This window comes from Oenanthe melanoleuca, chromosome 4, assembly GCF_029582105.1.
Source record: "Oenanthe melanoleuca isolate GR-GAL-2019-014 chromosome 4, OMel1.0, whole genome shotgun sequence".
NCBI lineage: Eukaryota > Metazoa > Chordata > Aves > Passeriformes > Muscicapidae > Oenanthe > Oenanthe melanoleuca.
In genome coordinates, this window is record NC_079337.1 from 26,107,672 (window position 1) to 26,396,029 (window position 288,358).

General features: G+C 41.5%; 1 protein-coding gene across 7 annotated transcripts; it reads left to right on the plus strand.

Annotated features, from left to right (window-relative positions):
• The first annotated feature begins 38,053 nt into the window (after nt 1–38,053).
• EPHA5 (EPH receptor A5) lies at nt 38,054–230,679 on the plus strand. Of its 7 annotated transcripts, XM_056490112.1 has the most exons (18): nt 38,054–38,298; nt 53,190–53,254; nt 81,490–82,153; nt 146,073–146,228; nt 151,950–152,285; nt 182,434–182,558; nt 185,340–185,499; nt 189,463–189,568; nt 198,818–198,883; nt 204,849–204,916; nt 206,296–206,421; nt 207,401–207,586; nt 211,114–211,175; nt 211,967–212,176; nt 213,960–214,109; nt 218,564–218,757; nt 221,694–221,849; nt 230,027–230,679. In XM_056490112.1, the coding sequence occupies exons 1-18, from the start codon at nt 38,172–38,174 to the stop codon at nt 230,130–230,132; spliced, it is 3,063 nt and encodes a 1,020-aa protein (XP_056346087.1). In that variant the 5' UTR covers nt 38,054–38,171; the 3' UTR covers nt 230,133–230,679. The 7 variants fall into 7 exon arrangements, with proteins under 7 accessions (XP_056346087.1, XP_056346088.1, XP_056346089.1 ...); XM_056490113.1 differs by lacking the exon at nt 198,818–198,883; XM_056490114.1 differs by lacking the exon at nt 198,818–198,883 and having other exon boundaries at nt 189,466–189,568.
• Nucleotides 230,680–288,358: the final 57,679 nt, after the last annotated feature.

The following is a 288,358-nucleotide window of genomic DNA, read 5'->3' on the forward strand; positions in this document are numbered from 1 at the left end:
TATTTTGTATTTGTTGACCGGAATGTCTTTTAACTATTTATTGTTTATTTAAAAAACAATAATCCTCCATTTTAGAGATTCACAGAGCAAATAAGATGACTTGTTTTTCTGAAAAGAAAATTGCCCTGCAGATGTAGTTGGTCATGCAACCAGTCTGGGGTGACAGCAGGTATTTAAATGGAAAATTAATTCTTCTCAGTCTGTCAAAGCAGGGACCTCATCTTCCAAAGGATGTGCGAGATTGCTTACCATGAAGTCCCTGACAGAAAAAAGAAATGAGGAGGTGAAACTAGAAATTATTTTTCCCTATGAAAGCTGCAGCTCCCTTGCAAGCCATGCTCCCACATGCTCTGGGGTGGGGGGGTGCATGCTCTGCAGGCTACCAGAGAAGTATCATTCATGTAATAGTGGTGACAGTCCAACAAATCCTAGGCAGACAGTGTCTAACTGACAGTGAAGGCTCACACTTGCCTCCTGTTCACATTCACCCTGGACTGTGCTTTCATAGCTGCTTTTAACCCCTGGGACATATCAGCAAAGATGAGAGAATGAGGCTGGTCAGAGTCATGATTGCTCCCCACTGTGTGAATGCCAGTAATTTATTTCACTCCAGAGCACTGCTAATCCCCTGCTACATCCCCCAGCTTGCTGTCAGGGGAGCTGCTCAGTCACTGCCTTCTCCTGCTGGGTGTCTAGGGAAACCAAAACTATTGTGTGCACTCTTCTGTGCATCCCGTGTTCAGTGCCACTACTTTTCCCTGCCTGCTCCTGGCCAGCAAGGACTACCTCATCTACAGCCACAGCACAGCATGGCAGGACACCCCAGAGTTAAATTTATGAGAGTATTTGGGGAAGTTATTCATGCTGTATGTACCAAAGAAAGATGATCTAGATGGAATTTTTTTACATTCTCAGACTATATGTATTTGTGATTCTATGCTCAGGTTCTCTACTTGAGGAGTGTTTTGACAGCCAAGGCAGTTTCTTTTGTTTCAGAAAGAATTCAAAGCAGAATTATTTTAAAAGATAATAAAGACAAGTGCTGGGACAGCCTTCAGCCAAAAGACACCAGTGTGTTCCATGTATTTCCAGGCAGATTCTCACATGTATTTTAAGAGTTTTTCAAATAGGTATAACATGAAGCTTTACATTTCTGTAGGCCAGATAAATCCCCACTACTGTAGTACCTGATGTTGCCCCCATCCTTCTACAGCTCCACAGTATCAGAAAGCACTACCAACAAAACTAGAGATGAACATAAGGTCCAGAGGAAATCAGGGCAACCTTGTGGCTGGACTGCAGCCAGGGTGAGGGAAGTCACACAGGAAGCACCTCACAGAGCTGGGAAGCAAGCATTAGGCAGGCACACATGTGCTGATACATTATGCTAACACTATATTGCACCACTCCTCCCCTACAGTGAAATATTCAATTTACTTTGTCTTCAGGCTCTATGCTTTGCCATAAGGGTATTTCCCTCAGGAAAGGAGCCTCCGAGCATACATACACGCACACAGGAGCCATGCAGGTGAACACAGATGATTTGAAAAGCACACTAGACAGCACATAGCTTTAACTTGTCAGAATCCACCACAGACCATGCTTCATGCTCCTGCCAAAACGATGATCTGGATGCAGATCAGGGGCTCTGACTGTAGATGTTAGGAGTACACCATTCCTAACAGATGCATAATCTGATTAAAAAGGAAATGCAATGATATAGTCAAAACCCATTAATCACTCTTTCAAGACACATTAACGTAGGCCTAACTGACAGCTGTGATGATTTTAGTGTCTCTACAGGTACTGCTGCTCATCTAAGTTACCCACTGGGTCTCAAAAGAGGAAAAGGTATTCAGTATGCAGAATATTCTTTAGTGCACAGTACTGATATTGCTTTCATGAAAAGTGTTGGTATTACTTATGTTCCTGCATCTTTCTCTAGATTATTATCTGATTTCTATGTACTCCTCCTTATCTGCACCTTCTGCAAAAATAGTGATAACTTGTTAAAAGTATATGGAAGCTAGAAAAAAACAGCAAGCATGGTAGGTCCATAAGAGAGGAGCACAGCAAGATTGATAGGGCTGCTGTGTCAACTGAGATTGCCTTTCCTTTACTAGAGGCACCCAAATATCTACCTTTTCGGCCTGGGAATGAAGTATGCATGCACTCTTTTATTTTATCTCAATGGTCCAAATGGTCCAAAAGAGACAGGCCATGAATCCATCTCGATACATACAAACTTCCTTTGTTCTGGCCTTCCATGCCCGTGATGCATCCACCACTATAAACCATTCATTGCCAAAGTTATCTGCACGTTTATGCACAACTAGAATTTATATCTACATCTGCTTTCAGCCTTTTTTAAGCTTCATTTGTTTGTTTCAAGCCTTGTTATAGGACTTTCTGGATCTCTGAAGCAGTTATATTGAATTCAGTGTGGGAGAAACAGCACCTCCCTGGACCAGTAGACATTAGGAATGTCAACAGGAAATAACATGTGAAAATAGTTGAGGGATCAGGTCCAACTGATTGGCACAGTAGGGACATGTCCATTTGTTTTAAGAGTTTGGCCATGACAAGCTGCCCAAGAGCAATAACTCATTTATAGAAATGACCAACTGTGTGTTGAAGAAAGGGCAATAAAGGCCAGTGTTTGTTCCCAAAGCAAAAAATTTTTGGCAAATTTAACAGCAATAAAGTCTAGTGGCTACCATTACATCAGCATACCAGACTTCCCCAAGAAGATGATGACAAATAATAAAGCACAGAACAATAATACTAAGATGTGCCATCTCACAGCAAGGTCTAATGTTCCCTGACAGACAGTGGCTAGGCATGGATATCTGCAAACATAAGGGGTTAAAACTGGAGAGCAAAGTTGTTACTTCCTGGCCAACTGGAAATTTGTTTCCCAATCCTGTGCCAGAGGAAACATCTCTGTTTAATCTCCTGCAATGTCTTTTTATTGCACTAATTTGTCCAGAGGCACTTTGAGCCCATAGAAGCTTTCTGCATGTCCAGTATCCCGTGGCAAGTACATCAGCAGCTTAACTACCAGTTGCATGACAGATTATTATCTCCTTTAACTCTCCCTTGACTTTTACCTACTAGCCACCTACTAGGTAACCATGATACTTTGATGCTCTAATGCTAGAAGAGCAACACCCCACTCTTATTTTCATTCACCATATAGTCCATTACTATGTACCTGTCACATCACCAGTCATTTTACAAGTGCTTAGCCATTGCTCAGTTACAAAAACTACTCCATCATTTTTGTTTCTCTTATTTCCATCATACTTCTCTATTTCCTCTCACCTCAGCCATCTTGTCAATCTTGGCCCTCATTCTGTTATTTATAGGATCAAATAGAGGATAAATTAGAGGCCTGAGAGTTTCAGAGGGGAACAAGATTGGCTCAGTGGTCCATTGTGTATTGTTGATCAAAGAAATACAGTTTATACTGAAACTCTTCAAAGCAGGGATTTTTACTATGTATTTACATAGTACTTGTCTCAGCAGGACCTTGCCTTATGCAGAACTCAGGAGTGTTGTTCAAATAAGTAATTAATAAATAGCTCAAATAGGTAAAAAAGTGCTAGATAGGCATTTAAGGAGAACAAATATTTGTGGTTGTGGGCTTTTGAGTATATGAAAACAAACATTAAGGTAGTTAAGTGAAGGGAAGGACACAAGCATATTTTGTAAAGTGGCATGGAAATGCCTTTTGTCATTGAGATGTTTCATGTCAGCTGCACATAAATGCATATACACATATAACTGGCATACATACAGACAGCAGTATTTTTGGGTTGGACAAAATCCTTATTAAAAATCAACTTTCTGCACTGTCTCTTAATTCATGAAGGCTTGAAAGAGGCAGAACTATACGGTAGTGTCATAAACAGGCAGGAGAGGCTTTTCTTAGCTTGACACTGATGTATTGACACGTTAATGAGGACCAAGAACATTCACATTAACTTCATGGATTTATGAGAGGATCACTGAAGTAAAAACTAACAAACTGCCATACAAAAGCTTAGCAATATTCTTTTTTGTACTTAACTCATTGTAATCTAAGATTCTTTTTGCCTACATCATCAGAAAAAACATTCTGGACTGTGGTTCAATACCACTATAGAAACTGTTACGTGACACCACAGCCTGAAGAATTCCTAACCCTGCCTCCTCAGTAAACACCTCTAATGGATGCTCCACAAAAGCAGAAGTCCATGTGACACAGCAGCTAGAAGCACAATAAAGTCACTGAATATGGAAAAAAAACTATAATAGAAACACAGCATTCTAGAAAAATTGGGAATTTATTTTTTTTCTCGGAAAGGATCCATCGGGAAATACTGACAGAAATCTTCCTTCTAGTCTACAGTCTCAGCCATGGCCTTGCTTCATTGGAACTGTTCTTGCACACTTGTTTTCCAAGTTAGAATGTGCAAGTTGCTCTCCTGAACAAGTGCTTGCAGAAACTCACAGTAATATCTGTTATTTCTAAGCAGAGGTTGACATCCTGAAATGCACTGTGCATGAAGTTTTAATAAGAAATGCTGGCCTACAGGTGGAATTGAGAATGAGTTGTCTATGCATAGACAGTTGCTTAAATAATACATTAAATAATACTTTAGTACCCATAAGTCTTCTCCAGACCCTTCAGCATCCTCACAGCCCTCCTTTGGATGGTCTCAAACAGCTCAATATCTTTTTTATATTGTGGCTCCCAGAACTGCCCCCAGCACTCGAGATGAGGCTGCCCCAGTCCCAGAGCAGAGCAGGACAATCCCCTCCCTTGCCCAGATGGCAGTGCTGTGCCTGATGCCCCCCAGGACATGCTTGGCCCTCCTGGCTGCCAGGGCACAATGACTCACATTCAGCTTGCCATGGACCACCGTGTCCCTGTCAGTGAGACTGCATCCAAGTTATTAATGAAGGTGTTGAAGAGAACTGGGATGAGGATGGAGCCCTGCAGAACCTGACTAGTCACCAGCCTGATGTTACTCCATTCAATCTAACCCTTTGTGCCCAACTATTACAAGCCATCTATTACAATCAGTAAAGTTAGTACAAGAATTTGGAGATTTCTGATCTTCATCTTAAAACAAAAATCACTGTAATGGTGAAAGACTATCACTCTTTCAGACTCTGGATCACGCACTAACAATGCCATTTGTTTGCATTTTTATTCAAAGCAGCTTTCAATGATAGTTCAGTATCAAGGAACACTCAGATGTATTCTTCCTCTCTATCTTCATGATTCTTAAGAGAACAAAACCCTTCCACTGCAGAAAGTAGAGACACAAACACAGGATATTGGAATATTCAGTCCTTCATCAGGCCACTGTAGTCTTGTAAAGGGCTAGAAGAAAAGCCTTGCCTTGCTGCCACCTCTGTGCAGAGATGACCAGAAATAATATTTTATAGCAAAGTAAGGCATAACCCTAGCACAGCTTGGGATAACAGCACTGTGAATAGCCCAGCTTGAGAATGAGCCAAAGCATACTCAGAGACTGTCAATCTTTTCTCAAGCATCCTTAACAGACCAAATTCTGAACGAGAAGATCATGGTAAAGAAAATATATTGGAAAGCCAGCAATAACGCTATTTCCCACTGTTCCCTGTCATGGAAGAGTCATTCCATTATGCAGCTCCTGAGTCATTCTCCAAGAGCAGAACCTGTGGAAGGTTTTTCTTCTTTTTCCATATATTTACACACACAGCTGCAAGAACTGACATGTAACCATACTTCTTTCACATGGAGAAATATCCAGGCTCCCAGTGTCCTTCGCAAAAAAACAGCTACTAAGAGGTTCAGCCTGTGGACTGTAGCACTGGTATTCTGGCAGGGACTGTCTCCTCATGGTACAGTAGTCAGTACCCAGTTGAAGGATGACTCAAACACTCACTCTTTTTGGGTGACTCACCTGGTTGGGAGGTGAGTCATTCCATGAGGGCAGTGATTTAACTCCCTCATGGACCTCAAAATCTAAAGCAAGCCTTTAGCCTCTGAACACAACTCACAAGCTGAAAAAAATTTAGCAGCATGGGTACTTTGATTTTCATTCACCCTCCTGGAACTCACTAGTCACTACTCAAATACCAAGGATCAAGGAATCTAAGGCGTACACTATTTAGCTTGTTTTCTTTTAGAGAGTTCCCAGATAAAAACCAGAAGTGAAAAGTTTTATGCACTTGCAAACATTTATCATGCTGCAGCACGGAGAAAAGGGATGGCAGAAGAGCAGGAAGCAACATTACACTTAACAGATCTTTACCGGTTTGCACCTCAGCAAAAAATCTCTTCCACAGCAGGAGGCTGCTAAAAACTTCAGCAGGTTCAAGACAGAGCAGTGAAACCAAGATGATATTTTTTTCCCACCAAGAGAAATACTGACAGGATCAAAGTACTATGGAAACCTCCACATGTCAGAGGGGAAAACAAGAAAATCTGGGAACAGTTTGAAGCTAACCTGTTCGTATATTGAGTCCCACTGGAAGCATTTTTCTGGCCATTAGATTAGCCACAATAGATTGGCTATAGGATCAACTTGCAACAAGCTGAAGAGGAGGGAAGGTGCTGCTATAGTCACCTGAGTGCAGAACAGACCAGAGGTGCTATTTCTCCATTGTGCCTTACTGAACCAGATTTTGGGATCTCACATTGACTGCTCATCAAATCCAGGATTTAGGTTAACTTTTATAAAAGCAATTTATTGGCTGAATTTGGACATACCTAAAACATTTTAGGGAATCTGTGTGACTGATGCACAGCATGAGAAAATGATTCTATTCTTATTCACCCCATATCAAGATGAATGCATGTAAGGTTTGTAACAGGAGCTATCTTTCAAATATCAAATTTAACACATAACTGTCACAGAAAAATAAATAGCCCACACAGCATAATCTACTGCAATAGATAAAATCTGCTTAAAAGCAGGGCAAGAGTTGGAACAAAATCTGTGCCAATTGTTGGCATTGGCAGAGTACAGTTCCTGGAATAACATTGCATAAGCAGGACAATTACTCATAGAAAATAACATGGTCTGAATTTTTATTATTCTGGAATTTGCTGAAACACACAGCTTGGAGAGGAGAAGCCAGGCTGTTGATGTGTGTGACAATAGTTGGGAACGTTGTCTGTATTTCAGAGACAACATGCTGTCCCTCTCAATAGCATCAGCTCCATATCTCCATATAATCATTCTAGTTTAAAATTAGAACAGGAGCCTGTGGCCAGAGAGTTTTAAGACTTCTGCAGCACTTAAACAGTCAACATTTGGAAGAAAAAAATGGATCAGGTGATCCATAGTGCATGCACTTTACTAGCTGTCAGGAGGTTAATGGTGTGCCTCAAGCACAAGGCTAAATTAGGATGTGAACACCTTAATCTACAGTTGCAAATGCTGACAGCAATGGCACTTCATCAACTATTTTTTCCAATCTTATTTGCTGCATATCTTCCTGATTTCTCAAGCTTGTGCCACCAACCCTCCCTCATCTCCTCATAAATTAGCTAAATGACCTCTTGTAGCTTGCTTGAAATGAAAATTGCCATCTGAAGGAGAAAATAGCTGTTTTAAAAGTTTGCAGAGAATAGAGAGGGTGTTGAGGATTGCAAGCTTTTCTTCAATACAAAACCTTCAAAAAGTCATAGGCCAGAAATTAATCTTATCTGATATTCAGGGTCAAGTAATGACTAATTTTCCCTTTAACAAAAAAAAAAAAACAAAACAAAAACAAAAAAACCAAGATAACCCCAAAACCCACCAAAAAAAAAAACAAAAACAAAAAAACAAAAAACAAAAAAAAAACCAAAAAAAAAAAAAAAAAACAACACCACCAAAAAAACCCCAAACAACAACATATCCCTTCTTTATATTTGAATTTAACATTTTTCAGTCTGTAATGCATTGAAAATCTATGGATGTTGTTTAAGAAAAAAATATTTTTGTAGCTGCAATTTACATGTTTATAACATGTGCTTTATAACACAGACTGCCATACGGCTAAAATGGATGCATAAGAGGAGCCACCACAAATGCATTGATAATATGCTCTAAAAGCTTTATTGCAGGAGTGCATTAAACAAACCTGAATGATAAAGACAGCTTCAATTTTATGTTGGCACTTTTTGAGGGGGAAGAGAGATACTGAAATCACAAAGTAGAAATTAATATATTGGCCGCAAGTATAATGCTATCAATTCTCCAATTTGTTATGTGTAGCCCTGAAAAGATTAATTTAAGGGCAGCAACAGAAACAAGTCACAGTGAATTGATCTGGAAGTGAGTTTTCTTCTTCAGTCTGAAGACATGACATAAAGAGGTTTTGCCTAAACAGGAAAGTTCCTGATAACCTTATCACAGGTCCTGTGGCCCATTGGGTAGGAGAGGGGGATACCACCTCACTTCACTTGCTCTTACACAGTAACAGCAGAGAAATAGAGAGAAGGCTCTCAGTCAGAGTGCAAGAAATTACTGTTTGTGAGGAGGATTATGATAAGACTTATGGCTAATACAGTATCTAAATATTGCCAATGCAGTATATAATATTCTAATGGATTATATTATAAGTAGGTTTGGCTAGAAATATACAGATTTGCAGATTTTGGAGTGGCAGAAGTCACAAAAACAAAGCACCTATGGAGCTACTGTAGAATCTGATCTCTGTGTGTGATCAAGCTTAGAGCCTGCTTTTTTACTCACCCATTCAAAAGTGAGTGTTCCTCATCTTCATGAGTGTTACCCATCTTTGGTCTGGATGTACCCTGCAGGCATCACTGTCAAGGTGGAGAATACACCTGGAAGCTGCCTGCTACCTTGGAAGGCCACTTGGCACAGTTAGCCCAGTCTCCAGCAGCATTTTATACCATTTGGAAGGTTGATGTGTACCAAAGTCAATTGCAATCCCCACAGCTTCCCCATCTCTGCAATGCATTTATTATCTGAGCATCCAGACAGCTCCTCCTGCAATTCTCACCTGGTATTCTTTTCCTGGGACAATTCACACTGCCCATCAGGGACAGGAAAGGGAGAGGGGGATGTGAATATGTGAGGCAGGATACAAGAAAAGACCTGACCACCTGCAGTTGCCTGCAGTCACAACAGTTCAAAATGCTGGTGGCCTTCTTCACTTCCAAGGTACGTATCTCCACCCAGTCCCTCAATAACTCTACCAAAAATTTACAACCCTAAGAAATTGCAAAACCCACTTGCTCCAGCAAGTTGCAGTATCTCCTTGCTTATGTCTGCCTCCTCATGAGGAAGGGAGGCTGCGGTGGCCTGCGGTGGCCTGGGCAGGTGGCATGGGCAATGGAGAAATATAAAGGAACATGATTGCCCTGAAAATTCTCACATTCAACTTGCCATTGACCAGGACCCCCAGGTCTCTTTCCACAGTACTGCTCTCCATTAGCTCATTCCCCAGTCTGTACACACATCCAGAGTTGCCCCATCCCAGAGCAGAATTCAGCACTTGCCCTTGCTAAATTTAATTTATTTTTATGTATTGTGGAGTGTCCCTGTAATACACTTATGCAATTCTATGCAAACTGTGTTAAATTTCATCCCTAGCTGAGTCATAAAACCAGAGACAATGGAGAAAGAAAAATACTGATGTATTCAGGGCCACCTTTGTGGAGAAAGGCCATTAATACAAGGTTGCTAACAAATACTTACTTGGAGTTATGCCTGAAGATTCCCTTCAAATAACAATTTTCTAGACTGAAATCAAATCAAACAAGAAAAAACAGTCTCTTCTCTTCTCTTCTCTTCTCTTCTCTTCTCTTCTCTTCTCTTCTCTTCTCTTCTCTTCTCTTCTCTTCTCTTCTCTTCTCTTCTCTTCTCTTCTCTCTTCAGCATATCTCTTTTCTGAGATTCTAAGTATAGCAAGACACAGCAAGGATTAAAGTGTCCTACAAGGGAAAACTTTCTAGCGTAATTTTAGAGTACTTCCTCCAAATACAATTCACTGCTAAGATGTCCTTCTTTTTTTCACACTTGCCACAGGGCTATCACTAGCATCTTTTGCACTGAGATCCTTGGACTCATAACAACTCAGTTCAGGTAGCCCTGGCCTCAGTATTCACCTGCTTTCAGTAAGGCTTTATCAGTCAGAGAGACAGTGTTCCCAGATCCCATGGAAGCTTTGGAAGGGACTATTCTGCACAGCCATCAAATCTATTCTCTATTTTTTTGCACACACCTTAGAGGGACCTACAGTTTGAAAGAATACAGACAGTGATTCCAATGGTTTTCATCACTGTCCCAGAGCCTGGTGAGATGCCCCCAGAATCATTAACATCTCACTAGCTTCACAGAGATGCAGCAAAAGAGAGGTTTCAGAAAAGTAAAAGGTTCATATCAGCCTAAGCAGCAGAGAGTGCTTCATCCAATATTTCCCAGTGTAATGGTGAAGGGCTTATTTACATTGGTTATTCAGAGCAGTAACCACTGCATCTCACAGCAGGTTTGCCGAGTATTTTGCTGCCAGAGAAATTTTCATCTCTTTGGTGATTCCAGACCAGCAAGCAGAAGATGTAAGAAGATAACTTTCATTATTACAATAGAATGTTTTTTCATAGCAGTTGTTATCCCATTTGGAAAATACTGCTTGGTATCCTGTAATTCGTCTGTATCTGTCATTTCAGTTTATTAGTTTCTCAAGTATATTCAAAGCTGCAAATGGAGAAACTGAGCTGTCCATGTTTCAAATTGAAGATGTGAGACAACTGACAAAATACCATGTAGCTGTTCCAGTTTAATAATCCCACATGGACAGATGATGCATCTACTATTCCTTTAGAAGCTTATTTCCCAAACTCGGTTACCATGCAGATGGTAAAATCTGTTCTTTGAGGGTCAGGATTAAAGCAAATAAAACCATGAAATTCTTCGAGGAAAAATAGCTATTACTGCTACCTGGAAGGTAATATCTATTTCCAATACAAAACATCCTACATTTTTTGACAGCTAACATTTTCCCAAACCTTCTTAAGTAGCTAAACTTTAAAAAATATTCTAATTTCAAACCCTGCACAGAAGCAGCAAACAAGCAAAGGTCAGTATAACCACAAATGCTTTCTATGCTATATAATCCAAGTAAACAGATACCCTTACATGAAGGGTATTACCTCTCCTTCAAATCCCAAGTACCTCAGTGTAGGAGAACAGTTTGTAAGAATAGTGCAGAAGGCAATTTTCCTCAATGAATTACAGCAGTACTGATTACCAAGGAGTGGAGACAGCCTTGCCTGCCCAGTGAGGTTGGGTGTTATAAAAGAGTGGGCTGGCTGGCCTTTAGTTACAGTGGAGCTTGAGACTGAGAGTCTGCTGCAGTCTGGGGTGGAGTGTGCTGGCTGTGCTGTGAGGAGGTGAGGGATGTGTGGCATGTGAGGGACAGACAGGGTAAGAAGATGTTCTGTGAGGGACAGGTAGGATTAGGCAGCTGGGTAAAGGACAGCTTGGGTTTAGCCAGTCATGTAGAAGGGAGAAGGAAACTTGCAGAGAGGAGTGAAGGAGTCAGTGCTGTGTGGAGCTGCCTGTAAGGAAAGAGTTGCCTGAGAGAAGGCATGAGAAGTTTTTAACAAAAGGCTGGTGTTGGTACCAGTTTTGTCCATCTTGACATACTTACTACAGCTCAGTACCCAAAGCAGGACTTGAACACCCAGTCTGCCAAAACTCAAAAGTGAATTAAGAACTTCTGCACGTGCCAAAGCTTTCCCAGCACAAGTAATCAAACGCTTCCTCACCCAGACTTTACAAGGATTCAGCACAGGTGGAGTCATGCCTATAAGGATATAGGGTGAAGGGTACTGGCATACTTACACTAGCCAGAGAAGAGGATATATTCCCCACAGCTTGCAGACATGATGCATCAATCAAGCAATGCAACAACTCTATCAGCTGCACTAGAAAAAAAAAAATGCAGCCCCTCTATGGCATCTCTCCAGCATGCCAGAGCATATGTAAAAATTGGCTAATGGTCTAAAACTAAGAAAATATTATCCCAGTGTGTCTTAGAATAAGTTCATAATATTTATTACTTTGGAAATTATTAATTCATATAGATGGTGCACTTTTATTTTTACTAGGGAAAAAAAGGCATTTATTTAAGCCCTACCATTAAATTACACTTGTTATATGCAGCAGCAGTGCATTGTTGAGGACAAATGAATTTAAACATGAGGCTGACTCTATAAAACATCAGACTCACTCTTCCAAAGCAAAAAAATGCTTTAAGGACATTTAAGTCTTTAAAAACAAAATTAGTTTGTGACTTTAAACATCTTCTCTTCATCAACAAAAAAATGCAGTTCTCTGGCTCAGCTGTATCTCCACTATTTATATACCTGAAAAACAGGGAGAGGTCAAAGTTCCACTTTTTATTATTCCCCTCATCTACAGAAGTGGCGAACACTCAGTCTTACCTGAAGGAATTTACAGACTTCAGAAGGTATGACCTGCTCGCCTGCTCATGGAAGCAAACTGTGATTATCAAAAGGAAATCCATGGGGCATTCACCATTAAAATCTGAATTAATAAGGCATTCTTCATTTCCTCTGTAGAATTTTCTTTGAGGGAGGATTTAAGGGGTGCTCTGAACGCAGTAGCTCAATGAATACATTTCAGTGTCATAGCAAACCTTCCAAAGAACATCCTGACCCACATATTGCCATGGTAGCACACCAAGGCAGGCATGTAGCACATGCTAGCAAGGAACAGTACAATGCAAGACAAGGTCCTAGAGTTCCTCAAAATTGGACCTTGGCCAATCTGTCTGGATAAAACAAATATGGCTTTGAGCAACAGACAAGGGGGATCCTCCACACAGAAAATCATCAGGTATATTTGCTTCCTACTGTCCCAAGAAGCTCAGTTTGGACCACAGCCCAGTACTTTGTCAGGTCTCAGCAGGGAGAGGTGGAAGCATTAATGAGGGGTTTCCCTGACATTACAGACAGAACACTCATTTCTTCTGTCAGGGAATGTTTAGAGTCTGCTGGGATGAAGGTGGGGGGAATTGGTGGGGTTTTTTGTACAATACAGCTTTTACCCTGAAGTTAATGCACTCCACACAGAACCTTTTTGACTAGAAGGCATCATATTTTAATTCTCAATTTCCTGTAGAGAGATACATGCTATCAATATCTTTGAGCAGCTCACCATTGCAGACAGCAGGCGATTCTACTCAGAAAAGAAATCAATGGTATAACCAAGCCTATGGTTGTTGGGACTGTTTTATATATATTGCTTTATAGCTTTTAAATGAGTCCTGACACTGATCCTCAGAAAAAATAATAAAAATTAAGTAAAAAGGAGAAAAATAAGACAAAATACTGCAGTCAAAAGGTTGGTAGGGCCAAAACCAGTAATATATTGTGCTGCTGGAACATTAAATGTAGAATTCTGAAAGTATCATAAAATAACTTTGCTGGAAACCTGGCAGGTGTTCGTGGAATCTGTCTGCATACTTTAAATATTTATTATAAATAGTTTTTAAAAAGAGAGTACGGCTACCACTATCAGAGGTGGAGGACCACAGAAAGCTTGCTAAAGGGAAGGCATTCAACAAGTGAAATCCTTCAAGAACCTCTCCACAACTAAAAGGAAAGGCATCAGATTTCCTAAATCCTTCATGTATATGAACAATCTTACCTATTTGGTACTAAAAAACTAGCCAAGCACGGAAGCCCTACCAAAATGCCAGCTGGCAAAAAGAAAGTCCAATTTTACTGGCTAAGAAGCCACCCCATTTCTCCAAGTTTTAATGGAGTAGTGATTAATTGCACCAAAGTGGATCTGGCACGGTCCTTTCATGCAACGCTATTGATTTACTCCTGCAGCACAAGTAGCCCACCAGATTTTGACACTGAAATATGATCTCCTTTAATGACACCCTCCCTTAGTAATATCTTCCAGTTTCTCTGTTATTCATTCTGGGATTTAGATTTAATTTGGATGCTGTTACATTGCATATACTTTTATTGTGCTCTGTTTACAAAATGATTCTTGCAATTAATTACAGCAATGAGATCACGGCTAAAAGACTTGCAGAATGTTGATTAGATAATTAATGATCTGTTGGTTTTTTGTAGCATTTTATTGAATGTATACTCCAGGTTGGTCTCTCCCCTTTCCTTTTTTGTTCTTTCTTGCCTGAGTTCCAATAGGAAATTGAATAAATGATTAGTGGGAAAGCAGATTACATTAATCATATTTAACCCCTCGGCACTCAGACAGGAATCCAGAGTAATATAATGTGAGGAATATAAGAAATCAATTTCTTTGGTATTTTCATTGTAGTAATTACAGGCTGAAAATAGTTTTAAATCAGACATTAGTTCAAAATTGTCAAATAGGCTGGACCTGACATAAGGAGTCTCTCTGTAGAAGCAAGTGATGTTATAATAGTTGCCTGGCAGCAAGAACAGGACTGATCATCCTGAAAAGGGGCTGGCCAGGACACAGCAGAGCTTGACCACTCAAAGTAGTGTGGCCAAGTTTACAGTCAAATGGCTGACCATGGGAAAAACATTTTGTTCCTGGGCCTGGAATGGAAAGAAAAGATCAGATCACCCTTCCCCTACCCTCAGTAACCTCCCGTGAAACCTTCTGCCATGCCAAAGGCCCATTGCTCTTCTGGGCCAAGACCTACTACAGGCAGTAATACTACTTCCATGAACTGGACAATGAAGGGGTACAGTCAAATTCCAGACTGTCAAAACCACACATCCAAATGCCATTGACTCAATCTGATTTGCTTTCAAAAGACTAGATTGACTAAAGGCACAAAAGTGAGCACTTAGTCTGAGCATATATTATGATACAGTCTAATTAAGAAAACTCCCATTGGCTTCAACCTCAACATGAGAGTCAGACACACAGATCTCCAGCAGGAATGTAGAAAATGAGGAACTGTATCCAGGCCATCAAAAGAAAAGTATTCCCAGCTGCCTTCTCTTGATCAAGCCTCACAGAGAGTCCACTTTATATCTTGGTACACTTTGGACCTCACAGCAAAAAACAGCCTGTATTTAGATAATTGGGCAAACTTCAATTGCAAAAATTAGCCAAAGGAAAGGGGCTGGGCAGCCTTAACTGCTATCTTCTTGAAAAAGTAGAGCATGCTTTCCCAGTTATTTGGCCTGTTTCTTTTTTCTAGTCATTTAATTTTTAATTAAAAAGAGTTTTTTTCAGAGTTTTGTTGAAGTGTTTAGGTTTTATTGAATAGCTAAAAAAAGAGCAAGAAAAGCTATCACCATTTACTTTTAGCTTCTAATGTTGCCAACCAGATGAAATACAGAATGTCATCATAAGAAACTGATAAGTTACATTTATTCATTGGGACAAAGGTCTAAAATAACTTATATTGTCAGAGAAGGAATTGTGATAGTACCCAAATATTCCATAGAAAAACCCACTGACTCATGATCAATCTCCATCTGTCCTACAATGACTCCCATGTGATTTTTAATGCCAATAAGCTCACATAGCATTCCCAGCAAAACACAAGACCAGACACCACACTTGAGCTTGGTTCTGAAATTGCAGGGAGTTTCAACAAGCCCAAGTGCCAGGTCCTGCTCTTTGGCCTCAACTACCCCAGGAATTGCTACAGCCTTGGGTTGAGTGGCTGAAAAGCTGCCCAGCAAAAAAGAACCTGGGGTTGCTGGTCAACAGCAGCTGAACATGAGCCAGTGTGTGTCCAGCTGGCCAAGAAGGCCAGTGGCATTCTGGCCTGTATCAGCAGCAGTGTGGCCAGCAGGACCAGGGCAGTGATTGTCCCCCAGTTCTGCAGCACTGGTGAGGCCACACCTTGAATTATGTTTTCAGTTCTGGGCCTCTCGTAACAAGAAGGACATCGAGGTGCTGGAACTTATCCAGACAAGGGCAATGGAGCCTGGGAAGGGTCTGGATCATAAGTCTGATGAGAAGCAGCTGAGAGACTTGGGGGTTGTTTAGTCTGGAGAAGAGAAGGCTCAGGGGGGACTTTCTCATGATCTGCAACTACCTGAAAGCAGCTTGTAGCAAGGTGTGGTCAGCCTCTTCTCACCCGTAAGAAATGGTAGGACAAGAGGAAAAGGACTCAAGTGAAGGTTTAGATTGGATATTAGGGAAAATTTCTTCAAGAAAATAGTGGTCAGGCATTGGAACAGGCTGCCATGGGAAGCAGTGAAATCACAATCTCTAGTCAGAAAAGTGTGGATTTGGCACTTGGGGACAAGGCTGAGTGGTGAACTCAGCTAATGTTAATGGTTGGACTCTATTTTAGAGGTCTTTTACAGCTTTAACAATTCTGATTATTTTATTATTGAATCAAACCACCCAGATCACAGCAGATGCCATGCCAGCCTATTTTGAATACATTCTCACACTGATTTAATGAACAAAGGTGAATTATCCTGTTTCCACATACTACCAAAGACACAGGCTTCCACAGATAAATTCCTACAAGACAGACCTATTCACTCATGGACGAACAGATTAAGCTATCAAACGCCTAAGGCATATAACTTTCTCACCATCCTCCTGTATTTCTTCAGCTGTCAGCTCAGTAACTTTCCAATGAAACACAGAGATCTTACAATTCATTTTCACATGAAGAAGAGAAAAAAACTAGTAGGAGAAAAGTCAGCAAGATCTCTCTCCAGCCACCATCAAAAAGAAACATTACCCAGTGGCTAGGAGAGCCATACATTTGAGGGAAGTTACATATTGCACACAATTTTTTTCCACACAGCATGATTATAGATAATTAGCATACATGATTCCTAAGAATACAATTATAAGTCCCTGGATAGAACTAGACTTTGCAAGAATCCAAATCAGGGGGTATGAGGGTCACAATCTGTTCTGATTATATCATATGTTATAGATGCTTCCAATATGTTTAAGATGAGGAACAGGATCACTAGTAATACAACACAAGGTTTTTCGTGAACTACAGAATCTGGATATCTTGGAGTAAAATCAAAGTATAGAAACATTGCTGGTTTGGTGAGAATAGTTAACAACAAATTTGCTCAAGATGCTTTTTGTTAACCCATATACAGCACCTAACACCTGATGGGTCATAGCCTTAAGATATTAAGGGATTAACATATACCTTGAATGAGAAAAAGCATACTAAGGATTTTATTTTATTTTATTTTATTTTATTTTATTTTATTTTATTTTATTTTATTTTATTTTATTTTATTTTATTTTATTTTATCTGTCCTGCAGTTACACAACAGTCTGTGGCAGACTGCTGGGAGCTTGCCTGCAGTCTAACCACATTTATCTTGTACTCCTGCAAAGTAGTTTTTTGCATACAAGATTTGAATGCCTTCTACATTTCCCAGCTAAGTGCTTACAGTCACCTTAACTCACCTTCTATGACCAAGGTCTGAACGAACTATACAGCAAGCCAGAATTACATTTACAAAGGGGTTTTTTTTAAGCTCCTGGATACTGTGGATACTACTCTTGTAGAACACCTGCTTTAAACTACCAGAGAAGCTACTGTAGAAGAGGACTTCGTGTCTGGCCCTTCATTCAAAGAGGGCCATTGCTCCAGCATGGAACCTGCTCCAGTGTGGGGTCCTTTCTCCAAGGAGCCACAGGTCCTGCCAAGGAGGCCACTCCAGCACGGCCTTCCAACAGGATAACAATCTCCTTTGGGCATGCACCTGCTCTACTGTGGACCTCCTGGAGCACAGCTGCCTCACCATTGTCTTCCCCATGGGCTGTAGGAGAATCACAGCTCCGGTGCCCAGAGCACTTTCTGCCTCCTTCTTTATTGACTCATGTGCCTGCAGGGCTGTTCCTCTCACATGTTCTCACTGCTCTCTCCAGCTGCATTTGCTGTTGCACAGCTATTTCCCCCCATTCTTAACTCTGTTATCCCAGAGGTGCTGTCAATGGCACTGATGGGCCCAGCCTTGGCAAGCAGTGGCTCTATTGGAATTGGCTCTATTAAACATGAGGGAAGCTGATACCTCCTTATCACAGAAGCCATCCCTGTAGCCCCCTCTACTACACAACCCAAGCCACCTTCCCACCTCTGAAACAGTCTGCTGGCTAAACATAAGGCCAGTCGCTTGCTCTAATTATAAACCTAGGTCCTGCACTCTGAATGTCCCTGAACTGCCTAACACAGCACATGTGATCCAGGCTTCCTGTTGTGAGTAACTTTTAGCTCACCATATCTAAAATTCCAAATAGACAAAAAAGAAGTCCATTTGATTAAACCAGGAAGAAGATACTCTGGCTTTGGTTTAAGTCATGTATTTCACTAGAAGCAGTTTCAGTCAGTCTCCATTTCAGAAAACCCCATGGGTGTTTGGGTCAACCATTGACTGATTAGAGTAAGAGTGCCAGTCCGATGACTTGCCAAACTAATGTTTACGTCAGGCAAACCTCCTAAGCCAAGGCCAACCTCTCCACTTCACCAAGAAGTATACCACTAGAACTACAATTTCACTCAAGTTGGAATATATAGTTTGGTAAAAAAACCCATGAGAATTCTTACCATGTGAGACAAAAGTTGCTGAATATTTTGCCCTGAAGCAAGACTGCAAAGTGCTATAGAAGCAAGAGAAAAATCAGAAACTTGACAGGAGACAATACTTGCAGCTAGTTCTTCTAAAAAGAACCCTGTACATCACAGACAACATAATAGCAATTTCTGTTCTTCTTAGTCATAAAACAGGGAAGCCAATATTACCTAAATATTCATCCCACTTCCACAAAGCAGTTGAAAACACCTATCATACCTACACATTTACACCAACCTCAATCACACTACTGCTTAACTACCTGCTCTCTCCCTAGTTGCAGTCATGCCACTTTGGTCCGTCACAGGACAGTTAAATATAACATAAAAGCAGATGAAGTAGAGCCAAACAGTCATATTAAACTGAAAAGCAGGACTTCAGCTGAGGGATGCAATTTTCCATACAGATATGCTACGTGGATGCACCAAGTTTGCTTAACAAATATTACCTGATGATTTTTTTTTATTTACTAGGCATCTGAGATAGAAATCCTACTCCTTTGCCCTTTTATACACTCAGGTTTGAATAGAAGATATTGCCTTAGGTGGTCATTTACATCAGAACTCAGACTTCACATTCATAGGCTATGAGGCATTTTCATGGTCTGTACCATGCCTGATGTGATGAGCTAACTCCAAAAGCAGTATTTCTTACTTTGATTAATAAAACACAAGATACACCTTAGCAGTGCACTACAGGAATTAAATGCTTATTTTTTAAAAATTATTTGGCTGCTGACAGACCATATTTATACTAGTAAATACAGCCATAGTATGAGGAAGAAAAAAACATTTGAATCCCTAGGACCAGTGCAAAATTGTGAGACCATAAAAATCAAATTGCCATTGCAGCTATATGCTAAAACACATTATACAGCCAATTATTTTTTTCATTAGAGTAGTTTCTATAAAAGAGATTTTTTTTCAGATATTAACTACTAATTTAAGAAATATTATGGAAACATTACCAACAAGGAAAGTAAAATTGTCAAAAGTAAACCCAGGCATGAGTTCAGCTTCTTGAAGTTAAACCTGTGAAGAAGGTGAGTTTTAAGCATGAACAAGCACTTCTAGTGAAGTGAAACTTTCCTCAGATGCTGTACCTTACACAGACAAAGGCACTAAAATTACTTTTAAGATGTCCAATATAGCTTCTATATGTTAACTTTTTTAATCCTTCAGGTAAATCTATGCTTGTCTTTTGTAAGTTTCAGAGAAGTTTCCCATTTGGAAGGCCTTAATTTCAATTCTAGACTCAACAGCTAGAGACAATAATTCTTCAGAAGTGCATGACAGTTGCTTTCTGTGCCCTTTGGTGTCATTTAACCTGAATATGTATAGCTAAGTGGAAAGAGTCCATCCTTACAATCCTACAACCTGCATGTATCCTATTTACCACTGGTGAGACAAATAGATGCATAAATCTTGCATTTGGCCAAGAAAAATTTTCCCTGTTGGGGAATTTTGAGCCCTATCATTCCCACATACATGCCACTCACCTTCCACATCCAGGAGCATATAACTCATGGAGCAGTTTAAAGCACTTACCAATAACAGTTAGCACAGCACAAGTTCTTAGGGATCCTGGCAAGACAGCACCTTATCACACACACCACATAAAGGGAGCAAGGAATCAATCACTAGAGACTTTGTCAAATGCCTCTATACACATCTAGATGGAGAATTTGATATAAACAGATCAGAATCAGAATGAAATAAAGTGAAAGTGTTATCGAATGAGCTTACAAAAAATAGCACACTAGTAGCAAAAAGAAAGCCATTCAGTTCTGTGCAACCATATCTGTAAGAAACCATTTTCATAATTTTGTTCAGGAAAGAGCATATATGAAGTCTTGGCGGCAGCCCCTGCTTTAGACATAATAAACCCCTTTTCCCAGGAAAGAGAGAGTTAATATACAGACCATCAAAGATTTATACAGTCCTTTCAGACTCATAGGTATGACCCATTGCATCTTAAGACTCCTTAGTCCTGCCGTAAAGCACCAGCTCACAAACAGAGAGCATGAGTGAAGTCCCTAGGTCATATCATAATATGATAAACAGTCTGAATCATGTCTGGAACTTTACAGGAGCAAAAACATGCATCAATTAAGTTAATCACATGAAGCATTATCAACAGACCACATTTCTTCTGCACTCACCAAGAGCTAAGTCTCTTTCCTGGGGTTTCTTGCATATGCTTCATTTTATGCACCTGAACCAACACCAATACATTGATAAAATTCTCCTCAGCAGCAAGTTTTGCGTATGCTTAAGTAGAGAAACAAACGTTGATCAATATATTAGCAGCTCTGGATAGAAGCTCCGTGCATTGAGCAGGCACATACTTTCACCTGTATCTAGCAGGCAAAGCTTAACTAATAATCAGGGTAACAATCAGACTGCCCAAGGAAGACACAGAGTTTTAACTAATTTTCTGAAACAGCAATTGATGCAAGGGATCCTCCCAGCAGCCACCCTCTCCCCCTCTACTGTCCCGTTACTTATTAGGCCTGTTACTTATTAGAAAAACATATATATAGGATAAAGATGGCCTTAAGCTACTGTGCTACTTCTCAAGAATAAGCTGATATCTTGGTTTGAAAGACAGGTGTCTGCTAAGGAAGTGTCCTGATTTGAAAAGGTGTGCTAGGGAAGAGCAGGGCCTTCCCTCCAAATTATTGTAATTTTGAAATTAAGAGGCTCTTAGGCAAAGACATGGGGATAGGAATAACAGTTCTTTACCAGTATATCTAACAAGACAAACAAAACAACAACAACTATGAAATTAACAACAAACAGACAGTAACCCAGTTTTAGTCCTTTTTGGCCGCAGGCACCTTTCCCTGTCCTGCAGTTACCCGTGGTGGACAGGAGCAGGTCCAGTGCAGCTGTAGGGGTGCTGGGGGTGATGGCCGTGGTGTTCCAGCTGGGAAAGGAATGGGGCAGAGACTTTTGCTCACAGTGTTAGTCCTGGTGCTCCAACAGGATGCTTGGAGACAGCAGGCTGAAGCAAGAAGGTGTCCAAGCAGGGCAACAGCGCCGGGTCCAACAACAGAAGAGGCAGCTCCTGGCATTGGGATGGCAAGGGGGAGTGGGGGAGGGTAGCAGCAGCATCTTTCCTCCTCTGACTCCAAGAGTGAGCAAGCCAGCAACTGCTTCTCAGCTTCCTTTACCTGCTTGTAATTTTCTAACCCTCCTTCCCCCACCCTTTGAGAGAAAACTCCCAAAAAAGCAGGGAGGCTCTCCCTCCCCCTATCACAAGGTCTCAAGGACCTGGTCATCAGTGTCCCTTACCATGTCATTGGGTAAAAAATTCCAGAGGCAGAGAGGACAGGTGAAAAACCAACCCCCAACATTATCCACCCCGAATTTTTTCCCATACCAACATATTACATCAAATTAAAACCTTTAAATTATATACATACATGCAGTTACAGACACAGGCACAATGTTATGGGTAGTTCATCTTAAACAAGGTGTCCTTGGGGTATGCATCGGGTCTCTCCATCCTTTTGCATCACCCACCAAGTGCAACCTGGTCCCTGAGCAAAGACAACCCCATGGATGGCATCGTCTTTGCTGGAGGCAGAATTCACCCAGTTTTTCCTAGCATACCTCTCATGTGTACCACTGGAACCTTATCTCCATCTGGTGTTCCCAAGGGCTCAGACTGGACAGGGCCTGCTTGGTTAGTGGAACCTCGGGTGTTCACTAACCATGTGGCCTTTGGTAAATTAATCTCCCAGTTCTTGAAAGTCCCTCCACCCAGTGCCTTCAAGGAGGTTTTAAGTAGACCATTGCACCGTTCAACTTTCCCAGGCATTGGTGCATGATAAGGAATGTGATATACCCACTCAATGCCATGTTCCCTTCTCTTTTTCAGCAATGTCCAAGGCTAGCTGAACAGCTTTGATTTCAGCAAGTTGACTTGACCCACCTTCTCCTTCAGTAGCTTGTGCAGCCTGTCGTGTGGGGCTCCATATGGCTGCTTTCCACTTCCAGTTCATCCCCACAATGCGACAGGAGCCGTTGGTGAAAAGGGCGTAGCATTTTTCATCTGTTGGCAGTTGGTTGTATGGTGGGTCACTTGTTCCTGCTCCTCTTCGTCAGCGAGACCAAAATCTTCACCTTCTGCCCAGTTTGTAATTATGTCCAAAATCCCAGGGCGATTCGGGTTGCCAATACGGGCGCGCTGCGTGATGAGGGCAATCCACTTGCTCCATGTGGCGTCGGTGGCGTGGTGGGTAGAGGGAACCTTTCCTTTGAACATCCACCCCAGCACTGGCAGTCAGGGTGCCAGGAGAAGTTGTGCTTCCGTGCCAATCACCTCTGAGGCAGATTGAACTCCTTCATAGGCAGCCAGGATTTCTTTCTTTGTGGGAGTGTAATTGGCTTCAGATCCTTTGTAACTTCTGCTCCAGAATCCCAGGGGTCGGCCTCGGGTCTCACCAGGCACCTTCTGCCAAAGGCTCCAGGACAGACCAGGTTCCTGGCTGCAGAGTAAAGCACATTCTTTACCTCTGGTCCCGTCCTGACTGGGCCAAGGGCTACTGCATGAGCGATCTCCTGCTTGATCTGGGCGAAGGCTTGCTGTTGCTCAGGGCCCCAGTGGAAATCATTCTTCTTGCGGGTGACCAGGTAGAGAGGGCTCACAATCTGGCTGTACTCAGGGATGTGCATTCTCCAAAAGCCTATGGCACCTAGGAAAGCTTGTGTTTCGTTTTTGCTGGTTTGTGGAGACATTGCAGTGATCTTATTGATGACTTCAGTGGGAACCTGGTGCCATCCATCTTGCCACTTCACTCCCAGGAACTGGATCTCCGAGCAGGTCCTTTGACTTTGCTCTTTCTGAGGTGGGCTGTGGGGCAGGGTCAGGCAATGCAGCAGCATCCCTGCTCTCTGGGGCAATGTCAGGCTCTGAGGTAGCATTCCTAGCTCCCAGGGCAGTGTCAGGCTCTTTGGCAGCATCCCTATTCTCTGAGGTAGGTATCAGGGTGGTTATCCAAATCAATCTTCCCTTATCTCTTAATGCTAAATAGAACAGGCATATCAGCAATACCAACCATTGTATGATATCATTAGCATTTGGAGAAGATTTAAACCCTTCAAAAACTGGTGAGGTAGACCCAAAAAGCTGGGTGAAGGGTTGCGAGAAAATTTCCCCCGGTGTCATTTCCTCACAGTAGGTACCATTATTGAAGTGACCCCAAAACAAACCGTGTGTGGTAACTCTGAATCCGTGTGCCCACCTTCCAGAGGAAGTTAAAAATCCATTAATTCCTCACCTTATTAACCCATAACGCAAACTGGATAGCAACCACAGTAGCCTTAGTTGTAGGGCCCATGTTTAGATAACGGCCTGCAAATGGGAGAAATATAGCCACAACCATGAGCCACCTAAACCAGGGTAAGCTAGACAACATGGTGCTGCCTAACAAGGTTTCTATATCCAGTACACAAAAAAATTAGGTTGCTCAAGAGCTGTTACTCTTTTTTTCACTCTTTTTCTCTCAATGTCCTTGTGCCTCACATTGGGCGCCAAAATCTGTCTTGGTCTGAAAGACAGGTGTCTGCTAAGGAAGGCAGGAGCCTCTCTTGAAATCAAAAATATAAACTGCCTCCCTACAAATTATTATAATTTTGAAATTCAGGAGCTCTCAGGAAAAGATATGGGAATAAGAATAACAGTTCTTTACTAGGAAAATTAAAATAAAAATACTTTAATACAAGAAATCAAAACACTGACATAGTCAGAATATAACCTGACACGTCATCACTCAGGGTGTTGGTAGCAGTCTGCTTAAATGGTGGCTACAGTCCTCCTGGAGGACTGGCAGATGTGGTTCTGTTGAAGCAGTGATCCTGGAGAAGGATGTAGTTTCTCCACTGAAGGTCTAATGGCGAGGGAGATGGACCTGGTCTTACTCTAGGAATCCAGTGGGAAAAGACCGCCTTGGTGTTCCAAATGTCAGATCTTATCTTGGTAGGAAATGCTTGGTTCCTTCCCCTGGGTGGAGTATCTCACAATGGGATGATAAAATTTTGTCAGTCTTGCAGTAAGCCTCAATGGCCCATTAACAGAGGATATCTCCCTGGCAAAGGACAGGTCGTGGAAGAGACAAAGAAAACCACCCCACCTAATTTTAACAGCTGGCCCATTAATAGAGGATATTCCCCCGCCGCCCCCCAGAGTTATGAGGGGATAGGTCATGGAAGAGATAAGGAACACTGTTCCACCTGGTTTTAGCAGATGATGGTAGAATGCATACTTCTGGTTACATCTTGCATTGCAACCCAAGACATCTGAATAGATAAAAAAAATCTCTACTTATTAGAATATGAAAAAAAGATTTCTTCAGCTCCCAAACCTGAGAATTCTTATTCTCCATTTTATATTTTAAATATGCTCTAGTATCAGAGCTCACCTACACAGTTGAGAAGTCCCAAGCTATTCATGAACAAAAGCTGCTTATGGAGAAAGCCCCATTATTTTTCTACAAAAGAGAAACTAAAGTGCTTATTAACACCATTGCCACCAACCACAGACCTCTTGTAAAGTCTTCCTACTGCCTAAAACCATAAAATAAATAAGATATCATCTACTGTTTATTACTTGGGTGCATGCTGGAGGCTCTTGCTTATTATTTGCAAGAGAATAGCAGAGTAGAGTGTGATTTGTTGCTATTTTTTTATTTAATGTTGGGGTAGGTTGCATTTGTTAGCTTTTTCAGTGTATGGAAGGAAAGTGCTGGTTTAAATTCAAGTCTTTGAATTCTGTTGACAACAGGATTTCAGCACTTTGATTCCTTTAATTTCATTTATCTTGTATTAGTCCATAAAGCAGAAGACTGAAGCTGTTCACTGTTTATTGTAGAAAAGGCATTGCAGGCATATGGTTCATCAAGTAGTTTCATAGATACATCCCAAAGGTATGTTATATTATTAAGCGATATAAGCTTTTGACAACAGAGGAAAAAAAGCTACATTTTATTATGGGTTATATATAATATGTTTAATTCTTCTAGTGGTTTTACTTACCTTTTTTTTTAACTTCTTACTTATACCTCCAACAGGCTTACAGAAGTCATTAATAACTTATTAAACATTCATAAAGTTAATTTTTTTTCAGAGAATTGAGTGTTTGTTTAAAATGAAAGTAAAAGCTGTCAAAACTTGTTCTCAAACTTAATCTCTGAAATATCTCAGTTACTTTTACATTTCCTTTTATAATTCTAGTTTTCTAATTAAGAGTATTACAGAATGTATTAATTGAAATTTTAATGAAGGTTGATATTTTCCAAGGTAGGGAACTCAATGGGCAGGAAAAAAAAACTTGACTTTATCTGGTAGAGTGTTATTTTTAAGAACATAATTTTAATAATTTTCTTGAGAGTCTTTATTTTAGTCTAGATTCTAGTCTTAATGGTATTTTAAATTACTCAGAAGAATTAATGATAATTAACTGATGAAAAATTTTAGTATTGTTTTAACATTCTGAAAGGATCAGTCTTAGCATCTCCAGATCTACATGGATAAGATGCAGACAACAATTTTGTAAAAAAATCAGCACTTTTTTTTATTATACTTGTGATTGCCAAGAGGACTAGAGGAGGTTTAAGTTCAAGTAACAGCTTCCTGGTCGATAACATTTGCAGTGCACATGTCACTAAATTTCCGGTTTGACCAGTCATAGTGATGCCAAGATGATTTTTTGCCTTTTCTTTTATATACCTGTTATGTACCTTTTATATATCCTCAGAACCCCTAGCATGCATACTTGTAATTTCTTAAGTCTGATAATGTAGTATAGTCCTAGTATTTTGTTAGTCCAGGAAACAAACACCCTAAAGGCGTCGCAGTAGGAAGTTGGAAAGTCCTACACTATCTTGAGAAACCAAGGTCCTCTTTAGAACATATCCGGTAAACTAGAGATTTGGCCCATCCAGGGAGGAATTCCTCAGGATGGGAGGATATCATGCTGTTCATTCAAGCCTCTCATTGGGGAATCCTTGTAAGATATGCTAATTTGCAAGATCTATAAACTGTATACACGATCTATCATAGGGGTGCATTGTGGCGCATCCCATCTTAGTGACACAGCACACCATAAACAGTGCACCTTATTAAAATCCCGAGGTAAAAACCCCTTATCCCATAACCATCTCTGGCTCTCAATTTTTAAGACCAGGAAAAGGCATCAATAGAACACAAATAGCTTTCAATAGCTAGTGATACATGTGCTATTGTATTTACAGTATTTCTGGTTCTTTGACATTTTAACACTAAATAGGACTTTTTTTTTAATGCAAAAGGGAGAAGGACTGAAACTGTTTGGCAGCTCATGGTTGACTCCATTGTACTTGAATGAAAATCGCACTTCTGCTAGCCTCAAATTCCAATTTTTTCCCCATTCTGTAACTTTAACCTGGTACGCCTGTACAATGTGCTTTCCAGTTTGCTGGCAGCCTGTCTTGCTCAGAGTAGTTGTAAACAGTGATGCTGGTATTTTTATTGGCTAATTTTACAAGCTGGCATCTGCTGTCAGCATCTTCATGTAAACACACTCCTGCCACAGCATCAGTTCTGCTGCATATTGCCCCTACCTTAGCGCTTGCATGGAGCTGGGGAGGGAGTGATAAAGCTCTCCTCTGAAAGGAGGTATGTGGTGGGAAACAGGAACTGAATAAGATTTTCTCCTGGGACAGAGTTTCTAGAAATGGACTTCTTGAGTCAATTCAAGGACACTGTTTTCTAAATGGCTTTGAAACCTCCGCTTAGAATCCAGCCCTGCTCAGCATGTAAGCAAGCACATGCTTTCCTAATATGAGGCCAGGAAATATGATAACTATCAGAACAGGGGATTTCTGTACTGAATAGAAGATGAAGCTTTTTGTGAATAAAACCTGACTGAGATGATGACTGAATTCCTATCTGAATGCAATTAAACTAAGATTGATCTTGTGGAATCCAGCTATAACCTAGTCAGGTATGAGTATCAGGAGAGAACAGACCCCAGTGAAAGCAGGGACTCTTGTGCAAGGATCTGGACATATACATAGAGACAAACCTTTGTTATCAATGGGAACAATAAAAGATAACTGTGACCTGCAGTTTGCCAATAGATTATCAAGCTATCTAGTTATAGCAAGACAAATAATAAGACCACAACGAATCAGTAGCAATGCTGCAGAAAGTCCAGCTTGCTCTGGTCTCAGGACAAAGAATAGACCCAGGTAAAAGCTGAATATGCAATACAGTATGTTATGACATAGCACCATGTTAAATGTTTTTCTAGTGTAAACACAGTTCCTTTAAGTGTCTTGGATTTTTTTTTTTTTGTTTGTTTGGTTTTTTTGGGGTTTTTTTTTGGTGCTTGTCACCATTAGCTTCTTTTCCAGCAGAGCACTAAGGAATGATTCAGATAGAGGTGCTAGAGAAAGAAATTAAGGAATCAGCGTTGAATCTGGTTTTGGAGGTGTTGAGGGCTTTGGGGTTTAGAAGTTCATGTTAGGTCTCGAATCCGTCCTAGGAAAAGGTCAGTTGCAGAATGGAGAGAGCTGTATTGATGTATAAATGCAGCCTAGGAAGTAGGAGTCTTTTCACCCATGTTCAGCAGTGCCCAAGTGAGAACTTTTGGCTGGTATAGCTCTCCTGTTCCACTCAGTGTGTTTTTTTGCCTCCAGGGTTTGTGGAGTGATAAAACCCAAATACTGAAAAAGTAGCTACTAATCTAAAAATAAATGAAGCCTGTTCCATTCTCCTGGAGGTGTAGGCATACCTGCAGCAGCTTCTTCTCTGTGTATGTGACACTATGTGAATGTGCTCCCACCTTCTGCATTGGGGGCTAGCTCAGACACAGAATAGGGACCTGATGCAGAAGTGCCCAGTACCTTGGGGTGGTGGTTGTGAAAAGAGTTAGCGGGATGGAGTTTGCTGTAAATAAAATAGGGAAAGCCTGATATGGAGGAAATTAAAATGCAATACCTACCAGTAACAAAGCAGAAGAGAACAGAGGTTTAGCTGCTACACAGTGCACAGAATTTTAGTGTATACTCAGCCTTTGTGCTGGCCAGGGGATAATGACTGGTGCAAATCCCTGTAGTTCTGAGATGCTCCTGTTTTCTGTATAATTGTCATTTGGTTAGGGGGACTTGACCAGAAAGGAGGGGCTGTGGATTTGATGTTTCCCTCAAAACACAGAAAAAGCATATTTAGTATTGAATGTTTGTTTGGAATAATTCTTTTTGAATTGGTTCAGAAATATGAAATGTAAATAGTCAACTAGTTAGGTTAACAAGACAGAGAGGTAGCTTAGCATCCCCTCTTGACTGGACTCTTCTCTTTTTTGTAAATGCTTATTTATCTTTCTATCCTGTGGACAGAGTCATGTTTGTCACTTGAAATAACTTGTCATAGTTAAACAGAACTTGCTTGTTAGTGTCAAAGTGTTTCTGAGCAGAAATAGCAAGAAGCCCCCAAAGATATAATGTTATTTTTTAAATTTAATGTTATATTGAGAAATATAAAGGGTCTGGATCCTGTGAATACAAAATGGAAGTGAATATACTGGTTCTCAATTTAACTTCTTTAAATACACTGATCCTGCAAAGGACAATGTGTGTCTGAGACAGGATGTGTTTTGAGATTGCTTTTGCTCAGTTCTTGGATATGGATAAGGCACTGACCTAACTAAGGGTGGGTACTCAGTAAATCTTTAGGTAAATGGTCTATACTGTCTTCTAATCACTTCCCTATGTCTAAAGACTTCACTTTCTAAGGGAGCTATGCAATCAGTGCATCTGTAATTGTTTTATTAAATGTTTATATCAGGCTCAGTATTTCCTGAAGTAAACGTCTTTGGGTAACTACGGCACTCTGGGTAAAATGTCTATTATGTCCCTAGACCAGAGATCCATTATAAATTCACATTACAAAGTATTGTGCTCTAGGCTATAGCTGTAATCTGATTGCCACTCCTTTCTCAGCTTGCTGTGCATGTGTCCCATCTCCTTCGCCTCCTGATTGAATGAAATTGTAATCACCTACTCTTCTGTTTAGCTGGGGGCAGAATTAGAGGCAGAAAATGGAGGCAGCCAGAAGCGTCTGGGACAGTACAGGCAGGGTGAACTGAGTGGAGATTGAGCAAAGGTGCTGCAGCCCAGGACTCACATGAGACAGAAAAGGGAGTAATGTTTAGAGAGCAAGGAGAAGAGGGGGCTAAAAAAGAGGAATAACAGGAAGTAAGCTTCCAGTTCTCATTTACAGGCATGTCATGATGCATGGTGTATTTACACCCCAGTACTGTCCAGTAATACCTCAGTGAAATCTGTGAGGAATACAAACATTGACTGAGCATATGGATGATGTGAGAAAAGCCAGTCCTACTGGATCTAGCAAGGGATATCAGAGGTCATGAGAAGGGCTGGCTTCTGTGAGGAGCTGTAGGGATGGACAATGGTTATCCTGAAAGGCAGTCATGCTTGAAAGAGGAGGCAAAGGGTGTGTGGCAAGGGAAGGGTGTACTCAGAAGAATAGGGAGATGAATTGAGGCACACCAGTGATTGCAAGCATTGGATTTGGCTTGTCAGGATACTGCTTAGAATCATAGAATATCCTGAGCTGGAAGGGGCTACAAGGATAATTCAAGTTCCAATTCCTGGTCCTTATCATACTTTTGGTCCAGGAAGCTTGGTTTGTAAGCTGCAGTGCCAGCTGCAGATTGTGCTCAGGGTAGGCAGGAGCCTCAGACAAGAGGTCCTGAGCTGGTGCCAGCCCTTTGCATAGCAAAGGGCACATGGACCTGGGGCTCAGCCAGATGACTGGACACTCAGAGACACAGCAGGAGCTCGTTGTGTCTGAGGAGGAAGAGCAGGGATTGTGAGGGTATAATAGCCCAGGGTCTCACTGCTGGAGGTCCTTCTTGGAGGCTGCAGCTTCAGGTGTTTCTGTGTATTACTGTGCCATGAGAAAATGGCTTTATGGAACAAGACATCTCAGGCTGCTATGGGAAACCTGGGATCAAGCCAGTAAGGAAACCTGGTCTGACTGTGTGTGAGTGGGGTGTGCAGGGAGTCAAATGGGGCACCTGTTGTGTCACTGAAGCAATACACCATGACAGGGCTTTGGTCTCAGCACTTAAAATGTTTGGTAGTAGAAGTGTGACTGCCAGAGAATCACAACAGGAAAGTTTCTGTAACACCCTGTACAGGACAATCCCAAGAATCACACCATGTGTCTGACAGAGCTGTCTAGGCTTGGTGCTGTGACCACATCTCTAGGGAGATGTTCCAGTGCCCAACCACCCTCTGGGTGAAGAACATTTTCTTAATATCTAACCTAAATCTCCCCTGACACAACTTCATGCCATTCCTTCATGTCCTGTTACTGGTCACCAGAGAGAAGAGATCAGTGCCTGGCTTGTTAAACCACATTGACAACAAACATTAATGGAAAAATGTTACTGGAACAGTCATGGTGCAAGAGCCAGGCTGGCCACTGATGCCTTTCAAACTCACTTTGGGTCTAATGCTGACTCTTTAAAGCACATGTCTTTTAACAGGGCATTATTAGCATCTTAAGACCATATCACTGGGTGTTGAGAAAAGGGTTATTCCCAGCTGAGAAATAGCTTCCTTGGGATCATGCAAAGTGTCTGTGTTGGAAGCAAAATTTGTATCAATGCAGCTGAGTCTTATAGCTTGATTGCAATACCACCTATTGCTCCTGCTCTTCTGGTGTGGACGCTTTATCTCATAAGGAGCAGAAGGCTGTCAGGAAGAGTTTGTCCTTTATGGTAGGTAAACTCTCAATTTGGGAAGTTCATGTCTAAAAGTTGACAGCTGGATTTTTTTTCCTTTTCTTTCAATTTTTAAAAATCTAACACAGGTAAGCTCTTTTCAGTAGTACTTTGTTCATGATTCTTGGGTGGGATAAGGAAAGAAACACGAAAGCTAAGAGTGACAGTAGGAAACACATGGTATGCCACTGTGCAATATTTGTGTCGGAATTTGTCATATGAAACAGTCTGTCCCAGAATGGTGGCATTGATCCTACATTATCATTCTGTTGTTTAAAAAATTCTTAACAGAGCACATGCCAGAAAGTTATTTATACTTACTGAAGTAGCTCTCTGAGTAGACACTGGAGTTTTGCAAGTGAAGTATTTCTGATTTTGGAATGGAAGACTTACTTAAAGGCACAACTTGAGCACTGCAAAGGAAGGAGAGAAATAAATATGCTCCTGCATTTCACAAACAGTTGCAATTAACTGATGGAAAGGACTCAAAGATGATAGCTGTGATTCAGATGGCATCTCCAAAGAACATAAATTAGTGTGTTGGCAGCTGAAATTGCTAAGCATTTGCAAGTATTTGAGATATGATGTGATTGACAATGATGTGATTTATTTAAGAAATCATTAGGGTTAGATTAAAATAAAAAAGTCAGTATCAAACAGTTCTGCTAGGAGGAGCGAGGTGAGATGAAAAGGATTCTCTTTGCTCAAACAAGAGGAAAATAGACATAGTTGGCCTCAATGTGGAATGCATGGCAGTAGCTCAAGCTAATGAAACTAGTCTGCTATAATCAAAGAAATTCAGGGTAGCCATCCAGCCTGCTCTTAGAAATTGAGGAAGGCATTATTGACCTTATGAAACAGTTCAGAAAGGAACTGAGTTCTGGACAATACTACATGCAGGAGATTAATGTATTTCACCATTAAATGATATACTGAATTTCATCATTATATCTGTTATTGCATTTGTACCTTGAAATAATGTGCATTTAATGAGTGAAGTGCTGAATGTGAACCCTACAGTAATGTCTGCATTTGATAGTATAGATCCTGATCAAAAAAGACATGCTAGAAAAGGAAAAGTGAGAATGAAAAGCAAATGGATGCTCTAATAGCTTTTCAACTTGATTCAGGTCTGCCACACACCTTCTGTGTGACCTTGAGCAAGTTACTCAAGGGCTAGACTTCCACAGAGCACTTTGGTATTTGCAAATGCACCCAAGTCACTGGCACAAGCTTGTGCAGTGTCTGCTATAGCTCATGGCCCAATATCCTGAGGAAATAAGCCAGTTCCTTTTAATATCTGCTGATTCTTATTCTGATAGAAGAATAAGATAATTTCATTAGTATTTAAAGAACATTGTTCCAGATCTAGAGAAGCTGTAAACAATTCAGTAATGTTTACTTGAGTCTTTAACATCTCCTTTGTTTCTGTCTGTCTGTGCAGAAGTAGTGATGATTCTCTTCCTCACAGCAGTGGGCTGGGAAGACTGGCTCAGGAGTGTGAGGTGCAGAGCTACTACAGTTAGTGGATGCATGTAAACAGGTTATTATGAGAAATGTGGAAGCAAGTCCATTATTAAATTTATACAGAGCTAACAGTGTAATCAAATTAGCCTTTGCACTTTCTCCTGTGCTCCACTTTCTGCATTAGAAAATCTCCATAAATGTCTGCAAAGCCATTTCATTTGTTCCCTTTAATGCTTTCCTCTGGCGTGATGCAAAGAAACACCTCGATACTTGCAAAGTAGCAAGTGGGCTGCAAGTAGTGCCAGCTGTGTCTGCTCCTCTTGGTGCTCACAAGTGTGTACTTCCATATCTGACCTGGATTATTTTGCTGATCAATCTAATCCACATTGGCATGTGAAGTGATACACAGCGTCCCCTCTGAGACAGGGAACATTCCTCTACCTGCATTGTTCTGCTAAAGCCTGGGATCTGGCTCTATGGGGGTCACTGTAAGGCAGTGAGAGGGAAGCAGTGACACGGCATTTGCAAAGGGGACAGTGTGCTGCCAGGCCATGTGCTTTTGGAAGCATTCTTATCAGGACTGAGGGCTTGGTGATGAAGTACTCTGAAAGAAAATGCCAGGCTGAAATGTCATGCTTTCTCCAAGCATTTTCTGACAAAAAAATATTCACATATTTTTCCCATGTATTTTCATGGGTTTTGATCTAATTTCAGCCTGTAAGTGAAGTGAGCAGATTTTCCTTAGTGCACAGTTGCCAATAGCTCCTAGGGGGTGGCAAAAGATAAATTGGTTCTGAGACCATACAAGTGACTGGGTTGTGAACTTGCATAGGCAATGCTTTATTTACCACTTGCTCATTTTTCTTCATGCAAATTACCAGTTCGCTGGTGAACATCATTCTCCGCACTGCAGTGAGAAGGTTTCAGCAGCCCGAGGGGCGGAATCACAGACATACCTCCTCTGGCCCACCTGCACTGGCTCTGTAACATTCCTGTCCCCACTGGCTCCTGGCACTGATTGGTCTGCTGTCCACTGGGGCTCTCACTATTGCTTTCTGTGGCCTGAAAAAGCTGCTGTGGTGTGTATTGAACACCAGCCATTTTGTGCTCAAATTGTAGTTGCAGTCATGGTACTAATCCAACCATATCTACTATGCAAAGCTGCTTAGCTGTCCTGGATTGCTTTTTCTTTTAATATGCATCTAGTTTTTGAACAGAAGATAATTCTTCTGTTTTCAAGGGCTTGTGGGAAAAAACAAAAAACAAATTACTAGATTTCATTAGGGTATTCCTTAAAGATGTCATCTTCTCTGACTCTCGAAAGAACTTTTCAAAGGAAAATGGAAATGCTTATATGCCTAACTAATTAAACAGTTTGCCACATTACAGTGGGTGTTGTATTCCATTATTGCAATGAAGACGTGGGCTTAGTGGGACTGTTTACACTTAAATTTAAAGTATGAAATTGAATCTTTTGTCAGACGAAGGCCCTGTTGAATATGGAGATGCAATATGGATTTTGCCCTTACACTTCAGTAAAGGATAATGATATAGGGAATAGATTTGGCTGGCAGTTTTTGGTTGCTGAAATAATCTGAAGGATAGACTCATTTATTTTTCAAGTGTATCCTGTTGATGATAGGATAAACAGCACACTGATGAAATGAATTGGCAATGCGGAATTAGAAGCCAGTCAGAACAGAGAAATTATATGAAGGGAACTACCTATACAGGAGAGAAATTAAACATGGGAAAATGAGCTTTTGCATATCTAAGTGAAATAATCAGAAATGCATTAACTCCAAAGATGTCTGGTTTAATAAATAGTTTAAAACACATGTAATAGCTGAGAGCAAATTAGATATGAAGTGGCAAGTTACACAGGGCAAAGCTGTCATTTCAGTTTCAGACACTATATTCAAAAACCTTTTAGGGACAGTTGCTTATTATGGCACTAGCATGATTACACTTCTGAGCAAAATGTTATAATGGAAATGTTGGGAAACCTGGAGGGACTTTGTAGTATAGCAGCATTACTAGCACTCTACAAGAATGACTCATGAGAAACAGATATAAAGGATGAAATATAGATCTTAACTGAGTGATGATTAAGAGGAAATGCTGTTTTCATAGGTGAAAAGACACAAATGTAAGGGACAGGAAAAAGTCAATGAGATGCAGAAAGAAATATTTGAAACTAAGACAAAATATAGGCTGGATATGGGGAGAAATGGCATGATTCTGATATGGTTTAGGTTCCTGAATAGTTTGCAAGGTGACTAACCCCTTGTGATTTCTACAGTGAATTTGCTCAAAGCAATAGAATATATACTCTTTGATGGGAAATAGGAAGGGATCCTATCAGATTGTCCATCTTCTCTCTGATTACCCATCAAGGCTACATAAGATGCTGCAGCACCCTGCTAGAATTTCTGTCCTCTACTTAAGAACCTGCTGGGTGCACTGATGAGGCAAAATCCCAGGGGGGAGTTGCCTGCTGCAGATTACTAATAAGATTGGTGGCAAAACCAGGAGGAGAATTTTAGAAGATTGAGACCTCAGCAGATAGGATTCATTATAAGGTGCATAAAATTGCAATATCCCGCATTTGGGAACAAGGTAATACCCCCTTTATAAGGCAGCATTTCCTTCTTTATCAGTACTAAATGATGTCCAGTGAGATGAGGTGGGATACTCTTGCTGTGGGAAGCAAAAGAAATGTTGTGGACCAGGAGCTTGCTTCCTGTAGGAAAAAAAAGAGGCAGCTAGAATGAAACCTAGAGCACGGTGGCTATTCTTCATTATCTTATGAATCATACAGATCATCTCAGTGTTTCCTAGAAAGTTAAGATGTCATTAACATATCATCTGAAATGCCTCTAAATTACAATTCTGGCAGTCCAAACAGCAGTTAGTGATTGTCAAACAGCATTGAAAATTGGGAGCACACAGCAATTTGACGAGATTCTGTTTACCATTTTACTTGTTCTTTGCCATCTGACCCTTTTTACTATGCTAGCAAGGTGCTCTTTCTGATTTCCTGCATTGCCCCGATTTCTGGATGGCAAAATTTACCATTGCTTTTACAAGTGGCAAATCCCTAAAAATTACTATACCCCATAGCCCTGCTCCCCTCCTTAATCTGATGCAGGGCTGTGGTCAGACATTCTCAGCCGTGATTTATTCCAGCTGAGGATCCAGTCATGTGCCATTCAAAGGGGCGGTGTGATAGCAAACCTCCTTTTGAACTTCGGACTAGGAGGGTACTCAAAAAGTGAAGATCTGAGGCAGTGCTGTGAAGAGATGCATGCCACATTTTACACCCGGCTGGTGACTCTACTGTAAAGTAGCAGTCCTCACCTTGTCCTCCTGGTGGCAGTAAAAATGTTGACTAGCTTGAGATAGAAAATCCTCTTGCAACAAGAGCCAACGCTTATGAAAATAATATCCGTGAACAGCTTAGGACAATGTTTATGGAAGTAGCAGAGGTGTATATATGGTGTAAAGACCCAGAGAAACACACTTGCCAGCTAATAAGGAATAAAATATGAGTAATGTCAGTGTAGAGAGCTGAAGTTCCCCAGTTGAAAACTACTTGTCCTCTGAAAACTGGCAATACTGGGGATCGTGTATTTTAATCGCCACTTGCTTGAGACCCTAGTCGTCAACATTGCACCTTGGAGACCGAGCCTTTTGCAGGTACTCACGCTTTGGTTAACCTTTTTATAATATAAATCAACAGGGGTGAAATGGAGGGGCAGCACGAGGTGAGCAGGGCTCTGGTTAACCTTGACTTGCTGCTTATGCACCTGCAAGGCTGAGTTTGGTCCCTTATTGGTTCATCTGGAAGAAGTTTCCTCAAGCGATATGGGTCCAACAAATACGAGTGAATAAACCTCCCAGAATTAATTTCTTTTGGGGATTTTTTGTTTTATTTTTTTTTTAGGGAGATGGCTTGTGGGAGTCCAGAGTAGTCCTCTGGCCTCCTTGGGGGTCTCAAAACCCCCCTGGAGAGGGTCTCAAAGACCCCTGAGTGAGACCCTGGTGTCTCGGGCGCTGAATTCAAACCCCTGGGGGAAATTACCAACACAGAGGGAATGGAAACAAGCCACCAAAATTAGTAAAGTGTAAATTAGATTGTTAGAACGTAGATAAATAGACTTTTGGGAATGTTTGTGATAAGGGACACATGGCCAAGATGGAGAATTTGGGGATGTGGATTCCTCTTCCTCCTTCTTCTCTGTGTCATCCATGCTGGGTGACATGCTGGCACTTTTAGATTGGATGGGGTCAGAGCTGGACCGTTTAACAAGACTGTATTGTATTGGAAAATTGTTATAAACATTTAGCACGTAATTTAGACTATATAAGATAAGCCCTGCCTTCACCAGGCAGATTCCATCCTGGATGCCCGGCTGAGCAGACCGCTGTTAGCCAGGCAAAGAGTTCCTGAGACAAGAAACAATAAACAATCCTTGAAGCCTCTGAAAACTGTCTCCTGCAATCTCTCATCGGCGGCTTCGGGAAAAACCAGGATTTAAACCACTGCATGTCCTCCTGAGGTGATCTTGGGTCTAAGGAGAAACCTCGGGCAGTGACAATAGGTGATAACGAGGGTTCTACAAGTGTGATTCTTGGGAATGGTCCTGTGAAGGGCTAGCAGTTGGACTTGATTATCCTTTCGGGTCTCTTCCAGTTCAGTATAATCTGTGATTCTCTAAGACTAGCTGTGCTGGATTCAAAGCCGTACTCTGGCGGTGGCTTGGGATAAAAAACACCTGAATCTCATCTTTCTAGTGGCTCCATTATGGAGATTGTGGCATTTTTGCTTACGCAGCCAGGGGTGAGCCTTCCTCTCAGGCTTGCCAGCCTTGTGAGATCGCTGCTTCCTCGGCTCTGGGCTGGGGCGTGCGTGAGTAGGTTTTGGCATCGTGACCCGCGGCTGCTGCGGGGAGAACTGGTGTTCCCGTATTCCCTGGGCGGGCTCGAGCGGCGCCTCGCAGGGACATCGCTGCCCCCGCTCCCTCGCACGGGCTGCGAGGGGTTTCCCCCAGGGCGGACACTCGCGGCGCGCTGCCCCCGGCTCCCCGGGCTCCGGGAGGCGCGGGGAACGCCGCTCCTCGCACGCGGTGGCGACGGCGGTGGGTCCGCCCCGTCGGGGGCGTCTCCGCGGCGGCGCGGGGCCTCCTCCCCATCCCCGCCCCCTGCTTCCCAGTCGCGTTGACGGCTGGACGGGAGCGGAGGGAAGCCGGTCTGTCCGCGCTGCTAGCCCGCCCCGTCCCGTCCTGAGCCGACCCGGGCGGGCAGCGCGGGGGGTGAGCCGCCACCCCATGCGCTGAGCGGCGGCGGGATGGGGCCGCGGGGCACCGGCGGCTGGGCCGGCCGCACCGGGGCGCCGGCTCCCGGTCGGACGTGCCTCCTGCCGCTGCTGCTGTGCGCCGCGCTCCGGAGCCTGCGGGCCAGCCCCGGCAGCGAGGGTGAGCGGGGACGGGGCGGCCGGGACGTCGGGGCAGCGCCCACCCGGGAGAGTGGCTGCCCGGCGGTGCGCGGCTTCAGACTCGGCGGATTCAATTTTGGGACGTTCTGGGGGAAGTGGAGACGGGCTCCGCCCGCGGGAAGGCGAATGCCTCGGCGGGGATGCGGGTGGCACTGCTGTGGGGCAGGGGGCTCCCGGCGCAGGGAGGCGGCGGTGAGCGCGGGCAGGCTGGCACGGGTGGGTGTGCGCGGATGCCTCGGCTCGGGGTTTGGCAGCGGGTGTTCCCTCTCTGCGGGGATGGATGTGCGCGGGGTGCTGCCTGCCCGCGGTGTGCCCGGGAGCCGCGCAGGTGCCTGGGTGGGGAGTTGGCACGGGGCAGGGGCTCTGGCGGGCCGGCCGGCACTCGGCGGGCAGGGGAGGCTCCCGGGGGGAGCCCTGCGAGCGCCGGCCGCAGTGCGCTTACTTCGTGGCTTAACACAGGCGAATAAAAAGGAGAGGAAGCCGCGGCGATGGCGGTGTGTAACCCGCAGCGGAGCGCGGCCGCTGGGGACGGATTTTTTTATACCTTTGATCTCAGTGAGGCCAATGGCCAAAAACGCTTCCAGGCTTCTTGTGTAGCAGGATGCTTCCATTCTTTGAAATTAGGTTGGCATTTTTTCTCATTGCGTGGAGTCTAATATTTTTGGATCCGTGGGCAGGCTATAATGTGAAAGCAATGGGTGGAGAAGTTCAGCATCTGCAGGGATTGCCAGCGGCTCGAAGCAGGCTGGCGTCGTGATGCACCATAATTATTTGTGAAACTCGTGTAGAAGAGGGAGGAGGTGTGCAGGGGTTGGTATAGGAAAACCGTACCAGAATTTCAAAGATGTGGCCTGAGGTAACCAGCTAGCTTTAATTTATTTTCAAGAGCGAGATAAATGTGAATTGCAGTTTTCTTAAAAAAAAAAAAGTACAGAGGAAGGGGGAAATACTGATATCAAATGTTCAGGAAGTGCATTGGTTTGGGAATGATTTGAAATGTGAATTTGTGAATTGGTTTGAAATGGTTTGGCTTTGCCTCGGTTAGATAACGGTGGGCCCAATCCTTCTGTCCCCGTGCAGTTTCAGATGATTTCACCCATGGGAGCAATGCTGAGATGGCGTGGCTGATTTAGAAGGGCTTTCCCGGTTACTCACTTTCCTTTTAGGAAGGATGCCGTCCTGTGTGTGAGCCAGTCTGCCATGACACCATGCTGAGAGACCAACAGATGCTGCAAGCCCCGTCTCAGTCATCCTTGCCAGTTCTCAGAAAAGCTGGATATTACTGACTGAGTCAATGGGACCTTTTGCCAAGCACTGAGGTGAACAGGCACTCTGCTTGAGCAGGCAGCTGCAGACTTAACGATAGGAAACTACTGGAAAGGATTAATGAAGCTACCTAGCAAATGGCTTTAGTGGCATCTTTACAGAGAGGTTGCAGGGGAATATTACAGTAATGATGAGCTGTGTGAGCACTTGTTTCACGGTGTCTCTGCTGCTACTTTTTTGACTGCTGCTCTCTAATTTCCATCTCTTCTGTAAATGCAAAGCTAAAAAGCTGCTGTTAGGAGGGGTCTGACTGTGGACCTGAACTGTATTCAGTAAGTGTTGTCCTTCACTGCGAGATTTATTTATAAACAAGCATTATTTGACAAGTGCTTCTCGCAGCGTGTCTCCTTTGCCAATTGCTATGGAACAGCTCCGTGCATGGGAATGGCTCACCCTGCAGTATGTGGAGCCCAGTGCATGAGAAACCTCGGGTGCTGAGAAACCTACCTGGCTGCATGTGAGCCACCAGTTTGGGTTTAAAAAGTTCATTTGGCTGCTTCTGGGCAGATGAGAAAGCTTCTCCCCTGGGGTTAGTTCTTCGGCTGGTTAGGAAGTTTACTTTTGCTGAAATGGAGGTTGCCATCCTAGACCAGTGCATAATGTTTTCAAAAGTTGGTGGTATTGGGTTTTCTGAGTTTATTTTTTATTTATTATCGCTCATCCTACTCAGCGTGGTTAAACAACTAGCCAATACCCTGTGCTGTGTACTCATGGAGCATGTAAGTAGTTGCATAGATGATGGCATTCTCAGAATAATTTTTTTCTTTACACCTGCATCATATTTTTTTGTTTCTCTAAATCTTACTGTAACCCACAATGACTTCATGGAATAAAATACATGCAGTTAACAATTCACAGTACATGATGTTCTATTTTACCCTCTTGTGGAGGGAACTCAGGGGAAAATGCTTTAAAAATCTAGGTTATGATTCAGAGGGGCGAAAAAGTAAATTCATTATTTTTGTTTCTTATCATGGAAGTAAGTTTTTGCATGAGGCAGCTGAGTTTCAGAAGCTCCTGACATTTTTATGGAGAAGTATTGAATGCCCAGTCTCTATCACAGATCTGGTCATAGATACCTTCATAGATATCTCCAAAAATGGATTGAAGAATATACATTGGGGAAAAATTAATTAATTTTTCTCCAGCCTTTCCTGTAATAGCAAAATAAAACAAATTTTTTACTTTAATCATCTTTCCTCAGCTTATATGTTAAAAGTAAAACATGTAGTGAAAGATGAAGGCTCAATACTACTTCATGCTTTTTCAAGTGTTGTTTTGCCATCATTTTTAACTCTTTAGCAGAGTTCATTGTTAAAACCAGATACTTGCTGTTTGCTTTGAGTAATGGTAAAAATTAGTCCTGATGAAAATATTCCAAAGAGTACCCTAAAAGTATTGCACAATTTTGTGAAGTGCTGGTATTCCAGAAGTGGATTATTGCTTTAAAATGTATTCCCTAGGATAACAAGGTTTGAGAGGCAGCCCTGCAATATGCAGCTGGGCTTCCTGCAGTGCCTTTGGTTTTAAATGCATGTGTTTTAAATCCTTCTGTTGTAAGTATTAAGGTTTGGGAAGTGGCTTCTATAAATTATTTACGGGAAACACAGTGAATGATGGACTTGGTTGAAAACTCCTCCCTTCACCCTAAACTTTATGATTTGTTACACATCCCCTCTCGATTTGAAGAGGTTTGCAGATCACATTTGGTCGTCACTTAGATGACCTTAAAAAGTGTCATGTGGGAAAATTATTAAAATCATGGAATGCCTTATATCTGATCACTTGTAACAAAGTAATTCCACAAGATATTTGCATAATTGTAATTAAATACAAAGTATATTTCATTTTAGGGCTTTTCAGCAGAAGTGCTGATGAGGCAGTGCTTAACAATGAAGTGTACTGTTAAGCAAATCAAAAGAAATGCAGTCTGAAAGAATGACATTGATTTACGTAGACATAGGTGAGAAAGACAGAATGGATCTTTAGAGTGTGTTGTATTTGTTTTAAGACTAGAAAGATATTATTGTTTTTTATTAACTCCTGCTTTGTTTCTTTCCCTCTTAATTCTTTTGGGGTTTTTTGAAGCTTGCTTTATATCAATGTATCATTTTTTATTTTAATGAATTAATAAATAAAGGAGTACAATTAAAGGGGTGGGTCTGATGCTGGCAAAAATTAAAGGAAGGTTGTAATTTGCAAATTATTCATGCCAGAGCCTGAAATGAGCCTACCTGTTCTCAGTGTGTTGACTTGTGTGTGTATGTGATGTCTCATAGTGGTATATAATTTCTGTGTCAGGGCACACTGGATAAATGCATATTTAGCTATAATATCACAATGTTTATCTTTAATTAGTAAATTAAGTCTTTTCCAGGAAGTTTTTTTGGTTTTTTTTTTTTTTTTTTTTTTTTTTTTTTTTTTTTTTTTTTTTTTTTGTGTAGCAAAAGCAGGTGATAAAACAGTCTTAATTTTCATATCAATGTATTTAAATTAGTCTAATGCTTCAGATAAAACTACACACTATCGGAACATTCTACTTATTAGGTTGCGCTTAGTGGCTTGGCTTAGTATGTCATGCATTCCCACAACTATAGCATTTTGGGTAGTTCTGTAGGTGGTGGGTGCTGCTAGCATGCATCTGTTTTGTGTATGCAAAACAGGTAAGTCTGGACACATTTCATTGTGCTCGCAGTGCCTTAAGGAGGCTTTAAGGCACTCCTAAATACCAGTTCTGTATTTGGGAATGGTTCCCTGTGTGCTTTCCATGAGAGTAGAGCATAGCCTTAGTGCCATGTGTTTATTTTACTCACTGGAGTAGTCCCATTAACTTTTAAATTTACTGCAGTGGAATTACTGGTATGAAGAAGGACAGCTCATGTCTAATGGTCTTTTTGGGACCTGTCTGATGTGTGATTTATGGCTTTTCAAGAGGTTTAGAATGACTCAGTCATGGCTTTAAAATGGAACTACTATCCTTTTGACAGCAAAACAACATTTGAAACTCAGCACTTTTAAGTATATGACTAAAAGCATGGTTATCTAATGATGTGTTAAAAAAAAAAGGAAATAAACAATAGCAAAGATTGACTCCAAGATAGTGCCTGTTTCCTTTCAAAGCTTATCTTAAAAATTGTGATAAATTGTAGAAAACAGGCAAACTGTCTCAAACAGTAACTGACTGCTTAAAATGTGGTAAATGTTGGTGCTATAATTTGATGTATAAAGCAGCTATTTGCACAACAATAATGCAGAGGGGTTAACTGGCAGTTACCATGGAAGGAAAAGAAGTTAGTGGGCTTATGTGACAGGTTCTTCCCCTTCCACTGTTAACTCCCCTCACCATTGCCTCACTTTTTAGCTCCAGTATACAGTCCAGTTCCATGTCTGCTGTTATCTTTCTGCTAAATAAGGAAACAAAATCTTGCCCACGGTGAAATGTTTATTCTTTGCACTAAAAAAATACAAAGCTTTTTGCAGCAGGTTTGAGGGGGTGCACGGGTGGTGAGGTAAGAACAGGATTTCATAAAATCTGGCAGAATTGAAAAGGTGGGACAGCTTATGACATGGTACCCTGCACTCTGTTCTTGCTGGTCTTATGCTTTATTGTTCCAAGGATTTCCATGCTGCTTTTACAGGCATCCTGGTGTCCAGCATGTGCTGAGCAAACTCAGAGCCCTTGACCTGGTAAAGTCCAGCTGAATTAGCTCATCTTAATTATGGTGTTAAACCCTGTTGGCTTCAGGGTCTTGAGGAGACATGGGTCTGTTAGATGCCCTAGTCTTTCTGACTTGGAGCTACATTTCTAGTGGTCCATTCCTGTAAGTATGAAAGTATGCATATAGAGATGAGCTTTAAACATTGCTCAGGGATGTCACGGAAATTAAGCCCTGCCCCAAAATAAAAAGAAAACAAACTTTTAAAAATTATATTCTCACTTCCTCTATAAGAATAAATTGAAATCTGTATATGGAATAACAGTAAAATGAGAGAAACCCCAAACACACACAGATTGATCACGTTACAGAAGCACTGAATTTCTTAATTGCTTGCTTCTATGGAGGAAAGAGTATTCACTCAGCTCTTCAGCAGATACTCAACCTACTGCTGTCTATTAAAAAGGGTTTTAAAAAGAATGTTTGTTTTTATAGTAAAACATGTAAACACAGACTTGAAATCTCTCACAAGTACACCTTTCTCAGTTACTGTAAGTGCTGCTGAGAGATGAGGCCTCATTTCAACCAGCATGGACTTAAACTAGGTATTTTTCTTTACTCAGAGATTTTTGCAGAAATACCCTGTTAATTATTGCATTGGAATGAACCTTTTTTTTTAAACTTTCTCTTCAATAAACTTTTTTTTTTTATTTTTTTTATTTGGTTTGCTTTGATCTCAGCTAGAAAAATTGCTGTTTACATAGAAAGTTTTTAGAGAATTCTTTTTTTCCTTTGAAAACATATTTTATGCTTAAGATGAGCCTGTTTTTTTCTTAAGATCTGCCTGTGCACAGGCAGAATGGAGAGCTGGATTGTGCTTTGTGTTCACATTGTGCCTGTCCCTCACTCTGCTCTGTGATTAGCTGGACGTTGAGGTGACAGGTGAAAGCATTTATTCCTTTCACAGCCAACTGTATTGGCAAACCTGAGCACTGGCCTTCAGTAGCTTAGTTCTCTCTAGGGATTTGTTACCATTTAAGTTATCTCTTTGACCTCTTACAGTCTCAGTTTTGGTATTTGCTATGGCTTTGGTCAGTGTGTTATCTGGACCTCTCAGAAAGTTTAATGTGGTTATCCTCTTGGAGGTGGAAAGCAATTATCACTGTCTCCTGCAAGGAAGCTGATCCAGAGTGGACAGTCAGGAGGCTTTAGGGTCTTGAGGAGACATGGGTCTGTTAGATGCCCCAGTCTTTCTGGCTTAGAGCTACATTTCTAGTGCTCCATTCCTGTAAGTGTGAAAGTATGCATATAGTGATGAGCTTTCAACATTGCTCAGGGATGTCACGGAAATTAAGCTCTGCCCCAAAATAAAAAGAAAGCAAACTTTTTAAAATTATTTCTCATTTCCTCTTCAGGAATAATTGCTGCTGGGTGTGGTAGGTGATGGGTGGGTGGCTGTTTTCAGAGATGCATCGCATTTTGCCTGCTGTGGACAAGGGTGTTGGGAGCTGCAGGCTGCCCTGGACTGTGTGTATGAGCACAGGCTTCCTGCTTCTGCCTTGCAGAGAGGGCTGAAAATGCTTTGGGCCAGAGTAATTGCCCTGGGAACATTCAGTGCATGGTATTTCACCAGGGGTGGTGTTGGTGGGAAAACATGCTCCATATCTCTCCCTCATCCCTGGTATTTGAGTTGTGCAGCAGGTATGTTAGGAGTACTTTGACCAAGTAGAGCTGCTCAGGTGACCACTGCCTGGAAGGATAAGTGATGGCTCCTGGAGAAGGTGATAGGGCATATATTATGACAGCAGATCTGGGAATACCCCTGTAAGCTGATCTGGCATCCCTGAGGATGAAGGGGATTCCTGCCCCTTGTCTTCCTGCTGGCAAGCTCCCGAGCATTGTGCATTGGGGATGTGCATGGAGAACAAACAGTACCTTCAGAAGCTGAGGTTTAGCTGGCTGTGTAGCAGGTATTGAACCTGTAGGAGAAAGGATAAAACCCTGGGCTTGCAGGCTTTAATGTAATTTTGGTGCAGGGGGCAGTATTGAAGTGTTTTGCCAAGGAACTACTGGGTTCTCTAACCTGAATCACTTAGATCAGAACAGCCAGTCTGAACTTTGTAATCCCCAGAGGGGATAGAGGAACACCAAGAAAAAATCAATTATTCAGCATCAGTAATGAGCATTTCTTGATGCTTCTGAGTGGACTTGTATCACTTCTTAAACTGTTTTGCATGTCCCAAAACAGTGAAACTACTTGGGAATTTTATCTGCATGCTTACTTTTGTAAGATAATTTCTAAACAAAACCCTAGCCATTTTGGCTTATCCATCTTTGCTTTACTAATACTCAAGAGCAGTTTCTTACTTCTGTCTTGATAATATGCTCTTCCCCCTAGCAACCTCCACCCTCTTCCCTCAGCAGAAATAGAAGGGATAAACTGTCAACCTCCCTGCATAGCCAATAGACCGTTTTAAACTTTTTTTTTCCTCCCAAATGCTTATTAAGCATTATGTCAGTTCTTTTTATTTTCTACTTGAATGAATTCAGTGGCAGCAGAGTAGTCATTATTGTCAACAGGAAGGCTTTATTGGTGTTGGATAGTGAGGTCTTGCAAGTCCACTGGTGGTGAAAGCTGAGAGCCTTGCCAGGTCTGGATGTATCTGTGCCAAATTTCTTCAATTTCTTCAATATGCATAACAGAATTTGATATCCATGTCTTTTAGGACACCTTTTAGGAGCAGAGACTGTAGAGACCATATTGCTTTTAGTTGTTAACTTAGGGAAGAAGGTGAGATTTCGTCTCAGCCCTGCTAGCAGGTGGTTTGATTACACTGAGAAATTGTTGGGCTGATAACATTGGGCTGGATTGTGTATGAGTTTTAAGCAGGGTCTTGAGGAAGCTGCCTCCTTCAATGGCTTGCAGATGCCTTGACAGTAGTTGGAGGCCCTGATCTGCAGGACAGTGCTGGTATTTTGTTTCTCCATGCAGGCTGGTTGTCAGGTTGCAGGTGCTGGTTGCATGTTGCATTCAGTGGAAGCTTCTTTTTCTTTCTTGGGGGTAAAGTGATACTTGCCCAGATGGTTACCCAAAAAAGTGATGCTGCAGCCAGCTCAGAAATCTGCTGTTGTGTTGGTACAATGTTGTTTCCAATGAATTTTATGAGAGGGAATGGAAAAATTTGCCTGACTTTCTTCACAGTGAATAAACCCTTTTCAATTAAATGGTGATTTTGGTGGGAATAGATGTGTTTATCATTAAGGAAAAGCAAACTATTGCTGGAATTTTTGGGTTTCTGGGCACTTTAGTGTCAGGCTAATCCAACCACTTTTTTCTTTAAGTGATGTATGGTGTGAAGGACAAATGACTGTCTCTTGTTTTGAAATATTTTTTTAAGGAAAAAATTGGCTTTTTCTGGTTGTTTTAGTGGGTCTGGTTATCGAAGTGAGCTTTGGTCTCTCTCATTGATGCTATGGCTGGTTCTATGCCTGTGGGGAAAAATGCAGCCAACCTGAAGAACTTTGTCAAAGGGCACTATCATTCCCTCATAAACAGTGTGTTCAAGCAAATTACTGGATTAAATTCTCTAGCTGATGTTACGATTCCAGTTGTCCATCTGGCCTTAAAAACCTATGAATCTGTGATGCAGATTCAAGCATTTTGGCTCTTGCTATAAAAGGGAATAATGATAACTTGGATCAGAATGAAGCCAACATAATAAAATATAAATCTGCCGTTAATATTAGCTTGCAAGTTCATTAAGTAGTGTATACTTTCCTCCTCCAGTGGGCTATAAATAATAGGTTCTGCTACAGCTTGCACTCTGATGTAGCTTGTTTCCACTGATGGAAATATTTCAGGGGTTCTTGCCTTTGTTTTTTGTCCCTACTCAATGTAGCTAATTAATTCAAGGAATCTACTCCCTGATGACCTTGATTTCTTTCGAGAGTTTGATTTTTTAATTTGTTTTTGCCTTCTTGGGTTATTTTTTGACTGTCCCTTGTTGGAGTACCTTGGTATATACTTTTTAGAGAAACACTTGGCACAACAGGGGAAACTGTTGGAAAATGAATGAACTGCAACAAGGAACTGCAATAAAATCAGTGAAGATTTATGAAGCAGGAAAACTTTGACTCATTATGATGATGATGAAGATTCCTTTGCGGTCCATGTGTCTTGGAAGTGCTGTGACCCCTGGGAGTACTGGAGGAAGGATGGGGATTTATGCATTGTAAGGAGAAACCAGCTCTGTTAATGGTGATGTGTTGGCCGCTATGCCCTCTCCTTTGGGTAAAGGAGAGTAAAGGCTGTGATCCTATTCAGGAGACCTTCTGATGAAGTGCAAAGCGTTGCTGTCTCATCTTGACCCCCATCCAGCAGAATGTTTCACCTCGTGCTTAATTGTCAGTGTGTATTCCTGTGGGAGGTTTCTCACAAGTTCTTTAAATGTAGTTGTTCCCATGAGCTGTGAGTGTTGGGTCAGAGCTGGGGCTACCTTGACTGCCTACGAAAAGGCTGGAGCTACATCGTGTCCTGCAGTGTGTGTGGAAAGGGGTCCAGGAGCTGCAGGAGGAGCCTGAAGGAGGATGTAGGAGCATGACTACACCTTCTTTCATAATGGACTTCAGCCTCAGGCTACCAAAAATAATGTTCAGATTCCTGTTCTATTTGTAACAAGTTTATTAAAGAAGAGTCTTCCTTCAGTTGTTAAAAACAAAACATTTTTATTTAAATGTTGTTATTTAGAAATGTGCTACTTTAGAAATCATATGATGTTTTGAAATATTTATGCAGGCTTTAAGGAAGGTTTGTTTTTGTTTTGTGATGGAAGGTGTTTTTTAGGGTCAGAGAGGATTTTCTTTCCCTCCTGTTTTAGGTATATTTTAGTGAAATAAAATAAAAAGAGATTCTTATGGCTTTACATATGGCTTTATCGTGATATAAATTCCATCAGCTTTTGCAATCCTGATGATTTTGCCTATTCCAGAGCTCTTAGAGTATGCTTTGGTAGAGTATGCCTTGTGATAAACCTTGGCTACCTATTCTAGTGTATGATTTATTGGAAATCAGCTCAAAGACCATGGCAACTCAGAAGAGTTCAGTTTTTGTATGCCTACAGACACTGTTGTGGTCTAAGCAATGGAGGATTTCCTGGAAGATTTTTAGATACTGAAACGACAGGAGGATGTGTAGCTGGTAGGATCAGAAATACTCAGTGTTCTAGACTGTTGGTGGGGCATCTTTGATTTTTAGCTTGTTTTTTTTTCCTTCTACTTGAAATTGAAGTGAAGATAAAACGATGCTCCAGGTGATCCTGCTCCAGCCCAGAGTCAGAGGAACCATCTCACTTCGGTGGTGTGATCAATACAATCCATGAATTGGTGGCTTCTAGTTCAGGCATTGTATACCCTTAAGACAAGCCCATCATGCTTTCTCCTGGGCAAGCTATGGCTGCCACCTGTTTTAGGTGGCTGCGCCAGGTGGGAGCTCTGCTGTGCTGTGGAGTGGTGGTTTAGGTCAGTGTTGAATGCCATCAGCCCTGGAATTTCCTGTGCTTCCTCCCAGCTACTGTCCCTGTGTAGTCATGGTTAAGCTGCTAAATGCCAGCTGAATGACCATGACAAGGACACTTGAGTAAAAAGCTATATCCAGGCTCCCTGACATAGATTCCCAAGTGAAAAACCACTATTAATTCACCAGCTAGAGTTCAGGGCAAAGGTTTAGATCACGTCTGTTTTTACTCTAACTTGGTTGCTTACCAGTAGTAACCAGCCTGTCTGAGAACAGGAGTGTATGCAAACTCCCCAGGCTATTATTCTGTATTAGGAGAAAAAAAAAAAAAAAAAAAAAAGGGGGCTGTGGTATGACTTTAGACTTAATCATCATTTATCCTACCCTGAAGGCATGGAAGTTAATGATGATATAGATCTGTGTGGTTTTGTGTTCCCCTTGACTGAGCATTAGAAATAATTAGGGCTTGTGGGATGGATGCACTGATGGTGGAGATGAGCAAAAAATATATTATCTTCCAAGTTTGCTGGCAAAGATACAGGTGCTAAGTGTGTGCTTATGGGGTCTGAGGTTTCTTGCTTTTTTGTTGAGATAAAGCTAGCTGTTGCTGAGGAGAAGAGACGTGGGAGTAAATGAGTGCTGTTATTTTGGAGTCTTTGAAGATTATGGGCCAAGCAGTGTTGCTAGTAATTTCTGAAGATAATTTTTTTTTTCGGTGGGGTTAACTCCACAGGATCCCAAGTGCTCCTTGGATGCAGCTCTGAGTTATGGCCATGGAGTAGGCAGTGCTGGGACGAGTCCAGGAGTCACCAGCTACACAGGAGCTGGCACTAGACCTTTGGCAGTATGGAGCCTTGCACACCTAGCTGGAGGTGTTCCTGAGTTACCTTCTCTGATGTCCTGAGTGTTTGGATTACTTTGTTAATAAACAGCCACAGCCAAATACATGCTGATAGTTATCACAGGTTGAATAGGGAAGAGCTGGATCTGTTCCTGTTTTCCTCTGTTCCAGGTGTCTGTTTTACTTGCTGCTTTCTTACTGATTTTTCCCCAGCCTGGCCAATTAGTGGGTGTTTTTTTTTTTGTTTTTTTTTTTTGTATAAAAACCATTTCAGCAAAAATCATATTCCTGTCAGGCTGGAAGGTGGTGGAAAGAGAGGTGGTGCTGAGCCTGTCTGGGCTGCTGTAACGGGACCTCTCTGGCAGTGCAGGACGGGAAGGCTGCCTGAGAGAGCATCCCCAAAGTATGCATAGCACCCTGCCACAGGGTACTCCTGCACCTGTGCTGTTGGAGGAGACACCCCCTTGGAGAGGGGGATGCTGGGGCCCTGTTTTGAGGCTGCATTGGGGTGGGCCGGTGACCTGGAAATGATGCAGTGAAGGACGGATGTACTGGAAGTGACTCGGGAGGGTGCTGATGGGGAAGATGCAGACACCTATCTTGACGGAGCAAGCAATAATTTTGGGGCTTCTCAAAGCAAAACACCTCTGTCCTTGGAGGTGGCTTAGGTTATTGGCCAAATATATTTATCAGAGCAGATGGATGCAGTGCACTGTTTCAGATGCTACACTGTGAAAGCAGCCCTGAGCAGATGATTGCAGGGCAGTATGTGTCTGCTGTGCCTTACAGCCCCTCAGAGCTGTCTGACCTGTGGTGGGAGCCCCTCTGGTCTCCACACCAGCCCAGACCCAGGCACAACTTCAAGTCCCTTATCACTTTTGCCTTCCTGGTACATGAGTTTTGAGTTAGTGCATGGTGTCTGTCAAAAGACATCCTATTTATTTTGCTCTATGCAGAATGCGAGATGATGCGAGAGGAATTGAGTCTTTCTGAGCTGGGGATTTGGTATACGTCTCTGCCAGCTGACTCACTAGTCAGAAAATTCCCACTGACTTGACTTAGAGTTGAATGGGCTGGATTATCTTTTCATATGCAGAAAATTATTTTGAATTTGAAGTTAATAACAGCAATTTAGAAATTGTCATTGATAGAAATAGTATACAATATTTAGTTGTATCATATCTTTTTTATGATCTGATGTTTAAATAAAGTACTTTTTCTGCTTTTTCCATAATTAGCATGCCATGAAGAAGCTTGTGACATCAAACACAGCATCTAATTGCATTCATTAGTAGCATCTCCAGGACAACTTTTAATTAAGTTGTACAATGTAGATCAATACTTGTTTTGCATCCATTGCAACTTAACGACTTGAATATACTGTTCTGCACAGTTTAATTACAGTGATTGTAATAGAAGGAATTTGAGTAAATCTGCCATTTTAACAACTTTAATGCTGTCTCTTGCTTTTTAAAATAGTGTACAGTTATAATATATGTTATATGGATATGTTATTTATGTGTGTCTTATTTTGAAGAATATTTTAGGGTCATTCTTTTTATCCCAAGAAAATGCAATGTAGTTCAGGACCACTGGGATGGCAGTGCTTGGCTTCAGCTGAAGCAGGAGAAATTAATGGACATTTTACCTGGAGACTTCATAAGGGGAAAGACTGGGCATAACTGGGTGACATATCTAGTGGTCAGTGATAGCAGTACTTTTATTTTGCATGGACTTTGGGGTGGAAAGCCACCTGATTGTATGTTTACTTACTGTGACTATAGTCCAGCATAGTCTCTGAGTATTGCTTCCACCACATGTCCTGTAGTTTGGTGGCACTGAGAGCTTCCAACTGTTTCCTCTTTTGGCAGGAAAAAGCAATCCAGAAATGAAAGCCCTGAGCCACCAAATGTGTTTTGCTCAACATCACAGAAATATATTTGACCAGGCGGAATATGTATGCCTTGTGATAGGATCCTGCATTAATACTTGCATACATGTGAAAGTATCTGGATAGACAAACCAATTTTAAGATATATGTTTACCAGATCTGAGGACTCTGTGTTGTATTTTTTGTGTTTTGGCCTGGTTTTGTGTGTGAGGGATTACAGCAGTCAGCCTTCAGTGCAGTACAATAATAAAGACCAAATTGATTTAGAGAGCTTTGGTGGTTTTTTTCCCAACTAAATCAGTTGCTTTGTCTTCATTTGTTTATAAATATTCCTTAATATTTTAAAGGAGCAAGCTTTGCAGTATAGTATGATTCTGGATTTTCTTACTATGCCTCCCTAAATGGTGTAACCCTGAGGGTTAGTTAGGATACCTGCCTTCTTCAAATTTGTCCATGCAACCAGTTTGTTTTTCTTCTGTAGCAATCTTTAAGTGCCTACATTGATGCAGTTCTAAAGGAAGGAGAACAAAACCTCAGCACTCATTTTGGGCTTGTTCTTGGTCTACATAATCATCTGCTATATAGTCTTGAAAGTCCAATTGCCAAAAGTTCCAGTGAGATTTTTAAAGAGCACACAGGGTAGAGGTCAGGAATTGAAGACCCAGGGAAGTCACTTCCTTTTCAGGAAGGACATGAGTACAAGAAGTGAGGTTTTATGCAGACAAATATACTGAGAGAAGTGAGTGTTGTAACTGATGAAGCATTAAGGTGGACAAAAGTTGCTCCTAAATTGAGATTTTTGGATGACAATTGATGATTCAGAGACAATCTTCTGCCTAGGAGATTTAGAGCCCTGGGTGCAGGAGATGAAAGCTCAGCACTGGAAGCTGCTACAGTTTTTCTTAGCTGAGTTAAGTTTGTGTAGATTTAGTCACTTCTCACTTCTTACCCAGTATTTCAGGTGGTAAGAGAGGAAAAAAAAGGTTACAGAATAGTTTTGTTGGCTGTTGAATGTTAAATTGTTGGTTTCTTGTGTAACTTAAAACTACTCATTAATTCTTGTGTGTAGAAGAAAAAAGATCCCTTGCACAGCTTATAACGAAGATGTCAAAGACTTGGAGAAAAATGTGGAAGAGGAAGACAATAATACATTCCTGATGAAATTAATACTTGCCCATATAATACTTCTAAAATTAAATTATTGTTTCATTTTTGTCCTAAGGGCTTGATTATGCCAAAAAATACATGCCAGCTTAGAAGAAATGTATGTATAAACATGCATAGGTGTTTGTGAGTGTATATTTATACCTATACACTGTATGTCTTAGGTGTGCATGTAAACACACAGTGTGCATGATGTACTTACTCCCTCCAGAAGGTCCTAAGAATGTGAAAGATCTGGATTTTACGGAAGTTCAATGTATTTGCAACTTGGTTTCTGTGGCAGATCTCAAAGGAATAAGCTAATGCTTGCATAGAATTGTTTTCATTGTATGATTTCATTGTTATTCTGCTTTACAGAAATCCACCTTCCTTGGGTTAATTATAAACAGTCTGTTTACCAGAGCCATCCATACCTTGAAATACATGCTGAAGTTTATAATCCATCCATCTTATTTAACAAGTTTTTTTCTTTTATTTTCAGTGAATTTACTGGACTCGCGTACAGTAATGGGGGATCTAGGATGGATAGCCTACCCAAAAAATGGGGTAAGTCTCTGCTGTTGTTTGCTTTCTCTCTCACAGATTATAATAATTGTTTCCATTTGGAAAGTAGACTACTGGGTTTAAAAACTCTCCAGAGTGATTTGTCGGCAATGGAGGGAAAAAAAATAAAAATACAAGCTGTGACTGAAGAAATGGAGCTGTATGGCTAGGGGATTAATTTATTTATGCAGCAGAGCCAGCCACAAGTATTAAAAAAATTATCATGAGTCAGCCTCCTCACTCCAGTGAGGAGTAAATGTGGAACACAAATTTTTGGAAGTTAGCTTCTGGAAAGCAAGACCTGGGCAATTACTTTTAGCTTTAAATGAACAAGGCTGTTCACAAATACATCTCAGATTCATGGTAAAGTTCTGGGACCTCATAACACTGAAATTGAGTTCTAAGCACCTTGAAGAGCTTCTATCCCTTACCATTACTTATATCAAGAACTCTTCACCCTCAGGAAAAGCAAACTGAAATGTCTGTGAGTGAAGGGAGGGTGCCAAGAGGACGGAGCCAGGTTCTGCTCAGTGGTGCTGAGCAATAGGGCAAGAAGCAAAGGGCAGAAACTGATGCACAGCTTCACCTGAAGATGAGGAAGAGCTTGGTTATTGTGTGGGTGATCATGGGTTATTGTGTGGGTCACAGGTTGCCCAGAGAGGTTGTGCAGTCTTCCTCACTGAAGATATTCAAGAGCCCTCTGAACACAATCCTGTGCTATGTACTCTGGGTTGGCACTGCTTGAGTAGGGATGTTGGGCCAGATGAGCCCTCTGTGTTCCCTTCCAACCTGACCCATTCTTGTGATTCTGTACCTGAAAGAACCTGGCCTCCTAATTTTATCCTTATAAATGGTGGAGTTTAGATGCATTAATACCCTCCAGTGTATCTCCTTCACCTGACTGCATCATGCGAGCAGTCTTGGCTGTGATTTTTGGTCTTTGCTTTGGGGCATCCCAAACACAGCAGTGCTGTGGTGTGACAGAGATTTGGTGCAGTCTTGGCTGTGATTTTTGGTCTTTGGTTTGGGGCATACCAAACACAGCAGTGCTGTGGTGTGACAGAGATTTGGTGCAGCCTTGAAAGGTTGATTTCTGCACCATGCTGGGTATTGCTGTCAGTTCCTGAAAGCCATGAGCACTGTGTGAGGTGAGAAAGCATCCTAAGTTAGAAATGCTGCATGTTTGAGCCCTCCAACAGAGCAAGTCTCAGGAATGTGTTATTCCAGAGTTTTAGTGACCAGATGAAACAGACTGCATAATTGTCTTGGACTCCAGTTGGATTGTTATATAGATGATGTTTATATAAAATTCAGCCAACCATGGGAAGAAAAATAAATATATATGTATATTAGACAGTAAATTAAAGTCTGACTTTCCCTATATTCTGTGTGGATGAAAGGTTGTAGAAATGACAGCCTCGCTTGCACAACCTGCATGTTTACAGGCACTGGATACAGCAGAGTTGTGAAAGCTACACAGGGATCTGATTTGGTTTTCAATTCTTTCCAAGATCTAATCCTGTTACGGTTAGTCTATAACCTTTTTTTTTTTTTTTTTTTTTTTTTAAATCTGTTGATTTAAAGCTGAGAATAAAACTTACTCCGCTTGCTTGTGTGGATTCAGAATAACCCGGTGCCAGATATGCTAGCAGAGCAATATTTTGGTGCCATGGTACACCATAAAGGTCCCAATAAACAGTTCTTAAAGGTTGATTTTATTGTTTTTTTAAACGTTTTAACATCTTCTGGTATTTTTCCTGTGGTATAAAGCACTGTTCTGGTATATCCCAATACCCTTAAAAGAATGTCTGTAGAAAAACAGGCCTGAGAAGTTCAGAATACTTCTGAGTCTGTATGCACAGATAAATAAATCAAAAGCTAACTATCCTATACGTAAGCTGCAGTTGTATCTTTTCATTATTTAGGGAAACTTTTCTGTATTTACAAGCTCGGTTTCCAAAGAGCACATAGAAGTACGCTCAGGAATACCAAGTTAAAGGTTACTGAGTCAACAGGGAATTTTTTTTCCTTAATTAACTTCTGCTTTGAATTTAAAAGTGAATTAGGCGGTTGGTTTTCAAATTTCCAGAAATCTCATCTTAATCTTCTTTGTTTTCATAGTACATCATAAAAATCCAGGAGGTTAGTCCAACTGTCTTTTTATTTTTTTTTTTTACTAATATATTTGCAGTATTTTATAAGCATTAAGAGAGATCTTCCCAGAGTTACTTCTCTAACTGTTTTGCAATCAGCTGCACTGCAGTTACACACTCTTTGCTTAATTTTTTACAGGATCTACCTAACATAAGTATTTAAAGTCACTCTTCCTTCAGGATTTGAACTTGGAAAAGGAGGGAGCTTTAATTGACATCAAAGATAGGCATTCTCATGTGCTTTGAGGCATTCTCATATGAATTTGTTATCTCAGGATGTTCTCATAGGGAAAATTTTCAAGCATCTTTCTGCACAGTCCCCCATGAAGGAAAGAAGCAAAAATGTCAGGATGTGTCACACTTAGCAACACCAGGGGGTGTAGATACAAAGCATGTTCTGAGGTAAGCTTTTTGATGTATGGTGTTTTATTATTGCTGTGAACAGCATCATGTGGAGTTCAGTCACTTTTCAGTAGTGGTGGAGTTCCAGCTGAAGATACATTGGTACTCTTCCAGTGTTGCTACTTCTCCACTTGATTTTTATTATAATCTTAATGGAACTTAGATACTTTTCTTAGAACCATAACTGCTAGAAGTAGGAGACTGTATGGGGGCAGAGTTGCTGCTAAAGAAAACAAGTGTTTAATCTTTGTCCTTGTATGGGAGTGCTTAGGAGGAATTTTTTTCATATCACAAAGGCTCAAACTGATAGGTTTTGAAAACAGATTTCCACATGTAAAACAAACAAACAAAACCCAGCAAAAAGTCCCTACCAAGACAATGGGGATAAGAGGTCCAGGCAAGCCAAATGAACTTGCTTTTGGCAGATCCTTTGTAGATATCATAGTCTAAACTTCTATTACATCTGTGTGCTGTGCTAATTTTTGTGTATTGAATCTTTAAAACATTCCATGTACCAAGAAGGTCCAGCTACCCTTGTTTATTCTCTTGTTCACCTCATTTTTGCTGAACACAATGGGAAAATGTGATCTAACCTGGGAAATGAAAGCAGCATTGTATGGAAAGGAGACTGACTCTCCAGCCTGGAAACAGATCAGGCTTAAAGGTAGACTTATTTCATGCTTGTCATCTCAAATGAAGAAACACTACAGCTGCTTAATTCCCCACAAGATCAGACCTTGATCCACTGTGAAGCAGTGTGTGCTAGCCCATCTTGTGAGAAGCAGGTTTTATGGGAAGGGAAACAAGCCCTTCAGTCAAGGGCGTCCTCTAAAGCGCTTTGTTGGGCAAGGCACTTATCTGGTGCTGGTTTGGGTGGAGGCCATTCTTGCAGCCTGCTTGGCCTTCTTATTCCCTGTGCACACAGAAGGTAAAAAAATCCCCCTCTTCCTTCCTATGGAGTGCTGAGGGATGCATAGGAATGAGATGACTGAAACATGCCATGGTCAAGTTGGGTTTTGAAACGATGCCTCCTGGTATGAAGTCCCAACTGTTGAGCAGGAGAAAGGTCTTTCTTATTTCTGCTGCTTTTCCCTGAAGGATAAGTAAATTGCAGTAGTGTGGCTTCCTGGCTGCCCTGTGTGGGTTCAGCAGCTTGCAGCAGTTTTGAAGTCAGTTTTTAAACATGCATTTTATCTGTTAAAGCATGAGCAAAGTTCCTGTGAGGTCCTCAAGGCCATGGAGCTTAGAAAAGGCAGTCGCTCCCTGACAAAAGAGCATGGTGAGAGTGGAAAATGCTGTCCTTTTTGTAGTCAAGTTAGGAATTGATCCTGTTACTATGTGCCAAAGAGACTATTTTGACTTTTTTTTTTTTTTGCAGCTCTTGTAAGTTTGTTTTAACTTGAAGGAGGTTACTGTAATTACCAGAGGCTATATCAGTAAAGTCTGGTCTCTCTTGTGTAATAGGAAGCCCACCAAGCACATGAACAAAACCAGTCAGGTTTTCTATTAAAGGCTTGTACAGCAGGTCTGCAAAATTTTTTACCTCTGGGCTGATTCCTGGGGCACTGCTTAGGATTGCCCAAAGTGGGCACATCAGAGGTTTACACCTGCATTTTATGTGGCTGTGACACTTGAGCAGCTCTGACCTGCAGAAGCTGCCTGTACTTCTCTGTGCTAAACATACATTTTTATCATGTGCAAGCTTGGAGAGGTAGGAACAGCAGTAAGTGCTGTGACAGAAATAGTCAGGTGAGGTCAGGCAGTGTTTGTAGGCTGTATTGTATCCTCTTCCTCTCTCGATTTGGCAGGAGGCTGTGTTATGCATTTCAACTTGCTGCAAAGCCATAGCAGGGGCAGAAGTTACAGAGCACCCTGCAAACCCATGCTGTGTAGTTTTACTTGGTCTGGCCAAGTGAAAACAAAGTTGCTGATTAAAATAAAACCTTTCTTAGCTGGTTTGATTTATTCAGCAATTATGTCTGATTTTTGTTCCAGTGGCAATTATAGGGCTGACTTACTTGTTTCAGACCCTCCCTCTTTTCACTTTAAAACTTCTTTCTTTACAGATTATAAGTACACTTTTTTTGTCTAAATCAGAGTACCACACACCTGCTTTGCTTTTGCACCAAGGGTTCTCTTCCATCTCCTCCATTTAGCATTGATTTCCCTGAATTTCCTGTAGCACAGAATAGGAAAGTCTCTGTGGTCCTTGGGGTATTGGTTCTTTGCTGAGGCTCATTGCACAGCTCCATGTGATGGTTTTGGTTTTTTGTTTTTTTTCTTTAGGCTCAGACTGGAAAAATAAACATGAACTGAAAACCTGGTCCTGTGGAGATGTTCATTTTCTGCAACAAATAAAGAATTGTGAGGGAGCTAGATGATTTCTTGCTTGTGAACAGCAATTTCCCCTCCTTTGGGTGGTTAGTAAGGCCAAATACTGAAAGTTGGAGGGTAAATTCAGATAGACTGATTCTACAAGTTGCTTCTAATTTATGTAGGATATTGGGGGTCTTGATTTTTTTGTTTGATTGGTTTGGGGTTTATTGGTTTTTTTGAGGTTTGTTTCTTTGATTTGATTAGGAGTTTTTTTTCCTAAGCAGCGTTTCTTTTATTTATTTTTTGAGGACAGGTACCTTAGGGTGCCTCTTTAAATTTAAAAATAACAGCAGTTTTAGATTACTCAGCATGATTTGGGAATAGATTCTTGTTGCTCTCCATCAATCCTAGTTCAGATAGAGATTTAACAGAGGAATCCTGGATTGGAGGCAGTGCTTCCCCTCAGGGATAGAAATAAAATAAAGGGGGAGGGATAGGGGGCAGTGAAAGGAGAAGGAGGATTCTTGGCACCATTGAGCTGTGTCATGTAGTTATGATTATAATTGGCATTTTCAGGTCAGTACTTTTGGCAGTCTGTGGTTTCTTTTCCTGAAAATGCTGCTGCTCATCTGTGACCAGTGTGGAAAAGGAATTCAGAGGGATCTGCTCTGTGGTTTAACCCCAGCCAGCAGCTGAACCCCACAGAGCTGCTTGCTCATGCCCCTCTCCCTGGCAGGATGGGGTATAGAATCAGAAGGTTAAAAGTGAGAAAACTCACGGGCTTAGATAAAGGCAGTTTAATCACTAAAGCAAAAGCCATGCACACAAGCAAAGCGAAACAAGGAATTTCTTCCCTATTTCTCAGTGGCCAGCAGGTGTTCAGTCATTTCCAGGAAAGCAGGGCTCCATCACATGTAACTGTTACTTGGGAACTGTAAATGTCCCTCCCTTCCTTCTTGTCCCCAGCTCTGTATGCTCCATATGCCGCATGGTGTGGAATATCCCTTGGGGTCAGCTGGGATCAGCTGTCCCAGCTGTGTCTCCTCTAGCTCCTTCTTGCTGGTGAGGTGGGGTGAGAGCCACAAAAGGCCTTGACTCTGTGTAACCTCAGTAAGGAAAACATCCCTGAATTATAAACACTGTTTCCAGCACAAATCCAAAACACAGCCCACACCAGCTACCGTGAAGAAAATTAACTCTGTCCCAGCCAAAACCAACACATGCAAGAACGCAGTTTATGCATGATGGAAATAAGTAATACTGAGTAGCTGAAAAAATGGTAATGGCATCCTAAAAGCCTACAATGTGGCTGTTTTGTTTATATGTGTACATTTTTGTACATGCATGGTCTAGGAAAAGGCAATACTGCACGTCTAAAGGTTTGAAGTAAACTGCATAATCCAAACCCAGGCAGTAGTACTTCATGTTTTCTGCTATATACTGAATAAAGGAATTTTACATGTGGGATGATGTTGAGCTCAAGAGCTGAAACATAGGGGGTGTTTTTTCCCACTATGATTTCTTAAGGTAATATGCAGTATCTATATATATGTAAACTTCTGTCCTCTGTGACTCTCTTTCTGGTTCTTCATGTCCATGGTCATTTTTACTCATCCCACAGGGCCACCATGATGTGTTTTCTTTTGGTTATGCTGCCTGCTTGGCATGCCAGAGTCATGCATGCTTGTTTGGTATAGCATAACTCCAACAAAATAGCTTGAGCTTTGGGTCAGGAAAGACACCAGAGGTTGATAATGCAGTTGTATGATACCCCTGTGGTATTTAATTAAACTGTGTTTTAAAGCAGAGCTGACTTCATGTTTCCAACTCCGAAAGCCCCAGACTGAGAAGGAAGATGCTGGAGTTCAGTGGGAGTAGGGCACTGCCATGAAGGGTGAATTTGGTCAGCAGAATACTGTCCAGTTTGGTGGATTTCCCTGCTGAGTTGGTGGTGCTCATAGAGCTGCATTTGTTTCACAAAGCTTTATTATACCGATCCAAATCGAAAGAGATCAGCTTTGCAATGGGGAAATGCACCTTGTGTGAGAAGGCTGATGGAATTGGGTGTAGCACAGTCTTGAACTGGCCCACAGCCACCAGAGAGGAAGGGAAAAAAGTTTCATCCAGGTTTGCAAAGGATAGAACAAGAGAAACAGAATTAGTTTCATCTAAACTGGTTCAGGTTAAATTTGATGGAACGTGGCTTCTAATGGTTAGTCTGTGGGGCAGATGTGGGGTTTCTGTGTCACAGGAGGTCTCTGGCAGCAGGTCAGACTATCTCTGCTACTCTGGTCAAGTAGAGTTTATCTCTTCTGGAGGAACAACCAAGGTGGTCTGTTCTGACCTATTGCAGCCCTAAGTCTGAAGCACTTCTCTCTGAAAGCTTGTCCTGACTCTTCCCTAGGATGAGATCTGTTTCCCCCTGAAATTTGGTGTGTGTGTTTTTTCTTTTTTTCTCTCTCTTTTTTTTTTTTTTTTTTTTTTTTTTTTTTTTTTGTTGTTGTTGTTGTTGTTATTTTTTGTTTGTTTTGTCTTGTTTTTAGTCTTGGCCTGACTAAAATCAGGTTACTCATTCAGCAATCTGCATTTAAGATCCACTCTTGATACCTGCAACATACTACCTGCAGTATGTGTCTGCTTTTAAAGTAAAGACCTCAGTGCTAGACAAGAGTTCTTATTGTATAGCCTTACCATTTTATTCATGTCCTTTCTCACATCTCCTTTCATATCTGAAGTTTAATCTTTTCACTCCATTTGAGGCTGCTCTTGTTGTTCTGTCCTCTCAGCTGGCTGCCCTGACATAAATCAGCATTTATTTGGGAGCAGCATCTGGCGAGGTGTAGGTCTTATTAAAGGAGATCTAAAATGCCTAGAGTACTCTAAAGTACTTTAAAATAAATTAATACTAGTGAGATTAAGCATAAAACAAATCTTTATCTTGGCTAGAACTGTATTACTGGAATAATATGTTCTACATGGGGAAAAATAAAGGTTGATCCTTCAGTATATCATTTTGTAAATTCTATTGTCAGCATTAGGTTCCTCCACACGGACTCATTGGGCAAACAATAATCTCCTTTCATGCTAAAATGTCTTTTTTTTTTCTCTAATGTCTAGGAATTACATTGGGGGATAAAAGAGTCTTGAAGAGCTTTATCTTCTAAGACCATTGTTTTCTTTGTTATTTTTGTGCCAGTTTCAGAAATATTGGCATCCACCAGTTAGTAGCCATACAATTAAAATGTATTAATGTAGTACTGTCATGGAAAATCTGAAACTATGCAGAATAAAATATTACCATTACAGAATGCATATGCAACAGCCCAGAGTTTTTAAAACATGCATTAGGATTTTATAGCTTATGTTTATGAATTTTTGAAGTATGTTTCTTACTGGTGCATGTGCCAAAATACACGTATCAGTGGGTTACTTATCACTTAATTGCATAATCCTTTTACAAGACTTCAAATGTACTGGCTCCATTTGACAGCATATATTTTTCCTCAAGTTAATGATTTTGGTTTTTTGGTAACTAAATTCAAGAATGCAGTCCTCTTTGATTTTTTTTTTTTTTTATGTTACTCATTCAAGAAAGCCAGCCCAAAAAGTCATGAAAAAAATGAATGTTAGCTTCAAAAAGGTAGACACATAGTAGATGTGTCCAGAAGGAGAAAATTTTACATGCAAAATTCCTAAAAATGGTGTTAAGATGGAAGCTCCTTTTTTGTCTTCATGGCAAGCCATTGCCTTGTGTATACCCAGTGAATGAAGACAATAAAAATTGGAGGGCTTATTTGAAGACCCTTCACCTAGCTTGAAACCTGAAAGGAGAGCTTTCTGACTGACTGTTCTTTTACTGCAAAGTCCTGGTATGTAGTTATCCTACTATTAAGAGACCATTCAGCAGCTGAGCATCTAGGATTGTTAGAACAAGCTTTCATCCATTTTTCAAGTTGTTAATGGTAATCATTCAGGATTTTCTGTTTACTTGTCCTGATCAGAAAAACCAAAGAAATGGTGTTTTCAGTTGCTGAAGGATACAGCCACGTATGAAAGAGAAAGGTGGGACTGGGTGCTTGCTATTAAAAGAAAATGCTGGTGTTTTATTTTAAAGCTCTTCTTGTCCCAATATATTTTATGTTGATAGTCTTAATTTATCTTTAGACATCTTTTTGAGGGGAAAAAACATACAGAACTACATGATTCAGTGTGTGCAACTAAAACAGTAGCCAGGAGGTCTATTGGTTTAATACTGAAAATACTGTAGCAAAACAGAGTGAAGATTAAATATGAGCAGTACACATGGATACAAACCATACTACGGAGGCTTTTTTGTTAACTCTTCTCCAAAGAAAAGTGGTAGCTCCTCTCACCAGCCTTTAGGCTCTTCAACATGAGTGATGAAGCACTGTTGAGGAGAATGTGGGTGACACCTGGCTATCAGTCATCTCTGTGATTCCACTGTGATATTGTATGTTGTCAGGCCACTGTGATTGATTGTCTGCACCCCCTGGGATGAGTGGAAAAGAATTGCAGAACTGGGTTTGGCTACTGCTTCTTCTACCAGGATAGAGGATTTGGGGGAGAAAAAAAAAACCCTACCAAAATCATCTCAAAACAATAAAGACTGTGCCATCCTGAGAGGAGTTGTGAGTATTTAGGGGTAGAGAGCAATTATTTGTTCCATATGTAACGGGACATCAATGATTCTTAATTCTATTTCAAGATAATTTCCTGAAGACACATCTGTGATGTAGTAGTGATTTACAGTTAGGAGTGAATGACAGCTGGCATGTTAGTTTGATCCTCACCTACCCCTGTATGATCTTAATGGTTTTAGTAAGGAACAATCCATGGACAAGTTGCCAGTTAGATGCAGGGAGGAGGCAGGATCAGGCCCTGGGGTTGGTAAGGATGCAAGCTCCCCTGAGAAGAATGTGGACTGTGGATCAGCATGGTGTGATGGAAGAGGAGGAGAAGAAATTGCCTGCTGAGCTGAGCATCCCTTGGACAGCTCAGAGGAGGGTGATGATGGCAAGATGTTGAGATGGCTGGTGGCTTTCTAAAGGCTGGATCTGTCAAATGAGGCTGAAACCTCCACACAGACCTTTATTTGCTTCTTTTTGCTGCTTTCCGAGAAGGAAAGTATTATTAGATACTTGATTCTTGTCAAAATGCTTAGATAAGCATTTAGCTTATGTATTCTTGTTTATTTCTCATTGTCATCATTATTCAAGCAAGTGCCAGGCAACTCCTTTGATTATATTTAATTCTTCACTTTACAAAGTGAGGAGTCAAAAAAAATCAAATTTAAAAAACCATGCCAAAAAAAGTAGATGCATTTAATTTTTTAGATAAATTCCCCATTACTAATGCCTGGATCTTACTGTTTTCCTTACATGAGCTACCTATATATTGTAGAGTATAGTGTCCTGTAGATCTGTTTACTGTTGCTGCAGTAAGATAAACCAGAATCATGTAAAGATGCATATTTTCTGTGGATAATTACTCTCCTTGGGATGCTTTCTTGGAAAGATCAGAACTTCTGGCTCTGAAGTGGGGGAAGGACTGAACTTTCATGCTGCAGAAATTCACATTTGACTTCAGCAAAAATATTTTGGGACAAGTGACCTGATCCTTGTCTTCAGAGATCTTCCTGTAACCACAATGATTCTTCCCATGATATTGGCAGTATTAAATGTGGTACAGAAGATGCAGTTATCAAGAGAAGATGGCACTGGGTATTTCTTGCTATGATTTGAGATATCCTTCTCATTAATCCATTTTCAGTTTTGTCTCAGTTGTGAGAAAGAGCTGCTTGGTGTTCCTCTAGTGCAAGTCAGTCCCTCCCCTGTCTCAGGCTGTTAGCTAAACCAGGAACTGATGAGTGAGGGCAGGGTGGGAGAGGAGGTGATGACAGGACTTCTTAAAATATTTATTTATTGAAAGTGCTTTTTTGAATTAATTGATTTTTTTGGAGGTGTTTTTCTGTGATGCACAGGTGCCACTCCTTCTGGGATGATAACCCCAAGACCTAATTGTACTCAGCAGATACCAAGTGTGCAGGGGAAATTATCTGTTTTTGGAAAGGAGGATATTTAAGAATTTTGGGGTTTTTTCTCCAGCTGTTCAGAAAAACTAGCACCTTCTGTCTGTGTTGGTTGCCTTTTTCATTGGGACCTCATATTGTAATTTGGAGAGTGTGGGTGGGACAAGGGCAGGGAGATTGTTTTAGCATATTCAGCCTGCAAACTCCAGGTACAACACTGATATGATTCTCCTGGTTTTCTGCTGGAGCCTGGAAGTCTTTCTTTAAGTTTGTCACTTAAAGCTGAAGGTCATCAAAATTGCTTGTGTTCTGTATGGTGTCTGTTCAGCATGGCTTGCTCCTGGTTCAGTGAACAGTAAAGGATAGTGAAAATATGACCTTTGGTCTTCTGTTCAGAAGCCTTGGGGATGTTGAGGTTTGTTTTATTTTAGCTTTATTTGCTTCAGAAATTGAAAGATACACTTGAGAGCTTTGCTTTGGTTTCAAACCTTTAAACTGGGGGGCTGTTGAGGCTCCTTGCAAGACACAGTTTTAAGTGGTTAGAACTGTAGGGCATGTACAGACTTTCTTCATTGATTGCAGTGCAAATGTAAAGTCAGCCCTTAAATCATAGCCAGTGTTGTGATTACAAATCATTACAATAATGTGAGATTATTCAGTTTGTCACAAATCCTTCTAGACTACACAATTAAAGTGATAACTACAAGTATAATCCTGTAAAATTCATTACACAATCTCCGTCTGGTTTACTGTTTGCTTTATTTTGATGACAGATTGAGTAACTGAATGTTTCTGTGCAGTTAAGTGGCAGCACACATACTTTTAACATCTCTGTCAATTCTGGAGTTATTTTTGCATTCTTAAAGTTATTGATATTTATTAATATAGTCATTGGGCAAAGTCTGAATTTTCACTTCACTGGTGGGAAAATCAACTTTAAAATGATGACATTTTAGAAAAGAATTGCTGGTGTTGTCCATCACTAGTGCTGTCTCGTCACATGATCAGGAAATGAATGAGTTGTGATCATTGGTGTGTTGTTGGGTAGGTGACTGGAAATACATCGATGCTTTCCTGAAAAAGTAGTGACTGCTGTCAGTCTGCAGAATTATAGTAAGTCAGAGTACAGCTGCTGAACAGGAACAAAATGAATAGTTCACTTGAGAATGGATTTCAGACCAAATCAAAACTTTTTGTACAGTTTTAGATATCCATCTCATTTCTTGTGTGGTACTTGTCTCTTCCTGCCGTTGGATATCCTGATGCTTCTAGTGCGAAGGAAACCCCAATGGGCTAAGGAGCAACTTGTGCCTGTCAGCCAGAGCCCAATGACTGTGTGTCAGAGTAATTCTGATAAATACTCAGACTGAGATAATCAAAACCTATCCAGGGATTTGTTTGTTGTCCTACCTATTAATTTTAATGATAATTGAATATCCATGCCGATTACTCAGGCTGTAAGCTTCTTGAGCCCTGTGTATTCAATTTCAAAACACTGCTTCTTCAGAGTCTGGTATATTTAAGTCAGAAGAGTGGTCTTGATGTGGACAGACAGTCACAGTAAGTCTGGCAGAGCTTGTTTCTCAGAGCTGTATATAAGTGTGGCCTGGCAAATGTCTTTAGCCCCCAGGGATTTGGTTATGATACTGTTTGTGTAATATTGGTAAAAGGCTTTGGCTGTGAAGGTGTTGCAGAGAAAGCAGGGAATCTTAAGCAGCCCTTGCTCAGTGTTTGCAAAGCTGTTTTTTTTGATACCAGTAGCCCAGGTAAACCTTTTGGACTTTTCTGTCCTTTTTAAACACAGCCCTAATGAGAGATTTTTTGCTTGCAGGGCTGTCTCCTCCAGTGCTAACTTGGGGTTTTTCTCGTCATTGTGGTTTGCAGAGGCTGACCTTGCTGAAGCTGGATATGCAGAAGTCCCTGTGCATCTCTCCAGGTGTTGCAGAGGGTCTTTGTCAGAACCCAGAATCTATGTTGAGCTTTTGTATGAGGGAAGCTTTTCCCACATGAGTTACCTGGTGCTCCTGACCCTGCTGGAAGACTCCATAGTGTCCCCATTGATCAAGGGTAAAGCAAGCAACTAAAATCCAAAATGGGGGCTAATGCCATAGGTGTCCTGTGTTTTCTTGAACTGGGAATGACCTTAGTTAGCAAAGTCTTGATTACTGCCTTTAAAAAACAGATTGTCTCTTTCCTTTTTTGCAGCCTTTGTTTTGTTTGTTCAAAAATAAAGCAGCAAAGAGATAAAATAGAGTGCGTGTAAACAACTTTTTTCAAACACAGTGCTGTGACCAAAGATATTACTTGGCAAATTTCCTTCCTTCTTTGCTCTGCAGAGTTTTAAAACTGATAGTTGTTTTTGTGGGGTTTTTTCCTGTATTCCAGTAAATACATAAGGAATCAAAATTATATTAAGGAAGAAAGTTGGGCAACACCCTGCTGTTCAAATATGTTGATTGCAAATCACTGACATTCTAGACATGCTATTTCTGTTTGTTAGTGAGTTATAGTTGCAGTGCTGGTGGGGTAAAAGAATTGACTGGGAAAAAGCACAAGATTATAGTATTTGCTAGTCCTTTTGATTTAAAAAGAAGAGCAGATTTGTGAGTGTGTGAGCTGAAGGAAGTGGTGGTGTACCTTCATAGGATTTAAGGCCACTGGGTCTGTTAACATTATGTAGTTCAATCTCTTGTGGCACGTGTGGCGCAAAAACTTGTTCAGGGGTCCTTGAAGCAGGTTTGTAATCTTGATTTGGCCCACAGTGCATCTTCTGGAGAGAGATTCCTTTGATTGGATCATCCTCTTGTGCTAAGTCCATATCCCTTTGTAGCTTGTGCCAACATCTATCTGTCCTTATTGTAAGACAAATGAATCTTTCTAGCTCAAATTAATCAAACTTAAGTTCTCAGTCAATGGGTCTTTCCATGCCTCCTCTTGCTAACTTTACAGGAACATACTACTGATCTCTCTCTTCTCCTCCCAACAACCCTTTTCAGGCAAAGAGGCCACAGGCAAGTTAGCTACCTCCCAGCCTTCTCTAATTTTTTTACCGTTTTTTGTGCTATAAAGTAGACCATTGATCTCTTGAGTAGCTGTGGACTCTCTTGTGGGATCTTTGCAATTTATCCTAGCTGAAGTGATGCCATTTGAAAAGAAAATGGCTTTCTGAAAGTGATACCAGTAAATAGTTGCATTATCTTGTTTGCTCTGTGAGGCAAATGGATCACGAGAAGAAAATCATCCTTATGATGGGAGCCAGGTAAAATTGAAGAGGGAATCTTAATGGCTGCTCAGTTGGTTGCTGTGGCAGGTAGGAGTTGCAGAGCAGTGCAAGATGCTCTATGACATGAAAACGTGGGCTAGAGCTGTGCTGAAGGCTGTCATTAGGGAACCTGTGGGTTATGTGGTAAGGGTAGTCCATAGGAGGTGAATGTGCTAATACATAAGTGCACCATGTACACAAGTTTTGCTAGGAAGACAGGTTCCTCTTACTGTGGAAGATACAACCTTGGAGCATCTTAAAGCCCTAGGAAAAGTTGGATTCAGTCCTGGCTCAGCAGCAGCTTCTGTGCAAGGTGGCTTACCTTCAAAGCCAAATCCTTTGCACCATCTCAGGACTCTTCACGCCTGAGAACACCAAACCAAAATCACCTGTGTCCTTGGATGGGCTGTCTGATTGCTTCAGTCGACACAAATATGAAAATTCCCCTTTTGTGTGTATGAGTGGTGGAGTTCTTTTGGGCCTGGTCCAATGTCACTTGCTCACAAGGCAAGAGGAAGAAGCTATTGAGAAGCAACAGCAGGCTTTTGTGTCCTTTCCCAAGTTGCTGATCCCTACTTGGTTCAAAACTCTTTCACTGCTGACTGTTTTAAGCTTCTTTGTGCACAATAATTTATGGATGAGAGCAAACATTATTAGAAAGCTTCATGTGTTATGCACTATGGGGCCAACATTTCAGCATGAGAGTATCATTTCTTCAGCAGTCTTCTTTTCAGTGAGTATGTGTTTTGGTAAGAAGAATGATGTCAATTAAGCATATAACCTGTAGAAGTGCTGTTTCCTATGCTAATTAGTGCTTCCTCTGAGAACTGTACTTTTAATTTATTTTTCAAATATCATCCTTTTCCTTTCAAACTTCAGCACTTTGTGAAATATGCATCCAGGTTTGCTGAAAGGCTCTGAAGCTGACAAGACAAAAATTGAAAGGGGATTGATTTAATGGTTTAATTGCTAAATAATGATGAAACTGTGATTGTAATTTCATGTTAGTGTGAAATGGCCAATCAGTCAGCTTTGTAGAGTGAGATCAAGGCCTAGGATAGGGCTGGATAAATAATCATTTGTAGTTTCTGTGCCAAGTGGTGCCTTTCAGGGACGCCTGAAGATTATGTAAAACTTTTTTACCAGAAATTCAGGCTCCAGACAAGAATTATCTTGCCTGGAAGTAAAATGCTGAAATTTAACTGACTTCTGTCTATAAGCTGCACAGAATTGAGAGGATGTTTCATTCAGTGATGACCCTACTGTGAGAATGTCTCTTTGACAAGCAAGTCCAAGTCACAGGCCCTTTCCTGTGGCTTTCTAACTGACCTGCTGGGCTGGTGCGGGAGAAGAAGCACCAGAAGGACACCAAAGCCTGAAGCTGTGCAGGATTGCAGACCAGAATGTTCAAGGTGGCCAAAATCCAGCAGGTCCATTGCCACTGGGCATCAGCAAACTGCCATCTCCCACCTTAACCAATCTGCTGGAGGAAGGCTTAGTTCATGGCAAGCTCTTTATCATAAGGAATTGTAGCCCCTTCCCATGTCCATATGTTTACTTCCTCTTTCTACTCTGCCTCTCCAACTTCTAACCCACCATTAATCCCAGTGCACCCGGGATAGAATACAGCAGTAGTTAGAGCTTGTAGCTTAACTGAGCAGCCAGAGATGTAGCATTAGACCAATTAATTAATTTTCTATTTAAGCTATTTTTCTTTAAGGAACTGTCTTCAGCATTTCTGTGTTCTTCTGCCTCTGCCTCAGAGATTTGGGTCTGGAAGAGACTCTTACTGGTGAGAGTAATATACACGAACCTTATTTATTTATATACCCACTCTCTACTCCCACATAGCATAGGCATGTTGGTGCTGCCTTTAACCCCCCTTAATTACATGACAAATATATGTGGCTTGTCATGGTCTTGGCTACCTGAGCAGATACTTTCTTCTGAAACTTCCTTAAAAGTTCTGAATGATAGTTTGACTCCTGTGGTAAGTTCTCACTGTGACGCCCTATAACAAAGTTACCTTCTCTCTTCTTCAAAAGCATTCAATTTCAATTCTTTTGTTGGTTAGGCAAATGCAAGCTAATTGCAGAATTTTTGTCTCTGTGTGTGCGTTGCAGTATTACCATCAGTATTATCAGCTTAAGCCATGGTGTACCTCTTGGTTAAGAAAAGAATTTGAGTTTTTTCAGTTTCTGCTGAAAACTTCAGCAACTTTCCTAGACTTTGCATTATCACAGCTGATTGCCAAACAGCATTTATTTTTGCATTGCAGACATCTCAGCTGAGGATTTAGCATATGATTGTATTTGCTTTCTTGGCCATGGCATGTTGACGTTCAAGTGGTGCTTCAGTGGTTATCAGATACCAGGAAAGTGTGGAGGTTGCAGGTATGAAACATATTCTTTGTAAGATGGTTAGGATATAGTACATCTGTCACAAACAATTCAGCACATCTGTGTTTCTTCAATTCCAGATTAAAAGAAACATTGAGTTTCAGGTTGCATCTTTGTCCTGCAGATTTACATCCTGTAATTCTGGTGCCTTATTTAAATAGTAACATAAACCTGGCACAATGAAAATTAAATCCCATAGAATAAAAAGTAACTAAAAGTTTCATTATGTTGTGGAATAACAGGCATCCACATGTATAATTCATTACCTATAGTGGGATAAGTACTTAACAACAGTTATAATAAACCCATTCTGTTCATTCATTTTTAGATCTTAGCATACTGATTCAGACCTTAACTGAAAGTGAATATACAATCAATGTCAGGCTTTTTAGGCAGGTTTAATAATGTAGGCCTGCCAAGGTTCTTTAATTAAATAATTATTCATTGTTCAATCAGAATAGATTGTTTCACTATAGGGATTGCAGGCAAGTACATGCAAAATCCACCCTGAACTAATCATGTTTTATCTGCTTACTGTAATCCTGAGTGATAATCTTTATCACACAAAAAATAAAAAAAAAACACAGGGAAAAAAGTTGCAGTAAGATATTAAAAATTCTAATTCTGAGGTGATCAAAGAAAAGCAAGCTAAGGTACAGTTTGGTGGTGCTGTGAACAAAGAGCTGTCTGACAAGTGGGAGAAGTGGGTTTTGTAGACAGTTCGGATTCAACAGACATGTCACCAAACCCAAAGTTAGCTAAGGTGCTCAACATGTGGGGAATCAGGAATTCTGGTTTTGGATATTTTATGTAGCCCCCTGTATTCAAGAGGTGGCAAGTGGAGCTGTTAAGGGCAGGTGCAATAAATTTCATGTTATGTGTGTCTGCTGTCCACCCCAATTCCTGTAGGAGAGTCTGCACAGGCAGAGCAGCCTTCTCATGTCTTCTGGGAGTGTTGGAAATGCAGAAAATCTGTTTGGTGAGGGGGCTGCTTCTTGTAGCATTGCACAAGGCTGGCTTCAGATGGCCCCTGCTGCCACAGCATGTCATTAATGCAGCTCACAGCAGCTGGACTGAGAGAACTTCAGTGTTTATTAGGGGAATATAATCATTTAAGCCTGAATAAGCTTCAAAGCTCTAATGTGGCTGTTTGGCCAACAGAAATGAGATGTAAATTTGTGCTGAATAGCCACTGATTACAGAAAGATGATTAATGTGAGGTTTAAAATTGATTTATAGGTGCAGTTGTCAAGGCCTAAGCCATGAATGTAATATTATCTCTGTGAAAGCTTTGGGTAGATTAGAGACCAGGGAGCAGTGGCAAAATAATGCATTTGCTGGTGGGTCTGATACATTATATGGGCTGTCTGTAATCTAGTCAAATTTGCTGTATGCCTGAGAGGTTAGGCTTTGCCAGTGCAGCACGTGGATAATTGTATCACTTTGCCTGAAATATTAGGAAACAAAGAAGTTTAATCTGATTTATTTTCATTAAATGCACTTTTAGATCAAGTATTTTTTTTCTTTTACTCTTAAAATATGTACTCTTAAATGTGTACTCGCTTGCAAGAAATTATAAAAAGTGAATGACAATGATAAAAATTAGGAATTAAGTTTGATTTTTGCAAATTCTTGCTGTTCTATGAATTAAAAAGCAACCAAGTGCTTTGTGTTATTTCAGCTGTGGTAAACAGAATCACCACATAGATTTTGATTTATTTAAATAGTAGGGCAACACTTTAATGTTGTAACAAAGAAAACTTCCTTTCTTTCTGCTTTTCAGAGTTGTTCTGTGAAACTCTTGGTATCATCAGATGATGAGTAATATGAATAAAGAATTGAAAATCCAAGCATTTGGTTATAAACCTAAAATGTATGTCTTGCTCTGAGTCCTTCTGAAAATCTGGCTCTGTCAGCCTTCCAGTGTTAAACCACGTGGTGTCAATACTGTTTGTTCTGGCCTTTGTTAAATTTCTCTGCAATGAGTGTAACATTAAGCAGTAAAAAATGATTTAATGGTATTGTGTTTCTTTCACTCTCATCTCCATTGTCTTTCCCTCAATTGCTGGACTGTGATTTGAAATGGATGTTTTAATTCAGATGTACAGAGAATTTCAAGCCTTTAAAAAAATAAACCTGTGGGAGGGGAGGTGGTTTCCAGATAGCACATTGCTTTGTTCTGGGAAGGAGGTCAGCACAGTCCCTGATTAGGCATGCTGAAGAGGGGCTGGTGCTCCTTTGCATTTCAGTTCCACTAGCCTCCAGCTGGGTTCTCATTCCATTTGGATTCTGGTGCTGACATCTTTCACTGATCAGGCAAATTATCAAAGTCTGAGCTAAACTCCAGTCTCACCTTCATTTTTTTCCCATGTATCTTGGTGTGCAGACTGAAGAGTCTAGGTGACTTTGTTCTGATGTTTCTCCATTTCTCAACAGCTTGAATTGTGCAGGTTTCTGAATAGATAATGCATTTCATAAGCATGTACTGAAAATAGTTTTTAAGGTTTTGATTGTTCTTTCCTACCCTTTTCCTTGGGTGGTACTTTGTGTAGCAAAATGCTGCTTGTGTTTTGAGATACAATCACAGCTTTACAGAAATCTGCATTGTTTTTCAGCTAGTTAGTGGTGCAGAGCAATTCAGGAATTGCCAACACTTTTGCCTTACAGGGAGTTTCACTGAGAAGTCTCCTGCACAGCCTGCTGCAGAAATGGAAGGTGTGGCAGTAAACCTTACAGGCATACTACAAATAAAAAAGGATATTGAAAAATTGTTCAAGTAGTAAATTCTAATGTTTGCAAACAGGAGCTGATGATTATGAATTTCTCTATATAACTTTAGGTGACTTAAAATGTCTTCACATGTAGCTCTTCTTGACAGGAGCACTCATACTTTGTCTCATAGTTTCAGCATGGGGCTCTCCTGTTTGGTGTTTTCTCTCAGCTCTGAGCAGTGTGACTGTGTGAAAACCTTTCTTGGCATTACTTAATGATGGAGGAGGATTTCTAGCAGTCCTGATTGCATACAGGATGATGAAAGGTTGACTTGGGTGAAATTAAAAATATCCAAAACTTTATAAGATACCGAAGTATCCACCCAGATACTTAAGCTCTCAGTTCTAAAATTGTATTTTTTTAAAGCTGATGTCTGCTGAGCTGCTCTGAGTATTGGAATGTGTGTTGGCAGCAGTGGAGTTAGGATGGGAGTGTGATGATGCTGTGAACATTCACCCAGCTCATTTTCAGTGTAGTTTTTTTATAGTGGAGATGAAACATCAGTTATCTCCCCATCTTTGCTATTCCCTCTCCTGCCCTTTGTCAGAGTGCAAAGCCAAATGTGAAACCTTGGCACTAAGTGAAATTGAGTCTTGTTAACTCTTGATGCAGTGGGGAGTAGCCTTTAACATGAAGCAAGGCCCTTTTTCTCCTCTTTGCATTTTTGCTGCCCACATATTGCAAGAGGTCATTCAGAAGCACATCTGGTGGTTCCTGTAGCTCTGCTGAGATGAGAATTTACCCTTTTAGTGGGAGGTGGTTGGAGGAGGTGGTAATGGAAGCGACTTTTGCTTTCTGCTAGGCAACTATCACACGTGGGCCAGGCTAATACAGAAATGGAGAAAAAATATTCAGTAGTCTCATGTGGCATATCTCAAAATCATGCTTTAAATTTCCAGTTCATACCTCCTTGCTATTTACTTCCTCCACTTACACTTTAGTGCATGAAAAATGTTCCTTAGCTTCTTGCTGGGAAATCTCCAGTAATGAGTGAGGAAACACGTATTTACTTCAGCTAATTGACCTCAGGATATTCTGAAGCTGTGTGTTAACTGGACTATGCAGCTTAGTGTCCAGAGTAGCTTTGTAAGAAACAGCAGGAAACTGCAATCCAGTAGTAAGAAGAATAGCCCAAAAATTATAGTGTTCTTATTTTTGTTTTATTTTCCTGGTTGGAGAAACTGGGAATGTGCCAAGCTACCAGAAAACGTTAAGTTCCTTCTTCAGAAACTCAGCTTTCATTAGGCTGGATTTCCCCCCTGAGTAGGGAGATTAATCAGATGCTTTCTGTCCTCTGTTATCCATTATGTTTTGCTTAACTAGTAACTGCTGTCAGTAGGAATATGTCTCAGTTGTAAAATTGCCATCCAAATGAGACTTAAGCCTCGAGTGGGGGCACTGTCAGATGGAAACAGTAAGATCCCAGGCAGTTGCAACTGCTTCTGGTGTTTAAAGGTTTTAGTAAACTCTTGCCAAATGTTGTTTGCATTGAACGCACTGCAGTTTCTTTTTGACACTGGCTCCTGCCTTCAAAATGAGCTCCAAAGCCCCTAAAACCAGGCTAAGAATGTGTAAAAATAGCTTCAACTATTGCATTATAAAAGTGGATGTTGGTATTGGAGAAGTTTGCAGAAGTAATAAATTGTTTGTTGCTTGGTAGCTGAAATTTAAAACAGTGTGTTTGAGGCTGAAAGAAGTAATTTGTATTACTCTGGAACAGTTTTTTTCATAATTTTTTTATCTGCCCTTTATTTTGTTTAAACCCAAGAGGAGAAGATGGTAAAGACGTGGTTTGTGAGGCTTTCAAAATAATTGGTTTCCCTTGTACTAGATTTTTTTTGTTCCCTCTCCTTCTTTGCTAACTTGATCAAAGTATATGAATTGCTTTGGCTTCCTGATTATTTGTATTTCAAATTTGTGATTTGCTGGGAAAAGTCTCACGGCTCATGGTGGTGTCCTTCCACCGCTTGGTGCGGTGCAGGAGGGGAGAAGCTGCTGAGCTGTCCCAGTGAGCAGGCACCCTGCCCCAAAGCAGGGTTTTAAACCTGTGTGGCTACCCTGGCACAAATGCTTAAAAATTGTTGCACGAGAGGGCTGTTTTAAGCAGAGTCCAGTGACTTGGTACTGATGGAAGAAACTGGACAAGGCTATTTTGATGTCTCAGCTCTGGTCCTCGCAATGCTCATCCATTGGGAAGAGCAGGCTTGCAAACAAACAGGCAGCATTGTTCCAGGTTACTGCATTTTTCTACTGCTTGAGAGTGGTTTGGATCATTGTCCCTTGCTGTGAGGGGGAAGAACCAAGCTTCTGAAATGCCCCATCCAGGTGCTGGTGGACTCTGCCATGATCAGTGGGTCATAGAGGTTATTTATACATAACCTCTTTCAAATGCCAGTGTTCAAGACAAAGCACTTTTGCTCCTGCCAGTCCTGAGGTTAGCAATGCTGTAGAGGGAGCTAAAAGTAACATGACTTTTTGGGTGCTATTTATTTTGTATTCTTGTTCTTTGAGCAAGCAAAACCCATTTAATGAAGACTGAAACATCTTCAGCAAAATCAGGCTCTTGCTTAATCATGCAGCTCCCAAGCTGAAAATCTGAGCAATACCACATATCACAGCTTCTGTTGATAACACTGGCAGTATTTGGTAGCAGGATTTGAAGTCCCCGACTCTTGGGACTGGCCTGTTTGTAAGTGCTGTTTTGCACTAGGCAAGATAGTGACAAAGTCAGTTTTATTTTACAGCTAGCACAGCCCTGCAAAACCTTCTGCAGTGCAGAAGAAAAGATGCACGGTGCTCTGCCTGGCTTTCACTAGAGATTTAGCCTTATGTGACCTCACTGAAGTCACTGAAACTGTGCAGAGAGCCTGCTGCTTGTTTGCTAAAACTGTGTAATGTGATAGCAAGTGGAAACCAGCCAGCAGCTAAAAAAAACCAAACAAACCAACCAGTTTTTGGGTTTTTGTGATGGGAGGGAAGAAGCAGGTTGCAAGATAAAGTTGAGTAGCAGGAGGCAGCTAAGCTGGAGGCTATTGATTGGCAGCCAGGTCTTAACATCAGCTGCATAAAAGGAAATCGAAGTGTCTGCCCAAATATTACCAGGATGAAAGGCAGGATAAATAGTACTGAGATGAACACCAGGCTGGCTTGCCCTTCTGGAAGGCATCAGGTGTCCCCTTTTGACTGGGCATAGGGATTGCATAGCACCATGCCACGCTCTCTTCTGCACCAGTATGTGCTCATGGTGGCCCTGACAGCAGTATTTTGAGATAAAATTGCCTTTCTGTGGGCAAAGAACATAGAGCATCTCTGATGCTTTCACCCATTCAAAGTCTGAGATCAGAAATCCATGCCAGGCTTGCTTTTTTCCAAAAGAAAAAAAGGTAAAATACGTAAATCCTTTTCTAATTTTACATCTTTGTGCCAGCAGATACCTGAGTTAACATGCATATGTTGCAGAGCTCTGTGTGGTGGGGTGGAAAAATTAAATAGGAGAGGATGAGGCTTCTCATACCATGGAGCCTGTGAAATATGTAGTGGGAAGATACACAGATTGACACCCCTTGGAGTGAGGGAGTCCTGCTGGGAAGGTTTCAGGTAAGTCTTAGAAACACCTTTGTTTAATGTTCTTAAGCTTCCTTTCCCTCTTAAGATGCCTAGGATTTTGCTAAATGCCTAATTTCTTTTTCAGCAGAGCAAGGATGTGTGGAGTTAGGAACAACACTTGAAATGTCTGTACTGCCTTTAGTATATGCTCAAGAAAGTGAATAAGTTAGTGAAGACCAGTAACAAAAACTTGTACTGCAGCTCCCCCATCTCCTCAAAACCAAATAAACAAAATTTTCATCCCTGCTGTCAGTATTTGGTTTTGGGGCAGCAGCCTTTCGCTGCCCTGTGGTAGCAAATTACACTCCTGGAATCTCCCAGATTAGAAACAAGCCTGAGTAGCAGACAGCTGGTGAATGTGCTTTAAAATTGTCCATTTAACCCAAGGCTGCTCCACTGAATGTTTTTTTAACTCTTATATCTTTAGTAAGATGTGTGATATCTTTGGCCTTTCTACAGACAGACAGCCTGTATGAACTGTGTGCTTCCTATTGATGGAGCTGCATTTTTACTCTCCAGCAGCAGTGTGCTGGAAATTTCTGATTCAGAAATAGGTCTTCTATAAATGATTTAACATCAGGCCATTGAAATGCATTTGTGTTTTCCTTTTTAGGGCTATTAAAGATGTAGAGAAAACATTTACCACCAAATTAATGGTTGCATTTTTGTTTTAATCCTGCAGATGGGGTTGATTTAAATCTCAAAAAATATGTGCTACAGAGAGGAATTACAACATTACACAGTTTTTCAGTTGTACTTAATTTTTTTTCATGTCAATAATTTTCATCTAGATGCTGTCTCTTTAATGTGGTGAGTTTTCTTTCTCATTAACTGTAAGGCACTGCATTTCATCCTCTGGTTTGTATTTCTTTGTTGGCTGAAATACTTTTCTGAGGTCTGTAGTGATTAGGGACCAGGCAGAAGGTGCAGGGGCTCTTACTGAGATCTCCATCTTGTGGAGGGATATAAAATCAGATGGGTGGCAGCTTGCCTGCAGTCTCTGGGAGGAGGCAGACCCAGCTGAAGAGAAAGAAGTGGTGTAGTCCTACAGGCACATAGGAGAGAAGAAGATTAAATGACAGAACAGAGATTTTGCACAATACTGGCTGCTCTGATAAAATCTGGCTGGCTTTCCCTTGAGGATTATACAGAGATAAGCATCCTTAGCTCATTAGCACCTCCCCTTTCTCATGCTCTGATGATTGCTTTAGGTTTGATGGCAGGTGGTGATGACAGGATTTGCTGTGATCTGGGGAGCAGTACTAGAAGTGCAGCACATCCTGAAGCCTGAGATGTTGGGCTGTGTGCCATTTCTTGCAGCTGAGATTAGACTCTAGCTGAGTTCATTGATGTATTTATGCTTGGACCTTTCTCCTCATGGTGTTTAGTGCTCTCATTGCATGAAGGTGACCATTAGAATCACTGCACTTAGTTTTTCAGCAAATGAACTTTGTACTCACTCCCAAAAGCACAACTCCTGAAATGAGCTTAACTGCTCTGGGGAGCATCACAGTTGGGTCCTTGAAAATTGACCTGGCAAGTATGAAAAAGTCAAGTGCTGTTTTTCAGCAGCCTTCAAGTTAGGTAACTAATGATATTACTGCAACATCACAGTCATTGTAAATGTCAGTTCTGTGAAAGAAATATACATTAATGCTCTCTAAATGTTGTATGGAGTTATGCTGTATACCTCCATGAACATCTCCACATGATAAAACTGGTCTGAGCAATTTCCAGTCCTGAAATGGTTTGCACCACTTCCTGCTGCAAGTTAACACTTCTTCATGTATGCTCATTGATGTGAGCAGTTGTTAGAGTTATCCTCTGACCTTCAGCCAGAAAAAGCAAAGTTAAGTCATTGTGTCTTTCCTGGGCTATATTGGGATGTGCTCATCTGTCCCCTGGGCTGGTTTGGCAGGGACCTCCCTGTGGGCTGGCAGAAGTGGAGGGTTACACTCCCTTTTCATCAACTGGAGAATCACCACCACCTTTATAAAAATAGGAACTTTATGTCGTGTCATGCTTTAAACCCAGCCAGCAGCTAAGCACCACACTCTCTCACTTCCCACCAGTGAGAAAATCAGAAAGGTAAAACTCATGAGAACTCATGAGTTGAGATAAAAATACTAAAATAGGTAAAGTAAAAACTGCACGCACAAGCAAAGCAAACCAAGGAATTAATTTACCACTCCCATGGGCTGGCTGGTGTTCAGCCATTTCCAGGTAAGCAGGGTGGTATTTTTGTTACAGTCTCTGTCCATGGGCCCTTTGGACCATATCGTTTGGGGTAATGTTGCAATGAACTCCTCTCCTTGCCCCTGCTCCTTTTCTAGACTTAGCCACAGACTTTGGTCCCTTAGGATTTTACCTTCTCAAAGTGGAGCCTTATCTATGTGCCACAGTCTCTTCAACGGTGTAGCTGCAACACTGACACAACCACAGATGTTTGAGATGCACCTGCTCCAGCATGAATGTTTCTAGAGCTGCTTAGGGCTGTTCTCCCATGTGGATTAATCCCCAGGTCATATTTAACTTGAGTTCACACTGCAGTTCCAGCATATCCAGTGTAGCATCACAGAAACATCAGTGATGGACTGGGCATTTTCCAGCACAGTGCTTTGTCACTGCAGACATCAAGATGTTGTCAGGACCAGTAGAATAAGATGGTCAGTAGTTCAAGCAAGCAGCAGAACCAAGGAGCAGCCACTAACAAGCACCAGGCTTTAGCGTGCAGTGAGGCAATCAAGCCCCATGGCAAGCCCGGGTGCCAGTCAGTGAATAGCTAAATAACAGCTCTAAATTCAATCTATCACATTCAAATCAAATCTGTCATTATCTCCAAACCTTCCACCCTCTCACTGGCCATCAAAAAGGACCATTGTGGTTTAACCCCAGCTGGGGTCCAAGCACCACCCAGCCACTTGTTCGCTTCCCCCGAGTGAGTGAGTGAGAAATCAGAAGGCTAAAAGTGAGAAAACTCATGGGTTGAGATAAAGACACTACAATAGCTAAAGCAAAAGCCACACACACAAGCAGAGTAAACCAAGAAGTTCCTTGGCAATACCACTTCCCATGGGCAGGCAGGTGTTCAGCTGTCCCCATTAAAGTAGGGCTTCCTCACATATAATGGCCTGCAAAAGCCATGATTTGTGAAAGCAAATGCCATGATTCTTCCTGGCCCCAGTTCTTTCTTATTTCCTCAGTTTTATGTGCTGAGCATGACGCCATATGGGCTGGAATATCCCTTGGGCCAGGTGGGATCAGCTGTCCCAGCTGTATCCTCTCCCAACTTCTTGTGCACCCCTAGCCTCCTTGGTGGTGGGATGGGCTGAGAGGCAGAAAAGGCCTTGACTGGTATAAGTGCTGATTAGCAATCTGGGAAACATCTCTGTGTCATCAACAGTGTTTCTAGCACAATTCCAAAGGTAGCCCCCAATGAGCTACTATGAAGAGGGTTAACTCTGTCCTAGCTGAAACTAGTACATTAGACAAATTTGCTTGGAAGTATGTATGTACAGTATATTTATCACTTAAATTAACCATGCTAATTGAAGAATGGTGTTTTTCTGCTATTAATTTCATGTATGAAAACCTCCCTATTTACTGGAACATAGAAAATCTAGCTGCTAAATTATTCTATGTTGCATACTTTTCTTGTATCTTTTCTCGGTGACTCTTCTAGTAAACTGCTTCTCTTAAAGTTAGGCATGAATCCTGCACTGATCTGCCTGGCTTTCACTGCAGACATATCTTTGTCCAATTCTGTGATGCTACACATTGACAAGTACATCTTAATCACAGTAGAGTCATGGCCTGTTTAAGCTCAGAGACACAAAAAAAGGTTAGAAATGAAAGTACTGCTTGCTGTGGCAAAAATGTCTTTGGATTAGGTTCCTTACTTGGAAGACTGGTGGTACATATGAACTCTGCACATCACAGTGGGCATGTCTTCCTCCACGAGTCCCCACTTTCACATCCCAGGTTAGAGGGGAGAAGAAATGTTTTTCTGATGGTGGTATTTATAATTCGTTTTGGACTGTACCATCGGGTTATGTTATCATGTCATTTTTTGCTGCTGTTGTAAGTTAAAATGTAAGAACAGCATTTCATTTAAAAAAACCTTAATTGTTACATTGACTCCAAGGGTGTTCTACCTCGGCTCTGGAGTAATGGCATCTGGGCTGAGAATGCTCGCAACTTTATCTCAGGCTGTACTTCCAAGGAAAAAAATTGGCCTTTGGCCCTTAGAAGATATGCAGCTTGAAAAGGGAGTACCTTTGAACTATGCTCTGTGCGTTTCCTTTGTGCTGCATCCACAGCTGTGACCAGGTGTGTAGCGCATGCTGAGCAGAGGATGGAGGAGGCATTGGGAATTCAGCTCTTGCAGATGAGTGGATCAAAAGGAGAAGGGAACAAAACTGAAACCAACACTCTCCTGGGCTCTTTGCTGCACTTAGATGGTTAATCTAATCTCTTAATGCAGCACTGTGGTTGTCAAAAGCAGAGAGGAAATGCTAATGTGTATCTATTGTAGGCACAGTTGTGATGCTACTGACTCAGAGCTGCATCAGGAAAAAGCATTTCTTCCAAGTGATGCCCTTCAGAGCATGGCTAAAATAAAATGAACAAACAGTTGCTACAATTCCCGTAAAGAGATGCAAAAAGTTGCCTGGAGCTCTGCTTAAAAATCTGTGTAGCACATGAAAAGCTCAGGATTTGCAGATCCCTGTAACTGTATTGGAAGTAATCTTTTGTTTTGCGTGATCAAGAACTACTCTGACTAGTGCACTTGGGGAGAGCAAAGGCCTGTTTATTTACTGTATCACTCCACCGATTTTCTAATTTTTTTGATGGGGGAGAGTAGCTTGTAGAAGTGTGGTTTTTGTTATGTGGGGCAGTGATTTGAGGATGTGGTAGAAAGGAGCCTGGGGGCATGGGGATGGACGAACTGTGGATGCATTGGAAAAGCTCACGGAAATGGCCCCATCTGCTTTTGTTTTGTTTCCTAACCAAATACTAGTGGACAAAACCAGCAATATATTTTCCCACTTTGGAACTGTCTAAAAGGATTTTAACTAGCATTCTTTTCTATTTATAAAGGATCACTTGTCTGACTTTACCAGGAATGTATCGAGCTTCTAGTACAGGAAGCTTGGCAATTAAAACACTTTTCCCCCCAAAAGTCCTGAGTTCTGAAGCCCAAGATGCTCTTAGATGGGAAAGTTAAGAGTTTGTATGAGTTGTGACGGTTTTAAAAAATACTTTTCCTTTTTATACAGTGGGAAGAAATTGGTGAAGTGGATGAAAACTACGCTCCAATACACACATACCAGGTATGCAAGGTAATGGAACAGAATCAGAACAACTGGCTTCTGACCAGCTGGATCTCTAATGAAGGGGCATCCCGCATCTTCATTGAGCTCAAATTCACCCTGAGGGACTGCAACAGCCTTCCAGGAGGACTTGGGACCTGCAAGGAGACTTTTAACATGTATTACTTTGAATCAGATGATGAAGATGGGAGGAACATTAAAGAAAACCAATACATCAAGATTGATACCATTGCTGCTGATGAGAGCTTCACAGAGTTAGACCTTGGAGACAGAGTAATGAAGCTCAACACAGAGGTGAGAGATGTTGGGCCCCTAACCAAAAAGGGATTTTATCTCGCTTTCCAGGACGTGGGTGCCTGCATTGCCCTCGTCTCTGTGCGCGTGTACTACAAGAAGTGCCCATCAGTTATCCGCAACCTGGCCCGCTTCCCCGACACCATCACGGGTGCGGATTCCTCGCAGCTCCTGGAGGTGTCGGGTGTCTGCATCAACCACTCGGTGACGGAGGAGGCGCCGAAGATGCACTGCAGCGCGGAGGGGGAATGGCTGGTGCCCATCGGCAAGTGCTTGTGCAAGGCAGGGTACGAGGAGAAGAACAACACCTGCCAAGGTAAGTGTTTGCAGGGAGGGTGCTGAGCTGAGCTCCCAAGGTGATGTGCAGTCTGGGCTTTCTTCGCTTTCGTGTTTTTTGTGCCTGGTTGGGTTGACAGTGTTGGGTCAGGTTCTCACTTCCACTGAGGTCCTTTGCGTAAGTGTTACAGCAGGAAGACAGAGGCCTGGGCTGGATGTCATGGCAGATAACACCTGTATGCAGGTGCATCTGGTGCTTACAGAGCTGCCAGCAAGGAGCATCTGGCATTCTGCTATTTCTTTTGGAGCGCTGTACTATTGGGTCCATGAGGCAATTGTAGTCTTATCTGTTATTTAGAGATTTATTTTATTTTTCCTCAGTATCAGGGTTTCCTTATGAGTCTTAGAAACCGGGTTTCTTTTTTTTTTCTGGACTGTACCAGGGAATTTTTGAAGTTAATCTCTCTATAGAAGGTGCATTGTGGTTTTGTATGTGAAGGAGTGTGTTTTTCTGTCTTTATCACTCTGTGGGGGGCTGGGTATTTGATGTGGTGTGAGTTGATTGATTTTCCTCTCTGGTAAATAATTTTATACAAAGCCACTCAGCTGTTCAGAGTTAAACTTAAAGTCCCACTGATAAAAATGCTTCCGTGTATGCTGAAGTTTTCCCACAAGTAGCTGGCTGAGGTTCCCAAATTGCTGGTCAGGATAGGTCTCCTGAATCATCAGAGGCCTGAGATCTAGGGTATCTAAAGCTCAAGACCTTAAAAAGAATACTTACAAAGATCAACAATATACTCTGAGTGTATAATCTCATTTTATGGTTTGCTGTATTACATGCTTATTTATAAAACTTGCCCTTCTGTTGCAAATACGTAATAGGTAGCCTAAAACTAATTCGCTTGTGAAAGAGAAGGATAAACAAATAAAGTTTTCCATACAGTTTTCTTTTTCCAGAATTAACATATATTGGTTATCAGTCCCATGTTAATTGGCATGTCTTTGCAGCTACTTAATAATGGATAATAATACATACTGTGGGGAAGGCAGAGGAATACCCCTTCAGCTGAAGTTTTTATTTCTCTTCACCTCACTCCAGACACTCATTGCTGGTATTTGTAGTGTGGTACAAAGAATAGATCAGTTCATATCCACAACAAACTGTGGCCTTGATCCTCGGTAACATGCTTGTGACCCTGAAGATAGTTCAAATCTCTTCAAAGGTTGATATGGAGAGAAAATGTAATGTTTGAGATAAATGTTTGTGTTGGAACTGGCTCTACTAAACAGCACATGGAATGGGATTTTTTACCAGAATAGTTCCTTTTTCTGCAGATGTAGTCAATACAGCAAAATGTGTCTTGGTTTTGCTTTTCTTGTGCTAATAAAGATATTTCTCCTTTTAGGGGGGAAGAAGAGTCTGACTTGATGTTTGATACTGTACAAGTGGGGAGCTAAGATCAGCATTATCCCAAGCTGAGGAAATACAGACTGCCACAGATGAGGGATGTTGGTCAATAGATCAGCAAAGTTTTGCTTAATTATGGCAGAAAATACCATATCACAAAGTGACAAGACAGTGGTTTGGTGCTAGGTCTAGACACTGAGGTTAGTCCACCTGTAAGAATTTTTGGAGGAAAGGAATCCTCTGTTAGTCACCTTTCAAGTCCTGTCCTCTGATGCTGCATTTCTCAAAGCACTCTTAGAAGTCTCACAAAAAACAAAACAAACAAACAAAAAACGCAAACCGCCAAACCCAAAAAACTACAGATTTAAACCAGAAACTTGAGACTATCATTGAAGAAGCTGTGCTGCCTGTAGAGGGGTTGCATCTGTGGAAGTGTTGAGATAGCAATCTGGAGTGTGCTTTGAGAAGACCTTAGTGAGTAAAGGTTGTGCTTTCCATTTTTGGGTGCAGGTTGGGTTTTTTTAAATTTTTATTAATCAAGAGGACATTTATGGCTGTATTGGGTAGGCCTGTGATCATAATTAGGAAGTGTAAAGATGCTTTGTGGTGTTGTATCCCTGCCCTGTTCCAAAGGTATATCCAAATAAACTGCTTTTTACTTCACCTACAGCCTACACCCTCGACAGGACTTTTATCACTTTATTGCTCTAGAGGTATTAAAACCAGCAATTGTTTTTGTGGGGTAGCCCTAAATTCCATCACCAAATCAATGGGACTTGAGTGCCTATGGCAGATTCTGTTTGAGAGCCTCATTTGCATGTACTGTTTAACCCAGGTCATTGTGCCAAGCTTTGCCTTCAGTTTGACTCCAAGATGCTCTGTTGATAGGAAGCATTCACCCTTAGACAGTTCAGGAGGTCTGTATTCAGCATGTATAGGAGCTCATGTCAATATCCCTTGTGAGTAAAATGCTTTCTGATTTGGTTTTTTTTACATTCACAAAGACAAGATTGTCTTCTAGGACAGTGAAGTTAAACTTTGCATCCCTAAGCAGAGTTAACACCAAGAAACATCCTATGTATTTGTAAATGCTGAACTTTTTTTTCACAATCTGATTGATGCTAAGGAAAAGCACTCCATGCTCCTGGCTGACAAAATGAAGGTTTTGGCACTCTGCTGTGTAGCTTTCACAAACACCTAAATAACTTCTGACCTTTGGTTTGTGAATCACTTGAGTGCATTTTGCAAGTGGTCTTCCAGTTGCTTTCACTTAGTAAGCAGGTTTTACATGACCATGCTTTGGGGAACATTTCAACCCAGAAGAGCCTGGCTTTGTTTATTAAAATTTCTACTTCAAAGATGACATTTTCCAATCCCTAGTGTCGCGTCTGGACAGAGCAGACTACAGTTTTTTATTAGAGGTGATGTAAATCCCAGTCATCCTCAAAAACATATGGGAACTATTGAAGTCCCTTCTGACTACAAATCATTAATTGGCAGCGATGTTCTGAATTCATTGTCTTGTCAGCAGGGTTCCTGTTTGAAGAAGGCACTGCCAGTAACAGCTGAACAATTTCTCTCACTGGTGACTCTAAGGTTGTAAATATGACATGGTCTAATCTTCTGATATAATGTGCTTACTCTCTCAATTAATATAACAGCTAGGCAGTAGTTACTGTAAAAAACCCAAACTACTTGCATTTTTACACCTCTTTTGGCAACACAGCACATTTATCAGCAACTGCTAGGGACAGCTAGAGGTAAATTGTGACTGTTTTAGGACATGTTTGTAAAGGACCATTGTTAAGGTTCATTATTCACAAGAATATATTGCTGTACTAAATATTAAGAGAAATGAAAGCAGCTGCTCTGTGAATTTCTGTGCTGGTTTCCAGAGCAGTAGTTTGGTACCACTAAAAGACTGATGTTTGTGGAATTTGCCTCAGTTCACCTGGTGCTTTCTGAATGGATCCTTGAGGGAAATGCCCACTTTAAAAGTCTGCTTGGCCTGTTTCAAGTCTCCTAATGGTGGTCTCTGCCAGCTTGCCTACTAGCAGGCAGTCCTCAACCAAAGCTGAGGGACAGATCCTAAAATGCTGTAAAAATTAGTGTAAAAAAATTGGTGCCACTGACATTTCTGCCTTTACCCATTTGTGAGTTTGACAAAAAAAAAAATCTACCCAGTCTCTGCTTTCTTTCTTCCTGCACTGGTATAGGTGAGTTTTGTTGTAATTTCAGTTTTAGTTGCTTACTGTAAATAGCAGTGCTCACGACTGGGGTTTGTGAAGGAAATTAAATGAATACAAGGGCACCTTCTGGCATTTCTCTTTGTATTCATCCTCACCTTCAGCCCAATATGTTTTTAGTGAGCAGCAAGAAGTACTTATTTTTGTGTCTTTAAGGACAGTTGAGGCCATGCAACTGAAAGAGAGCTGATGTTGGCATGTTCAGCTAATGAGAGCCAAACACGTTTACAGTGGTGAGGTCCTGCTAGTGTCCAGTTACAGACTAGTAACTGCAAATGTAATTGATTTTGCAGAGCCGGATCTTTTTTCAGATTACTTTAGAACTGAAGCACAAATTTATTAAATATTTGAGTAAAGAAAAAATTGCAGAAAAGAAAAACAGGAGGAGAGCCAAAGTGAAAAGGTGAATAATGAGTTCAAGAGGTCATGACACTCTCCTTTCTGAGAATCAGTATGTGCTGCCACTTGAAAAGATATCAAAAGGAGTACAGTTGGTTTTAGCTACCTAGAAGGTATAGACAAGGTCACAGATGTTAGAGATGAACAAAATAATGGAGGAAAGCTCAGTGACATCTTTCTTCACCCTTGCTGTCTTCTGAGGAAGAACATGGAAACTGAGCACTGGAGGAAAGATGGGTTGGGGTATCGTTTTTGGTTTTAGAAAGGAGATCCTGCCAGAAAAATACCTGGATTTTTTTTTTTTTTTAAACACATCTAGAGTGTTCAGGGCCTTCTACTGTCTTCAGTATTGATGTTTGTTTGATTATTTTTCCCTTAATAAACTTTGCTGAACATACCTCAATGCATTTACAAAATCATATTTATTTTTGCTGATTGTTCATTATTTGTGTTGTGCTTCAGCTGGGCTCTTGCCAAGAGAAATGAGTTTCTTACAGAAAACAAAGGCTGCAGAAAAACCTTCTATTCACAGGTCTTTTACTTTGGACTTAATTAAAACTAATTGATGTCTAGTTTATGTAGTTTTGAAGTTTACCTGCAAAATCAGTTATTGGATGATTTTGTTGCGGGCTGATTGGGGGTGAAGCACAGCCACTCATCTTCCTCCAAAAGCGAAGCAATCAGTGCAGACTGTTCGGAGGCACTTTCCCAGAGCAGTGATTGCCATCCTGTTGATCAACCCCTAGAAGGATATTCAGAGGCAATTGTTTGTTTACAGGAGCAAGGAGGCAAAGGTAGTGACTCTTGGCTGGCAAGGAGCAGAGGCACCATCCGTGGAGGGTTGGGAGACAGCTGAGGACTTACAAATGTAGTGATGGCAGAGCCGTGCTTGATGGCTCTTGTGTTTTTGAGCAGCTATCCCAGAGGCCTGACTTGTGAACTTGATAACTGATACCACAATAAAGAGGACCCTGTGTATTTGCATAATCTGTGTGGTTTTCTCAGGTGACACAGTGCAGCACCTCAGCCACTGCCTTCCCTGTTCCCTTACTTCTAAAAATGGAAACATGCTGCTGCACAGGTAATCTTATTTGAAACCTTTTGCTCCAGAGCAGACAGTGTTTCTGTTTTCACACCTGGTATGGCTGCAGTAGGGGGAACAACTTTTCTTTTGTCCATTCCACAACTTGCCTGCCCCTCTGCCTTGTGTTGGCTGAATTCTCTCTCTTCTCCTTATTGCCTATGCTAGAAAGGCAGCATACTGCTAAATTCTGCTTGTCTTGTGGGAGACTTCCCAGCTGGGACTCAGGTGGATAAGGCAAGTGTGCTTTTACCTTCGTAGTGGAGTGGAAAGCAAGCAAAGTCCAGGGATGAAAAAAGTAAATCTCTTTTTAATTGTTCTATTGGGAGGTGATTACATGGCAAGAAAAACATTGATGGAAATATTTGGTATATGGAGAATACTGAATTTGGAAATACAGTTGCCCCTCCAGGGAGTTCTTTGCCCATCATTCATACTTCTTGTGCGTTTTTCTGATTAAAATCAAATTGGCTGGGAGTATAGCATGCTAGGTGTTTATATAATTATGAACTGAAGTACCTAGTTAATTTTAATTAGTCACAAACTCAGACAGAGTTGGAGTAGCTGAATTTTTGGCCACACAGTGTGCATTCTCTTTTCAAATGTAAGAAAAGTCACTTGAATGCAAAAGGCAGTTGTCACTTGAGGGAGAATGGGTTTTATTCTGTAGAGAAATGTGTGCATGTATATATTTAGGTTTTTTGTTCTGCAACTGAAATAATTAACAAGAGCAGGGAAATGTTTTGCACAGATCAAAATTATATTGCATCAGGGCTAATTAAATATTACTCTCTTTGTTTTTTTTTGTGTCGGTATATTTGCCCTCCTTATTATAGGAGGCACAGTATCCATCTATGTGCAATACTTTATGCTTTACTAATGAGCTGTAACTTTCTGCATTACTGTCCTGGTTTGAAAGACAGGTATTTGCCAAGAGAGGCAGGTGCTCCCCTGAGATGGAGAATGCAGACCCCCCTCTCCCTCCAGATTATTATAATTTTGGAATCAAGGGCTCTCAGGCAGAGATGTGGGGGTAGGGATAACAGTTCTTTACTAATATATCTAACCAAACAAACAGAAACAACAGCAGCTGTGAAAATTAACAACAGAACAGAACAGTCACTCATTTCAGTCCTTTTTGGCCGCAGACACCCAGTAGCGAGCCTGCCCAGCAACTCCCTTCCCCCACCTCCTTTCACTAGCCATCATGAGCTAGAGTGTAGCCACAAGTTTTCTTACCATCACATTGGGGAAAATTCCACAGAGAGAAAAAGGGAAAATACCCCCACCCCCAACAATTACCTTGCATGGCCATAACCAAATGACCAAAAATCTTTTCCATGTTCTGCAGCGATGCTTTTAGGCTACTACTTTGACCAACTTAACCTTTCTGTTCTTTGCAGTCTGGCTCCTGTGCAGTCACCTTTCAGAAGGACAGTTAAGAAGTACTTTATTCCCTTCACAAAGTATAGATTGAGCAGTGCAAATAAAATAAGGTTTGGAAATGGCTTCAGAAGTGTAAACTGTGAAGGTCATGTTTGCTTCTTAGCCATAAGATATTTCGGGACAGGGCATGCTTTTTATATGGTCCTATATAACTAAATGATATTTACTTGAATGGTGCCTTTGGTTTTGTCATTTTTGAAGATATTGTATCCATTGGTAGATTAGGGAATTTGTTAAATTATGGGATGGCAGAGGTGTTGCAGGAGTGTTGGCCATGGTGTTGTTAGATTCCTGTGATTGCCGCCTTTGATTTTGAATGCCTTGGAAACAGCTCACGTATTAATTGTGGTTTTTAGAAACAGTTAAGGACTCTGGAGAAACACTAAGGATAAAGTGCATGAATGCTTGTTGGCAATGCAGTGAATTTAATTGCCTTGATTTAAGATATGGCTGTCCCCAGCTGCCCACTCTGCCCCAGTGCTGGAAGGTGCTGCTGGGTCTGTAAAACTGGATAGTTTGCCTATGATTGATGTGATCAATGGAGTGCTTGTTTTGATGTCCTGGCCTGGGGACACTCTTCCTAGATGGTGATCTGTAGCAGAAGGATGGCTGCAACCACTTGAACTGCCAAGGGTCTGCTAGAGCTTGTTTGTCAGAATCCTCATTCCACCTAATTTTTATGGGATATTAAAAATGAAGTGGTACTATTGTTTTGCTCATAATTTGGGTTTTCAGTTTTGTATTTCTCATTTAGAAACACTTAACAGTAGTTAATGATGTGTTCACATTTCAGTAATAAGCTTTCCTCTCTCCATGCTTTACATCTTGACCATTTTCTCTTGCTCTGGGTTAAAATTGAGGTTGAAATCTAGGCTCCACAAAAACAGGCTACAACTGTGCCTTGTATGGACAAATTCACATCTTACATTTTATTTTATTTCTTTAGCTGAATAAACTTGTATCCTTTACGAGGTAAGGGTTCAGTAGAATGAAGTAAGAGCAAAGAGACTGCGATGCATATGTCTGTAGAAAGAGTTGAATCTGCTCTTCATGATAAAAGAGATACCCATTTATTTTGCTAGAAGAGATACCCATTTATTTTGCTGGAAAATTTCTCATTTTCTGTCACTGAGGAAGTTAATCTAGTGTAGACAGAATTGTATGTATGAAAAACACAGGCTTAAGATTGTATTGAACGTGGTTCTGATAAGCTTCCATTTGTGATTTACCTCAGAGTGGTTAAGAGGTTTTTAATACTGGAGCAAACTCAGAGGGGCAGGTGTTACATAAACCCCAAAAACATATACACAAAATAGATTAGAGAAAATGAATCCCAAGACAAAAGAGGCAATTCTGGGCTTGTGGATGTTCTCTTATTCCTTTTATACACCTGTCTTTATAAATTTATGTCCTTAAAGAAAAAACACCTGAAGTTTGAAAAACTGGGATTTAAGATGACAACTTTCTTCTCAGTGTAAATGACAGTCAATCAGTTTAATGCCAAGAAAAATTCTACTTCCCTTCTCCTGAAAATTCAGGCTTAAGAACTGCAGGTAAGTGGCAGTATCAGAACAAACCCCCTGGCTGGAGGGGTAAGACAAGACTATCCCTGCCTGCATGCCTCCTCATGCCATCCACAGTTATACTCCTGGAAGCAGGATGGGTGGGAGAGGATACGTATTAGCAGAGCATCTTCATCTGCATCTTCTTGGTCCTTGTAGAGGCAGCTGTGTGTTGATGGTGGTGTGCTCAGCTTCCCTGACAAGTTCCCCAACCAGTGTGGCACTGGAGGTAGTGTTGACTTGACATGTGACCCATTCTTGCAGTGATACTTGGAGGGATATCCTGAGCGAAATCCTCATGGTGGGTTTTGCCTGGCTTATCAGTAGTTTTGCTGCCACTTGAGAAGTGAGTGTTTCAGTGTGAGGAAAGAAATAGTTAATGCAGACTATTAAAACTGCTTCCAGGTCATATTCCTCTGCTTTCCTCTGTTGGATCTTGAACTACCCACTTTATGAAGTAAGTCAGAGTCACTATTCCTGGTTTTATAAACTACAGCCTTGTGCTGGAGACTGAGTTATGCAATGCCATTCAGAGACTAGAACCTGAACCAGTATTTTGGGTATCAGTGCTGCACTTCACCTCGTGTGCTCTTTTTATGCTCTTAGACTAACCTAAAATCCTTTTAAGGTCATTCACCTCCAGGTGGATTCATTGGGAAATAACAATGAAATTAGCATTCCTCTAGAGATAGAATTTGAATAGAAATTGTCATTTTAAAGGGCTTGCTTTTGTACCTCAGTTAGATGCTTGCTTTCCAAAAACCACTTGGCGTGGTGGTGCATTTTCTGAACAGGATTCTCACATCAACTAGAGGCTCTGCCTAGTGTGGCAGCTGTGCCAGGGAATCCATCTCTGCTCAAGGGTCCATTTCACTGCCAAAATCTCAACCTTATTGAGTACCAGACCCTCTTCATATATAGAAAAAAGCATCCCCTGCCCCAGCAGACTGTCCAGTCCCTCTGCATGTGTGTGATTGGTATTACTTGAGTAAAGTGAGCCTGTCCAGGGAGCCAGCATGATCTTGTTAAATTCCTAGTGACAGTTGCCCCCCAAGTGAAATGACTGTCACCTGCGTGGGCTGAAGAGTGCCTCTGGTACAGTACTAATTCCACACATAATGCATTAGGGAGCTTACGCAGAGTTGGACAGTCTGTCATTCCATTGCAATGGGGACAGTGTTGCCTTCGAAAGCTGCCTGGAAAGGAAGTTTTTAATTATTGCGGAGCATGGGGAATGTGCGAATTTTTAATTTGGTGGAAGCAACCTGAGAGCTGCAGCCTCCCAGCTCCAAACTGCTTCTCAGATAGCTTGCAAGCCAGAGAGTAAGAGCTAGGATCATGGACTTCATTACTGCTGGGGCTTTGCACAGGTTCAAGAAGCAACAGAAATGCTGGAATCTTGGGACAGGAGCCAAGGTTTTATTAGTATAAATCCAAAGCAATTGGGCAAGTTAATTACTGGAAGAAATTCACAGCGGGGCGGAAAAGGTCCAGGATGATGGGGAGATGCCATGGATAATTGCCAAGGTCCACAGATGCCCTGTGACCCTGTGCTGCTGGGATTTCCTGCATTGCAATGGTTGACTTGCAGCAGATTGAGTGTTGTCAATGCTGGCTGCAATGTATAGAACAATGTGCCTGCAGAGGGAATTTGAGGCAAAAATAGCTTAAGGCTCACAGAAGAGTGTCACAAAAACAATCATGGGACCCTCCAGTACCAAGTCAGATGTTGGTCAGGGCATTTGTAGGCACATGAGCGTGCTGGTAAGGGGTAAGCAGACAGGTGATGGGATTTTACTCTTCTTGTCCTACCTGATTTTGGGTCTGTTTTTCGCTCGAGCACTTGATGCTCTTTCACTGCCAGAGCAGATTATCAGGAAAAAACGTTCTAAAAGTGAAATGCATAGAAATGGCTACAGACCTATGAAGAAAAGGGTAGGTGTCTGTCTTGCAAAATAATCTTTCCCTCTCTGCCTACCCAAAGTCCTCAGTCAAGCTCAGATAAAAGCTTTTCTCCACCCCCGGGCACAAGACTGGCCCATATTATTTATTTATTTGTAAAGGTGCTTTTTTGTTTGTTTGGTTGGTTTTTTTGTTGTTTGTTTTTGTTTTTGTTGATTTGGAGTTTTTTTTAGAAGAGCTTTTACATTATTTTTCTTTGCTTTCACAGTTCAAGCATGATTTAATGTGTCAAAACTAGTTTGCTTAGCTGGCCTTGATTGTCTTGCATGCTTCCACTAAAACAGGGTAGTCATCCTTCCAGGCGTTGCTGCTGCCCAGACGAATGAAGTGTCAGGGCAGCTAGGACCTGCTCTTGTGTTGTGACAGCAGTAGCATCCTTTAACAAAGTGTCAGCAGGGAATTTAGGTGGGGGTAATGCCTATAGTCAGGCATCGGTCAGGGCTGCATAGGCTGACACAGGCAGATGCTTATACTCAGATGCTTATACTTTACACAGGAGACAAGCTTGTACTCGAGGGACTTAATTGACCATTCATGTGCAAAGGCATTTTGGTCCAGATTGAGAGTCTAGCTAGTACTAGGGAGAGAAAGAAACCATGCTGTTGGTGCCTGCACTAGTGAGCCTGGCAGAAGTAACACTGAGAGACTTTGCTGCAGGGTAGTACTGCCAGACTGATACATCTGGTTGCAGGTTTCCCAGCAGAAGTGAGTTGCAGTGTGATCTTTTGCATTCTGTAGTCAGTAGGGATTTTGTCATTGATTTTGGTGGGAGGGAGATTATAATCCTTTACGATGTGTTAATTAAATTATTTCCTAGCCTAGGTCTTTATTAAGTGTTTTGCTGACTTCCAGCAAACACAGCCTATAGGAAAGAAATTCTGTTCATGATAACTGATGTAACTCAGGCCTATTTGTCAGCAAGTGGTCTGATCCTGATCTCCTCCAAACTTCCCAAATATCAGTTTCTGGCCTTTTGTGGTTGTCTTTTTCTCATCTAATGCAGGGGACACAGGCTAAAGTTCATCCACCTGTTTCTGCACTCTTCTGCATTGAAGAGAGAAAAGAAGACATTTTGAGTCACTTCTTACTCTAATTAGTTTAAAATGCCATAGCAGCCTGTGAGCCTGACTGCAGGACATGGTGCATCATAGGAAGCCTTCCCTAAGGTGCTACTATGAGCTCAACTGAGCAAGAGCTCTGCACTTGGTATCCTCATCACTGATGTCTTCAGGCTCTTGCCTCCTGGATGCATCAGTAAGGCAGTACTCAGCAGTCAGGTCAGACATCTCCTGGTGTGTTTCTGCTGGGGTGTGTGGGATGGCTGCCAGCTGGAAATCTCATGCTCGGGGAGCAGTGAAATGGCTGTGTGAGTCTGTTATTGACTGAGACCTGAGCGTAGCTAATGGCATTGATGAGTTGTGTCATTTGATGGTGAGACATTGGATCATGCAGTGGCTCTGAAATGTAGCATGTTAAGTGCACTGGCAGATGGGGGAAAGTGCCCTCTGCCAAGTCCTGCCCTTCCAGAATATTGTGAGACTGTTTGATTTGGTGGCCTCTTCTTTTCTCCTGTTTCATTTGTTTGTTCTGGGTTGGTTTTTTTTTTTGTTGTAGGTTTAGTTTGTTGTGGGCTTTTTTCCCAATAAAAGACTATGCTAGATCAGACCTTGGTGTGTAAAAACACTGGCAAGTGTTGTCTGGTAACTTGGTTCCATGACTCTGTAAACTGACACAAAAAGTGTTTATCAGTATACCTTGTGCATGAATCCTTCTGTGTCTTCAGTCATTCAGGTATGTGCAAGTCATTTTTGCTGTACTTTGTGGGCACTGTGCACACAACTAAAAGCATGATGCCTCTAATGTGGCATCCGTGTTTAATACTGTGTGTAGTTCTGGGCTAAGAAGAAAGTATTTTACAAGAAAAGCAAAACCAGTCCAAACTAGAATGAATGTTTCCGGATGGAGGCATTTGCTCTTACGTTGGAGGCATAAAAGCACCAGCTTAAAGTTGCAGTGTTCATTCTCAGTGAGCTTACTGTAAGTATTTTGCTACCCTGGTTGGAAAGAAGCAGAGGCAGCACAACAGTCACACTGCAGTTCTGTCTGTAGGACTGAATGTGCATTGTGGGATTTACTGGGAGGCACCATGTTATTGCTTACGTGCTGCTGACAGGTGGGTGAGGGCCCTTGGGAAGCAGAGCTAGAACATTTCTGGTCATCACCTTCAGTTTTGCTCTGTGTATGGGCGTGAAAACAGTGTGGGCTGTGAATATAGAGAAACAAAAATGCTCCTGAAAGTTTATTGGGCGAAAGCTTCTGGTTTAACAAATTCAAATATTAGATGTTTCAAAGACTGATTTCCAGATGCCATTGGGAAGAGTGTCAGTCCACATTCAGATTAGCCTTATTGTTCTGTAATATCTTACTGGAGTACAAGGTTAATTAATACCATAGGCAATATGCATTATTCATCACAGCAATCAGGCTTTTCTTCTTTTGGTCTGTTGTATGCTGCAAATGTTTTCCCAGTAACAAATCCTTAATATATAATTTTCAAATTTAATCCTGCCAAATCATATTTGCAAAATATAAATTATCTGGGCACTCTGATACTGATGGAAAATATTTCAGGTGTTAAAAGTACTGTAATTTTAATGTTGAACTCCTGGCTTGCTTGGGCATAGACCTGAAGGACCGTGGAAGAGACAGGATAATTTTATTAATGTCCATCTTCAATCTGCTCCAAACTGGGGATAGCACATGAGTATTGCAGTTGTTTATAGCAGTACTATTTTCACTGCTAATTGTCAAGCAGTATTTCATTGCAGGCATGAAGTACTGAAGTTGTGTTGCTGCTATCCTACTGTGGCTGCTTGAAATACCCCAGCACAGATCTAAAGCATCTCCATTCCCACCCTGACGTTTGTGGCAGGGGAAGATTCTTTATAGCAGGGCTGCTTCATGCAGAAGGGCTAAACCCGCGGTGCTCTTGGCTGCTTTGCAGCTCCAGGGTCCCCGCCCTGCTCCTGGATACCCTGTGGGCTGCAGCTGTCAGCACTGGCTGACAGGTTTGTGGCTTGTTAAACTGTGGCTTTTCTTGCAAGGTGTGTTTGTGGTGCAGAGCCTTTGACCTTTCTTTCTCACTTCGAGTAACCATCCTCCTCTCAGGTACAGTAACTACCTCATTCTCAGCTGGAATGTGTCCACTAGAGAAGTCATGCAGGAGGAGGGGTTACACAGTGAAGTGATTCATCTTATCCTTGCTCATTTTCACTCCTGGAGTCATGCTGCCTTCTTTTTCTAGCATTCAGGAGTCTGAGTTAATCCCATATCTTGAGATTACTGTGTTGAAGATGCTTGGCATAGTTTACAGAGCAGCACTTGGAAAACATGGTGATCCCTCTCTGCCACCTCATCTTCTGAAAGAATAATATTAGTCTGAAAGATCTCTGGGACATGTGTGGCTGCTGCTTTCAAGCCCTGACATTTCACCCTGGCTGCCTTCTGGAAGAGTTTTCCAGCCGTCTGTACACACTGTGTGGATAGGTATTAGGAGGGAGAACTGAGACAAAACTGGGCAACTTGCTGAAGGTCCCACAAACCAATTTTGATGGAGCTAGGAGGCTCAGGCTTCCTGCTTCTTCCATCCTTGCTTCAAGATCATTAGCAATTTCTCTCATCTCTTGCTGACCTGAAAAGGATTTAGACATGAATTTCCTTTCTAACATAAGATGGGGTAGCCTCCTTGCATCTGGCCATGTTTTGCAAAGTGATGTTGTGCTGTCAGGGCCCCGGGGGAGTAACTTGAACTGACATGACTAGAGAATAAATATGGCAGATTTCTCCCTTAAATAGCCTGTGGCAACAAATCCACTGCACAGGCAAGGAATTCTTGAGATTCCTTTGTGTTCAGATCTGCAAGTAAATATTTTCCGGCAGCCCTGACTCACTTCCCTTCTACCCCTCTTGTTTTGTATGTGCATTGTTTTCCCCTCCTGACTTTCCCTTTAGGAGGAACCAGCTTAGGTGGCTGCTTTTCTGCTTGCCTCCTCCCGGCTGGCATGAAGGGGAATTCCAAGGACACGATTTTCACAGTGGAATGCAGAACACAATGTTTGGTTTGAGTCAGGTAACAGAAATGGAACACATGCTTTGAAAGCGAGTACCCCTGGTGTGTCCAGGGCTTTCTGGTGCACTTTGGAAACAGCTTTTTAGCAAGAATAGGCAGGTGGATAAGTGCCCAAATTGCACTTATAGTGCCCAAATTGCACTTATCTGTCAAACAACTAGCAAATGTCTATGGTCTTAGATGCTGCTGTCATATAAACAAATGAGCAGTCACAGGACTGTAAAGAGGTGATGATGAGTATTATTCTTTTCTCCTGATTATTATCCACTGCTTTGAAACAAGTAGTTGAGATTCTTGTGAAAAGACCTCTGCTTTTGTGTAAAACTGCATTTGTAGAGCAATTCTTATTGCTTCCAGTTAAAAAGGAATACACGCAATGTTTCCTTAAAAGTTGGTTATAGGCAACAGAATAATAAGTAAAATGTGCCTGAAGTGTAATTATGTAAATCACCAAAAGTGGAATGGCTTTATCAGCTTAGTCTTTAAGAGTCACATCAATAACTTATGAGCTTTGATAAATGTGCAGTGTATATATCCTTCTTTGTAGCACACTGTTACAACATAAAGGCAAAATAATTATTTTTTTAATAATTTCTGAGGACACCCCAAAAATTCACAGCATTCAGTGGTGTGTAAATTTAGGTGTTGTATTGTATATCATCATGGTTGAAAGTATTAATGAGAGAAAATCTTCTGCAGATGCTGCATTCATAGATCTCTGAAATAGCTTCTGGGGACAAACACTAGACTATGTGGTTGATAAATAATAGAAGACCTTCACTCCCTCTCCTCCTCTCTCTTTTCTTAGGTTTGCATGACACGAGCACTGCTTGGAAAAAGTAGAATGGTGTTCTGTCTGTACCAGAATGTAACAAAAGCTCATAGTTTTTCCAGAGAAAAGTTACATTTCTGTTTTGGAGCAATTGGTCTATATGTGTGTGAGGCTGAAGACAAGAAAAAGCTATTTATTGCTACAACTGTCTTGACACCATGAGTAAAGAAAGAACCATGAAATCTGAGAGTATGCATGGGAAGGGAAAAAGCCTATCTTTGCTTCAGCCACACAGATGTAATCAACCACTTGAGTATCTGCCTCTGTTTCAGATGTCCTTAAATATACAAACAATATGTATACCTGAGGCTGTGCCCAAAGGAGGAGAGGTCTGTCCCACCAAGCAGCTGCAGGTTTGGGACACAGCACACCCAGAAATCTACTGATGGGCATTTGGCAGGCATTGTGGACACTCTGTTGTGTCTTTTCCTTATATTTATATCTGATAAATGTTTTGCATCTTCTTGTTAAAGAAGGATGTGGTGCTGGTGCTAGGTGGGGCTTACCTGTGATTTCCTGAAAATTACCCCATAAACTCAGGTTTATCTACTTTTTCTTTTTTTTTTTTTTTTTTTTTTTTTGGACTCTACTTTGATAGTTTATTTTCTAACAGCAAGAAATTTAAGTCTCCTAGATGCTTTTAAAGTGACCATGTTTGAAAATATATTGAATCTTCATTTCTTAAGGAAAATTGCTTGCTGCAAATAGCTTGTTTGTGTTTTGTAAAAGGTAATAAGGAAATGTAGGATTTCCTGGGCTTTGAAACAGCAACAGCATAAATGTTAGTGGTGCTAACACATGGCTTCTTCAAACACAAGGGAGTTTGATGGGTGATGATGAGCAGAAAAGGACTGATTAGTCAGTCTCAGTTATGCTTCTTGTGTACTTGCCTTTCTGGGATGGAATTTCCAGGGCTTTTGTCACCAGATCAGATATCTGTTGTATCCTGGGGATGTCATTTCTCTTCATTTGGTAATGGGGAGCAAAACAAAGGAATTGCTAAAATCATGTATCAATCAGTGGAAAATCAGGCTTCCCACTCCCATACTGTACTTTCTAAACTGCATGGCTGTGCAGATACATGGCTGCTATTCCTTCTCATTAGTGAGTATAAGTATGTGTTTTAGCTGATGTTAAGTGACTTGCTTTCCTGGCAATAGCTTCAGTGATGTGATTTGTCAGTTACAGCTGAGGGGTTTTTTCCCATAAATGTAGGCCAGGATTTCAGCTATAGCTCAAACACTTGATTACATTTTGTATTAGATGTTCTTACAGTCTACAGGATATTCTTGAGTTAGGAAACCTAGAGGCAGGACAGCATTGTCAATATAAGAGTATTTAATTTGTTATGTTTTAGGCTATTGGAAAAATAGGAGATCTTTAAAATGTAGAAATTCCACTATAAAGTACATGGTATTACTGAGCTATCTGTATCTTCTCTTCTGGGCAAGGCTGGATTAAATATTTTGCTCTTTGCTGACTTACTAAAAAGGGTAATTTGGAGCCTTTTCTCTTTTGCTGAAGCACCAGATCTGGATACATGTTCCAGTGTTTGTTTTAAAATAGCATGCAACTGTGCGTGGTGTTTCTACATATTTAGTTGTCTCTTGAAAAGAGAGTGAAAGTAGGTCTGTGTGTTACAAAGCAATATGCCTCTGTGACAACAGGACTAGATCTCTTCCCCTCAAGTAAAAATGAAAACAAAAGCTCTTCCTGACTTAGTGCAAAAGTGGCAATCTACTGTTTGCAAAAAAAATCTACTGCAATCTACTGACTTGCAGCTTCTGCAGCCAAAACATACAAGCACAAAGTCTCCAATAAGTGATAATTAGTACGTAGAAGTGAATCCTGCTGTGAGCCTTTGGTCCCTTCAGTTAAACTGTTTTATAATGTAATGCTATCAAGATATTTCATTGTACACAGAAAGGAAAAAAAACAAACATAAAATATATGTTTTCAAATTCCCATGTGAGGGTGAGTTCCTTTCATTAATCAGGCTTGCTGCTGTGCCTCCAGAAATTTTCTCCAGAATGATGACTAGTTCTTTAATTATACTTAGATAGAGCTGTGTTTATTGGTGGTGTTTGAAACTACAGATTGAATTTAGTACTGTAAGTGTCATTAATCTGGTGAAATAAAAATACCAAGTTTTTAATAAGGTCTTAATTTATTGTTTTTAAAAGCTCTGAAGGGATTTAATGTTAAAACAGCCAATGTAAGTCTGCTGGGCTCCTATGTAATTTTCTCTCTTCAAGGGAACTTGACTCACACTAATTTCAAAGCTATTTACAGCCCAGATGAAATTGATGGACTCTCACTTTTATTGTTAAAAATCGTTAACATCGGAGGTGACCAGGAAACTGATATGGCAGAGTCTATGCATGGTATTAATTATCCTGGTTTTTATGTAGGACCACAGAAAAATCTTAGCCTTTCTGTTGTGCTATAGATGTTTACAGCCTATCTGAAAGAGTTCATAGGTTTGACTCTTACTTGCTTTTAAGCCTTACCTGTGAGATTTTTGCTCTTGTTTTGGTGGACTTGGCTATGTAACAAGCTGAGCCTTACTTTTTTGATCTTGTCAACAGGGGTGTATCAGTGCCACTAGTTGATATTTCTGATTACAAGGCATTGGGAGATGGAGCTTTGTAGCTGCATCACACTGACACATAGAAGTATCATGTACTAAATGGAGTAGAAATATGCCATTGTTTTCATGTTTACAAATGTTTATTCTTAAATAAGTTCCAGTCTTATTTTTGTGCAGTATTTTAGTTTTCCCTTTTTTTAGGAAAAGGTGGTTTTTATAGCAAGTAATCAAACTGATAGGTTTCATATGAGGAAGGGAGAACATTGGTGTTCTAATTTATATATACGGAACATGCATGAAAATCCACAGGTCTTCGTGGACCTGTCATCATTTATACTCAGTGCACAGTGGGTCCATCTTCTTTCTCCCTTCCTTGCTAAGCTTCCTTGTATGGGAGAGCTGAGGGGACCTTGCCCCTGGAGTCAGGATGGAACTGCCTGCATGTCAGTGAATGTTTTTAGCCATCCTAATAGTAAATATTGTAGTTGAGAGGCAGTGGTATTCACAGGGGAGGTGTATCAGTGCAGTCGCTTCAGAGCAACAAAGAGTGGAAACTGCAGCAGCCTTGAAGATGAATCAGTGCTGCGGTGATTAAAAAGATATACATTTCCCATGCTCACGTAGGAGTCCACATTGTTTTCCCCAGGGATTGTCGTCAGTCTGTAAATAAAAGATGCTGATAGTTTCCTTGGGGAGCAGCTTAAGGACTGAGAACATCGTTTGCCATTAGATACTCCTCATTAGTCAGTGGCTGACACAGGGAAAGCTGAGCGGGGTGCTGAGCTTAGGCATTTTTCCTCTCCCTGGCATTATCACCCCTTCCTTTTCAGGGTTTGGTCCCACCATCTAGTTGAGGTGAGGGAATACCTGTGGATACTAAGGGGTTTTGGGGGGTGAAAGTGAGAAGTTTTCTTGGGTACTCAGTGCTATGTGAAGTTAGAGAAGGGCAAATAAATACTGTCTCTCTCAGCAAGGGGCAGGGAGCCTGTGTACTTGCAAGCATGGGGCCAGCAGGGCAGGGATGCTCCTGGGTACCACAATGCAGTTAATGAGCACTGCTGCTTTTCTTCCATCGATATGTGAGCAGCTTGGCAAGCAGGCCAGGGAAGATGAGGGATAGCTCATGCGCCCAGTTACTGTCCTGCTCTTTAATTATTACTGTTTTCAAATCCCTTTCAGTATTCACAGCTCAATTTATGTGCTAATTGGCCCTTTTAATAATCAAAAGACAGAGAGTGCAAAAGTCGGTGTGTGCGTTCTTTCAGCAGTGCCACTGTGTAGCTGTGATAAATTATCTGTGGCAAATGTTCTGTTACTTTCTGGTGCTTGGCTTCTGACAACCAACACGTTTTCTGCTGGTTCTGATAATCTCCTGTATAAAAAATCTGGTCTGGGATGGAAAAAATTGAGGAGAGAGTGCTACAAAGTGCTTGTGGTGCTGCTGGAGCAGAGCAATGCTGAAGCACAAGAGAGGGGATGATGCTTCAGGGAGGTTTTCTGCTTTGGGGATGGTGATAGAGGAGTGGAGACCATCCAACTCCTCCCCCAGATGGTGTGTGAAGAGCTGTGGACCAAGTGCGTTTTGAAGTGAATTACCCATAGCTCCACTTAAGGTACGAAAATAGAATTCTTCATTTTCACCACCTCCTGTGGCTTCCTGTGTCTGCCTCCTGCCCCTGTCCCTCTTGAGATCCGAGGTGGAATGGAACTCGGTTTCCTCAGTGCCTCTGGCTCTTCTCTCTGCTGTGGCACACGCCACTGCATTTTGCTGGAGCTGCTCAAAATGCAGCTATAATTGTCGAGTACATGTCTGCTCTCATTCCCTCCCACTCACCCTCTGGTACCTTGTGCTGGGCTCTGCTTTTTACTGAAACCCCCCATTCATTCCTAGCATTTTGGCTGCCCCTGTCCCTCCTCCCTGATGCACCAGGGTGTGGAATAACCCCACCTTGTGCACGCCACAGCCCTTCCTATGCAATTCCGAGCCCCCACCAGTGATTAAGTTTTTCTGTGGTATCCACATCAGGAAGAAATGTGCTTGCATACAGATTACCTTTTGCCTTGGGATCAGGTTTACCCAAGTGTCACCAGGGTCTCTTGCAAGTGGAATCAATGCCTCTTTTTTTTTTTTTTACATTTTATTTTGCAACAGGCAGTTTTGTTCTGTGTGTGCAGGAAGAAAGGAGATGTAACACCCTTCCTGCTCCCAGCAGCATCCCAGGCAGCTTGGATGGGTGGAGTGGCAGGACCCAGCATCTGCACTTCCTCCATTGAGCAGCTCAGTAAGTGGGACTGGAGAAAACTCCAGTCTTCTAGCTGCTGAGGAGGAGATGCCTGATATGAGCCTCAGAGGGTGATGGAGGGAGGGAAGGGACAGCTTGGTTGGATGAGGGATGGACTATATTATAAAGTGTGTAAGTTTGTTTTTTCAGAGCTTTTTTGCAGGTGCATGTGAGAGTGAGGAGTGTGGGTGTGATCTGGGCCTTTGAGGATGCCCTGTCCTTTGCTTTTTTACAGAAGATATTGCTTGTGATTTTTCCTGGAGTTGAGAAAGTATGCATTTGTACATTAGGAAAAGTCAGTCTTTTTGGAGGAAGCTATTTTTGGGCTGGACTGCAAGAAATATTACCATGTTGCTTGCAAAATTGTAAGAAGCTTTTTAACTGCGTGTTCTCCTTCCAGTGGTAACTGGTCAGTCTCTAAGGCAAACCCTTTTAGAGAGAAATTAAATATATCCTGAGCATTAATTTATTTTTAATCAGTTCTTTCATATCATCAGGAAGAGACATTCAACTTGAAAGAAATACACAAACGTTCTTTTCACTCTTCACAGCAATAAAATTGATAAAGCAGCCTTGATGTAGAAATTATTTTCCTTATTTCTTGGTAAGTTTGTGGAAAGGAAAGGGAAGGTTATCTGATTTGTTAACAGGGCTAGGAAAGATCCCTTGGGAGATGTTGCTATCCATTATGACTGTGAGTCTGTGCAAAAAGAAGAGGCTGCAAAAATAACCAGATGCACCTAGTGCATTGAAAACAACAGTCATGATACTGCTTTGAATAATACACTACTTCAGGATCTTGCTGGAGGTGAAATGAGATATAAAATGGGAGAATCAAGAGTGTTGAAAATCAGGAGGTTGCTAGGTGCAATGTATAATCAGATAAAATATCTTTTAGTTTATCTTCTCTACAGGCTTTGATTGACCAGAATTTTCTGGTCTGTTTTAAAAAGCAGTAATTTTCTTCCTGCTTTGTTTTCATGGAAAATAATGAACTGAATATAGGCTGATTTGTTTCAAGAAAACCTACCTTATTAGCTAGAGGCATAAAGAATTCATGTTGAAAATGTTATAAGCCTGAGTTGCATACAGCTTGCAGGTTTTGTGTTAACCCATGCTCTGGCTTTATCTTTCTTCTAGTCAAAGAGATGTTGGCAGGAGGGGTAGATGTTCACATCCCTAAAAATATGTGATACTTAGTAGAACAAATCTAATAAATTCCTAACAGGAAGTATTTGTCAAAGATGGTCAGTAAACACATAGTTCAGTGGGTTTTACTAGTCTGGAGGAAGGTGGATATCGTGACTGGGGAAGAGTAGGTGTATGGGTCAAGCAGCCAAAAGGGAGACAGCAGCATCCATGCTTGGTGAGAGATAAGACACCAGACATGGGCTTAGACATGATAAATGTAGGTTCATCTTGGAAAAGTTTAAGTTTCAGACTACATATTCCTTCAGTTTGTGGAAAAAAATGTGGGAAAATCCTTGGGATTTAGGAACTTGTGAGGCTTTTCCTCACCTAACCTTTTCATGTTGGTGGTTTCATAGAATGCAGTCTATGAAATGGTATGGTTTTAGGGGGTTGGTATTAATTTCCATTTGATAGGTCTCAGTTTGTCTCAAGCTAAGAGTGACCAGATGCAATTACCATATGATGGCTGTATATAGATGTGGGAGTATAGGAAAAGAGGGAGAGATGAGTATTGGCTGTGTGTTGTTGGTTCTTGCAGTTATCAGCATCACAGTATTGTGAATGTATGCATGCAGAGGTTGTGCAGTTTGCTTGAAATCTTAATTATGTGTTGAATTCTTTGATTTTCTTCACAGGTTTTGAGCCTTTAGTTTTCATTTTGAAGCTTTGCTTGGCAAAACTAATTAGAACCTGATTAGAAAAAGGATGAAGATTGTGATTCAGATGGGTCATTTAATGCAAAAATACAAAATAGGATGAAGATGAGAGTCCTGTCAAGAGTGGCAGTAAAAGACAGACAAAACTTTTGCAGCTAATACCAATTTCTCAGTGCTCTAACTGGGGGTGTGGCTCCAAAAATAACTGGGTTAGGTTTTTTGACTTTCATTTGCTACTGGGTGAGGTGAGATTAGTATAATCTCCATCACTAAACTAAGAGCATGTGTCGATCTGTTGGAAGGGAGGAGGGCTCTGCAGAGAGACCTGGATGGGCAGTAACCCCTGCAGGGTTATAGGGTTATAGGCTGGGGGTGGTGTGGCTGCACAGTGCCCAGGCAGAAAGGGACCTGGGGGTACTGCTTGACAGCTGGCTGAACATGAGCCAGCAGTGTGCCCTGGTGGTCCAGAAGGCCAACAGCATCCTGGCCTGGATCAGGAATAGTGTAGCCAGAGGGACCAGGGAGGTCATTCTTCCCCTGTACTGGGCACTGGTGAGGTCACACCTTGAGTGCAGTTCTGGCCCCTCAGTTTAGGAAGGACATTGAGACACTGGAGTGCATCCAGAGGAGGCAACAAGGCTGGAGAGGGGCTGGAACACAAGTCCTGTGAGGAGTGTCTGAGAGAGCTGGGGTTGTTAAGCCTGGAGAAAAGGAGACCTCAGGGTGACCTTATCACTCTCTGCAGATCGCTGAAAGGTGGCTGTAGTCAGGTGGGGTTGGTCTCCTTCACCAGGCAGCAACTGACAGAACGAGAGGATAGAGTCTTAAGCTACGCCAAGGGAATTATAGGTTGGATATTAGGAAAACATTTTTCGTGGAAGAATAATAAAGTACTGGAATGGTCTGCCCAGGGAGGTGGTGGAGTCACTATCCCTGGATATGTTTAAAAGAAGACTGGATGTGGCACTCGGTGCCATTGTCTAGTTGAGGTGTTAGGACATAGGTTGGACTTGATGATCTTGGTGGTCTCTTCCAACCTAGTCATTCTGTGATTCTGTAATGAAACCCATTTGCCTTTAATGTCTCAGTGCTTTGTGTCTAATGTATTTTTCATCAGAGGGGCAAACAGCCATACCCACTCTGAAGATCAGTCTTGCTGTCTGTATCAGAGACTATCATGTAAATAGGCTCTGAGAGGACTTGAAATAATAGAGATGAGTTTTGGGAATACATGCTGCTTTTATCTAGACTAAATGAATTCTCTATTGGAAAAAAAAAAAAAGTTCGTCCCTAGTGCTGCCATTCTGTCACTTCTCTTTCCCAGCAAATTAAGATATTACCCATGGTGTAGTAAATTATTTAAGATCAATACACTTGGCGAGTTCTTATCTTGTCCAGTAGGCTGATGATGAAAAATTATGCTGCATGTTTCCAAACAAAGTGTTTCATACATGATAAATAGTCATTAAATTGTGCCTCACAGATGACATCATACCTAATAATACATTAGGGGTCTTTGTATCTATGCAGCTCCCAGGAGTCAATTATTTTGTCAGCTAGTGCTGCCTCATGAAAATAGCAGATTTTTTTACTAGAGCCAGGCAGTTAGTCACGAAAGAGTAACTAAAGCAGATGTGGTAGTGGAAAATGTGGCATTGCAAGGCCAGTGTAGGTAAAGTTGTAGAAAACCTTGAGGCTGATGCATTTTTTTCTTTTTACCTTACTTGAGAGTATTAAATGACCAAAGTGCAGAAGCAAATGTTCAGCTTTAAAAACAATGGAGAGCAGCTAAAATTTTCTAAATGGGGACATGCACCTCTAAGCTGAGCATAAGCCTTAATGCCTGTGTAATGATGTACCAAGATGGAAACTTCTAGGGTTTTGATAACTATTATATTAGTTACTAAAGCTGTCTGCATGAAACTCCAAACTCAGTCCAGATTAGAACTTGCTCATGAGAAGTTGAAAGTTGCTCCTAGTTGTATTACTATTATTTATGTGCTGAGGTACACTTCATCTTTTCAATGTTGGCATTACTCTGCAAACAGTCAATTTACCTATTTGTATCATATATGGCAAATATCATATATGCCTTAACTGGTTTAGCCTTGGCTTAGAAGTGTTTTTTCTGTTTCCCGTGAATAATTGTTTGAAACATCTCATTATTTCAGATCTGCAGCACAGTCTCTCCTGCACCATCTGCATGATGGTGCACTGCAGGCTGATGGGGAGCTGCAGGCACTTCATCAGCTTGAAACCCTGTCTCTCATCAATCTTCTATTTGGTGGGAGTTGTTTGAAAAGTTTTCTCCAAAAAAGATGTGTTTCTTCTTTTTGTTTCTTCTAGGGTTGTTTCTTCTTTTTGTGTTTTCTTGAACATGGTAGTTAAGGTGGTTGCATCCAGTAGATATTGAGAGAATGATGTTCCTTACTTTAAACAGATTCAGAACTTACTTGAAATACTGAAGAAACTGATGGTGGCTGGATCTGGTACTGAACTGGCATGGGTGAAATCGTGGAACAAATATGAGCAAAGGTTTTGACACTATTGCATCCTGATTTGCTCCCAAAACAATCTGTTTGTACATATCTAAAAGCCCTTTAGGCAGTAGAGTATGGCCAGAAAATGTCCATGTAAAGAACACTCTAAAATGGGAATTTCTTATGATAAAGAAATATTTCTCTTGATCTAAGCAAAAATACCAGTTAAAAGCATTTGTGACTTTAATGACCTTAATCTCCAGACTGTGTTTACGGTATAGAGTGTTTCAAATGCCTGAATTCTTCACGTCTTTCACAAATAAAGGATTCTGAATGCCTCATTGGTCTTGGAGGCTACCCAGATCAGTCTTAAACTGTTTTGAGGCTGGTTGTGGCGTGACCTAGAGAGATCCTATGCAGTAAATTATCTTTCTAAAAGGAACCCAGCAGTTTCTGCTGAAGCATCTTGCTGGGATGAAGGAGAAGGAGAGGCATGCAGTGCTCAGTGATGTGCAGGGAGACCAAAAAGTGATGAGGAGCTGTGCTTGTGGCACAAGCAGCACAGGGCTGTGTGGTGATCCTGGGATGGGCATGGCTAACCAGCAGATGCTTCTGGCCATTTCTGTGCCATGGTCTTTCCTAGCTGCTCCTGCACTGCTGTGAATTAGGAGCAGCATGGTGCGGTCTGTCTGATTTTGTTCAAAAGAACAAACTGGTAATTGTGTTAAATTGATTTTGCAAACGGAGGGGAATGATAGCTTCTGTTTTTCATCTTCCCATCTTCACCATGTTTCTGTGAGGACTTTCTGAAGCCCTGAGAGCTGTCACCCAAGTGAACTTTAACAGTTTTGCCTGCTCCTTAATGCTGTTGAAGGGTTTTCATCCTGGCTCTGCTCTTGGATGCTCTGTTAGCAGTCAGCCCCATGTTCTGGTGATGAAGCTGTCCAAGGAGGTGATATGTTCCTGAGGGGCTTTCTTCTTTTCTGTGACAGACACCAACCTTGGAAGGGAAGAGCCATCTGAGACCATCCCCAACCTCTTCCTTCAAGTCCTTGATCTTTTTATGGGAAAGGACTTGGGAATTGGTGTGTTAGAAGTGCGTGGTGGTTGTGCTGCTGGACATTAGCAATCACCTTATCCATTTTTTCTGAACTTACTGATGTATCGAGTCTTCTTTGCTTTAGCTGTCTGATTCAGTCATAAAATACTGTTACTGTAATTCCAGCAACATGATTTTCCTCTGTCTCTCAGGGTTTTTGAGTCTTTCTGTGCAGAAGAAAGGACAAAAAGAGGTGAAGGGGAGAATATGGGAATTGAACCATGATTCCAAGCTAAATGGAAGTACATTTTGAGGAGGAAATTTTAGGGCAAGAGGTGGGACAGTCTCAAGTGACCTTAAGCAACCAATAGAAAGCTGCCTTTTAGGCATTTTTGGCTTAAATTTCAGAACTGTTAGGGAAAAAGCATGAGAAATAGAGGTTGGTATGGTAGGAGTTAAAAATGTTTTGTAAAAGAGGTTTTATAGAATAAAATAGACTCACTACCTAAGAATAAATCTAGAACACCATTTTACCTGTTAAAACATTTCATTTTGAATACCCATCATTGGATGTAGTTAACTCCAGTAGTGTTTTTAAGTGTACAGGAGTATAGCCCTATAGGAATATTATGGCTATCACTGAGTTTAGACAGGACATCTACTTTCTTGCAGTATTGCTGGTAGTAATAGAAACAGTGTTTTCATCATGTGTAAACCCCATGATTTTTCTAGGATAGTATGGAAATTGTTTCCATTGCTTCAGTGCTGGCAGTTCAGCTGTGAATTGTGTTCAGAAAATATGCCCTTTTATATACCTTCTTTTTTCACGCTTAGTGTGCTCTACTACTCTTTCTTTTCCCAATAATCTGCTTTAGGGAAATTGTGTATAAGGTTCAAAAGCACAGATATCACCATATTCTTCTTTTCACTGTGTGCTTATTTTCTATTGCAATGCCCAAAGCATGTTAGGATATTATATTATTTTTTATATTTTAATTATTTTTTTTCCTGGATGGACGTGGGCTGGGTTTGTGGTTTGTTTTTTTTTTTTCCTCTTAAATGGAATAATCATCTGTCTTTGTTCTGAAAGTGTAGTGCAACAATTTAGAGTGTTTTGAGAAAGAATTGCAGCCTTATATCTGTTCATATATTTGAACTTCATGCTCTGTGTTTTGTGAGAAATCACAGTGGACTCAAACTTTTGAGAGCTTTTCAGAATGCCAGCTGGAGGGCTCTTCCCTGTGACCAGTCTCCTAATGCAAGCAGAATCCCCATAATCAGAAAATTGGAACTGTTATCAGGTCCTTGTGTTGGCCTCTAAAAGACATAGTGGACAGTTTCTGCAAATCTTGCCTCTCTTCCAATTCAGCCCATAAAACCTTGACGTTTCTTCTTTTGTTTTTTTGTGGCTAGAAATTACCTATACCAAGTTGTCCCTCTGTCTGCACCCAACGGAAGCTAAGGGTAATTCAAAAATCAAAAACCAGGTGTTAGAAACTTCTCAGTATTTTGTAATGCTCGTGGAGATGACGAGCTTGTTTCTGCATTAGGCCTTTGGAGATAACTTCAGTGTGCAGGGTGCTCTTCAGATACCTGGGTAGAGGTTTATATTGTCTGTACTAAGTCATTTGTGTGCTTTGGAAACATGGACTGGGCAGGGACGTGGGCTCTCTGGTTGTATTTGGATGCTTTGTCTTTGAACATATAAAGCCTGTGCTGGCTACTCGGAGAGCCTCGTCCATTAAATTCAGTAAAAGTGGAGGTTTTCTCCCTTTTCACCAAAGGGAACCTAAGCCACCTTGTTCCCTGCCAGGCTGGTTAGGGAAGGGAGAATGATAATGTGAATAAGGAGAGAGGAAGGATGCAGATCATCATGTATTTCTGTGGTTACGTACACAGTGTTTCCATATGCTGAAGTGCACTTAGTTACCAAAGAAAATTTAGGAAGTGCTGTTTGGGATAAAGAAAAAATTCTGATCTTTTCTTACCTTTGTGACAAGCAACTGGAGAAATAACTGGAGTATTCAGAAGAAACACTGATCACCATCAAGGCAAAACATTAAACAGTAGTTCCTCTGAGAGACCTATATCCATGTTTCAGCTCCTGTACAATTGCCATTATGGTCAGACTTGGTACTGAAGTGAGTAGAAGTTGAGAGAGCACAAGGGCTTTTCTACTTGGGTGACTTCTGTAGGTGCCCAAATAGGTGTTGAGAAGACTAATTTCAAGTGAGTATTGCAAAACGCAGCACTGGGGACAAAATCTCCCTCTGAAAGTTCAGGCTTGTTCTGGGGACTTATGACTTGAATGTCATAATGACTTGAAAATGCATTTTTAGGAAGATGCACAGCCAGATTTCTGAGGACTAAATAGGAAATGCATGGGATTGATGTAAATATGGAGAAGGCATTGCACTGTCCTGTGAACATATCCATCTCTGCACAAAGAGTAGAAGCTGGGATATTTAAAGCAGTGCTTCTGACCTTGGGCAAGTTTTTTTTCTTCTTGTTTTCCACCTTCTTGTCAGTTCAGCCAGATTTTACTATTTTTTGAGGTAAAGTATACTAAATGGCACAGATATTTACCTGGGGTATATCAGCATTGCTGTATTACACGTAATAGTGTGCTTGGCTTGGCACTTGGTTTTTGCATACCCATCTGTTTGCCCTTACTAATGCTAGCTATCAGCTGAAAGTCCAAGAGAATTTCTGCCACATCCTGAATGTTTATATCCATGAAAGAATTACTGATGAGAAAGGAAAGGGGTTGAGCTGTTGGAATACAAGGTTTGCAGTTAGTAGGTAAACCTGGAATTTGCTGAAACTCCTAGGAGATGGTCTGACCTGCTCTCATGCACGTGCTCCCCATGCAGCAGCACACAAACATGTGCTGCATGGGCAGCCTGGGTGGCTAATATTTATTGAAAATGAACAGCCTGTGAAATAACTCTGGAAACACTGCATTGTGGAAGGATTGTGGAGAGACCTGAGGGCAGCTGTTGGAACAGTAGATTACAGATGCTCCTTTGGAAATGGGTGATTTGCTGCTGAAGAGCTGCCTGGTTTGTTTGTGGAGCATGTCCTCAGTGCTGTCCAGGCAGGACAATCCACCGTGCTGGCTGCTCATGTTGTAGCATTATGGAAAGCCACAATGACCTGAATTTAATTGCTTCTTACCTGTCCTTAATGCTGTATTTTATAATATTTATAGATCAAAACTCAGGAAAAAGGAATGATTCAAACTTCCTCAGATTTTAGAGAAGATCAGAAATTCGCTTTGCTTCATTAATTTTAAAAAAGTATAACAGACAAAAAGGCAATACTTTGCAACAGGGCATTTTATGACTTGTTAATAAAGCCTTAACTGATAGAAATTAACCAGATTTTTCCTAATTCTCTTGAGATATTTGAGTTCAAGAGTTTATAAGCCACAGCAAGTAGCTATGCTGATCTGAGCTATGGTCACCAGCCTGATAGCCAGCCTGTGGTGCAGAGGCATTCTGCAGTCTGTTGGCAGATGGGATCAAATCGAAAAATGGATTTCACCATCTACAAAGGGACTTGGATTGCAGCACTAAAAGATTATTCACTATTCCCAACACTTTGTCCATGTGGCACTGTCATATTTAGAAAATACCAGACCTTGTTGTTGACCTCTGACTTAAACTGATGGGAGAATGGAAGTGCTGTTTTGGGGGCACAGTCGAAGGAACTTGGATTCCCTAATTGTATATCTCTCCTTAATATGTTGGTATTTCTTAAATGTTTAATATTTATGTATTTTGAAATTTATACTTTTCAATCTTGTGTTACGTTTGTCCCAAAATAGCTTCCTCTTCTGTACTGTCTAAATAGCAAGTCATTCCAAATTGTAGGGCTATGGGAATTTCTAGAACTGTGGGGAATTGCAATGTCTTTTAAAGATCTGCTTTGCCAATTCTGGCTTTTTTCCTCTTTTGGTTATTTTGATACAAGAAGTTTTCTCTGGAAATGTTGGGCTTCTTTCGGCCATCTTGTAACTGGAGCTGCACAGGAAGCACTCATATTTCCTGCATTTTTGCCTATCCTTGGAAAAAGTCTGCGTCATTAAGAAAGCACATTGCAGGTAACTAATACCTTTGCATATTTGCAGTCAGTGAGTGCCATAGAAAGTCTGCAGCTGAGCTACTGGATGAAAGAGTAACTTGTTAAAAAAAAAAAAAAAAAAAAAAAAGGAGAGAGGAAAAAAAGAAGATGAAGCATTTTACATTTTACAGAACTGTGTTTCTCATTTATTTAGGTCATCTCTTATGGGGAGTGGGGGAACTATTACTCCTGCTATCTTCATGCTGCTTGTGATTTATTTTCAACTTAAGTATCATGCTGGCATCACACAGGACATTTACAGTTTAGAACTGAGATGCCTCTCTCCCTGCCTGGTGGTAATGCCCTATCAATTCCAAATGGCAATTAATGCTGTTTCCCCAAAATTACTTCTGCAAAAATAAAGTGTAATTGGAAAGTAGTTGCCCATTACGATGATTTATCTTGTCAGTGACTGATTAGTTATTTAACTCTAAAACATTTTATTGATGTCTTTGGAAAGTGACTATGTGACCTAAGTAAAAATGTTAAACTTATTAATCATGGCAAGTTTTCTGTGCTGGGTTTACCATATACATAAATTACGCAGCTTGTAAAATAGATGGATTATTATGCTAAGAAAATACAGTGCTGTACTACAGGCAGCACATAGTTTTAGTTTTATTATCTTTAAAAAAAAAGTTCTGTAGATAAAAAGGTTAAGTGCAAGTTATTTGGTTCATTTTTTATGGAGTCCCTTTGAAGGTAATGATACTAGGACCATGGTGAGTAGTACTGTAATTCATTTCTGAAACCTGAAGTCTTATTAAGTTGGAACTCAGAGGAGGATCACCTCTTGACCCTGAAAGCCCCAGGCGTGATGGATTCAGACACTTCTGAGCCTTACAGATTCCAAATTTTTTACAAACATTTTTAGCATATGAAAATACCCTTTATTATCCATTGGATACATTTACATGAATGGTGGAAAGCAATATGATTAATAACACTAACTCCCCTCTTTGCTGCAAGACTAATAACTGTGAGGGTTGGTTTTGAAAGTATGAAGCCTTGACTGAGGTTGTGGAATTTCTCAAAGAAGCAAGGAGATTTGAAGAAAAGATCAGGAGTGTTTCTGCAGAAAGAAAAGTAAACAAAGGAGAAGCTTGTGATGAATCCCTTGAGATGCCAGAAATAAGCAAAAGGAAATAGTAGATCCCAGGAGGAAGAGTGGCTGTGTTGTGGAGGAGGACCTGAAGAACAGGGTCTTCCTCATGTCTCTGCTCTCCAAGATAGTGTTGAGCTCTGAGCAAAGAGCAGTCATCTCAACTCTAAATCAATTTTCCCCTCAACTGTAGCATTTTCTAGATCTAAGAGGGAAAGATAAGCTCAAACCAATTCATTTTGTACATAGCAGTGCTTTGTGCAAATCTCTCCTTTGCAATTCATCCTCCTCATGATAGAAATACTGAATCTGTTTTTTAGCATCAATTCCGTCATAAGAAAATAGAGCAAAGTTATTGATTAAAAGCAAGCCCCATGGTGACAGAAACACTGATCTTCCCATGCTGTGAGAGTTGCTTCCAACCCTTCTCTTGCTGCATTGCAATAGGAATGAACATCATGCCATACCAGAGTAAGATCTCTTTGATTTCCATGGCTGATCTGAGAACAGGCAGAAACTTGGGCTTTATCAAACTGGTATTTATTACCTGTTTATATTTTTCATTGCTGAACAGTTTATGTACAACACTGTCCACATCCTCTTTCTCCTGCAAGTCCCCTGTGTCACTGCAAGTGATAAAAAGATGCTCTGATTTAGGTCTTGAAGACACATGTGTATGTTAATATCCTGTTGAATAAAAATGCAGCTCTGTAGAACTCCTTCTAATTTCCTTCTCTGTGCAATGCCCAAGATATTCATTATATGATTTCATTTCATTTTATTACCTTACTCTTTTTAATTTTTATTTTATTCATAACAAAAACATAGGATAAGCAGAAAAGATGAAGATCAAATACAAGACTGCCAACAGATAAAGAACTTTGTCACATTAAATAGGAAATTTCATGCTCTTAATAGTCAATCACACAGGAAGCAGGTAGGGTGAGTCAGTTGGGGGAGACAAATCAAAAAGATGTGGGATGAGCACACCAGCCTTGGAAAGGATTCTTATTCCTGGAAAAGTAGTCTGAATCATGTGATTGTCCTTTAAGCAACAAAATATCTGGGAATGATGACATTTACTGACATTTATCTTTACTATGGAAATCCTTTATCCTGTTGGTAACTGGGATAACAGTCACATAAACCTTTTACTTTTTAAGAAACAAATACCTGAGGAATTTGGTCTCCTGACTTTCTGCTGCAGATCTGGGAGAGTGGGGTGTTGGCTGGACAGGGTTCACAAACTGCCCTGTGTCATTCCTTGCCTGTAAATAATACTCCATAAGGGCTGTCCTCTGTGCAAGCTGTGCTTATGAAACTGCCAGCTCATATTTTGTCCAAACAGGTGCCAGTCTTTGATATAGGTGGGGAAGCCAAGCTGTATCCTAGCTTGAACATCAACATTGGGATGTGCTTGGAGCATGGCATGGCTGGTTTTTGTCTGAGGGAAAGCTGTGAATGTCTAATGAGAAAGTACATGCTTAAGGTTTTGCATTACGTAGAGCATTTGTTAGCTGGACAGCAGTAATGTGAAATAAGTCTCCAAATTCCTGCTTCTCTCTGAGTTGCAATGTGATCCTTGAGCTCAAAATTAATGAAGATTTGGTAGTGACAAGAAGGACTAAACCATATGATTACTCACGTGTCTGCATTTAGTGACTCTTGCAGGGACTTTTGACAGGAGGTCCTTAAGCCATAGTCCCAAAGTTTATACTTTGTGCAGTAACCACTAAAACAAAGGGATTTCAGGTTTTTAAAGTAGCATTGGCTTATTTATTGAATTCAGAACTGTTGCTCAAGATGTTGGAGTGGGTTGCTGATGGCTTTCGTGGTTTCTGGCATTTAATATTGGTAGGTCATGGTGAGGAAGTCTTTTTTTGTTGTCTGTCTGTAATGTGTGTAATGTGAGGTTTTGCCTCATGAGGGTCTCTCCAGAACTGATGCTCCCTGTTCCTTGGGAATCCTTACGGTCACCTTGTCAGCAGTGGGTGGTCCTGCATGATTGACTGGGTTTGAAGGAACTTTTGGCTGTGTTTGAAGAAACTCTTGCCTCTGTGCCTGCTTTGGTAAGATGACTGAAGTCAAAGTCAAGCAGTAGTTGTAAGGCAGGGTGGCAGTGAAAGACTGAAGGACATTGAGATGGGTGCTTTTCACAGACTATTTGACATGCTGTAATCCACTTTTGTACTTTAGTAGTTCATTTCATTAGCTTGGCACTCCCTGTCTAAATATAAAAAATGCATGCTGAAAAATCGATTGCTGCCACTTGTCAGTGTGCCTCATTTACCCTGCCTCAAGTGCCTGGGGATAATTGGCACCAGTGGAAAAGTTCAGCAGCCTCCAACTGCAAGCAAGGTTACAAAGGCACGAAACAGGCACTCCTGTCATGACATTGACATGTCAGCTTTGTGGGGGTTTTGAAGGTGGGTCTGAAGGGGTGGTTTCCATTGCAAGCTAATTCTTGCTCAGAAAAGCCTCCCTTCTCAGAATTGCTCTCTGGGACAGACCATCCCTTTTTCTCTGCTCTAACCTATCTTAAACAGCTTTCTGTGAAAGTCAGTTCAAAGAGCTGGAAGTGCATCATTGGGAAGCAGCCTTCTTAGGTCTTATGCTCTGAAATAAGTTCACCTGTGTAAGTTTTACAGTTGGTTCCTCAGCTTGCTCTTGCGCTGAAGTTTGAGTGGAACCCCAGAAGTTTTCCTGTGGGGAGGTAAACCCTGTGAGCCCGTGCTTCTTGAGGGTACTCGAGTTTTGCTACAGCCTTTTTAGTTGAAGATGTGGCTTTCAGACTAAATCCTGGCAAAGATTACAATATCTCTAAAGTGCCTTTTGTTTTAATCCTAATCAATAATATTTTAAGCCTCTGCGTATTGATTGATTTATTTTTTCCTTTGGAGATGTTAAGAATAATAAACAGAATGAAAATCTTAGTACAGGGCATCTCTGCTGAATTGGCATGGTTTTTCATTCCTAGTTAACTAGCAGTAAGTCTCAGGGTGTCAGTGGGTGGTCCTGCATATAATCAGTTATTACAGCTCTGTGGACCAGCCATTGAAGTCCTGCAGTTTAAAGTATATTACTTGATGGAGCAGCTGAGCTTTTGCCCTGTCATTTTGAATGATATTCCATAATAGTATTTAATGTGATGTTAACTTTCAATGGGAGCATGACTAAACACTAGAAATGAAATTTTTTGACATTTGTCTGTTGTTCATTATGGTTGATGTGCAGTTTGTCATCCTTTTTAAGTAACACTGCATCTGGCATAGATAACATGCTTGGAACATAATGAGCTGTCAAAAGATTATAGCTACAGAAAGGTCAAATAATCACTTAAACATGGTTAAAAAATAATTCTTAAAAATGCTGTTAAGGCTGCTTCTTCATTGCATTTAGCTAAAATATTTAAAGAAAGCCCCTAACTCCCATAGTTCTGTTTTCCTGAGATAAATATAACAGACATAGATAACACAGAAAAAGAAGAAAACCTCCTATGTTTTAGCATTTTTTTAGAGAAGTAAAACTAAGCACCCTGACTTGACAGGGAAGCACTCTCTTTACATATTTTGCAAGCATGTTTGTCTCTCACTGCAAATTAATTACTAATTGCCTGTTATGTGATGTGTTGAAATTAGCTCTTTCTTTCTTATCATAGCTTGAGACATCTTTACTTCCTATTTCTCAAGGAGGTCAGGGCTTCAGCCTCCTCTGGAATCTCAAATGAGATTTGTCAGTCAGGCGTAGCAAAATCTAATCTCACCCAGAGAAAAAGAAAAAAACAGACCAGAAAATGATCTGATTTTCTGATTTCATGGCCAAGGTTACCCCGGAAAGTGGCATTTAAAGCCCGTAACTAAGGTGGCATGCCAAACTAAGCACTAATAACAGAGCAACCATGTGGAAAGATATCACTTTAACAATTTTACAGTTGCTAAGTGTGAAAATTGTAGTGTGGGCAAGCTCCTGGAATCTGTGGCAATTGGTTCAAACAGCTGGAATTGATGCTCAGCAAGAAAACACTCTCAGCCCCTATAACTCTTAAACACTGATGAAGTTGGCTTCTGCTTTTGCTGTTCAAACATAAGGCTGAACAGCTTCATTAAAGAGATTTTTTTTTCTCTGAGAATAAAAAAATAGCAATAACACCACATAGTGCTGATTGGTGACTTGATAAGATGGTGTTACCAATGTGATCTTGTGCCTTACAGACCTGAAAGAAAAAAGATTAGGTGGCTGCACTTAAAAGATGATGTATTTTTTCCTTGTTCTAAGTGCTGTTCTGCTTTTACTTCTCAATACACATGCTTCTCATGCACATGCAGAGGTACCTGCCCCCCTGAGCTATACCTGTGCGCAGCTTTATTCGCTGAAAATACCTCACTGATGCAATACATGAGGCACTATCCATACATGTCCCTGGGATGGGAACTGTGAGGTCATGTGTATCAGAAAGCCTTGAAGGAGGAGATTGAAAGGAAGTGTATGTTCATGTTTCTGGCATTATCTCTGGGCTGATTTGCACTAGAGGTAGAAAGACACCTTGGAGGAATAATCTGTTGAATGGGTTTGTACATCAAAGGCTGACTATTATGTAGCCAGATATTAAATTACTCAAAGGCCATTGCATGTCTATAAATCATTAGCCAGCTTTCCAATCCCAGCACAGTGAAGCACTCATACCATGGACTGGATCTAGTGAGGGCTCCAATCCCCCCTGTAAAACTGTGTTTTCAGACCTCCCTTCTTTGGCAGCAGAGGTGGCACTTGCCATCTTATGCAGCAAATGCACAGGGACCGTGCCAGCCACCTGTGCAGTGACAGACCCATCCCACTAGAGATGGCCAGGCAGCCAAGGTGCTGCAGGAGCTTTGCAGAGCTCCTGACAGCCATCATGATCAAGCTCTAGGTAGCTGGTAGTTAAGGTTGTGGCTCTTAATCAGCTGGTATTAGTGAGGCTTGGGAAATTACTCCAGTTGTTCTTGAGTTGGGGGTGGGAATGTTAAGTCTTACCTATCTGAAAGCATATTTATAACCTGCCATTGAAGGGTTTGTCCTGGCCAATGTGAAGCACACTTGGGGATCTCTTCAGGAGCAGCGTATGTTTTGTGAAGACTCTGTCATTATGTTTTCTCTCCTCTGTATTTCTATTGCAAGCCTCAAGGTTCTGTGTCCTTTTCTCTTAGCTGGTTTTAACTCTTGCTTTTTAAAAGTAAAGGTTCCTGTGTGATATCACTGGAACATCAAAATGTGTTGGGGGTTGGCTGGGCTGCAGTAAGCCGTTTTTGCACAAATTTCTTGTCTCTCCTCATGTTGTTGTCAGCTTGTCATGTTTCCAGAAGCTGAAGTCTAAAGCTGCTTATATTTAACACTCTCCAGAGAGAGACTGGAGCCTGGCATGCTTGTGTGGAGTAATGAGCTCTGGCCTTTCAAGGACAACCCCTTTGTGCCATGGGCTGCCTGATGCAGGCATTTGGATGGGTAAAACCCTCGCTTCCTGGGTGGGAGTGGACAAATGCCTTGGCTGCAGAACAAGGGCCAGGAGATGGCTGGCTTGGCCTAAAGGTTATAAGTTAGTGGGTTGGGTTGATGTGGCCAGAAATGTGTATTCTATCACCATCTGTTGAAGCCGGGTGGAGTAGTGATTTCTTATCTCAGTGGCACATATTATCTGCTAATGGGCCATTTTTAAGACAAGATGGGGCAATCATCTTTATCTTTTCCACAACCCATCCTCCCTTCAGGAAGATATCATCTGCTGCTGGCCCATTAAGTCCCATTGTATGACTGATAAAATTACATCATCTCTTTGGGAGATGCTCCAGCCAGGGGGAGGAACCAAGCCTTTCCTACCTAAGTAAAAAACTGAGATTTTGGACAGCAAGATACTTTTTTTTCCACTGGATTCCAGAGGAAAACCGGACCTTTCCAATCATCACTGGACCTTCAGAGGAAAACTGCACCTTCTGCAGGAGCACTGCTTCAGCTGAACCACTTCTGTCACTGCAACACTGCAGCCACCGTTTAATGGGACTGCTACCAACACCCTGACTGACGGGGTGTCAGGCTGTCAATTTTTTTGGGATTGTTCTTTGTAATATTGTATTTCTATTTTAATTTTCCTAGTAAAGAACTGTTATTCCTAATTCCCATGTCTTTGCATAAGAACCGCTTAATTTCAAAATTATAATAATTTGGAGGGAGTGGGTTTACATTCTCCATTTGTGGGTTTACATTCTTCCAAGAGAAGCTTCTGCCTTTATTGGCAGACACCTGTCCAAACCAGGACAGTTAGCATTTCTCTTCTGATGTGAGAAAGACAGCTTAGAAAGCAGAGGACTGAAGAGCAGAGAAGACTTCCACTGTTCCCCTGCTAGTCCTTGTCTGCCAGAAGCACTAAGTAATATAATCCTGTCCATAAACTCATTTTAGCGTTTTTATTGCACCACCTGCTCCAAATAAACTGGAGGTATGGTTTAAACTCATTTGGAAACAAAAAGCTGAAGTTTAGACTTTCTCCACATGGAGACTCCTCGTGAAATGAAGGAAAAATCAAGGGACATGCTGATTCAGCTCTTTCTGTAGATTCCTATATCACCAGCATGTTCATTTTGGAAGAATTATGAACCATAATTTTGAACCATGAATTCATAATTATGAACTGCTGCCAGCATGCTAAAAAGAGATGATTTTTTTAGAGAAATTGTGCATGTGCAGAACTTAGGTCTCTGCTCTTGGGGACCTGCTTGTAATGGGAAAAATAAATCAGTCCCACAATGTGTCTTTGCAGCCCCATCCCTATCAGCTCCTCCAAACATGCTGAGGCTTTCTAAAGAGACTGGGACTGACAGAGAAAAGCTCTCTCCTTTTCAGGAGCAGCCTGAGCAGCTTCTGATATTAGGAGTGTCAGTATCCTGCTGCCAACAAACATCATGTGGGAAGACATTGGGCCATGGCTGGGATTTTTGGGGTTCAGTATGGGATGAGGAGACTGGCTTTTGGGTTCTTTTGTTCCTTTTCTTTTTTTCTTTTTTTTCTTTTTTTTTTTTTTTTTTTTTTTTTTTTTTTTTTTTTTTTTTTTAATCCAACACAAGGTTAGTGATAGTATTGCAGTGAGGCTCTATTGTAATTGTAATCCATGACCACATTGGATGTAAATTTGTCAGATCCTCCATATTTATCTTAAACATATAAATTGTTTAGAGTTGGCTCAGCCTAAAGATGCTACAAAGGCTGTTGCTGTTTCAGTGCATTTCACAAGTGGGTTGTCTGACTGCATACTTAAAACTAATATTCACCAACATGTACTGAAAGCTTTTTCTGGTGCCTAGATTGCACTATATGTATTTACCCATGTAACTCTGGTTTATAAAACGTGTTATAAACTTTAACCCTTCATTCATGTGGTTTACTGCATCACCCATGTTTCTTGCAGTCAGAGATATTTGGACTCCTGCCTGTCTACTTCCTAAACGAATACATGTGACCTCATACATTTAAAGTGACACATGGGAGATATTTCTGGGATTATCAGTAATAGAGAGCAAGAATTGCTTGCATTTCTACCTGACCTATTTGGGTTGGGGGTGGGGGAGAGTTAGGGTTAATATCACCATACTCAGTGATTCAATCTGTCTCGTGCCTGAGTCTGAGATGTCACTGATGGCCGACTGCTGGTATCTCTGTGGGTGGCAAGGCAGCTGTTAAAGGAAGTGGTTTTATATCTCCACCTAAAGGATAAGGAAGGGCGAAATGGGACATAAGTGACTGGAGCAGAAAATGTCTCCAGCCTTGCAAGAAGGCAAGAGTTCACTGGGTTCAGCCCTTGCCTGGTTGGAGAAGCAGGGAGGATTTGATGCTATTTCTGGAATGCCATTCTACCATGATGCTATTTCTGTCAGTAGGCTTTGAAAAAAGGAAGGCGCCCAGGCTTCCCACTTCCTTCTCCAGTGAAGCAGCAGCACAGTCCCTCCTAAGGTCTAGTTCCTCTAGGTTCTCTCCTCTTTCAAACTGATGGCTAATTTGCTAAATAACAAGCCTCTCTTTTTTTTAGAAACCTTCAAATGATGAAGCATTAGCTCCTAAACAACCTAGGGAAGCAGCATCTGTTGTGTCTATTAAGCCATATGCACTCAAATTCAATATAGCAACAGAAAAAGACAGGGTGAACATTAATTAAGAAGTCCACTGATAATAAGAACTGACTCCTGTAGAGATGATCTGTGGTTGAAATGCAGTTTGATTAAAAAAAAAAAAAAAAAAAAAAAAAAAAAAAAGAGAGAGGAGATAAAAAACTGAGTTGGCAGGAGCTGAACTTTGAATATCCTTGAAAAAACCCCATCAAAACAGCCCACAAAAAAGAGCCCTGCAAAAATATCCCAGCACATTTGGGCTGTGGATGGATGTTTGAGTCTGTGAAGCTATCTGGTATATATTTAAGATATGACCTCTGAATAATGTTTCATAACTAGACAAGGACGTGAAGATCTAAATGTGGATACCTGGTTGATAAACAGGTATTGTGCAGCAGTGCTCTGCAGGTGTGCTGTGGATTTAGTACTGTGGATAGCACTGTGATTTCAGACCTGAGGTCAAAACCTAGTGGATTCCTGTACTGGCATACATTCTGTTCTCTTGGCCATTTCTGCAAGTCCAGCTGGCAGGAAACCTCTCTGGACTAAGGGAGAAAAATCTACCAGTCTCAGTTTAGATCACCTTTACTAACAAAGGGAGTGAACTTCATGAGCAGACTTTCACAAAAATAAAGAATCATTAATTTACCCTTCTATCTGCTGCAGTTTGATGACCAGTTGTAGCAGAATCACTTGGAGGATGTTGTGGTTTTTTTGAAGAAAAAAGGTTAATTTATACCTTGCAAGATGTTCTTATGATCTGGCTTTGTTTCAGCCCTTGTCCCATTCTTCTGTTCCCCAGAGGAATTTTGACCAAAAGTCCCAAATGCTTCTATGAATTAGCCCAAAGAGGTTGCTGGTGCTGTATGGGAAGAATGTAACTAAATGTTTTTGAGGGTATATGAAGTACATGCATCATCAGCAAGGCTTAATGCTGTGGACATAGTTATTACAGCAACAACTAAGTGTTTTCTATGAATGTTTCTGAATGGAATTAGAAGGTTTTAAAATTCTTCTCATAACTTTGACTAAGATAACCTTTTGCAGAATGAAAATACCTGAGCTTTGGACAAGAAGTGGAAGATATTTAAGCATGTTAATTATCTACGAATCCTTAGAGGAAAGATCATTTAGAAAAAAAATAGTGAAAAATTTTTAGCCACCATAATTATAGGTGCATCAGACTGTTTTGCTGTAAAGAAATCCAGATGATGAGTAACTGGAGTGTGTCCAAGTTTCCTCAGTGCCCATTATTCCTCTTGGCAAAATAAACTCATGGGTTCTAGTAACTATTTAATACAAGTCTAGAAATTTTACAGATATGTTGGAGACCATTTATGCCTGCCTTTTCCACACATGGAAAACCATTCTGCGCTAAGCAGGTCCTTTTTTTCCATATGTTGCATCATGAAAAATAGTCAGTCTGAGTTTCTTGTCATACCAAAGCCAAGAACAAAAAGCAGGAAACAAAACCTTCTCCTCTTCCAGCACAGCAAGATACAGAAAGATGTAACTAACATCTTGAATGGAAAAGAGTGATATCTGTTGAATATTTTTTAACATGTGCACCTATACATGCATGTATGTACCCTTGTGCATTTGTGTGGGTATTCTGATTTTCAAAGGGAGGAATCCTAAAGGTAAAATGAACACAAAAAAAAAAAAAAAAAAAAAAAAAAAAAAGCCAGAACAGGAGTTTTTGGGCTTTTTTTCTCTTCCATTGGACTAGCTGAGTATGTCTTAACATAAATCCGCATTATAAGGCCTCAAGTTTAAAAGTGATCCTTTTGCTTTGTGGAGTCAGCATAGTGCACCAGATTACTCTGTTCTAAACTCAAAGAAAAACAAAGCAGAGAGAAAATAAAAATATTTTTAAATAGTCCCAGCATGAAAATGCTTCAACACCTCTCCTCTGGATACCCAAGATACCAGGATGCACATTTCTGTGCAAAAGGGGACAGTTTTTCCAGCCGATGACAGAGAGTGATTGCTGCTCTCATATTCATGGGGACAGATACTCACATCTTCTCACATGTGAACAGCATCAAAAAAGCCTCCAGTTTGTGATAGTAAATGAAATCATCAGTAAGTCTGACTCCTGATGCTTGGAGATGTGCAAGATGCATGCAAACTGCATCTTGCCTTGAGATGTAGGCATGTCTGCTTGCTCCTGAAAGGTAAATGTATTTATTTCAAAGAGAGTTGTCTGTAAAGCAGTAAAGGCCAGGAGATGTCTGACCTACTCAGCAGGACCCTGTTCAATGAAAGTGTGATACAGAGGTGGCATTCAGACTGGCAGCTGAACTACGTAGACTCAAGGGACTAAGCCTGCCTTTCTCACTGCATTGCACTCATGTGAGCTAGCCAAAAACTGATGTATTGGATTTGTTTGCTTTGGTTTTTGTCTCTGTCTTGTCTCTCCCTGATGTGCAGCTGTTAAAAAGCACAGCCCTTCTAGGTCCTACCATGGAGAAGTCACGAGGAATCTGCAGATGGTGTTGCAGACTGACATGGCTGCAACAGAACCATGCAATGAACCCAGAATGATTAGGGCTGAGCTGTGGCTGGCAGCTGCTGCCTCACCACACTTGGTAGCATTGTCCAATGATGTAAGCCACTGAGTTACAGACTGCTGATTGTCACTGTTGTCATTGTTAATCTTATTTCAGATTTTGTGATTTCCATTGCCACAAGTGTCCCTTGCCATTTCACTCACAGAAATTAATAGAATAGGTAGTTTTGGAAGGGTTTTGTCTTTGCTTCCAGTAATAGGGTCAAACACACGAAAATAGTCCTCCTGCATTGTAGAGAAATACACTCCTAACACTGTGCTGGAGTTGCCAAGGATAAATCTCTGCATGACTTTTCCCTGCACAGAAGGTTTACTTATTAGTCAGGTAAGTGGATTTGCCTTGAAAACATCCAGCAAATTCAACTTTTGATGGTTTCAAACTCCACAAAGCAAACCCATGCATCTGCAGGAGGACTCTCCTGCTTCATTTACCTGGAAGCAAGGTTGAAAGATTAAAAAGGGTCAGAAATGTATTTGACATCTGTGGTACAAACACGCTCAAATCTTCATCTTGAGGGAGGGAGGGCCTCTAGGTAATGGGATTTGGGAAGTTTCTGTCCTTTTTAAGACCTTGTTAGGTGATGTGATTGCTTTGCCACCTAGTAGCACACCAGTAATGAGACTTTTGATGGCTGTCACTCAGAAGGGAAGTGAATGAAGTTAGATGATGGTGATAAATTGCTTGCCATGTTGGCTGTAGAAGGGGTTAGGACAGGGCAATTGTCTGCCTGAAGCAATGCAGAGCAGGTCCGCTCACACCTTTGCACAGTAATGGGAAGTGCATTATATTAGACCTAATCTGTGCATGCAGAGCAAGTGCTGCAGGATATTGTGGGGTTATTATTGTAATAGAATTTTTAAAAAGCAGAGGGAAAAAGATAGGTAGTAAGCAGAAATATCTTAATTTGTCTGACAAGGCCAGTAGAATTCTAGAGAACAGCACTGCCAGCAAATTCCTGCTCCTACATTCTTTTTGTTCTGCACTTAATTGTTTTCCTTAGTTTTCTCTGTGGAAAGTTCATTTGGCTCTCTCCAACAAAGGCTTCACACCTTTTTATCATGACTTTGATTCTCTCTCACTATGGATTCTTTTGCTCTCTGCAGTGGCTCCTTGACCATAAGTATCATAGCTGACTCTTGTCCTCCTCACATTAAGGTGGGCATAACTGAGCATTGTTGCTCAGGATGAGGTGATGCTCCAGAGGAAATCATCAAAGAAATGGTATTCCCCTAAGAATGTAAAGTGGACATAGTGGAGAAAAGCTTACCAGGGATGGTTCAGAAAAATTATGCAACTGTGTAAAGAAAATACATCCAGACCTTTTTAATGGGAATTATTCCAGGGACTGGAGTTGGAGGATCAGCTAAACTTTTCCTGACTGAACCTCTCTTTTCTGTAGGATTTTGTTTACTTCCCTGCTTTCCATTGCTAGACAAATTAAAGAACAGGTTATTTCCCATGTTGCTGTAATGCCACAAGTGGGGTCTTTGAGCTACATCCATACCACACTCAGGATGAGCTGAGCAAATGTACTCCTTGCTTTGGGTGTTGGCTGTAGTGCAAAGAATGTAAATATTCATTTTTCTTTGATTCACTTTTGAGCAGAATTAATCCTGAGTCAATCAAAATTATAGTGCAAGGCTTAAACCAGCAAATCATCCTCCAGGTTTCATGCTGACTCCTTAGAAGAAGCTGCTCAGCTGTCTGTATTGCTATATAGCTACACAAGTCTGACTAATTTTGTTTTCCTCATTAAGCTCTTGTTGGTCGTTTTGAATTTTTAGAGTTAGATTTCCAAGAGAAGCTAATTAAAGTTATGTTTCTAAACCTATATCCAGGCACATAAGTGAAAGATGTGGAGTAAAACCTCTATCCCATTGAAGCTAATGGTGAGACTTTAATCATTCCTGGTTTTCTGAGACCATTTATTAAGTCCCCAGGAGAGACCAGGCACACTTACAGCACAAGACAAAACCCCACATGCATTTCTTACTTAAGTGTAGGACTTTTCAAAACAGTTAGTGGTACTGGGAGTGATTTGGATATTGTTCAGCAAATTGTTAAAGATTGGGCTTTTATGAGTGTATATAGGATTTTTGAAAACCCAGTTCTGGTTTTGAAAGTTCTTACCTAGCATCTTGCTGGAGTAGATTATTGTTTGCAACTACATTGCAACCTTTTTTGTTTTTGGAGGCCAAATGTTGCAATTTTCTGGCTAGGAGGAAGTGAGCTCTGGTAGCAGCCCAATAACATCCCCTCAATGAACCAAAAGTGATCTAGAGAAATTTTCTGGACTTGGTTATGGAAAATAAAAATCCTGCTTAAGCAGTATCCTTGATTAAATTTCAATTTGTAGCATGGGATAAAAAAAAAGTCTCTCTTCATAAGGGGTATACTTGATGAGTCAGTTCTTTGTGCTGGTGGTTGATAGAGGCTTTATACAGAATTTAGTTTGGGCACAAACACAACCACAAAAATTCTGCCCAACAGCAATTTCTTTATGTCTGTCTTTCAAGAAATTGTTGAAGGAACATATATGTACCCTCATGCCTCAACAGCAAACGCTTGCATAGAAAGGAGGTAGCAAACAGTTCTTCCCCTCAAGTTGCTTTAAAGAAATATTAATTCATCCTAGAGCTAGAGGAAAACAATGGAGAGGGTGAAAAGGGAAGGGAGAGGCTGTGAGGGAGCCTGAGATCTAAATATGGTGTTGAGCTAAAGGCACTCTTAAAACAGAAAGCCATAGAACCCCAGGTAAACAGCTAGTGTCCTAATAACAGATAATGGCACCACACAACAAAAAAAAGGATTTTGCATGCATATGTCTGGCTAGACCACCACTTGCTGGCAGCCCCTCAAATTCTCAGTTCATCTGAGTGCCAGTGGGATGGATCCTACTTTTGGGGCTCACCCAGAGGATGTGGGGTGCTGGAACTCAGGCAGAGAAGTCTGGTCTGCAGTTAGCACTGTGTATGTCTTGAGATGTACTTTGTGATACTCAGTAGATTCAGTAACACAATTAGTCAGAATTTTAAAAATTATTTGAGTTCTGAATTAGAAATTGCAGTGATTTTTTTCTTTAAAAGCAAGTGTTCTTATGGTGTGAGAACATGCAGCTGGAGCAGCAACACAAAATCTTCCAGCGCTTTTAGACCAGCATGGTTTCCCATGCATATGGATGAAAACAGAGGAACTATTTGTAATTTCCCCAAAAGACTCTACCAATGTCTGACATGTTACCGCAGGTCTTCCAGCAGAATAACAAAGAAAACAATAGTTTTCCTCTGTGGTCTCATCGACTCTCTTTAAGAGTTCTGGCTTGGTATTAACAAGAAAACAATGTTTGCTTCTGCTAGATTGCCTTATGCTACAGAGATAAAATAAAATTACCAGGAAGGGAAGGTTTTATAAATGAGTTACTGGGGTTTTTTCTGAAAACAACCCAAACCAAATGCTGCCAACCGAAAGAAACAAGAGGAGAAGTCACTGAAGGAGGAGGTGATTAGATATATATTTATTGCATTTGTAGGAGTACATTATTGCTGATTCAATGAAATAAGAAAATTGTTTAGGCTTGCCTGAATGAGCATTACTTTATCTAATCAACCTTTTCTAAATTGGTCTAATGTACTTCTATAAATACATTATTTCCAAACCCCAGGTTGTGTGGGCAGCATCAGTTCTGCTCTGGCACTGAAATATGCCCACCCTTTTGTTCCATGTTGGAAACATTATATTTTTTCCCACACACACCCCAAAAAGAGAGGTTTGGAAGTTGGTTGGAAGGATAATGGACTATGTATGGCAGAGAGGAATGTGTAATTTAGTGGTGGGGTGCCAGCTTCTCTGTAGGCAGGTTGCTGAGCACAAGCCTGGGCTGTTCTATGGGTAGGGCTGATTTTGGTGACCTTTTGGTATCTTTCTTACATCCTTCAGGCCAAGAGGACTTGGCATCTTTGTGCCCACAAGGTTTTTGGAGTAAGTTTCTTTTCCTGCGGCATGGGAAGCCAAAATGCTTTGTCATTTAATTGGCATTAAATGCTTCACACATTTAAGTCCTGAGAAAACTCTGGGGCTTGGGACTCAATTGCTGCCAGGCTCAATTTAGGGCATTTTAGAATATAACCTCCAAAACGTGATCCAGAAAGCTGATTTCATGAGGAAAAAGAAGAATGGTCTGCCAGAGTTTAGCATAAAGTCAGGAGGAGGAGCTGTGGTGGCATTGATTTGGGTGTGAGAACAGGAAGATCTGAAAGAAGCCATTTGGACTTTGCCCTAAGGAGCTGGCATCAGGGACTAAGCTCTTGCCCTGGTGCAGGAGGGCAGGGAAGATTCTGGCTAAGCAGCTAAAGGAAGGTTTGAGCACAGACTGATTGTTTTTGCCTTGCTAGCAGAGCATGCTCCTACCAGAAATTAAGCTGGGACTGTTCCCTTAAAGACATTAAGTGGTTGTAATTGTGTTGTTATTAATCCAAGGTGATATATCTAAATGTCTTCATGCATGGGTCATGAAAAAGCTAAGTAGTGTTACAGGGCTGGGACGTAATAAACCATGGATCCATGAAAAAAAAAACAAAACAAACAAACAAACAAAAATAAGATAAAAAAAACAAACAAACAAAAAAAACGAACCGACAACCCTTGTCAGTTTTGCCTTTGATAAGCAGTTAATTTATCTCAGAACTGGCAGAATTCCCTGTAGTTTGTTGTAGGGAATTTCTAAATTGTGCTGTGAATATCAGAGTAGTATTTTGTTATCTGAGTCAACTGACAAGTGTTGGAGCATGACAGCTATTGGGAAAGCAAATTCAAAGACAGGTTGAGTCTGAATATATAATAAAGGCTGCAATAGGTGTGTATTATGGCTGAACAAAAGGTATGATTGCTTTAGTTAATGATAGCAGAGGCTCTTTCTACATTAGCAGGTGGGATGATGTCTTGGGAATGGATTCATGGGCTGAAGCAGAGTGCTGTAAATCTTTCAAGGCCCCTATTTTGTGCTGGCTGTAGCTTGGCCCCTTTAAAAAATCTAGACCAGGTACTGTGAGCAACAGTGCACTCCAAGGACACATCTTCAGGTCAAATTTTACCCCTCATGAATCAATGGGCTGTATTCTAGGTTATAGGTCCATATGATGCTCAGTGATCAGAGAGCAGTCCTAGGTAAAACCGTGAGGGGACAAGGTATTGTGGCACAGAAGAATACTCATACTGCTGAGGGACCTTACAAGAGACACATAATTAAATCTGTAACTTGGAAACTACAGCTGAGGAGCTCCTGACTATTCGTTTAGGTGTTAAAACACCTGTGGGATTAGGGATGAGAAGGGGGATGCTGCGAGGATGGCAAGGTAAGGTCTCTCAGGGGCAGACTGCTGTGCAGGGCAGTGGTAGCTGTTGCACTGCAGGGCAGGGCAGAAGAGCAAGCATAAGAAATCTAATAACAAACAGACTCTATTTGATCCCTGCAAGGCAATATGAGAAGTTTAATGCATGGCCTTCTGCAAAAGCAAAAACATCATCATTCGTAACCTTTCAAGCAGCAGTCTCATTGAAGGGAAGTAACAGATAGCAATCTGGGTTTTTTATTTATTTTACATATTTTAGAATAAAGATGAGAGCTAATTTCTACATTTGTTCATCTTTGGAATGACATACAGCTCTGTGAGTAAGCCACACATAAGTTTCACAGACTGTGGTGGTCTGGTTTAATTTTTTTAAGAGCTATCGAGTAAATCCAGAGACAAGCAGATAATATACTCAGCTTGAAAATTATAAGCATGGAGATATGAAAGACATTCCTTTCTGTGCTGTTGAAATGGAAAGATTAGTGGAAATGTCATGGCTTAGAATTCATGCAGCAATGTTTCCCTAATCAAGTATCAGAATAAATTGCCAGAGTACAGTATATTTCTTTTACATGAGAAGACTCTGTCTGAAGGCATGCTGAAACAGGTGCTATAAATATATGTAGAAACCCTTATACATAATGTTTTGTATTACAAGGCTTATCTCCTAATTGTGTTATGCCTATGATTAGCTTCTACAAAACAACTCAGCATACTACTTCATAAATAGTTACCATAACAGGCTCTGCAGGAGGGGCCTGCCCATTTGTCTTGACTGGGGGTATGGCCCATAGGAGTCTGGTGGTGCTGCATCCTTTGACTCTGAAGCAAGGAGGACCTAAAGGCTTGCTTTTACTTCAGAAGAAGTCTTAGCAGTGCCTAAAAGTGATTTGATGCTTTCAGGTGAAAGTGGTGAGTGTTCATATCCATATTGCTTCTGTTATTCTTTGGATATGTCGAATATGCCATATTTAGGAACAATGGGAGATAGAATTTGCATAAGCATATTCTATACATATAAACGTAAAAATATGTATACACAAACATGCTTTGCTGCTCTTAAGCTGGATTAGAATGAGTGACTTTTCAAAAACCTTAAAAAATTGTTTAAATTAATGAGCTTGCTTCACTGAAGCGAGGCAGAGATCACTTCAAGTGCTCTGCTGACAGATCTTCTGAGCAGGAGCTCCACTGGGATAAATCAACTCTTACCCATTAGAGCAGGAAAGGAAATGTGCTTACCTGTTCTGTAGAGGGAGCAGACAGTAAAATAGCTCTGCTTTCTTCTGAAGATGCTGTATGAGCAGAGGGAGGAGACTGCTCCCTGGTAAAGAGAGATCTCAAGGTAAGTAGGAGATGAGGGACATAAAGCAGGAGAAGCACAGAACCTGATGGACCAACATAGGATAATTCCCTATTTATTGACCTTGTAAAGCGAACCCCATGGGCCCAGTAAGTGTGCCAAAAAAAAAAAAACAAACTTGCATGCTACTTTGAAGTTATATTATCTTTTTTTATCCATCAAGGGCAAAATTCATGCTCTGTGGTCTGGGCTGAGATTTATAGCAGTGGAGGATATTAGTACTTTTCCGATTACAGCGCTCTGGTGGAAGGAGACTTCCATGCATCCCTCTTGCTGCTAGAAGGCTGACAGCCTGTGCTTATGCCTGCATGTGTATTATCAAGGGTTATTCACTTCTCTTGGATGCAAAACTAAAATTAGTGTCCCTTGGCTTTTTCCTAACTGAAAATGGCTTTTTAAATATGTAAGAATCAGAAATAATTTTTTAGATACCTGAGTCTTTTTCTGAGTCTATCATTCACATGATGATTTGTCATTAGGCACAGCGGGCAGGAGGTTAATTGTAATTGCATGGTCATCTGGACCATTGTGTGATTTGAAGCAGGGTTTCTCTGCTGTGTCAGGTCCAACAGTATATTATTTGAAAGCATTAGTGCCAGGTTGCTCTTTAAATCTGCCAGGGGGAACTGAGGAAGAAGTGATTTAAGCCTTCGATTTAGTGCTCTCCTCTTGGTGTCCGCTTCAGGCCACTTTACTAGCAATTGCAGAATGTGAGCAGAATTAAAATACAGAATTTTAAAATGAAATCAAACCCAATGTAGCAACTGAGAAGGTGGAACCCTTCATCATGGTAACTCAATACCATGTATCTTTGTTGACAGCTCTATACGTAAATCACTAATTATTCTAAACTATTCCATTCCCCTCCAGGAAATCTAGGCTTCTGCATTAAAGACTGGCTATAAGGAATGAAAGTCTTGTGTCAATTCCCCACAGGTTTTATTAAGCTGCAGAGAAAACCCAAGGTTTTTTTGCATCATAAGTAAACAGTGATAGAGAGGTCAGCAATTTACCTACATCAGTAGAGATTACTGGGTTTGCAGCCATAATTGCAAGCACTTTATGGCTTCAGTAATACTTATTTTCTACCTTGGTGGAGCAGCAAGGTAAGGAGGACATGGCTGGCTCAGCTCAACTGAGATCTTTCACCACTTTATGCCAGAGATGATATATACAGGTGTGCTGTGAAGGTGCAAAACTGCTCAGGGACGTCTGTCATGGGTTCTTTTTAACACAAACTTATTTCAAGCCTTCCCTCTTTGGGAGATGGCAGGTCATTTGCAGACCTGCCTGATATCTGGAAGTGTCTGGCCCAGCTGTGGGAGTTGTGATTTAGTCCTGCTCCCAGGCTGAGCTGTAGGTTGATGTGTGTGTGCTAGTATGGTATGTTGCCCTCCCATAGCCATGGAATGACCAGCTCTCCTTATTTACTTATTTGATGCTGTGAGATAGGATTAGGAGGAAGGCTAAACTTAAAGGGTACAAAGAAAAACTTTTTTACTAGAAACTACAAGAAAAAAAAAATAAAACTCAGAGTAAAACTTTCAGAACACTTCTCCCCCACAACTTCTTTTCTTTCTCACTGACAACATACAGAAACAAATCAGTCAGTTTATCATCTCTAAAAAACAGTCTTTCACCAATTTACTTGGGAGAGGAGACTTCTCTTCATTCTATGGAGATTTCTCCACAAGAAAACAGTTTTCTCGTGGCCTCAATGTCACAGTGAATCAGCTGCACGGGAGAATGGAAATCTGTGTAAAAATCCCTTCCTTGACTTAACAGTCTTCCCACAACTGTTACCGAGGACCATGTCAACTTATGGGACTTTAAGGATTATAACAGTTCAAACAAAAGCTCTCTTCATCTTTGAAAACAAAGGCCTTTCTTCTCTTCCCTGGGTGGTAGAAGGGATCTTCATCTCTCCCCTCTATTCAAACTTATAAGATCATAGCCATTTCACCATCTGCTTACTTCAGCACAAATGCCTCTGCTCATATCTACAATTAGAACATTTAATTCACCCCATAATGCATTCCTATGAGTTATAGGAAAGCAAGACTCTCTTCTCCACAGCTTAAAAAAAGAGACATTTCAGTCCAAGAGTGAGGCATCTCTATCAATCCCTTCCATCTGGGACCTTGACTTCTTCCTTTTGTCTGACCTCAGTGTTTTCATGCTGTTTCTGTGCATATCTTGGTCCTTTAATTTCACTCAGGAGAGAGAACAAAGTGTCTGCCAAGTTTCATTCTGGGCAGTGAAAGAGTTAATATCTTGCCCAGGCAGCGGCTGGCGCGGTTGGGGTGAAGTGTTTCAGACCACATTGGGGGCCAGGCCCAGGTAGCAGGAGCCCAGCAAGACATTATGGTGGCTGCTCTGCATGACTGTTTTCTGGTGGTTGCTACATTCAATCCCAGCTGATGGTCTGCCCCAGGGACGCAGTAGGACGGCCTCTGCCCGGCACTTGGCCATGGCTGTATCAGAGCTGGGGGGCCTGCCGGAGCGGGGCCCAGCTGTCCCTCCCCAAGGCCCCGTGGGCACCGCGGCGGGGCAGAGTTTTAATGTGGGCTAGATGTTCGGCCGAGCCGCGGGCCCCCTGGCCGGACGGGTGGGAAGCTAGGATGTTAGCAGCCCAGGGGGCCTCGCCTCTCCCTTTCGATAGAGGCCTCAGGCGAAAACGGGGCCCGGCGGGCTCCCCGAGCCCTGCATCAGAGCCTGCCCGCCCCTGCCTGGCCCGGCCCCGGCCCGCGGGCCGTGCAGGGCCTGGCCCAGCCAGACTAGTTCCTTCTGAGAGGCCGGAAATGAAAGAGGTATTTTGTCTTTACACGTGCTTTTCAGAAAGTCAAGTAAATGTTCTCATTAGTGTAACAATGTGTCAGTATTAAAAATCAGACACCAATTGGTCCTTGTCAGGTCCAAAGGAAGCTGCCCAGGTCCTGACAGGGAACTATTTCAGGAAATTTATACAAACCACCACAGCTGTGTATTTAGTCTTGCTTTGAAACCATGCTTGCAGAGATGCAGGAATCACCCGGACTACCAGAATCCCTTTCTTATCTTTATACACCAGCCAGTAACCATAAATCTCTAAACTCTGGTTACTGTCTTGTTTAATGCTGCATTCATTTTCTGTTGTTTCATCTTTGTAGCTATTTTGTACTCTGTTTCATTGTGAATCATTTGCTTGCTTCTGGTCCAAAGTTCTTTGCAGGGAGAAACAAGCTGAAGGCTTTTAAATTCCTACATTATCCCTGGAAGAGATAGCTTCATCACCTTCTGCTTCTTTCCTCAGGCTGGAAAAAGGTAGACTTGGAAAGCAAAGCTTCCTATTTAGATTTATTCTTAAATCTAATCCCTCTAGAGCAAATGAAAGCATTCTTTTTTTATCTCTCTTTTTAAAAAAATAATTAAGACTCACCAGAAATCTTTCTGTGGATGAGTGTACAGTGATCCTATGCCTTCTCCAGCTCTTGCCTTTTGTCTTCTTTCTCTTCTGTTATCTATTTATGTTATTCTTGGCCACCTGTCTTGAAGGAGCTATTGATGAAAGTACACAAACTGTCTCAGATCCTGCATATCAAGCTGCTCTTTTTTTTTTTTTTTTTTTTAGTTGTTCAGTATGTGAAAAGCATCCATTTTTGCACTGCAGTGCAGCTTTACCCAGATGCCTGGTCTCTCCATCTCTTTTTTTTTTTTTCCTTTGCCCTCCCATCCTGTTAAATGGACATCTTGTCGAATCCTGTTTGTACAGACTGACAGCTATAGAGGTCTTGGAGAAAAAGCTAGATCCCTGCACATACACTCTAACAAACAGAACCAAAATGTCAAGGCACAAATGAGATATGTCACTGTGCTTCCCTGTCAGATTTTGCTAATATCACCTGGCTAAATTGACAGAGGAACACCTACAGCAAGTTAGCCTGTTTTTATTAGCAGTTGTTTCACATATTTATATTTGGTTATGCATATAGAGACTGCTGGTGAAAAAGCTTTCAGTTATTTCCTCACAGGATTAAATACTCCCTGTTCTTCATGCCAAATACAGTCAGGGCAGTGAAGTCACTTTCAAATAGCACAGCAATTAATAAAGAAAGAAAAAATAATTTCACAGTCTGTTGTTAAATTAGCAATTCTTTAGAGTGTCTGGAGTTTCTGAGAGAATTAATATGCACTCAGAAGCCTTGGGCAGCCTTGGTGCATATCATTTACCCAACAGTTGTAAGAGCCAAATGCAGAGACAAGGAGTGGTGCTTGATTGCAAGGGAAATATCTGGAATTATCTGTCTAGTAATCATTTAGCAGCCTTGTTCACAAATAATCAAGAAACATTTGGATTTAGATTACGTCTCCCATTCTTTCAAGACAAATGTAGAAGAAACAGTGGCTGGAAAATGACATGTTAAGTAACACGGGTAAAAAAAAGGCAGAGACCAACATACATTTGATCCGGGAGAAGAAAATATACAATAAAAGTGCAATAAATTTCCCATGGATTGAAGGGGAGTATTTTTATAGCAGCTTTCTGCAAATTGGATGCATCTACATAAATAATGTAGCAACACATTTAATTGCAACTATTTATTTTTAAATTTGTCTGGATGATGAGAGAATTTCTGCACGGAATAATGAACCTTGTATTTTTACCACTTGCACAAATTTGAAAATAATAAATTGTAAAGGGTATTTGGGCTAAGTGTCAGAGACAAAGAAGTTTCTGGATGCTCTCTAGTGCACCAGAAAAGGAACCAACATCCATATAGAATGGATGCTAGATACTGGGGAGGCAAAGGGATGACAGGGAGGAAAATATTACCAGTCCATACCTGAGTCCGGAAACTCCCATTTGGTCTTTCAGTGCAAAGTGTACCTCTTAAAATAAAAGAATTAATACTAGATATTTTACATCTGCCTTCTGCTAGCTTTGATGGTGGTATTCTCATTTTCAGGCTTTCTTCTCAAAAAGGCTAGTAACCCCTTTTTCCCTCTCAGGTGTTTTTGGGCCTTCTCTTCCTCATGGCAAGATTGATTCTTCGTATTGTCCTGCATTGTCTACATTTCAGGGGTGCTGAGAGGACAGGCCCTGCATCACCCTTACCTGCTGGGTATCAGAGGACACATGCCACAGCACTTGAGAAGGCTTTGAAAACAAGGTGTGAAATTTGAGGTAGCAGTGAGGAGTGGCAGACTGTTGAGGATGGTTGTGTATGAGACATAAGACAAGCAGGTTGCAATCTTTTTTCTTGCAAGTCATAAGTATGCCAAACCAAGGGTACAGTGCCCTTGAGCCCATGCCAACTGCTCCCTTTTCTCCCCTCTTGTCTTCCAGTTTTCCCTTGAAGAAATCTAACATTGATAGTTTCTGTAAAGCAGAAGTTTTGGCTTGTTTTTTTCCTCAGGCTGCCTTAGAAAGACTGTTCAAGTTGATGCAATGCAAGGGTGCAGAGATGCAGCAAAAATTACAAATAATGCAGTGCTGGGTTTCCAGGGTAAGCAAGCTCATAAAGGCAATGCTTATTTCTTTAGATATAGCTGGAGAACCATATGAGCTACATGTGAACAACAGTATTCCTTTATAATAGTTTGAGAATTAAATACCCTTAAATCAAGCTTTGGCAGCTCACAACCTTAAATAAAAAACCTGTGAGAATGTCAGCATTGCTGCTGCAAAGTGTGCTTCAGGCTTGTACTTTACAGTATGGGGAAATAGATTTGGCAGGAAGGACATCAAGGTAAGGCTTCATGTACCAAGAGAGAAGGCAGTGTTTGCTTTGCTTTACTTTTTCGCTTCATATGTGAATTTCTGGAACAGTTGCATATTTCAAACAGTCATTTCTGGGAGAAGAGGCAGAGAACAGGGTTGTTAGCAGGATGTCTCCTCCCAATAAATGCTTTTGTCTCAGAGAAGTACTGTTTCTATGCAAAGTAATGTTTATGTTATATGGAAACTAATGTTTATATGTCTGATAAAACATCTTGGGAAGACAACTGTGGGTTTTTTTTTTTTGCTCTGGGCTTTTGGGTTTTTTCTGACTGGGCTGGAGTCATGGTAGTTCTAGGTTGTTCATGGCAAGGATGACCCAACTCCAGCATCCAAAAGCCGTGAGGCTCCCTGCACAAATAATATTGAGATTCGCTTCAAAACCCGGAGGTTTAAAGCGTCAAGTTATATTGTTTTATCTTGTGTTTGAGCATTTTCTATATGCAGCAAGATTTCCTCCAGAAACAGGAGAGACAGTACTGTAGTACTGAAACAAATTCTCTGATAGATTGCCACACAGAAGAAAAGCTCCCAATACTGTTAGGCTGGCATGGCAAGAGGCAGCAATGCCTCAGGTTGCCCTTTGTTGAACTTGTTCCTGAAGAGGAGCTGTTTGATGGAGTTACTTGGCAAGGCAGATGATGTAAAGTGTTGCAGTGTTCATCTGACCCAAAGGGGTAGTTAAATCAACTTAACAAATAATCTCAGTATTTTTATGTCTGGTTAATTAAACTGAAATGATGAAGCATTCTATCTGCATGTGACAGGATAACTGCTTGATCTTTCTGTACTTGGTTGTGTGTTTAGAGCTTGCTCAGCTTTCCTGGTTAAATTTCTCAGGGTATTAATATTTGGCATGTCTTCCTTGCACATAGTCCTTGATTTGTGACCTTCTAATAAGCCAGAGCATCTTGTGGTATGCATATCAGGGCAGAATTTAGCTCAGTGAGACCTCCATTTCTAACTCCAACTAGAGTGCTCCAGTGCAAAAACCCATGAGCTTCTGTGGAAGGAAGCATTACTGAAGGGAGGTATTCCCCAAGGTATGTGTTTGTGTTTCTTTCTGTGCACCTCTCAGCTGCCTGCCCATGGGAAAATTGGCTAGCATCACCTGTATACTTTAAATTTGCAATGACAACAAAATACACCAACAAAAACCACACTCCAAGAAACATCACTTCCCTAGGATCATTGTTCTCTGCATAAACCCATTTAGCACACTTAGTTCAGTCAACTCTGAATAAATCCTTCTTATCTTTTTTTGGCCAGGACTGTAAAAGATCCATCTCCATCTCCCTCTGATGGAATTTGAATAGATGTGTCTGGAGTGACATATGTTCAGCCATAAATTTCAGAGGAACAATTTTAAAACAAATTGTCTACAGCCAATCCTGCCGAATTTACCTCCTGAGACAGATGATCATAAAGCTAGAAGCAAACAAGCTCTTAAACATTTGACGCCAGCTTTGAAAGGATCCTTTGGTGTAGGTGTTAGCATCACTGTAGATTGGTGGGATGCTGCCTGTTTTGGATCAAATAGTCAGCAGAGCAAAGACTGATTTTATACCAGCAAGAAATCTCGTACACACAAATGAAGTTAAGCAAGGAAAAGCCAATTGGAGGGAAGTATTTTGAGAATTTTAAATTCTATTTACTGTCTCTATATGTACAGTTCATTAGTTCAGGATAGAACCTTAAAATGTTGGTGAACACACATGGCATAAATCATCAAAATAAATCCTCCCAATCATCATATTTCTTAAATACAATTGCTTGCAGTTGTCCAAACCACAACATAATTAAAGAATGTTTCTTTCTTTGCCGGTTGGGCTCCAGATCTCTGTGGCAGAACTGAACCAAAAGACTGAAACCCTTTCTTTGAAGGTATTGTGCTAGCAAACATGTAGCTTTGAAGAGCCCTGTTTTCCAGGAGATTTTACCAACCGATCTTTGCATTACTGTCTGTAATAGGTGCATATAGATGGACACGGGGGAATTTTGGCTGTGTCATTTTCAGGTTTATCCTGTCCCCCAGCTGCCATTAGGGACGATGCTCGTTATTGCTATTCAGTCAATGCTGCTGTTGAACTCGAGGGAGTTCTGTGGCTTGTCCATCAATCCTCCGCTCGCTTAGCACGGCAATGCAGCTTGAATGTTTAAGTGGCCGTTCACATAACAAAGGATAACCCGGGTGGTGTTTTTGTGTGCAGAAACCCCCAAAATAGACTTCTGTGCCTCTTGGATTATGTGTGGAGCCAGGCATCTTAGGCTGTGTTTACGAGCATGCGGAAACAAATGTGTCTCTACTGCCTTCTGTGTCTTAAATTGTATTTTTAGGTGCAGCATTGTAAATCATGGCTTCCTCTGTTTAAGGGAGTAAAATGATTTCAATTCGTCTTCATTAAAAAACCAAAGACAGTAATTTAGGAGTAATTTAAGTGTATCTTTGCATAGACCTCAGAGAACAAAGTGAAGATACACAGATTTTTATAGACATAGAGATTTGTAAAGATAAATAATTTATAAATATAATAGACAGAAGAGTTGTAGCAACAGGATGTTGCTTTTTTTATTGTTAGCCTGATAGTTGGGGTTCAGTGAGATTAGCCTTAATCTGTCCCTTGTAGCCAGCGAGCAAGGAAGACTGCAAATGCTGCCTGTGCTGAGAGCTGAAGGAGCCCTTGTACATGCATGCAAGAGCATGCAGCTGCTGGTCACAGAAATTTTGGGTTTGCTAGGAAATGATACCCCACCTTAAGTGTTTTCTCTAGAAATGTACCAGTTTCTCTCAGGGTTTTTTTGGACAGGAAAGTTTGGCAAAAAGGAAGACCCCCACAAAACCAAAGCACGGCCATCTAGCCCTGCAGTTGGACACAGCCTGCACAGTGCTAAATGCTTTTGAAGAATCTGTTTCCCCTAAGAGCATTTATTTTCCATAGCTTGCTTTCCTTCTGCGAAATCAAACCTGAATGATAGTGTGAGTTTGCATATATGCCAGGATAAATCTCTCTCCCTGCTCCTCCATCACACTGATAAGAGTTTAGGCTTGACTCAGGTTTTGCCTCATTTATTGCTTTAAAATCTTCTTTAGAGCAAAGTCAGAGTGTGCAGAAATATAGCTCATTAAGATACTAATGTAAGCATGAGCTTTTTCAAATGTGTTGTGTTCTAGGTATTTTTATGTCTTGAAAATGTAGTTTACTTGGAAATTTGATGAATTTTTCAGAGTGATGCCATGTGATGAAGTCTTATACCATTTAGAAGAAAGGCATTAATGTCATTAGTGGCAGTTAATTCTTAGTTTACTAGCAACTACGGTTATATCATAAATTGTTGTGTGACAATTTAGTGAGCCATGTGATAGAAAAAAAGTGGTATTTCAGAGGAAGGAACTGAAAGTACTAATTTATTTATATTCTAGATTTTAAGGTTGTTTTTGTATTCAGAGGTAGAGCTGATTTCAATAGCGAGTGGAAATAATTCAGCCTGAGTTAGTGTGGGGTTGGGCAGGACAGCATCAAAAGACAGCATTTTCTTAGAACAAAAGAAAAAAAGCTTAAAAGAATATTTCCCATTTGATATGCATGAATTGGTTTAGATCCAAGATAGGGGCCAGGTCTCTTTTTTTCAAAGTGCAGAGCCTGTAGATGCCTCACTTGTCCAGCAAGCTCCAGGACATCATTTAAAAGGACCTTTAGCAGTGTTGGACTGCAGCATTGGATGCTGGACTTCCTGAAAGATGCTGGCAAGTCTATTGGATTGAAGTGAACTGGCAGCTTCGAATTACAGTGTTTTATTAGTGGGTATTTATTTAATTCCCTTCAAATCCCTAGGGCATGCTACGGGAAGCAACATAAAAGTATTGCAGATAGAAGAGACCAAGCCTAAAAGAGATATAATCAGGGCATTTTACACATTTTTCTGTAGCTTTGTAGCTTTGGCAGCAATTTCAGTGTCAGCCTGCAGTTCTGGAAAGCTTATAGACAGGATTGGATTAGCTCTTGGGAGCTTGCTTGTAAATTCTGCAGAAAGATCCTCTGTGGTGGGTTGCTGTCGTTCTTGAAATACTTTTTAGAAGAACTTGGCGTTCATATATTTGTGCTTGTTGGGAGACACAAAGAAAGTCCATTGTGGTTTTCTGTTTTGTTTTTTCTTGTAAGTAAAAGAGTGTGTCAGGAGCACAAGCTGAGGCTTGGAGCCTCTCAGCATTTTAATTGATTCCACATTGTAAAGACTGTACCTCGCTAAACCCTTTTATAGCTTTTGGACACATCTAAGAGGCAGCAGAATCCTCTTCTCAGTGCAAACACTTCAAGGCATGGCAGCTCTGGAGAAGAGAGGTTGATTTATTTGTAGTTTGTTTTTGCTCAGATCCTTCAAATCTCAAGGCACATTCCCTTCACTGGAGCAATGTGCTAATGAAATCAGAGCTGATGAGCTACAGAACTGAAAACACCCACACCTACACACACACCCACACCCACACACACCCACCCACCCCTCCATATCCTGCTTGTGTTTCAGCTGAGAGCTGCCTCGTTGTGGACTATGGGTCTGTTCATGGGGCAGAGAGTTTTACACTGTGGTTACTTTTAAAAGCTGTGACAATTTGGGTTGTGTGTCCCCATTGGAAGAAGTTGGCACTCTGGAAAAGTGAACTGAGGATGTGAAGGAGAAGCAAAGGGGTTTTCCAGGCTGGGGAGGAAACCTCAGCTTCAGCTGGATAACCTGTGCTCCATCTAGGGTAGGCATCCTTATACTCATTAATTTTTGCTAGATTTAGTTCTTTAGCTTTATTTATGGATTAGTGGCGCTACCTTATGAGTTATACTTGTGGTTTCTGATTAGTGTGGAGACTAATTTGATGCTCTGCAAGGGAGACAGTGTAATTCCTGTTTGAGTTTTATGTTCTGGGACATATGAAAGGTCACTTTACTGATCCTAAGCACTTAAGTACTGTGAGCTTATCCTCCCAGCATCGTGAGAGTGCAAAGAGAATAGTAAGCTGGACCTTTTTTATATCTCCTGGTGTTTCAAGGCTTATAGGGCCATTTTTCCTAGCTTCTCTGGAATTTCTGCTAATACTAATTATGGGATAAAGAGACTGATAGAGTATTCTACAAGCAGCTGGCTGATGTTTCACATTATTACTTGTTCTTGTGGGCTTCCTGGATGTCTGCTAGAAGCTCAGCACAGTGGAGGGGAGCCTGTCTAGGAGGTTCCTGGGGTGTGTGGATTATTAGCTTCTTGACACACCTGGTGAGTGAGCCTACTGGGCAGTGCCCTGCTAGACCTGCTGCTTATGAAGTGAGTAGGGCTGGTGGGAGATGTGGTAGTCAGAGGCCACCTTGGGCATTGTGACTGAGGAATTTTGAAGTTTTCGCTTCTTGGTGAAGTAAGGAAAGGTGTCTACAAAACCTGCCTTGGGCTTGCAGAGGACAGACTTTGACCTGTTAAGGGCACTGGTTCAGATACAGTTCTGAATAGCAAATGGGCCCAGGAAGGCTGAACATACTTTAGAAAGGAAATCAGCTCCCTGACAGCTGGTGACAGGATGAGAGGAAGAGGCTTCAAGGTACACCAGGTGAGATCCTGATTGGTCATAAAGAAGAATTTCTTCACTGAAAGGGTTTTCAAGCATTAAAACAAGTTTCCCAGGGAAGTGGTGGAGTCACCATGCCTAGGAGTGTTCAAGAAATAACTGGATGTGGCACTTGGTGCTATGATTTAGTTGACATGGCAGTGTTCAGTCAAAGGTTGGGACTCAATGACCTTGGAGGTCTTTTCCAGCCTTAATGATTCTGTGATTCTGTAATAGTTGGGTGGTTTTACTGACATGATCATGTAAGCATGGAAAGCCTCAGATCTGGTCCTCGCTTCCAGCATGTTTTGCCTTGGCTCCTCCATGCAGCAAGGCATGGGACAGCTGGAGAGGAGAGTAGCCCTGCCTATCGGCTGCAGTCTTCAGCCAAAGTTCAGGGAAGGGATGCAGCTGCAAATCATTTGATGTTAAGGCTTGCAGAAAATAATATGGCAAGTAGTCTCAGCTGGTTGGTGTTACTTGCTTGTTCTCCCCTCTTTTTGCTTTGTCTCCTCACTGGTACTCACTGTCTCTACTACACATTCAGCATGTTGTTTGCAGAGGCCAGTTTTCATTGGAAGAGGACTGGTGGTCCTACCTCCATCCACCCACATTCCTTCCAGGAGCCAGTGTTTTTCAGAGTGGCTCTTGTAGGCTCTCCTCTGCAAGCTACAAAGACAGTTTCTAATCCAATTGCTGTGAGTTTAAGGGATCAGCTCATGCCATTGCAATCCCAGCATGCTCTTGCTGCCATCCTTCCCCACGGCATCTCTCTCGGCCCCTTTAAAGTTTGCAGCAAGAGGCTGCAGAGATGTTAATGCTCTGTGCCCACCACATTTTGTGGTTGCTATTAAAAATAAAAAGAGTGAAATTGATTTGCTAATAATGGATGTGCTACTAACAGAAACATATCCCACTTGTACCTAACACTAGCAGGTTGTTTATTGCATATTTACTGTCTCTAAAAATATTTTTTTCTAGAGACCAATTTAATTTAAAGACTATTTTTGCACATCACTGGCTGTTAATCAGTTAGAGTTTTAATATTAAGAAAGAAGCAGATCTCATCAACAGCTTCAAACTTGATTTCATTTCTTTTCAGCTGGTTTGCAGCAGATTATGGGGAGTTTTAAGCTTATTTTATTTCTCCTGCTTTCCTATCTCCTTTAAAAGAGAGATAGTACCATTATCTGTATGAGTGTACTGTCCTAGTTCTATGTATCCTTTCAGTAGCTGGTGAATGGGAAATATTGAGATAAAAATATAAGACTAAAATAAGATTTAATTAGGAATTGAACACCAGACACCCATGTAATTTTAAATAAAGTCATGTACTTCATGAAGAGATTGTAAGATTGACTGTCAGAAGAGGAATGGTAAGATAGAGACCAAAACCCAAGATACATTCAAGGTAATTTGGTTTTGGCCTTGTTCTGCTCTGAAACAAATTTGCAAAATGTCTGAGACATTGCCGCTGGTGGCAGAAAATGGACAGGGTGCCAGCTCCTGCTTTTGGCTGTTCAGCTCAGCCAAAGTGAGCTCATCTACCTAGTGTGATACTTACTCTGCAGTGTGGAGGCATAGGGTGCCCCTGGATCAGCTTTCATCTAAACAGGGTCTGTTTCATCACAGCATCTTTGTCTGTTAAACAATTGCTGCTGGAACCATCTCACAGGCTGTCCTCTCCTCTGTGTTGTGCACAAAACAAACACAGGAAAGGATACAGAGGGAAGTGTTGTAATAGATACAAGTTGTGCCTGAGACACCCATGCAGTTACAGCTGCTTCTGTTCTCGAACATGGTAGTGCAAGCAGGAGCTGCTGTTCATGAGAGCCTGGAAGACTGTGCTGGGGGAGCCCTGCAAATCCCACTGTCATCCCCAAAGCATCTGCTGCAGGTGTATGCATTCAGCCAACACCATTCATGTAGCACTTTCTGCATCTATTTTGATTTTCTATACTCCTCTTTTTTGCTTAACCCATCTCCCCTCCCTGAATTCTTCCTTTCTAACTGACACAGGAATATTTCACCTCGGTCCACCAGGATGCTGCTCTACTGTCTGTTTCTTTTGAGAACTCATGCTGAAATCTTCAGTTTAACGTAAAAGTAATACTTTTTGAGTAGAAATGGGACTTACCTGACCCATGAGAGACTGCAGTTTATACAAAAATTAGTCTATTCAGTTCTATTTCACATCTTTCATTAAAACATGGGTTATTTGCCTTTGTGCATCTCTTGACTCCATATTTATTCATGAAAACCACACATTCCTGTTGAGCTGAGCTAGATATCATACCATCATCAACAAGCTGCACCTCTTTTAAAATCTGTCAAGGAAAACTTACTTATTTTGCATTTGCTGCTTTGCACAAAACAGAAGCAGAGTAAACTCTTGTGCTGTAATGATTTTCTGTCTGTCTTGATAGAACATAATGAGATAAATTCAGGTCCTTTTTTGAGGGCTAATTACATTGAGTGCACACTAGATGTGCGCTGCTGTCGTTACATGTTGCACATTTTCGTGCTTTCATTTCCCCATCGCTGTTGTCTGCATGTGCAAGGGTGTTTGATTTGGCTTTGAAATACAAATTGTAGGCTTGAGAGGAGCCATTTGGTGGTCTGCTATTCCAGAAGACTTTCTGGAGACTGTATAACTGTCCTTGCTGTAGGTAGGGCAGCATTTGAAGGTGATTGTAAAGTAAATAAAAGAACTTAAGTATGTGCTGAAAACTGAGGGACGTGCCATAAAGCATGAGGGCAGCTTGTGGCGTGTCTGCTAAAAGCCATCAAGAACAGATTCAGCCCTAGATCTGTTCACTGGTCCTGGTGTCTGGGCACAAAGCAGAACAACTGCACCCTGCAGATGGATACAACAGCCTAGGAATGGAACATTAGTTGGAAGATGAGCAGTTTTGGAAAATGGATTTTTAAAACCTGTAAATCCTTCCAGTCTAACCAATTGTCTCTGCCTGAGAACAACCTGTAGAATAGTGTGGGAGGTAGAGGGGTTGATCACCCACTACAGCAGGTGGAAAGGCTGCAGATCCATGATGGTGACCTGGCAACTTGTGCTGGGTTTAGGACCTGCTTCAGGGTTGTGTAGTGCCTGCTGTGAGAGGTGCATAATCTGAGAAAGGCTGTGGAGATGGGGCATGGGGGAGGTCTGTTGGATGCTCTTGAATCACACATTTGATGCATGAGTGGTCTTCATCACTGAAGACTTCTGTTCAGCTTTGGGAGTTGGGAATTGATGTGCAAGTGTCTCATCTTTGGTGAAGAAACCACTGACATAAAAGGGAAGATGCCAAGGGAGTTTCTCTGATACTGCAAGAAGCAGAGCCAACTTTAGAAGTAGTTGTCCTAGTTGGTCCATCAGAGGAAAGGGTTCACTAGTAAAAACCTATACTTTACCTATGGTGAAGATGAATTCTGTCATCACTTGCTGAGTTTTAGCACATACTGTGATTGTCTGGGACATTCCTGGTGGGATAATACTAGTGCTTTTGCTGTGAACTCATTTTCTTTGCTAGCTAATTACAACTGGGAGAGTTTGAATGCAGATGGGAAGGCTCTGGGATTTCCAGATAACTTTTTCAAGTCTAATACAAGATCATTAATATCATAGTGGTCAGAAATATTTTAAAGCAATTCAGAAGGAAGAAAGGTAACAGCACTTTAGAGCTGCTTTAACATGTGTCCTGTGCTTTTTGAGACCAACAGAAAATCAACATTTCCTCCTTTTGCTAACAGTGCATTTGTAATTCTGTATATAATGGTATGTATGCAGAGCCAGCTGGGTTTTTTTCCTAAAAAAAACACTTGTAAACCTGTGGCTGTTACTGCTTCCGGCTGAGTGTGCACACACAAGTGAAGTACAGAGAGCTTTGCACAGGTGAAAAAACACTTGTTTCAGGAGGATGGAAACAAGATATTACTGTATTAATTTCAAACTACTTAAAAAAAAAAAAAATCCCAAGCTACCTATAGCCATGGGTAAGAAAAACCATGGGTAAGGTATTGTAGGAAAAAAAGTAGCTCTCAGATCAAGTCCTTGTGCCTCGTCATGCATATATATTGAAGCTGGAAGAAATACCTTGTATAGTGAGCATGCCTGGTTCAGGCTATACCCAGAACAGCCTGTCATATGGAGCATTTTAAAATTCATCACAGGTTTGCAGGGGGGAAGACCCTAGGGAAGTAGCCTTATCACAATGTCTTAAAGATGTGGATCTTGAGATCCCCTCTACCACTGTGTTGCTATTTGCTTGCTGAGACATTGATTTCTGGATTTGGAACATCTTAAACAAAAAACATTAAATGCATTCTACCTGTTTTCCTAGGACTAAATGAAAAAAAGAAAAACATCACAGTAATGTTTTCTAAAGCAGAACCCAGATGATGTTACCTCTAATGCATTCAGCAAGGAAAATAAATACCCAGCAATGGCAGATGCTAAGCGAAAGAAATAATCAACAAATTCACATTCTCTTTGCATGCAGATATTTAGGCATGCACTATCTGTTAGTGGCATAGACTGTTTTAAAATATGCAAACTAAATAGCTCGTGAATATTTGTCTGTTTTATAGCTGAAGATATGGGGGTTTTTTAAAAGGAAATGTGAATAGACTAATTTTATGATGGGAGAGCTTAGCCTGTGGTTCTTCTTTTCACAGTATGCAGACCTGGGTTCTTCAAAGCTTCACCCCACAGTCCATCCTGCAGCAAATGTCCCCCTCACAGCTACACACTTGATGAAGCATCCACATCTTGCCTGTGTGAAGAACACTATTTTAGGAAGGAATCAGACCCACCTACAATGGCCTGTACAAGTAAGCATGTGCTTATAGGGTTGTTTTTAATCCTTTCAAGCTGTTCCTGTACTGTGACTAGACATTGTGATACTAACTAATGTGCTTTTTCAGGCTCTGCACTGGAGTCTGATTTAGTCTTGACACACTTGTAATATCACTGTCTTTATCCACTGTACTTCTGATTACATGAGAAGAGACTTTTCAATGCTTTTTGCTTCTAAAGCTGGCAACCAAGCCAGGAAGAGTTTGTGTAATGAGAAAATGCTCCATCTGTCCCCCTGCACTCCTGTGTGGACTCAGACAGCAGCATGGCATCAGACATCCATGTCAGTGTGTGCATGGGCGCCAGCATGAGGCACGCACCTGGAATAAATAATGGGTAGTCCTTGCCATCAATAGGCATGGCTAGAATCTCCATGGTCCTGCTTGGTGTCATCTTGTAGCTCATTTTCAGTAAACAAGCTGGGACAGAGCCCTGTCTTTTCAATCTGCCTGGAGACGGTCACTCTTCTCAAAACTCTGTGATGGAAACTGCTTATCCAAAATGTAGAACTTATCCCCTGGGTGTTGGGGACGTGCACTATAACAGTCACACTGGGGCACAGGGAGTCCAGAGTGGAGTCAGTGTAATCAGAATCACTGATTTTACCCTTCTCCTTCCATCCATGAGCTGTCCTTTCAGCTGTACCTTGAAAGTCCTTGTTCAGTTTACGTTTCAGATACTTAAGGCCGCAATTTCCATGCCTCCAGCTAGTCCTGCTGAGTATAGCACAGATCTGAGCTGTGACTGTCATGCTCCAAGTGTAATTTTTGTGGTGCAGAAGTTGTTGAAAATTACTGAAATGGAGTTGAACTACTGGTGCAGGAGCAGTTGCAGCTTCCAAGAAACTTAAGCAGTGGAGGAAAAAGTAGGTTTATGACTCCATGGATGTTCAGAGCTACTGGACGTGGTGCAGTGGTGACTTCCATACTGTAGGGAAGTACTTTGCATCATGTAGCAGTTTTTGTGCTTTTCCCAGTTAATACAGATGTCCTTCCTAGCTTCCCAAGTTTGCATTTCAAAAAGAGAAAGAAAAGGTCTGTTCCTGTTGGAGACACACTCTCTCAAAGGAAATTGCCCTTGGCAGCTCTCTGCTTGCCTGCAGGAGGCACTTGGAGCAGAATTGGACCCCTTGAACTCTGCCTTTGATTTTCAGCAGGCAAAGGAGCATGGCTGCTGGAAGCTTCAGGGATACAGCTGCAGGGAAGAAGGCAGCCTTAGGCAGCATTGGAGTCACTGGTACTGTCATACCAAAGAGGTCTGAGGCGGGGGCAAGCACTTCTCAGTTTATTAAATAGGTATGCCAGAGTCTTTTGGAGCCATAGCCAGGGTGAGTTTTGGCATGAAAAACCTGATACCAGCATTTCTTGATGTTCATTTTGCTCCTTGGCCTGACTTAAAAAACTCAGATAAATGTGGTCCAGCATGGTATTGGAAAACACACTGAGCTCTGGGAAAAGAAAAAGTAGGTTTTTCTGTGCAGACAGAACCAAAACCAGCAACTGAGAGAGAGTTATGCCAGACTCTGGTGTCCACTGTGCCTCCTGCCTCCCATCAGTGATGTTGCTCTCTGCCCTTCTCAGAATGGAAGGATAAACATCCAATCTGTCCTGCTGGTGCATTAGAGCAGGGAAGGAGCTGCCATCCTAGAGGAAGATTTTATGCATGCCTATGGCCTGAGTAGCATTGGCAGGGTTCAGAGAGGCACAAACAAGTTAGGTGAACAACTCTTGCTAAAAACAAATGAAGTTCAGGAGCCTGTCTCTCCCAGGTTTCTGGCACAGTTCAAACCCTGTAGTGAAAGCTGTAATTTCTGACTCTGCAAATGCCATGGGATTTTCCTTTTTTGTTTGTTTGGGGGTTTTGTGCTTATATATTGGTGGTGGCTGTCTAAGTTTGTTGGCTTTTACTGTTTGAGTGGTTTTCTTTCAGGGTGGATTTTACTTTTGTTTTGAGAGCTTATTGTAAGCTAGTTTAAAGCCCAGACATGGTGCCTGAAGCTGTGTTAGGATATGGCTTGGCAGGGAACTAAGTCCTTCTGGGGCAGATGAGAAGTTTAATACTGATCAAGGCACAGCTGAGCTTCTGTTTCCCACTGCAAACCCCAGAGCCACACTTGAGGACATTGCAGCACCTCTGCTGGCATTCATGCCTACCACCCGAAAAGCAGGGTGGAATATCGGAGCCTTCTCCATGTGCTTCTGTCACCCTCACTTTCCCCACGTGTCTTTTCTGAGGATTTTGTTTTAATACTTCTGTATTTATGCTGTAGGTGATGAGGAGGGCCCCATGTACTGAGCTAGCTCAGCAACAAGGGTAGAAGATTTTGTTGGGGCAGTAAAGAGTACGTAGTGACACTACCCAGTTATATCTGGAAGGCAACAGCTCATCATCAGCTAAAACACAAGTCAGAGAGACTTGAGTCATGACTGGTAGGAAAATATTGCAAGGGGTTTTTAAATGTTTTTATTATTTATTGTCACAGAAGTTAATAATATTCATAGGATTCCTTCAACAAGAAATGCAGTTAATTTTAGAGAATACATCAATGTCTGTTTTCAGGTCTATACCTGAAAAGTCCTCTTGCCACTCAGTATAGTTGTAAAATCACATTTTCCTAATTTAAAGTTAGTGTTTTTCAGTTCCAAGCTGTATAAATCTTACCACCACCACCACCAGCATCACTGAAGAAAACTAGATGCTATATCACTGTCACTTGCTCAGTTAAGTACAGGGCGAGGGAGGAATACATTTCTGTTCAATTTTTCCAGATTATTAAGTATTTTTTATAAGTAATGATTGGTAATTTTGAAACTAATAGTGCTCTGATACAGTCTGAAATAATTAGTGCTCCCAGACAAAAAAAAAAAAAAAAAAAATTGGTCATGATGGACATTTGAAAATTTTCTTGATATTATGATGTATCTTCCAGGAAGTAATTGCATTTTATTTCTTCTTAACTGAGTAATCCTAGCTTCAGTTCCTTGCACAACATCTCTTTAAAACCAAAACACTTGCACCCTTTTCTTTTCTCCTCATGTCTCTAACAAGTAGCCTTATTGTTGTTCAGAGCACATTGGGTAAATATTTGTACTATTTTGGCACATGGGACAAATTGAAGACTTTATTGTATTTACTGTAAGAGGATACTTGCAAAAAGTTTACAGTTAACTTTGAGTGTTTTCATACATATATTTCTATCTTGAGAGTAATTTCTCTCTTAGGTTATATTTTTAAAATATATGCATCAGTAAACAACAGGTTTGCCGTCCATCAAGAAAAGTACCAATATCTTTGTTTTCAGAAAGTATTTGCCTGTTGTCAGAAAATTGTGGTGTGAAAGGGGTGAATCTTAGGGTATAAAGTAGCAAATTCAAAAACTATATATATCTTTTGAAAAGCTGGTAGACTAGTATCTGTGCCCTTGACAATGGGAGTTTGGAAATTAAAGCAGAACACCTTAGCTGATCTAGGCCCCCCCCCTATTCTGAAGGTAAAAACACATTTTTGTTCTCCCAGCTGGGGTTTAGCCAAGTTTTATTCAGGTACAGTTTCAGGATTCTTCAAGTAGGTCTTGTTACATACTTGTAGACTACTAAAGGCCTATATGTTAGGCCCTATGGGAACGCTCATTTTATAGGTTATGAGTCCCACCAGTTTTAAAGCATTCCCACTGAAGCTGATGTTTCTAAGCCTTCAAGAAGAGTAGCTGACTTTTCTGTACAAAGCAAGTAAAAACCTCTGGTGACTTTACTAAAGTAATAATTTATCCCTCATACACACATTGTCCAGTAAGTGTTTCTTGTGCCTGAGTTCTTTATTTTTTCCTAGAGTACTGGCATCAGCAAAAAGGCATTCATCCAGTGAAAGAAAAAACAGGGCAATTTAACCACTAAAAAACATATAAAAAATCCTGAAGTGTAATACATATAACTCCATACAGCTCCAGTGATGAATTCCATACTTTCAATTATATCAGTACAAGTATGACACTGCAGAAAATAGTCCTTACTTGGGCTGTATGTTGGTGTCATTAGCTAAATAGTACTGGATCCCTGGGGTGCAGCTTGGGAGTGAATTGCTCCCTGTTAGTAGGGATCTGAAGGGATCACAGAACAAAACAAAGATGATCTGGCATTTCCTAAGCTAACGTAGCTTTTTTCTTCAATTGCTTTTCCTCTGGAAAACAAAAAAACAACAGGTTTATATATTTCCTCTAGCAGCAAGTTTCTCATTGAATCAGAAGAGCTTGAGTTAAAATCATGACGTTTCAGTTCATCAGTGTTACAAATTTTATGGACTCAGAGAGGGGAATAAAAAAGGGAATGGAGGAGAATGCTTCTGGTTTATAAGGTGATTTCATTTTTGTAACACTGCCTGTTTTAAATAACAAATCGAGTTTAGTCGTCACAAAAAAACAAGAGGATGACAATCTAAGTCAGCCTGTTAGATTCGTATGGATGTCTAGCTAGTGAAGGTGCTTGTTGGACCCTTTTCAAGGAATAGCTCGTGGATTTTGGCAACTTCATTCAGCTGGAAGAGGAGTGCGTTGTGTTGCCTTCCCTTGCAAAAATCCCAGCCTTTGCTGTATAGTTTCTGGTGGTGCTGTGATTAAAATCCATCCTGGCTTGCTTTGATAAATTTCCTTTCTTCCTCATTCATTAGCATTCCCTGAGTATTTAACACGAGGATATCTTGCATGAGACTCCTGCTTGTCCCTTCACATTGTCTTCACCTGAAGACAATCCATCTGCAGCTTGCCCTTTATCTGCAACACAGGCCTGTTAAAAACAAAAACCTTGCAGCATCTTCTGCAAGGAAGCAAGTGTTGAAGGTACCTGCAGGTGGCCTTTTCTTGACCAGCCATGGCCTTTCCCACCAGGATGAAGAGAAGCAGCCCACTTTTTGCAGATGCTCTGGTACCTCTGCTGCAGCTGTTCCTCCTTGGATAGCCTTGCCAGTGCCATGCTGGCATCCTGAGCAGAGAGGCTTGGCAAAGTAAGCAAGTGCAGTGTTGGTAACCAGCCATGCAACAGCCTGGTGGGGACCAGGAGAGCTGCCATGGAGTGGCTGGATACAGCCATGTTTCCAGTGGCCCATGTAGATCACCATCTGCTTTGGGCTACATTGAGTGTCTCGCTTAAGTGTGATTTGGAACCTTTGGCTTCATTGCTGACAAATGGCTCATGGGAAGAGGCAGGCGCATACAGAGGAAAGATTTGGCATCTGAGTTGAGTACATGGGTGGTATGAAAATCCCAGTATGTGTCTTTTTTTTAGGACTTAGTGGTATTGATACACTAAGGGGCAGCGGAGTGAGGAGGAGGAATCTTGCCCCTGTTGAAGCCAACAGAGACTTGGACAGGGCAAAGACTTGCTAATCCCTTTGCAGGAATAGCAAAGAGAGCATCAGAGATAATGCCCCAGGGTGCAGTGCTCCTCCTCTTAGGTTTGAGCCAGCCCTGTGTCCTGTCCTCCCACACAGGTGACTGCATCCCAACACAAATCTCTTGAGTGAGGTTAGAGTGCTAAAATTAAATCCCTGTTTTCCCAGTTCTTCATGTGTTGTTGCAAATGGTCCCTGTGTACTTTCTGACACATGAGCAACAAGGGCATCTCTTTTCAGCCTAGAGAGTAATAGTGAGCAGGATTACTGATGATACTGTTTTTACCATGTGTTTTTCTCACTTTACAAACCAGGACCCCCCTCTGCTCCTCGGAGTGCCATCTCAAATGTTAACGAGACTAGTGTCTTTCTGGAATGGATTCCCCCTGCTGATACTGGTGGAAGGAAAGATGTGTCTTATTATATTGCATGCAAGAAGTGCAGCTCACACTCGGGTCTGTGTGAGGCGTGTGGCGGTCATGTCAGGTACCTCCCCCAGCAAACCGGCCTGAAAAACACCTCTGTCATGATGGTGGATCTGCTTGCTCATACAAACTATACCTTTGAAATTGAGGCAGTGAATGGAGTGTCCGACCAGAACCCTGAAGCCCGGCAGTTTGTGTCTGTAAATGTAACGACAAACCAGGCAGGTAAGTGGATCTTCAACCTGGGGGAATGTCTGGGGTGGGAGCCTGAGCCAATCAGACCCAGTGCAGACCTCCCTTTGGAACGGGTGGAAGTCTCCAGCATGGAGGGCTGGATTATGGCCTCTTCGAATATGGGAGTGGGAGGTGGACAGTCTTACAGGTTACTGCAGTTTTCAGTATGTTTCCTTTCAGCAGGACACATTTTTAGGATTTGTGACTTCTTCCTTTTACACTAAGCTATTTGGAGATACCTCCACTTACTTGCATGTTGGCATATGCATCCACTAAACCAGAAAAAGAAAGGCTGTCTTCCCTGTTGGGAAAGGGAAATTTCTAAGAGTCCATTTTGATTAAAAATGGCTAAAACACAGTTACCCTAAAAAAATTGTTTCTAGTGACTTCGGGAAATTTAATTCCTCCTCTACATTGTGATGCTAAAGTGACTGGGCTCATGGTATGGTACATTGTCACTGCTTCTCCAACAAAGTAGGGCTAGGATTTCACTCATACTGTGTTATTCTTGGTTTTGCACTGTACAGACAGAGATCATGTAGACTGGTTTATTCCTTTGTCCAGGGTTCTGATCTGTCTGCCCTTCCTTTGCTCAGAAGTTGAAATGATCTGTCACTTTGGACACAGGCATGGAGTTGCCATTGTCCTCTGTAACTTGGAGGTATGATGGGAGGCAAGAACATGATTACATCTCCTTCCATGTGCATCATCACACCAGGCACATCATACAGCTTCTGTAAAGCTGCAGAGACTGACCTACTCTTCTCTTGTCCCTCATGCTCTGTGTTTTAGGGTCTCTCCCTTTTCCTATCTGGCTTACTTCTGCCATTTAATTTAGGGCATTTATCTACCATGAAGCCCTTACAGGACTGTTAACAGGTGGCATTTGAGACTTTGAGGATTGTGCTGCCAGATCACTTGCCATCCCCTGCCTTCTCCAGACAAGGTTCAGCCAGGAAACCTAGTGGGCAATTTAGCATGACAGCTGGATGTAGATTGGCAGATCCTCACTGTGGAACACTAGCTGGAAAACACTAGTTGGAGCAGGGCTGTGTGTCATTCCTGCTACCTAGGTACACCCAGGTGCACAGGCTTGGCAGCCAGCTTGGTACCTGGTAATTAAACTGAATTGTTGAAGTGTTGGACAGATCATTCATATGCTTCTTGAGGAGAGGAAATAAAGGCATGCTGAGAATGATGCTGATATGTGGCATGGAATCTACTGCAGAAATATTAGAGGACAGCAGTATGATGCTGTTGAAGGCACCTCAGATCAGATCACCCACTGCAGATCTGTGGGTGTCCCTGTCTTAATGCTGTTTACTGTTTTCCTGTTGTGAAGACTGCTGCCAGTAACTGTGCTGTTGGAAGTATATTTTCCTGTTCGTGGGTATTTCATTGCTGCCACTGGATTTTTCCTGATGTGTGGTGTTAAATCCACATAAATCTCAGTAAATGTAGCTGTGCAGGAGATGATACCTTGCTGATCAGTGCAGACGATGATGAAAAGGTCCAGTTTGTGACTTTTGTCCCAAACTCTCCATAGCAGCAGCAGAATTTATCAACATAGCTGCCTTTCCATGCATCAGGCCAAGAATAACCCCCTTGCATGGTTATCACTTGCAGCTTTGTATTGGAAGGTCTCTTACAGGAGATGGGAAACCTATGACAAATGTGTCTCATGCTAAGGACAAGTGGGTAAGTTTAGCTTCTGGTTAAGTCTCTGTGTTTATCTTAGTGGAGTCACAATCATGGGAGATACTAGTGGATCAAGCCATGGGTGTTTAATAGCTGTGTGGTATTGAAATTGCTCTCGTGGTTGATTCAACAGGAGATTCAATCAAACTGCTGTGTAAGGAAAGCAGTGGTGACTATGTTTCATTGTCTCTCTGGCTGGTCCCATCATGCAGTTGTGAAGTGAGCCAGGCCTATCTTCTGAAGCTGTAGCATCAAATGGTCTTCCCAGTAATGTGGTCTTTCAGCACTCCCCTGGGCCATTGTCGGTTTGCCTATGCCAGAAATAAAGCAGACGGTGATTATATTTTCACAGAGGCTGGTTAATGAAGTTGAATCAGTGACACATGGCCAACTGCAGCAGTAGGAGAAATCCTGCTGCAAGATCTGTTGGCTGCAGGAAATTGAAAAATTGCATGCCATGGGATAGGTCTGGCTTCTGGAGTCCTGCTGGCACATACTCAGTAATACCCAGCACTGCAGAGAAATGCCAGGGTCTGTTTTGTTGGTTTGGCTTTTGTCCATCCCAAGAAGACCATGCTTATTTCAGAACTGCAAAGAATGTGCAGGCAATGAGTCCTCATGTGCAGCACCTCTTCTGGGCAGGGCAGCTTTTGGCAGCAGAAGCTACCTCTGGGTTAGACTCTCAAAGGGATTACTTCCTGGAAATAAATAGTGGTTCTCTCCAAAACAATTTTTCCCTCTTCCTCTCTCCTCTATTTAAATAATGAGTGAAAGAATTGGTGCTAGTAATCCATCTGGCATTTTTAGACTGATGTAATTTTCCTCTGAACTTTTGAAATCAGATTTGGACATACAGAGAGGGAACAGTAAACTTTTGCACAAGAAGAGGTTGATTGCTAATCTCCATTGGTGACCCCACCATTCTTCTGTTCCCTCCCGGGGCTTGGGATGGGACTGATCCATGCAGGACACGTGGCCTTAGGCTCCAAATACAGGACTAGTTTTCCTGTAGATTCATCTTGCAGTCTGCAAACATTTGTTGTTTCTGTGGGATTTTGCTGGTGTTTTTCTGCTTGGAAAACATGTGTCTAGAAAGGGTGAGCAATGCCACAAGCTATGAGAGATAGAAATTGTGCTGGTCTCCATTGTGGCTACCCTGGAGCTGCAGCAAGCAGACAGAGGACCACCTTTCCTTTGTAGGCACAGAAGTTGACCCAAACATAGTTTTTCTGTATGGCATTGTTTTAAAATATGTGTCCAAGGGACTTCCCGGCACAGATGACAGGGAGCCCTCTGTAATGCAGTCTCACAGTGTGTTAAAAAGTGTGCCTTGTGCACACAGGCTGGAGCACAGTGAATAATTCATAAGTGGCAATGATGATTGCATTAGCCATCCTTCACTTGTTCATGGTTTTGCTCAAGTTTTCATATTTTTGAAACCCCCACGTATTAAAACAGTTTCCAGAGAGCAGTCTGTGTGTACTGCTAATACTGAAGTTTGCTTTTCAAGTGGCAGCTTGTCCATTTTTTTTTCCTCAGTGCTTTCCCCAGGCTGAATGATTAAGGTATGCTGTCACTCTGGACAGAGATGTGCATCTCCCTTGAGGTGTTTCATCTTATCTGCCCTGTATACAGAAAGCACCTACCATGACTTCTTGGGCAGAGACATGTCTCATAATGGGTCCATGGGGAGCAAGCAGCTTTGATTCATGGTTGCCTACACACCCATTGTATCATCGCAGGAGCACACTGGAAAGATCTAATGTTAAAAACCTTTTTAGACTTAAAACCTGGCAGGAGTATTCACTTTTAGCCAGCCTAAACAGCTGAGCAATTTTTTTTGCTTTTGATATCAGCAAGTCCCATGCTGAGTATGGCTCCAGGTATGGAACTGGCCTGGAGGTGGGGGGTATGAGAGTGGAGCAGTTCTCCTGCTGGCATCCCAAATGCCACAGACTCCTTTGCACTTAAAGACCTTCTCTGTGTGTGTTTTTAAATAAACCCCCTGCCTGTTTTCTGTTTGAAAAGTCAGAAGCCAATGTTCAATCCCCTTCTGTGACCTCTATGATGTTTTTGAGCCCTCTGGGCAAGGAGGAGAAGATACAGATGTGCTTGCTAACAGAGGAGAAATTAATGTGTCAAATGCCTCAAGGAATCTGTGTGCCTGAGGCCAAACCAGAGATAGAAGTTGTATCCTGTGGAGCAGCAGTGCTTTTTAAGCAAAGGTGTTGGAGGACAGAACTTGGCAACCTGTAGTGCGGTCTGGGAGGCATGGCTAGGTTACTTGACCAAAAATGGCTAGATGCTTGGAGCAGCTAGAAGGCTCATGGAGCAGGGAAGTGTGCTGAAAACCATGGTCTTCACTCTAATTGTGCAGGCTGGGATGCTGCAGTGGAGGGGAGCAAGGGAGAAGGTCAGGATGTGTACAGGCTTTGAAAAGCAGGCAAGGGTGATCTAGAAAGGGAAACCTGCAACGCAGAGCTTGCTGCAATCTTACATCAGTATGTGCACGCTCTTGAAACCAAGAGACTGCAGTCGTGCACAGTCTGGGAAGAAGACATCAGAAAATGAGGCAAGAGATGGGAACCACATTTTCAGAGATTGCCTTTGGGAACTGATAGGTTCGAGTGCTGTAACATTCAGGGTCTGATTGTTCCAACTTTGAAGTCTTCACAGGTTTGTTTGGTTTGGCATGGGGAAGGGAGCAGTTTACTTATTTTCTTCAGGAATAACAGAAAATTTCCAAGGGGATGCTCCAATAGAGGCAGCATGTTCCATCATCTCACACAGGTCTTGCAGCTCTACTTTTCAGCCAGAACTGCTGGCCCAGGATCTGAAAAAGCTTTACACAACGAGCATGTTATGCAGAGCTTGCCTTTAAACATCTGTTGTAACCATACTTGTTCCAATAGGCTGCATCCCCCTTCCCAGCAGTGGTCACTAGTGGATACCATAGAAGGGCTAAGACCAGGAAGCAGACACATACCAGTGCTTCCTTAGAGCGCTGTCCAGCCTCCGGGGGGCACTTCTTTGTGCTTTATAGCCCTTAATGGATTTTTCTCACATGAATTTGTCTAATTATTTTATGGACTCTAAGAAAATTCTAACAGCTGCAGGCAATCCTTTATGAATTTGGTATGTCTGGGAGTTTAAACTCTGCTTTAGATTCACACTGGCCAGAGAGGAGCTATTAGTGGCATAAATAGATGTTTTAAGGTTTACAATTACCCATCTCTGTGGAAAGCACTGCCATTTAGAGATGCATCACTGGCTTCCAGTGTGTTAACCAGGTATTGCAGCACTTAGCCAAGAACAAGGTACTCTTAAAATAAAAGAATATTTTCCATATGGGGATGGGTGAATATAGGGGTATTTTAATATATGCAGGTAAACTGTACTGCCTCAAAGACCGTAGTCTCTATTTAAAACTGAGTGCACCCTGCACTGCCTTTAGCTGCAGGATCTTTCTGCTGGCTGTGAACACCCTTTATGTCCAGGGAGATGTGAAAATTCATGCTGAGCTGCCAATTAAGGCTCAGCCGAAAAGAGAATAATTTCATTTTTGAAGTTCCATGAATATGCTGGTAATCAGCTTCAAGAAGTATTTTGGTATATTTTTGATGCATGGTCTCATGCAATCAGAGCATGCAATTGCAGGTTTTAAAAAGCAAGCACACTGGCGAAGTAAAACCTGAAAGCCAATGTTCTTCAAAAGGTTTATTGTTTGAATTTTTTGGGGGTTTTTTGGTGATGGCTGCATTTATACTGAATGCAAAATCTTCAACCAGTGTCCTATTCCAGAGTCATGAGTTCACCCCAGCCCAGATGGCTGGGTGTCTGCTACCAAATGAATTATGGATCAGATCAATATTTTACAGTTTTATTTATAACTCCCCTATCAGTAATTGCTACTTTTTCATAGTTTGTTATAAGTCTTTTTGTTGTATTTCACATATTAGAAATACATGTTTGAATACTGAGACAAGTCTTTGGAATATGAAAAAAAAATCCCCAAATTACAATATGGCTTCTAGTTAGAAGTCTTTTTTTTTTTTTCTGGAAGTATGTGAGACAGCCCCATGGTTGATATATAAGGACATTCAAAGATGAAATAAAAACCATTTTCCTGCATCTACAGACAGAGCTTTCAATTCTGACATGAAATGAAAATATCTTATTTAGAGATGAAAATATAAATAGTAAGAAATAGTTGTCTGTATCCAGCCACCTCCTGAAAAAGGGGAAACGAAATATGCTGAAGATCTCATGATGAGATTCAGCTGATGACAACTGTTGTGTGTTGTACAGTAGGGTGCAGTTCTTACCATCTCCCAGTGGCAGTGAAACAAACATCTTTGTGGTGAAGCAATTAGTCTTCTTCAAAGTGTGCTACTCATGAGACATGAGGTACAAAAAGCAAATGCTGGGTTATATCTGGGGAAAATGAATCCATGGACTGCACCCACATGGTGCCATGCAGATGGATGTGAGGGAGAAAGAGCTGCCCAAATATTTGGCTTGAGATGCTGCAACCAGCAGGATTTACACTGGTCTGTAACATCCCCAAGCCACCAGAATCCCCACCAGCAACATCGCCTCAGACTTGGGATAAAGGAGCAGATACTGGACAATCCGAATCCAGGTTTTTAGAGAAACTTGTGTTTTTGTAGGGCAATACTTATGTTACATTACAAGAGTGATAAGAGATGGTTTGAAATCTTGTTTCTCATTTTGCTGGCATATTTTTAAAGGATTGCCAGGTAATCTTATACTAATCTGATTCTAATTCTCTTAAAACACAGTCTTCAAGGCCAAGGAGTTCTGTTTGTATAGTGCTGAGCACAGTACCTGGCAGAGACCAAAAGTAAAGCATCTGAAATGGTTTCACTGCTCAGATGACATCAATTTATAGATCCCCCCTCGAATGTTGCTTTTGAATTTCACTGCTGATAAAGTCCCATTCAGCTCTTTAATCTCAGTCTGCAAGCTGATAATTCCATTGCTTGATATGTTATTTCTCTGATTTTAACATTTGGAGTTTTACATTTTTAACAGTCTGCATAAATGATACGTCTGAGAGTACTCTTAAGATATCAGGACTCCAACATAGACAAAAAAGAACACAAAAATACTTTCAGTGCTGTGGAGAAATAGCAATGGACTTGCAGGCATTTAATAAACAACCCACTTGTTCTCTGGCTGCAGCTTCTTTACCAAACCAAGTAAGCTCTTTATATTAATCTCCCTCAAAAGTTAAATATGACAGTGGAGAAAACAGAGGAGTTTGAACATTTGCATTTCAGTAGTTGTGCATTCAGAGAGCTGTGCTATAGAAACACTGCTCAGGGTATAGCAACTTCACAGGGCATTTCTCCTTTCCCATGTACCATTTTATCACGCTGATAAAATGAATTTGCAGAAGTGTGAAGGTGTAAGTGTATACATGGAAGTATGTGTGCCATGGTTTAGTTGAGGTTGCCATGGTTTAGTTGAGGTGTTAGGGAATAGGTTGGACTAGATGATCTTGAAAGTCTCTTGCAACCTAGTGATTCTGTGTGCATTTGTGTGTATGAACACGTGCTGGACAGAACATAGAGGTTACCCACCCTTGTTTTATGTGGGCATCTGTGACAGCTGGGTAAAGCTCAGACAGTTTGGGTGCCTTTCACTTTTCATGGTCTTGTGCCAAATCGCTGCCTAACTGGGCCCACATCTGAAGAGGGTGGCTCTCTGTGCTGCAAGGCCACCTGGCAGTTCTCTGGTCCCTTTTTCATTCTGTCTGGTTTCTTTTGCCATAAGCATGACCCTTCTTTAATAAGCAGTCTGTGATATTTATTTGTTCTTATGGCCAGATTTTTTTTCCCTTTGATTGCTGCTGTGCCTGGTATCTGCACCCACACAGCAGGCTGCCATCTGTATCCCAGGAAGCATTTTGTTGCATCAGAACTGAGCTCCAGCTCTCAATGTGCATGAATTACAGGTTACTAGTTTGTATTTTACAGTATCAGGCTGAAATGCTTTTCCCCCCTAGATTGCTTCTCATTGAAGAAGTGTTGTTTCAGTGAGGCTTAGAATGTTTTTCCACATTTTCTGTTGTGGTTGCTATTACAATATATTTCAACAGCAAACCTCTTGCTCATTCCTTGAAAGATTTCCAAAATGCTACTTCTGGCACTTATATTTCTTTCAAAGGGCTAATGTAATAAAGTTTTAGGGCTGGCTAGTACTTTTTCCTAGCTTACTGCCCTTTCTTTCCCTACTGTGGGGGGCACATGGGGACAGGGAGTGGAGAGCTCTCCCATCTGAAGTGCTGAGAGTAGCACTAAGATGACAGACAGCCCAGCAATAAATTATATTTCTTCCACAGTAGCTGGGCCAAAGTTCAGCTACATGCAAATACTACAAAAAGCTCAAGAGTAGGAAGGTTTTAATTAAAACACATTTCAGATGTTCTCTTTTGCCAGCATGACAGAATGCTTATTGCACCTCCTGGTCCTGGAGGAACAGTCCTGATCAAAGCAGTAATGAATGAGATTTTCAGTTAGATCAGTACAATAGAAATCACCAGAAGGAAAGTGTTATTATTTGTTTATTTTCCTGTTTCTTCAGTATTGACAATTTCTAAAAATACAGGCTTTGTTCAAAAGGCCCTGTATGAATCCATGCACCCACTGGCACCCACTGGCTGTGGTGGTGCTGGGCGAGGGTTTTTCTGCTGCAATGCAGCAAAATGGGGTGAATCACTGTTCTTTGTGTGAAGGGGCTGACCCTCTAAGTGCTTTGGCAAACCTTGGAGAGAGCACTGCTCTGGGGAAATGCATGGAAATAATAGCAAATTCTCTTGTACATTTGACAAAACCTGCCCCATGGGTTTTGGCCAAGGGTGGTGGGTGTGCCAGGTACAAGGGACCTTTTGCGTCTGGCCCCTGGGCTTTGCAGAGAGAGAAAAATGCCTCAAAAGCAAATTTGGAAGATTGGGTGGGAAACGCCAGCGGAGGGCGCTAGCACTGCTTACTGCCTTCCCGGGAATGTACAGCACAATTGACCGCCATGCTCTGCATCCTGCTGTGCAAAACTTGTACATCTTTGCTCTGTGCCCCTACATGAGATAAAAGGAAGCAAAGTTCAATCAAGTCAAAACAGAATACTGGGTTTACCCTCCCTCCTTCGGTTTGCAAGGGTTTATGGGACCCTGTAGGCCATTTCTTCATAGCTTCTTTCCAACTTTCTGCCACAATCCAAGGAGAGAAAGTTCTGCTAGGCCAAGAAGATTATTAATTGTTATATTTCCTGAGTTGCCTTCCACACAGTTCAGCGTTAGTGTGGTTTATAAGACTAAGCTCAGCAGGGGGCCTGATCTGCACCACACCATTATCCTGTCATCTCCAGAGCTCTGCTTTCCCCACAATGGGCTCCTGCCTTGGATCATTAAGCTATGAATCTCTGTGGTTCTGCCTTGTTCTCCTGAGGGGTGGCACCAAGAGCATGAAATTGTTTGCTGACCTTGCTGGAGACTTAGGATCTGAGCCTTTAAACACCTAGTCATGCAATGACAGTTTCCACAGAGAGATACTCTCACCCAGTTCAGTAAACTGGAAGACTATCACTGCAGAAATGACTGAGTTATTTAATTTATTGTACATCACTCTGTCCCAGGTGCAACTCAGCCACTGCAAGGACATGGAAGGGAACTGGAGGATGACTGGGTAAGGATGCACATGAGGGCACAGACCCATTTCCATCTTTTCCAAAACTGCAGACAGCAACTAGCAAAGCTGGGTGTGCATGAAGGGCAAAATGCCTGGTGCTTTCCATAGAGGTATTGCACCAAACCCTCTGCTGCTACATGCTGGCTGAAGCTTCAAGTGGGACTTAACCACAGTCAAATAGCCCTAAGGGCTTTGAGTGCTGTTTGCAACCCCTGCAGAAAATCTCTATAAAGCAAAACAAATCCCCCATAAAGTAGTCAGTTGATAATATTGTTTGTGCTCTAGTAACACTTGTGCATCTGTTGTGGCCTTGCACTCTTCCTCTATCTTCTGATATTGGTCAGTGAATGAGAACTGCTATTTAAATTCAGTTTTTACAGTGTCCCATTCTTCATTTAGGACAAAATTGGAAAGGTAAATACATGGTTGTTATGCAAATATATGCAAGTTGGCTCAGCTTTCTTTTATGCAGATCTGATAGATACAGCATCATTGCAAGGGATACCTATTGTCTGTAAATTGCTATTTCAGTGCCTATAATTTTACTCGTTGTCTTCATCAGAGAGGTTTTTCAGGCATCTGGTTCATTGATGGGGGAACTGAGGCAGGGAGGTGTGGTGTGACATGCTAGAGGACACACAGCAGGACTAGGACTGTTCTTGCTGCTCCATGCCCCTGATGAATCTTTCCCATAGGTCTGGAGCCCTAAGATGCATTGGAAGTGTTTCCTAACCTGTTTGTCAAACTAACTTAAGAGCAGAAAAGAGACGCTCTCCAGAGTCCACTGGACATGGACGGTTGGGTTTGGGGTGCTTTTTCTGAATTGGTTTCAGTATTATTGAGGTTTCAGTTTCACTGCAGCTTTCAAGATAGAAATGTCAATCAACAGTGTTTTATCCAGAGTATTTCAGTGAGCCAAAGTGTGCTGAATAGCTTGGTGAAAAGTGTGGCAGGGGACCCATTTGCTCCCAGTCTTAATTGCTTGCAATAGTGAAAATTTCCTCATTTCCTCTTTTGCACCTTCTGTCAGGAGAGACAGTCTTTGATCCAAGGCCAGCTGAGTGCAAAGTGTTGCATTCCATTCATCTGGTTGGTGAACTGCGCTTTGTCTGCTAGAAAGGGAGCTCTTAATAATGTGACATTCCAAGCTGTTACAAATTCCAGTGCCCAGGTGATTAAATGTAACTAAAATCCTGATCATTTTGATTTGGTATCTAGCAAGAGAGCAATTGCTACCTGCTCAGTAAATACAGTTGAGTTTTATTTGGCCTCTGGCAGTAATAGTATTTGGAGTGGCTTGGCAACTGTTCACTGATGAGAAAAAAACACTTAACAAAATCAAGTGATAGCAGTAATAAACTGCTAAAGACACGGCACTGTGTTTATCCTCTTGAGCACTTTAGCAAAGATTTCAGGGGCTTCTCCCAGTTTCTCTGCTTCTCTTCCAGTTTTTAACCTCCCAGCCAGGGGCAATCACTGCACAGGGCTGTGTCAGGTTCTGGGGTCACACAGCCCTCTGCTTCCTGGTCCCTATGGCAGGTGCCCAAGGGTGCCAGGGATTGGATGGGAGAATATCCAAATATCTGAAGTATGAAACTATCAGGTCTTCTGCTTCCCTGTCTCCATCTCCAGCTACTCTACCTCATATAAGTAATGATTCTGGGGACAAGGTATGCACATGGCTCATGAACTGGTGGATCATGGAAGTTCTGTGCACTTTGCCCTAGCAGGAGAACTTTGGCTCTCACAGCAGCCTCCTTCTCCCTTTGTCATGAGGGTGCTTGAAAACTTTAGAGATGCCTCAAGTCAGACAGTTGTACAGCTGAGGTTTGGCTGAGTCTAGGAGTGTTTTCCTCTCCAAGAGAAGAAGCAGCCATTTTTCACAGAGCAAATGAAGCCACCTGTTGGGTTAACTGGACTTTATTCAGTCCCCAGGCTGCCTTGCACAACCTTTAGGGGCCATAGGAGTCTTTGAAGTACCATTGAATTTCATTGTTAAGGTTTCAGTCATTTACTGTGAATGGAAAAGGGTATTTTTTTTTTTTTACTCCCAGGCATGAATAAACTCTATAGATTGCAGGAAATAATTCCTCTTAAAGGAGAGTTGGAAGTGCTGTCTTGTAATATAAGAAACTTGGTGCTGAGCTGATGCCTAGGACTGCTCCAGGTCTTCTTGGAAGGACTGGATTTTGCTCAGTGATTAGAAACAGAATAAATTAGATGAAAGGAAAGCAGCTGATGACAGGGTAATAGATGTGTCAGAGAAGGGGAGAGAGTGGTGAAGGAAAAGTACATAATGTGGATGACTTTAATTATGTGGAAGGTGGAAAGATTGACTTCCCCATCCTGAGTGGGGTGTGTGAGAAGATACATTAGTCTGTATTCTATCAGAGGCTGATGAGGTCTCCTCCAAGATGTTAGTAGTTGTTTGGATGAAAAAGGGTGCACTTGCTGGCAGTATTTATGAGAGTTTTAATTATATTTCACAGATTGGGTTCCAGTTAGAAGGGAAAGTAGGGGTGAGAAGATGAACGAAGAATGTGCAGCATGTGTTAAGAGCATGGTGATAAATCTATGGCTAAGGATCAGGGTAAATAAGATAGTCATACATCATGGCATCATTTGCGCACACATATTTTTGGATGTTTACTCCAAGTTCCCTTCCACCTCCCCCCGTCACAAGCAAAATGGGTATAAAGGGGTCAAACACAGGTCTCTGTTACTCCTCTTCCAAAGATGATTTGCAGTTGCTGTGATAGAGGACTGTTACTTTTCTTCCTTTTTTTCTTTTTTTTTAGCTAATTCATTAACTGTGTCATAAAACGGCATTCCAGAAAAGGCAGACAGAGACAGATCATAATATTTGTCTCCATGCTGCATGAAGAGTGGAAAAATATTGCTGTCATCAGCACATCCTTTCACATTACTGCAGATTCTCACGTTTAGAATCATAGAATGGTTTGGACTGGTTTGCATTATCCTTGCTATAATCTCACCTAATCAGCTTCTTCTGTAGATGACCACAATGCCCATTTATTTTTATGTCAGGAGGTAACACTCAAAGGGGAAATGTATCAGTTGTTCAGCACTGGCTTAATTCCCTCTGCACTGTAGTAAACCAGGGACTTTGCCACTGACTTCACTGCAAGGACAGTACCTCTATGTCTGAGTGGCACTGGCACAGCTCTCTCATTACATCCCTCTCACATGGCTCAGAAAGAAGCTTCTCTGTGCTCTTTACTCGTGGTGCAAGCTGTTTGCCGATATCTCCACAGGTGATGCAGGTAAGAGGTTTTGTCTGTCAACATCAGTGTTAGACAATCGGGCAATACTTTGGATCTTGTGGTGTTGGTAATTAATTAAAGTAAAGGTAAGTCTGCATTCAGTTCATGACAAACACTGAGATTCTTGTTGGAGAATAGGAGGGATTATCTAGTGAGATTGCTTTTGTTTCAGGTAACATTGTTCCTCCCCCTGATTACTTAAAAGGTTAACAGCGTTTCTTAAGCAGCAGTGAAATGGCTTCAGTGAAGCAGCGACAGTACTTCAGCAAATGGAATTTTTTTCTCTTCTTTAATTCCATGATCACACTTCGTAAGCTGGTACAAAGCAAAGGAGAAAACTACTCTTTCTTTGGCGATGTTGAAAACAAATCCTTATTTATTTAAAAGTAGCTATGTCAGCAGAAGGTAAGATGGAGTATAATTGCCAAATTCTTATTTGGTAATTAGTATCTTGCAGCCATCTCAGTGCTATTAAGATGCAGGCATAATTGCACATAGGATGCATATATTTATCATGGAAGTTGGCACTTCAGACCATTAAGAAGTATCTGTAGCTTTGCTGTATGCTGCATGTAGATTAATCTAGTTTAGGAGACTTAAGAGCCTGTCAGAGATGCTTCCATCATCCAAGCATTTGTAACATCAGGTGGTAGGAGAGCACTTGGAGAGGCACCAGATGGTTTCCATAGCCCTGCTGCAATAATATTGTGGGTTCCTGATATTCGTGCATTTCCAGAGGTTTACCTGTTGCTGTCTGCAATATTCACCTCTGCATGTTTTATTTACACACATTAAAAAAAAATAAAGGAGTCAGGTCCAGGAGGAAGGAGTGTTCCATTTGTGCTCTGTTGTGCAGGGTATTTCTGCATGCCAGCATTGGAGGAGAGAAACCTTGACTCTTGGGAGCCTCTGAGAAAAGGCTTGAAGTAAACCCAGATATATGTCACAGGGCTCTGTCACTTTGAATGAGAAAATTCTTGCTGGGAATTAAACATGTTCCCTTGTCAGCCCATCAAAGAAAGTGTAGGTAGAAGCAGCATGTTGCAGAAATAAGCATGTCTGGAAGTTGTGTCTAGGAATAAGATTGGTATAACTTGCCAAGAGAAGATGATTTTCAGTAAAAAGTCATAGCTAGAAACTCATCACTTAGGGTTTCTTAATTAAATGTATTTGGGAAGGGATGAGCAAATAAGATCTCAGGGGAGAGATTGTTTCAGCCACAGGCCTAAGGCTGCCACCAAAGATGAGGGTGTAACTGCTGCAGTAGATGTTACTGCAAACCTTGTAGTGCTTTGTGAGCATTCCTGCATTTGCATTTATAGGCTGCAAAAAAGAGCGAAGTGCTTTTTCCCAAGTTCATAAGCAGGGCCAAGAGGAGACCAAAAGTCGCCAGGGTCTAGTGACACTATGCTTCACTGGATTCAAGATGGAGACATAAAGGCAACTTATTTATTTGTGTCCTTCCTTTAGTCCCCAGGTTTCCTGACTTTTTAAAGCTCTAACACGGGAATACAGGGTTAGGGATTGAATCTTGGTGTACATCTGAGTCCTTCCTGATGAAGGACTGAATTACAACACCTAAATAGGATTTCTGCCAAAAGGGAAGGGGAGATATTCTCCGTATTATCCTGCAGCTGACTATAGGTCCAAGTGGTCTTCTGTTTCATTAATTGTGTTGGTTAATTCAGTACTTAGAGGGATATATTATATTTTGTCTTCCCATAGTGGATCAAATTCTTGTCTTGCTTGTATGGAAGCTACTTTTGATGAAGTCGGTGAGTAGCCTCTCATGTAGACAAATGCAAGGAAGGGCCTGATGTCTCAGGCAGGTTTGATCATCACACTTACTTCTTTGGATCTCTTCACAACTGCTATTATGTTTCTCTTTGGGCTCTAGAAATGTTTACTCTAAATATAATTTTTTTCCCCAGGATATTGAGGAAGCAAGATTATCCTGTACATGGAAGTACCATCATTTTGATTTTTGCTATTTTATCAATACAGTGTCTTTCCCCATGTTCTGAAAGTCCTTTTGCCCAGGTAATTCAGTATATAATTGTAGTATATGATTTGACATGGCTTACTGAGGAAAAGATGAAGCAGAGAACACCAGATTTATTATTGAGTCGCTGACTGAGATATTTTTTTTGAGTTCCCAGAGCTTTATCATAGTGGCCATCCTGGGTCTTGTTAGTAAAGAGATGATCTTGAAAATTAGATCACTGAGATCATGATACACTGCTGTGTTAGAGAACATTCATGGTTGAGAGAGGATGTGGCATTTACTGGGCCTTTTAAATGTCACATCCAGACTTTAAAGACCATAGTCTTAGAATAAAAGAGAATGCAACTAGCTCAAGCAGCTTTAAAATGAGCAGCATCCTGGTGATCCAGAGGGAACCTGTGGTCCATATTTGTGCAGCAGATACCAGAGTAAGCAGCTACTGGAAACCATGTTAGGATGATAGCAGTGTCTTTCCTGAGATACAGGATACAAGGTAAGATGGGCCTATGTGATCAGCATTTAGCAGCAGAAAGAAGTAAGTAATATGAAGTTCTTATCAGAGTGATGCACAAGAAGTTAGACAGGCATTAATGGCTTAAGTAATTTTTTAGAGTACTGTAAATGAAGTGATTGAATACCACACAAAGTAAGCAGTCTCTACAAGTAGTTGCTTGGCAATTGAATGACTGGATGGAAGTTTTCTTTCTGTTTTTTTAGCTATGTGATGGTTCAAGTAGATAACATTGGGCAACATTTATTTTTTTCCTCAGATGCATTCTTCACTGATAGAAACAGGCCCATAGGAGGCTAATCCACAGAGCTGAATTCCTTACACTACAGTCCTGTACAACATAGAAATACATGTGACAGTTCTCACTGATCAAATGTGATAGTTCAGTGTCTGCAAGCCTTTTAAAATCAGGCTGGTTTTGTAATTTTTATTAACTGATAAATATTGCCAAATTGCTTGGAAATTTGCTCACAGTCTTCAAGGGACATTGAGCTTTTAAAAATATACTTGAAGCATACATCCTTATTTAAGGCTCTTCTTCATTTTTTTCTGTGTGGCTTATGGAAGTGTGCATGTGTGTATATCTGTATTTAAAAGTGTCCTTTTCTTTTTAATGCTCTCAGATCATAACTGCTGTATTGATTTTTTTTTTACCATATTTTTTTCTTCAGTACTAATTTCTAGAACAAACTTCACTTATCTCTTAAAATGTTTTATATTTTTAACAAAGTGGCACAATGGAGTAGCAAGTCACTCCGTGGTGAAGTTCTGTAATCTGCCCTCAGGAGTGAATTGTTATTGATGAAAAGGAAGATGAAAAGTCATTGGTGTTTTCTGAGAGGACTAAATGATCTCTTTTGGCCTTAAGACCTAGATATATTGATTTTAAATTATCTTGCTTTACCTGCTGCCTATAAATTTACAAATTCAAGTTAAATGAACATAAAAAAAACATTCTATTTGAGTCCACTGTATTTGTATAGGGTTTTAACAAAACCTTTTTAAATATTGTTCTTTTTATTAATTCTGCTTTGCTGTGTATAGCTCTCTCAGAGTACTTCTCATTTTGGGGGGCAGTCTAGCAACATTTGTATACTTCACTGTAATTGAATCCTAATGCAAATCTAAGTCTTTGTTATTCTTGCATTCACTGCAGTGACCTTGATAATGTGAATGCTTCACCTTTGCTGCTCCTTGGAAGGCAGTCCTGTGAAATGGCATCAATTACATGCATTGCTAGGATCCCATTTTCAATACCACTGAATTAAAACCAGTTTGAGCTAGTTAATGGGTTTCCCCTTTGTGTGAGGGAGAGGAAGGGGGAATGAAAAAAGGAGAATAGAAGCTGAGTTGTTTGAGAAGAGGTAATCTAGATTTTGTTTCTGCTATAGATTAGGAATGATCAATTATCATGTCAGAAGGCAGAGAAGCTGATATGCCTCAGAATCTACACATAGTTATTTAATCATCTTGTCTGATGCATCATTCATGTTTTTAATGCCACTTACTGTTATAATTTCACATTTATGCAGGGAACATTTAGGGAGAAAGAGTCATGATAATAGGCAACATCCTGGGAAGAGAATAGTGGAGAACCCATGTAGTTTGATTTCTGTCTCTTCAATCTAAGCAGCCTGAGCCCATGCAAACTGTTGTACATGTCTGATGTTGAGATGATACCCCTGTGGATGACTCAAGGCATCATCTGAAGGAAATCTCCATGAACTCCCATCTGTACTGAGAGGGTAGTTCTCAGTGGTACTGTGAGCTGCTTTTTTCCAGGAGCAAGTGGGAGCTAATGTCATGCAAATGGCTGTGAGCAGCTGGTATTTGTGCAGTGAGCTCTAGCAGCCACCCCATCCTGTCATCTGCTGTTTGGGCTACTTTCAGACATCTTCAAGGCACAATTTCAGCCAAGATGAAATGAGTATTTGCAGCATTAGGGTTGGTCAAAGGAGAGTGACAAATATGCAGAGTGATACCAAACAGGGAAGCATTTTATGTATTGCATCTATGAAGACATGCATATATGTATTTTAATTCCTCAGTAAAGTTTTTAGTGGTCTAGTCCATACACTGAATAAAGATGATGAGAGAGTTGGAAGGACTAGAGCAATTCCTTAGGTCTATCCAAGTCATTCCCTGGTCCAAGTTGGAGAAGAGAGCCAAGAAACCCCTCAGTGACTGATGTTGAAATGCCCTTTTCTCTTCTAACATTCACAAAGCTGAAGGGAAGCAAGTGACCAGTATGAGAACTTGCCAAAACCAAATCTTTGGTCCTGTTATAGTGGTTGTGAGCCCAAAGAGGAATCCAGTTTCACTGGATGCAGTGAAACTTGTCTTTCCTTCATCTTTCTACAATGTCATGGGACGAATGAGACAATGTCACCAAAGCCTCAGGATACTTTAGAGAGTGCATGTGCAGCTACTATTTGAAACAGTCCATAAATTCGGTTTTCATGTTAGAAATGTTCTGGCATATTCTTGAGATTGTCTCTAAATCCTTATCAACACCTTCAGAAACTAAATGGACTGAAAAAGCCTGCTATATTTTCTCAGAAGAGTCTGGATTTGCTTCCTGCAGAAAAGTTATGCCTGTGCAGGGTGCGAGAGTCAAAAGCCATGCTTTCATATGCAGCTGCATTTATCCTGTTTCAAAGGTTGATGTTCATCCTAAGCTTGTGTTGCTCGGTCATGATTTCTGCAGTTTTGCCTCAGCAAAACAATTTTGCACAGTGCTTGTCTTTAAGCATAGAACTAGTGCTTGTACTTGGAAACAGAAGTTGGAGAAAGTTATTAAATTATAAAAACAAGCCTTTGCCCCAAATTTCCCCACAATTTTCCTCTCTGTCACTCACATGGGGGTTTTGTTCCATGTTTGAGCTCAGTGTGATATCACAAGTTTCTTGTGATTTAAATAGAAGAAGCCAGCTGTCAGGAGTAATGCTTGCAGGTATTTCTTCTTTTCTTTATTTGCCTTACAGCAGTGCCTGCGGGCCAAAGCAAAGATTGTGCTGGCAGCACCTGGATAGTTAGTTCCTGCCCCTCAAGTCTATACAGATAAAGGAATTATTGTTGTCTTCATTGCACAAATAACAGCAAGGAAAGATGAAGTGACTTGCCCATGGTCGCGCTGGGAGTCTCTGGCAGAGCCGGAAAGCAGAGTATTGTTTCCTCTGGTCTGATGCTTTTATCCCTGTGCCATCCTTTTGTGTAACCAGCCACTTTCAGTAATTTAGATTTTTCTGTAATGTCCTCTGGCACAAATGAGCCAGCTGGTAAATGGCACTAAAATTATGGTTCTTGGACCTCTGCGTTTCAAGATCTTTTTTATTTTTATCACTTATCTTGTGATAGCCAGGTGTCTGTGTAGAGCCATGTGTCTGGAAGGATCTCAGGATGTGCTCATCTAACCTGCTTTAAAACCTCCACACATGCCACAGGTTTACTAGGTGGTTTTGGTTTTTTTTTTCCCAGTGCTTCATTACTTTTGTTCTTAGAAAGCTGCTCCTAAATTTAAAACTATGCTTGTCTTGCTCCAGAGCAGAAGCCTTTTACTTATTTGGAGACTCATGTTCTCTTTCAGTCTCCTTTTCCCCAGGACACAATAGTCTGTTCATAGCTTTCTTAACTTGTGGGATTTCTCCAGTTCCCTCTTGGGTTCCATAAAAGTGAACTGTGTTTTTCCTAATATTCAAAACAGGCACAGCACGGAGATCCCTCAAGTACTTCTTCCTTCTCTTCAAGGACCTGATAGGACTTTGCCTACTGGAACCCCTGGATTGAGGACTTGCCAAAGCAAACAGCATGGACAACATGCATTCCATTGCAAAGCAGGACATCAAGACATAGGAAGGTTTACTGAGCCAGGGACACCCCTGTCACGGTGTGACTTGAGTTTGCCAATTTTAATACATTTAATTTCTTTTAGAGATAGGATTTAGGAGTAGATACAAAGCAGGCTCAAAACTTAAAAAGGTACAAGAAGAAATTTATTAATAACACAAAAAAGAATTCAGAATAAGATTCCTAGATTGTTCCCTCCTCCCCTTTCCTTCATTCCACATTCCTTAACAACAACATACAGAGAACACTTCAGTCAGTGATCTACTTAAATAATCATTTCAGTTCACTTTAGAGAGAAAAGTTCCTTTTTTGGTTTAGGCTTAGGGAGTGTCTTCACCTTCACAATCTACATCTGCCCAGGAAAATATTGCAGATTATGACTCTCCTCCCATCTCACAGTCCTTTCAGAGCTGTTTTGTGGGTTATTATGCACACATGGGGTACTACTTTTAAAGGCAGGCTGCTGAAAAACAAAATTCTCTTTATCTCCTTATCTATCAGATGTCTCTGTCTATATTCCAGTCCCAAAACAGAGAGCTCCATTTCTCCAAGGCAAAAAGTCTTTTCAAGCACCCAAACCTCCCCAAGTATATTTCACAGTTTAAAGGAATTTTAATATAATCACAGTCCTCTTAGCCCACAAAAAAAGGTTTTCAGCTACTTATCAGTTTAATCTTTGCAATCTCTTCCCACGAGGACCTTTATCTTCATTCTGCTGACCTCTGTAGTCTCCGTGCTTTATTTCTTCTCATTCAGGGGAGCTCAGGAGATCGAGAATCTTATCCAGGCATTAAAAAGAGCTAAAATTGTATCCAGATCATGAAGAAGCCAGGCCAGGCTGTTGCTGGCAAAACTCTGAGCCACCTGCACCATCTGGGGCCTCTCTTCTCAGAACGGGGTGGGTGGGGAGGGAGAGCCTTTGGTGGCTGCCTCATCCCCCCGCTCGGCCACGCCACGTGGAGAGGGGAGGAGAGCAGAGCTGAGCTGAGCCGAAAAGCCGCACGGAGCCAGGGGCCACACGGTGCCGGGGCCGCCAGGGCCGAGGCCGAGCCATGGACGGGCCAAGGGCTCCCTGCAGAGCCGGTGCTGGGCCAGGGTGCCGAGCTGGGGCCGGGGTGCCGGGCCCGAGGCCAAGGCTGAGCCCGAAGCCAGGCCGGGGGCCTCGGCTAGAGCCACCTCACCTTCCGGGAGCTGGAAGCCAAAAGAGCAAGTTAACTTAATCCAAAGTGATTTGTGAAAGCGAAATAATTGGTTTCCCGAGCTGTCCACTACTAAATCAGCTCTCCGATTGGTCCCCGCAGCTCACAGGGGAAGCCCCCAGATACAGGACAGCCCCTCCGTTCCCCGGCCTCATGGAGCTTCCCTCAGGCAGCTCCACCCCTCCCCCCTTACATGTGCAACCAGCACAACCCCCAAGGATTGCCAAGACTCACCAGAAGCTCACAGCTTGTATAGGAGTGGCTAATGAGTGGGCAGGATTAGGAGTACCCACTGCCAAAAAGAGCAGCCCCATAGAGAGCTACAAGTGACCAGGAGGGGAAACAGGGCATGGCATGACAGTTTATGTGGGAGGGTGCACAGGGAGGTCACAATTTGCTGACTTGAAGGGGAGAAGAAATTCAGTTCATCCCATTCTTACCAGTTTGATGGAGCCAGCAAGAGAAGATCTCTGGTAAGACCTTACAGCACCATCCAGTGCCCAAGGGGGGCCTACAAGAAAGCTGGAGAGGGACTTTTACAAGGGCCTGTAAGGATAGGACAAGTGTTAATGGCTTTAGACTACAAGAGGGTAGATTCAGACTTGATATAAGGAAAAAGCTTTTTTACAGTGAGGATGTGGTTTTGAGGCGCTGGCACAGGCTGCCCAGAGAAGTTGTGATTGCACAAGTGTTCAAGGCTTGGCTTGATGAGGCTCTAGGTAACACGATCTATTGGAAAGTGTCCCTGCCCATGGCATCAGCATTGGAACTGATGATCTTTAAGGTCTCTTCCCACTCAGACCATTTTATGATTCTGTGAAACTGCATTTTGTTCCTTCCTTCCAAAGGGACATTGCATGCTCCAGTATTTCACACTGCAGAGGTTACCCTTTAGGAAGCTGAAGGTACACAAATTTCCCTTCATAGTACTAAGAGGTGTTTTCCCAAGCACCTGTAATAAAACTTGGATTTGTGTGCTGACTTTGTGGTTAGCTTCATCTCAGTGTTTGGAACCTGAGATTTTAGGACTAACAGTTCCCATGCTAAAGACTGGGCATGATAACTGAGTTGGCAGCAAGGATGAGATCTGTTAGATTTTTTAATTTGTCTGCCATTTCCTTTAAAAATAGTAGGAGCCTAGGCAGCCTTTGCTCTGATCCAAAAAAGCCACTGTCAGTCTCAAACCGAGGTTTATATATAATCACAGGTACATACACCTTTCCATTTCAGCTCTAGTAATTTTGAGGTTTTACTGATATAGGGGTTTGATCTAGTATTACCTATTCAATACATTATTTTTTGTTTTTAAGAATTTTATTTCAAGCCTTCCAGTCTTCATTGGGGAATTCATTTATGGAAGAGGTCTGGACTGTGGTTCAGCAAAGCTGTAAACAGCTCAGGGTCCTGTGACAACTGGTGGGCTCGTGCTTTTCTCCCATTTCTGAATGAGAGGTGATGTAAGAACAGTGGTGGCATTCAGAGGGACCAAATACCACAGGAAATCCAAAACAAGCTACAGTGGGAGTTAAGAACTTTGCCTCTTCTTCCCTCTGACCTGATGCACCTTTCAGTAGCTGTTCTTCAAGTGGAAATGTAAGGAATTAATTTGCCTGTCCTTGATTTCACTAGAGTGTGTAGTAATTTGGCTTTAATGTTAGAATTCATCAGCAAGACTCGTTGTATCACACAGAGTGGCAGGCTTGGTAGAGAAGGAAATTTCCCACGCAGTTTAAAAATGGTCCATGAATTTGCAGGGTTTAGAGTTTGATAACAGTGAGAAAAAGGACGCAGCAAGTCTTGTACAAAGAAAAGAGCCAATTTAGGAATTAAGAAGGTGTGGTGGTAGGGAGCAGGAACACACACACTTTACATTTAGGTCAGTAGCTGTGGTTTGGCTTTGTTTTGTTCTTAATGACATGTGGTTTTTTAAAAGGTAGTTTTTGCTTAAATGCAAATCAAATATTAGGCTACTAAAGATAAGGAAGGCACTCCGTGGTAAGCGTGGTGGAAGCTAGTCTGATAAATGTGCTCAATAATGAGAATTCTACAGCAAAATGCTGAGTCCTGTGGCTATGATCCAGCAAAATGCTGAAAGTAGTGGTAGTGCTCATGCACTTAAAATTAAACATTTTCCAAAAATGCTTTGGTGGATCAGAGCTGTCACCTCGCTAGGAGTGAATTTATGAGAGTCTTGTAAGTCAATAGTATTTATTCTTAGGCTTCACAAATAAACCACTAATGGAATATAGGGAAATTACAGCTTTTCTGTGGTGTGAAGAAATCTGGCTCTGGTCTTAACCACAAACTTTTGCCCAGCTTTCAGAAAAACTTACTATCTTGATTTCCAGAGGCGCTAGAAAAACAAAATCAAGTATTGGAATTTCCTGTGGATCTGAACCCTCTAGGAAGATATTTCTTCATGCCTCTCTTCCCTGCTCCAACAAATATTTGTCTCAGATACACATTGGCCTTGAGTGCAAGTACCTGCTAGGGACATCAGGGATGCCTCTTTTTCCTGAGCCCAGGCAACCTGTGATGCCCTAATGTCTCCCTCTCCCTTCCGAGGATCACAATAGATTGCAGCTTAATAGGAGCTGGCTGTGCAGGACACAGGGCTGATGCTGCTGTAAATACAAATGAATGTGTGTTAGGACTTTGGAAATTGAAAAAAATGTTTCTCAAGCAATGAGCTATGGTCAGGGCCAGTCTTGCCAGGCCACTTTTAAAAAGTATTTTTTCTAAACAGCCAGTAGCTGTATAAATGGGACTTAGCACCCTGCAAAAGACCAATTGAGTGTTTGCGAGCCTCCAGGTTTCAAGAGAAAAAAACTACCTTGATTGATGTTGCAGATCGTGCCCTTTGAAGCCTTCATTATACAGAGTCCTTAAAATTCCTTAAAACTGTTGTATACCAATATTCCTGCTAAGGACTTGAATGTGTTTGTTGATGAACAAGCTGGAGGTAATATTTTCCCTGCTTTGAGATGTTTGCGCTCAATATTACTCAATTTTCTCTTGTGATATTGGTCATGTTTTCCCCAGGCCTCATGCCTGCAAGTTTTTTGGATCTGCAGGCAGCTTCCATTCTTTAAGAGTACACATCTCACATCCATGGTAGGCAAGAGCCAAGAGCGTGTCTATGCAACTCTGTAACTAGAAGACAAATGGCAAGAATCCAATTTTTTTTTTTAATCCATGTACTTTTTTTGTAATCCATGTACTTTTAAGAGCCTTGCCAAAGGTTATGTGTTTCTTTGAGATGGCAGTGATATAATTTAGATATCCTTAAATATTCTGGCTCTGTTCTACATAGGGTGATATGCGCACGAGGAATGACAAGGCAGTCTTACCCCAAAGGCTCTATAGTTTAGTGCCTAGATTGTTGTGGTGTCTTTAGGCTCTGCTTGTAATCCTGTTGCAGTTCTAATATATGGTAGCCCTGACACAAAGTAACTTCCTTATGGTAGATTTTTTAGAAATTAATTGCTTGCTTTGTGGTGTAAGTGGTGAATTTTGGAAACTTTCATGCAGTCACTAAGAGAAAGGAATGCCTGAGGTGGGATGTTGCTATGCCTTCCTGGGTTGCCTCCACAAAGGTAGGCACTTAGGTAGGAGAGTCTTAGCAATATTTTGTTACGGCAAAATATTTTGTAAATGGCAAAGCTTTCATTGGTTGCATCTACTGTCCTTCGAGGAATATGTGTTGAGTCCTGCTGTCTCACAATTAACAGTATGTTTTTATTTAAAGCTATATATATTTTCATAATTTGTATGTCAATAATCAGTATTGGGTATTAACAAAGAATATTTTACAGATACATTTTTATAACACAAATTATTGCAGAAAGAATTTCAGTAGTGATTTTTCACATGCAGCAAGGTGTTTGTTGCTATTTGTTCTTTTAATACCATTTTACAGGAGTAGCAAAATATCATTGAGTGTCCATCTAAAGATTTACCATAAGAAGCAGTAGGTCCTTATGGATGGGTCAGTTGACCTTAGCTTGTTGCTGTGGTTTCCTCTTTTCTCTCTTTGCTGATTCTCTTGCAAACTCCTTTAGGGGAAACTCAGAGAAAAGAAAGCCTTGAATTACTGAATTTAGTGTGCACACACCTCTCCTTCCCCTAAACATACTTCAATTACTGCAAGAAGACAGTATTGGGGCACAGTAATCTTGAGGCCTTAGACCACATTGGTGCATATCCAGGCAGATCTCCTGAGCTGTTACAGAGATCAGAAGTAAAAGATGAAACATCATCCCTGTGCTAATGCAAATTTCATGCAGATTACTTTTGTTATTTCTCTAATGTGAGTATGAATTGAAGGTGATTTTTTTTGGTTTGTATTTGCCAACACAAGATTACTTCTCTGTAGTGAGAGTGCTGGTAAATAAAAGTATTGGGTTAATAGTATCCACAAAACCCAAGTATCCCTACTGCTCTCTTTGCCTTTAGCAAAGGTACTTTTCTGGTATCTTAGGTCCAAGGATTAGAAGCCTAGAGAGAAGTTAAAATCTTTTGTCAAAGAAGGAACGGGCTCTTCAACACAATCAGGCACCAATTTGGGTTTCACTTTTCACAAACCCAACCTTCTGTCCAGCCGAGAGGCAGCAAGGTCTTGGGAGCATCTTGGCCATGACCAGCTTGGGTGTCAAGTCATGTCCTGGTGTCATGTCATGTCCTTGAAGAGCTGTGTTGAATCTTACTGGAACCTGGATGGGAGCCACCTAAAAGATCACCCATTTTCAAATGAGATAGATCTGGTTGCTAGGGTCAGTCATGGATTCATATTACAAAAATTGGGCCCTGCCTTCTGTCAAGGTCATGGAGTGCTTCAGATGGGTTCCCCTCTCTTGTTTGACCTATTTTGTTTCAAGGTAAGGGCATCTCAGGTTTCAGAGGCATTCAAAATGTCCATTTAGACTGCAAAGAGATCCAAGACCTGGCACCTCAGGAGTTCATATTGGGACATAGAAGTTGTGAAGAAATATTCTATATTCATTGCCAAAGCAATTTGAAGATTGTGTTCTCATTTTGATATTTGATGCATGAAAAGGCCTAACATGAAATCCCTGCATCTACACAAGAGATACCTTGAGGAATTATTCAAAAGAAGATGATCTCCATCTATGAAAAATGTTTTAGGGTTTGGCTCCTACTTGGCAAAGTGTTTGGATTTAACCTAATTCTTTGGCTAAAATTTACCTCTTTGCCTTGTTTAGGGCCTGTGCAGGATTGAAATTCCATGAAAGATCTCAACTAGAATAGAAGTGACATTTAATGCTACTTAGTACAAGGACCTTTCATTCCCCAGACTCAGTTTTCAAAAACATTTGCAAGCACCTGCAAACTTGGGGCCCAGCCTGTTTGCTTAACTAGCCAGGCATGGTTTGCAGCTCTTTGATCTCAAGGGACAAAGAGTTTTGAAATCCATTATCAGACAAACTTGAGTACACTTTGGGATATGAAAAATTGCAGCACAAAAGACTTAAATTCTAAGTTCTGACCCAGGTGTAATATTCATAGTAAAAGTACCCTTAAGGAAGCCACTGGGTGTCAAGGTGCCCTAAAATTTCCTACGTAGAAATGCAAAGAGATAATACAGTGAAAGCCTTTTTTTCCCTTCCCCATGCAATGCTTCTATTTCAATTAATATGTCTTTTTTTTTTAATTAACCTACTGCTTGAAGCCACCTGCAATTTTGCAATGCCTTTAGTGTGACTTGGTGAACAAGGCAAGTCTTGCTTCAAACTCTGAACTCATCGAAGGCCTGAGAAAAAAAATTAGAAACTGATTAAAAAATTACAATATACCAGGCTTTTGAAGTGAAACCAGAGTTACTTGTCTTGTGATTACTCTTCTAATAGAGGTTTTATTTTCTTTAATTATATCTGGTTTTATTAGATGCATTAATTATAACTGTTTGGTTATATGATAACAGGTAAAGATTATGGCTTTGGGACTGAGTGAGATGGGGAGCCATTTGCTGTTGTTTCTGCCAGAGTGAAAAATACCAAGGCAAAAGTAATTGGCCTGGAGAGAGCATTAGATAGAACATGAAAAGTAGAAACTGGATTTGCTTTGTCTTGGTAAAGTGGTTGTTCACCTGATAACATTAGTTTCTCCTAAAATATAATCAGCATTTTATTCCACTAAGCATTATTGTATGTTAGATATTAGTGGGACACAGCACAGTATGTAGTAAATACGGCCTTTGGTGCCTAGATGGCTAATTCAGTGCTAGTGTCATTATCAAAGCTTGCAGAGGAACAATGTCTTAAAATGTCTGTTCCTCATAAAATAATTTTCTGTAGTTATTCAGATGTGAGTAATGATGCGTCTTATTTGGAAACTTTAATATTTTTATTTGGTATGTCCCCTTCCTCTTCTCAAGAAATGTTAGAAACAGAACAAGAAAAAAAAGAAAAAAAGGAAGAATCCATTTTCTGTGCTTTTCTTTGCTTCCTGATAAATTTTTTGTCTCAGGAAAGCAGAAATGTACATTGGCAATTTCACACTTTGTTACATCTTCTGTTTGCTTTCATCACATGCATGGCTGTTTTCATAAATGGCAAACATAAACATAAATGATGTAATAACCCTCTTTGATCTTGACTGTGTGGTAGAGAAATTAATGCATACATGCAGAACATGAACAATTCACAATGTACATCCACATTTTGTTGTGTCAAGGCAGGGATTTGAACAAGGCTTCTGTCTGCTTACATAAGAAACATGAGATATTACAGCTTTATGTATCTTGACTCTTACATGAATTTTTTTACGTGTTGTACTCCAAATGGAAGGGCTCTGTGGTTTGACTTCTTTCTATTAAGAGGATGCTGCCCTTGCAAAAGCAGTGACCTTTGAAAAGCAAGTCTTAAGTAATCCTTTAATTTTTCTGAGATCATATAGCACAGTATCCAGTTGCAGGCTTTTAAGATGGAATGATTGCAGACTTTGTCCATTTGCCTGGATTGAATTACATTTTTTTTTTACAAAGAAAACTCTAAAATACTTATACCTTCCTTCCTTCACTTCAGAGAATCGTAAGCTCTGTGCATTGAGAATGCAGAGTAGTTGCTGTATCATGCCAGCACCACTGGGATTTATTGAATTTACTTAATTTGCCTTTATCTCACAGTTACACTTTAACACTTCTTTTGAAGGAGATTCAAAAAGGATATGGTTACTCCTCTTCTAATTTACTTCGAGTGTTAGGTTACTCAGTTTCTTATCTTCCATCCATTTCCCAGTAGAGCAGAGCATTCTGTGAGCCACAATTGAACATTTTACAGACTTGCACACCCAGAGATTTAAGTCCATGAAGCTGCTTACTAGCCAAGCTTTTTGCACATGCTTTTAAAAGGGAATGCTCTGGTTTAGGGATGTAGGAAGTTTAATGGGTGTGTTTGGGTAGCTGGTGGTGCATTTTGTGTTGTATGGTGCAGGTGCATGTAAAGGAGAGCTAAACTGCCCTGAATCTCCTAGGGAAAGGTTTTGCAGCAGAGTTTGGGAGCACTTATATTGTTTTCTTGGCTGTAAAGCACTTGTAAGCCTCAGTCCTATAAACACTTCAGGAAACCTCAATAAAGTAGATGAAAAATCCACTATTTGATCAGGAGATTTTGATACTGGGAATTGCATTATTTTCACCTTCCTGAGAAGCATTCAATAGCAGGGAGGGCTGAGGTCTCCCCTCACTGCTCTTCTCAAGTCTACTTTTGCTAATAGGAGTTTAAAATGGTTTAATGCTCAGCACTGATGTTCTCTATCTTGCCAGACCTCTGCTGCCAGCTCTGTAAGCATAGGATAGGCATTGCAGGGATTTGAGGGCATTGGAGATCAGTCCCAGAAGGCACAGGTGCCTTTTCTTGAGTACTTTGATGGCTCCTCCCTGTATGTGGTAGCATCTCAGTGGCTCATGATAAGTGATCAGTATCATCTATTTAATGAGGATTGTAAAATCTCCTTTTACTTTGCACTATCACAACACAGCGAGGCTTGTTATCTAATGCCCCTAAAAACTATGTAGCTTACTTGCATCAGCAGGGCCTTCATTCTATTTTAATGGAGCTCACTACTAACTGTGTCTTCTCTGAGCTGATATACCTGACCATACACATGAGCACGGGTCCTATCTTATATGCACAATTCAGCTTGCTGTGCACATGTATGCGCAGCACACATTTAGGCACCTGAACTGATGGACAGAAATTCCTTTACAAGATTAGCAGTTTGTATTTAGGTTGTTATTTGCCTTCACATAACCAAAAAACTTGTAGAAGACATCAGTCAGGGAGGCGACTTGCAGATGAAAAATTTTTGGTGATCACCATGCAGTGCCTGCATAAATAACATGATCATCATTCAAATCAAATTTTAGTTTTTACTCGCTCAGTGGAGAAGTTGTGAACACAATGGTGGGTGCACAGTTAAAGGCAAACACTATCTGTACATCTTGACGCCAGCTCTTCAGCAGAAAACAGTATGGAAATAGCCAACACCTTTCAGGATCCTTCAAGAGCCAAGTGGGAAAAGTAAACAGGAGTGTAAAAAACTACAGCTGAAGCAGGACTGGAACTTGCTATAACAGAGAAGTCTTGCTGCTAGCCTTCAGTCCAAGAATAATTGTCTGGAGCTCTTCCCTTACTTTTTAGCTTAAAAATTAATGTATTGTCTTTATTTTACTTAATGGGTTGGGGTTTTTTTATAGTGTCAAGATAATTAGCTAGTCCTGCATATAGAAGGAATTTTTTTCTGTAGTTCCACATACATTTTGGAACATGAAATGTGATAGTTTGCTGCTGCTTTTTGCATTCCGTTCCGCATATGGCCACAAAAGTCTTTGCCATGGGTCTTCTCAGGCCCCCTGTCATCCAGCAGGAGCTGGCCTGTGTGGAGGGTGAGTTAAAGTTCCTCATCCAGGCATGGCCTGTTTTTATCTCTGGAGAAGCTGATTTTGGCCCTGCAAATAGGAAACTGTGAATTTCTTCCGTCCCCTTTTCTTTTCACTTGGTGTTGTTTTCTAATCACTGGCATGAAATACCTGTGGTGTTAGGGTTGCATTGCCCATAGCAACTTTTGCTAGAGAGCTGGCAGGGGTGGCAGCAACCACAACTTTAAAAAGTCTCTGTAGACATCAGACTGAATACAAAGGATCAAGCCTGTTTCTGATGCACGCATGCTACACAGGGCAGATAACCTTTCAGGGCTGCATCTTAAAATAATGAGCAGAGCTGGTATGGCTGCTCTCATGCTGTGGCTTCCCCAAGCACACTGCAAATTTCTGAACTGTGATTGCCATTAAAATCTTTTGCCATTTGCAAGGAATTAACATCACCATGGGAGCTGTAACACCCCAGTGGTATTTATGGAGAGCAATTGAATTATAAAGGTTGTAGTATTCCTTGCTTCTGGAAGAAGGGGTCTGTAAGGATGCCTAGGCTTAAACTACTTAAAATCCAAAAATAGTTAAGGAACCTATGTAATCTAAGGTCTACTGAAAAATATATGCCTTGAGGGCAGGCAAAAGAAAGCAAAACATAATCAATATGTAATTCTGATAAGACAGACCCCTGACACATTTGAAAAGAGAAGTTGTGGAGCTGATGTGTTTGAAAATTTGTTGAAAAGACAGGGCTGATGTGTAAGCTGTGATAGTGGTTCATATTATTACTTTGCCTTGTTGGTTATGCTACTGCAAATCTGTGCAAGTCCAACTGTTAAAAATGGGAAAATATCACTGAGGTAAAACCAGACCTCACTGATCTGCAGCAGCAAAGGATTGTTTTGCATTCGAGGATGTGCTGACGTGTTTGACTTTGGTTGAGGTAGACCATCTTACTAACAATAGTTTTCTGTTCTGTTTTTCTCCTGTCTTGCAGCACCTTCTCCAGTCAGTACTGTGAAGAAAGGGAAGATAACTAAAAATAGCATCTCTCTTTCCTGGCAGGAGCCAGATCGACCTAATGGCATCATCCTGGAATACGAAATCAAATATTTTGAAAAGGTGTGATGGACTGATGGCTGAACTTCCTAAGTACCTTCTCTTTATTGTTTTCTTCTTTTAGTTATTATTATTTGAGTCATGGAAGGGAGTAGAGAGATTTTATGCGTAAATCAATGTCAGATTGATTTTGCAGTAAATGATTAGGAAGACTTGAAATGAGGGGTGTTGTTTTCCATTAGTGTGCCACTTGTCTTCAACAAATACATTAAATCTGGGTGTCAGATTCTTCTCCAGCCTTATCACATTAAGATAGAGCCTGCTCATTTGTTAAAAATAGAAGGGGTTGGGGACTGAGCATCTGTCTCCTCCCAGAAACATCAAGCAATCCCTTGCCTTTGGTATTTCAATTTCTCACTTGATTATGCATCCACTGTGAAAGGAGAAGAGAAGGGGGTTGTGGAGAGAAATTGTATGTGCTCTGATATGAAGAAGGGCATCTTGGCTTAAAAATTTGCCTGGGTTTTCCAGCTCTTTCTCTCAATTTAAAGGGAAGCAGTCTCCCCACAAAACTTGCCTCTCTTAGTCATCATTTCAAATGGTGAATTGTTCTCTTCCTGCAAAATTAATGTCTTTTAAATGAAAATGGTTACAAATGCACTTTATCAAAGTAGTGTATTTTGAGAGATACTGCCTTAAATCTCTGGAAATCTTAACTTTCCAAAAATCAGGTTTTCTAGATTTGAATGAATAGTAATTTTTTTGCCTTAGCTGGAATTGTAAGGTGTTCTTTTTTTCCCGGAAACATTCAGGCTTTCTACATAAAACAAGAGGAAAATAATGACATTGAGTGACAATTCACTTTTTTAGAGGGATTGAATTTCTATTTTAAGGAAAATATTCCATTAGCTCTATCTATGATCCATGTGAAATTGCTCAGCATGGACCAGGACTAGATCCTTACTCCTTCTGTCTTCTTTCTCTGACGATGGGAAGGACCTGCTCAAGTACTCCATGCAATCAGGGGAAAGAATTTAATAAATCTTCTCCGTAAAAATAAAATCAACATTATTTTTGCAGATGAGGGAGCTTGTGAAATAGATTTGTGAGTGACTTAAATAGGGCTGAAGATCAAAGTATACAGCAAGAATCAGGCTATGTTGTTGCTAGAATTAATCCATTACTATTTATTGTATTAACTTGTTTGAATGACTGTTGGGGTACATTGAATCCTTACCATGGAATGAGTTGGGAATAATAGCTTTTAGAAAACAGAAAAGGTAAAGCAAATAATTAAAGTGAAAAATTTGTGTATTTCTTCATTTTCCTTAGTTTGTTTTTAAACAAATTGGCAGGAGAGGGTGCTTAAAATGTTGTATTTGTAGTCCAGGGCTAGTGTCAAATAGCTTCAGCAAATAGTTCTGCAAGAGTGAGTCCTTTGTGGAGAGGTCGCTCCAGCCAGTCCAAGTTTGTGCTGTCTTGGTTTATTTTCTTCAGGCTGAGAATGAAGCTTAGTGTTTTCCATAGAAAAGCTCAAGAGTCCAAGTATTTGCAGAAGCCAACAGTGTATTGAAAAGTTAATTGGCTGACATGCAAGCAAAGATGTGACCTAATATTCACTTACTGCTTTTTAACCAGTAGTTGAGATAGGCTGGGGATATTGCCTTTAGTCCTTTTTCTTTGTTGCTACTATAATCTATATTCTCTCTGTTTTCAGCCCCTTCATAAGGGTAAATTCACATTCATTTCCAACGGACAAGAATGATTTATATTAAATATTTGGGAAAACTAAATTTTGTCAGATTGCATTCCTCTAAGAGGGATCAATCCTTAGGAAGAAAAAAAGGGCACATATATACATATATATACATATGTGTGTGTATGTGTGTGTCTGTGTCTGTACACATTCCTCCAAAGTAGGCTTCAATTGAGAAATTTTGTAATCTTACATTTAAGAAATTCCCAGAGCCTTAGCCAGGCATATTGTTGTCTATGGGAAACTGGTCATTAAATTAAAAAGAAAAAAGAAAAATGAGCTCATATTCTAAGAGCTATCCAGAAATATTGGTAAGGAATCACTAAAAAGTCTGATTTAACTCATAATAATTTGGATCTGAGAGATATGGTGAATAAAAAGCAGTTTCCAAATTTGTAGACCTTAATTTATGAGCTCTTGTCTAGGTTATGTGTTACAGTAAATAATTCTAAGAGTAATTACTTAGCATTTCAACAAAATTTTAATCAAAGGACTGGAACTGTTTCACACTAGAAACTGATGTAGATAAAGATTTATTTCAGCAATTTTTCTTCAAGTTCATTGCTTCAGAAGAACAATGCAAAAATTAGATATTTTCCTGGAGTTTTGGTTTATCATTCCCTTCTCAAGGTCTAATTTGTGGTTCTAGAAATGCAGGCATGAAGTTGTACAGTGTGTAATATATTATTCTCTTTTAGGCTTACTTACATTACTGGGAAGCCATTTCGGTGTAAATCAAAATCCTTTTCTAAGGCGGTGGGACTGGTTTTATCTTCCCTGTGCCTTGGGATTGATCTTTGTATGATAACCCCAGGCCATGTACATCCTGAGCAGTGGAAAGCTGCTTCTACTGCAAATGCCAGTTGCATGTCTCCTAGAATCATTGATTATAAAAGAGAAAATCAGATCTCACATTTTGTATTGCAGAAAGATCCTTCAGAGAGGGGGTTTTGAGGAAGAAATCCTTAAAAATGCATACTTCAGTCATCTTTTGTAATGTTTCTCTGGGGGTTGTTAAGAGTGTCTTCTCTGGGAGCCACTTTGTGTGTGTTTGAACTTTGTGGTTTTTGTGGGGGTGTTGGGAAAAGGACCAAGAGACGAGCTACACCATCATCAAGTCCAAAGAGACGACGATTACAGCAGATGGTTTGAAGCCAGGCTCAGCGTACGTCTTCCAGATCCGAGCCCGGACAGCTGCCGGCTATGGGGGCTTCAGCCAAAGATTCGAGTTCGAAACCAGCCCACTGTGTAAGTCTTTTTAATTACTGTCAGCCCTTGTCTCTGCAGCGCTTACCAGAAACAAGTCAGGGGATCGATACCTTTGCAGAGAGCGCTTCCTTTTGTTGGCTTCATCCCTTGACTTTGGAAACATCAGGCTCATCATGATTCCGCACTTGACATATCTGTCCTTTGCTTCCTTATGGTGACACAGGAGATCTTCAGGCTTCGGAAATTCATGGCATTCCATGCTTAGAAAAATGTTGTATTTACAGGAGCCTGGTGTAAGAGAGTCTTTCCTCTCAGGAGGAACAGAGAGGATGGGACCTGCTCCTTAAAAAGGCTGTCTGCAGAGGATGCTGAGCTCTCTTACATATCTACACCTGGGGTAAAAAAATCTGAAATGATGCCTCTCTGCAAGGGGAGGAGTTGAACCAGCATTAGTGTATTTTATGGTTTTTGGGGAAAGTTCCTGTCAAGTTAAATGATTTTTTCTGTTGGCTGCCAATGCCACAGAGTCAAGAAAAGGAGGTTGACTTGTAATCAGAAGTGGAAACAAATGTGCACTGCAGGTGCAGGACTTCTTCTTGGCCTGTTGCATTTGTGGGTTTTAAAATTTTCTTTTTTTTTTTTTTTTCAATAAACAAATCTGATTATCCGGGGCTGGATTCTGGAACAGATTCTGTGACAGGGTGAACTCCTGAGTCACACAGAGGCTCAGCTGCTCTTTCATCTGTGTTTAGACACAGCTGTGGGGAAATTCTTTTTGTCCCAAATACAGAATTTTGCCAAGGTGTCAAATACAATTTTGTCCACCAGAAAATATGTCTTCTCTCTTTTAGTTTGTACAGCTGTCATTTAATAATTTTATACTCTGTGCATGGAAGAGGAATTTTATGGTGGAAATACTCTGGTCATTCCTGTGGAAGACGATTTTCTGTGTTTTCCTTGGAAATTTAAACTCATCAATACCTTGATTACTGTTACTCCAGTGTTTTTTTTAATTCATCATCTTTGAGAAGAATATGCTGAGTTATCTTTTCAGTGCATGCTACCTTTTAAGTCATAATAGATTTTCAAGGAGTCATTATACATGTGCAAATGTAGCTGTGGAGCCAGTGGTTAAGCTAATACAGTGAAAATTGCATCACAATGCAAGCATGAATGAAGTAAGGACAGTCTAATTAATGTATTTCTTATTGTATTAACCATTAATTGTGACCTATAAGTAGCACCCAAATCATGTTATGCCAAAAAATTATTCTGTATCATTTTTCTCAGTTGGAAAGTTTCTAACTTAGAGTTGTTTGAGTAATATGTTGTGGTCTATTAAGGTGTAACAAATGAAATATATGCACATTTAATCTATTACCTATGATCCTCATCCAAAAATAATAGCACTTTCATAAAGTCCATCATGTAAGTATCTGTTTTAATTAGGAATTTTGGAGGACATCACATAGAAATATTTTTAAACACTCGAAATTTTGTGGGTCATTTAGTCATACCCACATCCCAGTCTTTTTGACATTTTAAAGGCAGAGGAATAGGTACTTCTCTTATATTAAGGAGTTGCTGGCATAGTCAGAGGAATACCTACTGCATGGTCCCCAGTTTGGGAACTGGGAATTGTTGGTCTGTTGGACTCACATTTAATATGATTGAAATACAAGCCTCAGTATCTTGGAAAAAGCAGCTCTGTTTGACATTTAAAACCTCATAAAAAGCATTTTTTTCCCCAAAGCCGTATAAAAAGTCAATATTTGTGTCAGGAGTATGACCAGACTCCCACTGCTTTCTTGCACATCCTAGAGATTTTCAAAGCAAGTACAGATCAAAATCTCACTGCTGCATCAGAGCACCCAGATTTGAACTTCTTGTTAGGGCCAAAGCAAATGATTTTTATTCAGCCACAGATGAAAAGCTTTTAGTGGCTGTTCCTTGACACAAAAACACTGCTCAAAGTTGTTTGGACTGAACAACAGGTTTTGTTTCCAGTTTGCAAGATTTCTGTAGTTATCTTTAATACATTTGGAGGAATTTTATAACAACAGCTTGAGAAATGCAATGGAGGAAAGCTATAAGCTGTTTTTGACTTCCCTCTTTTTCCAGATTTTGGGAATTCTTGCATACTTCTCCCCGCTTATGCAATTCTGCAAAGTACCATGAAGCAGCCAGGGCTTCAATTTGCAGCAAATTTTTTTTTAAGTGGAAAGTGTTGCTGGGTATATCCACTTGTTGCTTCATCCTTTTCAAGTGCCACCAAGCTCGTCTAGCCCCAAAACCTAACCTTGCCAAGAGCTGGGTATGGCTGTATTGGTGTGCTAATTTAGCTGGTGTGCTGGGTGGGAATAGGAACATATCACCAAGCTGAGAAGGGGTAATGCAGGGGTGGGGGGGTGTGTGTCCCTGACTTTGAAAGGCAGCAAGTCCCAGCTTGGCTTATGAATTCAGGCTTTTCATCTGCCATAGATCACAGCAGAATTTATCTCATTTCCCCGTCCCTTGAGCTGTGCAAAAGAACACCAAGCACTGCTTAATGTAATCCTTTAAATGTTTTTCTTTTTAATTATTTTCTCAAGAAAGCAGTATAAAATACCATCTTAAGGAGCCCCCACATTTTTGTGAGGCTTACAAAATCTCTGGATGATGGCAGGGGTTTGGAGCAGTTAAAATTAAATACTTAATGTATCAGGACCAGTCCTTCTGAAATCACTTATGCTGCTGTAGCAGGTCCACCCCACTCCTGATTTAGCACCAGAGAGCTCCCATATGAAGAGCTGCTTGAAGCCCAGTGCACATCAATGTTTAATGCCATACCTTTCTGTCTTTCTTTTCCTTTAACAATTAATATGGGACTATATTCAGTTATTTTACAGCCTTCATAATGTTAATCCTCTGCTAAGGACCCTTTTTTAGTTCAGTCATTTAGTTAAAGGCTTCTTCAGTATGCAGTCAATTCCTGCTGCTCTCTGGGGTGGATGGAGCTTCATCCTGGGCTGGCACAAGGTTAAGAGCTAGAATGAGGTTTTCCCCCACAGAGCAGTGGTGCCTGTGCCAGGGAGCTGTTTTGCAGGGAGGATGTGAGATCTGTACCCTGGGGTGGTTATATATGTGCAGCTAAATAAGCTGGCAGCAAAGAGTGCAAGGTGAGGAGCCTTTGATTTCTGCTTGGGGAACCCCGCATACAAATCCCTGGGGGAAAATGGGCTCCTTCTCCTGCCACGTAGGGCAGATAAACAAGGTACAAGTGGTATTAGCATTTCCATTTTACAGTCTACAGGAGCTTGCTCACCTGCTCTTATTTGACCCATGTCAAAACTCAATTCTCATTCAGCTCTCCTGACCTCTCTGCTGGCATCTTTACCACTTGCCTTTTGGCAGGAGGGCTCCTTACAAGGCATGGACTAGAAGAGTTTTGCTTCCCCAAGTTTTGGTCAATAAAAAATCCAACCAGTGTATATGTCTTAGCAACTGTTTTACAGAGGGTACCTTATGGCCATGTGATAGAGATGCCACAAGGAGTTAGTTTATAATTGTTTATAGCTTCTTAAATTGCAGGTAATTATTTTCATCTCGTAGATTTTGCTTATGTCTGTTAGCAATAACATTCCATAAATATTCTCTCTGAGTGTTGGGTTTTCATCCAAATGAGAGCCTGTTGGGTTTTCATCTTTTATCTCTGATTTCTAATGCAGCTAACTCAGGGAGAAAAACTCAAGTTCACAAACTCAAAGGCTGCATTCTGCAACGCTTTGGTTTCTGAATTCAGCAATGAGATGCAATCGTGTTGGGTTTCTTGGCATAGTTTTGTTTCCTTTCCACCCATATCCATTCCAAACTAGAAACAGACAGAAAAAGGGGGAAAACACAAACCATAAAAGAAACGAACTGATAAGACTTGAAACCTCGCTGGCAGCTTCAATAGAAATACTTATATGGGTGCTGACTGTCATTTTAACCCTAATCTCCGTTTTCTGTTTCTCATCTCAGCAGTAGCTGCATCCAGTGACGAGAGCCAGATTCCTATAATTGTTGTGTCTGTAACAGTGGGAGTCATTCTGCTGGCTGTTGTTATCGGTTTCCTTCTCAGCGGAAGGTATGAGAAGCAGCTGTATATTTATACTTCTTCAACTTTTGTAATAACTTTTATCTGACCAGCTGATTAGTGTGATCTAGGCAAAAGCAGCATGTGAACAAAGCTGTCAAGCGCTAGCACTGTAAAACAGCACAAGGGTGGGCTGATTGATCTGTTTGGACAAGCAGAAATGACAAAGGCACTCACAGATGTAGTTCATTTTCATCAGTCTATAGGCTGGCCCTGATTATTTGACTTGATTCTCAGAGCCGTGTTTTCACATTCCTTTAAAAATAAGCAGAACATGTTATTAGAGGTAAAATATCTTAACCCCCATATGTTTGCACTCAGACTTTGCAATGGACTTTGCTCATGGAGAAAACTTCAGGAAAACACTTCCATAGAAAATGAGAATAAACCCACTGAAATGGCTAAATGTCTCACATTTTGGTCAGATCTGGATTTCATTTCTCATGTGTAGGGTACTAATGTGTTCCCCAAGTGTTAGTAAATCATACAGAGAGCTTCCCCCACAGAGGGAGGCACTGCTTCAAACCGTCCCATTGACTTCTCATGTGCTTAAACATAGGCAAGTGATGAAAGCTTGGGGCTGGCTATACCATCTTTGACAACTCTGATGGAAGTTGATGGAATTTTTGATGAACAAGAAATTGTGGTACTGGGTCAAAATCTGGCTTATATCAGGATAAGTTTGTACTGCAACATTAAACTTGTTTGGCAGCCATCATGGAAGGCACTTTTTTTCATATTCTACATGTATATTGGTACATTTTTTAGTGGCAGTAGTCAAACAGTGTGTGAAGTACACCAAGCAATGTGAAGTACTCCACAAAGCAATGTGAAGTACATCTACTGATGAGGCTGAATTTGTTTTCAGTGCAAAATAAACATTTATGCTTCTAAGGTACCCATCAGCCCACAGTTACTCTTATGATACAGGTCTGTCTTAAGCTCAAATCTAGCAAGATGGCTGTAAATTACAGGATATTGTAAGCACTAAGAGATGTTACAGACATAGAAGAACTGCACTGGATTTGATGGTTGAAGGTCTTATTTCGCAGAGGAGGTAAGGTATCAGTCTGCAAATGTAAAGCAGTGAAATCCTGCCAGGCTGAGCAACTCTGTCCCTAGGCATAAGGCATCCCTGGAAGGACATGGACAAAGTTATTTCCTGTCTTGAAAGGTAAGTGTGCTGCCAGACTCATCTCCAGTCAAGGTCAGAGACTGACAGTCTCTTCCAGCTTAGCTGTTCAAGCTCCTGTTGTCTGCTTTGAGTGACTTGTTGGGTTTAAAAATGGAAAAGTGAATGCTCCTGTCTCCAGGAGAAGCATGCAGCAGGAGAGTGAAACTGGGGGGGGAGGGCGGGGGGGGGGGCCTGAGGGGGTGGGGGGGTGAGTCAATGGCTACAAGCAATTCCCACCAGAGCCCACAGGAAAGCTGTAGTCAAAAGACTTGGCTCTGAACACTCTAGACAAGATTCAAGTCTCTCCTTAGAGGCTAGATGTTTTGATGAAATTCCTCTTCAAAAAGAGCAGGTGGGTAGGAACCTTGGCTTCCCCCAGCCTGGATGTGTGCTTGTATTGGTGCAAACAGGAGAATGGATATGTGACTGTAGGCAAGTTATGGATGTAACCTGGCACCTCTTCAAGGAAGAGTCTGGGGGGTGAATGACAGGTGGAGGAATGTATATCCCCCTCTGGCCGTAGGGAATCACAGTTGTGTGGCTGCCAGTAGCTCCTGCTCTTTCCACAGTCGCTGTCAAGAGTTCAGTACCCCCCTGGGGTACCTCTCAGTACCCCATCCTAAAAGGATATACTCTTGCAGGTCTCCTTTTCACTGCTACTCACTCTAGTCTCAGCAAGAAGTTGCAAATCCTGAGCCATTTGTCAGCAGTTCTCATTAGTTACGTCTTTCTGTCCTCTTGCCTAATGTGCTTTCCGGCATGTGCTTCCTCTTAGCTCTTTATCTCTTGGCATCCTTATAAAAGCCCATGTCGCCTTTGGCTAGAGTTTTTTTGTTGCCTCTGCTGATACCTTAATCCTCCTACCTTGTGCTCACACTGCCCTCTGTGGACCCCAGGGCAGCTGCAGGTTTCTGGGACCTTCTCTATGGTGCCATGCTGGATGTCTTGGAAAAGCAGGCACAGGGAGCTGAGCTCTTCATCCATTTTTATGTTTTCAACCCTTCTCCTAACTGAAAAGACCATGGTCCCTCATTTGCAGCAGCTGCTGGAGAAGCCTCCCATACCAAGGATTGGTCCATTATTAGAAATTTGCCTTCAAAACCACAGGGCTTCTCCACCAATTTGAGTTCCCATGAATTTTTGAAGCCCATCTAGTACATCGAGTGAGAACAGCAGACTAAACCCCAGAAATCTGGAAAGATGACAGACAATTTGAAATTAAACAAAGCAAAACAAAGAAATTGCTCTAGTTTGGGAGAAAGCAGAGACGCCAGGGAGATGTGTTACTCATGCTGCTTTGCCTTTGATATGGATTCAATACAATTTGTGGAGTAACTCTCCTGCTGTGACAGCAGGGACAATAAACGTGTTCCAAGTCATGGGATAATTTCTTTCTGAAGCAGTTAACCTGTTTCTGGAAGATGCTTCCCTATTAAGCCTCTAGAGTGGTTATGTTGTTCCAGTGCCTGGTTCTGGGGGGGTTGCATTTTCTTTTCTAATTCTTTCCTGTATCTGCTATTAGGAAAAGCAAGCTATGCAAAGCCCAGGCTCTGTCTTGTCTGTTGATGTAAGAGAACTCCCAGGGTGCTCCCATGTCCCTGAGAGGCCCTGGACACCTCAGGGTATTCCTCCCTAGGATGCTGATGGCACCTCTTTGCACCTATCTTCTCAAGTCCCAGAATGCAGTGAACAGAGGTTTGAGAGCAGTTCTGCAGTGCTAAGTGAATGTTGTCCTGCTCTTGGTAGTTCTGAAGGGAGTTTACAGTCATAGCCTGAGGAGTTTGCTGGAGTCAGCAGGTTTTTTATTTTTTGCTAGGTTCCCAAAAGTAGGACCAAACCTCTTCCCTTTTTTAGCTTTCAAATCTCTGCAGTCTTCTCACTTCTTTTGAATGAATATTAGTAACAGCTTGGCATTTCCCATTGGCAGATGGCCCTAAACCAAAGGTCAGTTGAACAGTAGTTGTGGTGGTATATCCACATGTCAGTGTCCATCTGTGGAAATACATCTGAAGCTAGAGATTCATGGGAATTTGAAACTGAATGTGCTTTGCCCTAAACAAGTAAGCTGCATTTCAGAGCTGATTTACTTGCAGATGCTCCAGAAAATTTCCTGTACATAATACGTCCTCTGACCAAGGTCATAAATGCCAAGCTGATCATTTTTTTAAGTTATCCTGCTCCTTGCATCAAGGGTATATGAATAATATAACAATCAGGATTACAAATCAAAGAGATTCACTAAATCAGACTGTAGTTGTCTCAGCATAAAAAAGAGAAGTGGATTGAAAATCTATTATTAAACCAGCTAGAGGTACTGAATTAAAGAACACAGAGTTGTTATTATCTTTGTTTTGTTTGGATTATGTGTTCTCAAAAGCACAGTGCATTTTACAGATAGAGCAAAGTTATACATTTTGCAATGCGTGAATTAGATGTCTGTTTCCACTACTGTTCCTGCTTTAAGTATGTATTAGTCTAAAATCATTATTGACTGTTGTTTTAAAATCTGTGTTGGACAATACAGTGACAAAGATCTTTGCACTCCATCTCACAGGGAGCAGTAAAGAGCCTCAGTTGTTCTGTGGCATTAGTCTCCTTCTCCCTACAAACTGAGGTAAGGAGCCAGGTTTTCAGCAGTCTAGGGAGGAGACCAACTGCTCCAGAGCAGTACTTCTCTTTTGTCCATCAAACCCATCCCTCTTTGCAAAACAGACAAGTCTTAGGGTGCATGGTAAGAGACTGGTCCCTCCAGTCCCCTAAGCTTTTCAAACTTCATAGCACTAAACAAAAGCATGAGTTTTTACAGAGTAAAATGGGGAAGATATTAGGTCAATGCTGTGCATGTTTGCAAAAGCTGTTCAAAACAGCCAAATGAACTGTGCATCTGCATTTAAAGCTAACTGCCCGTTATGGATGACCTTTCTATCTCAAGTGATCTTTCAAAGGACCAGAGGGATCTTTTCATAGAACTTAGGGGAAAAAAAAATTGAAGCAACAAAAAACTGCCCTTCACCCTGTGTCATGCATATATAGAAAATCTCCTTCTGGCAAGGAGCTAGCCTCTGAAAGACAAAGCAAAGACAAATCTTGCCACCTGGGTATTGGCAATTAGAGGCTCATACATTAGTGTATCCATCTTTGACCTTAGCTGATTTAGACTTTTAAATATCTGTGCCTGTGGTGGCAGAGGGCTACTTTCTGGACACAAATATGTGCATGATGTTAAAAAGTGACTTTCAGGGATTAGAGAGGGTGAAAGATTGTGGTGTATATTCCGGGTCCTAAGACAGTGTTTACAACCTTCTCTGATGTGGAAGGTCAAAATGGATGAATTTTTCCACAGCCTCCCCCATCCTATTTTCCAGGTTGTGTCAGGGATTAAAATAGTTTGCTTTTTCAATATTTCCGTAGGAAATGGGAGACAGTCTATAGATAATAGTTTTCATAGAGAATTTTTCCAGCATGATTCACAATTTTTGTTATTTGGGACTTTTTAAAGGATTTTTTATCTCTACATTCTTGCCTGCTCTTCCTTCTTCCTGCTGGACATTGTCTCCTGTGATTTATATGCACTTCATTATGCTGACTACTGCCAAATATTCTCCACGATTCACCTGACAAAAGGAAGAATTTTGTTGAGGAAGCTACTGTTCTGCCAAGTCAAAATTCCCATCCACCAAGAGCAGGCTTTTGGGGGTAAAGGTTTTTACTACTTCCATCCTATTAACAGCCTCTTTGCTGGTATGTTTTCCCAGAGAGGAGCAGCACTGGCATGCAGTACTTCTCTCTGAAGGGAGAGTGCTCCAGCACACCCTTCTACACAGGGTCATACCTTCCTAGCAAGCACGTGGAAATCTGCTGGCCATAGCACCCATCTCTAACATCCTGTCAAGATCAGCTTGTCGAATTTGGCTGCTCAACACCTCATTCCTCTTCTATTCTAAACACTTTTTAGCTTAGTGCAAACTTGGGCTCCGCAAGGCAGCCTGTGCTCTGCAGTTTCAAAACAGGTTTTAGGACCCAGGTTAATCTGTGTTCGGATGACTTTGGCCCAGACAGAAGGTGAGAGTTGACCAAATCTGTAATTAAGCTCCAAGTTATTTCTGAGTTCCTCTGGCAGCGGCCAAGGGAATGGGCTGGAAGGCCTGTGATGAACAGATAAGTAACGGGCGTAAGCTTTGTCTGAGCAGGGAAGATGGGGGATAGTGCAGCAGTAAGTGACAACACCTTCTTGCCTTCTTGCAGGTGATTTGTTTGATGGTATTGTGCAAGTCCTATTTCCACTTGGAGAAGGGAACTGGCCTTCCCTTCAAGCTTGAATTTGTAGCAGCTTGAGGCTCCTGCTGAACACCCCTTGCGTAGGTAGTCTGAAAGTGGGATTTTGCAGTGCCTTCTCTTGACTGTGGAGTGGGTAGAGAATGAAGAAGAAAGTCAGGCTCTTGTCCTTCTGCACTTCTGAATATGTGATTGTTTCACCTTGCTTTGAAATCAGAAGTGTGACCTCTCCTGGGGCTTTGCCATGTAGCAATACTTGGCCTCTTACCTAGAAAAAAGGTTATCTCTGCTTTCTTAAGTCTTAGACTTAGAAAAGTATAATGCCAGAGCTCTTTCCAAGTGCAGTCCCTTTCCCTGAAGATGCTGCTTTCCTTCCCCATAGTGACTGCACAGCTATCATCTGCTTGGTCTTCTCCATTCTCAGTTTTCTCAAACAGTGCAGAGACATGCTTTAACGTATGAACTTCAGCAGGAAGAGCAGGTGACTCCTTAAACATTTATATATTTTGGGACAAAGTGGAAATGTATTCCTAGCAACTCACAGTGTGTAAGGCGACTTGTCTGATGTTGACTCAGGAATTGCTAGGTGTAGCACTGGCCTCCTGACCTGGAGATGCAGGAAGCAATCATTACCATCACTCAAGGCTGTATGAAGGATTAGAAAAATCTTCCCAAGCACCCTCAAGTATTTCAGTCTCTAATTGCAAGCCTCTGAAGAACATCCCATTAGAATAGCTTATCAAAAGCAACAAACGAGGCTTTCATTTATCATGATTCCAAGACTTCAACTTATAACTCTTAAAAGCTACATCTATATATGGCAGAGCCTCTCTGAGTTCTATCTAGCCATTAAAAATGTAGTTTTAATTCCAAATGCTCTCTGGGTTATCTGCAGACTTGTGGTAAATTAATTACGTTAATTGCAGGCACAGTTACTTGTGCCTATGATATATATACATTTCATTAACCAATTCCAGGGTTTGAAACAATGCCAAGGGTGTTGATAAGTGCTCCTTGCACAGGTTTATTAAAGTTTGCTCTCTGGACAGTTGGGTTTGCAAACCACATAAGCTTTGTGGGGGTCACCTTAGCTAGAAGTGGAGTAGTGTTGTCTCTGTGTGCCTCAGATAACTGAAAGCAGCAGAGTTGGGCTGGCCAGGGAACAGAGCAGTGCCAGCGGGCCACAGAGGTCCTGGAGGTGTCAGTGCAGCTTCAGGCTCCTCTACTTTTTTTTTTTTTTTTTGTATCTGCAGCCCTTTCCTTGAAGCCAGGGCTAGAAGCAGGTATCACATCTTGTTTCAAGCAAGCTTGGCTTTTGGAGATGGTGTCGCCTCAGAACCTGTTCTTTCCCAGCAAAGAGGGTTTAACGCTGCAGGTCTTTTCTCAATAACTTTTGCTGTTACATGGACATGTCATCTGTTATCCTTCAGCAGATAAGAGGAGCTCCTGACCAGTAGCAGCCCCCACTAGTTCTCCTCATAGTTTGCTGGTAGATTCAGTGAAGTTGGAGATTTTGCAGATAAAATTGATGTATGTAGTGCTTGGTTCAACTCTGCTCTCCAGTGTAGGTCAGCTTGCTGGCTAAAGATCTAAAATCCTGAAGAGGTCTGGCTGTATTTCATTAAACAGCATTTTAATTTTACTCATAGCATTTGATCTTGTCTGCATCCAGCTCCTCAGTTTCTAGACTAAGAAGGCCCTGCAGGAAATGAGGAGATGGGAGCTGGGCCCCTCCTAGAAGCCATTAGGCACCCAAATCCAATGGCCACAAGATGCGTGATGGCTTTGCTTGAGTTGAACATTGGTTTTATTTGCATCAGGATTTTTATATTTTGAAGTTTATCTGCCGAATCAAGCCATCCTTTTAACACAAGTAGCAATAAATCTTCCTTTGTCCTGACTGTTCAGACTAATTAGTAAGTTCACTTACCTATCCAAGTGCTCCTTGGACTGGAAAGTGAATTTTATTGTCTGCTGATGCACTTTAGTTTGTTTCCAAGTACTTTAGATTTCCCCGCATGCTAAACCTCAGAGTATTTTGACCATAAGTGTACAGCTGATGGGTTTGTTAGGAGCAGGGCTATGCTGAAGTACATTGCTCTTGCACCTGAACTTTTTTTTTACTCCATATAGAGTGAAATCTGAAGTGTTCTGGAGTCAGTGCAGGGAACTGATTTCGTCTCAGAACAGCCCTGTTGCTGATGAGGTCTCAAAGAGTTTTCTTTGTTCAGGGAAATATTGGCCCCTTTTATTTTTAAGGAAGTGGTTGGTTTTCAGGTTAATTTAACAGTTGTTTGGAAAACTTTGACTTTCCACGCCGAGTGGTATGAAGGTGTGGGGTCTGGTGGCAGCAACCAGTAGAAAATGGTTGGAAATGGGGGAAATGGGCTTCCTAGCTGAAAAATAAGCTAAAGGGTCACAGCCAAACTGATCTTCTGGAGATGCACCAGTTCCCTGCACTCAAATCCTGTAAGGTTAAAAGAAGAAAATGGCAAAATTGACTCAAGATATATAGTGCTGTGCTTGGGTTCCCTTTGTGTGCCTTTGAGTTTTGGATCTCTGGTGTTAACTTGGATCTACAGAGTGGTTTAGTGAAGGCTGATCTGCTTCCATGTTAGTATGACTGAGCAAGCTGGGGCATTATGAATATAGAAAATGTTGTCAATTATAGTTAGAGATATTGGCATTGCTGTTTAGAAAATGTTAACAAGTTGTTTTGCTGATGCAAAAGGAGCTTATAAGACATTCTTCACCAGTTTTAATTTAAGTAAGCACATAATCCAGTGTATAATTCTGTAAGTCATTGCATGCCTGAAGTTATTTTGCATCATAATTTAAGGCAATGCAGTTGCAGAGTGTTAATTTTGTCTAAATAAACTATTTTAATGTATTAAGGCATTGTAAGACATACGGTATAAAAAATCTGATGTGCACAGGATTTTTTTTAAAGAATGACTTGTTGTGATGACTGAGGAGAAATGAAGAGATCTTCAACTGACTTAACTGGAGTATACCTGCACCACTGGGCTCCTGCTTGTACTGAAGTCCTTCCTTTTTTTTCTTCTGCACTATCTTCTTTTCCAGGGTGAACTATCGTAATAGATTTGGTAACAGAAAAATTGGCTGTGCAAGTTCTCTGACAAGGATAAAGGACAGTTACTGAGGTGCCGCCAGCATCGGGTTGAGATGCCAGGCATACTCATAGTCTGATTAAAGTAATGGCTGAGCAGCCTTCAAAGGCAAGCTGTGGGTGCCTGGAGTGCCTTTCAGCTCACCGTATTTTGAGTTTATTTAGGCTGAATGCTCTCACAAGGTTCTGCTTCTGCAGATACCTGACATGTGCAAAGCTTTGCTGGTACAAGGAGATGCAGAAAGGGCTCTGTGAGTACATGCATAAGGATCTGCAAAAGCAGGGCTCATATTCATCCAGTACTTTTCCTTTTTTAAAGGCAATTGTAACTGTGCCACATGCATGCTTGTGGAAAAAAATATCACTTTTCCTGCTTCAAGGCAGGTGCTTAAGTTTAAGCACATGGGTGGCCCCATTAATCCTGATGGTGCTACTCCAGGAAGCACATGGTTAATTGCTTTACAGCACCAGGATCTAGACACTCTCCTCGAGGCATGTTTCACCAACAATAGTATATGCCATGAAATTTTTGCAGCCCAGTGTGTTCAGGTCCAAATAATAATTGCAGGAGAAATACTTATAAAAATGTTGTGAATGTATTTGCACCTTGCCAGGATGGTGGGATTATTCCTTATCCTGGGCCTTTTTGTTTGCTTTTCAGTTGCTGCGATCATGGCTGTGGGTGGGCTTCTTCTCTGCGTGCTGTTGCCTATCCGAGCCTAACATGGTCAGTGTTCCCACCTGTGCTGGCTCCTACTTCGTGTCCTCCATCCATGTTTTCTGTGCACAGTCTGCCTCTCCCTTCCTTTCTTGTATTGGCCTGGAAATCGCTTTTTCATCTGATCTCTGTACCCAGCTTGTCTATCTCAACAACTGGAAGTAGCGTGACCTGAAGCAGAGTGTATGTTCAGCAAGAGCAGGGATCTCAGGGGCAAAATCTTGCTATGTTATGCCATGATCAATCCAGATACTGCAGCAGGTGTCTCATAAAGCACCATGTATGCTGGACACCCATCAAGTTCTGCTTCTTGTCATCCAAAGGGGCCGGGGGAGGTAATGTGCCCCCAGAGGAGGCAGGGGGTAGGCGGGAGTGGAAAGGTATTTATTTAGTGGCACGTGACATGCATGTCAGTGGAATGAAGTATATGTCATGGACATACATGTCAGTGTATGATATACACAGAAATGACATGGTGCTGCTTGCCCACGATATGCTCCAGCAGCATTGGACATATCTCTATGGGTGTCCTCAGGTGCGTGTCCATGCTGCATGCTATCCTGTTACCACCATCTGGGCTGCCTCACCACTTTGCTCTCTTGTACTCTCCCCTCTTTTCTAACTAGTCAAAGGAGGGGTTATTTTAATTTCTGTTGGTTTGACTGGATACAAGTTGAGTTGCTTCCCAAAGAAGAATTTGTGTGGGCAGAGATCTTCCTAAGTCTCCTAAGAGATGCTTGTAATCACCATCAGATAGCTGTTTGAGACCACAGAACTTCTGAGACATTCCACATGCATTGTTAAGCTGGGAAGTTTTCTCAGTATAGCTGGTCAGAGGTGTGGAACTCTTCTGCTGTGTATTCTGGGGGATGCTGAGGCTTTGCATGGTAGTGGTTGCATCAGTCCCTTGATGCAGTCCCTTGCTGTGTGGCACGGCAGTTGCTAAGATGGACCATTTTTGTATCCTCTGGAGGAAGAGTTTGGGTTTTGGTTTTGGTTATTCTTCCTAGGGGAGCATTTTTTACTTGGTTTTTTTGTGACTTTTCAGTGCTTAAGAGCAGATTTAGCAAGCAAGGATGCTCACCTCGAAGTGTGTGCCTGTAAGTTTTTCTGGTATGTGGACCAATGTTTTGGCAATGATTGCTCTGAAGGAAAACTTTACAGTAATTTTATTGTCTGTCATGCCTGTGGCACCAGTGCGTGAGCAGTCCCTCGCTGCAAGTCATGCTTCAAATGTCCTCAGCAAGGCTGCCACCTGGAGCGTGACAGCAATGGAAAATATTCTTAGAGAAGACCAGCATTGGACTGGATGGCTATGAAGAGAGACATACAAGGAAAACTTGGCTGACCTGGAAAACTCCCTCTGCAGGTTTCCTCCTAAGGTGCAGAGAGACTAATATGGCAGCAGGTTGGGAGGGAGAGATGGGAAAAGTTACTTCAAGGCATGGATGCCACTGACTGTACCGTGGGAAGGCACAACAACCTCTTTAGAGAGATTTATGGAAATCACTTCAGAGGGAGCTTCCTGTAAGAGGGGAAAACAGTTTCTTGTTTAAATTATTTTTAATTGTTCTGGCGGCGGTTTAGGAAAGGCAGGGAGTCATTCAGTGCAAAGGCAAGGAAAGACTAAAGGCTAAAAATACCACTGCTGGATTTGTGAAGCTTCCTTTGTAAGGCATCCAAGTTAATCAGAGGTCAAAGACAGGGTCACACAATGTAGGGGGAGACAGCAGTGCTGGGAAAGCAGCTGAGAAGATTGTGAGCCTGCAGCCCTTAGGAGGGGAATCTGCCCCATTCCTCTCAGACCAGCCATTTTTTGTATCTCCTAAACTGAGCTAAATGTCTTTGCTTGTCATCACCAGACCTTTTACTGCTCTTTTGATCTTGTACAAGAGAAAAGTGAACAGAAAAATGAAAGCAGCTTCCAGTATAGAAGCTGCTCAGTTTACACCAGTCCCTTGAGTATTCTTTATTTTTTTGATACTAAATTTATCCTAGGATTGCAAGCAGCAAAGGCAAATGCTGAACACACAGACTAACATCACTCGTGGTATTCTAACATCAATTTTGCCTTTGGTGCTCAGTATCAGTCTTGTTTATCAATCATAAAGCTATTTACTGAACAAGTTATTGTCTCTACACATGAGCTGAGGCGACAGGATCTTGGCCAGATGGAGAGATCCATGTTTGTTTGTTCCTCTGCATGGAACACAATCCTGCCCTGCAACACGTATGCAGCTTTATTGCTTTAACATCTTGGAACAAATAGTCTGAAATAAGCACTCACCCCTTGTAAACAACAACTTTGCAGTCCTTGAAAACCTCCTGTAAAGTGACAGCTTGAGATGGGTTGGAAGCATTCCTCTAAGTTGATTTATTGTAAAAGACATGCTTCTGAGTTAAGGTCTCATCCCTGAAAAAAAAGTGTTTTGTCTCTGTTTCAGAGAAGTGCATATGCTTCGTTTTATCTCATGTTTAAGAGATTAAATACATGTGTAAGTCTCTGCAAGACTGGGATGGAAGATAGCATGCTGCTGCAGGACACAGTGGTACTGACTGGACCTGGCATGGTGAAGTCCCTTTCCTTATGAGGACATCAATGCTGTCCATCCCCACCTGCATTTCCAGTAATGCCTTGGCTGTGTGCTGAAATGCTTTGGCCTATGCCTGTAAAAAAAAAACATTTAAAGATTTTTTCACATCACCACCTAGGGCTTGACATCCAAGGTCCAGGTTCACAGTCCCCTGTCTGTGTCTTCCCTGGGTTGTGACCAGAATGGTGGCCCTAGCTAGGGAGATGAAAATTCCCTTGGGGATTCTGTAGTTTTCAGGGGAATGCCTTGAGTGGCTAAATGGCCACACACAACCCAGCACAGATATCCTGAAGCACAGGGCAGAAACAAAAGAATCTCCATCAGTCCAGGGAGAACAAACATCTTTTTGCCTCACTTCGTAAAGGATTTTTCTCTGTGAATTTGCTTCTGTCATGCAAGGTAGTGGGCATTGGTTTCCCAGCTGGATTTTTCATCTTTCTACCTGTCCATTTTATATTTTATAAACCTATATAGGGATCATTTTACAACTTCACTTTTATAATCTGCTCCATAAATATTTTATGAGCTGCCTGCCAATCTGCAAGTAGTTTTTAAATAAGACATGATGCCTTAAGAATATCTAAAGTCTCACTTTTCTTTTTTACCTCTAATACTTTTATTGAAAAACACAGAGCTGTGCAAGGAAGACATCTGCCTTCCACATAGAGAAACTGGGACAAACCCACGACAGGAGTAAATGAACTGAGATTCAGGTGCGCTGCTGAATTACGTTAACTCTTTGGCTGAGTATCTCCAGCTCAGTGGGAGACGAAGTGAGTGTCAGGATCTTTATGCTTTTGCTGTGCATGGTACAGAAAAGATATAGGAAATCTATGGTTTGTACAGTAATAATAAACTAGAGAAAAAGTCTTCCATCAGAGCTTTTGACTCACAGCTTAGCCAATAAATATTAAGAGCAAATGCACATGCAGAAGTCGATTATTTCACAAACAATTGAGAGCTTTTTTTTTCTCCCAAAACATATTGCAAAGCAGCAATATTTAGATACTTTGATCTGCCAGTAAGATTCACAAAGTGACTCCAGACTGTTAACCCAAAATTTCAGATTTTTGTGGGATTTAGTTGGGGAAGAAAGGAGGAAAAAATGCATGTGTGTGTTATTTAAAGCATCTGAAGGTCAAGAATGGAAGAAGTGCAGTTTGGCCCTAGTCAGTGTGGACTCTGGGTAGTTTGAAAAAGTGTGTGAAGGGCACAAGTGATGGCAGGTTTTGCAGCAAGCTTTATTAGCTTGACACCCAACTGTTGCTTGACAGTCTCAGTCCACTAGCTGCCATTTCACTTTGACATGTCTTGTCAAGGCTTGTTTAAATGATGCTTCAGGCGTCCCAGAGCCTGATTTCATATGCTAATGTGTTGTGCTGCTGTATGTGTTACCCAGCTGAGAGAAGGGGGCAGCTGCAGCCAACTGGTTTGCATTGGCCCTTGGAGTGTATCCATGGGCAGCAAAACATGGACCATTATGCATCGAAGTATGCTTGGATCAGTGTATGCAGGGGATGGCATCTTTCTGTCTCCTCTGTATTTATGGTCAAGGAATCAGGAGATGCAGGTCATAGAAAGGATGATGTTAGAAAAGCATTTTTACAGGCAAAGTGCTCCAAACCTGAAGAAGAGATTAAGGGCATTTGCTCCAAAAGGCAAAACAGAAGAAGTATTGGATACATGCATTTGGTAGAAGGATGAATTGACATAATTGTGTATTTTTAAATGGCAAATTGAGTCATATGGCTCCATCCGGAAAAAATAGTTCTGCAGAAAACTGATGTAACTTTGGCAACTTCAGCAGAAAAAATTGGGGTTGCCAGAAGGCAGACTTGATACTAAGACTCATCTCTCTATTTAGTTAAAGGGGAGGTCATATGAAGAAGAAGAAGAAGAATCCATTCTCACCAAGGGTTCATGAGCACCAGCTTTGAAATGACCCTTACTCCCAGGGTCTCCATGTACACCTAGTAATTAGGTTTTGAGTTAATTATGACGGACCCCATCTCAGGAAATGGCGGTGCTGTTTTTGTGGGGTTTGCATTCCAAGTGTTACAGTCTCAACTTGGTTGCTGCTGCTGAGATCATGCCCTGCATGTATAGCCTGACTGTTTATCAAGTGCAACCTGATTATCTCCCTGCCTGCACCCCCAGACTGCCTGCTAGCATTCCCTTGTCTTTTTGATGCATTCCCCTGCACTTGCACAACCTTTGCAGTCTCTTTTTCCTTCCTCTGCCTGTGACACTGGTCTCCCTTTGTCCCCAAGGTAAGCTTCCTCTTCCCCGGAATAGCCCCAGAGGCTCATGTTGCTTTTCCCCTCCTCAACTGTTCAGCGTCCAGCTCTGCTAAGTCCAGCTCAATGGTGGGGTCTCATTGTGTCCCAGCTTTTGTCTGTAACTGTGGTCATTTCACAAACCCAGTGCCAGAATCCTATAGCCAAAAGACTGCTTGGCTCCTTGCATCCAGGCAGACAGCAGTTCCCTGTAATAGGACTTCATGCTGAGGGCATGTTTCATGCAGATGCCTGTTACTGCCTCCTCCTAATTGCAGTTTTGTTCCTGCTAATCATATGCTTCTCCTTACTGTGAGTGATGCCAGAGTGCTCACATGCCCCTAGCTCAAAAATCATGGAAGCAATGGAAGAGAGATTTCTCAGCTTTAACTGGCTTCTTAGTGGTCTGAGGCTTTCTTTGAGGTGTGCCAGCTAGTGATTCCACTGCATGCTGGCTGCCTTGCCGTTTCTGTTCCAGGTTTTTCATTCAACAAGCAGTGTCCTTCAGTCTCATGTTCATGCAGTTTGCTGTAAGGAAGATCCACTTCCCCTATCCAGTTATGTTATCAGGTGTTTGGAAAGACAGGCATATATATGTCCATCCTACATACCTCATCCTGTATTTTTAAATAAATGTGTGTGTGTGTGTGGAGCAATTTTTCTTGCCTATGCAGTTATCCCGGGGCTTCCATGTGGTTGTCTAAGTGCAGCGGATGTCAGAAATGCCACCAAAGCAGACAGTTAATGCCAATGCAAAACTATCACCTAATTCTAATGTTTCATCCCATTCCCCTTTCATTGTCCTTCCTGTTCCTGCTTTCTTTTCTTCTTAATAATAGCCGCATTAAATGTCAGGTAGAGTGGAGTTGCTCAGAAGCATCTGTGGGATTTGGAAACACAAGTCCAATTGAGCCCTGAATCCCATTAGGGAAATTGCAACTAGTTTGATGAGCTAAAACTGGGACAGCAGCAGTAGAGTCGCTAGAGAGGTTGGGTTCATCACTGCTTTGGTTTTTTGTGCATTATATGATTCAAAGTAAAGAACGGAGTTCTGCCATATGAGAGACAAAAATACTCTTCTGTTGTGTTCTGTTTTTTCTCCAGGCGATGTGGTTATAGCAAGGCTAAGCAAGATCCAGAAGAAGAAAAGATGCATTTTCATAATGGCCACAGTGAGTAAAGAGCGAGCATATATGAGGTTTTGGCTTTCTGTGGTAATGAGAAATTCAACTGAGAGGTAGTTTCCTGGGGAAAAAAAAAAAAAAAACAAAAAAAAAAAACACTGTTTTTGCTGGTAATTCACAAAAGGACTTTTTGTGCAAGCGGTTCCCATCTGCCCCTGCTGCAAGCTCCACAGAGAACTGAAGATTTGAACAGTCCTTATATGTGCTGAGCTATCCACACCTGTATGTTTGCATCACATGTTTCTAGTGAGCCAATTTGGTTTGTTCCTTTGTCTTTGCTGTGTGAACCAAGATGTTATTAATTGTTTCTGCTCAGCACATAACATACTCAACATTTTCGTGGTCTGGATGCATCAGTCCACCTGTTTGAAACCTTTGCTTCACCCCAGCCAGCTGTGAGGACCAAGCCCACTGCTATTCTTCAGCTTAGATGTTTCTGCAGAGGTGTGAGGAACACCTATTTCCTGCACCTAGAAAGCTTTCAGAAATGCTGTGTTAATGCCCTTGTATAGAAAAACCCTCTGCAGTGATGCCCAAAAGTATATCTCATGGTTGCTATCAGTCCTTCCTTCATGAAGAGCTGTGGGATCTGGGGATGGGTAATAGTGAGTTGCCTTTTGGGGTGGAAAAGGCAAACGCATCATGACTGAAAGTCAAATTTCCATTAGTACTATGTAATGAAAGCAACAGGATGCAAATCAATTAAGAGCTACAGTGTAATGCAGCTGTCTCATTGGACTGATGAACAATTCTTCATGTGAGTAGCCTTAATGATTGCCAAAACAAAATTATAATATGGATAGTTAAAACATTTATCCCTCCCAAGTCCTGGAGAAAAAGCCTGCTATTGATTGTATTTATAGTGATACAACCCACAGGCTTTGTACAACTGCAAATATGCAATTATTTTAAATCTCGGTAACTCTGTCTAAAATAATCTAGGTGATTGATTAACTGATGTGTGGCTGGTAGGGCATAAGTTTTTTCAGCTCTCCATCAACCGCCTTCCATCCAGCTTGCCTTGCAATTTCCTACTGTAACATTTTGCTATTTGTACTTTTCTTCCTGGTATGCCCTCTCTAGTTCCGAAAGGGATTCTTTTCTACCAGATACTACACCAACCCATTACACAGCACCAAAAAGGATTTTTAGCTGCACTTCATTCCAGCTGAGCACTATTTTTCTTTTCTAAATATGCTGAAGTTGTACATATGTCACATACAAACAAAATGTCATTTTCAAGAATAATACTCATTTTCACCATATAAATAAATTTCCAGCAGAGCAGAGTGCAAGGGACAAGAGTGTGTAATGCCCATTTTCCGTGATGTCATGAGCCATTAAATGTGCTTAATTTATGTTTGCAGTTAAACTTCCTGGAGTGAGGACCTATGTTGACCCCCATACCTACGAGGACCCTAATCAAGCTGTCCATGAGTTTGCTAAGGAAATTGAAGCTTCATGCATAACCATTGAAAGAGTTATTGGAGCTGGTATGGAAATGCATTCAATGACCCTTAGCAATGTGAAGGGTTGGCTTTCTTAACATGGTCTGGGATGGGCCGAGAAATATTGGAACTGTTAGGTACCCTGCAAGTGAAGGTGAGCATGTTTCCAGCTGTCATTGTCTGCAGTTTTGAAATTCAGGAGCTGAACTGAATATGTCGGAAAATGATCACAAATTATCAGCTGAGCTATTTCAATGGATGCTAAGGGAAAGGAGTTACTTAAGTTTCACATTCTTTTTACCCTTTGAACCTTTTTATCCCCCAACATTAAGGTCAATCTTGAAGCAAAAATTAAAAATAAGAGGTCACCTGGGACATTAAAAAAGCACAAGTGAAATTCCAAAGCTTTAAACTTCTTTGGTTAAAAACAGAAACTCCCATTTTGTTTCCAGTAAAGCTGTTTGTTTCAACTTGCATCCAACCTTAGGAGTATTTTCTATCCTCTGAAATTGTGGGTTTGGACATAATTTAGTGTTCACCAAAAAAATCCATTTAGGTTACTTCTTGGGAAAGGTAGCAATAAAATTGTAAAGAATTTATAGTCTATAAAAATATATATTACTGTGAAAGGCTGACAGCTTTCCATCTGTGTAACTTACCAAATGAAGGTTAAGAAGCAAGTGGTTTGAGTTTTACAGCTATCCACACAGAACAGTGGTATAGGATATGACAGGACTCTTTCATATAGTAGACAAAAATGATAAAAATTATAAAAAAGCTGAAATAGAAAGCATAGATCTTTAAATATAGGAAAATTCCATTTTTACTCAAAGTTTTCTTGTGCTTATGAATTACTTGGCTTGTGGTAGTCATCACTGCGATGTTCAGCAGTTCATATCCATGGACACAGGGCAGCCCTTTGTGCTTTTCATCAGCCAAGGCTGTGCTGCATCTTGTAGACTGGGACACATCATGTGTTCCCTTGATGTGGTGTGATCCCCTTCTTCCTCATTTTCTTCTGAAGGTGAATTTGGGGAAGTCTGCAGTGGGCGGCTGAAGCTGCAGGGAAAGCGTGAGTTTCCAGTGGCTATCAAAACCCTGAAGGTGGGCTACACAGAGAAACAGAGAAGAGATTTCTTGGGAGAAGCAAGCATCATGGGGCAGTTTGACCACCCCAATATCATCCACCTGGAAGGTGTCGTCACAAAAAGTAGGTACAACTTGCTGTGGACTGCTCTCTGTGAATTCTGTCTGATGGGAGAGTTGGTTAAGGGAGAAAGACTTAGGTGATGCCTGTTCTGAATGCACTTTTCATAATTTCTTTTAAGTTTTGCTTTCCAGAAGCAAGAAAAAAGAACGGGACTGTAGGTGAAGATGACAGGAATGTATAAAACCACAATTAAAGTAAGCTCTCTGTGGGATCTGCTAGAGATGCCCCTCATAATAGTTTCCATGGTGCTGGTTTGTGGGAAGGATTGAAGTTATCCCAGCATGAGAGCTACTGTGGTCTGACTGCTCAGTTAGCAAAACAGCCCTCTAACTTTTTCAGCCCAGTTCTCCAAATGACAGTATACACTAAAGATAAGGGCATGGAAAGGGATGGCACATCCAAATGTGCCCAGCACAAGACTGATGATGCTGTGCTGAGGCCGTGGAGAATGTGTGGAGTTGTTGTTACTCATCCATTTTAGAGCCTTGGAGGTTCTACATTATTTGCATCAAGGATTATTTTGTTGAAAATAACTATTTATTTATTTTAAGATGTATTTTAAGTGAAGAAGCACCAGCCTCACAGGTGTGAATGGCTGTCTCCCTTCCTGCCTTCATGTTTGGCAATGTCGGAGCTTGCTTAACTGCTACTGTTCAGATGGTGGTATTCAGGGCCATGTGCTGCTCCCAGTACCACTTATCATTCCTCAGAGGAAGTGTCTCCAGCATTAGCTCATTTTCAGAGCTGCAATAGAGAAGGTACAGAGGCTCCAGCTGTTTGTCCTTGTAATCTCCACAAAAGCAATGCTGTTTTGTAATCAACAGCCTTTTCTAATATTTTTCCTTGAAATTGCATTTTCTAAAACTTTTAAGAAAAAAATAACCAAAATGGATTTCTCTCAAAATTTTAATAAATACCAGAATCTCTTGGGGACACCCTGTGTAAGAGCTCCAATTTCTAGCCCTGCAGGGATGTGGAATATTGCGCAGGGAGCGAGTGATGATTATACATCCATGAAAGCTGCTGCTGGCATGGGCCTGAGTCTTTCTGGTTGCTGGGGCCTCAGGGGATGGTAGAAAATCCCACTTTTAATGAAAATGTGCCTCCCTAGCAAGCTGCCTTTTACATAAAGTGAGTGTCTGCTCCATAGGCTGTGGAAATACAGGGAATTCTGCTTCTAAATTGGACTTGGGGCAACTGGAGTTTGGATTCAGCGGGATGTACACACCCAGAGCTTCTCATTAGCTCAGTAAATGTTTACTGTACTCAAATTTTTTTTCCAGCAGACATCTGTAGCATCTTCATATGTTTTTCCTTTTCTTTTATATGGACCAAAATAACCTTTATGAATCACCAAGTATTCTGTCTCTCAAAGTATTTAACTTCTTCTACTCTTCAGTATCTCAGTCATTGGCCTTTTGTAGAATCAGATCTTTAGGGTGAAACGTCTTTACTGCATCATTATTTACTTTGGAAGTAAATTAAATTAAATTTAATTAGGCCACTTTTAATTCTGAATGAGAATATCATTGTATTTAACTAATATAGTTCAAATGCACACATTGGTTAATTGGGACTAATCACTGTCCCCTTGCAGACAAATCCTCAGCTTTACAAAGGTAGTGACAGTTTTCATTTGCATCTGATTTGGTTGCACTGATGGTGTGCACATTGCATTAAGGTGCACACCACTGATATGAGTGTCATCCACATATATTTTATGACCAAGTAATACCAGCAGGAGGAAGCCCTGGTGACACAGAGAATCAGCCCAGCACTTTGGAAGGGCTAATGTTTACTTTTCATTTACTTTGTTGAAAGTTACCTATTTGTGTCCTTATTTCCACGCTCTTGGATATTCCATGATTGCTGCCAACCTGCAGCAGTCAGATAATGAAATGTAAGTGCCGGAAATCTCACTTTTTATTCTCTGATGGCATCCAAAGGCAGGAGTCTGGAGGAGGTCCCCCAGGGCAGTGGCATAACAAGATATCATTCTCACTTCAACACTGCCTTGAAGTGTCAGAGATAAGGCGCCCCATGCTGCAGTTGGGTGTTTAACTTTTAAAAACAAACAAAAATTCTAACATTTGAGATATTGCTGGAGTTTTCTTCCCTTCAAAGCCACTGGCATGTTTGCCATCCAATGGCAAGGGCCCCTGAGATGTCTCCTCCCTCCTGTGTTCAGCCTGTGTTGTGCTTGGATGGATGGCTGTCATCTTTAAGGTGGGACCCATTGCTTCATTTGGAATTCAGCAATATTTTTTATGGTCCCAAGGTGCATTTCTCATATCAAAAGTAATATTTTGGGCAAGTTTCAAGCTTGGGCAGCAGCTGTGAGAGTAACTTAAAAGAATTGAAACAGCACAGGTTCTTCATGCTGCAGAAGTAGTGTTTGCACAGCAATGAGTATTTTGATTGACAAGTTCACAATTACCTTTGTTATGTACATAATTAAGCACTAAATCAGGCAAAATAGTTAAGGTAATCGAAAATTGGAAAATTGAGATCTATCTAAAGGTAGGACATGCTGATTTTTAGTATTTACCTTCAGGTGCATGTTATGACACATGGCAGCTCTCATTGATCATTTCTATAAAAGACATTTATAATGCACTTTACAAATAACTGACAGCTCCTCTTTTGTCTGTGCTTCATGCTAACTAATGGAAATTGATTTAAATAAAAAATAATTTACATGTTCACATAAGAGTTCATTGAATTTACAAGGGCTGGAGCACACCACATTAATTGTTGCTACACTATGGTGGCAAGCTAGTGAGAAATTAGATAAAAACTGAGCAAAAACTATATATAATTATCATTTAAATTACTCAGGCATGAAAATTAATCAAACAGATTTGGAAAAACATTTTTATTCCTGTCAACAATAGGAGACCAGATCTTTTGTTAAGAACTTTTACTTTGATTTAGCCTGCACTTATTCCACACTTAACAAGCTTTTGTTCTGCAGTGTAATGTTCCTTTTCTTACTTTCAGATGTGTTTACAAAGGTAGTCACATGGAATTACTTGAATTACAAGGAATGCAGTCCAGTCCTTGCCTGGTCTCGGTTTTGGTGGCTACCAAGCCCAAGCTTCAGATCATCCTTGTTGTCCTTGTTGGGCTCCTATTTTTACTTCAGAGTGTTGAAGCTTGAGGGAAGGGTCCAAAGACTTTGCTGTGTGCAGTTTGGCCTCTGCAAGCTTTCAGCTTGGTGGAGACAAGAACAAGGCTGCCTGGGTTCAGCTTGCAACATTCTTCTCAATCAACATCTAAACAGTCTAGGGCTTGGTACCCCATCCATAATATGGTACTACTTTTTCATCCCCTCTTCCTCAATTTCCCTACTTCTGTATATTTTCTGGGAACAACTTTTGTCATCCTACTGGGACAGCAGTGTCTTGGTTTATACTTGCTGTTGCATGGCTGTATATCCAGATGCAGGGACACTATTAAAAGACTTTTTTATTGCTCATGTTTTTTACAAAAATTCCTAACAAACTCATGCACTTTTTCTTTTCCAGGCAAACCAGTAATGATAGTGTCTGAATACATGGAGAATGGCTCTCTGGATACATTTTTAAAGGTATTACTTAGATCCTTTTTCCAGGGGAACCTGGGGACTTGGTTAAGGTTTGGATTCTTTGTAGATGGTTAATGTCAATGAAAATGATTTCTGAGTGTTGGTGCTGTATGAAGGCAGAAGTAGCTCAGTTGTCTCTTTGATCTGCATTTACACAGCATCATGAAGGACCTGCTGCATGCTATGATAGAAACAGGTATGAATAAATTGGAGGATATTACGTTTATTTTAGAAGGTAGTGGAAGTATTAACTTATCCTGCAAAATGTGGTGTGGTTCAAGAGCAGATCCATACTACAGCATAGCAAACCCCAGACTTGTCAGGGCTTTTCCATGAAGTGTAAGAGCTAGAGATGGGAGAGTGGGGAAGTGGTTAGAAATGCAGTGTGGCAAATGAGGAGGACCTCCCTACCCCCTCAAGTGTTCATGAACCCCTACAGGTAGGATTTACATCCAAATTGGTGCCATTCAGTTGCCTGACTGAGAAACAGCACAGCCTGGTGCTCTTATACACGTGTTCACTCCCAGGCACAGTCTCTTTATCAATTACTGGCAGATGCAGGTCACTCCTTGATCTCAAATTTAAAGAACTACATTTCCTTAGCTTTGTCTCTAGAGATCCTAATCTAAATAGTGAAACTTAAAAAAGCTTCATGGTCAGAGCATGAGAGTAATGAATTATTAATTTTCCTGGTTTCCTTCCTTGGAGACTCACCTTTGCATTTTTATTCATGCACACACAATGCTGAGGGTGCAGAGGCTCTGAACTCATCCAATGTCTCCTTCCTTTTGCAGAAGAACGATGGGCAGTTCACCGTCATCCAGCTGGTCGGGATGCTACGGGGCATCGCGTCAGGAATGAAGTACCTGTCTGACATGGGTTATGTGCACAGAGATCTGGCCGCCAGGAATATCCTGATCAACAGCAACTTGGTCTGCAAAGTGTCAGACTTCGGCCTCTCCAGAGTCCTAGAAGATGATCCTGAAGCAGCATACACAACCAGGGTGAGTTATGGGGATACCAATTTGACTGAGCTCAAGAGAAGCATATTTCTTGCCACATTTTGGTGTTCAGGCTCTCTAGCAAAGGGATTCTACAATCCCAGAGCCTCTAAACTGTGCAAGAGGGTTTGATCAGGTGACAACAGTTAATCATTACCAGATTAATTTTGCAAATGCCTTTAATTTATAGTGGGGATGGCCAAATAACACAGAGCTTAACTAATAGCTCTGAAGGTTTAAGTTGTTTACCCAAGTCAAATAGCTAACTTTATGAAGTTGCCAGGCTTCCAAGCCCTACTCTGTCCTCTTTGGTGAATACCAAAAGGAAGAAAGAGCAATTGCTTTGCCAGGCACCCATCCTATGATGTAAGCCATGGTCTTCTGAACAATTTGACCCTTTTAAAACATTAGTAAGTGTGTAATGAATGCCCACTGCAAATAATGCACATTGCCCTCAGCATTACCCAGTTGAGAGTAATTTCTCCCAACCCAAGAAAGAGCTTTTCCAGTCTCAGTGCTCTGTCCCTGCTCTGCCCACATGGCACTGGCACTGGAGAGAGGGGGTGGACAGGACCCACCTTCAACAGCACAGACTTGGAGAGAGCCTCCAGTATTAATGGCAGTCATTGGCACACCTTGGACATGTTTTATATGTTTTTCCAAGGATATTGTTTTGTGGGTGGGTGGAGCTGTCTTGATTCGTGTTCCCTGTTCCTGTGGACATCTTGAAAGGGCCTTTCAGCTTTTGTCAGTCATAGCCCCATGATGGGACTCAGTGCACAGCTGGACTAGAACTTCCCTGCAGGAAGGCTTGGCCAGCCCTGCTGTGGCTCCCATGTGCTACCATGTGCTAATTGGCACTGCTGAGAATCTGGCCCTTCACTTAAGGCATGCGCTGCTGAGCTTGTGAATAAGTAATTATGAAAGAAGAGACTTTTAAAAAGTTGCTTTTAAAATGTATTCCAAATCCTGTCTTTTTCCAATAACAAACACTGTTAGGGGGCATTCAGGGAGATCTTCTAATATTTAGCTCAGCACAAAGAGGAAGGGACTTCACAGCAAAATATTTTTTTATAAAAATCAAGAGAGACAACTCTTTAAACCCAATGAGAAAAATATTCCTTAATCCAGGCTCTCCTTTCCCTCCCCTTTCCCTTCTCAGAGCTTATCTGAAGTTTGATTTCTAAACTGCTAGAAATGAGAGAAGGAAACAGCAAAGCACATTTGACAGCTGTGGCATCATTTTCAGTCCCACAGCAGAGGCCTAGCAGGCTGGTCTTTGCGCACACAGATTTCTGTGCCTGCTACACAGATCTCTCTGCAGGACCAGGACAGCATTAAAAAAAAAAAAAAAGGAAAAAAAGGTAATTACTTCTGCAGCAATTTGCATGAAGCCCTCGTTAGATCAAAGTCTTCCTCAGCTTAGAACTGTCTATTCCTCCCCCACTCGCTCTCAGCAATGGAGGAACTGTATTCCCTTACCAACCCATGCAACATAATTGAGATGTTGATCCTATACATGTCTCAGCACTCAAACAACATTCAAACAACAAACCTTCAGGATAGCCAATTAGTTGGCAGTCTACAAATGCTTATGGGCCGAGATAATGTGGAAAGGGGCCCCATGCTGTCAAATAGATTTACTTTAAAATTCGATGTCTCTTTCCAGAGAGGAAATAACATCCCTTGGTGCTCTGAGAAGAGCTGTTTCGACTTCTTTCGCATGCTCTCTGCCCTCCTCTGCAATCTGTTTTTTGGGTTTTTTACCAATTTCTTTTCCATTTAGGGAGGGAAGATCCCCATTCGATGGACAGCGCCTGAAGCAATTGCCTTCCGCAAATTCACATCTGCCAGTGATGTCTGGAGCTACGGCATTGTAATGTGGGAGGTGATGTCCTATGGCGAGAGGCCTTACTGGGAAATGACAAACCAAGATGTAAGCACATGCCAGAGCTGCTGTGTGATGGGACTTTGGGGGTTCAGCATTCATTCTGCTATCAGAGAGGCAGAATGGGGACAAGAGGAGGAGAGCTGCTGTAAAAATGGTTTTGCTCCCCCATGCCAGACAGAAATGATTCTCCCATTTGATGCTCTTTTGTTTTGCAGCTACCCAGAACAGGCTGTGTGCAGAGAAAAATGTGTCTGCATGGAGGCAAGCCTGCTTCCCCCAGCAGACCTCTGGAGTTTCATTAATGATGTTAGAGCTGGAGCCTGTTCCTCCTCTGCTTAATGACAAAGGCCTGCCAGGGAATAGATGCTGATAAACTGCAACATTTCAGTTGCTTGTTCAAACCCCTGCTGCCACATAAAGCAGAAACTCAAGAGAGTCATGGAAAGGGCTTTGTTTCCTGGCAGAAAAGCTGAATGATTTGATCTAGTGACACAAGTCCACAGAGCTGCATCTTGGTTGTTCTTACATTGCTGATCTCAAGAGAACAGTTTTGCTCCAGTTGTGAACATCTTGTGCTTACACAAGCTGTCATTCATTTGTACAGTACCCTTCAAGTTGTGTCCCCTTCCTCCTGGGTTCCAGGGCCCCCTTGAGCCTCTGATCTTGAGGCCACCCTCTGAAGCATCTCCAAACAGTGAGATGCCTGGGAATATTCTCTCCCACCAGACTGCAGCTTCAATCCCAGCCTGGGTAAGGATCTCTTGATCCTACTGCAGAGCTGCATTCTACCCTGATCTCACCATCAACATATATCCTTGTCTAAGGCTAAAAAAATTAAGCCTGGGGTAGCCAGATCTAAGTCCCTCCTTCCTCTTCACATCTCTGAGAACTATGATTTTCAAAGGTCTCTGAGAATGCCAGCTCGTCGTGAGGTCAGAGTTACCACGGGGTATGTGGGGCAGCCCTGCTACCTGTGGAAATCCCACTGCTGGATGAGTTTCCTCTGGTCAAAATACTTGGTGTTTCATCCTTTCTGCTTTTTGAGCAGCATTCCTATTCCAATTACTTTTCTGCTTTTTCACTGGCAGCAAGGGCTCTGGCTGAGCATTCTGCTCTTCCTGAGTTTTGTTAGCCAGCCTTTGCCATCAGTGGATGTTACTACCTGTCATGCTGAGCTTCTGTCTAATCTCACTTTGAGTCCAGGCATGGAAACGAGTGGTACTATTGAGATGGTCACGCCGTGCTCCTTGCCAGGGACCTGAACGCGCTGTTTGGCATGAATGCATGCCCCACTGCTCCTGCATTGCTGAGGCTGTCACATTTGCAGGAAGTTCAGTAAAGCAGCATGTACCTACACAGGGATTTATCTTAATCAAACATAGGGACTTGCTTCCATAGTCTGTGCAGAGAATGCAGCAGTTGAGAGCCAAGCTTTTTTGTTCACACTGACCACTGTAACTATCTTTAATGCTGATGCACTGGCATAGCACAGATCTCCAGGCTGAGATTGAGGCTGGTGCCAGTGAAGTAATGTTCTGTGGCCAAGGGAGTCCCTTGTCTGAATCGTAACACTGTAAGCATCTACACTTTACGGAACTCTTCCAAAAAGCCCAAATGCCTCCTTGTCCTATGAGGCACAGACTTACAGAGAGTGAAAGCAGAAAGCAAAGGACTAGTGAGGTGTTTATGAGCATCAATTCCTGCTTAAGCTTTGCTTGTGTAACCTGTGTTACTTGGCTCTGTCCTTTGTGGAGATAGTAAGTGCCTGGATGGTGGTGGCATAGGAACTTAATTCAGTGCTGTGGCATATTTCTCATGCAATTTTTCCTCCTCCAGTTCCTGAAGGCCTCTTCTTCTTTCCTCCTCTACTTCTGTTGACAGAAGAGTCAGTGGTGTTAGATACAGCACTGGCTTTTGTGCAGAGGAAAAATGGGTCACATAAATTTTGGACTCTGTTGCACAAGAGTTTCTTGTTGCATGACTTGTAATTAAAGCACATCATTTTCAAGCACAGCTGATGATGAGCAAAATTACTCTCACCGTGTTACAGATGCCTTGCTTTAAAAGAGGTGAAGTTCAATAGGGCAGGAAATGTTTTAAGGCTATAAATCACATTTCAAAGTCATGCTGGTTTCTGGATAGCCCTCTAAAAATATGCTTTGGCTTGACCACAAGATAAGGCTTTGATGCAGGAATTATTGAGAGGGATATTGTAACCTGTGTTGCACAAGCTGATAAGCTAAATAATTGCAATGTTTGACTTTACGTGTTCAGACTGGTGAATCTATGAAAATTCCACTGAGTGTTGCTTTGGTTTACTGGAATAGACTATCCCAAATAAACATCCAGTTCAGTCACCCCAATCCATAACTGAATAGTGCTTGTCCAGAAGAGGAAGAGAGACAAAAGGGCCTCCTTAGGTGCAAATTCTAAATCTTCAAGTCTTACAAATCAGTATACACCAATGAATGGAGCAGCAAATATCCCATTTTCTTATGTTTAATGGCTGTGGTGTCTACAAGTGACTCAGTCTTTGTTGTTTCGGGTTTTTTGCTCCTCTTACTGCTAGACGCCTGAAGGCACTGTCAGATGCAAGAGTGTATTTCAGCATCCTAGCTTCTTGTAGTATTTTGATACCATTTACATTGTATCACCAGGACAAATAACATCATGTAAATTGAGGTAATGCTATTGATTGTGATGTCACTGCCAGGAATATCCAGCATGCATAACCCCATTGCAGATATAGTTCAGATATTCTGATCTGGTGCCAGATGGTCTACTCTCTGTCTTACTACTATTTTCTTTCTGCTACAGTTGGAGGATGACCATTATTGTTAGAAATACAGACGCGGACACAGCAAATAACATTCTCATGGCTGTGCCACACTGAAGGTTTTTCTTTATAGGGCAGCTGCAAATTTGGAATCAGGGGCCAGCTGAAAAGTATGGTGTGAAGAACAGAGTATATAAATAGCACAGTGTGGTGGAGCTGCGAGCAACAGCCAGGCCGTAGAAGAGATTGCCTTGCAAGTGTAGATTGGATGTAGAGTGGTGCAACTGCTCCACTGACAGATGAAATCTCAGATGGGCACAAAGGGACTGCACATGTTGTGGCCCAGATCTTCTGATGAGCTTTTCACCCTTGGAGGAGATCGTAAAGCCTCACCTAACTGCTTCTCTGCTATGCATATCCTCAGAGAGTTTGAGTTTCCCACTACTGTTGCTTAGGTGGCCTGGCTCATTCCTTCAACTCTTCCGCTTAACAAAAAGCTTTGTGATGAAGGACAATTTAAAAACAATCCATGCAGTCCATGAATTTTGAAGCCTTCTGAAATGCAGTGATAGCCTGACACAGGCTCATCCTGTTCTACTAATTTAGTAACTAAAGACCAAGACAACAATTTCCAGGCTAACCACAGTGCCTTCTTTTTCAACACAGGATGTTTTCAAATTGTGAGACAGTCCCTAGAATGAATGGCATTTGAGGTAGTCTTGGGACTGGTCAGTGAAGCACATGTGGTTTTTATGTGGACATAGCAAATACCTGCTTCCAGCTCCTTTTCATTAAGGAATCTCAGGAGTGAAGGGCATGAAGATGGGCTGCCTGAGTCCCTCGGCACAGACACAGAACCCTGTGGCTTGAAACATGAGCGACATTCTCCTGGAAATTGTAATGGTTCAAAATGGGAACTGTTGGGCTTAAAGCTCTGCCACAAATCTGCCCCAAACTGAGGAAAACAAGTTGCATTCTTCAATTCTGCCCTCATTTATTTATTTCTGCCTTTCGAGAGGGCAGGCAACACATATGCGTACCACTTATTTTAGATGTAAAACCATAGATGGTTTGTATTTGAAATCAGTGCAACAGCTCTCCTGGTTTTAATTTACATACTCTTGGGCTGACATTGTAAATTCCTGGCAGAAATGTGGCCACACTAAGAAACTGCTAGACCTAGACAGTATTGAATGATATATGAGATGGTTGTTCTGTCTCTGCCTTGAATCCATCCATCAATTAGCCTTCGAAGTCTCTTTTGAAATGCAGTCTGACTTTTATTACTGTAATACAAATTTGTGGTCTAGCACATGCTTTTTCATTTAAAAAGAAGCCAGCTTCTGAATAAACAAAATCACTGCACTCCAAGAAGATGCCAGAAAGCCCTGTAGGCTCTTTTTCATGGATTTGGCATAGGCTATATATTTGGTATATAACACAGAGACCACAACTGAGCTTTGAACAAGTGCAACCGGGCAATTTGACCCCCTGGTTGCAGCAGTGCCTTGGCTTTCTAGATTCATTTTGCAATGACTAAAAATAGTCAACCCATCCCATAGAAAGATAGAGGGGCTTAATGAGTTTGCCTCTTGTGTGCAGATTTGGGGGCTGGCAGGATTTTTTGTGAGCATATTGCTGATCCCAAAGTTCTATGTTAAAGTCAATTTGCATTTAAGAAAAAGATGAGGGGAAGAAAAGCTTTGCGTTTTGTGTCCTATAGGTGATTAAAGCTGTGGAAGAAGGCTATCGCCTGCCAAGTCCCATGGACTGCCCTGCTGCTCTCTACCAACTAATGCTTGACTGCTGGCAGAAAGACCGCAACAGCAGGCCCAAGTTTGACGAAATTGTCAGCATATTGGACAAGCTCATCCGTAACCCAAGCAGCTTGAAGACGTTGGTTAATGCATCAAGCAGGTACAGGCTCAGCCCAGAACCATTTCTCAGGGCAAGCTCCTTGTTTGAATACCCATCCCTAGGGTTGGATTCCCTCTGATTATTTAGCCTGCATATGTTCTTGGGTGAATGTTCCTTCAGTTTTATGTCCAGGGGAGTTGACTCAAATCAGCTTTTTCTGTTGCAGTAGGCAGCCAAGTGAGCAATTCACTCACTCTAGTGCAGTGCTGCCACAAAAAATTAACGTGGTCTGTCTTTCAGAAACAGGAGTTTCAGCAGTACTTCGTGACAAAACTATCTGTGCTTTACTGCAAGGTTAGAGAAGGCGAGATTTGAGTAGTGCATGAAGTAGATAGTAAATACCTCTCCAATTATCTGCCTGTTGACTTTATCTTGGTAATACAAACAAAGTGTGTCTCTTCCGGAAACTCTTAGGATGTGCAAAGCTCATGGATGTCCAGGTACATCCTTCCACAACTATTCCCAGGCATGCTAGCCACCACTACAAGTCATGAGAGTCTTGGTATTGCAAGAGGAGGCCTCTGGTTCCCAAAGTGCAGTTCACAACACCTTTGCTGAAACCACATTAAGTGAACAGAACAGCCAGTTTGTATTTAAACATGAATCTGAATAGCTACATAGCTACAAGAAAGGTAAACACAATCAAGAAATAAAGCTGCACTTTACAATGCAGAGAGAAAGAGCTAAATAGTCTTGGAGAGGCTTTTTCTATTTTCACTGTAAGCACACATTTACTTTTGAGCTATCGGTACTGCTAATCACACAGTCCCTTGCAAGGTCATAAAGAAGTTTTATATATATATTTGTGTGTGTATATTTGTATATTATTGATGGCAGTGGAGTTCCCCAGATTAACAATGGAAAAGGCCCTTCAGAAAAGTTTATCCTCAGAGGAGGGACAAAAATAAGATACGTTGTTTTCTTTAAACAGGAATGAGGGAGATAAGATTAGGTTAGACTGTTGATATAAGCCAAAACAGATACACTGCTGTGAGCTTATAGTCATTTGTCCCCCCACCTTCCAAGTAAGCCTTGCACAGCAGCATGTGGCACATCTTACCTGCTGCAACTGGACATCCCTATGGTGGCATGTCCTTGCATGTGGCAGTTTGTGCACTGAAAGATAAGAACCTGAAATTTCTGTTAATTTTTAAACACAAGATAGATCTAGTTCCTTGGGCTATTTTACATGTATGATTTACCATCTGAAGAAGAAGTTATTCTTATTAGCAATTAGATATAATGTCAGTGCCAGCAAACCTGCAGGAAAATGTTTATGACAGCATAAAATATGTGAGGTTTCTCTTTTATTTTCAATTCAGAACAGATATTTTCCAGGCCTGTTGCATGGTGTTTCCTGCACTCTTTTATACCAAACTGTTTTGCCAGAGGAGGAAAATAAACAGAAAAGCATTTCCTTCAGCTGCTAAGCACTTTGCTGATGTTTTTATTCCATGAATGGATCCATGCAATTCCAAGTATCCCCTTTCCAGAGCTGCTGTTGATATTTTTGATATGGATGGAGCACCTGAACAGTCAGGCTTTGGGACTGTGTTTCTATTCTCATAGATTGCTGTGCCCAGACCATAGTAATTCCAAATGAATCAAAATTTCAATATAGAGCACCTGTAAAGGATCTTTTTGAATATATATGATGTGTTCTTTATGTAAATTCTCATTAATGCAAATAAGGGAGGAAGTCACTCTCTGCATTAGTGTGTGCTATGATATCACTAGGTACCTCCTGACATTAGTCATGAAAATCCACTTCTCATTATGATTACTTAGGAGTTTGGAATTTCTCATGTGTATGAAATGTTATGGGAAGCCATTATGTTCTTGGTACTGCAAGTATTCACATTTTATTAGACCCTTCAGCATTGCTATTAAATAAACAAATAATACTAATGTGCTCATAAAATATATGAAGATTCCTGAAGTGCTATAATAATATAATATAATATCCCAGCTCTCCTTCTAGTTGAAAGTCTTTTAAGTGTAATAGTCACCATCAGAGGCTGATCCAGAATTTTTTTTTTTTTACTTGTGGGTAATAATCTTTATGCAGGGCTTGTGTTAGCTGTGTGTCCCGTTTTACAAAGCAGGGAACAGGTCTGGTTTATTTCCTGGCTGATCTTGGACAAGCCCTCTTTGCTCTCTGCACCTCATCAGTAGGGTGGTGGACCCTGCTTGTGCAAGGTACTGTATCGGTTCTCCAGCCGTAGTGAAGGGTTATTATTTGCCTGGATTGCTTCTTCAGTGCATGGCGTAGCTGAGCAGGGAGCAATTGCCGTGGCAGGGTCTGGAGTGAGGGTGTGGGAGCAGGAGTGTCCTTCTGTTTGCAGGGCTGGAGCGCAGCTGGAGCATTGCTGCTCTCTGCAGGCTCGCTGGATGTTGTCAGCATCCCAAACCCACACTCCCCCTTCTCCCTGCGACCCTGCAGGAGCAGCCCCTGGACTGTTAATGCTCTCTCGACTGTTAACAGCTGCCTGCCATTGATGGCCGCTGCTGGGAAATGTAATTTGGGTTTCAGCTTCCAGGCTCTGCGCTGTCTTAAGTTAATTATGAGCTTTAAAGGTGGAGGAAGAGAGCAGAGCAGGAGTCATCAAAGGAAAGACTTTGAAGTAGGAGTGACTGGGGGAGCCTACTTGTAGCGAAGAGGTAACTGGGATGGATGCCACTCCTCTCCTCCTCTTTCTGCTTGTGGTGAGGACCGGAAATGGCAGGAACTAACTCAAGAATGGGTGAGATTGCAGGTGTGGTGCTGTATTTGATACATTGCATATCAAGCCTCCTGGAGGATTTAAGCAGCAGCAATCACTGAAAATGGAACAAAAGAATCATCTTTACCATGAAAAAATGCAAGCAACTTGAGTCGCGTTCTGTATATCTCAATACTAATTATGTTTGCTTTTTTTGGTTTTGCTTGTCTTTAGAGCGTCAAATCTTTTGATAGAGCACAGTCCAGTCGGGAGTGGTGCCTACAGGTCTGTGGGTGAGTGGCTGGAAGCCATCAAAATGGGCCGATACACAGAGATCTTCATGGAGAATGGATACAGTTCAATGGATGCAGTGGCTCAGGTGACCCTAGAGTGAGTAGTGTCCACATCATTTTCACCTCATTTTGTGGAATTGCAACGGGAGGAGGGAGGAGCAAGACAAAGCATTCAAAAATATGCAAGGATGAGGCTGCAGAAAGGGAAAACATTATCCTGTTTGCAGTCAGCAGTTTCCCTTATAGCATCTCTATTGATAACAAGTGCAGGCAAGATAAAAATTTATAATCACTACATTGGCAGCAAATACTTTGTCTCCTTTACTCACTGAAATTAATGCATGAGTTTCTGCAATTGCTAGGCCATCCTCTTGACAAAATAGCAATTGATTGTTTGTGGTTACCAACAAAATAAACCCACCCTCTACCTTACTAGTAAATGTATAGGTAGAGTCCTTGCTGAGACATCCTGGCTTCACAGCAGATGAGCTGGTTTCACAGCTGATCTGGATATAACCAAGTGAACAGTGAAGCCCAGTAAGGTGTGGAAATGGTATTCAGCATTAAGAGAAATAGATAAGAGCTGATGTCAGTGCAAGAGCATCAGCAACCCACAGCTCTAGAGGACAGGCTTCCTGAATGAGACCCTTCTGACTGTGCCCGTGGTTTTTGCACAAGTGTAACTGCAATTGAGGCAACAGCCTTCAAATGACTTGGTAAATGCCTCAGGGCTTGCTAATTTGCTGTTCTCCACCTTTAATTGCCTGCCTTGCTTGTATAACTGTTTCAGTACTTTCCTGTTGCTGCCTGCCTGCGCTGTCTCAAATTCAAAGCCTGCCTTTCTAGCTGGGTTAATTCGAGCTTAGTTTACTGCAGCCATTAATGCAGAATGGGAAGAATTGCACTCTGCTGCTTTGGAGAAAGTTGTGTCTCCTCTGACCACATGCAGATTGCCACTGCACATACAGAATTGCTTCTGAGGATTAAGAATAAACCAAGAAAAATCCCCCCATCCCACAGAACTGCAACATTTCTTCCTGTCTGCACAGTGCTTGCTGTGGAGCTCACTGTACAGCACAGGAGTGTGATGCAAGTTGGTGACATCTCCAAGGAGTTCAGTTTTCCATTACATACATGGAGGTAGTGCAGGAGCATATCTGCTCTCACTCTGATTTTATTTGCTCCACTCACATCATCAGTATTTGCCCCTTACACCTGGACTCATACAGTCTTTTTTCAGCCATGCACATGAAAGCCCTGAGCTAGGGATAAAGTCCTCTCCATCAATTCTCTGGGAAATCAGGGTGCATGGATTTTTACCTAGATTTTCTTTGGAACTCCTGAGACCCTTACATATTGTCTCCCAGCCTTTTCCTGCAACTATGTGTTGTGTTACTTGGGCTTTCGAGGACTCCACAGTTTAGACTGATAATCTACAAAAACTGACCAAGGAAGAAGGCATCCATCCCCAGGCTAGTCAGAGTCCACATAGCAAAAATAGCTAGCCAGAGGCTGAGTGGGAAGAAAGGGTATAGAATGAAGCAGTAATTTATGAGAAAAGGAAAACATTGGAGCATTCTTCTCCACAGTACCACCCCAATCTGATAACCAGAGCAACTTCTGGTAGAACATGCAGATTGTCTAAAATCCATCACAGATTTATTGCTGTTAGGCTTAATTAGTCATATCAAAGTAGAAAATTAGAACTCTAGCTTTAGAATTTTCTGCAGTTTCAAGAGCTCTACATGAAATGCTCAGAAGTAAAATGCTTTTGTTTAGGTCACAGAATATGTTGACTTGAAACCCAAATTAGTGTGTGTTTTCAACAGCAAATTAAAAGTTTACTTACTTGTGTAACTCTAAACAATCTTACTATCCCTTCTATACCATCTTAGCATCCCATGCTGCAGACAAAAGGATTCCTAACCTCCAAATTCCTATAGTGCAGCATTTCAGTTTATGAAATAAGATCTTTCATTTGACTTTAGAATGTAACTATTTCCCTATACTCTTTGGTATTCCAGAAATTTCAAAAATGTCCCCCAAAATCTTTCCAGGTGATGCAAAAAGTCCTTTAAATGAACCAAATGGCAATGAACCAAGAAACCCAATAGCTTCACAGTTCTAGTCAGAAAGGCAAGTTGGTTTGAAAGTCTTTAAATAAGATTATAGCTGCCAGAGATGCTCTGACTCTGCAACTCTGCTCTGACTCAGCTGCTCTGACCAGCTGCAAACCTCCTCAAAGGCCCCTCACCAGGTCCCAGGATAACCTCTATGGCACAAATGTCATCCTACTGGTCCCAGTGCAGACAACATGTCTGAGCTGCTCAGCTTCAGCTTTTTTCTGGGCATTTAGAACAGCAGAGCAGATGCCTGGCAGCCTGGGGGAGCTTTTGGGTTTGTTTTGGTTTTTTTTAACTGGAAGGAGGCATTTCATGGATCCATCTTCCATTTCAGTTGAAGCTGAAAAAAAGATTGAAACCTGTTCCAGCTAGTTATCCATGTCAACAAATAAATTCCCCCTCCCCACCCCACCCCCTCCCTGTGGACAGAGATTCTTGCAGAGATGCCTGCTTGGTTCTTCTCTGTCAGCCCACTCACCTTTGCATTGCAGAAGTGGCTTGGCAAAAAGGCTTGACCCCACTCAGGTCTATTTTTGGAAAACCTGTGGAAGATTAATAAAAGGCCATCCAAATCAAAACTTTTCTCATCCCTCTCAGAAATACTAAAAAAAAAGAAAAAACCAGCAGATTCTCAGCTGTTGAAAAAAGAGAAACATTATAGCAGCTTAAAAGGAAAAGTGTCATGTATTGAAGTCCCTATCTCAGGCTGATGTAAACTGGCAGATTGCCTTTAAAAGTAAAGTAAGGGAGAAAAATGACTCCTGGTGGGCTCAGCTGAGACTCTCATGGGTTCTCCAGAAAATAAACACCAGAACAAGCAAAGTTCTTTAAAGGTTTATATACTAAGAGGGGTTAGTTTTCTGGAGGTTTCAATTTTTTTATCTCTGTAAAATGGAGCAGCAAAACATTTTGTACTCTACAAATCAGAAAGTCAGGTTAAATGTTCATTGTCATTTTTAATAGAGGCAACTGTTCTGTATATTCCAGAGCTGGGACTTGGGGGGATCGGGTGAAAAGATGATCTGAACATTCTGAAAGTAGCTTGCTTTCCCCGAATGACAGAAGTAAAATGGTCTCTACAATTTAAGAGGTTGCCTTCAAATACCATCCAAAATGGTCTTCACCAAATTCAAACCGTACAGGAGACAGATGTAGAAATTAGGGGGATAACCACTGCCAGAAAAAGCAGGAAAAAGCGTAATATAAATGTAAAAAATTTCTAAAATCTACTGAAAAAAAACTACTAGTGCTGTAGGAGGAGTTGGCCATAGTAATTGTGGGTGTCCAGCTTGTGGCTTCTTTACAGGATCTGATTGAGGTAGTTAATGTTCAGCTTTTTTTTTTTTTAGACCTCCCTCCCATGGCATGAAAAGCAAAATCCTTGTTACCATTCTGATTCTTTCAAACTTAAGGCTTGATGCATTTATTCCAGAAAAGAGTAGTATTAGTGACAAATTTCTGAAAGCAAAAGATTAAAAATCTTAAGATTGATGAATGATGATTGATGAACATCACCCCAAGTCCTAAGCTCTGCTTACTTAAGCAAAGACCTGAAAATGTATGTGTTCAAACAAAGAGTGATTTCTACATTTAGCTCTAATTCTTGCAAAGGGATGAATCACCTTGTGAAAAGTGGAGCCTCACCCTCCACCCTCTCTTTCCAACTGGATATCAGACTTGAAGGGAACCTTTCCAGTGGACCAGACCTGCTCTTTAAACTTGTGGACCACCTAGTGACTTTGAGTGTGTCTGGAGCTCTTTCAATCCACTGCAAGAATAACTTTACCAGGACAATACTCAAGAATAGATAGATCCATGACACGAGTTTCAGTCTGACCCTTAACTGGACCAATTACTAACCATGTGGACTACATATTTTCACCTTTTGAAAGATCTGTACTCACTGAATCTCAGGACACCCTGTTGTTTGTTATTAGATGAAGAGCTCTGAATATTTGTAATAATATGTGTTGTGTTGCTTTGCATTGTATATATTTTTCTTCTAAAATAAAATAAATTATTTATTAAAAGTTATACTGGATGAAGAACATTTAAGAGTTCACCTGCTCTAGGTGCTTATCCTTAACCTGAAATCTCAGTCATGTCATTGCGACACTGTGTCTGCTTCTGAACAAATTATCTTCTAATCAATAGAATGGGAATTATGAGTAAGAGCAGATGAACTCTTAAAACAAAATTTTTTAAGTCCTCATTTCATGCAAATGTCCCTAGCAAGCAGATTCCTCTCTCTTTAGCATTGTCTGAAGGTCTTTGAGGTTATTCTTGTTTCCCCTCATTCAAACTGACAACTAACTAACTCCATGAGTAGTCCAAGTCTGCATGGGTGATGTAGTTACACCACGTGCAGAACAGTGGTGAGATCTGCCCTGGACAGGAGATGAAATACAAAATACCTGTGGTAGGTTGACAGCTGCTGACCACGAGATCTTTCAGGACTGTGGCCCTTTTGATTGTATGACTAAACCGGCTGGTGAGGGGTTGTATTTCGTGTGGCAATTCAGTCCTAGTCTGCACTGAGTTTGGCAAACTGGTCCATGGTGTGTAAGTAGCTATATTTGTAAATAAAATGTTTTGCATCTATTTCCTTTAACATGGAGACTGTGAATATAACCCTTGCAAATGGAGGCTATTTCAGGGAAGAGGATACCATGTTGTCGCTGGCATTTTGCAGCTGAGCTTCCATGCAAGGCAGTGGTAAGAGAGCAGCATGCATGCAGCTGTGTACAGGCTGCTTGGGATGAGCTGACACCAGTTTTCCTCTTTATTTCCTTGGCTTTTTGGTCAAGTTAGGTTTATGTTTAATGCCTTGTTGACAAGTGATTTAAATTTCTGCCTGCTTTCATTTCCAGCCCTACATGAATGAAAGAAGTGAAAAGATAAACTTTCTCCCTAAAATAAGAATAAAAGTTGTCTCATGGCTGGGGAGGCCAAGTATTTTGAAGCAGGGAGACTACCCGGTACATGGGTGCTCAAATCTCCACTGCAGAGGCACACACAAAATCTAGCACCACAGACCAGGTCACTTCCACAAGCAAGGAGGTGGATCCTGACGGCAGGTGTTGTTTGCCTGTGGGTCTCAGTTGTGCCCTTTCCTGCAGGGAATGCAAAGCCCCAGTAAAGCCCCAGTGGATGTTTGCACACATCCTCTGCAGAGCCAAGCCCAGTGAAATTTCTACTTGGCCACAGTAATATAAGCCAGGCAGCTCAGGATGGAGCTTAAAGGCAGTTGTTTTTGCAGCCCTTCGGCACAGAAGTTGTTGGGGTTTTTATACAAACCAAATCAGCTGGTTTGTATAGTCAATTCTGTTCAAAATTGTCTTCTGCCCTACAGTGCTTTAAGTCCTTCAACACTGGATGCATGAGAGCATGCGACATGCTGTAAGTCATGCTTGAAACATCAGAATTAAAGCTCTACATTCTCTAGGCAGTTTTTGGAAGTTTTGTTGTTGTCTTTGCTATGTGCAGGGTGGCTTTTGAATAAATCTGCTGATTTTTATACTTGGTGAGCATCTGGTTCAGGAGTTGTGTCTTCTGGTTCATCTTTGCTGAGGTAAAAGACCCCACAGTAGTGTTTTTCCTCTCTCTGAGGAGTCCCCCACACTTTTGGCTTTTGGTGGTTTCACATTTTAGAGGATTTGATATAAAGAAAAAAATGAGACTGACTGGATCCCCTGGTGAGCAGTTAATGTATTGAAACCAGAAATTCTTTTTCCTTCTTTCTCTCTTGTAAATCAATGGATTTTGAGGATCAAGGATATTGAGTAAAGGGGGTACTATATGGGGAGAAAAAAGGCTGTATAGTGAACTGGATGGGACGTTTATTGGACTGATGGGGCTGTATGTGAAAGGCCAAGACATGCATGCTTTTCTCCGAGTTTCAAGCTATTTTTTTCTGGCATAACATGCAAAAGTGTCAGAAATTATACATCTGTGAAATATGTGGTACTAGATTTTCAAAAAAAGCTCAGCTTGCACTTTAATATCTGGAAAAAAAAAAAAAGCTGATTTTTCAAAAAGTGCCAGCAGAGCAGGACTCAGCAGGGGGAGGATGGATGTTGTCTCTTTTAAAAATCAGGTCCTATGCTGTGTTGGTTTTTGGATTTGGTTTGTTTTTTGGTTTTGGTGGTTTTTTTTCTCTCCGGTGTGAACTTCCAACTGTGCTGTGTACATAAAATAAATTGCATGTAACAATAGCATTAGTTCATTTTTCTTCATTATTAAGATGCCTTGCTGAACTAGTTTCACAATTCAGTGGAGGCAGAAATGAAAGCATGTCCCCCTGAGAAGGTAGTCACCTTTTGCAAGGTGCTGCAGCCTTTTCTCTGCCAGGTAAGGAGCACTGCCGATGTGTCTGATTGACCTCCTTTGCTCTGTGCCCCTTATGTTATGATTTCCCTTTGCATCATCAAGAAGCATTGCTGAAAAAGGGTGTATTAATGAAACTATGTGTTTAGCCCAAACTTGATATTTTCCAAATCAAAAGGCAGAAAACATGACAGTCCTTGGTACAGATCTAGCTTTTGGTTTCAACTAGTTTATGTGTTAATGTATTAACCTTCACTCAAGACTGCTTTTTATTCAAAGCAGTGTTCATCTGTGTAATTTGTGGACATGGATGGTTGGCTGTACTTGCACAGGAGTTTCTGTCCAGAATGTGAAGCTGCTGAGAGAGGCACACCTCCATGGGTGTGACAATGTTTTGGTGTTCCTTGCACATGTTTACCTGCAGTCCAGCACACAGCCCTGCTGTGAACTGTAGGCCAGGTTTGCAATTATGTCTCACGTGATGGTAGGGCACCCAGGTATTGCTGGGGATTCCCAGCCTTTGCATGAATGCAGCAGCATTGTTTCTAAAAAGCAGCTGTCACGTCTCAGTGGCTTTTGGTGGAGAACTTTTCTCCTAAAAGACTTGAACACAGGGTGTCAGCAGCTTGGGGATTCACAAGTGTACCATAAGGCATAATGCAGAAATATCGTTAATTCATTCCAGTGTGGAGGTAGAAAGTGAGGGACTGATATTTTCCCAGTGGAAGTCTTCAGAAAAAATACCACATCTCGTATAGTCAACCTGCTTCTCTAACAGCTTCTGTGTCTTGTGCTGGAAACATATATGCAACTTCTTGATGTTTCTGTTGAGCTTTTGTTCCTACAATTTCTTTGTTAACACTTTTCTACCCAGTAAGAAATCTCTACAATTACACTCTGCCATAACTGATGGCTTTACCTGGCTTTAGAGGTATCATTGAATCTGATAACCCAACGTCCTGCTGTGGTATTTCCGGGAGATGATTTGTCCCACTCCTGTCTTTGGATGGGATAAATTGTACTCTAGTACCATTCATGTACCTCTTTTATGCCATTCTCATGAATCACATGAAAGTGATTACTTTCATCTATACACCTGAATTTTGGAGGGTGGAGTTGATGACAGTATTTCCTCCTGATCCTGCATTTTACATTAACTGTCGTATTTTACAGCTTTCCTGTAACGGTAGCCTTGTAGGCAGAATCTACACAAATGCCCTTGGCTTCCAGAATTCACCTCCCCAAAGCAAAACCAAATGTGGGTTTATGGGAAGATTTGCAAAGACCCAAAGGGGAGCTGCTTTGCTAATTCTTGTTGACTTTAAGGAGTCATCAGGATGGTGGCCATGCTCGAGGCTTTTGCCATTTGTGTTTCTTTGGCTTTTCCTCATCTGAAGAGGAAGAAAGCATGGATTGACCTCACTCCTCACTGCTTATATCCAAGATCAAATACCAGCCTCTCCCATGAGAAGAGGAAACAGCAATGGGCATTCTTACATGGTTTTTCTCTTGGAAATAGGACTTTTCACGCCTAGCAGAATCCTTGGCCAAAGATGATGCTAATGCTTTGCTGTCTGTCCTTTCTCCTTGGCCAGTAAGGTGATCTCATTCAAATCACATCACCTCTCTGAGATGCTGTCAGCCATAATAAAAAAAAGAAAAAATACAAATGGGGAAAACAAAACCTGCCAACTAAACTTGGCTCTGAGAGCTGCCAGTGATAACAGGTAGACACTGGCAGCAGCAGCAGTGCATGCGGCGCGTGGTGTGTGCGGCAACGTGTGCCTAAGAGGTCCATGGAACCAACGTCTGCTTTCTCCCACAGGGATTTGAGACGTCTGGGAGTGACACTTGTTGGTCACCAGAAGAAGATAATGAACAGCCTTCAAGAGATGAAGGTCCAGTTGGTGAATGGGATGGTGCCGTTATAACACGGTTTTTAAAGTTGCTTCCTCAAGTGGGTCGGTCCTGCACTTTGTACTCTAGCCCTGAGATTTATTTTGACTTAAAAAAAAACCAAGAAAATATAAAAAGGGAAATTCAGTCGTTTCTGTAACTGGAGGACATTGGCCTCTGCTGCAGCATTTCTAAAGCAGTGTTTGACTAAAGTTTTGCTTTTCTTCCTATTTGTGTCCTCATTTTCATGAAGTCTATGTAAGATGCATGGAACATGGAAACAAATCTGCTGTACAGGAGATTAACCTGTCTCTTAAGCTTCAGCAGTGATGACAAGCCTTCCACCACGTGTTGTCTGTACATGGGAGGTACATATATATATAGCACCTTTATATACTGAATTACAGCAGCACGTGGTAATGCTTCCAAGGACTGACTTGAATGGAGGATTTTTGTGGCCATTCATGGACTCTCATTAAAGTATAACTTCGAGTCTTACTTGTGTACAGAAGTGTATTGAAGAGCAATATGATTAGATTATTTCTTGATAGATATTTTGTTTTGTAAATTAAAAGAAAAGAATTGCTGTTACACAGCATTAAGTTATAGAAACTAGCATATAAACATGTCACTTGCTCCATGGCAAATACAATACAGGGTGTATATTTCATTTTCCTCCTTCTGTGTTACCAAGTTCTTTTTATTTGCTTTTTGGGGAGGATAATACATGATGAAGATGTAAATACTGTACAGTTTGCTATGCATCAGGTACAAGATCAGGGCTCTTTCCTTGGTTTGTTCCTTCTTTCCTCCCTCTTTTACTCAGTCTCCCTTTTGTGTTACCCCTATGCTTCTTTGTATTTTGCTACAGTTTGGTTTGATCAACACATAAAGCCTTCACGAGTCTTGATTATGTATATGAGAAGGAGTTTGCTTAAATAAAAGATGTTGCCCCCTATTCCTTTACAACATGGGTTGAGGACATCCAGAAGAGAAGTAAAACATCTGGTTCTTGATGGCCTCCTGCAACAACATGGCAGCAGTTTTTCTATGTGGCCAGACAGCATGAGATTGCCTCTTCAGAGGTGCTTTAGCCTAGTAGCTGTCATCAGTGCAGCCATCGCCTCTGTTCCTGGAGCCCAGGAAAGAAAGTACAAGGTAGTTTTAGCTAGAAGAAGTGAATTTTGTTGTTCCTTTTCTGATGATGTGACTTAAGTCCTGGGGCACAGTGTAGAAATGAGCCTGTGGCCATCCAGTGTTCCACTGTAATATTTCCTTTTTTTTGTAGTATTTCTCCCACAGTCGTGGTAGTGGGATTATTTTTAGAACTGTACTGTCCCAAGCTGTTTCTTGGCATTCTAGTTTTTCTGTGGACCTGGCCACTTTGTGACAGAGCACAGAGAGGAGGGAAGAGCAGAGTAGCCCAACATGGTCACAACGATGGCATCCTGAGGGCAAGGAGATGCCATTCGTCTGAGGCTAGCACAGCTCAGATCAGGACTTGGTTGTAGCTGGGATTCAGTGTATCCATTAAAGCCCATGACTGGTATTTTTAGAGGGACCTGAGGGCAACCCAATCCCCTGGGAATCACACCAAGAAATATTTTGGGATTGTTCTCCTCTTTGTATTGTAGATAGGATTAATTTGGTATACGTAGGGTTGGGCTTTTATTTTGTGAAGACTTTGATAAGGATTTTTAAAAAGCTCAGTGGAGTGCAAGGGTTTCTCATTTCTGTAAATGTATTGCTTCCTTGGACTTTGGATTGCATCTTATGGCATCCTTCCTTAGCAATAGCATCAATATACAGAGTTGATATAGCTTCCTTTTTTCCCAGGGCTGCAGAGCCAAGCCAAAAGACCTCAAGCCTGCCAAAAGGAGGCCTGCGTCCATGTCATGCAGAAACAGGTGTTGCAAGGCACCTGAAGCTGTTTCAAAATATTTCTTTCATTTTCCCCGGCCTTTGGATGAGATTTGATCCACAGAATGTTGGGGTTTTTTTTAAGAAGAGAAGCATCTAGGAGAAGAGGCTGAATGTTTTTTCCTTGGCAGCAGGGCTTTGTTTGCTTACAGCAGGACTTCTTCAGGCAATACTTGCCTGTTCTGAAATGGCCCTCTCTGTCTGTGCAAGTGACTTCTGAGTTCCTCAGGAATCAGGAGAAATAGGAGGGAAAGGAGCCACAGCAAGGTCTAACAAATCTTGACAGTGTCATTTCTCATTCTTTGTTTCATTCTGGCAGCCACCGGACCACAAAAGAGGAAACAGGTATCAAGACATAACAATTTTAGCACGGAAAAGAGATTTGTCAAATAATAAATAAGATTATTAGAGCTTTTAGCAGAAGAGTCATGAGATTATTTGTGCCTCCCTGTTTGCAACACTTGGGAAAATACATGTAGGAAGACAGAAACAACTCATTCATCAGGAGGAATCGTTCGCATCCATTGGTGGCACTGAGATGCTATTAGCATATATGTAGCACTTTCTGCCCATCATCTCCACTCATTTATTTCCTGTTGGTTCTTGTGGGAGGAGTTGAACTTGGTATATTTTTCCTGGGCTCTTAAAAGCAAAATCTCCTTTTCATCATTCAAATTGCTGGCATACCTGCCAGCTGCTGGAATTATGTTCAAAATGATGAACCAGTGGCAAACAAAACTGTTCTTAAGCCAGACTGCATTTGTAAATAGGGCACCTCTTCTCGCTTTCTCCAATAAATAAATAAATAAATAACCTTTTTTATTTATTTCAAGAGCTGTTCTTGCTACAGATCTTTGTATTAATAGATGTTGTCTCGGGGCTAAAAATAAAACATTGTTTTAATGTGTAGGGTCCAAAGGTTACAACTTCTATGTCCAGGAGCAAATTCCAGAGACAAAGGAGGTTTTCAGTTCCTGTCCAAGAACCGCAAGAACTTTATGTGTGGGGCACGATTATATGTATTGGTACAGCAGAACAAAATGACAGCAACATTTGGCTGGTTATGTTCTTGGAAAGGACTGTAGGCGGATTTCCTGCCTGTGGTAAGTCCAAGTGCTTTGCTTTTGCATCTCACTACAGCTGCAGCTGAGCCAACAGATTCTGGTTTTTCCAGTATATTTTGCTGATAGTTGAGAGAGAAGTATTTCAAAGGAATCAAAAGGTGGAAAGGCTTTTCTTGATACAGTTTTTCATTTTGGGAGAAGGAAGTGTCTCCAAGAATGGCTTGTGTAGACTGACTCCCTGTCATTGTGTAGCTACGACTTGGAAAAACTACTTGAGCATTAAAAAGGAAGACTGATATAAAAGGGAAAAATCAGTTTAAAATTTTATTTATTCCTCCTATATGTTAATAGTGAGAAGAATAAAGAATGAAGGTGATTTTTTTTTTTTTGTCTATTCAGTGTTGAATGTAATATAGAAAGTCCCAGTGCTCAAGAAATTGTGACTCCTTGGACTGCTGGGGACTTGAAATTAGATGTTAAGACAGATGCAAAATACATCACCAGCAGTCTTGAAATTAACACTTAGTTGCCAATCCTTTATTGTAATTCCTTAGAGCAGGAACTGGTGCATCCAGCAATGCCACAGTTGCAGCATCTGTCTCAGATTCTTGCATCAGGGTTTTAACACATAGGAGACTATAGCACTGCTGTATTTATTCTTCCCCTTTCCCCCTCTTTGGATACTCTCTGTGCATTGTTTGCGTACATGGGAGTTTTTTTGTAGTGTAAGGTACGATATTTTCTATTTTTTCATGAAAATAAAAACCTTTGACTAACAGCGACACCCAGTTGTGGATGACACATATAATTGACCCCTCAACTTTCCACAAAGCATCAGGATTTCCCCCCTTGGAAAGGAAATAAATTATCTGTATTTTTTCTCTCCTAAATGCAGATTTGGTGCTACTCTTATGGTCTCTGAGGGAAAGAGAGGCCTTTGGGATGAGTGAGACATGTAGACCCACACGAAGGCACCTGGCCTTGTTACAGGCTGTTCCCACTTTTCTGTTTTGGGGGGAAAATATGCTTTTTCAGTCTAGTTTCTGGGGCAAAGGGCCTGCCAGACCAACCAAGCCCCAAATCAGTCCCTCAACACATATCCCTCAGAAATACCATTTTTCTGTGATTTTTTTTTTTCCTCCCAAGATATGATTTTCTCTGATTTTTTTTTGGGAGGGAGCCCAGCAAGTCCAAGACCAGCTGGAGCACCTACCACCACATCCCCTGCTCTGTGGATTTGGGGGCAACCACATGCTGCAGAGGGGCATGGGCCAGCCTTAAAGAGAGGTGAGAAAAGCCAGAAGTGGGAAAGGCCAAGGGCCAAGGGGGAAAAGACTGACCTGGGAAAGGTGTTAATGAAGGTGGTGGTGTAAGCTAGAGGACAAAGGAAGAGGTGGAGATACGGATGTTGTTTCTCCTGATGTGACAGGAAGCTGTGGGAGATGATGCATAGCAGTACACTCACACCATGATAGGCTGGAACAGGAGGAGTATGCTGCCTTATATATTAAAGGGAGCACAAGGTCAATTGGGTTAGCAAACTGAGGTTATCAGCAGCTTGGGTAAAATCTCTCTGGACTGACATGCCAGTCTCCAGTCAGTGTTTTCTTGTTCAGCTTGAGGTTGTCCGCTGCTGGACCACAATGGCAGCAGACACTGTAAGGAATCAGAGGTGCTCTGAGTTCAGAGGAAAGACAGCATCCTTATTAGCTTCTTGGAGGCAGAGAGCCTGCTAAGGGGAAAATAGAAACATGGGGAAACTTGCATTAAAAATCAGAGCTGGCTGCAAACTCCTTCCACAATGTTCCATCTTAAGTGAGAACTAAGGAATTAGGCAATTTCCATGAGGCTATGTGCTCAGATTGGCCTGAGACCAGCTCTTAAACAAATCTCAAATCAGTGTTTGCCTGTTATTTTCCTCTGCTGGGCTCAGAGTGAGAAAAGGCACTTTAGCTTTATGGGTACCAGCTAGTAAATTTACCTGCACAAAGGTAAGATGCTTTACCTTCAGAGTGGGCCCTCAAGCACATTCCTGACTTGTTTTTTGGGTGGTTCTTCTGTACAGCCTCTGTCTGGTCCCTGAATAAATGTACAGCTGCATCTCGAGTCACAAACACCAGTTCTTATAAATGCTCAACAACCTCTGCTCAGGGAAATATTCTCTGCATCACTCTTGTTTTCAGTAAAATTGAAACAAACTGCAAGGCAAGATGACGGCTGTGCTGGAGACATTGCAGGGCAGCTAAACAGTAACTTGGACTTATATTCCTATTTAATAATATAAAAATGGGGCTGAGGGGGCTCTGAGCCTCTCCCCTCCTCTGCCAACCTGGAAGGGTTCAAGCCTATAATACTAGAATCCCCAGAGGATGCTGTGGCCGCAGGGCAGGAGCAGCAGGGAAGCTGCTCCCCATTACCCCATGAAGCTGAGCTGCCATGCAGAAAGTAATGCAAGATTTATGAAGCTGTGGAGAGAAACAGCGAAGGACTCTTCATGTATTTTTCATGGGCTGAACTGCATAAATAGCATGCAATGTATAAACTGTGACTGGATACTTACACACCAAAAAAAAAAAAAAAAAAGTGACCAGCAAGCAGAAGAAGAGATGAATGATTGAGATAGACTTATTCAAGTCAACAGGGCCTGCTCAAAGTCACCCTCAGGTACATTAAGAAGCACCCAAAACAGCACAGCCTCATCCCAAAACAATGCACCTTTGCCAACATGTGGAGGGACATGGATCTCAAGGAATGGAGAACACTCTTCATTCTGCTTGGGAGAGAAACTACCTTATCCACGATGCCTCAGATGTGGTGTGGAACTTACAGAGATGCTGGGATCACCATCATCTTGATGCTGCTTGCACCAGCAGACAGGTCAGTTTAGAAAGTGAATGACAGTGGGGCACAGAGAGACAGCTCAGAGTGAGGTAACACTGGAAAAAAGAGGACACCACTGGAAAACTCAGTGCAGGGGTGAGTGCTGAAAATGTTGCAGTTCCCTCAGCAGGTGCATGTGTGCTTCCAAGCGTGCAATTTTAATAATGCATCTGCTGACAGAGCTTAAATGTCATGTACATGAAGACAGGTATCAAAACAATCCTAGGCTGAGATTGGATAGGAAATGGGAGCCACAGCAGCAGGGTGGCCAGCAAAAAGCTTTGCTCGTTTAGCAGCTGTGATGGCAGACCAGAGTATGTTTGCAGTTATTGCATGCCGTAGGGTTTCCAGGGGAAAAAAAGCCTTGGAGAAACAGGTGTGAAGTGTGTGATGCTTGCTGAACACACCCATTGTCTCTATGGCTGCCAGTGGGAGCATCTGGTGTGATTCCTTTGGGAGCTGTGGGATATTGGTGGCTGCAGGCCCCAGCAGTAACCTTTGACAACCCATTAACATATAGCTCATTATTCTCTTCCCAGAAAGTCCTATGAGCCAGCCATGGAGGTGATTTTCTTACACCTTCATTTCCTCACCTCTAGCTAGGGTCAGCTCAATTACTCAGAGTGTCAGCTATAGTAATATTCAGCAAATTGAGTGTAAGAAAAGGAGATGCTTTCTTACACTGGTGTACTGCTTTCATAACCCATTAAAAGCTTTAACCAGGTTTGTTTTTTTACCCCAGAACTCTTCAAGCTCCCTCTTAAATGGCCAGCAGATGCATTCATGCTGATGAAGATGACTTATTTCTCTCAAAGCTTATTTTTTTAACTACAAAACCAAAAGAAAAATCTTCCAAGATGAAAAAAAAAAAGCAGAAAAACTGTGAGATAGGCTGTCTGCTGTTTTCTTGGTTTGCTCCCAGTAAAGACCATATGTATTACAAGAAAATAGAAATCCTATGGATTACTCTTCTGAGGTCTGTGTTTCAAGCTTGACATTTAACCATGAAACTCCAGGCTCTAAAATTAAATCATTTACTCCTCAAGAAATACAGTGTGTGGAGCCACTAAGAAGAAGGGCATGCAAGGTAAAAATATTTCATTGGGAGAAAAAAAGGAAGGTAGGGAAATTTTATGTTCATTTAAAAAAAAAAAAAAAAAAAAAAAAAAAGGAACAGCCTCTTATCCAGTGGGCAAAATGCTGTAAAAGTGGCATCCTCTGGTCCCTTTCCATGAGATGTGTAGGAGCTCAGGACTTCCTCAGGGCTTGCTAATATCTTTTAAATGGCATAAGATTCATGGTTGTACTCAAGTTATTGGAGGAGGAGGGAGAAGGAGGCGTATATGTGTATATGGAGATATATATCAAGAGAGATGCATGGCTATATGTGTACACACATGCAGAAGCACTGAGTGCTAATCTCTTAATTAAGACAAGAATCAGAGCATAAATGGTGAATGGCAGCAAATAGTCCAGGAGTGAGACTGGCTTGGCCTGAAAAAAGTGTTTTCAGCCAGGCAGGGAGGATAGATGGAGATCATCAAGGTGTGGCACTGGGAAGGATTTAGCCTTCATTAGTATTCCAGTCCCAGAATGAATTAAAGACCCAACTGGGAGAGGAGGGAGACAGTGCTAGGGCAGCAGATAGGATGTATATTCTCACTAGTGCTAAAATCCTCCAAGTTCCATCTCACTGGGCAGTCACCCATCACGCCATCAAAGCATGGAAGGGCAGATAGAATGGACTGGATAAAGTGGCTGGGAACATATATTTGGCAAGAAATTAGGAGAAATTAGATGGAGGGGAGCCACAGGCATGGCTTTCCTCCTGGCTTGGCCATTGCTTTTGAGCTTGAAAGTTCACTCACAGACCTAAAGGTCAATCCATGATGCCCAGGTGGAAAAAGAATGGGTTTTTTGGCTTGGAAATAGTGGCCCTTTTGCGGGATTTTAGTATTTCGGGGTGGAAAACCAGGGTTTCACAGTCAGAGTTTATGAGCAGATGAGTGCACACTGAGCTCTACACAGGGACTGGCTTGCTCAGCAGCTGCTAAAACCTGGGTTTGGGTGACTTTAGGTCTTGAACATGCCCATGTGAATCTTTCCCTTGGCCCAGCAAGGGGAATGGGAAGCATGAGTGGTCCCTTCATCCCTTTGAAATCGAGGGTTTGGAGACCAGGACTGTATAGCCAAAATCTTTTTGTAGCAACAACTACACATATCCCAGAGAAAACAATCAAATAAAATGAACAAATAAAATAATTTTAAATATTCTGTGTAGGGAAAGGTTGTTGGCTCTGGCAGAGGAAAAATTGGGCTGTCCCTTGGGAGGGAAGTGTTAGAGGTGCAATGTCCCAAATCAATTGGCACAGAAATTGGTCCTGCAAAAAACTTCATCCCTCTCCCATCCCTGCAAGGTGTGCTTCATTGCCTCCCATTTTATGCAGCAGCCAAAGAGACTCTGAATCCTTGGCCCCTGTATTTGCATTCCTGCAGCCAGGGTCAAAGCCCTTGTGTGCTGTCCATTCCTCCCTAAAACCTCAAATTTGTGTGATTGCTTCATCAGGGAAGGCAATTAGCATTTAAGTGCTGCAGTTAGACAAAGACAAAAGGCTGACAGCAATAGCTGCAAAGCCAGGGCCCTGGTCAGAAATTTAATGGAGAAATTAATTATGGCAAGGGAGCTCATTCAGGATCATTCAGATCCAGACTTGGGTTGCAGAGGGTTTGAGGGCAGAAAAGAGCCCTGCCTCCTGCTAGTATATCATCCATGCTCCAGAGATCCTCATTGCTGTAACTGATAAACAGCTGAAAAACAGCTCAGCTTCATCAGGAACAGAAGCATTCCTAATGAGTGGCTGAGACCTCCAGGTACCAGACAGGGATCCTGTGAGTCCTCTGGGCACCGCATCCTAGTTCTTTAAGGCCAGACCTTTCCCTTGAAAAACTCAGCTTATTTCTAAGTGCTGTTATTTATGTCTTTGTGATAGAGGGGATTTAAACACACCAGGGTTTCGCAAGCCTTGGTCTGAGGACAGTCACATCCCAGTACTGCTGAAAAGGGAGGGAGAAAACCAAAACAGATAAAGACTGATCACTGGAAGTAGTCTTGGGTGTAAAAATAAGAATTCAAAAATCGAGATAAGTATCCCAGTGATCCCTGTAAAACCTGAGTACAGCTTGGGAAGGGAAGTACCCAGTTGCAGCTCCTTCCATGCAGCCACATTGGGCTCCCTGTGAGCTAAAAAAAAAAGAAAAAGCAAACAGGAAAACAAAAACAGGCAAAAAAGGGAAAAGGCAGCAAGGTGAAATGCCTCCATCAGTGATGGCATTTTATGGGCATCTGGTCCCTGAAGATGGAACTGTTATCTCAGAGTAAGCTCTTTTTTCAATATTATTCACCTGTTCAAAGGGGGGAGAGATCTTATTGACTAAAGGAGAGATGAAAGCAAAGGTCTCTGTGCTCCAAGTTATTTTTTACACCACAGAAACATCCCACTGATGAGGCAGATACTTTGTAGGAGCTGATAAATCAGGAGCTGAATGAAAGAATGGGGGAGGGGTTGTTTACTCAGCCCTGTGATTTGATTTGATTGGAATTATCTTCATAAGAATCTGACCCTTAGCAAAGCCCTTTTACATTCACCAGAAGGTTTACCACAGGGCAGTGCAAATTTCCAGCTTTGGGATGTAGCAACATGGAGGTTATAAAAATATATGAGAACATTTTTTTTAATATATAAAATATATGTGTGATAAAAACTAAAAAACGTAAAAGTCTTTATCAGACCATATTTAATTCTCTAGAAATATGATTTTGTGCTTCCCCAAGACAAGATAGAGCTACAGAATCACTCCAGATGGCTGCACTGAAGACTAGTATTTGTGTGTGTGTCTGAGGGATGCAGAAAGGGAACCAAACTTGTGCTAATAAGCAGCTACTCAATATGCCTTGATGAGTGAATGTATTCAGAGAGTAAAGTGTACTGCAGCAAGAATGGGAGATGATTCCCCTCATCTGAATTTGCCTAAGTACAGAATAAAAATCTATTTTTTCTGTTTTCCCCTTTTTCTAAAGCCCAGCTGTCTGTTAATGCATATAATGATGGTCCCTCCAGAGACCAAGCCTGAATTCCCATTCATATGCAAAAACCGTAAGTGAGAAACTTTAGGTTTGGCCAGAACAACAGTGTGCACTTCTCCCAGTGAAAGAAATTCCAGCTTGCCATATTTTTCCTGCTCAGTGCATTCCAGATGTCTAAAAAAAAGGGTGATAGTTATTCCTGTGTATGGAGTAGAGCTGGCAACAAGGAAAAGATGCTTTTGGCACATCCATAACATTCCGCCTCCACATGGGAGCATGGAGCAAGGGAAAGCAGGGGGGAAACTGTCTTGTTCATATGGCCCGGTTTGTGTTGAGTGCCAAACCTCTACTGAGGGTGTTGTGCTGACCCTGTGAAAGGCAATGGCTGTGCCACAACAGAATGCATTTAGGGAGAGAGAAGGGGAAAACAAAGGTCTGATTATGACAAAAAAGAGGCTGAGGCAACTGGGAAAAACAGGTATTTGTGCAAAACCAGCTCCTGAGTTCTCTTTTTCAAGGAGACATCAGTGCTTGCACACTGGTCAGCACTGTCTCCTCAAAGCCCTGTCTCAAGCTGTCCTCCAAGAGCCTGCTAAATGTTCACATTATGTAAAGCAGCGGCTTAGAAAGCTGCTTTTAGGCTTCACCAAACCATTTTGCTTTTAAAGGAGGCCTCTGGCATGGCAAGAGAGACCACACTGAACAGAAAGGGCAAAGCAAAGCTTTGCAGTGAAGTTTTGCTGGAGGCAAAGCATTAGAACAAGTGCTGAGGCTCATCCCTGAGTGATGGGGATGGGGACAAGGAATGATCTCATTTTAGGGAGGAATAGCTGTATTGTTACTGGAAAACAAAAACCTCCGGATATTTCTCCTTTAAGAGGCTCAGGCATCACTGAGATTATTCTGGGGAGCTGTGTGGGTCATGTATGACAGGCAAGTCGTTTTTCATGCTGGATGCCTGCCCTGGGTAGAGAAAGGAAGTGATTTGGGAGGAAGGTAGTCAGATTCATGGGGTTTTTCTCTTTCCCCAGTAAGGAAGAGTCAGGAGAGTATTCCTTTCCCACTGTCTCAAGATGAATCGGGACTTCGTGGTGGTGAGGCAGTGGTGGTCTGTTAAGAGCCTGGGGGATTTAGGGCTGGCAGGGGGGGCTATGCTTAGCCTCACAGCTGGTACACGTGCATTTCCAGCCATAAGAAGTAGTAACAGTCCCAGTGGAAACATTCAGCTGCAGTAAGAATAGACAGAAATCTATTATCCTTGTGAATGCAATGTCAATATTTACACAGAAAGGTCAAAGAAGAGACCTCTGCTCAGGAAATGTCAGCTCTGGAGAAGAAGGAGGCATTAGCAGCATTTGCATTTGTGCTGGAGCAATCCCTGCAAAACTGAGGGATATTCAGGAGGTTATTTACTTTCAGCACTATTCACCCCATCATGTTCCATTGCGTTTTCTACTGCAGCAGTTTAGAGCACATCTGCAATGCCTGGAAGCAATGCTGGATGCTTCCTCCTCCTTAGGGGTTACCAGCAAGTGGTGATCCAGTCATGATGGCTGCACACATCTTTCCTTATCTGCCATTAGAAGGCTCCTTTAGAGAAAGGCAAAGAGGAACAGAAAAATGTCACAGAGTGAAGAACACAGGGCCAAAAAATCATTCAGACTAATCCAGGTTGGTGCCTGCAGCTAAGAACCCACTAGGTAAAACAGGATTATGGATTTAAATAAAGGATCTCAAAATATTTTTCTGCAAGCTTTTTGCTTAGGGTGAAAAATGTTCAAAATGGGTTTAATCTCCCATGCTCATTATTATTAGCCCAGGGGTGCTACTTGTATTGCTGGTAGCACAGTTACCAGCACAGTTCCTGGGCTCACTTAAATGAAGTGCTTTCATGCTTTGTGTAAGCATGAAAGGGGCAGGCAGAAGAAGCACAGGCAAGAACACAGCCTCAAAAATAGATTTTTGCCAGCATATGCAGTTGTTGCCCACAGATGCTGCCCATGGAAATGACAGGACCCCCAGGTGATGATTCCAGGTATGGGAGGACAGGGGAGCATCACCACCCCACACAGCAATTATCCAGCCTTGTGCCTGCTGGGGGAATTGGGTGTTTCCCCATAAAAGCATTTTTTTCACTAGGGAAGGAGGCTTGGAGACATCCCAGAAAAGTTGAAAACTCCCATGAATTTCCCAAGTGGAAAAATGCCTCTTGCCAAAGACTTGAATTCCTTCCTCCATCTTCAGGCTGAGATTTTGCCTGTAACTCTGTTTATACTCAATGAAGATTTCAGGGGTTGGTGGCCTGTGAGGATGTGGGATGTGCCAAGTTCTGATTTTCACTGGTACTAACGTGTACATGGCCAAAGAGATGGGAAACTGCCTGGTGAGACAGAGCCAACGATGTAATAAACATCAGAAACCTCTCACTGCTTGCTCAGGTACTGATTGCTTTGCCCTCGTTTAACAGGGCTCAGAGGCAGGAGGTCTGGAGAAGTGAGGAGGTTGAAAGAAGGAGTTTCCCTGCACTAGCACTGAGTTCAGAAAACAGCACAGCCCTGTGGGGTGCAGAGCATCCCGTATCTCTGTCCCATGTGCCTGGAATGGCAAACGACAAGTCTGTGGCATGGAGAAAGCAATTTTGGGATTTCCAGTCCCCTCAGATTAAATTTTGTTGCATTTGGACAAGATATTTTTGAGCTATTTCTCTGCTGGCCATTTCACTCCAAACAGTTTAGTTAAAAAAGCAAAACTCCTGGCAGGTTTATGTTGCTTGGTATTTAAAGCCAGATGATACGGACTTGTTCTGTGTAGGATCTTGTGATTTGCTCTGTGTGCAAAGTCAGACAGCTGTCATTGAGTTGATATTAATACTGATGAGGAGAAATAACACTATGTTCCTAACACCTGTGCACGGAGAAGGAGGAGTGCGTGCCCCAGCAGTTCCGACCAGCCAACAAAATAGCCAGAGCCATCTTTGAAAATGAACCCCACCATCAGCGCCCCTCGTTCCTAGGCAGTCTAAAGACGCCTGGGCTGTCTCCCAGCTTGCCTCAGCGCCCTGGCAAAAGCAGAGTTCCTTTCGGTGTGGTGATTCCATTGCTCGCTGGAGAGATTCCCTGCCCGCCCGCTGCTGGCTGTCCCGCTGCCGGCGGGGCCGCTCACAGGCAGGGCCGCTCACACACCGGGACAAAGCGGGGCCAGACGAGGCAACGGGGCAAACCGGGGCCGTCTCCTCCCTTCTGCCCCCACTGTGCCTGCCGAGATTCTCAGGACTGCTGGTCGTCGGTCGATGCTGCCGATGCTCCCTCTGCTGCCACTGCGTGGTGGATTTTCAGCCACACTCTGGCTCCCGCCATTCTCCCGGGAAGAAATGGGACTTTTCTGGTGTCTCATCCCTGGATTTCTTCCCCCCCTCCTGGATGTGGATGTACGGCACGAGGGAGGTGCTCTGGAAGCACTGGTGAGGGGCGAGGAAGAGCTGTCCGTGTTTGGGAAGCAGCAGAGTTTGGAGGGCTGCAGCCCCAGGGGCTCTTTGGACTGTGCTGTGCCTCAGGAAGCTCTAGCGAGTAAATATAGAGAATAAAGTAGACAGTGATGGTTCGTATTAGTCCATTAATCTCTAGAGGTCCTTGTCTGTGGCTATTAATAGCTTAAGTCTCCCATCCTTTTCTTTCAATTGAGAAGTCCAAATCTCTGGGGCTTTGGAGACCTTGACCCGAGTGTGATGGGTTCACCCATGTTCAGCTGTCCTGACTGTCTCTGCCATCCTGGATGATGTTATGAACAGCAAAGGCCAAAGGCAGCATCTGTGCTAACTGATCTTCCTGTTCAAGCCCAAATGACCTCAAGTATCTCCTACCAGGGACACCAATGACCTCAAGTCAGCCCAAATGACCTCAAGTAACCCCTACCAGGGAGTCAAATGATTTCAACTAACTCCTCTCAGACATGCAATTACCTCAGGTAACCCCACATCACCTCAATTAATTCCTGCCACAGACTTCAATGACCTCAAATCAGCCCAAACTACCTGAGGTAACCCCTGTGACCTCAAGCACTCTCTGATGTTCTGCACCCTCAGCTCTCAGGGAGCCTGCAACACATCATAACCAGGCTGCCTGGGGCTTCCCTCCCAGCCTGGTCCTCCATTCATCTTCTCAAGGAGCTGGCTCCTCAGCAGAAGGATCTCAGCAAGCCAGAGAACTCACATGGCTTATGATAGCCCTTCAATTTTGCTGCACACAGTCAGTACAGAGGTTAAACTGGGTTAAAAAAAATATATTGTTACACAGAGAAAAAGTATAAAACAACTCCATGGACACAAGCCAACTTACTGTTCATGTCTCTTCTGGCCTCTCACAACCCTGTACAATGTGCTTGAAGGGAATAGGCAAAGACAGTGATAATTCACATACACAAACATTCACCAATAGTGGTTGAGTAAAATGCACCTGCTTATCTTTCCCACTTATCAAAAGAACATTTGAACAGTTGTTCCCCCTTTCACATAAAATTCAAATCAGACAGAGAAGTTCCCATGTCTACTAGGAAACACACTTCTTGGTTCAGCAAGGGCTCCAGTGGGATGAGCCCCCAGTACAACAGCAGATCCTGATACCCTTAACAATTAGTTTCTAATATTCCTTTTTACAAATAGCACATTAATTCCTTCCCAATTGCCGTCCTGGGGGCTGCCCCCTTCCCTTTGGTCCTGGGGTTCCCTGCACTTTTTCTCGTCAGGGTTTGTAAAAACTGTGCCATTATCCCTGCCTGTATCTTTAACACTTCTTCCCTTCTTTCATATCTTTTATATACCTCTCCTGCAAGCTGAGAGTACAAAAGACTTGCACTCACTCCTTTTCAACCAATCCTTTTCCAAACTAAGACCATATTGCCTGCTCTGGGTGTGGGTTGCCAAGACCCTTTCTCTGTGCCTTTTATTGCCCCCTCTGGGCGTCCATGTCCTTAACTACCTCTGGGAGAAAATGCAACTCATCTCAACATTCTCCCAAAGGACCCTTCTGAAGTATTTTGGGATTATCATCCCAAGTGTCGAGACCTTTTTTCAACTTTCCTTTGTTGCCCACCCTGGGCATCCTGCCATGTTTTACTCCTCAAAGTTGTACTGAGCAGTGAGATCTGCCAAGACCCTTTTTGACTTTCCCTTACCACCCCTTCTGGTCCAGATCCTCTGGACTCTTCACGGACACCCCTGGTTCACCTCTCGTCTGTCTCCTGGACAGTCTCGGGAGCCCAATCAATCACCCAGTGCCGGCCAGGATGAAAGAGGGTTAGTCACCGAAACTGGGTAAGATACACCTCCAGATCTCTTGCCATGTGCTGGACCCAGACAGTGGAAGGATCCTGGACATGGCTTGTCAGGAAAATCCACAAACACCAGAGGGTTATATCCAAAAATGAGACAGAGGACTCTTGAAACTTTATTCAAATAAAGGGAGAAAGTCCTCTGGAGCCCATGCCCATGGGGTTTTCTCTCTTGAGGTTTCGGAGAGTGCAGCCTCCTTTAATCTTAAACTCCCAGCCACAAGTTGCTCTCTTCCTTCCCCCATTGGCTGAGGTACTCAGAAGGTACAGCCTTCCCAAACTGCCAACTACATATTCCCCTTGAACCTACTATTTTACCCCAAAGCTCAGAAACTCCAGCTTGTGCAGACCCTTGTTTGTTTCAGGAGCCAAGGTATCTGGGCTCTGCAACAAACCTGCTGCTCAAAGTTAGTACAGACATTAAGACCCATTTCAAATATGTTAACCCCATACCTTCACCCATCAAATTGTTTGTAAAAACATTAGCTTTCCTCTCACTCTCATTGCTAGAGTGTGGGAAACTGAAATGTCCTTGATGTAGGTTAAGCTGAGCAACAACTAAAACATTCATGTGTTATCGATGTTATTCTCATATTGAATCCTAAATGTCAGAGCAGAGCAGTTGTTGGTTGCTGTAATGTTGTTTATTGTAAAGGCACATCAGTCTCAAAAGACAGAATCCAAAGTGTTAAAGTCCATGCTAAAAACTTTCTGGTATAGAGTCCCGATTAGAAGCTGAAGCTGCAGCCTAATACAGAGTCATGAGCAGAGGCAGAGGCTGTAGCCTGGTACAGAATCTCGAGAGGCAGATGCTCCCTGGTTCTTCTTCTTCTATTCTTGTCTTCTTCTTCTTCTTCTTCTTCTTTGATGGTAGTAATGATTATGATGATGGAGGAAAAGAGAGCAAGAGACAGCAAGCAAGCGAGAGAGTTCTCACTCCAATATGCAGATTCTTATTTACAAATTACCCAATGAGCTAAAAACACAAACCTAAAGCATTTCTTCTAAACCCAATGAGCTAAAAACACAAACCTAAAGCATTTCTTCTAAACCCATTAGAATTATGGTTCTATAATGTGAAAGTTTATGTGTAATTTGTACATATAGTCTGTCTGTTCTGTCTGAAGAATGTAAGCAATATTCTTACTATATTTTTATTATGTCTAGAACTATGTTTTTGAGCTCTCACTGACGCTTGTTTTTTACACTAGGTTCTAAGGCTTTTGCTCTTTAAGGCACTTAAAATGTATTTTTACTTACTTAAAACTAAGATTTCTACTTCATATCTATGCAACTTAGTAATATTTCTACTTACTTAAAACTAAAGCTTACACGTCTATTTCATGTCTGAGTGACTTAATATGCTTTAATCCATCCAAAGGTTTTAATTTGATTCCTGCACTCCGATCTCTCTCTGAGGAATTCTGTTTCACACACTCCAACACAAAACACAGCACTTTACCAGCTACTAGGATGATGAAACTAGGACAGATATGTCTCAGAAGACAGAGTGAAAGCCGCAGATACAAAAAGCTCCTTTAAACGCTTAGTTTCTCTAAGAATTAAGATAGAAATCAGGCACATTATTCTGCACAATATTAAAGAACTAATTCCCAGAAACAGGCAGAGGAATTGACTAAACCTGATTACTGTCTCCTCTTCTTGGGAACCAAGATGAGCTTTCTTGTGGCCGCAAGCTTGGATTTGGATCATCTGGCTCTATCTCTCCACTGTGACAAACCTTCACAGCCAGGAGGGATTTTGTTTTTGTCAACCTGCACTAGCCTTGGGAAGGGCAAATAGAATCGAATAGAATCACAGAATAATAGAAACATAGAATCATAGAAGGTTGGAAGGGACCTTGAAGATCACCAGCCTCCCTACCAGGGGTAGGGACATCTTCCACTTGACCCCATCCATCCTGGCTTTAAACACTTCCAGAGATGGAACACTCAGCCTTAAGTTGGCAAATCAGTCTTAGAAAACCAAAGAGATAATTTCCCTGCAATTTTTTTCTCTGGGTAAATAAAGTGTATTTCCCAAGGTTCTCTATAGATTATGACCGTCTCTCACACAGTAGTGCAGGTTTAAAAGGTCAGCCTCCTTTAAATAAGCCCTAATTGACACTTTCTTCCCAAAATGAGGGTTATCAAAGCTTAAGGTACATTTCCCAAGGCAGCCAGTGACCTAATTCTAAACATCATTAAATTGTTTCATTCTGAAAAATAGCACTGGCATTTCAAAAATCCCCCTACCTTAAGGGCTGTTGCTCTTCTGGAGGTTGCTCCTATTGGACTCCTTTGCCAAGAGCTCATGTGACTTCGCACAACCGTTCCTCAGATGTTGATGTTCAGCATTTGGTTCGTGTTGGGGGTTGGGGTTTGTTCCCTTACTGTTCCAGCTCTTTGGAGAATTTTTCCCATTATTTTGCTAAGGAAGCCTGCCGGTACACCTAAGCTCTTTCATGGCTCGAGACCAAACTGGGTAGGTGGGGGCTGTCTCCCGGGCTTTTCACTCGCCGGCGGGGTCTGAGCGGAGGGGGCGCTCCTGGTTTCCAGCCCACGCCGTCCGAACGCCGGGTAGTGAGGTTCTCTGCGGTGGGACACGGCCCTGCATCTGCTCGGCATCCAGCCTCCTACCTCTGAGGACACTGCTGACCGCCAAAACCCAAACGATGAGCGGAGAGCCCTTCCTCCACCCTTCCCCTACATCGGACACAGCTGCCGCTTCCCGCATTCTTCCCTCCGCTCCCATCTGCTCTCCGCAGCTGGGCGAAGGACTGGAACGCAGTTATTTGTTGTGTTTTGTTGTTAATTTTCACAGCTGCTGTTGTTTCTGTTTGTCCAGTTAGATATATTAGTAAAGAGCTGTCCTACCCCCTTATCTCTGCCTGAGGGTCCCTGATTCAAAAATTATAATAATCGGGACGGCGGCGGTTTACATTCTCCGTTTCAAAGAAGAGCTTCTGCCTTTATTGGCAGACACCTGTCCTTCAAACTAGGACAGTTTGTTCCACCACTTGTTGTTTCTGACCCACTGTGTGCTGTGGCAGGGAGCGCAACTCCTCTTCCTCTCACTTTGCTGCGGGTCAGCTAGACCTTACCCAGCCCCCTTTTGCACTGCTCCACGTGTTCTAAAATGGTTGGCAATTTCTCACTCAGAGCCTGGGTTTGAGAAGTTCCTGCTCTGCTCTGGCACGTATAGGGAATGTTTAGGCTCAGGTAAAATTTATGGGTGTTGCGGGCTGGGTTTTGTTTCCCTTTCCTCTTTGTGGAATTTTTCCCACTGCGATGCCAAGAACTTGCTGGCTACTCCGTAGCACGGATGGGGCCGGGCAGGTAAAGGAGGTGCGGGCAGCTGCTCTCGCTCTGGCTCTCGCTCGTTCGGCTCGGAGCAGAAGGGTCGCTGGAAAACCTCGCCCTGCCACACCGACACCGGGAGCTGCTTTCCTCGGCTGGGGGACCCCACAACCCCCCGCCGGGACACCCATCTCCACCTCCACGCATCCTGTTGGAGCACCGGGAGCGACGCTGCCCCAGATCCGTGAGCAGTGTCCCTCCGCCCTTCCCATCCGAACGCAGCCGCCATCACCCCCAGCGCCCCTCCAGCCCCGGGCATCGCCACATCTCCCCCTGCTCACCGGGAGCTGCCGGCGCTGCCTGCCAGCTGTGACGGTGACTGCACCACCGGGAAAGGTGTCCGCAGCCGAAAGAACTGGTACTGGGGTCCTGCTCTGCTTGTTCTTCATTTCCTACCTGTTGTTGTTCTGTTTGCCTTGTTATATATGCATATATATGTATAGATACACACACACGCATATATATATATATATATATATATATATATATATATATATATATATATGTATATATACCAGTAAAGAACTGTTATTCCTACCCCCACATCTCTGCCTGAGAGCCCCTGATTCCAAAATCATAATAATCAGGAAGGAGCGGGGTCTGCATTCTCCATCTCAGGAAGGAGCTCCTGCCTTTCTTGGCAAGTACCTATCTTTCAAACCAGGACAATGAGCAATGACTCGCTTGACCATAGGCTGCACAAAAGACACTGTTATTCACAAGCCCTTTCTCTGGCACTTGGCTCTTCTCCTTTCTCATCCTCTCTGTTATCCTGGGATGGTGCAGGACAGCTGCTTTGAGTTCATGCCTGAGTCAGCCTGTGAATTCATGTCTGAGCAGACCATCCCAGTGTGGTGCCTAAGCATAAAAGCTAGTAACCCTCCAGGCCCAGCTCTAGATGAGTCTCCTTTGCAAGCAGATACAGCAAAAACTCAGACCCTAGCATAGTCAATAAGTGACTTTCTAGCTGGTAGCAGACATCCTCTCAGTTCAGTCTCTCCAGGGATTGTCATCCCAGATGTTACTGCACAGCCATCCTTGACTAGATCCATTTAGCAAAGATCAATAGTCGAAAATACCTTAGTAGAAAATGAAAATAACAAATAAAATACTATTTTCAGATAAGAGAAAGCTGTTAAAATATCTTCTACTATCTCAACGTAAGTTTGTATAATATAGGTGATATCTTTTCTGTGGTACAACACTGGTTCTGTTCAAAATGAAACCATGGGGATGGGAGGAGAAAGTGCTGTGTCCTTCTGAGCTGGTATCTCACCTGCTCTGTCACTGCCCCTGGGAAATCTGCTTGAACAGTGTCTGCAAAGAAAAAAATCCTCCTACTGGTAAGATCACCTCTGCCCTCCAGATGTGTGACAGCTTAGGAGGGACCAAGAGCTTGTAAATAGCTCAACAAAAACTCTGATTGCCGAGGAAAACCATTTTTCTTTTTCAATTAATGCAATTTGAGCTAAAAGGGTGATGTTCTGAACGTGGTTAGGTACTGCTAAGGCAGCTCCCAAATTTGCTGCTGACCCAGGCATCGGTTCCCTTTGTTCAGGGCAGAATCTGGAGCAAGGCAGAGCCAGCAGCACCCATCTGAGAGCCTGGAAAGGCAACAGCATTGCCTTTGTATTCCCTGGCAGGAAATACCTTTATGTGAAAAGTTCTGCCACAGCCCAACAATGGCATGAGTGGGGGAAAAAAGATATTAACAGGTGAGGTGCTAAGTGGTGTTTTTCCTGTTTAAATTAATTTATTCTGAGTCATTCCAGTAAAACAGATGAAGAAAGAGAGCAGCATCTCAATGCACATACATGGCTGGAATGTGCTTTTTGGATATATTTTAGAAATTAACTCTGGTAAAGAAGAATGGAATTGAGTGATGTGGGAATAATATGGGGGACTTGGGAAGAGGGTCATTATTATTTTGTTCTCACTTTGATAGCCTTGCTAATTAATATTAATGAAAGAGTTGCAACTTGGCAGTTTGTATGACTAAGAGCAGTGTTTACACAATACAGTCTGAAACATTACAGCAAATCATTAGCAAACAGTTTATCCAAGACTCAGGGGAAAAAAAAAAAAAAAAAAAAAAAAAAGATACAAAGAAAAAGAAACTAAATAGGAACATGAAATACATCTTCTAACAAGTCCTGAAACAGGTCTTTCAGGCCACAGTGCAGATATTTCAAATATGTCAAGAGTAGGCTGACATTTCTTTAAGTCAAAAGGAAAAAGAAATGGCTATGGTGGGAATCGAGCTGCACCGTTTGTCTCTTCATCACCCTGATGTACAGCAGAAGGCTGAGGCTTATTTACGGGAAGCTTGAACTGAAATTCCTAATTTGTGTGTGACCTTAGTGATGCTTTGCTCCTCCTGCAGGAGGGAGAATACCAATTTCCCAACATCCACTGCTATGGGCATTGCTAAGCTGCAAGTTAAGAGGCCTGAACCAGAACTTCCCCTATAAAATGCTATTAAACTGATAAATAGTATTGATAGCAATCCTTGGAAAAAAAATCTTTATAGATAGCCCTCTGCCTGTTTTTACCAGACCTAGATTAATACACAGCTCCAGCCATTTATCATTGATGGTGAACATCTTGACACAGAGAATCTCAATTTTGCCATGTTACATCAGACCTCTTTCATGCAGCCAAGCAGAGAACACATTCACTAATCCTGGACTATTAGGATCCAAATTAGTGCACAAACCTTCAACCCCAGCTGAAACACGGGCTAGGAATAAAATCAGTTACAGCTGAATTTAGGCACAATCAATTTTTCCTCACTTAGAAAGTGTTTCAACAGGAAGAGTGGTGTATGCTGCAGTGCTTGTCCCAGGACTCTGGAAAGTGTAAGGGGGTTGAAAGTCCTGTGCAGTCACAAATATGGCAGTATCTCATACACCTGCATTAGATTGGAGGTGAGGATTCATAAAGAATACCATTTAAGAAACAAGGATATGTTAGTGTGGGGCAAAATGCACTCCTGGTGCTGGTATTTTGGCTAAAAAGCAGCCCAGCTGTGTGAATTTCTTTATACTACCCTCCAAATCAGAAGTGCTCCTGGTTCCTCAGCTAGTTTTCCCAGCAACTACTTGAAGATTTATAATATACTTAATTTCAGTCTTTCATTTTAACAGCAAAGTAGAAACTGAATCCCTGTTCTTCCCAGGGCCTTGTTGAAGTCATCTGCTTGTGCCAGCAGAGCTCTTCTCACCCACAGAACTTGGAGCTTCAGAGCCATCCTAGGACACAAGACCACCTGCCCACCAAAAAGAGACAAACTGGCTCTTTTGCACCTTTTTAAAAGACTTTCAAGACTTTTGTGAAAACCTTGAATTACTGTAAGCACAAATATGTTTCATCCTCATAAGTCTAAACTGGTGTATATTTTCAAGTCTTCTTATTGTGCCCCTTCCTTAGGAAGAAAAAGGTGTAAACCAGAAAAAGAACTACAATTCTTCGGTTCTTAAGGCAGCATAGCAAATGTAACATGGGTTGCACAACATCTGTACATGTAATTAATATTTCAAATTTGCAAGTTTAATTCTAGGAACAGAAGGATTGCAATATTCTCAGCTTTAGTTTTTAGCTTGCCTCTGATCATTCCTGAACAGAAGTATTGTGGCTAATTCTGTAGATACTACATGAAGTGAAATGATAAAAAGGAAAAATGTATATCATAAGATAGGTTCTTAATTGTGCAGTATACTGTAATGAAATAATTATTATTCATAAATTTAATCAGCCTGTGAAGTAGTTTGCCTGCAAGGCACCCAATTAAAATAATGGCAATGAAAAAGACTCCCTGGTGCATGTGCCCAGCACCTCTGACAATCTGGCCACCTCAGCTAAGGACAAAAGTATCAAGCTGTGAAATGAGCCCCAAGTGGGCTTTTACTGCAATCATTTGGTTTAGGTATTCAGCACTTGAAGCTGGCGGTGCTGTGTTTTTTTTTGTAAGGAAAATATTCTTCCCAGAGGACCACAGGCTTCTGTCCTCTTGTTGGATGGACTCAAAAACTGCTTTGGAAAGATGGAGACACAGCAGCAGTGAGGTCTGCTCAAAGGGGGACAGGCTTGCAGAGATGAGAATCAAGAACCACCTGTTCTTTTGAGATTGGACATAATTTCTTACTCTCATTCCTCACTCTGTGCTGAGCATAGAAAATGTTTACACCTCAATAGAGCTTTAGTGGACCTTGGTCATCTGCAGGAAGCTTTTTTTGCAGGAAGTTCCTACACTCTTGCTCATTTGTATGTCTCTTCAACCGGGGGTATCCCAAGGGTGACTGGTTTACATTTGTGAGCCTTGCTGAAGACAACAGGGTGTCCAAGCAGTGATCCAGGAGAGGCAGCCTTTGCATGCACTGCTGCCATATAAGAGGCTTGTAGAGAAAACACTATTTGAAGATAAATTTATTTAGCTCGAGTAAGAACTATGCCGTAAGTGATCTTTTTACATTACCTGCAACTACTGACCTTCCAAAGCATAAGTGTTGCAGAAGAAGTTAACTCCATGCCATAATTTTCTTGATTGCTTTTTTTTCAGACCCAGAGTATTTTTTTAGCCTTGAGTAGTCGTAATCATGTCTTCTACAAGAAGATATCAACAATAACAGATAATTAACAATTATTATGTATTTTCCTTTCAAATGTGAGGCAGGTGATTCTCTGCTGCTGAATCTTGCAAAGCAGGACTAAATACCCAATCTGAGCTTTCTGAAGGAGTGAAAGGAAGATTAGGCTGGCTAAAGGTCAGCTTTCTCTTAATCTTTAGGGGAAAGTTAATCTGTACCTCTGTATTTCAAGGCACAAGCAGATGGAAGAGCTCAATCTGAGTCACTGCTTCTCTAAAAGGCTCAGAAACAAGGTATTGGGTTTCCAGCTGCATGAAGTCACCTCTGAGGGTAAACCTGCCCTGGTAAGACCTGGCTGTGTTCTGGTGCTGCAAGATTTGGCTCAACACCAAGAACCCAACTCCTCAAAACTGGATATAATTCTCATCTCAACTGAGGCCCCTCATGCTCTCAAGTTCCTTGATGCAGATATCACCCACCATTGGATTTACAAATAAACTAGAAATCCCTATAAACTCTTACCCATCTTATTTTCCAAGCAAGTCTAAGGTGGGTATTTTGTCCTTCTTAGGTTTTTGAATGGTACCATAGAGGGTACACCCTTCAGTCCCTTCCAGATTAAGGAAGAACTTTTCTTGAAGACTGGGGATGCTTTTATTTTTCTTCTTTGTTTTAGGCATCTGTATAATGCAGGGAGATTTTATGACTCAGGTGTGCACCAATTTTTAGCAATACCCTGAGACACCCAGGAGAAAGGCTCCTTAGAGAAAGTCTTACAGCAGCTGCTTTAGCTTTGTCAATGGCATTTTTGCAACCAAAGACTCCCATCTGAAAAAATTAAATGCCCATAAATCAGCAAGATAAATACTTCAGCCTTTCCAGTTTTCATTGGCAGGATACTTACAGAGCTAGCCAACTGCTCTAAGAGCTATCCTGGTGTAAGTGCACTCATGGAGCACTCTGCCAAAGCTCAACAGGCAAAAACCAACACTTAATCATCTTAGGAGGGTGGCAGGCTGGGATGCTGTGAAGTGAAATTAAAAACTTACAGTTTGAACATGACACCATCAGAAAGCAAACATTCTCCAGTACTGGTGCTGGTAGAAATCTGAAAAAATGGGTCTGCCCCACAGCACTTTGCTGGCTGGAGAGCAGCTGGGCGCAGCTGGAAATGCACATCACTCTTCCATGCTGCAGGCATCTTCTGAGCCAAAAGAACTCAGGTGCTGACTGTAGTGTGGTAGCATGGGAAAGGTAGTGAAGAGAACCAAACAAATTACGACTGCTCAGATATTCCATGACTGCTCAGATACTACATTTGTGTTTTGATAGTACTTTCTGTGGTCTGGAAAAGTCTGCTGCAATAGCTGATAATTTTTTCCTTTCTGAAATTCAATACTCAGGCATCTCGATTTCCCCACTGTATTTAGTAGGGAAGATACAATGTTATGACAGATCTCTAAATGAATATTTCCTTTTGTATCAGTGAATTGCCAAAGGCAGTGGAAATAATCAGGAGATGGAGACTGCAGGCTAAAAGCATGTCACTTTACAATCTCCATCTCCCCCGTCTTGACTTTCGTCTTGATGCATGAAGAAATTGAAAAGATCCATCACAAGCTTTTCTCCATCACTTTAGTGTTCATCTACTGGCCATGGCTTTGCAGTGGTCTGAAGTCAAGATCAAGTTGGTGAAGTTTTGACCACCTACCAGGCAAAAACATAAGAAAATCATGCTTGTTTGTGAAATATTCACCTGAGGTTTGAAACTCAGGATTAAATTCTTGTCTCTCCTACAGACCCCCAATGGATGGCTGGGCAAACCAACTCAGCTCTGGGTTTTGGGGCTGGACTCCTTTTCCTCGTGTAAACCCTGCCAGGTTTCAGGCCTTCTGTGTGTATGTCCCAAACAAACAATAAATAAAGATCTTGCACACTTTGAATTCTCCCTGATTGTCCTTAAAGCATTGTCTATTGCTTAACTCTGTGAAACACTACAGCATCGAAGTCCTAAGGTAGTAAGTTGCTGCTCTAAAACACATTGGTGGAGGGACTCTGACCTCTGAAAATGTGGCTGAACGAATGAGATGTAAAGCACTGGGTATCAGGTTTATACCACAGCACACACCAGAGTTATTGTCCAGAAAAAGCTGATGGGAATCTGATTATATTTCTCTATTAGGCCTCTATATTGTCCCTTTCTTTAGCTATTTGTCTATTAAGTAACCTCCTCAAGCAGAAGACTTCTTCCTGCCTTCTCCCATCTCCCCTGTATCCCAGCAACAAGACACATGGGCTACTGGTGAGGGTCTAATATCTGTTGCCTTCTTTCCCCTCACTACCTGTATGCATCACCTCCATTCTCCACTTGTCATTCACTTCAGTGCAATGCTTTCAGTCAAAGGCTGTCCAATGCCAAATGGGGAGTGAAGGTAATTGATGTTCTTAATGTGGAGCCTCCTGTTTTGATGCATTTTTTTCAATTTACCATTAATGTGTTGGAAATTGCTCCCTTGGACAATCTATTTGTTTTCTCTGCCAGCAGAAGGAAGCAGCCTTTCATATCATGTTCAGATAGGGCAAAAAACCAGGCAAAGCTTAAAATCACTTCAATCTTTTTCCTTTCCAGATGTGTGCCAGGTTTGTGGTGAGTACCTAATCTGATTTTCCATCCACAAGTCACACAAAGAAATTTCCAAAGCCATATCATGTTTGTTACCTATATCTATTCTCCTATGTCTAATTATATTAGCAGAGCATTAGCAAGTATGTTTTAAATAGTGAAGCTGTAAAGAGAATCAAATACCGAAGATGCACAACCCTTCTTTTCCATATTTATCTCTTGTGTATTTTTCTATTATGATTTTGCCCCATTGCATATCTACTGATTTTGTGGCAGTACATTCATCCTGACACTATAGTCACCTACATATTTCACAAGTGTCTTCTAACTGCAGAGACACAGAAGTGAAGCAGAAACCCTGTAGAATAACTACAGGCTAAATCGTCAAGATGCCTTGTGCTGTTTTTTTGTATATACCCTAAATGTCATTATTAATGAGGAGGAGGACAAGGTTCCTGACAAACTGAACTCTATTTTCTCCTTTTTCATGGGAAGTTCCCTCTTCTTTGCAGCACTGGTAAATCACTCCCCTGTTTCCTTCTCCACACTCCTAACATCCACATTGGCTCTTGAGACAGGGCAATTTTGTGGGATTCCCTGATGCTCTCCATTGGCAGTGCCTCATGCAAGAAGCTACCAAAGTGACAGGAGCCTCTAGATCCCACAGTCATAAAAATAATGATCTCTGAGCAGCACTGCATGTTCAGTCTTGCCCAGGAGATGTATAATCAGCCCTGCTTGCTGTTGGTATTTTAACAGGAGAAGCAAAGTGTTGGAAAGAAACAAAAGCCTGAAGTCAAGGGTGACCACAGCACAGGCAGAGCTCACCAACCTCACCAACCTCACCAACCAGGGAGAAGCCTGACAGCATCCAAATGGGGTTGGCAGAGCAAGGAGCTGGCAGGAAGTTTCTCTAGCAGGCAAAGTCACAGATCAGTCCTGTGGACCTTTCAGCGGATCGAGATAGGAGCAGCAGAAGATAAATCCAAAGACAGGACTAAAGAAAAGTATAGCCACAGCATGACCCTGTATGGGAGCTAAGACAGAAAGTACTGTGGATTTAATTAGCATAAGCGGTTTGATAACCAAGATGCCTTGGCAAGAACAAACAGAGCTTTGAAGATTGCAAGAAGATTGGGTCAAGGCTGGTGACAGGGAAGAAGACTGAATCAAGTAGAAATGTTGCAAAATCTATAAGTTTGTTTGTGTGATGTCTAACCCAATCAATGTAGTAAAAAATTACTGGCCTTCCTAGAATGATATATAAGCATATGTAGCTCACAGTAAATTCAGATTCTGATCATGAATCAGTAGTCCCTGTCTCTCTCTCAGTCGTCCATAATTGATGCTCCCATGTGAGGAGAAGGACTGGCCTACCTGGCAGCAATTGGTGATTCCCTGGAACTGATAGGTGTCAGTGAAAGAACTGTGTAAGGGCTCATAATCACCTGTCCTGCTGCAACGTGACAGGTGAGCTGGGGGAACTGAACTATGGGACAGGACATGTCTGAGGAGAGAGACGACAATAAAACCATGCTTGCTCTTCTGGCCAAGCATGGCTCCCCCATGCTAAAACATGATCTTAAGTCACTTTTATGGGTTTAACCCACTTTCATGGGTTTCCTGATACTACCCCTTCTTCTATTTTTATCCTCCACTGCTGGGACAAGGTGGGTGTTAAGGACTATGATCTGGTTACTAGGGGACACGAGCAGGCAATGCATATGCTCCTGGCCTGGAGGGTGATTTCTGAAACACTGAAAAAGCAAGAGCAGTCTCAGGCTGTATCCTCTGCAGAGGTCACCAGCCCCCTGCCCCACTCTGACTCTGCCTGCCTGCTTGAAACTGGTGCACCTGATACTGGAGAGCAGCTGCAGTCATCAACTCCCCTACCCAGTCAAGGAGGGGAAGGCATCCTGTCTCACAGTCCTTAGCAGCCTGTGCCAACTGCAGCTCCAGCAGTGAGGAGGAGAGGGTCCCCTTCGACCCGGGACCATAGAACCAGACGCTGAGCCTGGCCTATTCCCTCCTGACCTCCAGAAAACTGGGTGAGAATAAAGAAAAAGGCTCTGAAGGAGGGGATTTTGATATCACAGCATAGATAGTCGCACCAGTCGTGTTTCATGGCACCAGGGGAAATACCCCACGGTGGGAACCCCTCGCTTATTTGGAAATTAAGGAACTATGGTGCACAGCTACAGAACATGGGCTGGGATCTCCTACTTTGCAAATCTTTTACAGGCTACATTGTCAACTCATCTAATGACCCCTCATGATTATTACTAACCCAAATTTAGTATGCCATTTTTGGTGCTCAGTGGAAAAAGGGGTTAGAAGTTTTGCTTGTGAAATTTGTGGGGCTTGCAAACCAGAGCAGACCACAGCAAGCCCCAGCCTAGCTGCCACAAGCAGATTTCCCTGGACCATTGCCAATCTACAACCCACCACACCAGGGAGCGCTGGACTGGAGCTGGCAACCTCTGAGCAATAACGTTACTTGATTCATCTGTTCATTTGCTTCCCACAGGAGTTTTTGGACCACCAGGGCAGCATATGCATGCATTGCTTTTAGGTCGGTCATCCACCTCTTTGACAACCTTTTTTGTTATCTCTGGGGCTATAGTCAGAGTCTATATGAGAGACAATGAGATTATAGTCATGGCCTGGACACCTCGACCACCTTGCACCGTTCCCAAAGGAACTCAAATAGCTCAATTGATTTTACTCTCTCAAACCATGAGTGCTCCTTTCACAGACATAATGAGAAAAGGAGGGTTTGGGTCTACAGGAACACCCCAAATATGCTGGATACAGCCTATATTACAACAGTGTCCCACATGCGATGCAAAGTGACTCTGAAAGGCAGGGACATAATCTTAACAGGTTTTATTGATACTGGTGGTGACTCTTACCTCAAAAAGCCAATGGCCCAGTGATTGGCCATTAACGACTGTGCCTCAGATGCTCTCAGGCATGGGTGAGAATAGTCAAATCTTGCACAGCCACACTTGGTGCAAATTACAAGACCTGAGGGTCGGATTGCTGCAGTCAAACCTTTTGTGCTGTCTGTCCCTCTGGTTTTGTGGGGGAAGGATGTTCTCTCTCAATGGGGTTTTAGAATTCAATCGGATTTTTAATGGGGACCATTGAGGCGTAACACTATAAAACTAACCTGGAAAACAGAAAAACTGATCAAAAACCCCCTAACTTTGTAACTTGGTAACTTTGTGTATGCAAGTATCAGTCTTACACACCCACTAACCTAACCAAGTTACTTGTGTAAAACTCATTGTTTTAGCCTTCAATATTTATATCCTGTAACTTTAATTAGTAATTACTTCTATTAAGCCCCAAATTCAAATCCATTGTACGAGCATTCTTAAAAAAGCTGAAGCAGTTGAATTTCTACAGTAAATTCATGTTGCTACTATCTCAATACATTTCTTTACTTGCATGTTTAACTTCTGTATAACAAATTTTCAGTAACCTTTTTGTAATGATAGAGTCAAAATTAATTAAGATTCTGTTAAGCTCAAATACTGTTAAGTTAATTTCTGTTAAAATTAAGTATTAGACTAAGCAAAGTTAAATTTAAGTGTTATTCAATTTAAGTTCTATTCTTTTAAGTTCTGTTAAGTGCTATTAAGATCAATTCAGTAATGTTAACTAAGTTCTCTTAGGTGTACTTTTATTATATCTAAGTAGCATTAAATTTCAGTGAAATTAGTTTAAAGTTCTGTTAAAATACTTTTGTTTAAATGATAAGATGCAATTCTTTTGATATAGAGATGAGTAATGTGAAGTTGTAAGGAGCTAACTTCTGTTAAAATCTGTTCATTTAAACTACAAGATACAGTTATTTTATTGTAGAGATAAGACAGAACAGATTAGTTAAGCTATTTAGTGCTTCTTTTTTACTGTTTTTGCTTTACTGTCATATATGCATAAATGTCTAAGAAAATATTACCTCAATTTCTTAAGACTGTTACTGCTGATATATTAATAATCCCAATTATGTTGTTAATCTCATTATGTGAATTCTCCAACTTTTTATAACAGGCATTATCAATAAGATATTATTTCTTTACTTATTTGCTATTTGCCTATGGTACCATTGACTATTTAACTGAAGATAAATAACAAAGCTGGCTGCTTTACAAACTTTCATGTATGCTTGTACAGCTATCTAAAAGACATGTATATAATTTTAAGAAACCTTCCTAATTACTATTACTGAGAGGTTTTTTAGAATATAATAGGGAGACTCTTTCAGTTAAGGCTGGAACCCTGTCCAAGTCCTAGCCTTACCTGGTCAGAGACATGCCAACAACCTAAGTGTTTGCTGCATCAAAATTATACTCAAGTTATTTTGACTTGCTCAATTTAGATCTATAATACCTGGAACCTCTTTTAGATTGATCTTGGAAAATCTTACCTGGGAATGTTTCTCCAAGCCCTCACTCTAAAATGAAGCTTCCCAGTTACTGCAGACTCTGGGTGGTAGTGCAGTATTTAGGGAATTGATAATGCATTGTTTTAAATCACCGTTCTAGCTTTTGTGTATTACTAATCACCTGTATTATCTAATTTATTTTTGGTGTGAGTTTATTGTTTTGCCACATTTTTTTTGCTTTTTAGCTTTCATGTTCAATAATGAGAGACACATATTGTTAAAAAAAACAATAAGGGGAAATATGGCCCCTCAAGAACATTTAAATAGTGCAGTATTTATACTAAAGATTTTGAAATGAAGTTAAATCAAATAGAATTTAATCCCTGGCAGTGTGATACTGCTTTGAAGATTTACATATGCAGAGGCAATTTCTAGAAGTTTCTACATAAAGATCTTTAATTAAGTATACCATGATAAAGCCTAACTGATTTACTAACCTAGGGAGAAGATATGCATTTATCTTATCACCAACAGTTCTGAAGTAGTTACCTGCCCATATGAACAAGCATTGACCGCCTTCAAAAGGAATGAGGCCCAGAGAAAAGAAAAATTACTTAATTGTCATCCAGCCCTGACATTGACTTCTGAAAATTTGTGATTTCACCCTCTGGGGATGTCTGTGAGAAGAACCTCATCAGCACCTGTTTGACCTCTAACAGACTTATCGACTTAGTGGATGGATAAGAAATTTAGTTAAAATAGGCTTCTATGTATTAGGCATTATATTATATATTTTTACGGTTATTCCTTGTATTTTACAGTGAAAAAATAATAGACAAGTCACTTAAGAGTGTATTTTTAATTGAAAGAAATGGAGGAGATATGGGGGCTAAGACAGAGAGTACCATGGATTTAATTAGCATAAGCAGTTTGATAACCAAGATGCCTTGGCAAGAACAAGCAGAGCTTTGAAGATTGCAAGAAGATTGGGTCAAGACTGGTGACAGGGAAGAAGACTGAATCACGCAGAAATGTTGCAAAATCTGTAAGCTTGTTTGTGTGATGTCTGACCCAACCAGTGTAGTAAAAAATTGCTTGCCTTCCGAGAATAATATGTAAGCATATGTAGCTCACAATAGATTTAGATTCTGATCACCAGACAGTAGTCCCCATCTCTGTCTCAGTCGTCGGTAACCCAGGAATGGGATGCAAGTCCTGAGCTGAAATGGAGCTCCCGGAGCCAAGGACAGAGGCAGTGGGTAAGAGTCCCAGCAGAGGCTGGTCAAGACAATTAAGATCTATCAAATGCCAGCAGGGCTGCCTTCTGCCCATCTACTCCTAATTTAAACAGGCAATATATACAGCTTGTACAATAGCTGAAAAGAAGTTTGTTTGGAGACAGCAAATCCTGGGATGCAGATAATCACAGGAAAAATCCAGTGAGAGCAGCACTGTAGCACCTCATGTTGTGACCCACTCCTGAAGGTAAGGTAAATGAGATTATTGTTAATAGACCCCTTGGGGCAGATTAGAATGAAATGTCACGGAATGATTGATGTTTATATATATATATATGTATGTATGTATATATAGGGTTTATCTTCAAACAATTTGGTTGCACAAATTCAGAGTTGCTCTGCACAACAGCATCATCTACAGGGATGGATGTCAGCCCCTGAGCAGAGAGGGGTAGTGCACAAACTGCTGGGCAGTGAGTACCAGCACAGTGCCTCTGCTCTCCAGGCATTATATATTTAAGGATGGCCTACCAAGCTACCCAACTGGTGGGAAGTGGTGGTTTTCTCTTTCTTAAAGAGTAACAGATATCTAAGTGGATCTTTATAGGCTGCCTTTTAGACACAGTGAGTACATACCTGAAACACTCCTATTTATATCTGGGAGCTTCTGACAGATCCTATTGCCAAAGCAATTCCTCTTGTCCTTACAATGTGCATATGGCAGCTTTCTTTCTGATACACACGCAGTGTTCTGGTGCTCCTCTCTCAGCACTGTACTGTAAGCTGGTTCTTATACTGAACTAACTGCAGAAGCATGTGATTTGAGCTTACACAGTTCAAATGAGAGGTGGATCTGTGATCAGGGACATGCAAAAATGGGGATTTCATTTGGCTTAGGAAGGCTTTCAGGTCCTAGCAAGAACCAGAAGTTGTTTAGTTCTTCTCAATAGTACCTTAGTCATACACAGAGGAGGAAAGTTTACTTAATTTTGCCTTTGAGGAAGTGTCAGATTAGATGAAACTAACTATGCCAGCTAGCTTTTTAAAAATCATTTCCATTCAAGCTTCATTAAACAAAAAATTCTTTGTTTTTAAGAAAATCAGGGACAGGTTTCCATGCTTGAGAACCTCAGCAAATACTAGGAAATGGTTACAGCAGACCTGTTTTGCCTCTGATAGTCAAATCCTAGTCTAGCATGGGAAACCTGCAAGATTCCACCTCCAGGGAAAGCAAAAAATCTGATGCTGGAGATGAGATTCTGGAGAAACTCTGGGCTCAGGGACCTGTGGAGGCTGTTCCTTAGGCAGTAGATGTCTATATATAATATTTTGCCAATACATGGGCTCAGAGCTGGCAGCAGGGTACTGAGATAACAATGAGAGCTGGGAAGCATCACACTCAAGCTGGGAAGCAGAAGCCTACTGGGGCCATGTGAATATTGTTCACAGAGCTTCATATCAGTTTGGAGCAAGTGACAGAGTGGCTTGCATCTCTTTGTAGTATATTTTGTAGACATATCCCCAGAGAGCTTGGAGAGGTAGCTTCAACCGATATCATAGGGACACATTTTCAAGAACTTTGCTGTAAGTAAGTTCCTGCAGCTCCAACTGTGTCATACTTGGCTGGACATCCAATAAAAGCCGCTGTGAGAAAAACAAGAACAAATTCTCCCTGTTTTGGATCATGTTTTCAAAACTCCATTGCATTTAGCCGTGGTTCCTAAAATGACACCTACTGTGTGCTGAGGACCTTTGCTGACCAGCCTATTAATAACAATAGTAGAAAGTTAATCTTCCTGAAGCATCACTCCAGTTTGAAGGACATTTTAGAAAAACTGTGTTTATGTGCACACTAATCAAAAATATCAACCTGCCTTTAGTTTTATTCCAAAAGCAGAGATTACAATAAACTGCTCAAATATACCAGTACACAAATTAGCAATTCTTCCATAAAATAGCCTGGCCTCTTATGCATGGGAAAACTACAAATGGAGTTGTTCACTAGTTTGCTGATGATCTCCTTATTTTATTGTTTCAACCATTAGCCAAACCCAAGAGGCTTTGACATATCAGCTGTGACAAGCTGTTTGACACTGCTGTTAGTGTCATTCCCAAGATGACATTCATCATTCCCAATGAAAAGTGACAGTCTTGAGATTAAACTAATATTTCCTTATAAGGATGAGGAGTCACATTTACTTATAATTAATATGCAGGCTTTGACAGGCCAGACATTTGTAGCAAAATTTCAAATTATCAGCACCAAAAAAAAAAAAAAAAAACAAAAAATAAAACTTATTAACTGAAAATTAATATTTATAAGGTGGGTGAGTAGTTAAATTTTACTTCCTTCAATGGAAAATTGTTTTATAAAGGAATAGCTGTCCTCTTTCATGGGAGAAGTATTCAAAACAAAAGTTGTGAATGCACATATGGGGTTTTTCTGCGTCTGTTATGCTTGTTCAAATGCTGGGGGAAATCACACACTGTCAGAAGAGTGCTTTGGAAGCTGCTTTCCACAAGTTTATTTCCCACTAAATTCGTTAAACTCAGCACAGAGAAATCTCAGCCCAGACATTAAGATTCTGTGCAAATCTGAGAGGCTGATTGGGCTTCCCACAGCAGGCAAGAGCTGGTGAGAGCAGTCACAAGAGGAAGAGCTAGTCCTGGAGCTGAGTCAGCTCCCAGTCTCTGACTGGCTGCCAGTGTGGCAGTAATGCTGTTTGCAGCCTTGCACTGCAGAAGTGATTCCTATGGGAAGTAGCACACTTCCCATGCTGTGGAGGTTAGCCTCTGAAGAGTATTTTATGGCACACTGCTGTTCTCCCATGGGCCCTGTGGCATGAATAGGGATGCCAAAACTGCTGCACAAAAGGAAACACTACTGACCACAGTCCCTGGGAAAGCAGAGGCACAGAGAATCACCAGAGGTAAACATAAGGACTGAAGTTTTCTGAGCCTCATGCCTGCACTTGAGCCTTTAAGCCAAGCAGGCACAACCTGAATACATTCAAGGAAGCTTCTTTCCCCTTTAAACACAGTTGCAGTTTGAGAACAGACAGAGAACGAGCATGGTAATCGTTCTGCCATGCACTATCAGTTGTTATTGCTAACCACTCTCATTCTGAAATAGCTACAAGAAAATGGGGTTGGTAAAGTACCAATTGTTCATTTAAATTGCAGAGAAGGAATACAGACTGTAACAATATTTGCAGAAACAAATTTCAAAGGAACACAGGTAGCAATAATTAATTCCCAATTTCCACCTTTTGCACAGGCTGACCTGGATGAAGAAAAAATAACGGAAACATGAAAGAACAAAAAATTGTATCTTCAAAAGCATCTCTGATGAGGTAGACTGTACCAGAGAAAGAAGCTATTCTGCCCACATATGAGAAGCTGATTTTTTGTTCATTAGTCTGAATGACATCCAGCTTGGATAATACTGAAGGAGTATTTACTGGAGGAAGGCTGTCGTGCCTACACACAACTCTTCTGAGGATGAAACAGAAATTAGAAACTGAAAGCAAACAAAGAGGCTTTTGTTGAGATGACACATCTGTACACAGGAAAGATTGGAAGATTCACCAAGCTATGTGGCAATACCATTCTTTTTTATTTGCTCATTCATGCAACTAGAGCCACAATATTTAATTCATCACTTAAAATGCTTTTACCTTACACAAGTGATTTTCAGATAGTGGCAGCTAATTCATTCCATGCTGGATAGCTTCATCACTGAGGTTCATGATTTCTTATCTTGTTCTCTGGAAAATGCATCAAAATTGTGCAGTTAAAAGTAAAGCAGGATCTCAAGAACTCTTCAGTCTGCCAGCTACAGCAGTGGTTTGGAATCTTTACTCACTGAGAGACAGCAGGAGATGTCCTGAAGATGACAATACAGAAGTTCCTTGGAATTGTCGGGATAACTCACTACATGTGGAGAAAACTTGGACAGCTCAGTGCAAATTCTTTTATGATAGAAGCACAAGTTCTTCTATGGTAAAAAAGAAAATTATCAACTCTTATACAACCCACAGAATACTCATAATAGTAGTTAGTAGTAAGTAGTAAGTAGTAAGTTACAGAAGTGCCATAAAATTTTGTTTTCTATCATGACTACACCTCCTGAAAATGCTACAGTTGAAAAGGCAGTGGTCAGTAAGCAAGTACCAAACATTGGCATGAGCTACTGAACATTCATTTCATTTAGAAGTCCTTTGTTGTAGCTCCGTATTTAGATTAATTTCATGTAGAAGTCGTGTCAGTAACTGTGCCAGCATCAAAACTCTTGGGAGCTGAGACTCCGCAAGGAGCCATTCCATCATGTTAGAGTTTGTTCTCTCTGGAAACTCTGGCTCCTAATTAGCTGCAACATTTCTGGACAACGGACCAGAGCTCACTAAGGTTCTTTCCAAGTGACTGTTTCCTCAGACTTAGTGTATTTCCAAGGCTTAAAAGAAAAGTAACTACTTTAACAGACTCTCCATCTTGGCAGCAGTTTTCTTATTTTGCACTAGCTGTATTTTATCAGGCATATGGTACAGTAAAGATTGGTATTAAAGAGATGATGGTGATGTTTACGTCAGTATTTAATCTTGGAAACATTTTCTGTCAACTAGGAAGGTTAGCACATACTCTTGGACAGATTTTCAGTTGGAATACGTCTTATTACTTATTACTTATTAACTTATTACTTCAACTGAGATCGTGCATTGTAGGAACAGTAAGCTGATTTGCACTGGCAGAGAGCTGATCTTACATTATAAAAATTTGCTGATAGTCCTGTGTGCTCTAGAATTCACTAGGGTGCCTGATACTTCTTGGTCCTCTTATAATTTAGATCAGCATTCCCATCAACTTCAGTACATATTCTGAAAAGGGCACTGCCATGCTCAGTTGGGCTAAACCTAACATTTTAATGTCTGCCTCCCCTTCCCCAGGGGAATACCATCTTTTCCTAGCATCCTTTGCATCTGGTCTCATAGGGATATGGATGCTGTGCAACTCCAATGCATTTGGAAATCTTGCCCTTAGATAGTGAGACTTCTTGACCTCTAGAAAGAAGTTTTTAAACCACACAAATGTTAAGAGTTACATCTCCATCTCAAAATGTGATCCCCCTTAAAGGTTAATTTTTAATAATTGGTCATTCAAAAGCTTCTAGTTCTGACAAATATTAAGAATCTACTCAGAAGATATGGTTCACAGAAACTTCATTCTAGTGCTTAAGTTGCATTTTACATTAGTGACACCTTCTACTCATTAAGTGTAAGAGTTCTCCCTTATCACTGCTTACAAACACTTTTGCAGTCAGGCAGTTAGAGAAAGTTAAAGTTTCATTCAAAATATGAACCACCTTCTTCTCTAAAATGTCAAAATCACTGCTAAAAGACACTTTAATTCTTCCTTTAATCAAGGCAGATATTCTCTCCTATGTTTTGTGCTAGACACTTTTCTCAGGATTGCTCCAGTAAAAAACACTTACCAGAGAGCTGCAAAATCTGAGCAACCTCATAAGGGAAGGCAAGCTGGGAGCTGTGGATGGCCACAACATAAGCAGGGCAGTGACCTGAGTGACTGGGCATGGCCCTGACATGTCTGAGCAGGGCAGCCCAGGCAGAACAGTGGTGGTGACAGCTTCCATCGGCATCCAGAAACCATAAAGAATGGTAACAAGTCAGGTCTACTGTCACCCAGGAAAGGAAACTTGAGCTACAATCTGGGAGCAGAACTGAAACAGCTACATTTACAACTTTGATCAGACAAGACTGAAAGTCTGGGCTTGGGATTTCATGGAGCTCCTGGGCAACTAGCAGCAAGTGAGGATGGAGGAACCTGGTAAAATCTCTTGTCAAGGGAGGGGATTGTCCTGCTCTGCTCTGCTCTGCTCTGCTCTGCTCTGCTCTGCTCTGCTCTGCATTGGGGTGGCCTCACCTCAAGTCCTGTGTGCAGTTTTGGGTGCCATAACATAAGAAAGACACTGACACTATTAGGGACTGTCCCAAGGAGGGCAGCAAAGATGGTGAAAGGCCTTGAGGGGAAGCCATATGAGGAGTGGCTGAGGTCACTTGGTCTGCTCAGCCTGGAGGAGAGGAGACTGAGGGAAAGCCTCATTGCAGTTACAGCTTCTTGTGAGGGGCACAGGAGGGGCAGACACTGATCTTTTCTCTGTGGTGAGCAGTGACAGGACCTGAGGGAATGGCCAGAAGTTGTGCCAGGGGAGGTTTATGTTGAACGTTAGAAAAAGGTTCTTCCCCCAGAGGGTGGCTGAGCACTGGAACAGGCTCCACAGGGACCTGATCACAGCATAAAGCCTGACAGAGTTCAAGATGCATTTGGACAATCCTCTCAGGGACATGGTGTGACTCTTGGGGATGATGCTGTGCTCCTGTGTTCAGGAGCTGAACTCAGCATATTCTGTGATTCTGTAATTCTGTAATGAGAGATCTTTGGTATACTCTGGACTATAACAAAATATGGAAGAGTACAGTTCTTAATTATAGCATGACCAATCACACAGTATGAGCAACAGATTCAAAGAAAACTTAGCAATTATTTCCTGTAGGCTGAAATATTGCTGAATAAAATGCCTGCTTAATAATTTAGAAAGATGGAAAAAAATAGTCTTGTCTGCAAACTGAACAGCACAAAAGCGAAAGGGGTTAAACTAAACAAATAAATTATTAATTACAATTAGCTCATCCATTAGAATGGTGCATCTAAATGCACCAGTAAGGATCAGGGTCCTTTACATTGGTCCCAAAAGAGACGTTTCAAAGTACAAACACTGTCCTATAGGGACTAGAAGAGAGGACCTCCTTCAACTGAATGTCTCACCACCAGTTTTTCAAGATCAAACTACTCTTCTCCTTACCTGGCTTAGCAAACAATTGTTTTCTACAAGTGAGAATATTCCTTCAGTAGGAGTGACTGTGGATCTTGCTTAGCAAGACCCTGCAACCCTGAGGTTAGGCACATTCTGCAAAGTGGAAAGTGGAGGACAAGGGGAACAACAATTTGGGAAAGATCTAACGTGAACAAAGACCATTTGCTTCTTCTGTAAAGAATTTAACACTGAAAAGTAGCACTAACAGGGAAGGACATGTGGATTGAATATTCTCTTTTGGAAGAGAAGAAACAAGCATTTCTATTTCAAACACTAAATATGGGGAGTGGTAAGATATTGCCCAGAAGCAGTAAGTCACCTAAGTCCAATGAAAGTTGGATTCATAGGTCAATGGTTATCATGCCCTATCTGCCCCTTTATGTCCAATATATGCAGGTAGGTGATGGGATTGTACATTATGTCCATGGAAAGAGAGAGCACAGATCTCAAAGTGGGCATTATAGCACTCAACCTGGAAAAACTTAGATCAGCAGCCTAGAGTTTCAGTGACAGAGCAAGGACCAGAGTGTAGGTCCCACAAGTCAATATCCAGTGTCCAATTCACTGGACCACAACCCAGATTGCTTAAGAAAAGGTCCTAAAATATATATAGCATGAAGCTTTTACATGCTACTCTATCAGGATCAATAGGACAATACTGCAGAACTATGTTCTACTAAAACTCAAAAGACTGATTAGAACAAAAGTTTCAATAGTATATTTTTGTGATATCATTTATTATCCTGCACGGTTTGACATAGTGTAGTATATTGCGCCCATAAATCACTTGCAGCAAATTATTTAATGATGCATTAACTGTGGGATTTTACATATATTACAGTTCTTTAGCCAATGTTGAATGCTTTTTCAACAGCTTAATCCATCCCTGAAGTACTAAGCAGGCATATACATTCATCATCAGGATGCATTATAGTCTTCTCTTTGCTCTTCTTATTTTATTAAAGCCCTCGATCTACAAGCATGACATTAAATAATTTCACAGAGCCTTTTCTTCACAAAATTCCCACCACCATCCTCACACTTTTATTGGAAATAAATAATCTTTTCATTCACTACTAGGTTATTTTTGACCTTTGGCACAGGCTAAGCCTGGCATTGTCTTGGACACCAAGAGCTCATAGATGGAGATAACTCATAGATAGCTCATAGATAACTCACTGGTGCGCAGTGACAAAAATAAGAGAAGGTGGAGTTACTGAATGGTTTCTTTGCTTCAGTCTTAACTGCTAAGGCGAACTCCCAGGAATCCCAAACCCTAGAGGCAAGAGAGAAAGTCCGGAGAAGAGTCGCCCTTTGTCAAGGAGGATTGGGCTAGAGATCATATAGAAAAACTGGATACCCACAAATTCATGGGTCCTCAACAAGTTCCTCCATTTGGGGAAAATCCATACAACCTTTAGCTGGAAGGAATCACCTTTCCAAGCATCTTCCATTTCCTCCAGGTCCTGCATAAAACTGCTTCAAATCCTGGAGAGCAATGTGGAGAGTGATGATTGATCTTTCTTCTGCCACTTGTCATTGCTAGAACAGGAGGAGACAATAACTCACCTGTGGCTGCTCTTCTTGGCAATTGTCTTTCCATTCACCTACAGAGATAAATCCTGTCATGGCAGAACATAGCCTTAAGGAAATTCTTCTGTACAGTATGGAATATTAATACTGTATTTCATTATATAACATCAGTTTTTAAAAGTTCTCCCCTTAATTTAGCACCTCTTTTACTAATTGTAGTTCTAATTAGTTCTAAATTTGCTATGTGCTTTTTCTTCTACCTATTTTTGTGTCCTCACTCTGATGGTATTTTGTGCAGATCCTGGCAGTTCAATCTTCTTTATGCAGAGTAACAATGGCACGAGGACAGCAAGTTGGATTGTGTTGCTCTCTTTTCCTACTTATAAATGGAGCACAAATGTCTGAGGTATTATTCCTGGGCCTGAATACCCTTCTTAGGAAAAATCTCAGGATAGTGTTTGATAAATGGAAGCATTTTGGAAAATCAGTATGGTTTCTAGGAGGGAAAACTGGGCTAGAACTCTAGAGAAGATGAGGGAAGCAAAAGCCTGTAATTCAACAGCATACAGGGAGAAAAGGTCACTGCAGCTGCCTTCCAAACAACCAATATAGAAAGAAGGCAGGGGGGACAAGACCTAATTTCTTAAAACACAAAGCCTCACATTTCAGTGGAGTCAGGAGGATGTCTCCAGCCAGTGCATTATCCTAGCAGGATGTCTCCAGCCAGTATACTGTCCTAGCATGAGAGACTGGCCTGAGTTACAGCTGCAGACTTCTCATGTCACCTGTGCAGCACACACACAAACACACACACACACACACACACACACACAAACATATCTGTAAGAGGTAGGAAGCAATGTTGTAGCAACAATGTGAGAAAGGTCAGAAAGAGAGATTATAGGAACAGAAAGTGACTCACATTGGCTTCCTAATGCCACAAACTTGTAAGTACCAAGATGTGTGCATGCAATTAGGCTTTTAAGCAGTCAGGCATTAAGAGACTGAGAGACATGAGATTGGTCATTGTTCTCATGATGACACAGAGAATGAGGAGCAACATCTGTCCAGTCCATCTTAAAATCATCGGATGACGACTGCTGGTTAGATTTTGATAGGCTTTTGTAGCCCTGCAGGAGTGATTCCACCATTAAAACACCTCAAATTTTATGCTTATGTAAACAGTCAAGAAAATTTCTGGAGACAAAATATTTTTTAAGAAAATTGTTGCCCTCTTATAACCACTTCTCCCAGATTCACATACTTTAATGAGTAATATCCAAGGGATCAGACCTTACTAATTTGTGCTGAAAACAAGGAGGTAGCATTGCTTTTGGAGTCCCCCAAATCCTCCTGATACTCAGGTACTTTCCTGAAGGTCAAGAGAAAATAATTCAAGGATCACAGTTTAGAATCAGTCAAAACTATTAGTTGAAGTACTTTTAGGCAAATTATTCCTCCTGCCTCATGAAGGATTATGTTCTGCACCTTTCCAGGTGCTCCTGTCTTATCCAGTGAAGTAATCTCTAACCCAACAATTTGGGTATTCATCTCAGCTAAGCATATTTTCCAATGTGCCACTGAATTGGTAATCCATCTCCTCCTTTCCTTGTCACTGCGTATGAAACATTTAATAATTGACATTTTATACAGTGGGTATTAAATCATGTTGGCAGAACTCTTCATTTATTGGTCTCAAGACAATCCTTTTCTCTCCCTCCCAGTGAAAGGGGTAGAGGAGTAAGGAGAAAGGAGAAGTCAATCTCTACCCCTGAGAGCATGTGATTTTCCAGTGAGAAGGTAAAAGAAAGAGGGAAAGCTGTTATACTCTTGGAAAGAGCCTCGAAAAACAAGTGATAGCAAAGTCCAGCCTCAGTGAGCACAAGGTGCCACTTGCATCTAGTTCAGTGCCAAAACTTACTTCCTCTAGCCAGGAGTCAGAAAATTCAGGGCTGACTCTGACCTTTCCCTGATATGTATAGATCCATAAAGACTTTGTTCACAGGCAAAGAGATAAAGAGCAGAGCTGAGCAGGAAAAAATAGAACACAAGAGCTGAAATTGAGGTCTTGGCTGGTTTTCTGAACCTCCTGCTCACCGTGGTGTGCCAGGCCAGAGAGTTCCTGTCACAGAATGGGTCAGGATGGAAGCGACCACAGTGGATCATCTGCTCCAACTTTGCTGTTCAAGAAGGGTCATCCCAGAGCACATTGCACAGGACTATGTCCCTCCACTACTGTGCCTGCTCTGTTCATGCTGCTGTCAGCGTGTCCTCAGGAGCAGGGACATCCCCTTCCTTCCTGTGCTGGCATGAGCACTGGATCACATCTCATAAGCTGAATAAAGTCAGTTGCTTTCTCCCCAGTTACATTTGTGCAGACTGCCTAGCTATTTCTGTTCTTGTCTCACACCTCTTTGTCCCTCTGTGATCTCTCTGGGCTGAGAAGTAAATTATTTTCACGGCCCACATAAGTTCTGCCTTCCCTATTCTCCCTTTCCCTCATGAACCCATGTTCTCCTTGTGCTTGACATATGAAGTAAACATCTTCTAGGCAGGACTGGCATCACACCCTGCACCCAAGGCATCTCCTCTGTCCGGTCTGGGCAGTAGACATCCAAACCATGCAATTCCTCTGTCTCTACAGGCACAAGTGCATCATCACTTCTAAATGCAGAAGCTCATGAAGCAGTTCTAAAAATGGCACTGTGTTTAAAAGCAGAAGTTGTTGGGCACCCATCTGGCATTAACACCTGGTTACCTCTGGAGTTCAGTTTTGAATGTTCCATAGTGGATCATCCCCACTGTCCTCTGTTTGCTGAAAGTCACTGAGATTATTATTGGGAAATCTACCATTTGAGTCATCTCTTTCCCTGGCAAAATTTGCTTTATAGTTTCACAAACAGGAAGATTTATTTTCCCTCAAAATAAATATTGATAAACTTACTTCAGTCAGTATTGACTATTTGATTATGGGAAGAGGCAAAAAAGCCTAGCCCAAAGTTTAATAGAGTCTGATGTCTGTTTTTTATCTACATTACAAACACAATATCATACTGCTATCTTGACAGAATAAGGAAAATTAGTTTTCATTCATATCACTGAAATGCTATGGGGCACTTTGTAATAGGAGAATGACAGGAGCTTGGGGCTTGTACCAATCACATTTTTACAGCCAGCAACTTTGTGTTGATTTAGGTTATTTGGGGGGAATACTGAGTTGTGAGTTAGATGTGACCTGTCACTTTTATTCTAAAAGTCTGCATCTCCATAACATTGCTGTAATATCTCCATAACACAGAGGCTCTCCTCTAATTCCAGAAGTAATTGTTTCACAAGCATCCTAAACACCACAGTGCTCACTTATGGAACTCTTCACTGTGCTGTGTGAGAGCATGTGCACTAATTTGACCTGGCATAAATTCATAATTCCTGACACCTGGAAAATGAACATATTACCTTATTAAATGCTGCTCACACACAAATGCACACACCAGCTGTTTCTTCCCTCCATTATTGAACTGTAGCAAGCACTTTCTAGAGGAAAATTAAAAGTAATTATTACAATCAATTTTAAAAATTCAATTTAAATTCTGCTACATGGGCAACCACGACATACTTTTTACATTTGTTTTAAATGTTGTCTTGTATTCTTTTTAAAGTTCCTACATGTTACATTGGATCACCAATAGATAAAATATCTTCCTTCAAAAACACAGATTAGTTTACTTTAGAGAATGTGTATACATCTAAGAAGAAATAGAAAAACTGACTGGAGAAATATAGGACACCATGTAAGTGAACCAAAAGATATTCTGGTTTTTGGAGTGTACCACACACGTTCACACACCCTCCCTTTCCTGTCCCTTAGGGGCAATGTTATTTGTCCTAAGATGAGAGCACCAGGTGTGTATTAATTATGTTCACATAATTAGTGCTTCCAGAGATGGGGGAGTCAAGATGCTTGTGATTGACTTGGGTGCACATTGGCCTGCAAAAGGGTATAAAAACCTGATGGGCCAATGGGATAAACTGTTCTCTCCAGCCTGCAAGTAAAAGCACTAAGATCTGGTCAAATACAGAGATAAAATCCTAAAATAGCTTAGTAGGTGCCCTAATTATGATTTCTGCAAGGCCAAAGACTGTTAACCTATAATGGATTAGTTGTTATTTAGATACTGTATTATCAATTCATCTTCTCCTATCATCCATTGTAATCACTGTGTCCTGCTTGTCCCACCTGGCTGAGACTCTTGACCACTCCTCTACACACTTCTCTTCCTAAAATAATCTGAAACTGTGGTGAAATATAGAACCAACCATTTCCTCAGGCAGTGGATGGTGACTAAATTCCCCATAAGGTGACTGAAATTCAGCCATCCCATACACCTATCTGGGGGCTCTGGTTAAGTCATAAGAGAATTTTAAATACTCAGGAAGTTTCAACCAATACTAAGAAATTACACTCCTTTGCCAGTTCTGGTAATTTTTCACAGTTCAACATGGAATACAAGCCTACCTATGGCTTCTACTGAATTGCACCCAAAGAACATATTCAGTGCAAGCAGGGCATAAAAATTACTGCTTTTCAGGGTTATTGATGCAGGCAGGCAGCAGGTGTCATTCCTGCCCAAACATCCCCTGCTTTTTCTTCTTGCTTTGTAAAGTATGGATTTTTAATGGATACTTTTCCTTTGTATTTTAGCAACTTTGACTGCAGAAAGCAGAAACCATGTCCTGATAAATATGCATTCTGCAAGAGTGCTCTAGCTGGCAGAACAAATCACTAGCATTGGAGCCAGCACACAAAACTTGATTTACAACCACCATCAATGCCTGCCAAGTGACAGTTCTAATGAAGGCAGCTAGAACTACCTCTGTTTGTTGTTCTCATTTCAACACATCCTTACTTCTCCTTTGCAACTTTCCTTCTGCACAGGTGTATTTGTCAATGTGCTTTCTCTGAGATTGGTGTTCCAGTTACTTAGTTTCTGTCACACAATGATTGCTGCCGGTCCAAAGGTGACATCTTTGGCTTTAGGTGACCTTGGCTTCATTGATATTCGGTCAGTGTCAGAGATGAGCTTGCTTCAGCTGCCTGGGCCTCAGTGAGCAGGTGGAGAAACGACTGGTTGAAAATGAGTTGTTAAGACCAGTACAGCAAAAAGATTGATGCAATTAATTTTTCATTATGTGCAGTGTCTGTGGATTGTAATCAGCTTGGATTGTTCTTCCTCTGAGGCACAAATAAAATGCAAATGTTTTTTGAATGAAAGGAAACGTTCTTTATGAGGTGCTGTGCTATTCAGAGCTGCAAAATGGCTTGAAATAAATGGGGATTATGAGGAATGTTTTATGAATCCACCTAGGAGAACTTAATATTAAGTTTCATATGAGAAAATCACAGGTGAGTTTTCCATCAGATGAACGTATTCCTGCTCAAGCAACTGGAAACAAGAAAGAGCCAAAGGCTTTAATCCTTATTTAATACTACTAATACCTAGCTCTTTCCAGGAGGAGATTTCAGTGCTCTTCACAGCAAAAGTACTTACTTGTCTTACAGATGGGTTAAAATTAGTATCTTTCCCAAGCCCCTCTCTTATCTGTACAGCAAGAAGTAGAACACATATGTGCTGTGCCCTGTCAAGTCCTTTTCCCCTTGGTGACACTTTGGATCACAGCAGCAATCAGTGCAGCTCTGAACCAGCCCGTTCACACTACAAAGTATTCAGGTGCAAAGTACTCTTGCACTGTGAAGCTCTTCAGAAGCCTGGCCACAGAGTCTTAACAGGAACATGCTATAGAGAAAAGGATGGTAAATCTGGAATTAAAATAAAAATCAGTTCTGCATTTCCCTCAAAACAGAGTGAGAGGGACATCTTGGTAGGAGAAATGGATCATTTCCTTACAAGCACATGCAGGATGAAGAGGAAGGAAGTGGGAGGGAACACAATGAGATTTTATTGCCTGCAAAACATGAAAGACTGAAAAACATTTTGTCAAAGGAATTGCCAGCAATGCCAAGGCAAGGATTTTGCTAGATTTCCACTATATTTTGTGCAGTCAGTCCTTCCTTCTGGGTATTGCTATAACATAAGCACATTTTAAGACTTTAAAGCCTCAAACTACTGGATAAAAGGCTGAAGTGACCACCCACCTATGGCAGTCAGTAGAGCATAGCATTTCTGATTCTCTGTTATAGAAAGCCCTAACAGTGCCACTCTCTCTTCAGAAGTATGAAGTGACTGGTTCTCATAAATTCTACACAGGCAGATGTGTTTAAAATCATCAATCAAATCCCGGTGATACCAGTGAACCGTACAACTTCATTCACATCTTGGGGACTGTGTTTTTCTTCTGTTGTTTTCTAAGAATTAAGCTAGACTGTCAGGCTAGGAGATGAAGTCTTGACAGCTACATGCACCAACTCCTGCTGGAGAAGCCCAAGTTGTGTGCATTGCCCAGGTCAGCAGGGGTTGTCACTGCTGGGCACTGTATGAGAGGTCTGCTCCACTGAAGTCCATGTTAATTCTGTTGACATGATTCACAGAAAGGCTACACCAAATATGACTGACTTGAAGAAATCCCAGCACAATTTTCCCCTTACTTTAATTTTAAGGCACTGTCTAAGACTGGTTTCACAGCGTGTATTAGTTTAAACATGATTAACTTCAGATGATTGTGGCAGAGGCTAACCATGTATCCAAAACCTGGTGTTTGTGTTTCTAAACAAGAGAAGAAACATTTAAATATATGGGTATGATCCAATACTTTTCTTTCTTTCTTTGCATTCTCAAGCTCTAACAAAAATGGGTGGATATCAGCTGATACCAGTAAGCACAATACCATGAGACCTTTGAAAGATCTCACTCACCAGATTTATCTGGGCTCAGTGTCAGCTTTACACAGCTATTGCTAAAGTTTAAACACCATCCAGGAACCAAATTGTATCAAGGACATTTTAGCCCAACAAAGCCCTCTCCTGGCTTGAAACCTTTGCAAGTCAATAGATTAAAACACCTTAAAATTTGTGAATATCTAAGCACAATGTTTCCAAATTTCATTTGACTTATACAGTTCACATTTTCTAACACTGAGGAACATCATACTCAACAGCTAAAAACTAATGTCCTGCAAAAAATGCACTGCTAAGAAAGATGCAGATTGAAAATGGAGCTGAACAATCAGAATCTGGATTTCTTGATGTTCTAAAACAAAACTGAGCACAGACTTTTTTATTATACCGTTGCAGGATATGTGGCTGTGTTGGTTTCACGTGCTTGGGGGGAGGGGTGGATTCACCTCCGAGCAGGCCCCCTGAAGCTGGGAAGTGGGAGGGGCTCTCCCGTCTCTGGGAGCTTCCCCTATGAGCTGCTGCCACCAATCAGAGAGCTGATTTGGTGATGGACAGCTCGGGAAACCAATGAAAAGTTATTTCGCTTTCACAAATCACAGCAGTTCAGGTCTGCTGTTTCTTTCGGCTTCCGGTCTCCGGGGGTGGTGGTCCCTGGCTGGGGGCTGAGGCCCAGCTCTGGGCTCGGCCTGGAGTCCGGCCCGGTGCCCCGGCTTTGCGGGGGGCCCAGCTCAGCACCCCGGCTCTGCTGGGGGCCCGGCTTGGGACCCCGGCCCCGGCTCTGCGGGGGGCCCTGTCCGGCCCGGCCGCATGGTCCGGCCCCCCTCCCTGACCGCATGGCCCCGCGCGCCCAGAGCTCCCCTCTCCACGTGGCATGGCCGAGCAGGGGGGATCAGGGAGCCAGCAAAGGCTCTCCCTTCACCCTCCCCTCCTCGTTCTGAAAGAAGAGTCCTCCAGCTGTCCCTGCAGTTTCTTCATGTTCTGGATACAACTGTAACTTCTTCATGCCTGGATAAGATCCTCGATCTTTCTAAGCTCTCCTGAATGGGAAGGAATAAAGACTGGAGACTTCAGAAGTCAGCGCAATGAAGATAAAGTTCCTGGTAGGAAGAGATTGAAAAGATGCGAACTGATAAATAGCTGAAAACCTTTTTGTGGGCTAAGGGGATGGTGACTTTACTAAAATTCCTTTAAACTGTGAAATATACTTGGGGAGGTTTGGATGCTTGAGAAGAAGAACCTTATTTTTGCCTTGGAGGAATATAGCTCTCTGTTCTGGGACTGAAATGTGAACAGAGACATTTAATAGAGAAAGAGATGACTTTTGTGCCTCGGTAAATGAAACTCTCTCTGTCCTGGGACTGGAATAAAGACAGAGACATTTGATAGTGAAGGAGATGAAGAGAATATTGTTTTGTTCAGCAGCCTGCCTTTAAAAGTACTACCCCATGTGTGTAACATAACCCATTGCACAGCTCTGAAAGGACTGTGACAGAATGGGAGGAGTCATAATCTGCAATATTTTTCCCGGGCGGATGTGGATTATGAAGGTGAAGACGCCCCCTAAGCCAGAACCAAAAAGGGACTTTTCTCTCTTAAGTAAACTGAACTGATTATTTGAATGTATCATTGACTGAAGTGCTCTCTGTATGCTTGTTGGTAAGAAATGTTGAATGAAGGGGAGGAGGAAACAATCTAGGGATCTTATTCTGAATATTTTTTGTGTTATTAATAAATTTCTTCTTGTACCTTTCTAAGTTTTAAGCCTGCCTTGTCTCTACTCCTGGGTCCCTTCTCTAAAAGAAATTAAATATATTAAGGTTGGCAAACTCAAGTCACACCGTGACAGTGGCATTTTTCTAAATAGGAAGAAATGAACACTCATGAGAGAATACAGGCAGTATGGACCAAATTGAAACCTTAGTGGTTGGGAAATTTCAAGTGAAGACTGTCAGCCAGCCTAGGTCATGTCAGGGTTGTGAAGTGTAACATAGTTCCACCTTTGTCCACGAAACCATCGGTTGATCAGCAAGGCCACTTAGCTTTTCTCCCTGGTATGATTTTAATGCATTGTTTCTTTTATTTTTTTAGGGTTTTTTCCCTTCTTTTTTTTCCCTTTTATTAGTTTCCAAAAAATCTCTAACCTCATCTGAACTCTTTCCCTTCACTCTTCTAATTTTCTTTTATGGTCTCACTTTGCTCTTCAAAATCTCATTTAATTAGTTTCCGGCCTTAGCTAGAGAAATTTGGAATAGTTTTTTCTTGGTCTGCATTTTCATGATAGACTTTTTAGAATTAAGACTCTTTTGTCAGTCTTTCTTTGCTCAATATCAACCTAGAGCAAACATGTCAGCATGCATAAGAGTCAAAGATCTGAAGAAACAGTTACAGGCTAGAAACCTTTTAGGACAGGGAGAATATTTTGACTGGAATTTCCTGCAGATCAGAAAATCCTTGTGTCATTGCAATATTTTTGTATGCACAAGATAAAAAGCATATATTTCATATTTATATGTGTTTGCTTTTAAAGGAGATTTTAAAATATGTTGAGAGAAACAAATCATCCTGGGCCTGCCACTCATCAATTTCTGTAGTTTAGATGGAAACTTTCTAATTGACTCTATGTAAAACGATGTTCAGTGAAGGCATGAATGTTTGTTTAGTTTTAAGGATCTAACTGCAAAACAACCACCTGTGAAATTTATTCCTCCCCACAATGCAAAAAAACTCAACATGATTTTAGTTTTTTTTGAGAGTGGCCAGTAGCAGATGTACAAGGGTAAGACCAAAACATGATCAAAATAGTATTTCCCAGGTACACTAAAGCTTACAGAAATCCAAGACATAAGGCCCCAGGAATGAGATGTGGTGATGCAATTAGCACTCTCCAGTGATTTTTCTAGTTTTCTTGAATTTCTCCAGTCAGTTTTTGAACCTTTGTTAGCTCTTAGCATCCACACCATCCAATGGCAACTAGTTCTACAGATTAGGTGCATGTTGTATTAGAAAGCATTTCCTTATATTTCCTTCAAACCTGCTCATCCATTACATTGCTCCTCTTACAAAACCTGCTCTGTTCCACTGATAAGACTGTAGACCTTTTCCTGCATGCTAGATTTCAGAGGTTGGGATATCATGACCAAAAACCCACGAGCTTCAAGTCAGTGCTGAGCTCCTGCTACATGCCTGGGCTCCTGATAGAAGCTTGTATTACAGGCATTTCTGATGGGAGTTGGCAAATTTGTTCTTAGATGACAAGTTGCTACCACATGTTTCTGAAATACACAGAATATGTTTAAGTGTCTTAACCTGATCTGAGTGTGTCTGCAGCATAAAGCAAAAAGATAAATGATGCTATGTGACAGCCAATTGCTGGAAGCTTTAATGGTGAGCATCTATATTAATATTTCTACTTTACTGCTTTGTGTGTACTTGTAGCTCTCAAAAGCAATAGAAGGAAAATGAAGCCCCCAATGCCCCAACCCCTAAACTAATTTTGCTAACAAAGAACTGAAAAGGAGAGGTTGAAAAGGAGCAGAATTTCTGTTTCCATTCCAGCCAAGCAGTCACATGGTATTATCCTGACCTTTCCTTAGCCATTTGTTCCCCTCTGCTTCTCCCTTGGATGTGTTTCTGTGTCACTTAGCAGTTGCATAAATAATGTCAAGAGGCTTCATGTGATGGAAAGCTGCAGTGAGTAATGAGACATTCAGCTTTAGTTAGGTACACAAACTAAACCCAGCAGTAATGTGTCTGGGGTTCCATGAATGTCACAAGTAGTTTCTTAGTGAGGGTAAAACATTGTTAGAAGACGTAGCAAAAGCTACTATTTATTACAGAAGCAACTTTTGCTTTCAGGTGTTTTGTTTCAATTGGCCAAAAGACCTCAGGGTATTACTCTCTATCCTGCCTTTGCTCACCTGCCAGTTTTTAAGGCTGGGTTTTTCTGGGAGGATATGGTGAGCAATGGTCACAACCAGCAGAGGTACTATCTTGAAGCAAATGTAACTATCTGAGCGGCTCAGGCAGCATTCCTGATGCAGGAAATACTTTTGGAAGAGTTCTAGCTTCCTGGATAATATAGAGCCGGTCCAAGGCTTCCAGCTAGTTTTGAAAGCATGGCTCCAGGGCATAGCTTCTAAAGAAGCACACCTTTAAAAGAGCAGGGGCTAGGAGTACAAAAAAGGATTTAGACTGTCACGTGCTGTGGTAATTGAACCAACTGAAACAGGAGACAGAAACCTGAGACCCTGGCAAACTGGGCACTGCGAAGATGCTAATTAGCTCGTTCCAAAGTACATCTGGTTCTCAGCTGGTCTGAGACCTCTGATATATAAGGTCAGGTCCTTTGGGATTGAACTTTTGCCCTCAGGTATTCTCTATCTATTGTGAACTCGAGCACTCTCCCACATCTTTGGTCTCTGTCTGCCTTTGGAATAACATCACTTTTTGGACACTGCTTCTTAGACCATGCCACTTAACGGATATCTCTGGCACACCATCATCCCCGTCCTGTTATTATTAATAATACAGACACCTGGTTATTACCTGGTTAAGCTGGTAAGGTTGGCACTAGGGCAAACCCCCCAGAATATGATAATGTGCCTGGCAGGCACAAATGTTCTGAAGACAATCTATCAGAAGGCAATGATGCAAGTGAGGACAATCCAAATGCTTTCACAAAATATCCAGTTCTTTAAAATGTGCCTGTAGAAAAAAATTATTTCATAGGTATAGCTAATACTAGCACAAATCTAAACATTCCCAGTAGAAGCAGCTGAAAAACAATTTCCCTAAGCATTTTCACAACCATTGATAACCACTGAATTTGGAAGCTACAATATTTTAGAGCTAGTTAAAGGCACAGCACTTGTAGCTTCTATGAAAGTTATAGGCTTTTTTTCTCTTAACTTGAAAAACACTGGTTATTTCAGTGTTTATTACAGCTGTTTAAATATCCTGGCAGGTTTGGGTGAATTGAATTGAGGCCTCATGACTCACCATAAATAAACAGGTGTTTCTTATCAGCCAAGTTTAATTTAAATTTATCTTTTGTGGTTTGACCAGTCATTCATTCCTGTATTTGAGAGAGACAGGTGAAGTTATAACTTTTTTCCCTTTGTTTTCCTGGCCAATTTGTCTCACTTGTGTGTACTTATGTGTACCAGCTAAGTTTTCTGTAAAAATTTTCTATGCAGAGTATGTCTGTCCAGGTCTGTTCCTCTGGAACTTGTCAGAGTATTTTGTGCTGCACAAAAAGGATGCAGGAGGGCCAGCTGTATAAGGCAGAGAAGTAGAATCTACAACTTTCACAGTGGTGTGAATAAGGCCACAGAATGCTAGGTCATAAAATATATTTTTCAGAGGGGAAGCTTAGAAATAATCTCAACAATACAGCTGCATATATCAGTGGATTTTAGTGAAACAGGCAGCTAAAGATACTCCTGTTGAAACAGTCTGGAGGAGGGGAGGCAAAGGTTTTTTTGACAGATGACAAAAGCTCTATATGAATTGATTATTCAGTATTTGGAAAGCAATCACCTCTTTAATAAAGTATGTAAGCACTTCTTGTTTTCTTCCGTTGCAGAAAGTTCAAAAGTTTAGTCTAATTTTGGAATTTTCTCTGAGCTCATTGTACAGATACACAGTATAATAACTTAGCTGTGCCTTCTGTGTTGAAGTATAAACATAATTTACTGTACAGTGCAGTCTCAAAAGCTGACCATATCTTACCCAATTCTAGCAAATTTCCTACCTCTTCCATATTTTATATTAAAGGATATTCTGATGTAGCAAGTCGATTCAAACATGTACAATTAAGCATATGCCAAACATTAAGCATTTATCTGGGTCCAGTACAATCAGTGCTGTATTGGGTTTCAGAGCACAATCAAAATCTCTGATTTTACTAATGAAAAAATTGTCTGTCCTTTAACAGGACTTCTTTGGAATAAGATCTGCTTGAAAATATGGATTTGTACACAACAAAGTAACAGGACCAGCATCCTAATCTCAGTGAGACAACAGTGTTTGGGATAAGGGCATGCTGAGAGAATTTGCATGTGACACCCGAGGTCTGAGCTGCTTTTCTCAGCTTTGGCTGTGGCAAAGCTGCACTCTAGTGGAACTGAAGCAGAAACACACTCTGGGTCACACCTCCTCATCCCCCTTGCTTCACTACAGCTCTGCTGAGGGGTTTTGTGTGTCTGGAGGTCTTTTATTAAATACTCCAGCCTGAGATCATCCCAAATGGCACACCTGATGTATGATTCAGAGAGAAGTTTGTGCTCCATTTTTTACCGTGTGGCTGATCACCTCAGTGCATTACAGAACAAATACATTCTGCACCAACTATGCTGTGCATCCCCTATATCTCCATGGGGTGCAACATCACTAAACTGCTAGAAGATCTGGACTTGTCAAGATTATGGACAGGTTATTTTCCTAAAATATTTAATTTCAGTGAAGTCTCTGCAGACCTCACTGTTTTTAGTGACCACCAGTGTCATATAATTTCAAATTTTCTGAGATCTTAAGTGTCATAATAGGATATGAGTCCTTTATACTATGTCCCAAAAGCACTGGACCTTTAAGCTGCATAAATCAGTGTTGATACACAAAAGTCAAGTAGTAGGGCCAAGGCTGGAGTTATTGCCAGTAAGTGAGTTAAAGTAAGGCTAAGATCAAGCCCTGTTGTTTGAAGAATACAAGATGTGCCTTGGAAAATGTCCAAACCTCACCTGGCAGGAAAACAGACTAGAATTAAAGGACTTTTGGTTGCTACATAGCAGTCAATAGCAACCAGAAGGAACTCTGTGTGTTGCATTAATTTCACTTGTGTAAACTCCATGATCTGAATTAAAGCCATAGTTGAAAAAAAAAGCATAAGAAAAACTAATTCAACTGTACAAACAACACAGGAATTAGTGCAGAGTTATTTAAAAATACAGGAGGGAACATATTTGGTGGCTGAATGTTATGTACTTTGAAATCAATTAGGCTTTACAAGCACAGATACCACTGTAAGTTTTGCTGCCATCTTCTGTTTCAGGGCCAGTATGGACATAGCAAGTGGGTCTGGACTCTGGGTTGCTGTGCCACAGCAAAGAGGTGAGGATGCCAAAAAATCTGCTGTTCACAGACTAAAGAGGAGTTTGTGGACACTTCTACTCAATAGAAATTAACTTTGTTTTTCTTCCAAAAAAAAGCAAAATTTCAGTAGGATTTGCCAAATACTCTTGGCACGAGAAGTAGAATTGCAGAAACATTTTTTTGTGTGTGTTTTTAAAATGAATTACTAAAAGACTTTCTGGAGTAAATTTTGGGCTAGTCATGATCTTATTTTCATTTTTGAAGACTGAAAAAAGGACAAAATATGTGAGTCAGAAATTGCTTGTGTGACCACTTGCTCTGTAGAAGTACTCATTCTAAAGGCTCTGGAGTCTGTGGTCTATGCTGTGTCTCTGTTTCTGGTAGGTCCTCACCTCTCAGATGAAAAGTGCATCAGGCAGGTCACAATTATATCTCAGATATGCCCTTGCTGTGAGCACAGCAGAGAGCTTTTGAATCTTTCCTGCTATCTCACAGTGTGCAGCACTCTGAATCTGGTTTGATGATCTAGAATTCATACTAGTACTGCCAATAATAAAGAAACGTTCTTTGTCTGAATATCAAGTCAGCATTTTGCGCTGAACATTTTAACCTGCACACTGACTGCAGATTTTGTGATAGAGCCAGCATTTCAAGATGCTAGTTTCAAAAATAAAAAGATAGCTTAAAATCTGTTCACAGCTCATTTAGGGAAAAAAAGGAGATGCACAGGGGACTTTATTTCCATGATAGCTGTGCCTTCATCTCAACTGTCAACGATGTGATTCTGTCATAAGTTTTCTTTGCAAAACATAAAAATAACTCCCTTTGGAGGGGTAATGTTAGCCATATCTTTTTGAAATGGCATCAAGGGAATGTGCTTTTCTAACTTCAGTTTCCAAAATAAGAAGCTAAGGTTTGAACTCTTCTTCTGGCACTGAAGAGCCCAAGTGACTTAATATCTTCTGTTTCAGAGAAAACACTCTCCTTTTGTGCTAAATATACCACAGTCCCCATCATTACCAATTTTAAAAATAAATTTTAAAAAATGAAACCAAAACAAAAAAGAAAATCTCACAAGACACAAACAGATTTCTTTCTTTTTTTTCAGTCTTCATGAAGCTGTAGCCCATACATCATCAATCAGGTGCATGAATAAAATATTATTAAACAATTCTTCTGCCTTGTCCTGTTTCAGTCCCTTTTTAAGTTGTTGGCTTCAGGCAATAATTTGTCAATGCAGGTGTACCATGTTTTCTTGTGACTGACTGCAGGAGCTGGAAGAGTGACTTTGAATAAAGGAGGGTGGAAATTCTGAGGCTGTAACAGCACTGGGCCTCAAGGTAGGGCTGTGGACTGACAGGGATCATTATCTTACAGCCATGCCCATAGAAACATATTTTTGCCTTCAGAGAATGAAGGAAAGTTATTTCAGAAACAGATTGAAACACACCAATGCATTCAGTAAAAACAATTAAGGCTAAGGATGTGTTTTATGTCTGTCTTATACTCCTCTAAACATGGGCAATTCCACTACCCTCTCATGTTCCTGTCCCATGGTTAAGTAGTGAGGCAGAGCAAGGATGAAAGCAACACCCTGTTCAAATCAACTTGTCTTAATAAGGCCATGCAATCAGTCCAAAATAGAAAGCTGTCCACCTTCCCTGTGTTTTCTGGAAGACTGAAACCTCAAGAAGGATATCGATGGTTGTCCAGGTGCTGACACTTTCCTAAATCTCCCCGTTGTTCATTTGCTTTAAAATCTGGCATCAGCACACTTTGAATCAGGCTCTAAAATTCTATTTCATGCTTTTGTTGTGATCTTTGAGCAGAAGGTGTTGCCTCCTGCGGGAAGGAAAACTGTTGAAATAAAATAGAAGGAGGAATAGAGGGAGAATATAAAAAGATATTCAGATTTAAATAAACCCTATTTTGCAGATGCTAGGGTTAACGTGCCCAACAATCAATACAGCTGACGTTTTACTCTAATTGTCATCTTTGTTGCTCTTTTCTATCAAGCCCACATGCTATGAGAAGCAGTGAAGAGACAATTTCATGTCTGCTAATTATTATCATGATGTTATTAATTTAGACTAAGGATAATAATAAGATTGGGTGTGTGTAGAAAAAATTCATTATGAAATTAATTGCACTGATTAAGGTCAACAAATAAGATAAGGTTTATAAAGTATTTTAGAAACAATTAGTTTGATGGCTATTTGGCATCCTAAGACATGTAAATCTAGAGAATGCATTTTACATTACTCCCCTCTCCCCATTCATATGCTAAGTCCTCTGATAAATGCAGCTTGTTCAAAAGAAAATTGAAATCAGTGGGTTGAAGCAAAGCCGGATAATGAGGTATTATTGATATATTCTGTAAATGCTTCAATTATTCCTGCCTTTGGGTTTAAAATTATTTCAAAGAAACAAAGAAATATATTAAAAATGGCTCTTTACAAAGTCAATTTTAATGTCTCCATTGCATTTGTGATTGTTGTCTTTTCTCCTTAATACATATAGAAAGGGCTTGATTATAGTTATCTTTCCGAATATACTGTTGCCTTTTGCAATCCCTTTCTCTTGACTCTCAAGGGCTTTCTCACAGAATGGTGGCCCTCAGTTATGTGAAGCACCTGTTCCCAATTCTTCTCTGTAAATGAAACTTAACATGGCTTTGTCTCCCTGCATCCTAAATGCCCCTTCTTCTTTTCTTTCTTTCTCCTGAATTCTTAAAGAAAACAACTGACAGAAGAAGCTAGCAGAAAGATCCTTTAAACCAAATAGTGACTGTGCATTGAGGATGTTCTTTACCATAAGGGTTCTGCAGTAGTCTACATTCCTCCCTAATGCAGTTGATTTTTGACACTTGATTTCAGTGTGGCCATACTTGGTCAATCATAACAGCTTTCACAGATCTCATCCTAAATACAGGATGTTCACACCAAAGAGACAGATTAGCTAAAATTAACTACTTCTGAACCAACAGAGATCTGATCCTTACTGCCATAACAAGTGAGCTCTCAAAGCTTTGCCAGTGTAGCTGCCCTGAAAGAATATGGATCCATTTAGATCTTGCTTATCTCCCTTTCTCACTGTTCAGTCACTCAGACTGACCCTGCAAGCAACCAGCTCCTCTATACAACAAATAAGAAATCCCAGGCTTTTTTTTTAAGATGCAACGGTCATTATCTATATATTTGCCCATGGGGAAACTGAGGCCCTGATGTACAAGACTAATGTATCCAGCAGACCAAAGTGCTGCTGGCATCCAGCCTGTTTCTCCAGAGTCCTGGCACTGAAAGGACATTAGGAACTGTGGGTACACAAACACAGCATATACAGCTTCCTGGATTCAAATCCCTGAGAAATACAGGAGGCTGCAATTAGGAACGGAACCAGAGCTTACTGCAGTCAGTGGAAATCTTTCCAATTATTTCAACAGGTATCTGGCACTAGCCCCTGATGGATCCTCTGGGGCTGCCTGTTGCCTGTTCTGTGTGGCTTATTAACAACAAAACTCATGGTGAGCATGTAACTCCTCAACTGGCAGGTTTCCTGGTATCTGTGCTTATCTCTCCATTGCAAGCAGCAGCTAAGAGACTGGATGGGGAAAAGAATGTAAGAGGGGAGAGATCAGCCATAGCAAGTCACAAGAGGAAGCATCTTACAGGAGTGGCACAAACCCTTGTTCACTTTTGCCTGTCCCCCAGAAGCTTTTCAGAAAGCTGACAGCTCTGTGGCAATCAGTAGAGCAAACACCATTTCTCAGCTTATGCTCTATTGCAAAAATAGTTTGATACTGAGATTGATCAATGCTCCTTGAAAAGTCAGGTCTCAGATCACATGCTGTATATCCCATGAGCAGCACCAAAACTGAAGTGAGTGACTATGTCTCAGCATACTGCCAAATTCTCCTTCCCCTCCCACACCAGAAACCCACCAAGCTGATGGAGCTGATATGACTGACATCAGCACAGCAGAAGCTAGAGCTTGGCTCGTTTCAAGAGATATCATCACTGGGCATATACCTGCAAGGGAAAGGTCTAGGAAAAGATGCATGTTATTTAAAAGAGAAAATATTACAGACAGGAATTTTGGAGAGCTGCAGTAATGCAGTACAATACCCCAGGTGATATGCCACTCAAACAATGCCCTGCATCAGGGCAAGCTATTTCATTAGTCTAGTAGGAAAAGGAGGAAAAAAAAAAAAAAAAAAAAAAAAAAATATCCCCACCAGATTATACAAGAGCACGAAGCCCTGCAGCTCAGTGCCAAGTAATAAAAATCAATTGTATGATCAATAGGATTTTTTGTCCACAGAGCTTTGAAGATTCTGCTGCTATGCTCTCAGCTGTAATTAGCACTTGATGAACTTAAAATGTTTGATGACTGTGAAATTGTGTTTCTATAGAGACAATGCACATC

Coding starts and splice junctions, on each gene's coding strand:
- EPHA5 (XM_056490112.1), top strand. CDS start 38,172: ATGGGGCCGCGGGGCACCGGCGGCTGGGCCGGCCGCACCGGGGCGCCG. Junction 182,559..185,339: donor AAATCAAATATTTTGAAAAG/GTGTGATGGACT, acceptor TGTTGGGAAAAG/GACCAAGAGACGAGCTACAC. Junction 214,110..218,563: donor GGGAAATGACAAACCAAGAT/GTAAGCACATGC, acceptor TGTGTCCTATAG/GTGATTAAAGCTGTGGAAGA.